We start from the raw sequence: 288,358 nt of genomic DNA on the forward strand, positions 1-288,358 counted from the left end.
ATGTGCACACGTATGGAATTCCTGTGGAAATTTCCACGGGAATTCAGGAATTCCATGCTGCGGGAAATACGCAAGAAATCCGCATTTTAAATTCCCACCTTTTTCCCTGCGGAAAAACTAGCGTTTTGCAAGAGTAATTAGCTTGAAAAATGCTAGCGTTTTCCAAGCGATTTGTAGCATCGCTTGGAAAACTGATTGATAGGTTGAAAAGAGAGAAATTTTGGCGAGTCCCAAAAATAGATAAAATCCTCACATTTATTTCAAATATTTTAAAAGATGATATAGGTTGGGGATACATCTCAACGCGTTTCTGGCAAAAGCCCTTATTCTGACAAAAGCCCTTATTCACTTGATCTCAGTGAATAAGCGCTTTTGCCAGAAACGCATTGAGATGTATCCCCAACCTATAAGATCTTTTAAAATATTTGAAATAAATTTGAGGATTTTATCTATTTTTGGGACTCGCCAAAATTTCTTTCTTATGAAAAGTCACAAGTCATGACTATTGGCTGGAGACCCACTACATTGCAAGACAAACTGAATCATAATATAGGACACAGTGAGGCTATATTTTTTGTTTGTTTTACCTTGTGATTGATAGGTTGATCACACTTGTCAAACAGTGTTTGACAAGTGTGACCAACTTTTTATTATTGAGGCTGCCTATGCAGCGTCAGTAGTAAAAAGACCTAATGTTAAAAATAATAATTAGAAAAAAAAAATTGTGTTCTTCTCACCGTCCCGCGCAGCATTCCCAATCCTCGCGATGATCCCGGCAAGTCCCGTTCCCAGGGATGACTTGCGACAATGACCTTTGATGACGTTGCAGTATCGCGATACCGCGACATCATCAAAGGTCATTGTCGCAAGGCATCCCTGGGAACGGGACTTGCCGGGAGCATTGCTGTGGCCTGGGGACACTGCGCGGGACGCCGGAAGGTGAGAAAATCACAATTTTTTTATTTTAATTCTATTTTTAACAGGGATATGGTACCCAGGGCCTGGAGGAGAATCTCCTCTCCTCCAGACCCTGGGTACCATCCGCAAATTTATCGCTTACTTTTCACATGGTGGGCACAAAGAATGAAGATGCTGCGCATTTTTCCGCGATGCAATTCCGCTGCGGAAAAATACGCAGCATTAGCACAGCATGTGCGGAATGCCATAGGATTGCATGGGATGCTTTTTTTTTTGCGTTTTCGCGGCAAAGTCGCGCGTTTAAAAATGCTGCGAAAACGCAAAAAACCCGCTACGTGTGCACACAGCTTAAATCTCAGAGATTGGACCTGCAATTATTAGACACTTACTCCATATCCTGCTGATGTGCCATTATAGGATTATTTTAATTTCTGCCTTCCATAGACGAGGTGGAAAAACTGCTTTTAGGTCCCAGTCACCAGAGGTGGGGATTCTAATCTGCTTGTATAAATTCCCATAGATATAAATTAGTTATGGAAACAGCACAGCTAGATACACTGTTCCCATAATTTGGGAGTTTTACAAATGTGATTTGCTTTGCAACATTGATTCTGTAACACCCATTTATACCTATGAGAGATATGGAAATCACATAGTACAGCTGTGCTCAAGCTGTTTTTCTAACCCCGCTTCAGGTAGTCAGGTATTTTCATCTCAACAATGAAAGGTAGAAATAGGAATAACCCTTTAATGTCTCACGAGACAACTCCTTTAAAAACCCATTCCCAACCCAGAGACATTTGTGTGTGAAAAGATGTTTGACATTTATTTTTCTTTAACTATTTTTATTAAACAAAGCTATGAAACATTCATTATAAGAAAAGTCAGAAACTAAAAAAAAATATTTCTTACATACACACATATTTGCTTTTAGAAAATACAAGTGAAATTTCTATTGATATCTGTAAAATGAATAACTCTGGAAATACTGGATGAATAATTTACAGAAAAAAAAGGTTTCCTGGACTGGAAGAAGCTGGTGTTTACCAAGAACTTACTGAACAATGGGGTCAGGTAATCTTCTCACTATTCAACATAGAGATTGGCTGGTCTTTAGGGATTTCAGGGGACACTTTATGGACTCCTCCCCAATGACCCCCAAACCCTTTGGTGCTTGTGCTCAGTCTCAGTCTAGCCATTAATTCATTTAACCCCGTACTCCGGCAAACTCATTGCGTAGCCACAGAGAATCATGGTAGTAGCGGGAATCTCCCAGACTTAGCGCGGTCCTCTTGTAGAAGTAAAAATACAGCACGGCCACTGTCAATACAGAAAAAAAGAAAAACATTAGAAAAAATAGACGGTCCAGAAAAGAAGCTTTCATCTCTTAAATACGTATTTGTCTACAAAATCGTCTGCAGTTCTAAATCAGCTACCACACAACAAATAAAAGGTTAATAAAAATTAAGATTCTGAGTACTCGGAGTAAAGTCTCTTTCTTTGAGCCTTCCCTGGGGGACACAGAAAACCATGGGTGTATGCTGCTGCCACTATGACCAAAAAGTCAGCTCTTCCCCAGCAGTATATACCCACCAACTGGCACAAAGTTAATTAGTGAGAAAAAAAAGAGTAGGAGAAGCAACATAATACAAAAACATCACTGATAGCAGAACCAACATAACTGTTGTGAGTTCATTTTCTGGTCTACCAGTTGTGAGTTCTCCTTCCAGGCTCCCTCTGGTGGTAACAGGAGGTAGTGAGGCTGATTTAATTAGTGGAGATCTGCCACCTGATAAGGAGGATGATGATTGGACCTCAGGAATCTCAGACTGGATTTAAGACAGACGACACCCTACTCTGGTGCTGGTGAATCCTTCTGCTTGTCAGGTCTTGGTTCTCAGCTCTGTTCCAGTCAGCTCAAGCTAAGTTTTTCTGCTAATGTTCACACTTGATTTTGTTGGTCTATTCAGTTTTTTTTGTGGTCAGCCAGCCCGGCTGGGGCAGTGCTGAATTTCCACTCTTATTTATCTGTATTTGCCAATTTGCTTTTTTGTCCCTTATTAGATTGGCCTCTTTTTGCTCTGTCTCAGAATATTTCAGAGTGCTGATATAGTGAGAGAAGTCTAGTGACTTCAGGGTTAATTTTGTTATCAGAAGTGTTGGACATTATTTTTGTAGGGTTTTTGGCAGATTGCAGACAGTGTCTTTCCTTTCCTATCCTTTCTAGTTAGTTTGGGCCCCATCGTTTGCACAGCCTATTTTCCTGCCTGTGTTTGTGTTTTCATCTTGTTTCACTGTCAATACATGTGTGGGGGCTGTTTTTCCTTTGGGGTCTGCTCTGGGGCAGTTAGTTTTCCCCTTTTCTTGCTTTAGGCTTATTTAGTCCTCCGGCTGTGACGAAGCGTCTAGGTTCATCGTAGGAATGCTCCACGGCTTGTTTTGTTTTTTCCTCCTCGGTGACCCATTCATAACAGAATCACCAGCCATACCGCAGATTCTAGGGTACTCAAAAGCAGGGAAAAGTTGTTAAAAAAAGAAAAAAAAAGTGTCAGATTTTTTTTTTTAACGTATTTTTTCCTCTTTTTTTTTTCTCTGGGGCCGTAGGAGGATTTTTTTTTCCTAATGGAGATTAAGCAATTGTCTGATCGTGTGGAGCAACTTGCTGCTGAAGTGCAGGGAATTTCCACCTACCTCATTCAGTCACATGCTGCTGAACCTAAGATCCCTACTCCGGATGTGTTTTCTGGGGATCGGTCTAAATTTCAGAATTTTAAGAATAATTGTAAATTATTTCTTGCCTTGAAGCCTAACTCATCGGGGAGCTCTGTGCAGCAGGTTAAAATTGTCATCTCCTTGCTGCGCGGCGATCCCCAGGATTGGGCTTTTTCTCTGACACCTGAAAATCCTATTCTGACTAATGTGGATGCATTTTTTCAAGCCTTGGGGTTGTTGTATGAGGAACCTAATGCTGTTGATCAAGCTGAGAGAACCCTGTTGGCATTAAACCAGGGTCAGGATTCTGCAGAGTTATACTGTCAAAAATTCTGAAAGTGGGCGGTCCTTACTACATGGAATGATAGTGCATTGGCAGCTCTCTTTCGGAAGGGTTTATCAGAGACCGTAAAAGATGTTATGGTGGGATTTCCTGTTCCCTCTGGTCTGGATGATTCTATGTCATTAGCCATTCAAGTTGATCGGCGTTTACGTGAACGTAAAACTACACGGGAGGCACTGCCACCTTTTGAACAAATGTCTGAACCTATGCAATGTGACGGAGTTTTGTCTAGGGCACAACGTCGGGAGTTTTGAAGGCTGTGATAAGCTGTGTTTTTTCTGTGGAGACGCCTCTCATACTATTTCTGTCTGCCCTAAACGAGAGAAACGTTTTGCACACACATTTGCTGTGGGCAGTGTACAAACTAAGTTACTTTTGGCAATTAGTCTGATCTGCTCCTTATCCACGTTTTCCACTAAGGCTTTTGTGGATTCAGGAGCAGCGTTGAAACTGATGGATTTGGACTTTGCTAAACGTTGTGGTTTTTCTATGACGCTTCTGCGGATGCCTATTCCTTTGAGGGGTATTGATGCTACTCCTTTGGCGGAGAATAAACCTCAGTTTTGGACCCAGGTGATAATGCGAGTTGCCCCAGACCACCAAGAAAATTGTAAATTTTTGGTGCTGCATAATTTGCATGATACTATTGTTCTGGGTTTTCCTTGGTTGCAAACTCATAATCCAGTTTTGGATTGGAAATCTGGGAATGTGGTGAGTTCGGGTTGTCAGTGTGTTCTTATGGATGCTCCTGTTTTCTCTACCTCTCCTCAGTCTCATGATATTCCTGGTTATCTGGCCGATTTTTCTGATGTATTTAGTGAAAGTCTGCGTCTTTGCCTCCTCATAGGAGTTATGACTGTACAATTGAGTTGATGCCTGGGTGTAAATTTCCCAAGGGTCGGCTTTTCAACTTATCAGTACCCGAACATGATGGTATGCGATCCTATATTAAGGAGTCGTTGGAGAAAGGTCATATTAGACCATCCTCTTGACCTTTAGGTGCTGTTTTCTTTGTGGCCAAGAAAGATGGTTCATTAAGACCGTGTATTGATTATCGTTCCCTTAACAAGATGACAGTTAAATATCAGTACCCGTTACTGATGTCTGATTTATTCTGAAGAGTTACGAGTGCCTGCTGGTTTACTAGGCTTGACCTCAGGGGGGCGTATAATCTTATTCGCATCAAGCACGGGGATGAATGGAAGAAGGCGTTTAATTCTCCGGAGGGACATTTTGAGTATCTGGTGATGCCTTTTGGGCTCACTAATGCCCCTTCTGTCTTCCAGTCCTTTATGAATGATATTTTCCATGACTTTGTGGATAAGTTTTTGATCATCTATCTGGATGATATTTTGATCTTTTCTAGTGATTGGGATTCTCATGTGGAACACGTCCGGACTGTGTTCCGGATTTTGAGGGAGAATTCCCTGTTTGTTAAGGGATCGAAATGCCTCTTTGGTGTACAGAGGATTTCATTTTTGGGATTTATCTTGTCTCCGTCGACTATTGAAATGGACCCGGCCAAGGTACAGGCCATTTATGGTTGGGTTCAGCCTACTTCTTTGAAGGCCCTCCAGAAGTTTTTGGGTTTTGCTAATTTCTATCGTAAATTTATAGGTAATTTTTCTGGTATTGTCAAACCACTGACTGATCTGACCAAGAAGGGCGCTGATGTGCTGAATTGGTCTCCTGATGCTGTCTCAGCATTTCAGGAGCTTAAGAGGAGATTTACTTCAGCTCCAGTTTTACGGCAACCTGATGTCTCACTTCCATTTCAGGTGGAGGTAGATGCTTCTGAGATTGGTGCAGGAGCTGTTTTGTCCCAAAAAGACCCTGTGACTTCTAAAATGAATCCCTGTGCCTTCTTTTCTCGAAAGTTCTCCTCATCTGAACGCAACTATGACGTGGGGAATCGGGAATTGTTGGCCATGAAATGGGCATTTGAGGAGTGGAGACATTGGTTAAAGGGAGTTGTGGTCCTCACCGATCACAAGAATTTGATTTATCTGGAGTCGGCCAAACGCTTGAATCCTAGACAGTCTAGATGGGCCTTGATTTTCACGTGTTTTAATTTTGTGGTCTCTTTTCTTCCGGGCACTAAAAATGTTAAGGCAGACGCCCTTTCTAGGAGTTTCTTTGCCGATTCTCTTAATGTGACCGAGCCTACTACCATCCTAGGTGAGGGGGTAGTTCTTTCTGCCATATCACCCGATTTGAGATGCGCCGTGGAGGAATTTCAGGAGGATAAACCTGAGCGTTGCCCTATGGGAAGATTGTATGTTCTTGACCAGTGGAGAAAGAGAGTGATGTCTGAAATTCATTGCTCCACATTGGCTGGTCATCCAGGTATTTTTGGTACCAGAGATTTGGTGAGTCGGTCCTTTTGTTGGCCTGCCTTATCTCGTGATGTCAGGAATTTTGTACAGTCCTGTGGGACTTGTTCTCGGTCTAAACCCTGTTCTCATTCTAGTGGGTTGCTGATGCCCCTGCCGGTGCCCAAGAGGCCATGGACCCATATCTCAATGGATTTTATTTCTGATCTTCCTGTCTCTCAGAGAATGACTGTTATCTGGGTGATTTGTGATAGATTTTCGAAGATGGTCCATCTTGTACCACTCCCAAAGTTGCCATCTTCCGCTGAGTTGGTACCCTTGTTTTTACAACAGGTGGTTCGGTTACATGGGATTCCTGAGAACACTGTGTCCGACAGAGGAGTCCAGTTTGTTTCCAGATTCTGGAAAGCCTTTTGTTCCAATCTGGGAATTCAGTTATCCTTCTCCTCCGCATTTCATCCCCAGACCAATGGACAGACTGAGAGAACAAACCAGACCTTGGAGTCTAATTTAAGATGTTTTATATCTGCTGATCAGGATGTTTGGGTCTCATTTTTGCCCTTGGCCGAATTCGCGCTGAACAATAGAGCTAGTTCTGCCACTTTGATGTCACCCTTTTTCTGTAATTTTGGGTTTCATCCTTGATTCTCTTCAGGGCAAGTGGAATCTTCGTCCTGCCCAGGTGTGGACACTGTGGTTGAGAGAATGCAGCAGATATGGGACCAAGTGGTGGATAAGTTGTCACTCTCTCAGGAAAAGGCCCAGCGATTTTCCAACCGGCATAGGACCATTGGTCCCCGGTTTAAAGTGGGTGATATGGTTTGGTTGTCGTCTAAGAATATTCCTATGAAGGTTGCATCTCCAAAATTTAAGCCAAGATTTATTGGACCTTATAAGATTTTGGAGATTCTTAATCCTGTTTCTTTTCGATTGGCTCTTCCAGTTACGTTCAAGATCCATAACGTATTTCACAAATCTCTGTTGAAGAGGTTTGTTGAGCCAGTGGTTCCTATGGCAGCACCTCCTGACCCTGTGTTGGTTGAAGGCAATGTGGAATATGAGGTAGAGAAAATATTGGATTCTCGTTTGGTTAGACGGAGACTCCAGTATTTGGTCAAATGGAAGGGTTATGGCCAGGAGGATAATTCTTGGGTCTCTGCCTCTGATATTCATGCCAATAGATGGGCCCGGTGAAAAGCACGAACCAATCTTGATGGGCCTGGTGGCGTGGGTGAGGGTTCGGTGACCCCTCCTCAAGGAGGGGTACTGTTGTGAGTTCATTTTCTGGTCTACCAGTTGTGAGTTCTCCTTCCACACTCCCTCTGGTGGTAACAGGAGGTAGTGAGGCTGATTTAATTAGTGGAGATCTGCCACCTGATAAGGAGGTTGACGATTGGACCTCAGGAATCTCAGACTGGATTTAAGACAGACGACGCCCTATTCTGGTGCTGGTGATTCCTTCTGGCTTGTCAGGTCTTGGTTCTCAGCTCTGTTCCAGTCAACTCAAGCTAAGTTTTTCTGCTAATGTTCACACTTGATTTTGTTGGTCTATTCAGTTTTTTTGTGGTCAGCCAGCCCCGGCTGGGGCTGTGCTGAATTTCCACTCTTATTTATCTGTATTTGCCAATTTGCTTTTTTGTCCCTTACTAGATTGGCCTCTTTTTGCTCTGTCTCAGAAAATTTTAGAGTGCTGATATAGTGGGAGAAGTCTAGTGACTTCAGGGTTAATTTTGTCATCAGCAGTGTTGGACATTATTTTTGTAGGGTTTTTGGCAGATTGCAGACAGTGTCTTTCCTTTCCTATCCTTTCTAGTTAGTTTGGGCCCCATCGTTTGCACAGCCTATTTTCCTGCCTGTGTTTGTGCTTTCATCTTGTTTCACCGTCAATACATGTGTGGGGGCTGTCTTTCCTTTGGGGTCTGCTCTGGGGCAGTTAGTTTTCCCCTTTTCTTGCTTTAGGCTTATTTATTCCTCCGGTTGTGACGAAGCGTCTAGGTTCATCGTAGGAACGCTCCACGGCTGCTGCTAGTTGTGTGGTTAGGATCAGGGATCTGCAATCTGCATAGTTACCAACCTCTCTGGTTTTCTGTGACTTAGCTTGTTTTGTTTTTTCCTCCTCGGTGACCCATTCATAACACATAACTGTATACAAGGGTGGGTGCTGTGTCCCCCCAATGAAGGCTCTGAGAAAGATTTTACGGTGAGTACCCAAAATCCTCGTTTCTCTGTTGGTTCATTGGGGTATCAGGAAACCATGGGATGTCCAAAAGCAATTCCAAGGGAGGGGTTAACCCCTTTCTGACCTTTGACATACTATTCCGTCCATGTGCCCTGGGACCCTATGACCGTGGACGGAATAGTACGTCATACGCGATCATCCACGCTCACGGGGGGAGCGCGGCTGATCGCTGCCGGGTACGGACCACTCCCGGCACTTTTATCCCCGGCACACTGCAATCAAACATGATCGCAGCATTCCGGGAGCAGGCAGAGGGCCTGTCAGCTTTGACAGCCCCTCTGCCTTTGGATCAGAGACCCCGCGGCATGACGCAGTGTCCCGATTGCTTCCATGGTAACCCAATGTCGTCATGACAACATCCGGGTTACCAGAGCACAGAGACTTCCTGTCATGCGCAGTGCATGTCAGGAAGTCTCTGAGGTTAGTGAGAAATTACATGCAGCGTTGACAGCTTCTATAGCATGCAGATCTTCATGCTATATAAGCGATCATCCTGCACAAAATGAATGTCCCATAGTGGGACAAGGTGTAAAACATAGAATGAAATAAAAAAAAAATTTTTTTAAATAATTGTAAAAATATAAAAAAAAATAAAAAATAAATATTTATTCCATCAATAAATCAGTATTTGAATAAAAAAATCTAAACAATTAAAGTACACGTTTAGTATCGCCGCATCCACAATGACCCAACCTATAAAACTGTCCCACTAGTTAACCCCTTTAGTGAAAACCATTAAAAAAAAAAAACAAGGCAAAAAAAAAAAAAAATCAATGCTTTATCATCACACCGCTGAACAAAAAGTGGAATAACACGCAATCAAAAAGTCGGGTATAAATAAACGTGGTACCGTTGAAAACGTCATCTTGTCCCACAAAAACAAGCCGCCATATAGCTTCATCACCGGAAAAATGAAAAAGTTATAGCTCTCAGAATAAAGCGATGCAAAAATAATTATTTTTTTCTATAAAAGAGTTTTTAGTGTATAATGGCGCCAAAACATAAAAAAATGATATAAATGAGGTATCGCTGTAATCGTACTGACCTGAAGAATAAAACTGCTTTATCAATTTTACCACACGCAGAATGGTATAAACGCCCCCCCCCCCAAAAAAAAGAAATTCATGAATTGCTGGCTTTTGTTCATTCTGCCTCTCAAAAATGGGAATAAAAAGCGATCAAAAAATGTCATGTGCCCGTAAATGGTACCAATAAAAACAAACTCGTCTCGCAAAGAACAAGACCTCACATGACTCTGTGGGCCAAAATATAGGAAAATTATAGCTCTCAAAATGTGGTGATGCAAAAACTATTTTTTGCAATAAAAAGCGTCTTTTTAGTGTGTGACAGCTGCCAAACATAAACACCTGCCATAAATAGTAAATCAAACCCCCCTTTACCACCCCCTTAGGGAAAAATAATAATAAAAAAAAATAAATTATTTCTATTTTCCCATTAGGGTTAGGGTTGGGGCTAGGGCTAAAATTAGGGTTGAGTTTAAAGTTATCGCTAGGGTTGGGATTAGGGTTGAAGTTAGAATTGGGGGGTTTCCACTGTTTAGGCACATCAGGGGCTCTCCAAACGCGACATGTGTCTGATCTCGTTTCCAGCCAATTCTGTATTGAAAAAGTCAAACGGTGTTCCTTCCCTTCCGAGCTCTGCCATGCTCCCAAACAGTGGTTTACCCCCACACATGGGGTATCAGCATACTCAGGACAAATTGCACAACAACTTTTGGGGTGCAATTTCTCCTGTTACCCTTGGGAAAATAAAAAATTGGGGCAAAAAGTTCATTTTTGTGAAAAAAAATAAGATTTTTTTTATTTTTACAGCTCTACATTATAAACTTCTGTGAATCACTGAGGGTTCAAAGTGCTCACTACACATCTAGATAAATTCCTTAGGTGGTCTACTTTTCAAAATGGTGTCATTTGATGGGGGTATCCACTGTTTAGGCACATCAGGGGCTCTCCAGACACAACTTGGCGTCCAATCTCAGTTCCAGCCAATTTTGCATTGAAAAGTCAAATGGCACTCCTTCCCTTCCGAGCTCTGTCATGCGCCCAAACAGTGGTTTACCTGCATATATATTTGGTAAGCATACTCAGGACAAATTGTACAACAACTTTTGGGGTCCAATTTCTCCTGTTACCCTTGGTAAAATAAAACAAATTGGATCTGAAGTAAATTTTTTTGTGAAAAAAAGTTAAATATTCATTTTTTTAAACATTCCAAAAATTCCTGTGAAGCACCTGAAGAGTTAATAAACTTCTTGAATGTGGTTTTGAGCACCTTCAGGGGATTAGTTTTTAGAATGGTGTCATTTTGGGTATTTTCTATCATATAGACCCCTCAAAGTGACTTCAAATGTGATGTGGTCCCTTAAAAAAAAATGGTGTTGTAAAAATGAGAAATCACTGGTCAACTTTTAACCCTTATAAGTTCCTAACAAAAAAAAAATTTTGGTTCCAAAATTGTGCTGATGTAAAGTAGACATGTTGGAAATGTTATTTATTAACTATTTTGTGTGACATATTTCTGTTTTAAGGCCATGAAAATTCAAAGTTGGAAAATTGCAAAATTTTCGCCAAATTTCCGGGATTTTTTTAATCAAATAAACGCAAGTCATATCAAAGAAATTTTACCACTATCATGAAGTACAATATGTAATGAGAAAACAGTGTCCGAATCACTGGGATCCATGGAAGCGTTCCAGAGTTATTACCTCATAAAGGGACAGTGGTCAGAATTGTAAAATTTGGCCTGGTCATTAACATGCAAACCATCCTTGGGGTTAAAGGACAGTACCCTCAAGTCTAAGCTTTGGCTAATGCGGCTTGCAGGACCTTTCTACTGAGGTTCGCATCCGACAAGGCATAAGTGTGAACCCCGTAGAACTTTGCGAAGGTATGAATGGAAGATGATGTTGCAACTTTGCAAAGCTGTAAAGCAAACACCTGGTGACAAATTGCCCCCACTGCGCGAGCAAAGTGTGCAGTGACCCCGAGTGGACATGCTATGTCCCTTACCAGATAAGCTTCCAGAATGGCTGAACAGACCCAACAGGCAATGGCAAACCTGTTAGCAGGGAGGCCTCTTCGAGGATCTATGGGAGTCTGTTCGTCTGAAGGAAAGGTTTTAGAAAGGAATGAAGGGCTCTCACTGGTCTAGTTTGTTTAGTGACGGCTCCAGAGGATGAGAGGGAGACGGACAAAAGGAAGGAAGTGCGTCTTCTTTGAGATGAAAAGAGGAAACCAACTTAGGAAGGGAAGATGGGATCAGAGGCAGGAAAACCTTGTCTTGGTGGAACACCAGGTATGGGAAACAGCAAGAAAAAGCCGTGAGTTCGGGCACTCGTCTGACTGAGGTGATGGCTGCCTGGAAGGCAATCTTCCAGGAGACGAAAGCGAGAGGATCTCTTGTAGTGGTTCAAATGGGGTCTCCTGAAGGACATCCAGAACTAAGTTGAGGTTCAAAGGTTCTACCGGATGCGGTAAGGGGGAACGGAGTGTGCGACCTCCTGAAGGAAGATCCTGGTCTGCGGACGAGATGCAAGATTCTTCTGAAAAAGAATGGAAAGGGCCAACACCTGCCTCTTATGGGAACTGAGGGACAGGCCAGACTCAAGGGCTGACTGCAGAATGAATGGCAGAGCAAAAAAACATGTAAATAGTAGGAAAGGGGTAAAAAGAAAGTTAGCTCACTGATATCTGCTGCACATTGTAGTCTTTATCACCACATGGAGCCGCCCTGTTCTAGGACGTATCACAAGTGAATAAGGAAATTATTTTCTCCAGCACTGATTATAAAAATAAAACATCACGTTTATTGATTCTTCATAAAAACTGACATGCTGACACTAGGTGGTATGCCAGCATGTCAGTTTTTATGAAGACTCAAACGTGAAGTTAAATTTATATAATCAACGCTGGAGAAAATCCTTTCCTTTCTTATTCACCAACAAAAACCATGGGGACGGCCTGGTTGGCTTCGCACCAGCGGAAAAAGGCCATCCATATACAGTGGTAAATGCGAGAGGATCCTTGCCCTGATCATGGTCTGAAAAACTTGATCGGAGAAACCCGCAGATTTCAGTACCGAGGCCTCAACAGCCATGTCTTTAAATTGAGAGTCTGAAAATTCTGCTGGAAGAGAGCCCTGTTAGAGAAGATCCAGAAGTTTCCATGGAGCGTCCGTGAGGTTACCAGGACCTTTTGGGCCAGTCCAGAGCGTCGAGTAGGATGGGCACTCCCTCCGCTTTGATCTTCTTGACCACCACTTGGATCACCAGTAGAGGTGGAATCAGGTATGAGAGAACTGGGACCAGGGAATTTCAGTGCATCGGAGCGATTGTTAGAGGATCGCGAGATCTGGATACAAACTAAGGAACCTTGTAGTTCAGTCTAGGCGCCATCAGCTTGACATCAGGAGTTCCTCATCTGAGACAAATCTTGTTGAAAACTGATGGCTTCAGGGACCACTCGCAGGCAGCAAGACCTTCTTTTGGCTGAGAAAGTCGGTGGCCCTGTTCTCCACTCCGGGTAAGTGTACCGCTGAGATTGCTGGTATATTCCGTTTGGCCCATGACAGGATCTGACCAACCTCTGACATCACTGCTCGACTTTGAGTTTCTCTTTGGTGATTTATAATTATTATTATAGCACCATTTATTCTATGGCGCTTTACATGTGAGGAGGGGTATACATAATAAATACAAGTACAGTAATCTTAAACAATACAAGTCACGACTGGTACAGGATGAGAGAGGACCCTGCCCGTGAGGGCTCACAGTCTACAAGGGATGGGTGAGGATACAGTAGGTGAGGGTAGAGCTGGTCGTGCAGCGGTTTGAAGGATCGGTGGTTACTGCAGATTGTAGACTTGTTGGAAGAGATAGGTTTTCAGGTTATTTTTGAAGGTTTCCATGGTAGGCGAGAGTCTGATATGTTGTGGTAGAGAGTTCCAGAGTAGGGGGGATGCACGGGAGAAATCTTGTATATGATTGTGGGAAGAGGGGATAAGAGGGGAGTAGAGAGATGTATGCATTGTCAGATTGGACTTGTATCGGATGTCTGGAGAGAAGGTTATTCCAGGGAAGCAGAGCAAGAAAGATTGCTCCGAGTTGAATATTGATGGAAAGGGACGATTCTTGAGCGTTCCATCGGCCTTGGACTGTTAGGTCTTGAAACACTGCTCCCCAATGGAGCAGACTGGCATCCGTTGTTACAACCTTCCAACTCAGTGGCAGAAAAGATCTTCCGCTACGGACGAGGGGAGAGCGTCTCCACCATTCCAGGGACTTCTTGATCCGGGAGGGGAGTGTGACAAGACGGTCCATGAAGCAAGTTAACTTGTCTCATCTTGATAGGAGAAATAGCTGATATCCCGTGTAGTAGAGCCAGTACCTTTCTACGAGCTGAAAAACCCTTGCCCACGTGGTGTCAAACAGCATTCCCAGGAAAACTATGAGCTGGGCTGGGATCAGAGACGACTTAGAACTGTTGATGATCAAGCCGAGACGTGGATGCACTGAGGGAGACTCTGCCCATTTCTGTAGCAGGTCAGCCTTAAATGGATACAAGATCTTCATGCGTTTTCTTCTCTGAAAATGCTTTTCTGGATGCTCCAGTTTCTTGGTAAAGATTCCGCTGAATTCTTCAGAGTTGACAAAAACCAGGGGAAGAGGTTTAGTCTTTCTGAAGGATAAGGTCTGCTCAGAAGGTTAGGGATCCACATCCTTTACGTTAAGAGTCTGATTAACAGCTAGAATCTGACTATTCACCCTGTCCCGTAGTTTTGAGATTTGTTTGGAGTCAAGATCGGAATCTGACTGAGAATGGAGTCTGGCGCTGGAGCGTCGGAGGATGGAGAATGAGATGGAATCTTGGAGGATGTTGTTGAGGGTGACAGAGAATCAGATGATGACCTAGTGTGGCATGCTTTTTGGAATTCCTGCATGATCTACCCTGTTGGGTTTCGGAAACCAAAAGGTCCGGAATACCCACGAAAGTGCACAGAACCTCCAGTGGCGGAATCAGGATTGGGCAGTTGCTCTATGACCGAGACCAAGGTCTGGCATACATTAGTTGGGTCAGCAACTGATTGAAAGCTGCGGCCCACTCGGGGGGGGGCGCATTCTCATTGCAGGTAGTGGTGAGCTCATGGGGGAATAGCACCGTGGGTGGGCTGCAATCTGGCAGAGGACAAGGTCTGACCAAAGGGAAACCTTTTGTTACAGGAAAAACATGCAAAATAAAATAAAGGACAATACGCGGGGGACTGGGTGTTAGGCATAGGGAAAGAGAAATGTGCTAGAGGGAGCTAAGCTAGTGATATAGAGCTGCCCCTCGAGGGCACCGCTTACTCAGACCCTGGATCCTGGGTAAGCTGATGATGGTTCAGCGGAACCAGACAGTGAGCTGCAGAGTTCGTAGGAACTGAAGCGGTTGCGTACGAAACAGTGACTAGAAGATTGCACCAGGCAGAAGGAGGAAGAGGCAGTGTCAGAAGGTGCGCGCAGTTACTGGGCGCCAGAATGCGAGGTGTGCCCTTATAGGCTGAGGACGTAGGAGCGCAAAAGAGCAATCAACTGTGATCTGCCGAGCTGCCAGAGGCGTGGCCCGGCATCTGGAGAAGGTCCAGGCCAAGGCTGGAAGCTACATTTTTAAAAGATCCGCCCCCGAATTCTTCTTCACACACGGGTAATAGACGGGCATCAGTCGTACCGGGCTCAGACTGTCGTGCGACTGGCAGGTAACGGATCCGTCTTCCCTCCCTGCTCCGTCTGGCTCTGGGGTCAAGCTGGCAGGAAATTGGTGGCAAGAAATGTCCGCCAGGGAGCCCCAAACAGTCTTGCTGTATTAGAGTCCAGCCTCACAGACAAGAGAGGACACAATAGCGACCCAATTCCACACTGTGCTCTCGGTTTCTAGGTGGGAGATCAGAGTGACACAATTCCGCTCTGTCACCTTCACAAGTCGTATCTTGAGAGAAAAAGGGAAATAATTAATAAAAAAATAGGAAAACCTAAGGTTAAAACGGGCCTGTGTCCAGACCCGTGTCTGCCTCCTACTGACACTACGCTAAAACTGATTAACGTCGTGCCAGTTGGTGGGTGTACCCTGCTGGGGAGGAGATAACTTTTTTGTATAGTGTCCTAGTGGCAGCAGCATACACCCATGGTTGTGTCCCCTATTGAAGCGATAGAGAAATAAGTTTTTTTGTGTTCCTTCGTTAGATGTCTATTACTGGCTCTATCATAGTCTACAAAGGCATCAGACAAAAAAAATTCTCATTTATTATTATTATTATTGTTTACTGGCAGCCATGTGTCTTTAATCAGTCACAGGAACCAATAGCACAGGTAGCACACATCAATCAATATGCTTTAGATAGACAAGTATTGGTATTGTTAGTACCATCACTAAATAACAAAGGCTATTTCCACAAGTTGCGTTTTTGCCGCATTTTTTCTGCGCAGATTTGTCAAAAAACCTGAAGGGTATCCAGATGCCAGCAAAGCCAGCTGAATGAGAATCCTATAGAATGTAAGCCTACAAGGGCAGGGCCCTCTTGCATCTGTACCGGTCTGTCATTGCTAGCTTGCTTACCATAAGTGATATCTGTATCCTGTGTGAAACCCTCCTCATACATAGCACCATGGAATCAATGGTGCTATATAAATAAATAATAATCATCCTGAAGTCTCATGCACATGCTGCTTATTTTTGTCTTGCAGTTTTGGTGCAGATTTAAATCTACAGCATGTCAGTATTTTCAGTGTTTTTGCAGCAGATTGTATTTTAAGCAGTGTTTTTCCTGTCAAGTGATGAAGAAATGGTGCAAACACTTCTGCATTAACGACTTAACGTGTGCACATAGCCTTTAGATCAGGTACTGCTATCTGCTGAGCTTGCTTCTTTTAGCCCTTACATTTTTAAGCCATTAAAACACCATATATACAGGATTTGTTAGGTAGTTTGAAGGTCTCCCTAGTACATAATTACAATACACGTTCCTAAATACCATTTGGAAAACAGAAAAATAGAATTAGTCTTAGGCCTGTTTCACACTTCCGTTTTTTCAAATCCGTCAAAATCCGTTGTTTTCCGTAAAAAAACGGATCCGCCATTTTTTGCAGGATCCGTTTTTTTTGTCCCATAGACTTCCATTACGGTTACCGCGGATCCGTCAAAAAACGGATCCGTTTTTAAAAAACCGGATCCGTTTGCATCAGTTTCCGTCAAAAAAACGGAAACGGATCCGTTTGGAGGACACAAAAACGGAAGTGTGAAACAGGCCTTACCGGTAATTCGGTTTCTAGGAACCTTCCACAACAGCAACATCGGAGGATGTCTCCCCACCCTAATAGGGGACAGGAACACAAAGAGGTTAAATACTCCTTCCCTTCCTGCAACCACCAGTGTTTTCCTGGACACACTAACATGTATAGTTACCACCAAAGTGCAGGAATCATCCAATAAGAACATCAGATAGTGAGCAAAATTAGTGCTGTCGTGGAAGGTTCCTAGAAACCGAATTACCGGTAAGACTAATTCTATTTTCTCCAGTCACCTTCCACGACAGCAACATCGGTGCAATACCAACAGTTAATTTCTTTAGGGGGGCATCATGGCCTGCAGAACTCATCCGCCAAAAGTTAAATCCCTATTGAAATTTAGCCTGTAATGTCTGGTGAACGTGTGGATAGATAACCAGGTGGCGCCTCTGCATAATCTCTGTCCATGATGTTGCTATCGCACGTGTAGAATGTGCTTTCAGTGAAGCAGGTGGAGCCAGATTCTGTGATGAGTACGCCAGGCAGATAGCCTGTGTGATCCAGTTAGCGATACTGTTCTTTGCCACCTTTTTGCCTCTATTTCGTCCCGAGAACTGGATAGATTCTGGTCGATCCACCAGGCCTCTGCCTGTTGGAGGTAAAATAGGACCACCCTGCGAACTTCGAGGGTGTGGAAGGTTTCTTCCTTAGGGTTGGAAGGGCTTGGGCAGAATGAGGGCAGCACAATATCCTGATCTCTATGAAAGTTTGAGACACTTTAAGCAGAAAGGCGTGATCTAATTTCAGGATAATACTGTCATCAGTGAGAGTCAGATAAGGTTCCTGTAATGACAGGTCCTGCAATTCTCCTATGCGCCTAGCTGTAGTGATCGCAACTAAGAAGATGGTTTTGATGGTCAGGTTCTTTATGGTCATAGACGTTAGAGGCTCGAATGGATCTTGGGTTAGGCTGTTAAGCACAATATTTAGATCCCAAGGAGGAACCTGACTACGAAGCTTAGGACGAATCCTGGCTGCCGAAGTCAAAAAGCGTTTGATCCAGCGGTGGCTGGCTAAGTCTAGATCAAAAAGGTACTAAGAGCTGATACTTGCACCTTCAGTGTGCTAGGAGTAAACCGTATTTCAAGACACTTTTGTAGAAAGTCTAAGATTTGTGCTATACTGGGACGAAATGGATCGGGGGTGTTTGGGGAACACCAGGACGAAAATCTTTTCCAGACCTTGGCATAGATGGAGTTAGTTATTGGCTTTCTTTTTGGAGGGTTTGGATCACTTTATCCGAGAGTCCTCTGGCTCTCAGGATTTCAGCCTCAGTAACCATGCTGCCAGGTTCAATTTGCGTAGGTCCGGGTGTATGTTAGAGTGTTAGCGACTCCTGGAGTGGACCCTCTGGGTCGCGGCACCAACCCTCCCAGGGCGAGCTAGCCTAGTGAGGACCACCCCCTATACAGGGAGTGTCAGGAGCAAGCCCCAGGGGATACGATACCACGACTGCTGGCACCAGGCGGCCGGCTCACAGGAGATACGAGACTGTGTGACTGGAGGGTGCAGGATACTAGGGAACACAGGAGAGTACACGGGAGTGCGTTGAGTACAGGGTAGTGCTAGACGGGTACACGTGGGCACATAAGGCGTGTAGCAAGTAACAGAACACAGGAATAGAGTGAATGCCAGGAGGCACGGCGGAGCAAGAAACAACGGACAGGATACGAGAGGATGTGCCAGGAGGCACAACTGAGCATGAAGCAACAAGGGTTCAGAGCAAGTGCTAGGAGCACCACAGAATAGCAGACAGAGCAGAGGACCTGAGAACAGCGCACAGCCAGGCTGGGACACAGCTGACCCAGCCAGGAAGCACAACAATAATCAGGCACCTCCCCTAGGGGGAGGTCGTCTGATATAGCACATGACTACTACTGGTTCCGGGTCAGGACCTAGCCAGAAAGCACATGACCACTAGTGGTTCCGGGTCAGGTCCTCCAATACCATAGAGAGGACCGAGCCCTATACAGCACTGACAGGAGCGCGCAAGCGCAAACGTGGCATGGAGGAGGAGACCCGGGGACGAGAGTTGCGCGTGCGCACCCGACGGGGACCCCTGAGGGACCGCCGTACCGAAGGGAGTGACGTCGGGGCCGAAGCCCCGCCTCCTGGTGAGCGCGGCATAACAGTACCCCCTCCTTTAAGCCCCCTCTCTCTAGAACTGGAAAATAGCACCTTGACACTAGGAGCGGGATCCAGACAATTCCTAACTGCATAAGGACCAATGAGATCCAGAGTCTCAATACGAGAAAATTCGGTCTCCTGCCATACCCTGGAGAACTCCACGGACAGAGAGTCGGAGGCAGGTATCCCCGAGACAGGTCGAACCGGCAGAGGCACACAGACATGCTTGGAGGCCGAAGTGGTGGTGCAGTCATTGGAAGTCAATTCATCCTTAAGAGGCGAGCTGTCGGAGGATGGTTGCTTGGGAAGTCTCTTCTTGGCACACGATGGGCAAGCAGCCACGAAGTCTTTGACGTCCTGAGCAATAGACGGCCACCAGTAATCGTGTGATAAAAGGGAGAGTGTCCTCTTGGCACCAACATGACCGGCAGCCGGAGAAGAGTGTCCCCAGGATAACACACCTTTACGGTTACCTTTAGACACAAAGGACTCCCCTGGACGCTGGGGCGTCAACTTGACGGAAGCCACGGTAATTACCTTGGGACGGTCACTTGACGGAGGTGGAGACTGACTCTCAGCCCCCCTGTTGATAATGTCACAAGTCACAGACCGGTTGCTTGAAGGATGTGGAGACTGACTCTCAGCCTCCTTCTCGACAAAGTCACAAGTCACAGACGGGATGCTTGACAGATGTGGAGACTGACTCTCAGCCTCCTTCTCGACAATGTCACAAGTCACAGACGGGATGGTGGACGGCGGACCTATAACCGTCGAAGACGAGCAAGCAGGGTTCTTCGGATGAATGAACAGCAGGCAACTCTTTTGACAGGACGGTCCCCAACGGAGTATATCACCAGATTGCCAGTCCAGGGTCGGCCCATGAATACGTAACCAAGGAAGGCCAAGAAGAAGGGTATGAGGCGAAGTCGGCAATACGTAGAAGGAGATCCGCTCCCGATGACATGTGCCAATCTGCAACTCAACTTCCTCAGTGACCTGGTTAACGGTGTCCTGCAAGGGCTTATCGTCGACTGGAACTACTGACCTAGGAGACTCCAGGGATCTGACAGGGATGCGAAACTTCTTAACTGCCTCGAGACTAATAAAGTTACCCACTGCGCCAGAGTCCACAATAGCTTTCACAGTAAAAGTCTCAAAACCAAAATTCAGGGAGACAGGCACGGTCAGGGGTAGAGAGGAATCACATACACTTGGGGAGACCTCACTTAACAGTCCCAGGCGGAGAGACCTCCCCGGTCTCTTGGGACATGAGCGTAGAAAGTGGGAGGCATCCCCACAATAGAAACAGAGCCCTTGTGCCTGCCTTTTCACACGACGCCGTTGAGCTATCTGGAGGCGATCCACCTGCATAGGCTCAGGTACCGGATCTGCCGCAGATAACTCGGGTAACGGATGAGAAAAACTGCGAGTGGACGAAGAGAGGCGAGAGGACCCTCTCTCTCTGGCTGACTCGCGGGTGCGCTCCTGGAAGCGCAAATCAATGCGCGTCGCGAGAGAGATAAGATCCTCCAAATTGGTAGGGGTATCTCGGCCCGCCAGTTCGTCTTTGATCCGACTGGACAGACCACGCCAAAAGGCCCCTACGAGGGCATCATTATTCCAACCTAGCTCAGAGGACAAAGTGCGAAAACATATCGCGTATTGTCCAACCGATAGAGAACCTTGACGAAGATTAAAGAGGGACTCGGTGGTGGAAGCAAGGCGACCCGGCTCGTCAAACACCTTACGGAAAGTGTCCAAAAAGATGGAAAGCTGAGCGACGAGCGGGTCATCACGCTCCCAAAGGGGATTCACCCACGCAAGCGCCTTACCCTCTAAGTGAGAAACAATAAATGCTATTTTAGCACGATCGGTGGGGTAATGCTGCGGCAAAAACTCAAAATGCAAACGACACTGGTTCAAGAATCCGCGACACAACACAGGGTCACCACTATACCGGGGTGGCTTGCATAGGCGCGGAAGCGAGTGTGGAAGCATGGCCTGGGCAGATTGTATGGAAAGGAGCCGATTATCTACCGACGCTATATAGTTGAGAATCTGAGCCTGGGAGTCGCGTTGCTGCGCAAGTTCCTGCTGGAGACTAGCCAACAGGGCAGCATTCCCAGGCTCAGAGGACTGAGAGGCAGATAAACCGGACTCCATGGACTTGAGAAATGCCATAATCCTAATCTGGTTTTCCCGGAGGAAAGTCAGCTCCTTTTGGACGGAAGCCGCAGTACCAGCGGGGTCCATGGCCTGATTATACTGTTAGAGTGTTAACGACTCCTGGAGTGGACCCTCTGGGTCGCGGCACCAACCCTCCCAGGGCGAGCTAGCCTAGTGAGGACCACCCCCTATACAGGGAGTGTCAGGAGCAAGCCCCAGGGGATACGATACCACGACTGCTGGCACCAGGCGGCCGGCTCACAGCAGATACGAGACTGTGACTGGAGGGTGCAGGATACTAGGGAACACAGGAGAGTACACGGGAGTGCGTTGAGTACAGGGTAGTGCTAGACGGGTACACGTGGGCACATAAGGCGTGTAGCAAGTAACAGAACACAGGAATAGAGTGAATGCCAGGAGGCACGGCGGAGCAAGAAACAACGGACAGGATACGAGAGGATGTGCCAGGAGGCACAACTGAGCATGAAGCAACAAGGGTTCAGAGCAAGTGCTAGGAGCACCACAGAATAGCAGACAGAGCAGAGGACCTGAGAACAGCGCACAGCCAGGCTGGGACACAGCTGACCCAGCCAGGAAGCACAACAATATTCAGGCACCTCCCCTAGGGGGAGGTCGTCTGATATAGCACATGACTACTACTGGTTCCGGGTCAGGACCTAGCCAGAAAGCACATGACCACTAGTGGTTCCGGGTCAGGTCCTCCAATACCATAGAGAGGACCGAGCCCTATACAGCACTGACAGGAGCGCGCAAGCGCAAACGTGGCATGGAGGAGGAGACCCGGGGACGAGAGTTGCGCGTGCGCACCCGACGGGGACCCCTGAGGGACCGCCGTACCGGAGGGAGTGACATCGGGGCCGAAGCCCCGCCTCCTGGTGAGCGCGGCATAACAGTGTAGTAGAGGACCCTGGTCAAGGAGGTCGACTTTTTGAGGTAGAAGCCAGGGGCCTTCTTGAGCCATGTGCAGTAGGGCACTGTACGAGCTCCTCCCGGGACACAGAGGGGCGATTAAAATTGTGGGGACTTGGTCTGTCCGGATTTCAGCCTCAGTAACCATGCTGCCAGGTTCAATTTGCGTAGGTCCGGGTGTAGTAGAGGACCCTGGTGAAGGAGGTCGACTTTTTGAGGTAGAAGCCAGGGGCCTTCCTGAGCCATGTCCAGTAGGGCACTGTACGAGCTCCTCCCGGGACACAGAGGGGCGATTAAGATTGTGGGGACTCGGTCTGTCCGGATTTTTTGTAATGTTTTTGCCAGCATGGGTGGAAAAGCATATGCGAGATCGAAATCCCACAGTTGGGCGAAAGCATCTATTCCTTGTGCACCGTCCGTCTGGTAGAGGGAGAAGAATGTTTTCACTTTTGCATTTTTTCTGTTGGCAAATACGTCCACCTCTGGAGTCCCCCATCTTGAGGTTAGGGACGAGAAGACTGTTTGGTCCAGGCACCACTCCCCTGGATGGATGTCTTTCCTGCTGAGGAAGTGTGCCTGGGTATTGTCTGACCCCTTCAGATGTACTGCTGTGACCGATAGTAGGTGTTTTTCTGCCCAGGAAAAGATCCTGGCTGCTATTACTTTTAGACCGGCATACTTCGAGCCTCCATGGTGCCGGAGGTAGGCCACTGTGGTCATGTTGTCCGAATAATCGTGTAAAGTATAGCGTGGCACTACTACAGGGTGCACAAGTAGGTTACCCAGACCCAAGTGAATAAAAAAGTAACTTGGCACTCAAATGAATGATCCTTTTTGAAAATAAGTTTTTATTGTGTCAGTCACAAAGGATGTTTCGGCCTACAATTGGCCTTCGTCAGTCTGCCGACTGCTGCAGATGATGAAGTTAATAGTGGAGAATTATATAAGATCCTATTACAAGGCAGTGATTTTGGAGGTTACTGCAATGACCAACTGTCTATAACACATGTAGTGCTCTGGTGAATCCGGGTTCACTTCTCGTGGCAGCTTGTTCCACTCATTGATCACTCTAGATATTAGAAAAAACTTTTTGACAGTTAATCTGTGTCTCCTCCCATTCAGTTTCATCCCATTGCTTCTAGTCTTTCCTTGTGCAAATGAGAATAAAGTTGATCCTTCCACAATGTGACAGCCCTTTAGATATTTGTAGACAGCTATTAAGCCTCCTCTCAGTCTTCTCTTTTGCAAACTAAACAATCCCAAATCCTGCAACCTTTCCTCATAAGACAGGGTTTGCAGACCGGTCACCATTCTGGTCGCTCTTTTCTGAATTTGCTCCAGTTTGTTGATGTCTTTTTTAAAATGTGGTGCCCAAAACTGGACACAGTACTCCAGATGAGGTCTGACCAAAGAGGAGTAGAGGGAAATAATGACTTCACGTGATCTAGACTGTATGCTTCTGTTAATACATCCTAGAATTGCATTTGCCTTTTTTGCTGCTGCATCACACTGTTGACTCATATTCAGTCTGTGATCTATTAGTATACCCAAGTCTTTTTCACATGTGCTGTTGCTTAGGCCTATTCCTCCCATTCTGTATATGCTTTTTTCATTTTTATTGCCCAGATGTAGTACTTTGCATTTTTCCCTGTTAAAAACCATTCTGTTAGTTGCTGCCCACTTCTCCAGTTTATTTATAACTTTTTGAATCCTCTCTCTCTTCTCTAGTATTAGCTATCCCTCCTAGCTTTGTGTCATCAGCAAATTTAATCAGTTTACCCTCAATTCCTTCATCTAAATCGTTGATAAAGATGTTGAACAATACAGGGCCCAGGACAGAGCCCTGTGGTACCCCACTTGAGACATTCTTCCAACTGGATGTGCAGCCATTTACGACTACTCTTTGGGTCCGATCACTAAGCCAGTTATGAATCCAGCTAACAGTTGCCTTGTCCATTCCATACTTAGTCATTTTTTCAATAAGGATTGTATGAGATACTTTGTCAAATGCTTTGCTGAAGTCAAGATATACTATATCTACAGCATTTCCTTGATCCATTCAATCAGTGATTCCGTCATAGAAGGAAATTAAGTTAGTCTGACATGACTTATTAGTTACAAACCCATGCTGACTCTGTTTAATCACTTCATTCTTATCCAGGTACTGACATACATGTTGTTTAATAATTTGTTCAAAGATCTTTCCTGGTATAGAAGTCAGACTCACCGGCCTATAGTTGCCTGGGTCCACCTTCTTCCCCTTTTTGAAGATAGGAACAACATTTGCTCTTCTCCAGTCTTCTGGGACTTCTCCTGTTCTCCAAGAATTTTCAAAGATTATGGAGAGGGGTTCAAAAATTTCTTCTGCTAGCTCCTTCAGTACTCTGGGGTGTAATTCATCTGGATCTGGAGACTTGAATTAATTTAGGTTAGCTAAGTGTTTCCTCACTATCTTTCTGTTTATAGATATCCTGGATTCTTCTATTCCCTTAATAGGACAGTGAAGAACAGTTGATGTTACATTTCCTTTCTGAGGGAAAACAGATGCAAAATAGGAATTTAAAAGTTCGGTCTTCTCAACATCCTGTCTTACCATGTCATCATTTTCATCCTGTAAAAATCCTATAGCATCTTTGACTTTTCTTTTACTTTTGACATATCCCCAAAATCCTTTATTATTGCTTCTGACATCTCTTGCAAGCCTCAATTCATTGTCAGCTTTAGATAATCTGATTTGTGCCCTGCAGGTTCTGCAGACAGCATTATATTCTTCTTTAGATATGCCTCCCTCTTTCCATTTTATAAACATTTTTTTCTTCCTTTTTAGCATATGCTTAAGTTCTGTGTTCATCCATCCTGGCTTCCTTAAATGCTTCCTATTCTTCCCTCTTTTCGGAATTGTTAACAATTGTGCTTTGAGAATTTCATTTTTCAAGATTTCCCATCCTTCCTGGACATTTTTGTCTTTATGGATATCCAGCCATTGGATCCCTCCAATTCTCTTTCTGAATCCCTTAAAATCTGCCTTTCTGAAATCTAACCTTGACGTCTGCGTCTTCACAGGTCTTCCTCCTCTAGTTATCCAAAATTCTAAAATAGCATGGTCGCTACCTCCTAGGGTCCCAGCCACTTTTACCTCCTCAACCATTTCCTCCCTGTTTATAAGGATTAGATCCAAGGTAGCAGTTCCCCTTGTTTTCTCCCCTACCTTTTTGGAAGATAAAGTTGTCAGCAAGAGAGGATAAGAATTTCCTTGACCTGTTAGTTTTGCCTGAGAGAGATTCCCAACAAATGTCTGGATAGTTGAAATCTCCCATGACAACTATGTCATATTTTTTGGAGAACTTGGCCATTTGATGAATAAAGAGTTCATCCATATCTTCAGCTTGCACAGGCGGCCTGTAGTAAATGCCTACAATGGTGTCCTTTCCATTGTTCTGTCCTTGTATTCTTACCCAAACAGTTTCCACAGAACTCCCGGTCTCTGAAGCTTCAATCTCTGTGCAGATATATGCGTTTCTAACATACAATGCGACACCTCCTCCTCGTTTATCAAGTCTGTTTCTTGCAAATAAGCTGTATCCTTCTAGTCTTGTATTCCAATCATGTGTATCGTCCCGCCAAGTTTCAGTGATTCCAATAACATCATATTTCTTTTCCTGTGTTAGTAGTTCCAATTCTCCTTGTTTGTTGCCCATGCTGTCCATGTTGCCCATGTTGTCCGAATAGACACGGACGTGGTGATTTTGGATCAGTGTTGATGAGGCTCTTAGCGCCTCTTCTACAGATTTTAGTTCTCTGAGGTTTGAGGAAATGGTGCTGATGCTTGGGGGCCAATGTCCCTGGAAGTAGGATCCCTCTACTACTACACCCCAACCTCATTGGCTGGCATCTGAATGGAGTGTTTTCAGGGGAAGCTGGTCCCTGCTGACCCCCTTCTGAAGGTTTCGATAGTTCAACCACCGCCTCAGGGCCGATTTTACATGACCGGGGAGTGGGATCCTCTTGGTCAATGGATTCTGTTGTCTTCTGGAATATAGCAGTACGTGAGTTTGTAGGACTCGTGTATGGGCTTGAGCCCAGGAAACCGCCTGGATACATGCAGTCAGAGATCCTAGGATAGACATTGATTCTCTTAGGGTTGGTGCCCTCTGGTCGCTAAATCTGGTTATCCTGCAGACAAAGTCGACCTGACGATCCTTGGGGAGAAAGGATGTCCTTTTTTTCCGAGTCCAAAAGAACCCCCAGAAACTTCTTCCTTGTGGAAGAATGAATCTCTGATTTTTCCAGGTTCGGGATCCAACCCAGGGATTTTCATACTTCCAGGGTCTTTGCCACGTCTATGTTCAGATGAGGGATAGATGGTGCAATGATGAGAAAGTCATCCAGATATGGGATAATGTATACCCCCTGGCGACGGATGAAAATCACTGCCTCTGCGAATCTGAGGAATTTCCTGTGCTCTGAGTGGATTGGCACATGTTAGTATGTATCCCTCAGATCCACTGTTGCCATTACCCAATTCCGTCCGATGAGCGGGATTGCCGACCTGATCGATTCCATTTTGAATCGCCTGTATCGGACCGTTTCGTTTAAGGGCTTCAGGTTTATGATGATCCTGTTTCCCCCCCGCCCCCCGAGAGGTTTTGTTACTAGGAAGAGACGCGAGTAATGGCCTCTTCCTTCTTCTTGTTTTGGAACCTGGGAGATCATATTCGTACGAAGCAGGTCTTGTAGGTCCTTTAGTAGGGAGTCTTTGAGATGTGGTGATTGTAGGGAGGTCACCCTCAGGCATTGCGGGGGGGGACTCTGGAATTCTATCCTCAGTCCATCTCGTATGGTACGGAGGACCCACGGGTTTGTGGAGATGGACTGCCACTGGGTGAAGAAGAGCGAGAGTCGACCCCTGACCGGAGTGCCATCATTGCTTGTCTGGGGTTTGTTGTTGGTGAGGGACAAAAATGTTCTTGCCCTTGCCTCCCTTGGGATAACTCCATCTCCGTTTTCCCTTTTCCCCTAAACTCTCTCTGCGAGGGTTGGTCACGGGGAAGAATTAAAAAAAAAACTTTTTTAGGATGTTTTTGTTCGGGAAGAGATTCTTTTCTTATCCGTAGCCTTGTCTAGGATATCATCCAGGACAGGCCCGAACACATAGTGGCTCTGGAAGGGAATGGTGCATAACTTGGATTTGGAGGTAAAGTCGCCCCCCAAGATTTTAGCAGTGCTCTCCTAGATGAGTTTGAGAGGTCGACGGATTTTGCCGCTACCCGGACTGACTCAGCGGAGGCGTTGGCTAGGAACTCCGTTGCCTTCTGAAGGAGGGGAAGGGAGTCGAGTATTTCCTCTCTTTAGGTGCCCTGTGTCAGATGATCCTCAAGTGTGCGTAGCCATAGGAATAAGGATCTGGCCACGCATGTTGAGGCTATGTTTGTTTCAAGCAGATTAGTAGAGGTGTCCCAGGACTTCCTTAACAAGCTCTCTTTTTTCCGATCCATAGGATCTTTGAGCTGGGAGGAGTCTTCAAAAGGGAAGGGCTGTTTTTTTTAGCTACCCTGGACACCTGTACATCTACTTTTAGGGTTTCCCATAAGGAGCTATCCCCGTCTAGGGGGGTATCGGCTTTTCAGTTCTGAAAGTACGCCAAGGCCTTTCTCAGGGAGGCCCCATTCATGGAGGATAAGATTCTGTACATTTTCGTGTACAGGAAATACCTTTTGATCTTTGGGCTTTAGACCCCCAAACATCTCGTCCTCTACCGAGTATTTTACTTCCTCCTCCGCAACCCCCATGGTGCTTCTCACCATACTGATAAGTTCACCCATATCCTCGGAACTAAAATAATATTTTTCATTCCCTGATTTAGGGGTAGAAGTGGAACCTTCATTCTCCCAAACGTCCTCCGAACTCGAGGACTGAATCTCACCCTAGTCTGAGTCGGAGTGTATCGGAACCTTCTTCCTTTTCCTAGAAGGAGGTGGGTTGTGGTACTGGGATCTGGTAGCCATAGAGGACTGGACTTCCTGTTTTATGAGGGATCTGATGCTATCCAGGAGAGAGGGCTGCCCGGAGGATAATACCTCATCCGTACAGGACTAGCAGAGCTTTTTCCCATATGTAGAGTGGAACCTGGCAGCACACATCTTACATTTGCGGCTGATTTTCTTAGGGTCGGAGACCTTTTCTCCCTATAAGAGAGAGAGGAGGTGTACTAAGCCATTGTGGGTGAAAACCTGGAAAACAAGGGCCAATACTTGCTACATACAATAGGAGGGGGACACTGGGCTCTACAGACGCAGTAAAAGAGGGTTTGTCGCCGTCCATGTCAGTCTGTCCACAGTCAGCGTCAGACAGAATGTCTTACTTGGTGACTCCCTCTGCCCGGATTTTAAAGAAAAATCGTGGGTCCACCGTGATCTTGTGCTCCTTCCTCCCCCTGGCCCAGTAGGGGGGAAACCGCCATAGGTACGCCCCATGAAGTGGCGGCTGATCCTGGGAGCTAGGCGCCGGCTGGCGCGTGCGTTCCAGCGTGGAATGCATAAGGAGAACCGGAAGTGCCGTTCGTTCCAGTGTGGAACACATAGGGAATGAACCAATGAACCAGAAGTGGCGATGCGTCACTTTCGGTACGCGCGCGCACTCCCCAGGACAGCAACACAGGGGAGAAGGATGCTGGGGAGCTGCTGGAGGACCCCAGCCGCACATCACCGCCCCGCTTTACCCCCAGGGGGGTGCAGGAGAGGCGGGAAGGTCCCGAGTACCGCTAGAGTGCGGAGACGGGAGCAGCCACCGGAGGAGAGCAGAGCCCCCGACCTCAGCTGCCTGGCATTTCTTACAGGTAACGTGGGGTGCCCCGATCGCTGGCCACGGCAGCACCAGAGACCTCTTCATGCCCCATAGGGGACAGAAAACCACTGGTGGTTGCAGGAAGGGGAGGGGTATTTAACCTCTTTGTGTTCCTGTCCCCTATTAGGGTGGGGAGACATCCTCCAATGTTGCTGTCGTGGAAGGTGACTGGAGAAAACAGGATTTTTAGTTGCTTACCGTAAAATCTGTTTCTCTGAGCCTTCATTGGGGGACACAGAAACCATGGGTGTATGCTGCTGCCACTAGGAGGCTGACACTATGCAGAAAAAAGTTAGGTTCTCCTCCGCAGTTTACACCCCACCGACAGGAAGTAGGATGTTCAGTGAGTGAGAAAGCAGTAGGAGAAGCAATCTATAAACGAGATAAAAACCACAGAAAACACATATCCATACTGTAACAATATTATACAGTAAACCGTGCTGTTCAACTTGGGAGGGTGCTGTGTCCCCCAATGAAGGCTCAGAGAAACAGATTTTACGGTAAGCAACTAAAAATCCTGTTTTCTCTATCGCTTCATTGGGGGACACAGAAACCATGGGACATCCCAAAGCAGTCCCCAAGGGGAGGGAACAGCCAACAACTCCAATCGGGACAAGGAAGTCACCCTCGTCACCTGCAAGGTCACCTGCGAGGTCTTTTCACCCCGAACGGCACTTGCCGAAGCTAGGCATAGGCTCTGAAAAACCTCATGGACCTGTGGAGGACATATGATCGCACTGCAGAGGTGCCAGAAGAAGGCCCAAAGAGTACTGCCAGGAGGACACACACTGCCCGGCCAGTGTGCGTCGTACTGAAAGGAACCAGTCGTTCCTGAGCCGGCAACCTTACTAATGTCGACCAGATTCCGTGAGCAGACGCTGACCTGGAGGCCAGAGGACCTCAATACTTCAAGCAGGAGCTTGATAAGTACCGTTGCTGTGGCCAGGTAGCCTGATGAGAGAGCGCCACTAAGGAAAAGTTCGAGGCGGATGAAAGAAAGGGAATTTAGAGTGATGTAGAGTGGACCCTTGATCCACAGGAAGTGTACCACAGCTGCTATAGAGTCTGTGAGGCCCTAGGAGTGGTGGAGAACCTGAAAGGGAAGGCTACCAACTGAAAAGGAAAATGAACCCGTCCGTTGCAAAAGCAGATATCGGCAAAGTCCTGAAGAAATCAGGACCTGGATAAGAGCTCCATGGAAAAATCATGCGATTCACAGGAGGCAAATGCTGAACTAAGAAGAATTTTTTCCTGAGAACAAGGATGGACTCAATCCTAGATCCCGAAAAGGCATGCTGAGGAAAAAGCGCTGAAGAACGACGGGGTTCAGCCTGAGGAAGAAGAGCGCTTGTTCTTCCGGTGACCTCCAATAATTTAGCGTACTGGAGCCACACGGAAGGAACGGGAAGCTGGTGAGGGACTTCTTTGGAAAGAATTTCGCTCGTGAAACAGAAAACCAAATGAACCCTTAGATGGGAACGATGAGGCGAAAACTCATGTTTCCTGCAAGAGAAAATTTTGGACAGTGAGGACGGTCAAATTTTTCGACCGGTCCCCAGCAAGAATGCTCTGATGAGCAAGCTAGACCACGTGGCTATAGAACTTTGTAGCCCAGGTGGAGACTAAGGCAGGACACGATATAGCGGCGGATGGTTTCAAGGTTGACCTTGCCAACTACTGTGTGAATTTGCCATTGGAATCTCTGAGTGATGCACTTCTGGGAGCGGAAGGACCGTAGAAGTGGGACACTTGGAACCGGAGGGTTCGTAGTCGCAGAAGTAGTCTAATTTACGAAGGGCTCGGGAGGAAAGTGATATACTAAGGCGCCCTCTTGTTTGGAAACGGCTGAAGGCCGTTCTGTGAGAAAATGACAAGACCTGAGAACAGGCCACTGAGAACCTGCGAAAGAGCCAAACACTGAAAACGTACTGAATGGAACCAGGGGATAATCTGGATCTCATCGCCGTGATGTAGGCTCAGGATGGCTATGAAAAGACAACTGATTTGCTCGACTAAGGAGGTAGAACGTAGACTACTGGATGACTTTGAGATCAAAAGGAAGATAAACCCAGCATACCGGGATGAAGGTGGATATGGAAATAAATAGTGTAGCTGGACTTAGAAAAGTGATTAGTCGAGCAAGGAAAGTCCATGCAAAACATGGATTATGTCAACTGTAAGGAAAGTTGGGTCTAGGTAAATCAAATAGACACCAGAAGACAACTAGGCTGACGAAAGGCAGGTCAATCTGTATGACGATGTAAACGACCGAATCCATCCTGGACCCTCTGGTGCAGGGAGGAGATTACGGTGTGTAGACTCGCTAGCCTAAGTCTAAGACAACAGGATACAGTCAAAAGATACAATACTAGCCGAAGGAAGAAACGCGTTATCACCACACTCATCCTTGGATCCAAGACTGGAGCAGCTTTCTACTCCGGTCGATGCTTGCGCAGAGGTAGATCCCACTCCTGTCTGAGGTGGGATACTTTTCCCGGTCACGGTCAGAAGTCACATGTCTGAGCTGCTGGAGGCTTTACTCGGCGTCTGTAAGAAAGAATAGGTAAGTTACGATAGATAAGGAGCTTCGGTATTGTGGTAGCTCGAAGGCCGTTAGGGCAGGCTAGAAGTTATAAACTACTGTTTGCCAAACATTAAAGATAGGCGGAAAACACCGACAGTAAAGATAGCTTCTGGACAGTACAGTAAACTGATCAGAAGATGGCAAAAAAACTCCTGTGGAGCAACTCACACTTAGGGTACAGAGCATGCCGCATTAAAACCGCGACCATCCGTACCTGACACGAGAGCGTCTGACCCACCTGAAGGTGGAGTATCCAGTTATGTTGCTACCAAGATCCGCTCTGTGGGACAGAGATCTGTTCTGTTTGGACATGGTAGTGCTTACGTTTAACTGTTAACAAGCCACAGATGTTATTGACAATGAAATATGTAGCGGAGAGGTGTCTTTGACTCACCTGAAAGCGGCTTGTAACCGCAGCTGTAGCCCGCCATGAGCAATAAATGCCGGGACCTCACCTCGAGTGGCGATTAGGCGGGAGCTTAGGCAAAGCCTAGAGCATCTGACTCACCTGAATACGGTACAGAACACCAGTACCACTGAAGTAGTCAACCCCAGACACATCTCCACAATAATACGGCCGTTTGAACTACCGTACCTGGTAGGTGATGCGTTTGCAGCCTGGATAGCGGATATAGCCCAGCTGCAATCGGCTCTAAGTATCCTGTGAACAAATCAGCGTGGAGAAAACCCGGAGAAGAGTATAGGAGACCGCCATTTCTGAGTTGTGGAGCGGTCTAGGCCTGGATACCTGATGACATTAGGCAGAATAACGGCTTGTGTGTTGCGGTCTAGGTCTGGGTACCTGACGGCATTAGGCAGAATAACGGCTTGTGTGTTGTGGTCTATAACGGCTTCTGTGCTGCGGTCTAGGTCTGGGTACTTGACAGCATTAGGCAGAATAATGGCTTCTGTGTTGCGGTCTAGGTCTGGGTACCTGACGGCATTAGGCAGAATAATGGCTTCTGTGTTGCGGTCTAGGTCTGGGTACCTGACGGCATTAGGCAGAATAATGGCTTCTGTGTTGCGGTCTAGGTCTGGGTACCTGACGGCATTAGGCAGAATAACGGCTTCTGCGTTGCAGTCTAGGTCTGGGTACCTGACGGCATTAGGTAGAATAACGGCTTCTGTGTTGCGGTCAAGGACTGGGTACCTGACGGCATTAGGCAGAATAATGGCTTGTGTGTTGCGGTCTAGGTCTGAATACCTGACAGCATTAGGCAGAATAATGGCTTCTGTGTTTGCGGTCTAGGTCTGAATACCTGCCAGCATTAGACAGAATAACGGCTTCTGTGTTGCGGTCTAGGTCTGGATACCTGGCGACGTCAGATAGAATAATGGCTTCACGTGTAGTAAGCCGTGCCACGAAGTCTGTAGTAAAGTAGATTCTGACCAGTTAATTCTTCTGACGGTAGAACAGTAGGCCTTGGATCAGAAAGAGACTAAACACCACTCTCTGTTGTGCACCATGGTTCCAACTTCTGGATCAGCAAGTTGTAGTCAGGTTCTTTATCCGCTGAGCCACAGCAGACAATTGCCAGGTAAGGCTAGTTTCACACTAGCGCTTTTGTGCGCAGCGACGGCCTGCGCACGTCCACCGCTAAGCCCCGCCCCCTGCCGTGCCTCCGCTGGTAGCTCCGCCTACCGGCGCATGACGCTGCATGCGTCCCCTATCTTTATCACTGGGGGCGCAGGCCGTGCGCAGTATGCGTTTGGCGGCGCATGCGCCTTTTTGACGGTGCGCCGAGCGCAACCAAACTGCAGCAGGTTGCGTTTGGCGCAGGTCGGCGCACCGTCAAAAGGACGCATGCGCTGCCAAACGCATACTGCGCACGGCCTGCGCCCCCAGTGATAAAGATAGGGGACGCAGGACGCATGCAGCGTCATGCGCCGGTAGACGGAGCTACCGGCGGAGGCGCGGCAGGGGGCGGGGCTTAGCGGCGGCCGTGCGCAGGCCGTCGCTGCACTCAAAAGCGCTAGTGTGAAACTAGCCTAACACGGACTTCTATCTAGCTAGAAATCCGGCCCAACCCTGGAGACGTGAAGAGATAGACGCAGCTCCTCATTCTGCTTATAACAGTATTAATCCAGCGTCCAGAGGGGACTGCAGAAAAATGAAGGGCGAGAGTCTGTGAGCAGTAGATATGGGAGCAGTTGCTATGCCAGGACCCCAACGTCTTTATGTGAAGCAAAGGTTGAGACCTGCTCTGCTGAAAATCAAGGCACCTATCTGTAATGGCCGAAAACACAACAATCGTGTGAAAAATCAGATTTCCGCCAGACATACTAATGCACTAGAGACTGCGCGGCAGAAGATTACAATTACGCCAGTAAAATACACGACTCTTAGAGTACTATTACGTCAGTGACTGTACGGCTCCAGAGACTGTACGACTGGGTCAACTGGGGGCTCCTGGACGATGGGAGAGGACCACAGTGGAGGAAGAGGAATTACACATGAGAACAATCCCACTAAGCGCTGCCAGAAGGTTAGGGGACAGGAAAGCCGAGGAGGGAGTCAGTCTGCAGTGCAGCTACTTACGACAGATGTCCTGTAGGAGACATCATGGCTGTAGAGAGAGACAGGCAGGTCTCATAGATGGATGAGGCTCCTCTGTACCCCAGCCGGAAAATGGCGTCTGTTAGAAGACGCAGGGCAGAACACGCGCGCTGTGAGGACGGCCAGAACACCGGGAAGCCTGCTCTCAGCTAAACGCGGGGCCCGGAGGAACAATATGGCGGCGGCTCCAGCCCACAGAGGAGGCTGAGGGTAGTGGGCGGAGCCTGACGCCACACAGGAAGGGGAAAGAGACACAGGCGGGAAAAAAGCCCGCCCAGAGCCGAGAGGAAGGGGGGCGGAGTCAGCGCTGTAACTAGGCCCAAGATGAAGCCGGGACCTAGATTTCAGCCAGCGGCCGGCGGCGCGGGAGGGGGGCCCGCGGAGGTCATAAAATAGCGCCAAACGGGTCCCCACAGTGGCGCCAGGGTGCTAAACGTGACGCAAACAAAGCGCCATGACGCCGCTTAGACAGGCTGCAAGGGGACACAAAGAATAGGAAGCCTCTGTGTGCCAAAACCCCTCTATTCCGCAAAGGATCTGCAAGGCAGTGCAGAGGCCCCAGGAACCAGCCGGAAGGTATGAACTGCGCTAGCCGCCCAAACCACCCTCTCTTTGAAAAAAGTTTTTTTTTCCTCTCTTTCTTCTTCTACCTTTCCTATTTTCTTCTCCTCTTCAGCACCTGGGGGGAAAGAGGGAAAGTACCTCCTCAATCACGAAAATCGGACGTCCGGAATCCATGTTGCAGGACGTCAGAGTCTCCTTGACCGAGAGGCCCTGGTGGGCGAGTGGGTGGGAGACGTAGGCAGGACCAGGTATTCTTTCTCTTGCGGATCCCCTAAACACGTGTCTGTGTTAGGGATTTTGGGGTCCTGCCGTCCAGACATATGAGGATACGGGGTGGCAGTACATGCCGTACTCATAGTCTCTGTGTGGGAGTACAGTAGTGATCATTCACACTGTATCCCTCCGTAAAACTGAAAAGAAACGACGCACATTAGGTAGATAAGGGTCTAGTGAAAGACCCGTGTCCACCTCCTACTGACACTAAGCTAAACTGAACATCCTACTTCCTGTCGGTGGGGTGTAAACTGCGGAGGAGGAGCTAACTTTTTTCTGCATAGTGTCAGCCTCCTAGTGGCAGCAGCATACACCCATGGTTTCTGTGTCCCCCAATGAAGCGATAGAGAAAGTTGGATTTTAGTATTTGATATATTTTATTTTAATTTACAGGGTTCATGGGACACATATTAAATGATCACTGAGGCTTCATTAATGAGGAGAATATGGGTTAATTAATCCTCACTATGATGGCACAGTGATTGTTGACATTTGAAGTCAGCTATCTCCATCAGCCCTATAAAAAAAACAGAATGGAGGACTTGCAGCGCCCATGCCAGGCTTTGCCACTTCATTCAATCACTGACTGCAAAAATGAGGGATCCCAACAATCAGAAATGTATCACCCATCATGTGGACAGATGATAAATGTCATTCAGTTGGAAAACCCCTAAAAATCTACTTCTGCAGAGGAAAGGACATTCCAATCTACACCACAGTGATGTGCTAAGTCTATAAAGCAAGTCGCCAAATAAGATTTAACGAGACTGAGTTGCTGAGACTAGCGGCAGAATTTTAGTATAAGATGAAGATCTGCCAATATACCCCATCCTGAGCTAAAAGACTCACCGACTCGCTGCAGAACAAACAACGCCTGCAATCCATCGGACCACACAAAGATATTTTCTGTTTTCCACCGCAAATTCTAGAAAAAAAAGAAAAAAAAGACACAATACAGACAAGGTGGGAGGACAACATGGACACCCAATATAATAGATACACTTACCATAAGCCATACGTGTAAAGACACACTGAGGGTTAAATGCAAAGCGCAGAGAAATACTGTGACTTGGAAACGCTGGCATAGTAAGCCCAGAAGCCCAGCTTGGAACACAAAGGTGTTAAACAGCATAAGGAACAGGACAATGGCCGCAAATAAAGTACCGACATCCTGCAAACTGAAACAGAAGAGGACGGTGCTCAATATCTGCTTTATTCTAATACAATACAGAACTGAAGCGTGAAGGAAAATGCTCATCAGACATCACAAAAAGGATGTGGGGGGGGTAGTGGCCTATTCTTAAAGAGAACGTGTCAGTAGGATCAGCTCTCCTACGTCATATGTATGGGAATGAAGGTGACAGACAGCTGAATAAAATGACACCTTGATATCTGTGATCCGATGTCTTATTCCAGAGAAATGCACATTTTTTTAACATGTAAATGAGCTGTTAAGATCTTTGGACCAGACATAGATCTCCCTGACAATCTGCCTCCAGACATTATTGTAAATGAAAGGGAGATTTGCCAGTGTGAGACATCAGGAGAGCAGACTGTCAGTAATTACATGTCTCACTTACATGTGGATTTTTCTCTGGACTAAGACATCGGATCACAGATATTAAGGTATCATTTTATTCAACTTCCTATGACCTACATGCCCATATAGACGGCTTGTAAAAATGAGTTAGTGAACAAATTCTGTGCTGCCGACAGAATTGAGACGTATATCCCAGTATGGTAAGTAAGGTGGTAGTTTATTTCAACTTGTTTCGAAGTATATAACTTCTTCTTCTGGAAAAACCACATATACAGTCTGATGTCTGATGGTCTTTGCTGACCCATAGATCCGCTGCAGCTGATTTTCTACATTAGGAGTTTAACCCCTTTACCCCCAAGGGTGGTTTGCACGTTCATGACTGGGCCAATTTTTACAATTCTGACCACTGTCCCTTTATGAGGTAATAACTCTCTGGAACGCTTCCATGGATCCCAATGATTCTGGCACTATTTTCTCGTGACATATTGTACTTGATGATAGTGGTAAAATTTCTTTGATATGATTTGCGCTTATTTGTGAAAAAAACTAAATTTGGTGAAAATTTGAATTTTTATGCCCTTAAATCACAGAGATATGTCACACAAAATACTTAATAAGTAACATTTCCCACATGTCTACTTTACATCAGCACAATTTTGGAACCAAAACTTATTTATGTTTGGAACTTATAAGGGTTAAAAGATGACCAGCGATTTCTCATTTTTACAACAAAATTTAAAATTTTTTTTTTTTTTTTTTTTTAGGGACCACATCACATTTGAAGTCACTTTGAGGGGTCTATATGATAGAAAATACCCAAAAGTGACACCATTTTAAAAACGGCACCCCTCAAGGTGCTCAAAACCACGTTCAAGAAGTTCATTAACCCTTCAGGTGCTTCACAGGAATTTTTGGAATGTTTTTTTTTCTTTAAAAAAAAAGAACATTTAACTTTTTTCACAAAAAAATTACTTCAGATCCAATTTGTTTTATTTTACCAAGGGTAACAGGAGAAATTGGACCCCAAACGTTGTTGTACAATTTGTCCTGAGTACGCTGATACCCCATATGTGGGGGTAAACCACTGTTTGGGCGCATGGCAGAGCTCAGAAGGGAAGGAGCGCCGTTTCACTTTTCAATGCAAAATTGCCTGGAATTGAGATCAGATGCCATGTCACATTGGGAGAGCACCTGATGTGCCTAAACAGTGCCCCCCCCCTCAATTCTAACTCCAACCCTAACTCTAATCCTAACCCTAACTTTAGCCCCAACCCTAACCCTAATGGGAAAATGGAAAAAAATATTTTTTTTTAATTTTATTATTTTTCCCTAACTAAGGGGCTGATAAAGGGGGGTTGATTTATTATTTATAGCGGATGTTTACAGCGGGTTTTTATTAGTCCATGAGCCAAGAGCCAATTTTGACGATATCGGTACCACCCGGAGTGACTAATTCTCTTTGGTGTTTTTAGGTAGATGCATGTCTGTAGTTTATGTTTTGATATGATAGCCCTTGCACATCAGTAGCTTAACCCCTTCAGGCCTATTTGTACCCAAATGCCTAGGCCATTTTTTGTAAATCTGACCTGTCACTTCATGTGGTAATAACTTTGGGACGCTATCACCTACCCACGCCATTCTGAGATTGTTTTCTCGTGACATATTGTACTTCATGGTAGTGCTAATTGTGAGTCAATAGATTTTACCTTTCTGCATAAAAAATTACAAAATACACGAAAATTCGGGAAAAATTCGCTATTTTTGAACTTTGAAATTCTTTACTTTTTACAAAAATGCTGATACCCCCCATAACAGTTATTAGTTTACATTCTCCACATGTCTACTTCACATTGGCATCATTTTGGAAATGAAATTTTATATTTTTCGGATGTGATAAGGCTCATAGTTTTATACGCAATTTTTAAAGTTTACGACTAAATTTCCAAAACCCATTTTTCCAAGGACCAAGTCAGTTCGGACGTCACTTTATGGGTCGTGTATAACAGAACCCACCCATACATTACCCCATTTTGCAAACTACACCCCTCAAGGTGTCCAAAACGGATTTTCAAAACTTTGTTAACCCCTTAGGTGTTGCACAGGAATTCAAGCAAAATGACAGTGAAATATCAAAATTTCAATTTTTTGGCAGATATTCCATTGTAATCCAATTTTACCTGCAATCCAGCAAGGGTTAACAGCAAACCCAAAATTGGTTACCCCAATTCCGCAGTTTATAGAAACACCCCACATGTACACGTAAACTAAATTATGGGCGCGCAAGAGGGCTCAGCACAGAAGGAGAGCTAGGCGGTTTTTGGGATAATAGATTACACTGGAAGAAATCCAGTGGGCCATGTCGTATTGGAGAGACCCTGAGGTACCCCCAGAGTGGAAACCCCCAAAAGGTTACCGCATTTTGGAAACTACACCGCCTAAGGAATGTTTTAGGGGGTATAGTAACCACTTTGACCCAACAAGCGCTCCATTGGAGTTTCATGCACTTGGTTGAGGAAATTGAAAAGTACGTTTTTTTTACCGGAAAAAGTCGCTTTAGTCCCACATTTTTCATTTTGAAAAGGGGGACCAGGAAAAAGTACACCCCACTTTTTATTCCCCATTGTCTCCCGAACACGGCAATACCACAAGTGTTGTCTAAAACCACAGTATTGGCGCATATGGGAGGGGGAGGATGTGTAGTGTAGTGTTTTTTTTAACTTTCTTTTACACTTTTTGCCTGCCTGCCCAGACTTGCTGGGACTTGTGGTACCACAAGTTCCAGGGAGTGCAGGCAGGTCCGGCCAGCCTGCACAGTGCAGCGATTGTCCCTGTATGAGACCCTGTGCTGACAGGATCTCATACAGGCAGAGGCGACACTGTGTCGGCCCTGCTACATCGCTGCTATGGCTAGAACGATGTTCTAGCCAATTGCAGCACAGGGGGGGGAGATCAGACACCGACATCCTCCCCCTGGCCTGTGGAGTGACTGGTAAATTGACCAATCGCTCCACAGGCACGAACCCCTGCAGCGAATCACGCCATGTTTTACAAGGCATGCTGCGATTCGCTGGGCTATATAGCCCAGCGAATCACAGTGATTCTAGCTGCAGGGGGTCGGCGCGATGGCCACACACGGCGAGGGGACAAGCCCTGCTGCCGGTAAGTGCGGCCATCTACCCCCGATCCCCGCGCGATTAGCGGCGGGGACGCTAAAGGGGTTGTGCCGTACTAGTACTGCTCTTGTCCTTTGGTCCAGGACGAGAGAGCAGTACTCGTATGGCGCTCGGTGCCAAGGGTTTTAATGTTTTTCTTTGTGTTTGCAGGTGTTTACTGACATATCTAATGGCATGATGGAAGTACCAGCGAGGAAGAAATCACGGATCGACTGTATCATACACTGCTCTAATGATGACAGTGATGATCTGGCATCCCTACAGGATTTGGACTCCTGGAAAACATTGCTTAGGGCTGCAGAGATCAGACAGCATGAATCCGTCCTGGAAGCAGCTAAGGGCCTTGAAGAACGAGAAATACCACACATACAATATCACCGTAAATATCGTAGTCTCTTTACAATGAAGAAGTCACTGGATTCTATCCTTGCCAAGGGTGTCAATGTCGAAACAGCAAGCGAAATCCCCAGGAGGAGGCTACCGAGGTGTACCCCCAGTGATAGCAGGGTGTATGCCAAAGTATGTATGTTCTGCGAGAAGTCAAGCAAGTATCTCAAAGGAGAAAAAACAAGGGAGCCAATCGTCCAGTGTGTTGAGCTACGAGCAGATGAGACGATCCGCAGAGCAGCGATAAGGAAAGGCACACAGAGAATCCTTGGTTTACTTAGCAGAGACCTTGTTGCTTCAGAGGGGCACTACCACAAGTCGTGCTACAAACTATTCACAAAAGATGATTCCCAAGTGGCCTGTAGGTCTGGTGCAGCAGAAAATCAGGAAGAAAGCAAGGAAGTACGCTACGGAGAGGCAGAGAGAGAAGCCCTTGAGGAACTCTTCTTGTATATAAGGACTGAATTGTTCCCAAACCCAGAAGTACTGCCTATGATAAACCTCACATCTAGGCTTCAGAGATGCATGATGTCCCGTGGTATCATCAAACTGAAACCATCGACAAAGAAACATGTTCGCCGAAAACTTGAAACAGAGTTTGGTGAATCACTCCGCTTTCTCTCCGATGAGAAAGGTAAGCTTCTAGTCTATCCATATAGCCTATCAATGGACGACCTTGCCCGGCAAGCACACAGCATGACAAAAGATCTGCAAAAAGCAAGAGCCGCTAACTCTGGAGATGTCGTAACCAAAGCAGCAATGCAGCTGAGGAATGAGATCAAGAAGCAAGATGTGAGTCAGCCATGGCCTCCCGATACAGATCAGAATGTCGTTCCTGCATTAGTCACTCAATTCCTGCAAACCCTGCTTAAAGGAGATTGTGAGTGCCAAACTCCCTCTGAAAGAGCTCAACGTCTTGCCACATCCTTCGGCAGTGACTTGGTTTTTGCTGTTACCAATGGAATGACAAAGCCACCCAAGCACGTACTGCTGTCCTTTGCGATTAAGTCTTTGACCGGCAATACAGAACTGGTTCGAACTCTGAATCGTCTTGGCCACTGTGTGTCATATTCAACGGCTGAGGAGATCGATACAGCCCTTTGTATCCAGAAGTTGGAATGTTCAACGGATGACATCCCAATGCCAGCAAATATCTACCCTGGTGTGTTCACAACCTTGGCCTGGGATAACATTGACAGACTTGAGGAGACACTAAGTGGAGCAGGTACATCTCATAGAGTCAATGGCATCGCTGTTCAGTCCAATGTTGCATGCTCTGTGACAAAAGTCCTGCCAGATGTAACCAAGTCGAAGAAAAGAAGCATAATTCCGATAGAATTAATGCTACCAATATACAATGTTGGGCGGCGGGGAGGGCCACCCAGGATTGAGACTGCGAATGTTAACACTACCGAGGAGGTCCAGGATTCAAAAACCAAGAACCATATCTGGCTTCTGGCTAGAATGTCAGACCATGAGGATCAGACCATTAGCAGTTGGACTGGGTTCAACATCCAAATCCGCAGCGACATTGTAGTGGCCCAGGACACTGTAAGCTACCTGCCCACTATCAATGCTCCTGCAACAGCCATGTCCACTGTGAATGAAGTCTTGGAGCAAACACATGCCATCATGCAGACCCTGAAGCTTAACAGAGTTGTGTGCGTGTTTGATCAAGCACTCTATGCCAAAGCTGCCGAGGTTATCTGGAAACAGGATAAGTTCAAGAACATTATAATTAGAATGGGTGTCTTCCACACAATCTGTAATCTCCTCTCCATCATAGGTAAGAGATTTCAGGATGCAGGCCTTAGTGATCTGTGTGTTGAATCCGGTGTCATCGCTGAAGGATCAGTGTCTGGAGTGATGGACGGCCGGAGGTACAACAGAGCAGTGAGACTACACAAGCTGGTCTATGAAGCACTTATGAGGCTTGCATGGAAAAACTTCCTTCCATGGCTAGAAGAAAACCAAGCAAGGGACCTTCACCATCTGGATGAAACACTGAAGAACATCACAAACTTTCGCATCAGTGTGTTGCAGGGATCCTTCGAAAAGTTCTTGGATAATGAATCTTGCACACTTACCCTGAAGCTCTTTCAAGTTTATCTTGAGACCTTCAGAAATGAACAACTCTCAGCATTCTGGATGTCATACTTGGACATGGTCGAGACCATGCTGGCCCTGGTTCGAGCCTCAAGAGAAGGCAACTGGATGCTTCACCTAGGAGCAATCCGACAGATGATACCGTGGTGTTTTGCCTATGACAAGGTCAACTATGCCCGATACCTAACCTATTACTATGCTACGATGTCTCGGCTTTCCATAGACCACCCAGAGGTCCATGAATACTTCATGAAAGGTGGCTTTTCGGTCCAGATCGGTAGCAAGAATCCTTTTGGACGGATTCCTGTGGACCAGACCATCGAAGAAACAATCAACAAAGACACCCAGACACCAGGGGGCACAAAAGGCTTCAGTCTCAAAGTTGGAGGTGTCGCCAGATTCTACCTGACATCGGAGTACCGCAGCATGTACTTGAGGCAGCTGAGGGCCCTAGTAGGCCAACAATATACTGACTTCAGACATTCAGACCTACAGGTGTCCAGGATTAGAAGAGATGAAGCCGATGTCTGATCTTTTGTTGAACTGCTGGAGACTGGTTGGTTGAACCCCTTCAACAAAGAGCATAATGGTGAACTTATCAGTTTATCAACAGCGACTGCAGCACCACCAGATGTAGCCAAAGACCTTCTAGGGGCATACAGTATAGTAGAGGATGCATATCACACATTCAATGATGAGCTTTTGGGTACCGATACGCCAACTACACTGTTTCATGACAAGATGACGAAGAACAATCTTAAAACGTTCTCTAACATCAGAATGAAGACACACAGACAAGGCCTTGGCAAGGAGGTAATTTTGAAGGCTGACAGGAACCAATTTGGCCAGATGATACCTGTAGCTGAGAACAGAAAGCTACAAATGAGTGATGTCTTGACTCATCCCATGGGGCCATTGCCATGGGCACTTGCCAACGGTGATGGGTCTATCCGCAAGACCTACAAGGCTGCCCTAGCAAGGGAGTTGGAGAGGAATGCTTCTCCTGCAGAGGTGATCCCTGAGCCCTCTGCAACCATCATTGATGGGATGAGCCTGGTTCAGAAACTGAAGAGAAACGATGCAACATTTGCCCAGCTAGCAGGCACAGCAATGAGTCGCGCTATCCATGAGGGTGCTAAGAGCAAGCGCATTGATATTGTCTTTGACGTCTACAAGGAGACATCCATCAAAGATACAGAAAGAGTCAACAGATATGAAGGCACAGGGATCCATTTCAAGAACATTCAACATGGGCACAACATCCAGCAGTGGAGAAAGCTACTAAGTAATTCCTCCAACAAGGCAAGTCTCATAAAGTTTCTGGTAGAAGAATGGAAGGCGAAACACCACAGGGAGAAGCTTGAGGAGAAGGAGATGTATGTCACATGTGAGCAGCTCTGCTTTAAGATCACCAAAGAACAGTGGGAAGAGGCTGCTGACCTTAAGTCAAGTCAAGAAGAAGCAGACACACGCCTCCTTCTCCATGCTCTTCATGCAGCAGAATCTGGTTACAAGTCTGTCATCATCACTTCAGAGGATACTGATGTCATGGTCCTGTGTCTGGGCATGTGCCACAAAATCCCATCCCACCTGTTCCAGAAATGCGGTACACAGAACCGGACAAGATTCCTGGATATCACCACTCTGAGCAGAACATTGGGAGGCAGCGTGTGTGATTCATTGATTGGTATGCATGCATTTACAGGCTATGACACAGTCAGTGCATTCGCTGGCCGTGGGAAGAAGACGACACTCAAGCAGTTGAAGATGAACAAGACATACCAGGATGCCTTTCAGGAAGTTGGTCGTTCATGGGAAGTGTCTCCCGAACTCTTTGAGAAGTTACAGGAAATCACCTGCCACATGTACCTGCCAACTACCCAAACAACTGAGGTAAACAGGCTCCGGTATCAGCTGTTCTGTGCCAGACGTGGAGTGGTAGAGTCAAGTCAACTCCCTCCTTGCCAAGACTGCCTTATCATGCATGCACTGCGTGCATACTACCAGGCTGCGATCTGGAGAAGTCTGCAGAGCCAGCCATTTGTTGCAAACCCAACAGACTGCGGTTGGATGATAGATAATGACGGAAAGCTTGTTGTCAAGTGGATGCGAGGGGCACCAGCACCAGAAGCTATTATCCAGCTACTGTCCTGCAAGTGTGTGCGGTCATGCGAACTTCCTCAGTGTACTTGCCTCAGCAATGGCCTGAAGTGCACGGACATGTGCAGGTTACAGACATGCCAGAACAAGGGTATTGAAGACTAGCCAGTAGAACAACAGTCAGATTCAGAGTCTGATGTTGAAGATATTATGGAGTAACGTTATATAATTATACATACACACACAATATATATATATATACACACACACACACACACACACACACACACACACACACACACACACACACACACACACACACACACACACACACATATTAGTATGGACAAGCCCATGACATGTTCAGTGTGTATTTACATAACCTGGATTAAATTTTGTTACAAATACTACATGCATTGTATTGACATTTTGGCATTTCCCCTAAATCGACCTTTAATCATTATTTTTTGGAAATATAGGTAGGATCTATTCAAAAGGTGAAAAATACCATTAACCCCTTCGCGCCGGCCGCCGTAGCGGTACGGCGAATCGTACCCGGATCATACGCCGGGCGATCGCTGCGGGTCGGGAGCCAGTTCCCGGTGCAAAGTGGTTACTGTACCTCCTAAAACATTCCTTAGGGGGTGTAGTTTCAAAAATGGGGTCACTTTTTTGGGGTTTCCACTGTGCGGGACCTCAGTGTGTCTCCAAATGTGACATGGCCCCATAGATTTCTTACAGTGAATTTTGCCGCAGCTTCGCTTACGAAGCCTGCCGTGCGCCAATACTGTGGTTTTAGACAACACTTGTGGTTTGCCGTGTTCGGGAGACAATGGGGAATAAAAAGTGGGGTGTACTTTTTCCTGGTCCCCCTTTTCAAAATGAAAAATGTGGGACTAAAGCGACATTTTTCTGTAAAAAACGTACTTTTCAATTTCCTCAACCAAGTGCATGAAACTCCAATGGAGCGCTTGTTGGGTCAAAGTGGTTACTATACCCCCTAAAACATTCCTTAGGGGGTGTAGTTTCCAAAATGCGGTAACCTTTTGAGGGTTTCCACTCTTGGGGTACCTCAGGGTCTCTCCAATACGACATGGCCCACTGGATTTCTTCCAGTGTAATCTATTATCCTAAAAACCGCCTAGCTCTCCTTCTGTGCTGAGCCCTCTTGCGTGCCCATAATTTAGTTTACGTGTACATGTGGGGTGTTTCTATAAACTGCGGAATTGGGGTAACCAATTTTGGGTTTGGGTTTGCTGTTAAACCTTGCTGGGTTGCAGGTAAAATTGGATTACAATGGAATATCTGCCAAAAAATTGAAATTTTGATATTTCACTGTCATTTTGCTTGAATTCCTGTGCAACACCTAAGGGGTTAACAAAGTTTTGAAAATCCGTTTTGGACACCTTGAGGGGTGTAGTTTGCAAAATGGGGTAATGTATGGGTGGGTTCTGTTATACACGACCCATAAAGTGACGTCCGAACTGACTTGGTCCTTGGAAAAATGGGTTTTGGAAATTTAGTCGTAAACTTTAAAAATTGCGTATAAAACTATGAGCCTTATCACATCCGAAAAATATAAAATTTCATTTCCAAAATGATGCCAATGTGAAGTAGACATGTGGAGAATGTAAACTAATAACTGTTATGGGGGGTATCAGCATTTTTGTAAAAAGTAAAGAATTTCAAAGTTCAAAAATAGCGAATTTTTCCCGAATTTTCGTGTATTTTGTAATTTTTTATGCAGAAAGGTAAAATCTATTGACTCACAATTAGCACTACCATGAAGTACAATATGTCACGAGAAAACAATCTCAGAATGGCGTGGGTAGGTGATAGCGTCCCAAAGTTATTACCGCATGAAGTGACAGGTCAGATTTACAAAAAATGGCCTAGGCATTTGGGTACAAATAGGCCTGAAGGGGTTAAGCTACTGATGTGCAAGGGCTATCATATCAAAACATAAACTACAGACATGCATCTACCTAAAAACACCAAAGAGAATTAGTCACTCCGGGTAGTACTGATATCTGGCCCGGCTCATGGACTATATGTTTGGCAGCTGTCACACACTAAAAGACGCTTTTTATTGCAAAAAATAGTTTTTGCATCACCACATTTTGAGAGCTATAATTTTTCCATATTTTGGCCCATAGAGTCATGTGAGGTCTTGTTTTTAGCGGGACGAGTTGAAGTTTTTATTGTTACCATTTTCGGGCACATGACATTTTTTGATCGCTTTTTATTCCCATTTTTGGGAGGCAGAATGGACAAAAACCAGCGTTTCATGAATTTCTTTTGGGGGAGGGGCGCTTATACCGTTCCGCGTGTGGTAAAATTGATAACGCGGTTTTACAGCAATAGCTCATTTATATCATTTTTTTATGTTTTGGCGCTTTTATACAAAAAAAAAAACTTTTATATAAAAAAATAATTATTTTTGCATCGCTTTATTCTGAGAGCTACAACTTTTTTACTTTTACAGTGATGGAGCTGTACGGGGGCTTGTTTTTTGCGGGACAAGATGACGTTTTCAGCGGTACCACGTCTATTTATATCCGTCTTTTCAATCGCGTGTTATTCCACTTTTGGTTCGGCGTTATGATAAAGCATTTTTTTTAATGGTGTTCACTAAAGGGGTTAACTAGTGGGACAGTTTTATAGGTCAGGTCGTTATGGACGCGGCGATGGAATAAATATTGATTTTTATTTTTTTTTCAAATATTTTTACAATTATTTAATTGTTACTTTTACACTCTGTCCCACTATGGGACACTCATTTTGCCCAGTCTGATCTGCATGCTATAGAAGCTGTCAGAGCTGCACGAAGTTACAAACTGACCTGAGAAACTTCCTGGTCATCACTGTGCATGACAGGAAGTCTCTCAGCTCTGGAGACCCGGATGTCGTCAAGGCAGCGAGGTCATGACGCGGGGTCTCCAATCTAAAGGCAGAGGGGCTGTCAACCCCTCTGCCGGCTCCAGAACGCTGCAATCATGTTTGATCATGTTTAATCACAGTGATCCGGGGGTAAAGTACCGGGAGTGGTCCGTGACCGCTCCTGGCACTTAGTGCCGGGTGTCAGCTGTATCAGCTGACAATCGGCCGCAATCAGCCGCACTCCTCCCCCAAGAGCGCAGCTGATCGCCTATGACATACTATCTCTTTCATGGGCATTAAGGCCCAAGGCACCGGGACGGGATTGTGTTGTGAGTTCATTTTCCCCTTCACCATTGAGGTCTGATGAACTCCCTCTTCTGGTGAAGGAAGGTAGTGAGGCTGATTACCAAGCACCTGTGCAGGATGATGATGACTGGGTGACTGGAATTGCTGACTGGATATAAGGCAGCCGACGCCCTTCTGCCTTGCGGGTGATTTCTCTGAGGGATTCTAGGAGACCAGTCTGATTCCTGCTCCTCAAAAGCTAAGTTTTCTGCTCTGCTTTTTGCATTTGTGTTTTGGTTTTGTTTTGCCTTGTTCTTCTGGATTTCTGCCATTCCTTGCTGAGGTGAGCTGAATTCCTTTTTGCTCTGTCTTCAGAAAATACCTGAGTACTGATATAGTCTTTTTGAAGCCTAGCATCTTCAGGGCTTTTTTCCCTATCAGTCTGTTGGCTCTTGTTTTGATAGGGTTTTGGGCGGATTGCAGACAGCAGCTTTTCTATCCTGTCCTATTTAGTTAGCTTGGGCCCCATCATTTGCTCAGCCTATCTTTCTGTGTGAGTGTTTTTTCATCTTGCTTCACCGTCATTATATGTTGGGGGCTGCCTATTGCTTTGGGGGTCTGCTCTGGGGCAGTTTAGATTTCCCTTTCTGTCTTCAGGCTATTTAGTTTTCCGGCTGTGATCGAGGGGTCTAGGGCACCGTAGGAACCCCCCACGGCTACTGCTAGTTGTTGTTGATATGATCAGGGGTCTGCAATCGGATAGCTGCCAACTTCTCTGGTTTTTTGGACTTAGCTAGTATTTCTGTTTTTGCCTCCTACGGTCACTCATTCATAACATAATCACCCGCCATACCGCAGATCCTAGGGTACTCAATAGCAGGAAAGAATTGTAAAAAAAAAAAAAAAAGTGTATATTTTTTCCTCTATATCTCTGAGACCGAAGGGGGAATTTTTTTTTTCTCTCAATGGAGATAAAGTAATTGTCTGATCGTGTGGAGCAGCTCGCTGCGGAAGTGCGGGGAATTTCCGCCTACCTTGCTCATTTACATGCTGCTGAACCAAAGATCCCTACTCCTGATGTTTTTTTTGGGATCGGTCTAAATTTTTGAATTTCAAAAATAATTGTAAATTATTTTTTGCCTTGAAGCATAACTCGTCAGGGAGCTCCGCGCAGCAGGTTAAACTTGTCATCTCTTTGCTGCGTGGCGATCCCCAGGATTGGGCGTTTTCTTTGAAACCAGATGATCCTATTCTGACTAATGTGAACGCATTTTTTCAAGCCTTGGGGTTGTTGTATGACGAACCTAATGCTATTGATCAGGCTGAAAAGACCCTGTTGGCATTGAGCCAGGGTCGAGATTCTGCAGAATTGTACTGTCAAAAATTCCGAAAGTGGGCGGTCCTTACTACCTGGAATGATAATGCCTTGGCAGCTCTCTTTCGGAAGGGATTGTCAGAAGCCGTAAAAGATAATATGGTGGGATTTCCTGTCCCCTCTGGTCTTGACGATTCTATGTCATTAGCCATTCAGGTTGATCGGTGTTTACGTGAACGCAGGACTGCACGAGAGGTGTTGCCACCTGTTGAACAAGTGTCTGAACCTATGCAATGTGAAAGAGTTTTGTCCAGGGAGCAACGTCAGGAGTTCAGAAGGCGTAATAAGCTGTGTTTTTTTTTGTGGAGATGCCTCGCATATTATTTCTGTCTGTCCTAAACGAGAGAAATGTTTTGCACACACGTTTTCTGTGGGTGGTGTTCAACCTAAGTTTCTTCTGGCAATTACTCTGATCTGCTCCCTATCCATATTTTCCGCCAAGGCTTTTGTGGATTCAGGAGCAGCCCTGAACCTAATGGACTTGGATTTTGCTAAACGTTGTGGATTTCCGATGACGCCTCTGCAGACGCCTATCCCTTTGAGGGGGATTGATGCTACTCCTTTGGTGAAAAATAAGCCTCAGTTTTGGACCCAGTTGGTAATGCGGGTCGCCCCAGACCATCAAGAAAATTGCAGATTTTTGGTGTTGCATAATTTGCATGATACCATTGTTCTGGGGTTTCCCTGGTTGCAAAGTCATAATCCAGTTTTGGATTGGAAATCTGTGTCTGTGGTGAGTTGGGGTTGTCGGTGTGCCCTTAGTGAGGCTCCGTTTTTTTCCACCTCTCCTCAGTCATAGAATCATAGAATCGTAGAGTTGGAAGGGACCTCCTGGGCCATCTGGTCCAACCCCCTGCTCAAAGCAGGATTCGCTAAATCATCCCAGTCAGATGTCTGTCCAGCCTCTGTTTGAAGACTTCCATTGAACGAGAACTCACCACTTCTCGTGGCAGCCTGTTCCACTCATTGATCACTCTAACTGTCAAAAAGTTTTTTCTAATATCTAATCTGTGTCTCCTCCCATTCAGTTTCATCTCATTGCTTCTAGTCTTTCCTTGTGCAAATGAGAATAAAGTTGATCCTTCTACAATGTGACAGCCCTTTAGATATTTGTAGACAGCTATTAAGTCTCATCTCAGTCTTCTCTTTTGCAAACTAAACATTCCCAAATCCTGCAACCTTTCCCTTTTAAGACAGGGTTTGCAGACCGGTCACCATTCTGGTCGCTCTTTTCTGAACTTGCTCCAGTTTGTTGATGTCTTTTTTAAAATGTGGTGCCCAAAACTGGACACAATATTCCAGATGAGGTCTGACCAAAGAGGAGTAGAGGGAAATAATGACTTCACGTGATCTAGACTGTATGCTTCTGTTAATACATCCTAGAATTGCATTTGCCTTTTTTGCTGCTGCATCACACGGTTGACTCATATTCAGTCTGTGATCTATTAGTATACCCAAGTCTTTTTCACATGTGCTGTCACTTAGCCCTATTCCTCCCATTCTATATATGCTTTTTTCATTTTTATTGCCCAGATGTAGTACTTTGCATTTCTCCCTGTTAAAAACCATTCTGTTAGTTGCTGCCCACTTCTCCAGTTTATTTATATCTTTTTGAATCCTCTCTCTCTCTTCTCTAGTATTAGCTATCCCTCCTAGCTTTGTGTCATCAGCAAATTTAATCAGTTTACCCTCAATTCCTTCATCTAAATCGTTGATAAAGATGTTGAACAATACAGGGCCCAGGACAGAGCCCTGTGGTACCCACTTGAGACATTCTTCCAACTGGATGTGCAGCCATTTACGACCACTCTTTGGGTCTGATCACTAAGCCAGTTATGAATCCACCAAACAGTTGCCTTGTCCATTCCATACTTAGTCATTTTTTCAATAAGGATTGTATGAGAGACTTTGTCAAATGCTTTGCTGAAGTCAAGATATACTATATCTACAGTCGCATGATGTTCCTGACTATTTGGCGGACTTTTATGATGTATTTAGTGAGAATGAGTCTGCGTCTTTGCCTCCTCATAGGAGTTATGACTGTGCAATTGAACTGAGCCCGGGGTGTAAATTTCCCAAGGGTCGGCTCTTCAATTTATCTGTACCCGAGCACGAGGCTATGCGATCCTATATTAAGGAGGCATTGGAGAAGGGTCATATTAGACCATCCTCTTCACCTTTAGGTGTCGGTTTTTCTTTCATGGCCAAAAAGGATGGTTCATTAAGGCCTTGTATTGATTATCGTGCCCTCAACAAAATTACTATTAAATATCAGTATCCGTTACCCCTGATCTCGGATCTATTCTCCAGAGTTAAAGGTGCTTGCTGGTTTACCAAGCTTGACCTCAGGGGGGCGTATAATCTTATCTGCATTAAGCATGGGGATGAATGGAAGACGGCGTTTAATACTCCGGAGGGACATTTTGAGTACCTGGTGATGCCTTTTGGGCTCAATAATGCCCCCTCTGTCTTCCAGTGCTTCATGAACGACATTTTCCGAGACTTTCTGGATAGATAATCAAAAATGTATCTGGATGATATTTTGATCTTCTCCAAGGATTGGAGAATCATGTGGAAGATGTTCCGACTGTGTTCCGGATCTTGAGGGAGAATTCCCTGTATGTCAAAAGGATCGAAATGCCTTTTTGGGGTACAGAGGATTTCATTTTTGGGATTTATTTTTTCTTCGTCAACTATTGAAATGGATCCGGCCAAGGTACAGGCCATTTATGATTGGGTTCAGCCCACTTCTTTGAAGGCCCTCCAGAAGTTTTTGGGTTTTGCTAATTTTTATCGGAAATTTATTGCAAAACTTTCTAGTATTGCCAAGCCATTGACTGATCTTACTAAGAAGGGTGCTGATGTGTTGAATTGGTCTCCGGAGGCTGTTTCTTCCTTTCAGGAGCGGAAGCGAAGATTCACTTCTGCCCCGGTTTTGTGGCAACCTGATGTCTCACTCCCGTTCCAGGTAGAGGTGGACGCTTCTGAGATTGGTGCAGGAGCTGTTTTGTCCCAAAAGGATCCTGTAACATCTAAAATGAATCCCTGTGCTTTCTTTTCCCGAAAGTTCTCTCCATCTGAACGTAACTATGATGGGGGGAATCGGGAACTGTTAGCCATGAAATGGGCATTTGAGGAGTGGAGACATTGGTTGGAGGGAGCTAAACATCAAGTAGTGGTCCTCACTGACCACAAGAATTTGACTTACCTGGAGTCGGACAAATGCTTGAACCCTAGACAGGCTAGGTGGGCCTTGTTTTTTTACACGTTTTGATTTTGTGGTCTCTTTTCTTCCTGGAACGAAGAATGTCAAGGCTGACGCCCTCTCTAGGAGCTTCTTTGCTGATTCTCCTGTGGTGACCAAGCCTGCTACCATCTTAGGCGAAGGGGTAGTTCTTTCTGCCATCTTGCCCGATTTGAGACGTGCTCTGGAAGAGTTCCAGGAGGACAAACCTGAGCGTTGTCCCAGTGGAAAGTTGCATGTTCCTGACCAGTGGAAGAAGAGAGTGATGTCTGAAGTTCATTGCTCTGCATTGGCTGGTCATCCAGGTATTTTTGGTACTAGAGATCTGGTGAGTCGGTCTTTTTGGTGGCCCGCCTTGTCTCGTGATGTCAGGAATTTTGTGCAGTCCTGTGGGACTTGCTCCCGGTCTAAACCTGGTTCTCGCTCTAGTGGGTTGTTGATGCCTTTGCCGGTCCCCAGGAGGCCATGGACCCATATTTCAATGGATTTCATTTCTGATATGCCTGTCTCTCAGAGAATGACTGTTATTTGGGTGATTTGTGATAGGTTCTCTAAGATGGTTCATTTTGTACCACTCCCTAAGTTGCCATCTTCCTCTGAGTTGGTTCCCCTGTTTTTGCAACAGGTGGTTCGCTTGCACGGGATTCCTGAGAACATTGTATCTGACAGAGGAGGTCAGTTTGTGTCTAGATTTTGGAGGACTTTCTGTTCCAAGCTGGGAATTCAGTTGTCCTTCTCCTCTGCTTTTCACCCTCAGACCAATGGGCAGACGGAGAGAACAAACCAGACCTTGGAGTCATATTTGAGATGTTTTATTTCCGCTGATCGGGTTTCATTTTTGCCCTTGGCCGAATTTGCTTTAAATAATAGAGCTAGTTCTGCCACTTTGATGTCACCTTTTTTTTGTAACTTTGGGTTTCATCCTCGATTTTCTTCAGGGCAGGTGGAGCCTTCGGCCTGCCCAGGTGTTGACACTGTGGTGGAGAGAATGCACCAGATCTGGGACCAAGTGGTGGATAAGTTCTCTCTCTCCCAGGAAAAGGCCCAGCGGTTTTCCAACCAACATAGGACCATTGGTCCCCAGTTTAAGGTTGGTGATATGGTTTGGTTATCATCAAAAAATATCGCTATGAAGGTGGCTTCTCCTAAGTTTAAGCCTAGATTTATTGGACCTTACAAGATTTTGGAGATTATTAATCCGGTCTCTTTTCGTTTGGCTCTTCCTGTCACATTTAAAATCCATAATGTGTTTCATAAGTCCTTGTTGAAGAGGTTTGTTGAACCAGTTGTTCCTGGGGTGGCACCTCCGGACCCTGTATTGGTTGAAGGTAACATGGAATATGAGGTAGAGAAGATACTGGATTCCCGTCTGGCTAGACGGAGACTCCAGTATTTGGTTAAGTGGAAGGGATATGGTCAGGAGGATAATTCCTGGGTCTCTGCCTCTGATATTCATGCCAAAAGATTAGTGCGTGCCTTTCATCGGGCTCACCCTGATCGCCCTGGTGGCGTGGATGATGGCTCGGTGACCCCTCCTCAAGGGGGAGGTACTGTTGTGAGTTCATTTTCCCCTTCACCATTGAGGTCTGATGAACTCACTCTTCTGGTGAAGGAAGGTAGTGAGGCTGATTACCAAGCACCTGTGCAGGATGATGATGACTGGGTGACTGGAATTGCTGACTGGATATAAGGCAGCCGACGCCCTTCTGCCTTGCGGGTGATTTCTCTGAGGGATTCTAGGAGACCATTCTGATTCCTGCTCCTCAAAAGCTAAGTTTTCTGCTCTGCTTTTTGCATTTGTGTTTTGGTTTTGTTTTGCCTTGTTCTTCTGGATTTCTGCCATTCCCTGCTGGGGTGAGCTGAATTCCTTTTTGCTCTGTCTTCAGAAAATACCTGAGTACTGATATAGTCTTTTTGAAGCCTAGCGTCTTCAGGGCTTTTTTCCCTATCAGTCTGTTGGCTTTTGTTTTGATAGGGTTTTGGGCGGATTGCAGACAGCAGCTTTTCTATCCTGTCCTATTTAGTTAGGCTGAGCAAATGATGGGGCCCAAGCTATCTTTCTGTGTGAGTGTTTTTTCATCTTGCTTCACCGTCATTATATGTTGGGGGCTGCCTATTGCTTTGGGGGTCTGCTCTGGGGCAGTTTAGATTTCTCTTTCTGTCTTTAGGCTATTTAGTTCTCCGGCTGTGATCGAGGGGTCTAGGGCACTGTAGGAACCCCCCACGGCTACTGCTAGTTGTTGTTGATAGGTTCAGGGGTCTGCAATCCGATAGCTGCCAACTTCTCTGGTTTTCTGGACTTAGCTAGTATTTCTGTTTTTGCCTCCTACGGTCACTCATTCATAACAGGATTGTACGTCAAATGTCAGAAAGGGGTTAATCTGAGTGCACAAAAAACTTTATCTCTCGGATAAGACCCTATTTGCGCTGATCTCTCCTACAGTTTCTTGCATATAGACGGCTTATGAGGGTTGATCTCACTGACAGATTCCCTTTAAGCTCCCCCATACAAATTAGACTAATAATCGACAGAACTGGATGTGTTTGGGGCAACAGCCAACTGATTGTCAAGGGGGGGATGTAGATTGGCAGTCCAAAATCAGACATGCCCAAATGCTTTGCTCTCCCTGAGATAAGCTGGCAGCCGAGATATCTGCGTGTGGCTTTCCCATACAGAACACAGGAATGCTTGGCCGAACGTTGTGCATTTGTGTATGAGAGACACAATAGAAATGACTGTCAGCTGAATGATCGGCCGCAGCACTGTCCAGCTGACAGCCATCTACTGTGTATGGGGGGGCTTTTTACATTGATTGTTCTTACAGGGTTTGGTTGGGGCAATCACTTACATGAAAAGCACCAGCTGGATAACTGGCGCTGACCGTAGGAGCTCTGAAAACGAATTCACAAACAAATCATAAACCAGGAGCAGGAACTGGAGCGTAAGGACCAGACTGTAATTCCCGGGCTGCAGCATCCTCTCCTGACACCGACCTATAGTAGGAAAAAAGCAGAGAGGCTGATATACATCAGTTAGGATGGAGGGCAAAAATTACAGGAAGATGCAAAAAAACATAAATCCAGCGTTCTGCCTAGTACAGGGCCTGGAGAGGGAGAAGCGTGACACAGGGATGTAATGCCTTACCGCCATAAACTATACATGTACCGGGGATGTTGGGCTCACATGTATGGAACGCCATAAGTGGCGGGTGCCGTCTGTTTTGTACTCCCAGCAACTGCCTCTATTCTAATTGCAATGAGTGGAGCTAGTGCTTAGCGCTGCCATGCAGGTGGGTAGGGTCTCATGCGAGCACCTATCGGACTGCTAACGGGTTGCCATCGGAGCTGGATGCACACTGAAGGGCTTTGTTGCCCCTATCTTAGTCCTCCACAGGGTGGGCGACACAGAACATTATTATTTTCACTATATACTGTAGTGCTGGAGCACTGCAGTATATTGTGCAAGCTCCATGCTCTCTGCGACCAAATAAACAAAAAGTAATTTTATAAAGTGTTTTTTTTTTTTTTTTTAAACATAACCCCCTTTCAAAAAAATAAAAATTAAAATCATCCATCTTTTGCCAAAAGCAAAAATACTGTTCCCTCCTCCCATATCAGAAGAGTAATGGGGTTAAATACCTACCGATCGCTGTCTTTTTCGGGTGCCAGAGCTGCCCCCGTTCTCTTCTGAGCCACGTGATCGAAATTCACATCGGCCGACTCACACCACGTCCTCTCTGTGGAGAGGTAGTTCCCTCCACACTGTACCTTATACTGAGAAAGCGACTTTCAGTCCTCAGAGGAGACGCAGTATGAGCCAGCCGCTCTGAATACTGGTCACGTGGCTCAGAAGAGGACTGGGGTCGGCGCTGGGATCCAGAGAAAAGGACCGGGGTCGGCGCTGGAATCCAGAGAAGAGGACCGATGGGGGTTGGCAGTATCAGGAGAAAGGGAAGGGGGGGGGGTCGGCAACGGGATCAGCAGAAGAGAACGGGTGTCAGCGGCGGAATGAATAGAACGGGTGTCGGCAGTGGAATCAGAAGAGGAAGGGGGTTGTCGGCGGGATCAGGAGAAGAGAACAGATGTTGGCGGTGAGATCAGAAGAAGAAGGGGGTTGGCGGAGGGATCAGGAGAAGATAATGGGTGACGGCGGTGGGATCAGAAGAGGAAGGGGTCAGAGGCGGGATCAGGAGAAAAGGATGGGGTCGGCGGCAGGATCAGGAGAATAGGATGGGGATCGGCGGCGGGATCAGGAGAATAGGATGGGGATCGGCGGCGGGATCAGGAGAATAGGATGGGGATCGGCGGCGGGATCAGGAGAATAGGATGGGGATCGGCGGCGGGATCAGGAGAATAGGATGGGGATCGGCGGCGGGATCAGGAGAAGAGGACTGGGGTCGGAGCTGGGATCCAGAGAAACGGATGGAGGTGGCAGTGGGATCAGGAGAAGAGGACTGGGGTCGGTACTAGGACCCGGAGGAGCAGACCGGGGTCGGTGATGGGATCCGGAGGGGGGGACCTCGGTCGGCGCTGGGATCCGGAGGGGAGGATGGGACGACAGGAGCAGGAGAGCAGGAGGAGAGGACGGGAGCAGCGGTAGGATCTGGAGAAGGTGATCAATAGGTATTTACAGGGATCTTGTGACACCATTGACTGCGGCATCAGAGGTGAGTGGTGATGACTCCGTTACGAGCCTGCACACTGCCGAGACGCCTGCACGGGCAGCGTGTTCTGAAGACAGGACATGTGCACGTGTTTTAGCGAGTGTTTGGAGTCATAAAGTTGTCCGCACCGCTCACCTACAGCAACAACACTTATAAGGGATTAGGGAATCTATTTTTTTGTAGGGAATCTATTTTTTGCTATGAGAGCTTCTTGAAAGAGAAGGACATGAGCACGGGTATGACTGGTACTTGTAGTTCCACACCAGAAGAGTCTCAGACAGCTGAAATGTAAGTGGTAACTAAAGGAGCAGTAATGGAGGCAGCAAGAGAAAGGCTGAGCTACAAAAAAAGAAGACAGGACGGCACACACAGGACGACGATACACACTCACAGAGGACGACGATACACACACACACACAGGAGGATACACACACAGAGGAGGATATACACAGGGATATATACACACACACACACACACACACACAGGAGGATATACACACAGGAGGACGATACACACACAGAGGAGGATATACACAGGGATATATACACACACACACACAGAGGAGGATATACACACACATAGGAATATACACACACACAGGAGGAGATACACAGGATATACACACGCACAGGAGGAGATACACCCACATAGGAATATACACACACACACAGGAGGAGATACACAGGAGGACGATACACACTCACACAGGACGACGATACACACACACAGGAGGATACACACACACACAGAGGATATACACAGGGATATATACACACACACACACACAGGAGGATATACACAGGAGGATACACACACGCAGGATGATACACACAGGAGATACACCCACATAGGAATATACACACACACAGGAGGAGATACACAGGAGGACGATACACACACACAGAGGAGGATATACACAGGGATATATACACACACACACACACACACAGAGGAGGATATACACACAGGAGGATATACACAGGAGGACGATACACCCACATAGGAATATACACACACACACAGGAGGAGATACACAGGAGGACGATACACACTCACACAGGACGACGATACACACACACACACACACACACAGAGGAGGATATACACAGGGATATATACACACACACACAGAGGAGGATATACACACAGGAGGATATACACAGGAGGACGATACACACACAGGAGGATATACACACGCACAGGAGGAGATACACCCACATAGGAATATACACACACACAGGAGGAGATACACAGGAGGACGATACACACACACACAGAGGAGGATATACACAGGGATATATACACACACACACACACACACACAGAGGAGGATATACACAGGAGGACGATACACACACAGGAGGATATACACACGCATAGGAATATACACACACACACAGGAGGAGATACACAGGAGGACGATACACACACAGGAGGATACACACACACACAGAGGAGGATATACACAGGGATATATACACACACACACACACAGAGGAGGATATACACACAGGAGGAGATACACAGGAGGACGATACACGCACAGGAGGAGATACACCCACATAGGAATATATACACACACACACACACACACAGGAGGAGATACACAGGAGGACGATACACACTCACACAGGACGACGATACACACACAGAGGAGGATATACACAGGGATATATATACACACACACACACACAGGATGATACACACACAGGAGGATATACACACACACAGAGGAGGATATACACGCACACAGAGGAGGATACACACACACAGAGGATATACACACAGGAGGAGATACACAGGAGGACGATACACACACAGAGGAGGATTTACACACAGGAGGACGATACACAGGAGGACGATACACACACAGGATCATATACACACAGGATATACACACACAGGAGATACACAGGAGGACGATACACACACAGGATGATACACACACACAGGATCATATACACACGCAGGAGGAGGATATACACAGGGATATATACACACACACACACACGCAGGATGATACACACACAGGAGGATATACACACACACAGAGGAGGATATACACGCACATAGGAATATACACCCACAGGAGGATACACACACACACAGAGGATATACACACAGGAGGAGATACACAGGAGGACGATACACACACAGAGGAGGATTTACACACAGGAGGACGATACACACACAGGATCATATACACACAGGATATACACACACAGGAGATACACAGGAGGACGATACACACACAGGATGATACACACACACAGGATCATATACACACGCAGGACGATACACACACAGAGGAGGATATACACAGGGATATATACACACACACACACACACACACACGCAGGATGATACACACACAGGAGGATATACACACACACAGAGGAGGATATACACGCACACAGAGGATATACACACAGGAGGAGATACACAGGAGGACGATACACACACAGAGGAGGATTTACACACAGGAGGACGATACACACACACAGGATCATATACACACGCAGGAGGATACACACAGGAGGACGATACACACACAGGAGGAGATACACACACACAGGAGGAGATACACACACACAGGAGGACGATACACAGGAGGACGATACACACGCAGGAGGATACACACAGGAGGACGATACACACACAGGAGGAGATACACACACACAGAGGAGGATATACACGCACATAGGAATATACACCCACAGGAGGATACACACACACACAGAGGATATACACACAGGAGGAGATACACAGGAGGACGATACACACACAGAGGAGGATTTACACACAGGAGGACGATACACACACACAGGATCATATACACACGCAGGAGGACGATACACACACAGGAGGAGATACACACACACAGGAGGATATACACAGGAGGACGATACACACACAGGAGGAGATACACAGGAGGAGATACACACACACAGGAGGACGATACACAGGAGGACGATACACACACAGGATCATATACACACGCAGGAGGATACACACACAGGAGGAGATACACACACACAGAGGAGGATATACACGCACATAGGAATATACACCCACAGGAGGATACACACACACACAGAGGATATACACACAGGAGGAGATACACAGGAGGACGATACACACACAGAGGAGGATTTACACACAGGAGGACGATACACAGGAGGACGATACACACACACAGGATCATATACACACGCAGGAGGATACACACAGGAGGACGATACACACACAGGAGGAGATACACACACACAGGAGGATATACACAGGAGGACGATACACACACACAGGATCATATACACACGCAGGAGGATACACACAGGAGGAGATACACACACAGGAGGAGATACACAGGAGGACGATACACACACAGGAGATACACAGGAGGAGATACACACACACAGGAGGACGATACACAGGAGGACGATACACAGGAGGAGATACACACACACAGGAGGACGATACACAGGAGGACGATACACACACAGGATCATATACACACGCAGGAGGATACACACACAGGAGTTCGATATATACACACAGGAGGATTACTTATCGGAGCCCGCTGGCCTGCTCTATCAATAGCGCTGCCGCCATGATCCTGGAGTGCTTGCTGCCATGACAACCGTTATCTGCCAGCAGAGGAGGTGCAGTACAACCCAGGAGACCAATGATCCACAGTAGAGAGGTGACGGAGCACATGGGAGACGGCCATTTTTGGTGAGGGCAGAGCTGTGACAGACTGTTAGAAGTCACGTCTGTCATGTCTGTGACAGTAGCGTGGCTACTGGGGCGCAGGGGGGCGGCGCTCTGATGGGGCCCACCCACTGTAACTGTATCTGCGGCAGAGCAGGGAGAATCGATTATCTCCCTACTTGCTCTGCTTTGTTCTCTTTTCTGTGTGCAGTGTGCACAGGACCTGTGATGAGGTCACAGGAGGGGAGGAGTCAGGGGGGTCACATGATCAGGGGCTGTGCTGGTTGTCAGTGTTGGATGAGGGGAAGTTTCTGTGTGGGGTCAGGAGGGGTTTACAGGGTGCATGTAGCAGAGCTGTGTGTGTACGAGGTGTAAAGAGTGGAGCCGTGTGTGTAGGAGGTGTATGGAGCGGAGCCGTGTGTGTAGGAGGTGTATGGAGCGGAGCCCTGTGTGTACAAAGTGTACAGAGCAGAGCCGTGTGTGTACGGAGTGGGGCCACATGTGTATGGAGCGGAGCCGTGGGTGTACGGAGCGGAGCCATGTGTATGGGGTGTACGGAGCGGAGCTGCGTTTGTACGGGGTGTACGAAAAGGAGCCCTGTGTGTACGAAGTGTACCGAGCTGAGCAGAGATGTGTGTACGGAGTGGAGCCATGTGTGTACGAGGTGTATGGAGCAAAGCTATATGTGTACAAGGTTTACGGAGTGAAGCCATGTGTGTAATGAGTGGAGCCGTGTGTATGTGGGTCGCCCTCGCACACCCAGGGCAGCGGGGTACCCGGTACCGGGCCGGTATCGAGGCGGGAATGTGTCACAGCAGCGGTGACCCGGTCCGTGGCCCTGGGCGCCCAATATCAATGGCGGTGATGTTAATGGTGTTAAAGTTTATTTGAATAGTTTGTGACGCCACCCGTGGTGTTTGGCAAGTAAGATGGTAAGCCAACGCTGCGTGCAGATCCGCTTGGACTGATGGTGTGGTGCAGCAGAGATGGTATAGCTCCCCACAGGTGGAGCTGTAGTCCCAGGGCAGTGTAGGTGCAATGGATGAGGAGAGGCGCAGAATGGTATGGATGCTGGTACCCAGGTGTAGTGGTGCTGGAATAACTGGAGGACACCAGAGTATGCGGTTCCAAAGCTTTACTCACTTTGCAGTTCACACAACTGTCTGCCTCCGTACTGTGTTCTCCAGGTCAGGGCTCCAGCCAACCTCCAGGCAGGATAGGATTCTCCCTTCCACACTCCGCCAACATGTACCTTACTGAACGACTCCTCCAATGCGCCTTTAGGTGCGAAGCACTCCAGTACTTACCCTGGAATGCCTCTCTGTAGGTGTTCCTAGTCTTTACTTGTATGACAGACAGCTGTAGCCTGCTTCGGGGACTCCTCACTGCGTCCCGGCTCTCTATTCAGTTGCTGTTGTGTCCCAAGTCTATGATGGGAGCAAGGCGTTAGCGGCTCACTACTCCTCCGGTGTCTGTTGCCGGACATAAAGATCCAATCAGCCTCGGGGACCGGGCCCCGGCCTTTGCGCTCTCTGGACTGGAAGGGTTCTCTCTCTTTCTCAACCTGCTTCCCACCGTCCTTCTGTTCTCTTTCGTTCCGATCTGTTCTATCTCTCTTATGGAATCTGTAGTCTTCAGTCTACGTCTCTTTCTCCTTCTCTTCCTTCTCTAGGAAGCTCATTCCACTAAGACCAGTCCTCAGCCTCTCCTGACTGACTGCCTTCCTCCACCTTGAGCTCCTCTCAGGCTGACCTGATGTCAGCCTGCTCTCTCTCTGGGACTCACCCCAAACTGACCTTCTGTCAGACTGACCTGAAATCCTACACCTTCCCTCTCTTTTATATCTAACTCCACCCGCCTCCCCAACACCTCTGTTACGAAGCCAGGGACCACAAAAGGCACCCTATGACCCTTCCAGCATAAAGCATGGATGGGTCCCTGCTGAACTATCCTGTGTGTGGGGTGCAGGTGTTGGAATGCGGAAAGGAGTTCCCACCTTACCTGCATGGTGGGGCACTACACCTTAGAAGAAGTTGCAGTACCTCTGTGGCGACTGAAGCCTCAGGGGCGCCACATATGCTAGGTGTATGGAGCGGAGCCGTGTGTGTACGAGGCATAGAAAGCGGAACTGTGTGTGTATGAGGTGTGCGGAGCCATGCGTGGACAAGGTTTATGGTGGGGAGCATCCATACCTCCCAACCATCCCGGATCCAGCGGGACAGTCCCGATCTTGAGAGAGAGTCTGCCCCACTGCCGTGGCCGGGAGCTTACTTTTCCTGCGGACACAGGAGTACACGGCGGAGCCCCGAGGAGCACTTTAAAATTCACACGTGACGTTCCCCCGGAAGTGACGTGCTAGAAGCTGACCAGAAAGGATGTAATTTCAGGAGGAAATTGGGATGCAACCATGGAGGCACTTCAGGGAATGCTTCAGATCCATTACCGTGCCCTCCTCCGACAGCACGGACAGCGGGATCACCTTGGACTCGGGGATGTCGGCCATGTGAGCGGATCATGATATGTCTTGCACGGGAGGCTCAGGTGGGCACTACACTGGGAGCTGGGCTACTATGGTATCTTTATAGAATCTCTGTTTCTTTCTCTCTCTCTCTCTCTGTTCTTTCTTTCTTTCTCTCTCTGTTCTTTCTTTCTCTCTTTAATCTTTCTTTCGTTATTTCTTTTATTTCTTTTTATTTTTTTCTATAATCTTTCTTTCTCTCTCTCTCTATTCTTTCTCTCTCTCTCTATTCTTTCTCTCTCGCTATTCTTTCTCTCTGTTCTCTTTCTTTCCCCTCTTTCTTTTTCTTTTTTCTTTCCTCTCTTTCTCTCTCTGTTCTTTCTTTCTTTATAATGTAGCCCCCTTCATATGGTATAATACAACCCCCCCCAAAGAATATAATGCAGCCCCCCCTGTTATGATGAGTCACCGAAAGAGGAAAAAACAAAATACCAGCTAAGTCCAGAAAAACCAGAGAGGTTGGCAGCTATTGGATTGCAGACCCCTGAACCTATCCACAACAACTAGCAGTAGCCGTGGGGGGTTCCTACGGTGCCCTAGACCCCTCGATCACAGCCGGAGAGCTACATAGCCTAAAGACGGCAAAAACTAAACTGCCCCAGAGCAGACCCCAAAGCAATAGGCAGCCCCCAACATATAATGACGGTGAAGCAAGATGAAAACACTAACACAGGTAGAAAGATAGGTTGAGCAAATGATGGGGCCCAAGCTAACTACATAGGACAGGATAGGAAAGCTGCTGTCTGCCATCCGCAAAAACCCTATCAAAATGAGCCAACCGACTGATAGAAAAACAGGCCCTGAAGTCGCTAGGCTTCAAAAGACTATATCAGCACTCAGGAAAAAAGAGGGGGAGAAGCCAGCGCTGCTTGTGGTCAGAACGTAATACAAGAAGTGTGAAAACACACATAGGTTTCAATCTGTATTCAAAAATGAGACATTTAGCAAAAAATTGATCAATTGTTTGAGCTACCCCGCCACGTCAAGGCAGTCTCGTATGGGGAGTCCTACTCTACGTTTTTTATATTCGCTGTGCCATTACGGCCTCCTAAATGTATAAAAGCAAGACCTCATTACATGCACACTGTACCTCAAGCATTTCAGAATCGCTCCTATGGCACCAGAGAGGACAAGCGCAGATAAAGATTAGCCAGGTCCATGCAGACATTTCAGGTCCAACCTCCACACTGCCTGTCCAGCACCACATGATAAAGGACGATCCAGGCCCAGATACAGGTGCGTAATCAAATAAAGCCTAGGGCAGGGCAGGGCTGCCGTTTAATGTGAACAGCAGCCTAGATCAATCACTGAGAAAACAGAAAGAATGGCGTACATGACCCAGCGCGCACGGCTACAGTGGTGGTCAGCCACAAAACCAATATCAAGAAAAAAGAGGGGGAGAAGCCAGCGCTGCTTGTGGTCAGAACGTAATACAAGAAGTGTGAAAACACACATAGGTTTCAATCTGTATTCAAAAATGAGACATTTAGCAAAAAATTGATCAATTGTTTGAGCTACCCCGCCACGTCAAGGCAGTCTCGTATGGGGAGTCCTACTCTACGTTTTTTATATTCGCTGTGCCATTACGGCCTCCTAAATGTATAAAAGCAAGACCTCATTACATGCACACTGTACCTCAAGCATTTCAGAATTGCTCCTATGGCACCAGAGAGGACAAGCGCAGATAAAGATTAGCCAGGTCCATGCAGACATTTCAGGTCCAACCTCCACACTGCCTGTCCAGCACCACATGATAAAGGACGATCCAGGCCCAGATACAGGTGCGTAATCAAATAAAGCCTAGGGCAGGGCAGGGCTGCCGTTTAATGTGAACAGCAGCCTAGATCAATCACTGAGAAAACAGAAAGAATGGCGTACATGACCCAGCGCGCACGGCTACAGTGGTGGTCAGCCACAAAACCAATATCAAGAAAAAAGAGGGGGAGAAGCCAGCGCTGCTTGTGGTCAGAACGTAATACAAGAAGTGTGAAAACACACATAGGTTTCAATCTGTATTCAAAAATGAGACATTTAGCAAAAAATTGATCAATTGTTTGAGCTACCCCGCCACGTCAAGGCAGTCTCGTATGGGGAGTCCTACTCTACGTTTTTTATATTCGCTGTGCCATTACGGCCTCCTAAATGTATAAAAGCAAGACCTCATTACATGCACACTGTACCTCCACTGTAGCCTTGCGTGCTGGGTCATGTACGCCATTCTTTCTGTTTTCTCAGTGATTGATCTAGGCTGCTGTTCACATTAAACGGCAGCCCTGCCCTGCCCTAGGCTTTATTTGATTACGCACCTGTATCTGGGCCTGGATCGTCCTTTATCATGTGGTGCTGGACAGGCAGTGTGGAGGTTGGACCTGAAATGTCTGCATGGACCTGGCTAATCTTTATCTGCGCTTGTCCTCTCTGGTGCCATAGGAGCGATTCTGAAATGCTTGAGGTACAGTGTGCATGTAATGAGGTCTTGCTTTTATACATTTAGGAGGCCGTAATGGCACAGCGAATATAAAAAACGTAGAGTAGGACTCCCCATACGAGACTGCCTTGACGTGGCGGGGTAGCTCAAACAATTGATCAATTTTTTGCTAAATGTCTCATCTTTGAATACAGATTGAAACCTATGTGTGTTTTCACACTTCTTGTATTACGTTCTGACCACAAGCAGCGCTGGCTTCTCCCCCTCTTTTTTCTTGATATTGGTTTTGTGGCTGACCACCACTGTAGCCGTGCGCGCTGGGTCATGTACGCCATTCTTTCTGTTTTCTCAGTGATTGATCTAGGCTGCTGTTCACATTAAACGGCAGCCCTGCCCTGCCCTAGGCTTTATTTGATTACGCACCTGTATCTGGGCCTGGATCGTCCTTGATCATGTGGTGCTGGACAGGCAGTGTGGAGGTTGGACCTGAAATGTCTGCATGGACCTGGCTAATCTTTATCTGCGCTTGTCCTCTCTGGTGCCATAGGAGCGATTCTGAAATGCTTGAGGTACAGTGTGCATGTAATGAGGTCTTGCTTTTATACATTTAGGAGGCCGTAATGGCACAGCGAATATAAAAAACGTAGAGTAGGACTCCCCATACGAGACTGCCTTGACGTGGCGGGGTAGCTCAAACAATTGATCAATTTTTTGCTAAATGTCTCATCTTTGAATACAGATTGAAACCTATGTGTGTTTTCACACTTCTTGTATTACGTTCTGACCACAAGCAGCGCTGGCTTCTCCCCCTCTTTTTTCTTGATATTGGTTTTGTGGCTGACCACCACTGTAGCCGTGCGCGCTGGGTCATGTACGCCATTCTTTCTGTTTTCTCAGTGATTGATCTAGGCTGCTGTTCACATTAAACGGCAGCCCTGCCCTGCCCTAGGCTTTATTTGATTACGCACCTGTATCTGGGCCTGGATCGTCCTTGATCATGTGGTGCTGGACAGGCAGTGTGGAGGTTGGACCTGAAATGTCTGCATGGACCTGGCTAATCTTTATCTGCGCTTGTCCTCTCTGGTGCCATAGGAGCGATTCTGAAATGCTTGAGGTACAGTGTGCATGTAATGAGGTCTTGCTTTTATACATTTAGGAGGCCGTAATGGCACAGCGAATATAAAAAACGTAGAGTAGGACTCCCCATACGAGACTGCCTTGACGTGGCGGGGTAGCTCAAACAATTGATCAATTTTTTGCTAAATGTCTCATCTTTGAATACAGATTGAAACCTATGTGTGTTTTCACACTTCTTGTATTACGTTCTGACCACAAGCAGCGCTGGCTTCTCCCCCTCTTTTTTCTTTATATCAGCACTCAGGTATATTCTGAAGACAGAGCAAAAGATCAACAGATCAGAGACAAAAATGGAATTCAGCTCACCCCCGGCCGGGGATGGCAGAACTCCCAAAAAACAAGGCAAAACAAAAACAAAACTGAAGAGAACAAAGCAGAGCAGAAAAACTTAGCTTTGAGACGCAGGAATCAGACTGGTCTCCAAGAATCCAGCAGGAAAATCACCAGCCAGGAAGAAGGGCGTCGGCAGCCTTATATCCAGTCCTCAATTCCAGATACCCAGTTATCATCTAGCTGCCCAGGTGTTTGGCAATCAGTCTCACTACCTTCCTTCACCAGAGGAGGGAGTTCATCAGACCTCAATTGTGAAGGGAAAAATGAACTCACAACACCCCCCCCCATAGGGTATTGTTGTGAATTCTCTTTCTGGGCTCCCTCTGGTGGTTACTGGAGGTAGTGGAGCTGGTCAGACTGACAGAGGCTTTCCACCTGATAATGATAATGACGATTGAAGATCTGGGGTTTCTGACTGGAGTATTTAAGACAGCTGACTTCCTTCAATCCGTGCTGGTGATTTTCTTCCTGTGCCTTCTGAGGTCTGATGTCTCCAGCTCAGTCACTGCATGGTTCAGCTAAGTGGTTCATTTGCTAACCTTTTTGCATTTGATCTGGTTTTGTCTATCTCTGCTTTGTGCAGATCACCTTGCTCCTGCTGGGGTTGTGCTGAATCACTGCCCATATGTTACTGCTTGTGCCAGTTTGTTCTGTCCCCTGTTATATTGGTCTCTTTTTGCTTTGCTTTCAGTATATACCAGAGTGCAGATATAGTGGGGGCGAAGTCGTGTGACTTCAGTGTTTTTTTGAGCATCAGACGTGTTGGATTTTGCAGGGTTTTTTGAGTGATTGCAGACAGTGTCTTTCCTTTCCTGTCCTGTCTAGTCAGTGTGGGCCCCGTCATTTGCTCAGTCTATTTTCCTGCCTGCGTTTGTGTTTTCATCTAGTCTCACCGACAATATATGTTTGGGGGCTATCTATTCCTTTGGGGTCTGCTCCGGGGCAGTTTAGATTTCACCTTTCTTGCTTTAGGTTGATTTAGCTCTCCGGCTGTGCTGAGCCGTCTAGGGCATCGTAGGTACGCTCCAGGGCTACTGCTAGTTGTGTGGACAGGATCAGGGGTCTGCGATCCGCATAGTTACCAACCTCTCTGGTTTTCTGGTGGCTTAGCCTGGTCCTGCTATCCTCCTCGGTGATCCATCCATAACAGGGTATCATGCTGCCCCCCCTCATGCGGGGTATCATACTACCCCCCTCATATGGGGTATCATGCTGCCCCCCATCATACTGGGTTTCATGCTGCCCCCTCCTCATACGGGGTATATCATGCTGGCCCCTCATACGGGTATCATGCTGTCGCCCCCCCCATACGGGGTATCATAATCATGCAACCACTATATAAATTTAAAAAAAAACAGCTATACTCACCTCTCCTCCTTGCTCCCACGCTGATTTAATGTTTTTAATCCATTATTTCCTTGCTTATGCATGGTTTGGGAGATCCCCACCCCTCTCTTGGGTGGCATGCACATAAAAAGCTATCTTACACCACGTGCCCACATAAGGAAGCGCCTGTCTGAATCCTGCTCATTTAGGTACTGTTCACATGTTCAGGTTTAAATAAATTAGGGATTGCTCCGTTAAGGGTTACCGTGACGAGGTGGAGTAGCTTGGTATACATTTTTTTGCAAAAAACATGTCGACTAAATACCCTGTATTTGTCATCATCTTTCCACTAGCACTAGCTGACTACTGTTATATTTTTTATTACAGAGTATTTTTGCACGTTTGTCATTCTGTGCTTTCTTTTTGTGTTTCTGTCAGTGGGTGGTGTGAACACTGTCCGACCGACCTGTTCACATATGTGTATGTCACATGTGTTTTTAATGACTTTATTATTGAACCTGCTACTGCCCCCATACTGCTGCCAGCCACTGCCCCCATACTGCTGCCAGCCACTGCCGCCATACTGCTGCAAGCTAGTGCGCCCATACTGCTGCCAGAAACTGCCTCCATACTACTGCCAGCCACTTCCCCCATACTGATGGCAGCCACTGCCCCCATACTGCTGGCAGCCACTGCCCCCATACTGCTGCCAGCCACTACCCCCATACTACTGCCAGCCACTGCCGCCATACTGCTGCCAGCCACTGCCCCCATACTACTGCCAGCCACTGCCGCCGTACTGCTTCCAGCCACTGCCCCCATACTACTGCCAGCCTGTGCCCCCATACTGATGCCAGCCACTGCCGCCATACTGCTGCAAGCTAGTGCGCCCATACTGCTGCCAGCCACTGCTGCCAGCCACTGCCCCCATACTACTGCCAGCCACTGCTGCCATACTACTGCCAGCCACTGCCCCCATACTGCTGCCAGCCACTGCCCCCATACTGCTGCAAGCCACTGCCCCCATACTACTGGCAGCCACTGCCCCCATATTGCTCCCAGCCACTGTCCCCATACTGCTGCCAGCCACTGCCCCCATACTACTGGCAGCCACTGCCAGCCAATTTTTCGAGATGGTGGAACGCTCCCAGCCCTCATCCTAAGCCCCTTCCAGTTATAATGTCCCCCATCTTGGGCACCTTCCTTGTCTAATGACCCCCATTGTGATAACATGCCACACCTTCTTAACCCTATTTGTCAAAATATCCCCATTCAATGTATTCTTCCTGTAATAATGCCCCCCTCCCATCCTGGGTCAGTTCCTTTTACATCATCCTCCCTAGTCATGGGTGTTTAATGTATGTTTTTTTTTTTTTTTTAAAGAAATTAAAATACACACAGAGTTTCTTTAGAATATTTTTTTTACTAAACATTAATGTTTTAAAAAAAAACCAAAAAAAAACAAAATATGCAATTACAAAAAAATAGCACCCTGTCAACAGGACAGAGTAGGGAGTGGTGGGATGTCCAGGCTGGTTGGTGGTGAGACAAGAAAATTTATGAGAAACTATGATAGTCTGGATCATATTCATAGTTGGGATATAAGTCTTGGGATGACATTGAGGAGTTGGGGGAAATATGATGGCCTGAGGTAGGTGGTGCTGGTGGTCGGCCATAACCAAATGGTTCGGCAGCGTCAGGCCTGTAGGCTGCCACCTGCCCAAAAAGCTGTGATGCAGCTGCTGCTGGTGGTGGTGGAGGCCCACTTTGGGGATTAAAAATATTAAGAATCCCCGTCATTATAGCTGATGACGGGGGATTTGGGGATGGGACGTCAACAGTCATTAACAGTAAATTGACTGCTGACATGAAAACATTCTGCCGGTCCCGTGGCATGGATCTTAGGCGGGCGGCTAAAAATGAGCCGAATTTGTCCAGCTCATCTTGCTTCGACGAAGTGTCAAGCATACTGAGGGTTTGACTAGTGAGGTTTTCTAACGCACTAGTCGAAGTCTCAGTATTTGGGACCTTTTTTTGTGCCTCCCTTCTCGATGCCACGGGACGGGCAGAAGGTGCCCCCATCCTAGTGGGCCTTGACATGCCACCAGCAGAGCTACAGGCAGCACCCGAGGCAGGAGCAGCAACACTGGACTCTGACGCCACCTCCACCCCAGATGCCGAAGTGCCCGCTGCATAACTTGTTGGCGTTTCAGATACAGTATCTGTGGGCGCCGAGGATGATGGCCTGTCCTCCTGACCATCCGGTGAGGAGAATATTTGTTCCTCCACCTCCTCTCCCAGACCCTGCTCCAGGCTATTTTGATGGGCCGGTGGTGTTTCGGCCCTGATGTTGCCGTCAGTTCTGTAGAAGGAAGACAAAAAACATGTTAATTTAAGACTACTTTAAAATGTTAACAAAATGAAAAAAAAAAATTTATATATAAAATTTACCTACGCAAGTTCCTGCTAGTTAAAATAAATTGTAGCTGGTCAGCATATTGCACTCTACCCCTCGGAGGCGAGCTTCCGCTTGGAGGTTTGATGGATTTCATGAAGCGGTCTGTGACAGACCTCCAGCGTTTCTTTACATCTTCCACTGAAATGAAAAAATAACAAAAATGATTTTTAAAATTAAATCATTATAAAACCTGGACAAATTCAATTTATGAAATGCAGTTGTGCCCAAAAGTATTGACACCCCTGCAATTCTGTCAGATAATACTCAGTTTCTTCCTGAAAATGATTGCAAACACAAATTCTTTGTTATTATTATCTTCATTTAATTTGTCTTAAATAAAAAAACACAAAAAGAATTGTCCTAAAGCCAAATTGGATATAATTCCACACCAAACATAAAAAAGAGGGTTGACAAAAGTATTGGCACTGTTCGAAAAATCATGTAATGCTTCTCTAATTTGTGTAATTAACAGCACCTGTAACTTACCTGTGGCACCTAACAGGTGTTGGCAATAACTAAATCACACTTGCAGCAAGTTGACATGGATTAAAGTTGACTCAACGTCTGTCCTGTGTCCTTGTGTGTACCACATTGAGCATGGAGAAAAGAAAGAAGACCAAAGAACTGTCTGAGGACTTGAGAAACCAAATTGTGAGGAAGCATGAGCAATCTCAAGGCTACAAGTCCATCTCCAAAGACCTGAATGTTCCTGTGTCTACCGTGCGCAGTGTCATCAAGAAGTTTAAAGCCCATGGCACTGTGGCTAACCTCCCTAGATGTAGACGGAAAAGAAAAATTGACAAGAGATTTCAACGCAAGATTGTGCGGATGTTGGATAAAGAACCTCGATTAACATCCAAACAAGTTCAAGCTGCCCTGCAGTCCTAGGGTACAACAGTGTCAACCCGTACTATCCGTCGGTGTCTGAATGAAAAGGGACTGTATGGTAGGAGACCCAGGAAGACCCCGAGACATAAAAAAGCCAGGCTGGAGTTTGCCAAAACTTATCTGAAAAAGCCTAAAACGTTTTGGAGGAATGTTCTCTGGTCAGATGAGACAAAAGTAGAGCTTTTTGGGCAAAGGCATCAACATAGAGTTTACAGAAGAAAAAAAGAGGCATTCAAAGAAAAGAACACGGTCCCTACAGTCAAACATGGCAGAGGTTCCCTGATGTTTTCGGGTTGCTTTGCTGCCTTTGGCACTGGACTGCTTGACCGTGTGCATGGCTTATGAAGTCAGAAGACTACCAACTAATTTTGCAGCATAATGTAGGGCCCAGTGTGAGAAAGCTGGGTCTCCCTCAGAGGTCATGGGTCTTCCAGCAGGACAATGACCCAAAACACACTTCAAAAAGCACTAGAAAATGGTTTGAGAGAAAGCACTGGAGACTTCTAAGGTGGCCAGCAATGAGTCGAGACCTGAATCCCATAGAACACCTGTGGAGAGATCTAAAAATGGCAGTTTGGAGAAGGCACCCTTCTAATATCAGGGACCTGGAGCAGTTTGCCAAAGAAGAATGGTCTAAAATTCCAGCAGAGCATTGTAAGAAACTCATTAATGGTTACCGGAAGCGGTTGGTCGCAGTTATTTTGGCTAAAGGTTGTGCAGCCAAGTATTAGGCTGAGGGTGCCAATACTTTTGTCTGGCCCATTTTTGGAGTTTTGTGTGAAGTGATTAATGTTTTGCTTTTTGCTTCATTCTCTTTTGTGTTTTTTCATTTAAGACAAATTAAATGAAGATAATAATACCAAAGAATTTGTGTTTGCAATCATTTTCAGGAAGAAACTGAGTATTATCTGACAGAATTGCAGGGGTGTCAATACTTTTGGCCACAAATGTACATACTAATCATTTTTTGGCCAGCTGAATGCAGATTAGGCCACTGTGGGTACAATTCTTTCACAATAGCCGGCCAGACATCCCACTTTGATCCCTTGTACTGTTCACAGGAGCGGTCCCAGATGGCCGGATATTTCTCAGTCTACAATAAAGTGAAGAAATATTTTTGAAATAATTGTGTAGTCAACCATATGAATATTATATCAATATCTACCGTATATACTCGAATATAAGTCGAGATTTTCAGCCCAAAAAATTGGGCTGAAAGTCCCCCTCTCGACTTATATTCGAGTCATATACAAAGGGGTCGGAGGGGGCGGATGTTTCAGGTCATACTTACCCGTCCTGACGCTGTCTTGAGCCCCCAGCTTCTCCCCGTGCTCTCTCTTCCTGCCTTCAGCGGTCACGTGGTGCCGCTCATTAAAACTCATCAATATGCGCATATTGATGAGTTTTAATGAGCGGCACCACGTGACCGCTGAAGGCAGGAAGAGAGAGCGCGGAGAAGCTGGGGGCTCAAGACAGCGTCAGGACGGGTAAGTACAGCGATACTCACCTGTCCTGCGTCCACGGCTGCTTGCTGCTGTCTGTCATCGGTCAGTGACTTCAGACAGCAGAGGGCGCGGTGACGTGGTTAGTGCGCGCCGCGCCCCCTGCAGTCTGAACGTCACTGACTGATGATGTGCAGATAGCGGTGAGCAGCCATGGACGCAGGACAGGTGAGAATCTGACACCCAGCGACGGAGAGGTGAGTATGTCATTTTTTTTATTTTTACATGCAGCAGCAGCGGCAGCACATGGGGGAATAATCTAAGGAGCTTCTTATGGGGGCAGCATATGGGGGAACAATATGGAGCTTCTTGTGGGGGCAGCATATGAGGGAACAATATGGAGCTTCTTATGGGGGCAGCATATGGGGGAATAATCTGGAGCTTCTTGTGGGGGCAGCATATGGGGGAATAATCTGGAGCTTCTTGTGGGGGCAGCATATGGGGGAATAATCTGGAGCTTCTTGTGGGGGCAGCATATGAGGGAACAATCTATGGAGCTTCTTATGGGAGCAGCATATGGGGGAATAATCTATGGAGTTTCTTCTGAGGACACCATATGGGGGAATAATCTATGGAGCATTTCCCACCCTAGACTTATACTCGAGTCAATAAGTTCCCCCAGTTTTTTGTGGCAAAATTAGGGGGGTCGACTTATACTCGGATCGACTTATACTCGAGTATATACGGTACATTTGCACCCATAAATTCATATATATTCACACGGAAACACACTTTCAAAACCAATATAGATATGTATGAATCCATGTACACATGTGCAAACACACAACCACCCCAACACTGCCCTTTCAGCCTACTCTCCGTTACGATCACCCTAACCCTAATCCCAACCCTAACCCTAATCCCATCCCTAATCCTAACCCTAATCCCAACTTCAACAATTATTCCAAACCAAATCATAATTTTAAATTGTCATTTTTAATTCAAATTAAGATTCGGGATGTGATTACGGTTAATGATTTGCATAGAGTTGGGATATATATATATATATATATATATATATTTAGATATTTTTTATATATATATATACATTTTTTTTCCGGCGGGGGGGTTAAAAATGGGGTGTATATATATATTTTTTTTTTTTCTGGCAGGGGGGGTTAAAACTGGGGTATATTTTTTCTGGCAGGGGGGTTAAAACTGGGGTATATACTGTGTATATATATATATTTTTTTTTTTTCTGGCAGGGGGGGTTAAAATTGGGGGTATATACTGTGTATATATATATATTTTTTTTTTTCTGGCAGGGGGGGTTAAAACTGGGGGTATATATATTTTTTTTTTTCTGGCGGGTTAAAACTGGGGAATATTTTTTTTTTCTGGCAGTGAGGGTTAAAACTGGGGTATCTAATATATAAAGCTCAAGTGTGTGTATGTATGTATGTATGTATGTATGTATGTGTGTACTGTATGTCCGGGATTGGCATCCGCACCGTCGCAGCTACAGCCACAAATTTGGCACAGTCACATGTCTGGACCCCGAGAGTGTCCTAGGCTATGTTGTGAGGTGAAATTTTAACCCCGCGCGTTCCAATTCACCAAATAATTTTGCCCCTATCTACATAATGGGGAAAAAGTGTGTGTGTGTATCAAGCCCCGCCCCTCATTATGTCATAATGGTTGCCATGGTGACGCTGATGTCATCATAGGTTGCAAGCCCCGCCGCTCATTATGATGTCATAATGGTTGACTATGGGATGGAGGATATGTATGATGGGTATATGGGCACGGGACTATGGGATGGAGGATGTGTGATGGGTATATGGGCACTGGACTATGGGATGGAGGATATGTATGACGGGTATACATGGGCACGGGACTATGGGATGGAGGATGTGTATGATGGGTATATGGGCACGGGACTATGGGATGGAGGATATGTATGATGGGTATGTGGGCACGGGACTATGGGATGGTGGATATGTATGATGGGTATATGGGCATGGGACTATGGGATGGAGGATATGTATGATGGGTATATGGGCATGAGACTATGAGATGAAGGATGTGTGATGGGTATATGGGCACTCGACTATGGGATGGAGGATGTGTGATGGGTATATGGGCACTGGACTATGGGATGGAGGATATGTATGACGGGTATATGGGCACAGGACTATGGGATGGCGGATATGTATGATGGGTATATGGGCACGGGACTATGGGATGGAGGATATGTATGATGGGTATATGGGCATGGGACTATGAGATGAAGGATGTGTGATGGGTATATGGGCACTCGACTATGGGATGGCGAATATGTATGATGGGTATATGGGCATGGGACTATGGGATGGAGGATGTGTGATGGGTATATGGGCATGGGACTATGGGATGGAGGATGTGTGATGGGTATATGGGCATGGGACTATGGGATGGAGGATGTGTGATGGGTATATGGGCACTCGACTATGGGATCGTGGATATGTATGATGAGTATATGGGCACGGGACTATAGGATGGAGGATAATTATACAGTAGTTTGCTATAACTAACCACAGCACCAGGCTCTTCAGCTAGTATATATATATATATATATATATATATATATATAAAAAATTTTTTGGGGGGGAAGGGGGGGTTAAAACTGGGGTGTATATATACCCCAGTTTTAACCCCCCCTACCCCCCAAAAAATAAAATATATATATACATATACCCCAGTTTTAACCCCCTTCACAAAAAAATATATACATATATATGTATATATATATTTTTTTTTTTATGTATATATTTAGTTTTTGGGAGGGGGGTTACAAAAAACCACACACTTTAATTTAAAAAATTTTTTAATGAAATCAAGCCAAGTTTTTGACAAACTTTTTATTTTTTAGACAATCCAAAAAAAAAAAAAATGACGTCATGCTGCACTGCGCAGGCGCCCTGGCTCACCTGAGACGAACTATTTGGCGTGGGAAAAATTCCCACGCTCCTGAGTTCACCTCAGGTCAGCCTGGGAGTCCGCGCATGCGCAGACCGCACCGCCCGAGTTCACCCGAGCTGTGCGAGCTGCCTTCGGGTGAAGTCGGTATACAATGAACCGGGACGCTTTATGGCCCTGTTCATTGTAGCGGCGTCGGTGGTTTAGAGCGGCCACATATTATGTGGCCGCTCTAAACTTTAGATCTTCGTGGGACGCTCGTTTTTTTTTTGGATTCTGCAGAGGGTAGTATTTTTGTGGTTTGTTATTTTATATTTTTTTTTAGGTGGAACATGGTCTTCGGGGAATTAGCTGTGTAGGTGAGTAGGGGTTTTTTATTTTATTTTTTTTTTAGGTGGCGACGTCGGGGACAGGTAATTATAATTTTTTTCCACAGGTAACCACTGGCCACCAATGTAAAAAAATTATTGGACAAATTTTATAATTTTTAAAAGAAAAAATTTTAAAATAAGGGGCCATAATAAATATTATTATTTATATATATATTTATTTATTTAGCTATTTAATGGGGGGTTATTTTATGGAAGGACGGGGGGGCGGAACAAAAAAAAAAAGTGTTGTTTTTTTTAACAGCAGGAACAGCTCGATGGAGAATACTGCTCTCATCGTGCTGAGCCTGCTGCCACTAGTGAAGGGGGAACAGACATAGGCCGATGGGAGTAGTAGTCCTATCGGCCCATGCCAGACAGCATACAGACGCCGCACACACACCACACATACACTGTACACACACCACATATACACCGCACACCCGACACACACACCGAGACACACACAGACACACACCCACACTGATGAGGAGGCCCACATCCAGGTCCATCCTGCGGTACCATTCCATGCCGGTGTGGGGAGGTTGAACTGACAGACAGGTCTGCCTGTGGTGAGAGACAGAGGGACAGCGCAGTGTAGGTACAGGGGCGCTGAGATAAAGAGAAAGGGGTACCGTGTCGCAGTTTGACCATTAGAGGGCAGTGGGGAGTGTAGGAGAGTGACTGTGTAACTGCCATTGGTCAAGGTAACTGTCAGGTGATAGGGGGCAGAGCTACCAAGACTGGGAGTATAAGAGGTTGAGGGAAGATTCTGGAAGCTCCAGTCAGCTAGGGGAGCTCACTAGATAGGAGGATCTGCCATAGAGAGAAAGACGGTAAAAAGCCTTCAGAGAGAAACTGACAGTTGAGACGGTCACGGGGGGTGGCCCAGAGGACAGTAGCCGCAGACGGAGATGGTCTGGGGGTACCAAGTGGACGGTGTACTTTGAATGGTGAAGCGCTGTGGTGGATGTGCCTAGGGCAGCCACAGTGGGGAGAGCCACAAAGGACGCCACGACGGAGAAAATAAGAAGTGAAGGTCCCTGGGTCTGTGAGCAAAAGGACTGTGAAATTCCTGTGATGAATTGCGGTGGTCGTCAGAGAGGCGGCCAATAAAAACGGACCTGTTAAATATAACCCCTGTCTCAGTCTCGTGTCTGTCAGCGACAAGAAGTGGGTCACCCCCCATTCCTGTAGGATCGCTCCCTCGCCCATCCTACATTTGGCGTAGTCGGCAGGATCATTGCCACAAATACAACACCTTCAGTGGCAAGCCTGCACCCAAGCACCACAGGCCCCCAAGCTGTGCGGGGTGAAGAATTTTATTTTTTTTTCCATCTCCTTCTTTTCCTGTGGATTACAATTTGGGCCTGTACTTCGGATTGCTGGCTGCCAATAAGTAAAACCGGAGCAGAAAAGTGTACTGTTAATATGGCTGTGGCATTTCAGCGTCAGGAAGAAACACAGGAGTTTGCAGCCATAACGGACAATCTAGGACTGTGTCGCATCCACCCCTGGGGGGAGCGGCTTTCATCAGGAGACAGCTGCCCTCCCATGCTGAACCTTGGAAAATGGGTGGAGAGGCCGACCAATGCCCCACCCCGAGTGGGAGTGGCCCTGGTGAAGAGACTGAGTGTAGCTGCTTGGCGCCATTGAGCCTCGGGAACTCGGGCGATATGCGACGCTGCAGTTGCCGTGGCCTCGGACGCCTGGAGTGGATATGGCGTCAGAAGGTTGAAACTCGCCGGGAGACCTGCCCCTGGGAGCCATTCTCGGTGCCCCGTACCCCGATGCAACCGCCGGTGGAAGAAGCTGGACAAGCATCTCCCGCGGAGACATCGGGCCTGGAGGCCGGCCCTGCCGGACGGCAGGGTGAAGATTTATGGCGAATGGAGGAGCTGCGGGAAAGCCTGCTGGGAGCCGCGACGCCGGGGAAGGTGAGCGTTCCCCCGGCGCAGCCGGCGGCATAGCAAGCAGAACCTGCCCCCATGTGTAGTGCACAAAACAGGCTGTCGGACCCTGTGGCCGTTTCTGCCCCGTCTGCTACTCCGGTTGCGGCCTGCTCCCCAATGTCTGCGGCTGCCTCTACTCCCTCGGCTGCGGCCCGCCCAACGGACTCTGCGGCCTATACCGGACCCTCTGCTTGGGTTGCGGAGATTGTTGAAAAGAAGAAGGCCAAGGAACGGGAGGTGTGGGCGTTCCATGAGAACGGGGAGGCCGCCATGTCTGTTCCACGGTCATACGGGTGGCTGGTACATATGGACACCGGCAAGGGCTACGGTTTTATTAGAGATCTTACCACCGGCTATAAAATTTATTTAAATGTGGCCTCCATCAAGCATGGCCGGGTTCCGCAACCAGGAGACTAGGTCTCCTATTACAAGGAATATTGCCCCCGCGGCTACTACGCGGTGGCCGTTATCGCCTATCCTGAAGGGTACAAGCCTCCATAAAGAAACGAGGACTCCTAGGTCTCGAGCATCAGGGACACTCGAGGCCCAGAGATACTGCTGGCATTTCAGAGACTCTACGGCTGTGGAGTCCCCTGTTTTGGCAAAACATCAGCCGCCAGGAGGTGGCCCGGAGCACCTATACAATGGACTGCCGGGACTGCAGTGCACCGTTGCACAATGAGGGGACTGTTCCTTGTCCCCATGGGAAGCATATCCTCCTCCTGGTGCAGCAGGGATGCCTAATGGGAGTGTTTTTCTTAAAGGAAGGGGGAGCACCCCTGTCCTCATTTGGTTAATATTTTTTATTTTTGTTTGTTTGAAGTGTATTGTTTTTGTTAAAAAAAAAGTAAAAGGCTAAAAAAAAAAAGTGTTTTGATAAAAAAAAAAAAACGTATTGCAGTAAATATGGTAAAGTGTGTAGTAAATTTGACATGTTGAAATGTTATAAAAAAAAATGTATGTTCAACAGGTCCCGGGTGCTTGGAGTATGCCGACCATAACGTATTTAAGTTGCCAGGACGACGAGACAGGAAGAGTGTAGACAGACAGTGGTCCTTGAGTCAGACCCCAGTACCACGTAACCCCAGAACAAAATTGTCGAAGATGACAATGGACCAAGGTAGGGGCAATGTGGGGAGGTTGAACTGTCAGGTCTGCCTGTGGTGAGAGACAGAGGGACAGCGCAGTGTAGGTACAGGGGCACTGAGATAAAGAGAAAGGGATGACGTGTCGCAGTTTGACCATTAGAGGGCAGTGGGGAGTGTAGGAGAGTGATTGTGTAACTGCCATTGGTCAAGGTAACTGTCAGGTGATAGTGGGCAGAGCTACCAGGACTGGGAGTATAAGAGGTTGAGGGAAGGTTCTGGAAGCTCCAGTCAGCTAGGGGAGCTCACTAGATAGGAGGATCTGCCGTAGAGAGAAAGACGGTAAAAAGCCTTCAGAGGGAAACTGACTGTTGAGACGGTCACGGGGGGGTGGCCCAGAGGACTGTAGCCGCAGATGGAGAAGGTCTGGGGGTACCAAGTGGACGGTGTACTTTGAATGGAGAAGCGCTGTGGTGGATGTGCCTAGGGCAGCCACAGTGGGGAGAGCCACAAAGGACACCACTACGGAGAAAATAAGAAGTGAAGGTCCCTGGGTCTATGAGCAAAAGGACTGTGAAATTCCTGTGATGAATTGCGGTGGACGTCAGAGAGGCGGCCAATAAAAACGGACCTGTTGAATATAACCCCTGTCTCAGTCTTGTGTCTGTCGGCGGCAAATATTGGGTCACCCCCCATTCCTGTAGGATCGCTCCCTCGCCCATCCTACACCGGCAGCCATGATCCAGGAAGACAGGAATTATGGGATTTTTTTCTTGTCTTCCTGGATCATTGGATGCTCATGGGATGGCATTATGGGATGGGCTGATGTCACTTCCTGTAGTGTGTGTTTTGAGACGCTTGAAAAACCGCAAATGTTTGTTACATTTGCGATTTTCAAGCGTTTCAACACAAGTCTATGTAGGCGGAATCGCATGCGAATCCGCAAAATAATGAACATGCTGCGATTTTTACCGCTTAACGATACTGCAGCGGTAAAAATCGCAACATTAGCACAACATGTGCGTTTTCCATTAAGAATGTATGGGATGCTTTTTTTTAAGCGTTTCCGCGGCAGAATTGCACGTTTAAAATCGCCGCGGAAACGCTTAAAATAAGTTTCTGCACACAAACTGTTACTAAATGCCGTTATATCAAGTTCACCCAATCTTGTAACTGTAGGAGCTGCCAGAAAACGAATGAAAGACTTGAAAATGGCAGCCAAAAGCATAAGTAAATAATACATCCCTCCTTGTGATATAACCCCCATCCCCTAACCATTCTTGCCAGAAATCAACATCTCCAGTGCAAAGTAATGTGACGAGGTTCAGGTCCAGAAGGCTCAAGAGTAAAATCCAGCACCCAGATCTGCAGCTGTAGGCCGGAGTCACCCGAGCGTCTGCAGAAATCGCTCTGATTCTCACCCAGGAGAGTTGGCCGAGTGCTCTGCTTATCAAAATCCATGCGTAATCCAAGTGCAAGGCGAGTATGCCATTTTTACTAGTATTTAATCCGTATGAAATCCTTATGCAATGTGTTTTTAGTATCTTTTCCATACAATAACGTCTGTGTAACTTAAAGCAAGTGTGAAAACAAATAAAACAATCTTATATAAAGATCTAGATAGATAGATAGATTGGGCACCCTTTGAGATTTGAGTGCTCAGATAACTTTGACCAAGGTCAAAGCATTTAACAAAGTATCTCACGTCATCCTTAATGAAAAAATGACCAATTTTGGAATGAACATGGCAACTGTTAGGTGGATTCATAACTGGCTTAGTGATCGCACCCAAAGAGTGTTCATAAATGGCTGAACATCCGGTTCGAAGAATATCTCAAGTGGGGTACCACAAGGTTCTGTCCCGGGTCCTGTATTGTTCAACATCTTTATCAATGATTTAGATGAATAAACTGTAGGGATGAGCGAGTAGTGAAATACTCGGACTCGCTGTACTCATTACAAGTAGCTCCTAATACTCGGGTACTCGTAACGAGTCCAATGTAAGTCTATGGGAAATGCAAGTAATGGGCAGAGAATGTGTGTGGGTGGGCGGAGACTGTGTGCATGGAGAATGTGTGCGGGGGTCTGTGGGGTTTGTGTGTGTGCGGGGCTGTGCCGGGCTCTGCCGATGCTGTGCAGGGGCTGTGCCGCTGCTGTGCGGGGTCTGTGTGGCCTGTGCTGACTCTATGCGGGACCTGTGCGTGCTGTGCCAGTGCTGTGCGGGGCTTGTGCTTGCTTTGTGCGGGGCCTGTGCCGGTGCTGTGATGGCTCTGTGCGGGGCCTGTGCGGTGGCTGTGCGGGCATTGTCCGATGGGACTACTTGTCCGATCCGGCTATGCCCGCTAGTAGTATTCCCATCATCCGGCTAATGTGAATGTAAAAAAAAAAAAAGACATACAGAACATATAACATACAGTACATACACATAACATACAACACATAACATAGAGTACGTACTCACCACACACACCTAATTCCCCGAAGCCATTGATCACTTGTAAAAAAAAATCAAAATAAACCAACCTATACTCACCTTTCTGCCATAATCTCAGTTGATGCGACCGCTCTCCAGGGGCTCCAGTGATACAGTGATGCTGCGCGGCCAGCCAATCACAGTAATGCCACAACAAAGAAGGTGGTGGCTTTACTGTGATTGGCTAACACGTGCCGTCTGGAGATCTGAATATTGCGAGATCATAAACTGAACATGAGTCAACAGTGTGATGCAGTAGCAAAAAAGGCAAATTCAATTCTGGGAAGTATTAACAGAAGCATACACTCTAGATCATGTGAAGTCATTTTTGCCCTCTACTCCTCTTTGGTCAGACCTCATCTTGAATACTGTGTCCTGTTCTGAGCACCACATTTTAAAAAAAGACATCAACAAACTGGGGCAAGTTCAAAGAAGATCGACCCTTTTCCCTTTTGCTTTCTATCTGTCCTTACCTTTTGTTGGATTAGTGCAGCAGTGGGACCAGTGCTCTCACCTGCCAGTTCCCTACTTAGGGATAGGAGCAGGGCAAGTGAGGGATTAGGTATCTTAGTCGGCGACTGGGTGAAAGAACCTGTATAGGGACGCTAGTAAGATCAGGGCACTGTCACGCCGTTCTGTCTGTATCTGCTTGTCGGTGTGACAGTTCATGTATTTGCTTTAACCCCTTACTCCTTTCCCCCTAATTGAGCTGGGATACTGCTGGCTGTTACCTGTGTGGAGCCTGCTCAGTTCCCTGCTCTGCTGCGTAGCTGCACATGTGGTGTTAGGTCTTTGCTCTGCTGCTTGACCATTCGCATGTGCAGTCCCTGGTCGCCGCTGTGGAAGCTGTCCGCGGGTTGTGAGGTCATTTGCAGCTGGTGCATGACTTTCCACATGTGTCTAGGCTGGCAGCCATGGCCAGGTGCTCTAAGCTGCAGTTCCTGCACTGATTGTGCTGCAATGGTTTCTCTGTGTGCTTAGGGTGTGCGCGGCCACACCTCCCCTGCTTTTATCAGGGTTAGTGTGTGTACTTGAAATGCTGTCCCCAGCCAATTGCTGAGGGGCAGCTCCTTTATAACCTGTACCCTGCCCTATGGGCGGGGCCAGAGCTACTCACAAAGCTCCTGGAAACCTTTTCCCTATGGAGAAAATTGGCTTCTACTCTGTGGGTTTTTTTGCCTTCCCCAGGATCAACAATGCAGAACAGCTGCAGTAAAAATAGGCTGAACTAGATGGACATAAGGTCTTCCTTCAGCCTTCAAAACTACTGTATGTTACTATGTTACTATGTCCTGAGTATGCTGATATCCCATATATGGGAGAAAACTACTGTATGGGCACACATCGGGGCTCGGAAGGGAAGTAGTGACGTTTTCGAATGCAGACTTTGATGGAAAGGTCTGCGGGTGTCATGTTGCCTTTGGAGAGCCCCTGATTTGCCTAAACTGTGGAAACTCCCCACAAGTGATCCCATTTTGCAAACTATACCCCCCCAAGGAACTTATCTAGATGTGTGGTGAGCACTTTGAACCCCCAAGTGCTTCACAGAAGTTTATAACGCCCGGGAGTGAAAATAAAAAAATCATATTTTTTCCACAAACATCTTTTTGTCCCCAATTTTTTTATTTTCCCAAGGGTAACAGGAGAAATTGGACCTCAAAAGTTGTCCAATTTGTCCTGAGTACGCTGATACCCCATATGTGGGAGAAAACTACTGTATGGGCGTACGTCGGGGTTCGGAAGGGAACAGCCCACTTTCCATTATAGGCGTTTTTAAATAAGCTGTCATCCAGACACTGTGCATTGCACTTTCCTGTGTGACTTATGTCCTAAGCAAGCTCCATCTGTGTGCCTTTTTCCACTAGACAGCTAACACCTTCATCATCACTGCTATAGCGATAGGGTGGCTGCTCTCATCAGTGGAGGGCACCTGTGCTGCTCCAGCCTTTATCTTTGGGAGGCTGCTGCATCCTGCTAGTGCATTAGTCATTAGAAAAGGTTTGGTGAGGCTATTTTCTATGATGTTTTTGCTAAAATTTACAGGATTTTTAAGTCCATTTTTCCTTGTCTGTGGGCTTGGAAGGGATGTAGTGACGTTTTAGAATGCAGACTTTGATGGAATGGTCTGTGGCAACTTGTCGGGAGTACACCGATACTCCATATGTGGGAGAAAATCGTAGTTACTTGCCGATAACGGTATTTCTCTGATCCCATGACGGCACCATGGAGAGAGGGATCCTCCCTCAGGGACAGGAAACTTACAGGTGAAAAAAGCGGTACCTCTCTCCCACATCAGTTGGTTTACAGAGCATTACACAGAACTTTCAGCTGCAACTCAATTGGTTATATAAAAATCCAAAATTAATGAAATTAAAGGAAAGGTGCCGCAATTTTATATAATTTGCAAAAAAAGAGTAAGTAACAAAACATGTTGTTTCAGCAAATGTTGTACTAACTAGGATTTATGGTTTGTTTGTAATAATGTTTTAATGTAGCCACTGGGCGCTGCCATCTTGATTTGCAAATCTGTGGAGGACTCCTACAGTCTGCAAATATGGCCGTCCCTGGACATAGGAGACTGCGGTCGGCTCCCGACCCCACCATGCAGCCTCATTAGCAGTGAACTGGGCATGCCCCTGTGGGCTGCACCATTCACTGCTGTAGGTGTGGCTGGGCGCCATTTTACTGTAGCCCTGTGCTATCTGCTGAGCTCCACTTTCTGCACCGTGCTTCCTGCTCCAGCTCTACTGTCCTCCTGCTCTGTCTCCGCCTCCTCACTCACACACAGCCCCAGTGATCTCCGGTAATCTGACACCTTTGCTTTTATGACACCTTTTATGGCTGTCTGAGGACAGTGACATATACAGCCCATAGTCTAGTGTATAATTGGGGGGGCTGGAAGTTTCACCAGTGTGGGCATATCTGTAATACTGTCTCCTGTGATACTGCCTGCTGAGCCGTGTATCTAGTCCTCTCCTGTGTGATACTGCCTGCTGAGCCGTGTATCTAATCCTCTCCTGTGTGATACTGACTGCTGAACCGTGTATCTAATCCTCTCCTGTGTGATACTGTCTGCTGAGCCGTGTATCTAATTCTCTCCTGTGTGATACTGACTGCTGAACCGTGTATCTAATCCTCTCTTGTGTGATACTGACTGCTGAACCGTGTATCTAATCCTCTCCTGTGTGATACTGACTGCTGAGCCGTGTATCTAATCCTCTCCTGTGTGATACTGACTACTGAACCGTGTATCTAATCCTCTCCTGTGTGATACTGTCTGCTGAGCCTTGTATCTAATCCTCTCCTGTGTGATACTGACTGCTGAACCGTGTATCTAATCCTCTCTTGTGTGATACTGACTGCTGAACCGTGTATCTAATCCTCTCCTGTGTGATACTGACTGCTGAGCCGTGTATCTAATCCTCTCCTGTGTGATACTGACTGCTGAACCGTGTATCTAATCCTCTCCTGTGTGATACTGTCTTCTGAGCCGTGTATCTAATCCTCTCCTGTGTGATACTGACTGCTGAACCGTGTATCTAATCCTCTCTTGTGTGATACTGACTGCTGAACCGTGTATCTAATCCTCTCCTGTGTGATACTGACTGCTGAGCCGTGTATCTAATCCTCCTGTGTGATACTGACTGCTGAGCCGTGTATCTAATCCTATCCTGTGTGATACTGTCTGCTGAGCCATGTATCTATTCCTATCCTGTGTGATACAGTCTACTGAGCCGTGTATCTATTCCTATCCTGTGTGATACAGTCTGCTGAGCTGTGTATCTAATCCTCTCCTGTGTGACACTGACTGCGGAGCCGTGTATCTAATCCTCTCCTGTGTGATACTGTCTGCTGAGCCGTGTATCTAATTCACTGCCGTGTGATACTGCTCTCCTGAAATACTCTGTGCTGCTGGCTCCCTGCTGGTTTTATGTGTGATCTACATGGTGGTATTGTGTATGATCTATATGGCGGCATTGTGTGTGAAGTATATGGCGGTATTATTTGTGATCTGCTAAAAGGGGACCCATTCTAGGGTGGTTCTGGCTGAGCACCTGCACACGGGTCAGGGGTAATAGGTGCAGTCTGGGGAGGCAGCTGAAGAGAGGGGTCTCATTTTTATCGTTACTGTATGGCTCCATTCCCCCCCAGCCTGCTTCCCAGCGTCACCCCGGACTGCGCCTGTCGCCTCGCTTTCACACATCGCCAGGACAGAATCTGAGGAGGGGAATGGGGTCTTTGCATGCAAAGTCTGGATCAGAACAGGCCATCAATCAGCAGAAATGTTTCCTGGATTTCTGTGCTGCTGTCTCCCTGCTCCTCACCCATATATCTCCTTCTGTGCCCCCCATAGACCAGCACACTGCTCTCCTGAAATACTCTGTGCTGCTGTCACCCTGCTCCTCCCCCATACATCTCCCTCTGTGCCCCCCATAGACCAGTGCACTGCTCTCCTGAAATACTGTGTGCTGCTGTCACTCTGCTCCCTCTACCATATATCTCTCTCTGTTCCCCCCATAGACCAGCACACTGCTCCCCTGAAATACTCTGTGCTGCTGTCACCCTGCTCCCTCCACCATATATCTCTCTCTTTGCCCCCCATAGACCAGCACACTGCTCTCCTGAAATACTCTGTGCTGCTGTCACCCTGCTCCCAGAATCCTTGCTGCCTGCCATCCTCGGTGACCGAAGACCCCATTCCTCTCCTCAGATCCTGTCCTGGCGATGTGTGAAAGCGAGGCAACAGGGGCCTGATATATGGTGGAAGGAGCAGGGTGACAGCAGCACAGAGTATTTCAGGAGAGCAGTGTGCTGGTCTATGGGGGGCACCCTGTTCGGTGCCAGGGATTGTACATAGAGCGCTGTGTTTTATACACATGGATGGACCGTCTTCTTGTCTGCTCCACAGAAATCCACAAAACATTTCTGCTGATTGATGGCCTTTTCTGATCCAGACTTTACATGAAAAGACAGTCAGTATAACTTTGCAGGCCCCATCAAAATGGCTGCTCACTGTGTTCCTAGATTTCATCCTCTCTTTTCCCTTAGCAAGCACCCAGTAGGGGAGGAGAGGAGTGACACCACACCCATGTCAGCAGATTCCGCCCATACAGTGTTCATTATAGGGCATGATCATATATCAAAATCAAACATCATGGACACTATGCCCATAATTACTGCAGGACAGTAATGTGAGCTAGTTGTACAGTACACTAGGTTTTTGTGCCAAATTTCAGTATCTGCTCCCCCTAATGTTAACAAGTGGAAATGCCAAACTTTTTAAAATTATTTTTCATATTTTACAAAATTAAAAACAAATGATAATATTTTTTAAGAAAATGTAAACATTAATTCTTTACATTTTTTCAATTGCTTAAAATTTTTTTTTGGGATGGCACCTTCCCTTTAAGCTTAATAGAGGCACTGCGTGGCTAAGTACTAAAGCTATCTAACTCACTCTAATGTGCACAACTGTGTGTGTGAAAGGGAGGGGATGTACGAGTGCCGTCATGGGATCAGAGAAATACCGTTATCTGTAAGTAACTACGATTTTCTCTTTCCCCCATGACGGCCCACGGAGAGAATTACAAAGATTGTACATCTAGGGAGGGACAACCGCCTCCAGAACCCTTTTCCCAAAGGTGAGATCTGAAGAGGAGGTCAAGTCTAGATGGTAATGTCTGAAAAATGTAGAGGGGGAAGACCAAGTGGCAGCGCTACATATCTGGTCTATCTGGTCTATTGAAGCGCCGGCTTTCTCCGCCCAGGATGATGCCACTGCCCTGGTTGAATGAGCCCTTACGTCCTCCAGGATGGCCGCCCCGCAAGAGGAGTAGGATAGGGTGATGGCCTCTCTTATGCATCTAAGGGGGGGCGCTCCTCCTTAGTGACCGCCGTCACTATACCTGGAGGAGGTTCACACCCTTTTTTTTTTTTTGGATCGGCAGGCTTGGTCCTTCCTATCTTCACTGCCTCTCCCCACTCACCCTCAAGGCCCGCTCCCGGTGGTGGTGCTTCGGGGTGGCAAAGAAATGCCCCGACCCAGCCGAGGCAGGGAGCCCCACTGCCTGTTACCGCACTGGTTCGGTCCCCGGCATCCCACATCGATTCTGCAGGTACGTGCTGTAGGTTCCCCGTCAGGGACAGGAAACCAACTGATGTGGGAGAGAGGTACCGCCTTTTTCACCTGTAGGTTTCTTGTCCCTGAGGGCGGATCCCTCTCTCCGTGGTGCCGTCATGGGGGAAAGAGAAAACTACTGTATGGCACACGTCGGGGCTTGGAAGGGAAGTAGTGACGTTTTGGAATGCAGACTTTGATGGAATGGTCTGCGGGTGTCATGTTGCCTTTGGAGAGCCTCTGATGTGCCTAAACTGTTGAAACCCCCCACAAGTGACCCCATTTTGTAAACTAGACCCCCCAAGGAATTTATCTAGATGTATGGTGAGCACTTTGAACCCCCAAGTGCTTCACAGAAGTTTCTAACTTAGAGCCATAAAAATAAAAAAACAATGTTTTTCCACAAAAATGATATTTTTGCCCCCTTTTTTGATCGCTTTTAATTCCGATTTTTGGGACGCAGAATGAACAAAAACCAGCATTTCATGAATTTCTTTTGGGGGGTTCGTTTACACCGTTCCGCGTGCGGTAAAATTGATAAAGCAGTTTTATTCTTCGGGTCAGTACGATTACAGCGATACCTCAGTTATGTCTTTTTTATGTTTTCGCGCTTTTATGCAATGAAAACAATTTTATGTAAAAATAATTATTTTTGCATCGCTTTATTCTACGAGCTATAACTTTTTTTTCGCTGATGACGCTGTGTGGCAGCTCATTTTTTGCGGGACAAGATGATGTTTTCATCGGTACCATGTTTATTTATCTCCGTCTTTTTGATCACGCGTTATTGCACTTTTTGTTCGGCGGTATGATGATAAAGCATTGTTTTTTGCTTTGTTTTATATTTTTAGAAGTTCATTAAAGGGGTTAACTAGTGGGACAGATTTAAAGGGCGCATCGTTACGGACGCGGCGATACTAAATAAATATTTTTTAGTGTGGAGTATTTTTGCCTATTCTCACATGGTCTGAGAAGTTGGATCAATATTTGTGACATTTGGAGTGGATAGCCGCATATGAAGCAATATGCACCGCTATGAGGAAATATGAAGATTTGATGCTGTATTATTAGTGATATATATCATCTAGAACAGTTCAAGTTTGAATGTAAATGCAGATCTTTATACTGTGAATTCGTTATATATGATTTTAATCATATATATATATTAAATATTATGACTCTTTTTTTGTTCCTCATATGATGCATTGTGAATAACTCCTTATGGCCTAATATTAATGGTTGTTCCATATATGGCTCTAATTTTATATGTGAACATTGTAATTATTTTTTTTGTTCATTTGACTATATTTATTCTCTCCATTTTTATTGTCTTATAATAATGGTGGTATCATTGATGTTTATCTATGTAAGCTGTTTGGTTCTTGTTTTATTGATTATGTCGGTAATTATGCCTTAAATACAAATGTATGTAATTAGTTAGAATCACTCCTTTGCACCTTGCACATTGTTTAATGATCATGTGTATTTGCAGTTATCTTATTTTTGCAATTGCACAGTCACTTTACATTCTTATCTATATTATTATGCGTATGTGGAGTCCCTGATCCTTCGTCACATCCCTCGGCTGACATCATGTGTCTACGCCATGTAGGCTTGGCGCCGGCCCTATCGCGTGACTAGGATCGTGATGTTCATCTCGAGGCGTGGGACGCAAGGGTGACGGGATTCACGGCTTGCACACAATTAGTTCATAACACGGTCATGTAACCGGAATAATTTTCTATTTAAACCGGACTGAGACCGTAGTTAGGCCTCGCACCCTGAGGAAGCGACAATTGAATGCGAAACACGCGTTGGGGTATGTGATCAAGGTCCAGGTGGGATCTTTCTCTTCTATGGGTAATTATTCCTGGTTGTGATCTTTATGATACTTAAGAAATGACTTGCACAGAGTGATATATAGATACTAGACAGTGATCCACTTTGCACTAGTTCACTGTATTTAAAGGTATATGCACCTAATATTGTGGATACTTTTGAATGTTTATTTGCATCATCCTTGATCTCACTGATTTACAAACTATTTAATCCCTTCCTGTATCTTCGGCTATTTATTACACCTATGGATACAGTCACATTGTATATGATGGAACCCATATATTTATTTTTTTTAAGCAATGAATAATATAACAGTTTTTGTAAATTAGGCTACTTTTCAATAAATATTTTTTGGCAATTTTTGGACTCTCTGTTTCTCCTTTGTTGTAGTTATTTTTGAGTTGCCGTTTATATGGGTTTATGGTAATTCAGCGCTGGTGTTTTTTTTTATTAAGTATTTTGTGTGACATATCTCTGTGATTTAAGGGTAAGAAAATTCAAAGTTTGAAAATTGCAAAATTTTCACAATTTTTTTTTTTTCCACAAATAAACGCAAGTCATATCGAACAAATTTTGCCATGATCATGAAGTACAATATGTCACGGAAAAACAATCTCAGAATCAGTGGGATCTCTTGAAGTATTAGAGTTATTACCTCATAAAGGGACAGTGGTCAGAAATGTAAAAATTGGCCCGGTCATTAACGTGCAAACCACCTTCGGGGGGTAAAGGTGTTAATCTGCATCCATTAAAAGGACAAACAAGGGATTTAAAACAGATTAGTTTCTGGCTAGTCGCTCGCTCTTAATCAACGTATAACACTTGTATTACAATGATCTTTGTTGTGAGTTCATTTTTCCCTTCACTGTTGAGGTCTGATGAACTCCCTCCTCTGGTGAAGGAAGGTAGTGAGGCTGATTACCAAACACCTGGGCAGCTAGATGATGACTGGGTGGCTGGAATTGAGGACTGGATATAAGGCTGCTGATGCCCTTCTTCCTGGCTGGTGATTTTCCTGCTGGATTCTTGGAGACCAGTCTGATTCCTGCGTCTCAAAGCTAAGTTTTTCTGCTCTGCTTTGTACTCTTCAGTTTTGTTTTTGTTTTGCCTTGTTTTTTGGGAGTTCTGCCATCCCCGGCCGGGGGTGAGCTGAATTCCATTTTTGTCTCTGATCTGTTGATCTTTTGCTCTGTCTTCAGAATATACCTGAGTGCTGATATAGTCTTTTGAAGCCTAGCGACTTCAGGGCCTGTTTTTCCTATCAGTCGGTTGGCTCATTTTGATAGGGTTTTTGCGGATGGTAGACAGCAGCTTTCCTATCCTGTCCTATGTAGTTAGCTTGGGCCCCATCATTTGCTCAACCTATCTTTCTATCTGTGTTAGTGTTTTCATCTTGCTTCACCGTCATTATATGTTGGGGGCTGCCTATTGCTTTGGGGTCTGCTCTGGGGCAGTTTAGTTTTTCCCCTTTCTGTCTTTAGGCTATGTAGTTCTCCGGCTGTGATCGAGGGGTCTAGGGCACCGTAGGAACCCCCCACGGCTACTGCTAGTTGTTGTGGATAGGTTCAGGGGTCTGCAATCCGATAGCTGCCAACCTCTCTGGTTTTTCTGGACTTAGCTGGTATTTTGTTTTTTCCTCCTTCGGTGACTCATCATAACAGATCTTATTTTAAACACAAAAAAAACCAATCCTATCATAGTTGACAAGCCCATGATGTAAATACAATTAACAGGGAAACCACGTGACTGGGGACACACCTGAACACTAATGGAATACTCAGATCACTATGTATAAATGCATGAAATAAACAAAAAGATAAAAAAAAGGGGGGGATTTTTTTTCATAGTTACTGTTCATTTGACATAGGGCATTGAACTAGTCTGTCATTCCTAGGATGTCTTCTAATGATAACATCTGAAATATGCCTGAAATGACCAGAAAGTACGACTAAACGCTGCCTATAAATGCACTAAATTTCTTTTGCCTTCTAAATTACTCTCACCCTGCTGACATACGCTCTAACAGTTTTTGCTCCTTTAATCCTCACTCTCCTTCGCTATCCGCAAACCCCAGCACCTGCTAACCAAATTGTTATGGGTTCATTCTCTGGTTCACCAGTTGTGAGTTCCCCTTCCAGACTCCCTCTGGAGGTAACAGGAGGTAGTGAGGCTGATTTGATCGGTGGAGGTCTGCCACCTGAGAATGAGGATGACGATTGGATCTCGGGAGTCTCAGATTGGATTTAAGACAGCCGACGCCCTATTCAGTTGCTGGTGATTCCTTCTGGCTTGTCAGCTCTTGGCTTTCAGCTCTGTTCCAGTCATCTAAAGCTAAGTTTTTCTGCTAATGTTCACACTTGATTTTGTTGGTCTATTCAGTTTTTTGTGTGGCCAGCCAGCCCCGGCTGGGGGCTGTGCTGAATTTCCACTCTTAGTTATCAGTATTTTGCCAATTGGCTTTTTGTCCCTTACTAGTTCGGTCTCTTTTTGCTCTGTCTCAGAATATTTCAGAGTGCTGATATAGTGGGAGAAGTCTAGTGACTTCAGGGTTAATTTTGCTATCAGAAGTGTTGGACATGATTTTTGTAGGGTTTTTTGCAGGTTGCAGACAGTGTCTTTCCTTTCCTGTCTAGTTAGTTTGGGCCCCATCATTTGCTCAACCTATTTTCCTACCTGTGTTTGTGCCTTCATCTTGTTTCACCGTCAATACATGTATGGGGGCTATCTATTCCTTTGGGGTCTTCTCTGGGGCAGTTAGTTTTCCCTTTTCTTGCTTTAGGCTTATTTAGTCCTCCGGCCTAGACGAGGCGTCTAGGAACATCGTAGGCACGCTCCACGGCTGCTGCTAGTTGTGTGGTAAGATCAGGGATCTGCAATCTGCATAGTTACCAACCTCTCTGGTTTTCTGTGACTTAGCTTGTTTTGCTTTTTTCTCCTCGGTGACCCATTCATAACAGAATCACCAGCCATACCGCAGATTCTAGGGTACTCAAAAGCAGGAAGGAGTTGTTATAAAAAAAAAAAAAAGTGTCAGAATTTTTTATTTTTTTTTTTCCTCTTTTTTCTCTGGGGCCGTAGGAGGATTTTTTTTTCTTTTTCCTAATGGAGATTAAGCAATTGTCTGATCGTGTGGAGCAGCTGGCTGCTGAAGTGCAGGGAATTTCAACCTACCTCATTCAGTCACATGCTGCTGAACCTAAGATCCCTACAACTGATGTGTTTTCTGGGGATCGGTCTAAATTTCTGAATTTTAAGAATAATTGTAAATTATTCCTGGCCTTGAAGCCTAGTTCATCAGGGAGCTCTGTGCAGCAGGTTAAAATTGTCATCTCCTTTCTGCGCGGCGATCCCCAGGATTGGGCTTTTTCTCTGACACCTGAAAATCCTATTCTGACTAATGTGGATGCATTTTTTCAAGCCTTGGGGTTGTTGTATGATGAACCTAATGCTGTTGATCAAGCTGAGAGAACCCTGTTGGCATTAAACCAGGGTCAGGATTCTGCAGAGTTATACTGTCAAAAATTCCGAAAGTGGGCGGTCCTTACTACATGGAATGATAGTGCATTGGCAGCTCTCTTTCGGAAGGGTTTATCAGAGACCGTAAAAGGTGTTATGGTGGGATTTCCTGTTCCCTCTGGTCTGGATGATTCTATGTCATTGGCCATTCAAGTTGATCGGCGTTTACGTGAACGTAAAACTACACGAGAGGCGCTGCCACCTTTTGAACAAATGTCTGAACCTATGCAATGTGATGGGGTTTTGTCTAGGGCGCAACATCAGGAGTTTAGGAGGCGTAATAAGCTGTGTTTTTTCTGTGGAGACGCCTCTCATACTATTTCTGTCTGCCCAAAACGAGAGAAACGTTTTGCACACACATTTGCTGTGGGCAGTATACAACCTAAGTTTCTTTTGGCAATTACTCTGATCTGCTCCTTATCCACATTTTCCACTAAGGCTTTTGTGGATTCTGGAGCAGCTCTGAATCTGATGGATTTGGACTTTGCTAAACATTGTGGTTTTTCAATGACGCCTCTGCAGATGCCTATTCCTTTGAGGGGCATTGATGCTACTCCTTTGGCGGAGAATAAACCTCAGTTTTGGACCCAGGTGACAATGCGAGTTGCCCCAGACCACCAAGAAAATTGTAAATTTTTGGTGCTGCATAATTTGCATGATACTATTACTCTAGGTTTTCCTTGGTTGCAAACTCATAATCCAGTTTTGGATTGGAAATCTGGGTCTGTGGTGAGTTGGAGTTGTCAGTGTGTTCTTAGGGACGCTCCTGTTTTCTCCACCTCTCCTCAGTCTCATGATATTCCTGATTATCGAGTTATGACAGTGCAATTGAGTTGATGCCTGGGTGTAAATTTCCCAAGGGTCGGCTTTTCAACTTATCAGTACCCGAACATGATGCTATGCGATCCTATATTAAGGAGTCAGTGGAGAAGGGTCATATTAGACCATCCTCGTCACCTTTAGGTGCTGGGTTTTTTTTTGTGGCCAAGAAAGATGGTTCATTAAGACCGTGTATTGATTATCGTTCCCTTAACAAGATGACGGTTAAATATCAGTACCCGTTACCTCTGATGTCTGATTTATTCTCCAGAGTTAAGAGTGCCTGCTGGTTTACTAAGCTTGACCTCAGGGGGGCGTATAATCTTATTCGCATCAAGCACGGAGATGAATGGAAGACGGCGTTTAATACTCCGGAGGGACATTTTGAGTACCTGGTGATGCCTTTTGGGCTCACTAATGCCCCTTCTGTCTTCCAGTCCTTTATGAATGATATTTTCCTTGACTTTGTGGATAAGTTTTTGATCATCTATCTGGATGATATTTTGATCTTTTCTAGTGATTGGGATTCTCATGTGGAACACGTCCGGACTGTGTTCCGGATTTTGAGGGAGAATTCCCTGTTTAAGGGATCGAAATGCCTCTTTGGTGTACAGAGGATTTCATTTTTGGGATTTATCTTATCCCCATCGACTATTGAAATGGACCCGGCCAAGGTACAGGCCATTTATGATTGGGTTCAGCCTACTTCTTTGAAGGCCCTCCAGAAGTTTTTGGGGTTTGCTAATTTCTATCGTAAATTTATAGGTAATTTTTCTGGTATTGTCAAACCACTGACTGATCTGACCAAGAAGGGCGCTGATGTGCTGAATTGGTCTCCTGAGGCTATCTCAGCATTTCAGGAGCTTAAGCAGAGATTTACTTCAGCTCCAGTTTTAAGGCAACCTGATGTCTCACTTCCATTTCAGGTGGAGGTAGATGCTTCTGAGATTGGTGCAGGAGCTGTTTTGTCCCAAAAAGACCCTGTGACTTCTAAGATGAATCCCTGTGCCTTCTTTTCTCGAAAGTTCTCCCCATCTGAACGCAACTATGATGTGGGGAATCGGGAATTGTTGGCCATGAAGTGGGCATTTGAGGAGTGGAGACATTGGTTGGAGGGAGCTAGACATCAAGTTGTGGTCCTCACCGATCACAAGAATTTGATTTATCTGGAGTCGGCCAAACGCTTGAATCCTAGACAGGCTAGATGGGCCTTGTTTTTCACGCGTTTTAATTTTGTGGTCTCTTTTCTTCCGGGCACTAAGAATGTTAAGGCAGACGCCCTTTCTAGGAGTTTCTTTGCCGATTCTCTTAGTGTGACCGAGCCTACTACCATCCTAGGTGAGGGGGTAGCTCTTTCTGCCATTTCGCCCGATTTGAGACGCGCCCTGCAGGAATTTCAGGAGGATATACGTGAGCGTTGCCCTATGGGAAAATTGTATGTTCCTGACCAGTGGAGAAAGAGAGTCATGTCTGAAATTCATTGCTCCGCATTGGCTGGTCATCCAGGTATTTTTGGTACCAGAGATTTAGTGAGTCTGTCCTTTTGGTGGCCTGCCTTATCTCGTGATGTCAGGAATTTTGTACAGTCCTGTGGGACTTGTTCTCGGTCTAAACCCTGTTCTCGTTCTAGTGGGTTGCTGATGCCCTTGCCGGTGCCCAAGAGGCCATGGACCCATATCTCAATGGATTTTATTTCTGATCTTCCTGTCTCTCAGAGAATGACTGTTATCTGGGTGATTTGTGATAGATTTTCGAAGATGGTACATCTTGTACCACTCCCAAAGTTGCCATCTTCCGATGAGTTGGTGCCCTTGTTTTTACAACAGGTGGTTCGGTTACATGGGATTCCTGAGAACATTGTGTCCGACAGAGGAGTCCAGTTTGTTTCCGGGATTTTGGAAAGCCTTTTGTTCCAATTTGGGAATTCAGTTATTCTTCTCCTCCGCGTTTCTTCCCCAGACCAATGGACAGACTGAGAGAACAAACCAGACCTTGGAGTCTTATTTGAGATGTTTTATATCTGCTGATCAGGATGATTGGGTCTCATTTTTGCCCTTGGCAAATTCGCACTATACAGTAGAGCTAGTTCTGCCACTTTGATGTCACCCTTTTTCTGTAATTTTGGGTTTCATCCTCGATTCTCTTCAGTGCAAGTGGAATCTTCGTCCTGCCCAGGTGTGGACACTGTGGTTAAGAGAATGCAGCAGATATGGGACCAAGTGGTGGATAAGTTGTCACTCTCTCAGGAAAAGGCTCAGCGATTTTCCAACCGGTATAGGACCATTGGTCCCCGGTTTAATGTGGGTGATATGGTTTGGTTATCATCTAAGAATATTCCTATGAAGGTTGCATCTCCTAAATTTAAGCCAAGATTTATTGGTCCTTATAAGATTTTGGAAATTCTTAATCTTGTTTCGTTTTAATTGGCTCTTCCAGTTACGTTCAAGATCCATAGCATAGATCACAAATCTCTGTTATCTCCCGTTCAACTATATGTTGTTTCATACCATGATATCTTTATATGCACTTATGTTGCACTAGGTATAATAAGCAACTTTTATATCTTGCGTTTATTCATATATACGCTGTGCTATTTATAACGAGCAACTCTGACACTTTTTATATGCACATATGCTGCGCTATTTATAACAAGCAACTCTGACACCATGCATTTATATGTATATATGCTGCGCTATTTGTAAAGCATTTTTTGACATTCTGCAGTCTTTATATGCACACATGTTGCGATATTTATAATAAGCAATGATTTACATTCATTGCTCTTTTTTTGCACATAATGGAATTGGATATATTTTGGTGCTTTGAGCATGCTATTTACTCATTATCTCATATATAATTATTTGGTATCCTATTTTTGTATGCATATATGTTGCAATATTTTTTAGAAACTTTATATTTATTGTGTCATTTTATACATGAATTTTGCAGATTTACACATTGGCATTTGTTATTTCTACATACAATATAGCATTTAATACGATTTTGCAAAGAATTCTCTATAGATAATTATTGATATAAATGCAATTAGTTGTCAAAGTATTATATTATAATGTTACAATTTCCCTGGTGTAACTACCTGATCTTGGTGATTTTTTGGAAATTTCCTTGTCTTGACTATTTTATTATTTGTGAATAAATTGTTATTTTTTATTTTTGACTCATTCCTTCCTTTTCCTACAATTATTTTGTGTGGGATTTTGTAGAATTTCATTGTTGTTAGAAGGTAGTCTTCTTATTTAGTGGATTATATGATATGCATAGTTACCAACCTCTCTGGTTTTCTGTGACTTAGCTTGTTTTGCTTTTTTCTCCTCGGTGACCCATTCATAACACCAAATAATAATCTCTCCTTCCCTCTTGCCTCCCCACCTGATCTCTTCTGCTGAACTGCCCCTCAACCTCAGAGCTCTCCTAATAAAATACAAAACAAACCACCCACCCTCCTTCTCCTCACTGCTGGCGACATATCTCCCAACCCTGGAACCCCACAGCCCATACCTCCCATTATTACCCCCTTCTATCGTTCCCAAACCAACACAAACACCAAAAATCTTTCCCACCTCAAATCGGTGCCCTTGACAACCATCACCCTGCTCCCACTCTCTGGATCACTCTGGAATGCCCACTCCGTCTGCAATAAACTCCATGTGATTCACGACCTCTTTACTTCTCTTAATTTTTTCTTCCTTGGCCTCACCGAAACATGGCTGACACCCTCCGACACCGCCTCCCCTGCTGCGCTATGTTACGGCGGCCTCCACTTCACCCACACTCCTCGCTCTGGCAACAGACATGGAGGAGGAGTGGGCCTTCTCCTTTCTTTCAACTGCACCTTCAACCCAATCCCACCTTATCCTCCCCTCTTTTGAAGTCCACTCTGTCCGCATCTATTCTCCCTCCAACCTCCAAGTGGCTGTCATATACCGACCTCCAGGCCCAACCACTATTTTCATTGACCAATTCTCTACCTGGATCCTTCACTTTCTCTCTGCTGACATTCACACCATCATCATGGGCAACTTCAACATCTCCATTGACACTCAGTCAGCTGCCTCCAAACTCCTGTCCCTTACTTCATCTTTTGGACTTACTCAGTGGTCCTCCTCAGCCACCCACACAGACATACATTAGACCTGGTCTTCACCTGCCTCTGCTCTCTTTCTAGCTTCACCAACTCCCCTCTGTCCACCATCTACTCACTTTCTCATCCCTGTCCTCCTCACCTGTCGAGAAAATAGGGGGGGAAGCCAGCACTGCTTAAGGTTAGAACGCATAAATTGGAGTGCATATGCACATAATGTCTAGCTGTATTCAAAAATGAGATATTTAGCAAAAAAATTGATCAATTCAATTGAGCCACCCCGCCGCGCCAAGGCAATCTCATATGGGGGGTCCTACTCTATATATTTTTAATAAATGCTGTGCCATTACGGCCTCCTAAATACACTTAGAGCATGACCACATCAAGTGCAAACTTGCAAAAGCCCTGCCCCAGGCTTTATTTATTTTTGCATCCATGTCTGAGCCTGCATTGCCCTTCATCTGTGTTTGCTGGTCAGGCAGTGTGTGGAGGTCAAACCTGAGATGTCTGTGTTCAGACCTGGTTGGCCTTCATCTGCACCTGCTCCATCTGGCTGCACGGGAGTGATGCAGATATGCTTCAGGTATGGATTGCATTTGATATGGTCTTGCTTTTAAAACATTTAGGAGGCCGCAATGGCACAGTGAATAAATAAAAATGTAGAGTAGGACCCCCCATATGAGATTGCCTTGGCGTGGCGGGGTGGCTCAATATATTGATCAATATTTTGCTAAATGTCTCATTTTGAATGCAGTAAGATATGTGCATATGCACCTCATGTTATGCGTTCTGACCACTGGCAGTGCTGGCTCTTCTCTCTTTTTACTCCTCACCTGTCACCCATGTCCAGCAGCATGTGCACCCCCGCAGAAACCTAGCACATCTAGACCCTTGCACACTCTCTGACTCTATTCTACCACTGTCCTCCATATCTTCACTCCACGACACTGCCACTACTTTCTACAATGCCACTCTTGCATCAGCCATCGACTCGGTTGCCCCTGTCATGCATAACAGCGTGCGACGAATCAATAGACAACCCTGTCACAATAACACCACTTAAAAGCTTCGGCAAGCATCCAGAATTGCAGAACGGCGCTGGAAGAAAACGCATTCGCAAGGCGACTTCACTGCACTCAAAGCAACACTTGCATTCAAATCAGCTCTCACCTCTGCTAAACAGGCCTTCTTTACATCCCTTGTATCTTAGTTATCCCACAACCCCAAACAGTTGTTCAATACTTTTACCTCCCTCCTCCGCCCACCACTGCCCTCTCTGACTTCCCTAATCTCTGCCGAGGACTTTGCCGCACACTTCATAAACAAGATAGACCAAACATGGCAAGTCTTTATTGCTCAACCACCACAACCCCTTTGCATACCAGACCAATGCCCAAACCCCATAATCTCCTTATCTAACATCACAGAAGGGGAGCTTGCTCATCATCTCTCCAAATCACACCTCACCCCTTCTGCACTTGACCCTATGCCATCCCACCTCCTCCCCAACATCACCACCACTCTTATCCCATCCCTAACCCACCTCTTCAACCTATCACTAACTTCTGGTACCTTCCCTTCTGCTTTCAAACATGCCACAATCAAGCCTATCCTTAAAAAGCCAACCCTCGATCCAACAGCCACATCCAGCTATTGCCCAATATCGCTGCTCCCATTCGCTTCTAAACTCCTGGAGCAGCACGTCCACGCTGAACTTTCCTCCCACCTCTCATCTAACTTGCTCTTTGACAATCTATAATCTGGCTTCCTCCCCCATCATTGCACTGAGACAACCCTGACCAAAATTACCAACGACCTACTTACAGCCAAAGCTAATGGACAATATTCTATACTCCTCCTTCTAGACCTGTCCTCTGCTTTCGACACAGTTGACCACTGCCTCCTACTACAGATCCTCTCTTCCTTTGGCATCAAAGACCTCTCCCTATCCTGGATCTCCTCATACCTTTCCAACCGCACATTCAGCATCTCCCACACTACCTCCGTATCCCACCCTCTCTCTGTTGGAGTCCCCAAGGCTTTGTTCTAGGACCCCTACTCTTCTCAATCTACACACTTGGCATGGGGCAACTCAAAGTCCCACGGATTCCAGTACCATCTTTATGCCGTTGATACTCAGATCTACCTCTCTGCTCTCCAGAATCCCAGAGTGTCTATCAGCCATATCCTCCTTCTCCTCTCGCTTCCTCAAACTCAATGTGGACAAATATCAACTAATCATCTTTCCCCCATTTCACAGATCTTCCTTATCAGACCGTTCTCTTATGAGTTCATTCTCTGGTTCACCAGTTGTGAGTTCCCCTTTTGGACTCCCTCTGGTGGTGATGGGAGGTGGTGCGGCTGGTTTGATCGGTGGAGATCTGCCACCTGAGAATGAGGATGACGATTGGATCTCAGGATTCTCAGATTGGATTTAAGACAGTCAATGCCCTATTCAGTTGCTGGTGATTCCTTCTGGCTTTTCAGCGCTGTTCCAGTCATCTAAAGCTAAGTTTTTCTGCTAATGTTCACACTTGATTGTGTTGGTCTATTCAGTTTTTTGTGTGGTCTGCCAGCCCCTGCTGGGGGCTGAGCTGAATTTCCACTCTTAGGCCGGTTTCACATTGCGACGGCCTGTGCACGGCCGCCGCCCCTTCCGGTCATCGCCGCCTACTAGCGCACATGGACGCTTGCGATCTGCGCACCCTATCTTTAGCATAGGGTGCGCAGATCGTGCGCTAGCAGGATTTTGCCATGCGCTGCGCACTTTTGAAGGTGCGCCTGTGTGCGCCGAACGCAGCATGTTGCATTTCGGCGTGCACGGCGCACCTTCAAAAGTGCGCAGCGCACGGCAAAATCCGGCCAGCGCACCCTATGCTAAAGATAGGGTGCGCAGATCGCAAGCGTCCATGTGCGCTAGTAGGCGGCGATGACCAGATGGGGCGGGCAGGGAGCCGGCAGGGGGCGGGGCTTAGCGGCGGCCGTGCGCAGGCCGTCGCTGCGCTATAAAGCGCAAATGTGAAACCGGCCTTATTTATCAGTATTTTGCCAATTGGCTTTTTGTCCCTTACTAGTTCGGTCTCTTTTTGCTCTGTCTCAGAATATTTCAGAATGCTGATATAGTGGGTGAAGTCTAGTGACTTCAGGGTTAATTTTGCTATCAGAAGTGTTGGACATTATTTTTGTAGGGTTTTTTGCAGGTTGTAGACAGTGTCTTCCCTTTCCTGTCTTGTTAGTTTGGGCCCTATCATTTTCTCAGCCTGTTTTCCTGCCTGTGTTTGTGCCTTCATCTTGTTTCACCGTCAATACATGTGTGGGGGCTATCTATTCCTTTGGGGTCTGCTCTGGGGCAGTTAGTTTTCCCTTTTCTTGCTTTAGGCTTATGTAGTCCTCCGGCCGTGACGAGGCATCTAGGTTCATCGTAGGCACGCTCCACGGCTACTGCTAGTTTTGTGGTAAGATCAGGGATCTGCAATCTGCATAGTTACCAACCACTCTGGGGTTCTGTGGCTTAGCTTGTTTTGCTTTTTTCTCCTCGGTGACCCATTCATAACACCTTTCTATAACAATTGACATCACGCTTTCCCCCGTACCGGTGGTCCGCTGCTTCGGAGTAACCCTTGACTCTGCCCTGTCCTTCAAACCGCACATCCAAGCTCTCTCCACCTCCAGCTCAAAAATATTTCCAGAATCCGTCCCTTCCTCAACCCTCAATCTACTAAACTACTTGTGCATGCCCTCATCATCTCCCGCCTCGACTATTGCAACATCCTTTTCTGTGGCCTCCCTGCTAACACCTTTGCACCTCTCCAGTCCATCCTCAACTCTGCAGCCCGACTAATTCATCTCTCTCCTCGCTACTCCTCCGCTTCTCCCCTCTGCAAATCTCTTCACTGGCTCCCATTCCCTCAGCGTATCCAATTCAAATTACTAATACTGACCTACAAGGTCATCTATAACCTGTCTCCTCCATACATCTCTGAACTAATCTCCCGATATCTTCCCTCACGTAATCTCCGGTCCTCCCAAGACCTCCTTCTCTCCTCCACACTTATTTGCTCCTCACCCAACCGCCTCCAAGACTTCTCCCAAATAGCCCCCATCCTCTGGATTTCCCTGCCCCAACACGTACGGCTATCAACCACACTCGGATCCTTCAGACGGAACCTGAAAACCCATCTCTTCAAGAAAGCCTACAGCCTGCAATGATCCCTGCTGCCTCCTCACCACTACTGGAGCTGCTGCAACCCAACACCCCAACCAACGGTCTCCTTCCCCACCATCCTGTAGCATGTAAGCCCGAAAGGGCAGGGTCCTCTCTCCCCTCTGTATCAGTCTGTGATTGTTAGTTTGTTTGCTGTAATTTATATCTGTAATTTGTATGTAACCCTTTCTCATGTACAGTACCATGGAACCAATGGTACGTTATAAATAAATAATAATCAGTATGTATACTTGGAAGAAATAAACAAAAAAATAGAGGGGGGGATTTTTGTTTTTTTCATAGTTACTGTTCATATGACATAGGGCATTGATCCCAATCCCCTTTTGGATTTCTTTCTCGCAATTATACGTACTGATCTCAGTACTCCATTAGTGTTCAGGTATATTCCCAGTCATGTCGTTTCCCTATTAACCCCCAGAGGTATTTTCGTTTTTCGCTCCCCTTCTCAGAGCCATAACTTTTTTTGTATTTTTTCGTCAAAATGGCCATGTGAGGGCTTGTTTTTTTTCGGAACAAGTTGTACTTTAGAAAGACACCATTGGTTTTACCATGTCATGTACTAAAAAACGGGAAAAAAAAAAATTCCAAAAAAAGTGCAATCCCACACTAGTTTTTTGTTTGGCTTTCTTACTAGGTTCACTAAATGTTAAAACTGACCTGACATTATGATTCTCCAGGTCATTACGAGTTCATAAACATCAAACATTTCTAGGTTCTTTTTTATCTAAGTGATGAAAAAAATTCCAAACTTTGTTTAAAAAAAAAAAAAAAAAAAAAAAGTGCCATTTTCCGATACCCGTAGTATCTCCATTTTCGGAATCTCGAGTTGGGTGAGGGATTATTTTTTGGGCGCCGAGTTTATGTTTTTAATGATACCATATTGGTGCAGATACGATCTTTTGATCACCCGTTACTGCATTTTAATGCAATGTCATGGCGACCAAAAAAACGTAATTCTGGCGTTTTGACTTTTTCTCACTAAGCCGTTTAGCAATCGGGTCAATTTTTTTTTATTGATTGGGTGTACCTGAACGCAGTGATACCAAATATGTGTGTTTGCTTTTTTATTTTGAATGGGGTGAAAAAGGGATGATTTGAACTTTTATATTTTTTGTATATTTTTAAAAACTTTTTTTTTTTACTTTTGCCATGCTTCAATAGTCATAGGAGACTAGAAGTTGCCATAACCCGATCGGCTCTGCTACATACAGGCGAGATTAAAGATCGCCTCTATGTAGGGGGCATTCTCTGCGTCTGGAGGAGAGATGGATTTTTCCACCAACATAGAAGAGGATTCTTTACTGCCCTAACTGTGAGAATCTGGAATTCCTGGCCTGAGGAGGTGGTGATGGTGAACTCAGTCAAAGGGTTCAAGAGAGACCTGGATGTCTTCCTGGAGCGTAACAATATTGTATCTTACAGTTATTGTTAGGTTCTTTAGAAGGACGTAGATCTGGGGATTTATTCTGACAGAATACAGGCTGAACTGGATGGACAAATGTCTTTTTTCTGCCTTGCTATGTTAGTAGAATTACTCACTTGCTATGAGCGCCGACCACTGGGCGGCACTCACAGTGAGCCGACAGTGACAACCATAGAGGTCTCCAGGAGACCTCTGGTTGTCATGCCAAACCACCGATAAGCCCCCGATCACGTGTCACCGGTAGGCGGATTTCCGACGCGATTGCTGAAAGTGCATGTTAAATGCTGCTGTCAGCGTTTGACAGCAGCATTTAACGGGTTAACAGCCGTGGGTAGATAGCGATTCCTCCCGCGGTTATTCCGGGCACGTCAGCTGTTCAAAACAGCTGCCACGTGCCGGGAAAGATGTGGGCTCACCGCTGGAGCCCACATCAAAGGGAGGGAGTCCGACATTGGTATACTATTACGCCCGATGTCGGAAAGGGGTTAATTGCATTTACATCATGTGCGTAATACAAGTGTTATGCCATGATTAAGAGAGCGACTCGCCCGAAACGCGTCGTTTTAAAGCCTTTGTCGTTTTAATTGATACAGATTAAAGAATTATTGACTTTTATTCACTTTGGATGTGCCGTCTTTTCCGTCTTCGCCCTGGCCCCCATTATAGTTAAGCTATATTAGCTTCCATGACCATTATTGGGTCTGACATGTAAAATACAGGATGTCAGGGATGAATATCGCTATTTGTCCCTTATATGGAGTAAATGGTCCACAAACAATGAGTAGTTCTATAACTTTGAAATTGCACTCCCTGTTATGCCTCACTCCTAATACACCACACTTTTACTTTTGCTGACTTTTTTTTGGTGAAAAGATAACCGTTTTAGTGGAAGTGCTCTTCAGAGTTTGTTACCTGACCAATTAGGGGGTGGGCTGAATTAGGGGTCCTGTTACCTTAGTTTCTGAACCATTCCTTTGTATGGGTGAGATGGGGGCATCATTGGCTTTGTCTGCCTAGGGCACCAAAATACCTTGACTCGGCCCTGCATAAATGTGATTATGTTTGTGAGGAGGAGGGACCTGACAACTTATATAATTAGTGATGTCAGAGATTAAAGGGTTTTTCCAGGCTCAAGAGAAACATCTTTAGGCGACTGTAGCATGCCGAATTGTGACAGTATGGCACATGATGGTTGTTCTCCATTTCTAGCATCACATAACCACAAGTATGCGATTTTCTTACTTATGGTTACGTGCTAATTAGATTCTCATCCGCTTCTTTCAATGTTATATGGAAAGAGATGAATCCTGACAGTGTGTACATTGCTCACTGTCATGATTTGGCAGATTGCAGCCATATAGAATGCCGAAATTTCTCTTGAGCCTAAGATACCCCTTCAAATATGACAAGGAAGTATAATAGAGGGAGAGACTAAAATTTACACTCAATAAAAGGACATGGCCAATGATTGCTGTCTGTCGCTGTTACATCACAGCATAGTGAACGGGATCCTGCAAGGTACTGCGACCGTGACACGCAAATCACTAAAAATCCAAATGACTTTTTGTGAGACTTTCCTGTTGCGGTGTGGTGCCTTGTGGGTTGCAATGTGACCTCATTTACTTTGTACTATGCTGAGATGTGGCAGTGACTTACAAGGAGCCTTGGTCGCATGACGTGTGACACGAGCAAAGTCACCATGTCGCCTCATATTACACCCTGAAATAATGTACCCTGTCTAGGATGGCGCTGAAGCCGACGACTAATTCATTTATTCAAGATGGAAATATCATCAGCTCAGTCACAAGTGTTTCTTTATTTCAGGAAAGGAACAGAAGAATATGTTGCTGCCATGGCAAGACATTTGTGGCAGAAATGCAACGGTTTTCTTCTAGATCTTGGCGCGGGTAGTCAATCAGGTCAGCAAATCAGTTCTTCTAGAAGAAGCGAGGAGCGTGTAGATTGGGATTCAGGCATTACAAGGCGTGGACGCCGGCTTTGGGGTCAGTTTACCCACATATGAATTGTTAAAAAATTGAGAATAGACAATAGCATGGGGATAAGGAAAACACCCCTGCTACTGATCCAAAACATAAAAAAATACACAGAATTGAATAGATTCTGATTTAAAAGGAAAGATGTTAGAATAACAATCAGCCACAACCCTAAGAACAGTCATTCAAACCATCCCATATTGCTTGTAAGATCGCCGCAGCAGCTTTGGCCCCTGGATCTGGACGACTGAGCGTGGAGGAACCAATGTAACTGGCCCGGCCAGCACCGGCTGTCATGTGTTTTGTCTCTTCTGCAGCATCAGAAGCTTTCTACAAGAAAATACACAATCAGTTCACCCCATAACAATCTTCCCAAACTTTACCTACACTTCATCAGATCTCACCTTTACAGCCCGGCCAAGAATCTCCATGGCATTGGAGCCTGGGGTGCCCAGAGACTGCAGGACAACATTTGCAGCAAACAGGGAGTCCAGCTAGGGAAGAGGGGGAAGGCATGTAGGTAGCAGACGTGGACTTGCAGCATGGAGACCAATAATAACCTGGCTGCTGGTACTTACCATGGTCCTGTCACCTGGCTCTGCGCCTCCATATCTGGGGACAAAATAAGATGGGGCGACATGCAGTTAGAATCAGAAGGCCATCTGCTCTGAGGTCACACTGATATATACGTTCTGGTCTTTGCACTAGCATGTATTTATTGCTTTTTATTTCCCCAAGAATAAAAAAAGAAATGGACTAATATGGTAGAAGTATGAGTAATAGCCAAATGTCTATAAGACACAACACGACCGACAACATCCTCGGGCAGATAACCTCTATAGGGCACAATACAGGGAGACCCTTGGTACAACATCAGGGTTGAGCGTCCCTATTAGTTAAACAACACTGTTTTTGAGTCGTTTGGGGCATGGACTTATACCAAGCAGTGTATCCAGGTAACAGATCCTCCCAAAAGGGGTTGTCCAGGATTAGAAAAACATTGATCTATTAATTAGTGTTATCCTGGCCTGAATCCCAGAGTCATAACATCAGGGTATGCTTTTCTACTTCTCTTTACCTTTTCATAACCTCTATCCCAGTGTCCATTGCGGCTGCCCAGGCCAGGGGTCCAGATTGATTTTGCAAGGGTTGAGCAGCAGCCATTAAGAAAAGACTGTACAGCTAAAGTGAACGAGAAAATGAACTGATGTCAGTATACTGATGTACATAACAAAGGAATAAAAAGTGATTGCACTCAAGGTCGGGTTTACCCTACATGATATGTGGCATTAAACGACCACCGATCAGTGAGATTTTGTGTGCAAAGCCAGCAAAAAGTGGGTCAAAACCTACTGTAATATCTCTCACAGAGTAGTGTAACAGCAATAGCGAAAGCTATAAAAAAATAACTTAAATAATAAAACGGAGTTACTCAGAGGGGAAATGAAGACACAGTATATAAAATACAATCAGAAAGTAAAGGAGACCTCACTCCTCTCAAACGTTAAGAGCTGAATATACGGATATCAAATGAAGTAAAGCATATAGCAACAGATACCAACGTATATAGATCAGACAACAATAACCAGTTCTGCAGATTAAATGGCTAGATCTATCTCTGCAAACTCATAACACACAAAGGATACAGTCTGTGACAGTAACACAGGGTAAAGTGAATACAAAAGAATTGACAGTGGTCAAAGACTCATAAAAAGTATAACGCTAGTGGAACCACCACACATCAAATAGTTGTATGTGTGAGTGCAGAGGTATAATAAAGATATAATGGGCATAAAGACCCACCCAAATATAACAAAAATATTAAAACGGAGTGGTTTCACCTATAAGAAGAAGTCAGGTGCAGGAGATCATCACGGTTATGTGGGATTTCTCCAGGAGAAGCAGGGAAGGTTGTCTGGCCCTAAAGAAGCCCTAATACGGCTTGCCAAAGCGGACCGAAAGACACCCGCCCTGACAAAAGCAGTCCACATCTGACCCTTGCAATGAAGGCCCTGCACTATCCCTTTGTGTCCCGACACATTTCATCAAATGCGATTCTTCAGGGGACTTGAAGCACGCATGGACAACTGCTAGTGCAGAAAAAAGGGGAACACTCCTGGGCTCATTCTATACTTATGGGAAGCGATAAGTATAGGGGTTCAGGTTAGGCCAGTCATCTTAGGGCTTCTTTAGTGCCAGACTATCTTCTCCTGGAGGAATCCCACATAACCGTGATGATCTCCTGCACCTGACTTCTTCTTATGGGTGAAACCACTCCATTTTAATATTTTTGTTATATTTGGGTGGGTCTTTATGCCCATTATATCTTTATTGTACCTCTGCACTCACACATACAACTATCTGATGTGTGGTGGTTCCACTAGAGTTATACTCTTCATGAATCTTTGACCACTGTCAATTCATTTGTATTCACTTTACCCTGTGTTACTGTCACATACTGTATCTTGTGTGTTATGAGTTTGCAGAGATAGATCTAGCCATTTAATCTGCAGAACTGGTTATTGTTGTCTGACCTACAGTGAGTACAGAAAGCATTCAGACCCCTTTACATTTTTCACTTTTATTGCAGCCATTTGATAAATTAAAAAAAAAGTTCATTTTTTCTCATTAAAGGGGTTGTCCGGGCTTTTCACATAATCTCAGTGCATATCTGGGCTGCAGAATGCTGACAATAAGTAATTTACCTTCTGTCACCAGTTTGCAGCGTTTGCTAGATATCAGCTCTTGCTTGTAATAAAAACGTCCAGGGGAGGTGTGTTCTGGCATTGAAATGAGAACTGGTCGTTTCCTCCTACTCTACTAAAAACATGCCCTCTATAGCAACAACCCCACCCTCCATAGCAACAGGCCCTCCCCGACCACATGAACAAGATTAGCCCTCCTCACACAGTAACAAATCCTCCCCCTCTAGCAGCCTCAGTGCAGAGAGCAGGACCACCCAGCTGCTCCTCCCCCAGACACCCGCTGAACAGTGATCTATGGAAAGTGAAACTATTGAGGAGGAAACGACCAGTTCTCATTTCAATGCCAGAACACACCCCCCCCGGACGTTTTTCATAGAAGCAAGAGATCATATCTTGGAAACGCTGCAAACTGGCCACAGAAGGTAAATTACTTATTGTCAACATTCTGCAGCCCAGATATGCACTGAGATTATGTGAAAAGCCCGGATAACCCCTTTAATGTACACTCTGCACCCCATCTTGACTGAAAACAGAAATGTAGACATTTTTGCAAATATATTAAGAAAAACTGAAATATCTCATGATCATAAGTATTCAGACCCTTTGCTCAGACACTCATATTTAAATCACATGCTGTCCATTTCCTTGTGATCCTCCTTGAGATGGTTCTACTCCTTCATTGGAGTCCAGCTGTGTTTAATTAAACTGATAGGACTTGATTTGTAAAGGCACACACCTGTCTATATAAGACCTCACAGCTCACAGTGCATGTCACACCAAATGAGACCCATGAGGTCAAAGGAACTGGCAAAGGAGCTCAGAGACAGAATTGTGGCAAGGCACAGATCTGGCTAAGGTTACAAAAGAATTTCTGCAGTACTCAAGGTTCCTAAGAGCACAGTGGCCTCCATAATCCTTAAATGGAAGAAATTTGGGACCACCAGAAGTCTTCCTAGACCTCGCTGTCCAGCCAAACTGAGCAATCATGGGAGAAGAGCCTTGGTGACAGAGGTAAAGAAGAACCCCAAGATCACTGTGGCTGAGCTCCACAGATGCAGAAAGGAGATGGGAGAAAGTTCCACAAAGTCAATTATCACTGCAGCCCTCCACCAGTCGGGCCTTTATGGCAGAGTTGCCCGACAGAAGCCTCTCCTCAGTGCCAGACATATGAAAGCCCGCTAGAGTTTGCTAAAAAACACATGAAAGACTCCCAGACTATGAGAAATAAGATTCTCTGGTCTGATGAGACGAAGATGGAACTTTTTGGTGATAATTCTAAGTGGTATGTGTGGAAAAAAACAGGCACTACTCATCACCTGCCCAATACAATCCCAACAGTGAAACGTGGTGGCAGCATCATGCTATGGGGGTGTTTTTCAGCTGCTGGGACAGGACGACTGGTTGCAATTGAAGGAAACATGAATGAGGCCACGTACAGAGCCATCCTGGATGAAAACCTTTTCCAGAGTGCTCTGGACCTCAGGCTTGGCCGAAGGTTCACCTTCCAACAAGACAATGACCCTCAGCACAAAGCTAAAATAACAAAGGAGTGGCTTCAGAACAACTTTGTGACCATTCTTGACTGACCCAACCAGAGCCCTGACCTAAAACCAATTGAGCATCTCTGGAGAGACCTGAAAATGGCTGTCCACCAACGTTCACCATCCAACCTGACGGAACTGGAGAGAATCTGCAAGGTGGGCACCTACCTGATCCCTCAAACTAAGCGGTGCCCTAAGTTATCCCTGTACCCTGGATTACACAGGAAAGAGGACGATGGGGTCGCTTACCTTGCTATTCTCCTAATTTAACTCTAATCTGTTCTCTCCCCCACCCAGGATGGTGTGAGGCCGAAGTGTATAGGATTACACTAACCAGACTGACAGGGGAAGACAAACAGGGATAAAAGAAAACTACAATCATACAAATACACTCATAAAACAGTAGGAAACAAGGGAGAAATAGGAAGGGGAAACCAAAATGGGAGAGGATTTGGATAACTTGCAAACCAACTATATGCAGAAATCTCCTGAACAACTCTAACCGCTTACTCCAAACAATGGAACTTCTTCACCAACAATCCAGGAAGTAGAATCACTAACAATTGCAATTCCCACGTGCCAGTGGCGAGCCTATATACCAGAGGGAAGTACCCAAAACAGAACAGCTGAAACAATGCAGGATGCAGAGCTTCAGGAAATCAACTGTACTGATTAACCCTAGCAATGACGGAGCAAAGAAAACCCTGCACTGTTTAGTGTGATGGATGAAGCATTTCTAACCACTGCGAGAGTTCATGTAATCAGACGCCGCTGTCTTCTGGCCCTTCTCCGTTTTGGTTGTACCCGTGATAGCAGTCTTAAAGCACTGGGGTCCTAGGTTCAAATCCCACTGGTAGGAAATTTAGATTGTGAGCCCCAATGAGGATAGCTATGATAATGTATGTAAAGTGCTGTGGAATATGATAGCATTGCATAAGCAATGTATAATACAAATATATGATATTTATTAGAACTAAAGTTATACTTTAGACAATACAGTTGCAAATTAATGCAATATTTCCTCACCGCCCCTGAAGTGCCCCCCATCTTCTCCAGCAGTACATGTGACAACGCTGCCAGGAACCGTGACGGGTGAGAGGGAAGCTGCCCACTGCTGGTCCATTCCTTGATAGCTGCAGAGATTCAATACTGAGAAGCAATGCCCGGCAGCATCATACATCCCCATGTCATAAGCTGTAACTCACCATGGGCTGCTCTTGCATGTGTGCTCCCACAATCACCGTCCCCGGCAGCCCGGTCCAGATCATTTAACTCCTCCTCGAGGGATAGAAGAGAGCTGCACACGTACCCAAGCACCCGGCTGTAGATCTGCACGCTCACGGCTAACACAAGGATGGCAAAGGAGTCTATGTGTAACACTCAATATATCAGACTACTGTAATGCTTGTACGTCTAAGTTCTTTACAGTTGTGCTAATGCAAAGATCAAGATACAGTAGCATATCAACAGCAATTCTATACCCAGAGAAGAGAATCGGTGGGCTGCCCTCATCTCATCTGTCCCATCTCACACAAGGGAACCCTCCACAGTTGTGGATGCTGCGTGTGTGCCAATTAAAGGGGTTTTACCATAATAAAAATAAATCAGTCTTATCTAAAATATCTTGGAAAAACCACACACTTTTCAAATAGACTTCAATTATAGAAATGGACCCTTAAATCCTACAGCTGGCATATCTATGTATCCGATCACTAGTCTTCTCATTTGCCTGTAACCACATAGTAGGTTTCTCCTGCTGTGTCCAATAACGCACAGATGAGGTCTGTAGTATTCAGATGGAGAGAGCACATACCTTTCACATGGGCCCAAACAGATAGCGGGCTCTCAGACCGAGACCGGACAGGCCAATGACCGTGGTAAGCATACATGTTAGTACTTACAAAACCTAAAAAAGCATGGGTCACACTCCGCATATAGCTTAAATTGTTCAGAGCCCAAAGACAAAGAGCACAAGGAATGTGTAGAAAATATATCAACATTTATTATTAATACCTCAAATAAATACCAAAGTATATACAGTAATGGATGCTACTTGTCAGACTAATGAAATTGAGCAGCAAGTTGACACATTCAGTACAGGGTAATGCTATTATTACTAAGCTAAATGGTTTCACAAGATCCAGAGTAAAAGAAAGGGGACAAGCAATAATACACAAAAATAGGGCTAGTATCAAACCTGGAATTAATCCTATTTAAAAGGCATGGAAATAGATGATAGTGCCATTAACCAAAAGGTATGATGCAAGAATTTACTTTTTTTTCTTTTTTAAACAATATCCTGCTATCACCCTTGCTCAAAAAAATAGAGGAACTGCCAATGTATATTGATGGTAAAAATCCACCAGATCCTAATGGAAAACAACTGCCCTGATACTGAAGTGCCCAAGTGCATGTAAACAGGGAAAATACCAAATAAAGTTTACTCTGAATCACCCTAAATCCAATGGAACCATGTTATGTGCATAAATTATACTGAAAAACTGAATGATGTGCCAGGACTGCTGCGTCTACTGCATTGGCAATTCTTCTGAACAATTCAATGACCGTGGTAAGCAGCACTCATGACTATGTGCCAGTCAGGCACACAGTGACGCTCTACACAGCTGGTACACTATGACTGGGAGCGTGCAGTGATCACTTCTACATTCACTGTGAGTACAATGCAGGAATCACAGGTTGCTGCACGCCTTCCGCCATAGCGCATGCAGACACTGCATACACACGTGGTCAAAATTGTTGGTACCCCTCGTTTATTGACAGAAAAACCCACAACGGTGACAGAAATAAGTTGACTGACAAAAGTAAGAATAAATAAAAAATCTATGAAAATGAAGAAATGAAAGTCAGACATTGCTTTTCAACCATGCTTCCAAAGAATTTTCTAAAAAATAAAAAACTCATGAAATAGGCCTGGACAGAAATGATGGTACCCCTGAAAATAATGTGACAAAAGGGACACGTTAAATCACGGTGTGTCCACTAATCAGCATCACAGGTGTCTACAATCTTGGAATCAGTGAGTGGGCCTGTATAGAGGGCTACAGATACTCACTGTGCTGTTTGGTGACATGGTGTGTATCACACTCAACATGGACCAGAGGAAGCGAAGGAAAGAGTTGTCTCAGGAGATTAGAAAGAAAATTATAGACAAACATGTTAAAGGTAAAAGTTATAAGACCATCTCCAAGCAGCTTGATGCTCCTGTGACTACAGCTGCACATATTATTCAGAAATTTAAGCTCCATGGGACTGAAGCCAACTTATCTGGACGTGGCCGCAGGAGGAAAATTGATGACAAATCAAAGAGACGGATAATACGGATGGTAAGAAAAGAGGCCAGAAAAACTTCTAAAACAGATTAAAGGTGAACTTCAATCTCAAGGAACATCAGTGTCAGATCGCACCATCCGTCGTTGTATGAGAAAAAAAGTGGACTTCATGGAGACCACTAAGGAGGACACCATTGTTGAAAAAAATCATAAGAAAGCCAGACTGGAATTTGCCAAACTACATGTTGACAAGCCGCAAGGCTTCTGGGAGAATGTCCTATGGGCAGAGGAGACAAAAATGGAACTTTTTGGCAAGGCACATCAGCTCTATGTTCACAGATGGAAAAATGAAGCATATCAAGAAAAGAACATTGTCCCTACTGTGAAACATGGAGGAGGCGCTGTTATGTTCTGGGTTTGCTTCGATGCATCTGGCACAGGGTGCCTAGAATCTGTGCAGGGTACAATGAAATCTCAAGACTATCAAGGGATTCTAGAGAGAAATGTGCTGCCCAGTGTCAGAAAGCTCGGTCTCAGTTGCAGGTCATGGGTCTTGCAACAGGATAATGACCCAAAACACACAGCTAAAAATACCCAAGAATGGCTAAGAGGAAAACATTGGACTATTCTGAAGTGGCCTTCTATGGGCCCTGACCTAAATCCTATTGCGTATCTTTGGGAAAAGCGGAAACATGCCGTCTGGAAAAGGCAGCCTTCAACACGAGACAACTGGAGCAGTTTGCTCTTGAGTGAGCCAAAAATACCTGTAGATAGGTCTACAAGTCTCATTGACAGTTACAGGAATTATTTGATTGCAGTGATTGCCTCAAAAGGTTGTGCAACAAAATATTAAGTTAAGGGTCCCATCATTTTTGTCCAGGCCTATTTCATGAGTTTTTTTTTTTTTAATTCTCTGGAAGCATGGTTGAAAAGCAATGTCTGACTTTCATTTGTGCATTTTCATAGATTTTTGATTATTACTTTTGTCAGATTCAAGTTATTTCTGTCACCATTGTCGGTTTTTCTGTCATTAAACGAGGGGTACCAACAATTTTGACCACGTGTGTAGTACATCACTGTGTGCCTGCATCATACGGGTGCTGTGACTGGCACATATGAGAACTCCGCTGTCTCCCTGTGCCCACGTGAACGATACGTGCACTCTCCATGTGCACTCTACTAGATATCGGCTGCCCATGTTCGGCCACAGCAGGAGGAGCCTTGCAGTGGATGAACTATGCAGTTAGCAGCAAAGTAGAAGATCAGGTATGTAGGAGGCCTGATGTGGAATAAGGGGGCATTTATGGAATTGGATTCTATTTGGAAAGTGTATTGTTTTTCTGAGATCTTTTACATTGGATGGGTTTCTCATTGGGATAAAATTGCTTTAAGTCACAAATGAAATTTCTTGCCCAAACCTTCTAACTGCATAAAGAAAAATGTCAGCTGACATGTCCCAGGCTCAGCGCCGGAGCCCACATCAAAGGGAGGATGTCAGACATTGGCGTACTATTACGCCCGATGTCGGAAAGGGGTTTTAATCATGTATAAATAAAATTCATTAATTTTAATTCAAATCTAATTTTTGCACATATGAACCTATAAGTTGGGTCCCAATGACAAATATTTTTCTTTATGTAATTCAGACCACATAGAAGTACCACTCATCAGTAGGAGTACATGATGACTAAGGACAAGTAATTTATATCTTCTCACTGGCAGATTTGTGGATACAACTGTAATGGGGATTATAGTAGATGACCAATATGCTTCATGGATGCCACTATACGAACACAACATCGCACTTACTGTCGGGGTGAGCCTCCTTCGGCTGTGGGGTTTCAGGAGCACATGGGAAAGTGCGCGTCTGACCAGTTACAGAAACGGGTGGAATTCTCGGCCAAGCAGGAGCAGACGTGTCCTTGTCTGATGACACAAACAATGAACGGTTTTTAGAAAAGGACAGTAAAATGAAGCACGGGTAATTGGCCTGAAGCAGAAAGTCAAGGCGTCATTACCAAAGAGCAGCAGAATTTCTGCCGATGTCTTCATTACAGAGAGGGAGACTCCGCTCATCTCCAGAGCCGTCATGAAGGATCCAGTCATGGCACGCTCGATGTGAAGCCCGCGACCCTCTTCACCATGAGATGATTAGTGTTACTGTGAGGTAATGGGGTGTATGGAAGGCTGAGCTGAAAGAATGGGTCAGGCATCTGTACTCACCTAGAAGACGCACAGCCGAGCCAGCTACGATCTGGAGCTCCAGACAGGAAAGACCTCCCAGATTATTCACAATCAGTATAATGGCGTCCCCTGAAGGAACAAGAAAATCACGGAAAAAGCCGTCCATGGACAGAACTAAAACTGGACACAGCATTGCCAAAAATGCAACAATTTGGCTTTCATCATATTAAATTTGCATTTTTTTCTCCAGGATTTTAGATGTCCATGAAGACCAGTTTCTGATGATTCTCTGCACCTTTTTATTACATGAATGGGTGTGATAGATGCTGTTCAATGGTGTAAATCTACTGATTTACCTGTGCGTATCTGAAAGCGGCCATCTTGAAATACCTAATTGTTTGGCCAGATTGATAGCAGCACTTATAATGCCTCCAGAGTGATGTAAAGAATTTAGCGACAAGAAATCTGGTGTGAAACACTTTGAAAGGTCACAAAATTGCTTGATGAGCTGTAGCATGCCCTATGCAACAAATCTTACTCCAGTTCTGGACTGGAGTAAGACTTGTGGTGAAGCACACGGAGGCGCTTGCCACGTTTAAGACACCCCAGATTGATTCCTCTTCATGAATTAAGCATGGCACCAACACCAGTCTTGGTGAATCGAGACTGGCATCTTTTAGGTTGGGCAAGACACTGCGCTCGATTAATTAAGAAAAGATATGTGGCATAAGGAACGCCAAAGCTCATCATATATTAGATGAGAGGGCATCACCACACCCCGTCCTGCGCATTTTGGCGCAGTTGGCTGAATCTGTCTTGAAAATACTAAAAATTACTAACTTTTTGCACAAACTCAACTTTTTGTCTTTTCAAAGCGAATGTTCATAAAAATAACCAGATTGATACGAGCGCTTATAATACCTACTGAATGATGTAAAGATTTTGGCCGCAGAAATTTGGTGTAGAACACTTTGAAAAGTTGCACAAATGTCTGCGATTATCAGTTTTCTTTACACAGGATGATGTGCTGCCGAGAATTATTACTTCCAAGCAAGCTTACATTTCATTTCACCCGACGAACAAATGTTTGGCACCCCTTATACTTTAAATCTACAGGTAAAGTCTGGTTGTGCTCACCTGACCGTAGATCCACTCTCGACTTGCTGCCTGGATCAGTCATATGATCAATCATGATCTTCACAACTTCATCACAAGACATTATCTGTTGCGTTAAAATGTCAAAGTAGAGACAATCAGGAGAAGACATTACAGGACTTGGCCCAGCTTCCTTCAAGGGCCCTAATAGCGGTGGTGGGGTTTGCCTAAATGGTGTGTAGGCCCCGGTCTAATGTGGGGTGCACTACGAGCGATAGGTACTGTCACCTTGTCGCGGTGGGATGGCTTTTTAGCTTGATCACAATAGTCAACTAAGTGCCCCATGTTATTTACATGTACTACTACTATTCATTTACTTATTACAGGACCTTGCTCACTTTGTCTTTATGTTACTTTCTGCTTGTTAAATGGCCACAGTGTGAACACACGCCTATGGATTGCACTTCTACCAGCAGGTGCTCTGGCTCTTATTTTTGGATGTCTCTTTAAAGTGATACTCAGGTTTGTATCAAAGGCTTCAAACCCGTAAAATGATACAGGAACACTGCCATACCTCGTTATTAGGGCAGAAATGAAGAATACAATGTGCTGAGTCCACGCACCATAGGATAGGGGAAAAGTCATTTTATTTAATAAAAATACAATTGCACTTTTTTGCCCGGACTGTTTCAGCAGCGCTTTTCTAATGTCCCCAATCATCTAATCAGGATTCTGGGGACCACACATCCACATAAGAGGAGCATCCTAACTCATGACTACCACTCCCAACATCACTGTCTAGGACTGGAGACCCCTACACTACAGGTGGCCCTGCATGAGCGAGGCTGAGCGATCACACCACACACTATATTGTAGCGCTGTGTTTGGAGGAAAGCAGCCATGTTGGTCTTATTTTGGACAACCTTTTAAACAAGCAATAGGGGTGAAGAATTAGTCTAAGGAGTATGGCAGGGAAAGAAACAGCCGACCCATCTCTCCTGGGGGGAGAACTAAGGATCATAATGATGGAGCTTATTTTGATCTATGCTATGAGTTCCCATTTTTTCTAAGTACGCCCCATCTGGCCAGGGTTTTCACCTTCACCATAAACAACGTGAAAGATGACAATCTGTCAGCGGAATACCTTGTATCTCTGCACCCCGGCTTCTCCATGTATACCTGAGCAAACACAAACCGTTCACATGTTACCAAGTGAAAAGTGATCCTAAGGTGCCGCCATACACAGGTCACACAGATATCGCAGCACTGCGCTCCTGCTGTCAGTCGGCATACCTAGTCCCAGTTCTAGCTCATCAGAGCCAAGGCTAAAAGTTGGTCCCGAGCCTGGCACACTGCACGGTGAGAGGCTGACCCCCAGTGTACCTACAGAAGGTCAGAGATAAGGCGCACTTCAGTAGTCAGCACTTTTCAGATCACATATATACTTATGACATGGGAAGCCATGATAAATCTGCATGCCGATATGTGGACCAATCCCAGCGATCTCTGTAACAGAAGAACTAACAGCGCGATCAGTTACCAGCACGTCAGCTCGTTCACTACGCGGTAGAGGAAGGACAGTGGCCCCCAGGTGTGGCAGATACCAGAGTAGGAAGACAAAAAAAGAGACAGGGTCTCACTATCAGAGAGCGGCAATTGCCCCACCTAGTGGCATACAGATGTAACTGCATGTTCACTAGGCCAGGGTGATGGGGAGAGAGGAAATGCAATGCAACAGTCTCATACATTCAGTATTATGGTAGGAAAATAATGCAGCTTTGTGTACCAATTCCTGCAGCAGCACTTTTCACAAATGAAGAAATTTCTTGCAAACTTTTTCCTTCTTCTGCTAGAGCTCCAGCGATCTACAAGTAGTGGAAAAAAAACAAAACCAAAAAAAAAAACAAACCATGAGTAAAGATGAGAGTAGTGACGTAACATGTTAGAGTCACGTAGTTTCTAACCATTCCCAAGGTCGTGGTCGCTGTCTGTACATGAATGTTACTACATTTAGATTATGTTCTGGGGATCAGCGTTTCCTCTCCTGGATCCATATCTGAACCCTAAGACCCTGCGCATTATCCGCTGTGGAAGGCCGATACAAACAGCTCTGCTCTCTTTGGAGGACTGGTTCATGTATTAGACCAGACTTGTACAAATTAGGCCCAAAACTGGGAACAAAATGTAACTAAGCAATGGTGCAGTGCTGGCTTGGATCCAGTGTGTAATTATATTGCTTAGATCAGCTTTTACTGGAAAGAATACTCGTGACGATAAGCGTCAGGGAGCGGCGACCACGAAGCTGCACAGATCAGGTGCAGAAACCCCCAGCATCGTATGTGGTATGTGCGTCTGCCCGGAGTCTAAGGCTAAGGTTTGTGTGTCTACCCAGGTCAGGAGCACGTACCACATGCGATGCTGGGGGCTTCTGCACCTGATCTGTGCAGCTCCGTGGTCAGCACTCCCTGACGCTTATCGTCACAAGTATTCTTTCCAGTAAAGGCTGATCTAAACCATATCTTTACTTCTCTTTATACTATAACATTAATATTGATACAAAACCTACAAAAGACAAAATGAGAAAAACCCTGCTGTAATTAACCCCTTTCTGTCATGTGACGTACTATCCCGTCCATGTGCCCTGGGACTTAATTTCCAGGGATGGGATAGTACGTCACAGCGATCAGCGGCGCCCACGTGGTGAGCGCCGCTGATTGCGGTCGGGTGTCAGCTGATTATCACAGCTGACACCCGGCACAATGTGTCAGGGGTGGTCACGGACCGCCCCCGACACGTTAACCCCTTGCACCCCGCGATCAAACACGATCACGGTTTACCGGGGGTTAAAGGGAAGCATCGGCAGGGAGGGGGCTCCCTCCGTGCTTCCCTGAGCCCCCCCACCGCAGCGCAATGTGCAGCGCTGCGGCGGGGGGCTCCTTCCCTGCAGGCCCCCGAATCAAAGATGGCGACGGGGACCTTCGGGGGCCTGCAAGGGAGCTGGCTTCCTCAGTGCCTGCAAAGCGCAGGCAAGGAGGAAACCTGCACACTGCCTGTGACAGATTGCTGTCATCAGCGATCTGTCACAGGACAGTGATGTCCCACCTGGGACAATGTAATAAAGTTAAAAAAAAAAAAAGTGTAAAAGTAATTTAAAAAAAAAAAAAAAAAAAAAAAAAAAAATATAATATATAATTCCCTAATAAATTCATTTTTTGGAAAAAAAAAAAAAAATCAATAAAAGTACACATATTTGGTATCACCGCATCCGTAACGACCCGCCCGATAAAACTGCCCCATTAGTTAACCCCTTTAGCGAACCCCTTAAAAAATAAAAAACAAAGCAAAAAAATAAAGATTTATTATCATACCGCCGAACAAAAAGTGCAATAATGCGCGATCAAAAAGACGCATATAAATATCCATGGTACCGCTGAAAACATCATCTTGTCCCTCAAAAAACGAGCTGCCATACAGCATCATCAGTGAAAAAATAAAAAAGTTATAGCTCGCAGAATAAAGCGATGCACAAATAATTATTTTTGATCTAAAATTGTTTTCATTGCATAAAAGCGCCAAAACATAAAAAAAAGACCTAAATGAGGTATCGCTGTAACCGTACTGACCCGAAGAATAAAAGGGCTTTATCCATTTTACCGCACACGGAACGGTGTAAACGCACCCCCCCAAAAGAAATTCATGAAACGCTGGTTTTTGTTCATTCTGCGTCCCAAAAATCGGAATAAAAAGCGATCAAACGATGTCACGTGCCCGAAAATGGTACCAATAAAAACGTCAACTCGTCCCGCAAATAGTAAGACCTCACATGACTCAGTGGGTCTAAATATGGAAAAATTATAGCTCTCAATATATGGTGGTGCAAAGACTATTTTTACAATAAAAAGCGTCTTTTAGCGTGTGACAGCTGCCAAACATAAAAACTGCCATAAATAGTAAATCAAACCCCCCGTTATCATCCCCTTAGTTAGGGAAAAATAATAAAATTAAAAGAAAATGTATTTATTTCCATTTTCCCATTAGGCTTAGGGGTGAGATTAGGGTCGGAGTTAGAATTGGGGGTTTCCACTGTTTGGGCACATCAGGGGCTCTCCAAATGCAACATGGCGTCTGATCTCAATTCCAGCCAATTCTGCGTTGAAAAAGTCAAATGGTGGTCCTTCCCTTCCAAGCTCTGCCATGCGCCCAAACAGTGTTTTACCCCCACATATGGGGTATCAGCCTACTCAGGACAAATTGCAAAACAACTTTTGGGGTCCAATTTCTCCTGTAGGTATCCTTCCGCACTGTATTCCTCCACCACTTTAAAAAAAAAAAAAAAAAAAAAGTCCCTAGTCTCACTTTATGCCATTGCTGCGTGGGAATTTCCCACGCAGCAATGGCATAAAGTGAGACTAGGGACTTTTTTTTTTTACAGTGGTGAAGGAATACAGTGCGGAAGGATACCTACCTTCCGTCATTGTATTCCTGGAGCTGGTAGAGAACGGTAGCATCAGCTGATGCTGCTGTTCTCCATGCAAGATGGACGTGGGACCCTCGTGGACTTCTGCGGATCGGGGTAAGTATATTGGTGTTTTTTTATTTTGATATTTATTCCTCAGGGCGACAATGGCTTCGGGGATCAAAGTGACAAGTGACGGTGAGTATGTACTCTATGTTATATGTACTGTATGTCTATATGTATGTATTGTATGTAGTATATATGTATGTTGCATGCATGTAGTATATATGCAGTATATATGTAGTATGCATGTTGCATGCATGTGGTATATATGTAGTATGTATGTTGCATGCATGTAGTGTATGTATGTAGTATGTATGTAGCATGTATGTAGTATGTTGCATGTATGTAGCATATATGTAACATGTAGTATATATAGTATATATGTTGTATGCATGTTGCATGCATGTAGTATATATGTTGTATGTATGTTGCATGCATGTAGTATATATGTATTATGTATGTAGTATGTATGCAGCATGTACAGTGGGGCAAAAAAGATGAGAGGATACTTATTTTCCACCATAATATGCAAATAAAATGAAAAAAAAACAGACAATGTGATTTTCTGGATTTTTTTTTCTCAGTTTGTCTCCCATAGTTGAGGTCTACCTATGATGTAAATTACAGACGCCTCTCATCTTTTTAAGTGGTGGAACTTGCACTATTGCTGACTGACTAAATACTTTTTTGCCCCACTGTATGTATGTTACATGTATTATATATGTAGCATGTAAATTTTTTTTTTTTTTTTTTACATTCAACACATTAGCCGGATGATGGGACTACTACTGTCCCATCATTGGCTAATGTGTCAATCACTGTCATGGTAGCAGGCATCGCCCGATGGGACTTGTAGTCCCATCGGACGATGCCTGCACAGACCCCCGGAGCCTGCACAGACCACCGGCAGGCCGGCACAGCCCCCGGCAGGTCGGCACAGACCACCGGAGCCTGCACAGACCACCGGCAGGCCGGCACATCCCCCCGGAGCCTGCACAGACCACCGGCAGGCCGGTACAGACCCCAGGACAGTCGGCACAGCCCCCCCCGAAGCCCCGAACTGACGGCGCATCATGATGCGCACAGACAGCGCATCATGATGACGTCATTTCGGCAGCCAATCAGAGCCACAAAAGTGGCTCATTGCATTTTGGACTTCCGATTCCGGTATCCAATACGAAAAAAGTATCGGTACTCGGTATCGGAATTCCGATACGACAAATATCGGCCGATACCCGATACTTGCGGTATCGGAAAGCTCAACACTACTCACCACACATCTAGATAAGTTCCTTGGGGGGTCTAGTTTCCAAAATGGGGCCACTTGTGGGGGGTTTCCACTGTTTAGGTACATCAGGGGCTCTCCAAATGTGACATGGCGTCCGATCTCAATTCCAGCCAAAAACGTCAAATGGCGCTGCTTCCCTTCCGAGCTCTGCCATGCGCCCAAATAGTGGTTTACCCCCACATGTGGGGTATCAGTGTACTCAGGACAAATTGCACAATAACTTTTAGGGTCCTGTTACCCTTGGAAAAATAAGAATTGAGGGTGAAAACATTTTTGTGGAAAAAATGATTTTTTAATTGTACGGCTGTACGTTATAAACTTCTGTGAAGCCCTTGTTGGTTCAAAGTTCTCACCACATATCTAGATAAGTTCCTTGGGGGGGTCTAGTTTCCTAAATGGGGCCACTTGTGGGGGGTTTCCACTGTTTAGGTACATCAGGGGCTCTCCAAATGTGACATGGCGTCCGATCTGAATTCTAGCCAATTTTGCATTGAAAAAGTCAAACGGCGCTCCTTCCCTTCTGAGCTCTGCCATGCGCCGAAACAGTAGTTCCCCCCCACATATCAGGTATCAGCGTACTCAGGACAAATTACACAATAACTTTTTGCAGTCCAACTTCTCCTGTTACCCTTGGTAAAATAAAAAAAAAATTGAACCTGAAGTATTTTTTTTGTGAAGAACTCTGTATTACTTAAATGCACTTTTGCTTTCTATTTAATTACAGCAGGGTTTTTCTCATTTTGGCTTTTGTAGGTTTTGTATGCTTTATGGCCACAATGTGAACATGCGTTTATATGCTGCATGTGTACCAACTTAAACCAAGCTCAATTTTTGTGTTTTTAACATTAATATTGAGCAGAAATAAGTTCTGCCAATTGCTTGTGTCTTCCAGTTTCTCCTGTGGACCATTGGGACAATAAATTGCCCATCCCCGGATTAGACATTTGTCCGCTGCATTTACAGCGGGTACGGAAAGTATTCAGACCCCTTGAAATTTTTCACTGTTTCATTGCAGATATTTGATAAATTCAAAAAAGTTCATTTTTTTCATTATTGTACACTCTGCACCCCATCTTGACTGAAAAAAACAGAAATGTAGACATTTTTGCAAATTTATTAAAAAAGAAAAACTTAAATGTCACATGGTCATAAGTATTCAGACCCTTTGCTCAGACACTCATATTTAAGTCACATGCTGTCCATGTCCTTGTGATCCTCCTTGAGATGGTTCTACTCCTTCATTGGAGTCCAGCTGTGATTAAACTGATAGGACTTGATTTGTAAAGGCACACACCTGTCTATATAAGATCTCACAGCTCACAGTGCATGTCAGACCAAATGAGAATCATGAGGTCAAAGGAACCGGCCAAGGAGCTCAGAGACAGAATTGTGGCAAGGCACAGATCTGGCCAAGGTTACAAAAGAATTTCTGCAGTACTCAAGGTTCCTAAGAGCACAGTGGCCTCCATAAACCTTAAATGGAAGAAGTTTGGGACCACCAGAAGTCTTCCTAGACCTGGCCATCCAGCCAAACTAAGCTATTGTGGGACAAGAGCCTTGGTGAGAGAGGTAAAGAAGAACCAAGATCACTGTCAGTGAGCTTCACAGATGCTGTAGGGAGATGGGAGAAAGTTCCATAAAGTCAACTGTCACTGCAGCCCTCCACCAGTCGGGCCTTTATGGCAGAGTGACCCGACGGAAGCCCCATCTCAGTACAAGACATATGATAGCCCGCAAAGAGTTTGCAAAAAAAAAAAAAAAACAACACACATTAAGGACTCCCAGGCTATGAGAAATAAGATTCTCTGGTCTGATGAGACGAAGATAGAACTTTTTGGTGATAATTCTAAGTGGTATGTGTGGAGAAAACCAGGCACTGCTCGTCACCTGCCCAATGCAATCCCAACAGTGAAACATGGTGGTGGCTGCATCATGCTATGGTGGTGTTTTTCAGCTGCAGGGACAGGACGACTGATTGCAATTGAAGGAAACATGAATGCGGCCAAGTTCAGAGATATCCTTGATGAAAACCTCTTCCAGTGTGCTCTGGACCTCAGACTTGACCAAAGGTTCCCCTTCCAACAAGACAATGATCCTAAGCACACAGCTAAAACAATGGAGTGGCTTCAGAACAACTCGTGACCATTCTTGACAGGCCCAGCCAGAGCCCTGACCTAAACTCAATTGAGCATCTCTGGAGAGACCTGAAAATGGCTGTCCACCAACGTTCACCATCCAACCTGAAGGAACTGGAGAAGACCTGCAAGGAAGAATGGTAGAGGATCCCCAAATCCAGGTGTGAAAAACTTGTTGCATCATTCCCAAGACGACTCATGACTGTACTAGCTCAAAAGGGTGCTTCTACTCAATACTGAGCAAAGGGTCTGAATACTTATGACCATGTGATTTCAGTTTTTCTTTTTTCAGTCAAGATGGGGTGCAGAGTGTACATTAATGAGAAAAAAAGTGAGCATTTTTGAATTTACCAAATGGCTGCAATGAAACAGTGAAAAATGTAAAGGGGTCTGAATACTTTCTGTACCCACTGTATACTACAGAAAAAAAAATGTCTTTGCTGATAACAGCAGTGGATCACCAAGGGAGAACTGATTGACAGGTTGGTCACACTCGTCAAACAGTGTTTGACAAGTGTGACCAACTTTTTACGATTGATATTTCCTATGCAGCATCAATAGTAAAAAATCGTTAAAAAAAAAAAAAAAAAAAAAAAAAAAAAAATAAATAAAAATAATATATATAATATAATGTTATTATCACCTTCCGACGGCCCCCGATCTGCTCTGCAGCGCTCCTGGTATCTTCCGGTCCCAGTAATGCTTTGTGTGAAGGACCTGCGATGACGTCGCGCATCGCGGTCATTTGCGCAAAGCATTACTGCGACCAGAAGATGCCAGGTGCATGGCGAGAGGCGGGAAGGACTCCAGTGGCAGTCTGAAGGTGAGAATAATAATATTTTTTATTTTTATTCTATTTTTACAGGGGTATGGTACTCAGGGCCTGGAGGACAATCTCCTCTCCTCCAGACCTTGGGTACCATCCGCACATGAAGCGCTCACTTCACACATGGTGGGAAAAGCCACATGCGAAAAATGAGCGTTTCAATGCAATCCTATGGGTGTGGAATCCCCGCGATTCCGCAAAAAGAATGAGCATGCTGCGGATTTTTCAGTTATGAGATTCCGCAGCATTAGCACAGCATTGCGGAATCCCATAGGATTGCATGGGATGCATTTTTTTGCGTTTTCGCGGCGATTCCTCGAGTAAAAAAAAAAAAAAAAAAAACGCAGCGAAAACGCAAAAAAACGATACGTGTGAACACAGCCTAAAAGAGGATGGACAACCCCTTGAAGAATTATACAATGGAGTCAAATCTAGACTAAACCTACTTTGAGTACAAGAAATTCTTATTATCTGGCAATCATAGAAAATGAGTAAAAGTAAAAATGTGATCCTTGGATCCAAAAATGTCATGTACCTCTCTACTGGAAAGTAGAGATCTAGCCAAACATAAGGAACGCTATTCCCAGGCAATTAGGAAATCTGAGTGGATGGGTGGATCCCTGCAGAATTCTAGCAGATTTCCCAATGCCCGGGATCGGGGTTCATTCATGTTTTGAAGAATCTATGCTGTCTAGTAAAGCAAGGGTGCACATCAAGTTTTGGCCTAAGGGTCCCATTGTTACATTTAGCCACTAGCTGTGACTGCAATCCCAGAAGGATCCCGTCAATACTGTGTACAGATCATTTGTCACCTATGGTTTGATATCCTCACATTAGGAGAGATGTGCCCTTCACCTTATGAATCAGTATGATGCCACACAACCCTCGACGTCCAGCCTTGCGAGGGCAGACGAAAGCGCAATCATCCGCGACCACCACCATTTCCACATCCACCCCATCCCTCCTTGCACGCTCAAGAGCCAAACCAAAGTTCAGACGGTCCCCCGTGTAATTCTTCACCAGTAACAGAACTCCAGCTGTCAGGAAATAAAGAAAAGAGCTTTGTGTTTGGACGGTAACATTAGCCTTTTGCAGCTCTAATGGCTCTTATCGGCTTTGCATCTCTGCACTCCAAGAATCGAACACTTTTTAGCTTTTCTATTTATGTGGCAATTTGAGGACTTTTTTTTTGCGGAACTATTAGCATTTTTTTCATGGCAAAAAATATAATTTGGAGAGCAGGTGAGTAGAAAACAAACTTCTATTGGAATTTGTTGTGCCAGATAAATAGATTGTGGTGATACAAAGTACAGGTGCAATGATGGTGGATACTTCACACTAAACCTTGGAAATCAAGGGCCCAGAGTCTGGAGGAGGCGTGGAGAGGCCACAATCCAAGCTGCTGGAGGTCTAGGGGGAAGGTTTTTTTTTTTTTTATTTTTCAAGCTGGTGTTATAAAGTTTCTAATTTACTGAGATAATGACTTTTGGGTTTTCATTGGCTTTAAGCCATAATCAACTGACAGAAATAAACACTTGAAATAGATCACTCTGTGTGTAATGACTATATAAAATATGAGTTTCACTTTTTGTATTGAAGAACTGAAATAAATTAACTTTTAGATGATATTCTAATTTTGTGAGATGCACCTGTACGTCTACTCTTACATTATTTTTACTTTTTTTTTTTTTGACCCAACAAAGCTTTTTTTGTACTGCCATCCAGGCCTCTATTGGGGTGACACAGGGAGCTCCCTTTTACTGATACTGTGGATGCTACAGACCACAGAACCCAAGTGGTTAAAGAGTCGGGATTTGAGTTCTCTGCTCCTGGCCATTGTAGCAGGGCACCAGCCGGCACCCACAGACGACACAGCGTGGGCCCGGCCCCCGCAGACGACACAGCGTGGGCCCGGCCCCCGCAGACGACACAGCGTGGGCCCGGCCCCCGCAGACGACACAGCGTGGGCCCGGCCCCCGCAGACGACACAGCGTGGGCCCGGCCCCCGCAGACGACGCAGCGTGGGCCCGGCCCCCGCAGACGACACAGTGTGGGCCCGGCCCCTACAAAGGACAGTGTGGGCGCGGCTTTTCTGCCCGTGCTATTCATTGAACAGTACCTCCATTTGTGAGAGCGTATACTTAAGCAGAAGCACAGTTATATTGATTTGTGAGAGGAGGGTAAGGACAACCCTGCCCGCGGCCCTATTACGGTATGTGGGTGTCAGAGAGAATTCCCTGCTTGATACTCCCTTTTAGGTCAGAACAGAGAATCTCTACCAAAAAGCGGCTTCTGCTCTGGTGGACGTGGCACATCCACATATCGCAGCGTCCACTCCATGGCAATGTCAGGCCACTGGCAATTTCAGCTGATCTCGGTAGGATAGTGAAGTCAGAACGGCAGCGATGAATTAGTCATTTAGCTTTTGTTTAACGAAGTACTGTCTGCATGAAACAACCTCTTTCCAGGGAGTCTGTTAGCAGGTTTTGTTATGTACTCTGACAGCAGCATCATACAGGGACAGAAACTATTATTCCAGTGATGTGTCACTTACTTTACTGGGTGCAACAGTAACAACATAATCCCTGTGTCATGCTTACCACTGCTCCCGCTGTTCCCGCGCCCGCCGCCTCCTTCACGCCCACGGCTCCTGCCGCTGCTTCCATTCTTGGGCCCGCGCTGTCCACGGCCTCCGGGCACCGCCCGCTGCTCCCTGCGCGCTCCTGCAGCAGGCACGCGACCGCCGGCTCTCCTGCATCCTGCTTCGCGGCCAGCCCGCGGCGCTTCTGTAGCAGGCGCGCGCCCGCCGGCTCTCCTGCGTCCTGCCCCGCGGTCAGCCTCTGTGATCAGCCCGGGACGCATGCGCTCCTCTCACCCCAGACCTCAGCACAGACTGGCTCAGCCCATCTCTCCGCCCCCGTGACCCTGGAGGCCTGACCTGGAAGTCCTGCGCCTATAAAAGGGAGCTGCCCCTTCAGACCCATGCCTGATTATCTATTGTGTCCCACGACAGATTCTCGGGTCCACCGTCTCCTGCGTTTCACTCTCTAGTACCCAGCCCTGTGCCTGTAACCCGCCTTGTCTATTCTGCCTACTCCGATTCCTCCTGCCTGCTCTCCGTTCAGTCCTGCAGCCGTCCCTCCTGTGTTCGCCAGCCTGCCTTCCAGCCCGGTGTCTGCCTGTCTACTCCTCCAGTTGTCCCCAAGTACCAGCTTCCACGGCGATAGTCTCCTCCGGGCCTGCCCCTAACACTCCCTGTATAGGGGGTGGTACACCTGGCCTGCTCGCCCGGGGGCAGGTTCGTCGTCACGGTCCTGTGGGTTCACCTTTGGAGTCTTCTCAGCCTCACACCCTGTTTGCTCAGCTGTAGATGTAGCAGAGCTCTGAATGCTGAGCTGTGTATTACCCCGCCCACTCCCCCTGATTAGCAGCTCTATGTGTGCAATGCATATTGAGAGCTGCTAATCAGCGCTGGGCGTGGTGTTATACGGAGCAGGAGGACCAGGAAGCATGAGGCAGCTTGTCTGCAGGGATAATCCCCTGCTGATAAAACACTGTTTGTATTGATTGAAACGGCAAAGAACAGCCTAGTAAGTAACACATCACTGAAATCAAACTCTCTGCCACTACACTATGCTGCTCTCAAATTACATGGTAAAATTGGCTGACATATTGCCTTTAATATATTTTAAATGCCAGCAATAATTAGAGTTCTATGGTAGTGAGTGAAAGTAATATATCATTGTAAAAGATTTTTATTGTATTATAATTTTTAAATTGTAAAACGTTGAAACATTGAAAAAAAGATAATAGGAAACGCATAGAAAACAAATAACTGCACCTGCTCCGGCCTCCGCTACTGCTCTGATGGCGGCTACAATGCTTCCAACGGGAGGGGATGTGAAAACAGCGCCAGCGATGACCCCAGTGAGCATGCCCTGACCAACGTACCCTGCGGACAGAGGAATGTGAAGGTTGTCAGATATTGATAGGTCACCAATATCAGGAAACTCATGTAAGGCACTGACCCCCCAGCTAACCGCAGCACCACTGCCTACAGGATCAGCAGCGTGCTGTACACGGATGACTGCTCGGCCCAGTGCAGGGTATAGGAGGGCGGATTTACCATCTTGGATGGAGCTAAGCTTAAAGGGCATCTGTCACCAGGTTTTTGTTTCCCCATCTAAGAACAACATGGTGTAGGGTCAGAGAACCTGATTCCAGCAATGTGTCACTTACTGGGCTGCCTGCAATCATTTTCATACAATTGCTATTTCCCTGCTACGGATTAGCAGTTCTCCAAATGATGAGCTCTGCCTTCACCTACACCACTTATTAGAAGCTTTCTGCCTATGCAGTGTACACAGAAATATGCCATTGGTGGGGGCGGGATTATACAGCTCATGAATATTCTTGACCATTTCCAGCAGGTTTACTAGTCCTCTAGCTAATTTCCTACTGTTAAAAGTTATTTTATCAAAACTACTGCAAGCATCCTGGTAAGTGACACATCACTGGATTCAGTATCTCTGCCACTACATTATGCTGTTCACAGATTAGATGGAAAAAACTGGCGACAGATTCCAGTTATTCAGGAGGAGGATTGATGTGCCTATGATAAAGGGGAGAAGCTGCCAACATACATAACATATTACCGTACTACCTGCGTGTGCGGGCTCATGTCCTGAGCCGCCTCCGGACAACAGCGCTACACGGCCCTTTACACGATCAAGATCAGCACGTAATACTACACGGTGTCCCTGAAGCACCCGCAACCCCGGAGAGCAAGATGACAGGCCACGAAGGACGTCATCCACACAACCAGGGACGGAGTTCAGGAGCTTCTTACTGACCTAGGGGAGAACAGGACGTTACGGGAGGGATGAATCCACACTGGCGGAAATGAGAAGTGTGGGCGCAAAGAAGTCACCAACCTCCATATTATCCTCCCCGGAGACCGCAACGATGCACCCTGTGCAAGAAATAGAGTGTTAATACACAGACGGCAGTGCACTGAATATGGGGGACTCCTCAACAGTGACTGCAGAGTATCGGCGCAGGATGAGCCGTGACTGGAGAGTATCGGCGCAGGATGAGCCGTGACTGGAGAGTATCGGCGCAGGATGAGCCGTGACTGGAGAGTATCGGCGCAGGATGAGCCGTGACTGGAGAGTATCGGCGCAGGATGAGCCGTGACTGGAGAGTATCGGCGCAGGATGAGCCGTGACTGGAGAGTATCGGCGCAGGATGAGCCGTGACTGGAGAGTATCGGCGCAGGATGAGCAGTGACTGGAGAACACAGGATATACAGTATCTGTATTTCAGGGAATAATTTGCAGTTAATGATACACAATGACAAGACAGAAGATAGCAATAAAAGAGAAAACTTACAGCTCACTGATATTCTGTGCTCACATCTAGCACCAGGGCCAACTATAAAGCCAATGTCAGGGAACTTTACACTTAGATCAGAGTATTCCAGTGGTCATGTGACAATGTGGGTGCCAAGAGTCGTACAAATCACCCAGGTGCATTCTGGGTTGTCTCTAGATTGCAAACAAGCCGCCTTCTTCTATCGGCAGGAGACGTGTGTCAGAGAACCAGTGGCAGAGCCGATGCCATAATCATGACTGTCCTGCCACCAGCCACAGAAGGAAGGGACAGCCGCAGCCTCCATCTACTGGCAGTAACTTTGGTGCTTGGAATAATCATTCATCCGGCTCATGTACAAGCCCCATTTTATAGACTATAATTAATAGCGAGTGATTATGATTAAACTCAACATTGATCTGCAAGGATCAGTCACAAAGTGAATGCAGAAACAAAGCAGAAGCCGTCCAAGTTACTTTATTATTTGTATTTTACTGTCGTGGCCAAAAGTTTTGAGCCTCACACAAATTTTGGTTTTCACAAAGTTTAGTGCTTCATTGTTTTTCGAGCTTAAAGGCAGCCTGGCATGTAAAATAACGCCATCAACCTGCACATTAATAGCGCCCTGAGCCCTGCTGCTGGGAGGAAGAGGCTTGCTCGATCAGTCATAGGGGTGGTGTCAGCACAGTATCAGTCACCGCTCAGTGTATAGAGAGCAGCGTTTGTAACCTCATCCACGGCAGTCGGCCATAATGCTGAGCTGGCTGTCAGTCAGTGCTGGAGATGACGTTACAGCCGCCGCTCTCTATACCCTGGGCGATGGCTGACACCGTGCCGGCAACACCCCCTATGTCTGAAATAGAAACAGCGAGCCTCTAAACCTCCCGGCAGTGGGGCTCTCAGCGCTGGGGCCACAGTGCCAGAGCGGAATTAACCCTGCACATTAAGCCCATATCTGCAGGCGATTAGCCTGATTTTACACGACAGACTCTCTTTAACACAATGTTTTCATTCCACCGGTGGTTTTTATCCTGAAGCAGCTTCACTGGTGGTTTCTCCATTCTGCCTCCGTCTTTTCCCTGTACTTTCAACTATAAAAAAAGCAGGCAGCATCCAAACCAAGTCGCCAAAAGATTGAACATGAAACTTCTTTTACCATCTTCATGGTTTCCAAATCCTTTAGAAGTGAAAAGAACAAACAGGACACTGCATATGTGCGCAGCAATTTCGGTCTTATATTGCATTACGCTAATTTTTTTTTTAGACGCGTCTTCAGGTGGATTCCATGCGGAATACAACAACCTAAAAATTCCTCATGTAAGTAGTGTTTTACTCCCAAGAATCCTATAAACCAACATAATAGGCCAAACAGAGAGATCCATCCTCCAGTCTAAATACCAGTGAGCAATCTTATCAACATCTATTGACACCAGAGATCACAGCTGGACTAATATCAATATTAGGGGCGTCTCTACACTTTACCAAGTAAGGAGTATATTTGAAATGATGTGAGATTTATCTATAGAACTCCATCCTAGACATATCATTGTATATTGACCATATTAACAACGATACAGCCATGCGGTCAGCTATACAGTATATAGTATACAGCTGGGTACCTTAGTCACTCAACACGTTTCACCTCCTGACAAAGCCCGGAGGGTGAAACCAAGTGGTGCTGGTCCCAATAATCCAGTTCGTTTGAAGCTACTAGGTAAAGTGTAGAGACACCCCTAATATTGATATGATTAGTCAGTATGGACTCTAATTTGCATAGAATAAACCGGACATCTGTTATTTATCGCCTTAGATGCATGCAAACGTCTAGCTGCAGACCGACATCAGTACACTTATAGCACATATAAGATTTCGATTAACGTTGTAAATCACATGAAATAACTTCATTGAATCTATTAAATACATTCAGGTATGTTTTCTTCAGTCTGCCTCTGCATGCTTCATATCTATCCTGTACCGTAGGATCGGCCTATCTGCGCTGATTGATACAGATAATGGACACTGTGTTTTGGGTCCAGTAATTACCTTCAAAAGGAAAACCTTTTTGCTTGCGTAAAATATTCCATATCTGGGACCGGTTAGATCACATCTTTTGATGGGTGATCTCTGGTTTCAATGGATGTTTTTAACAGATTGCTCACTGGTTATAAACATGTACTGTTAGAAGGTTTAACTAAGAAACACATTTTTTTTTATATTACTAATATGTCTCCATATCCTTTTTGATGCTGATGTTTCTGTTAGGTTAATAGTACCGTGGCTGTTTTCTGCTCCACATGGTATTTATACTGTAGGATCGACCTCTCTGGTCCATGCGGAATATGTCTGTAATGACGCTGTGTGCACATAACCTAAGGGCTCATGCAGACGAGCGTGCGCGGTTTGATTTTTTTTTTTTTTATTGGATAACACACCAATTTTAGCCAATAGGGATAGTCATATGAACATTTCCTTTTTTCGGTCCAACAGCAAAAAAGACTCATCTATTCAAGTCTATGGGTGCACAAAAAACCGGATCCCACGCAAACCATCCAAGTGGCATCCGATTTTTACAGATACACTCCTATTATAAACCGAGGAAAGTGTATTTGATCATCTACATTTTTTAATATACCGAAGATATATGAAAATGGATTGTAAACAGACATCACACGGACGTAAAAAAAAAAAAAAAAAATCAGCAGAGCTTTCTGGTGAAACTTGGATGCTTTTTCATATGCTCGTCTGCACCTGGACACTGAAGTATAATTATCAGTATTGCATACGTTTTTACATTTTTATTGACAAATACTAAGTTTATGCAAAAAAACGCAAAGATTCACAATATTGACCCTTATTTTTCCAGTCTTCTGCCCTTCGTCCTGACAGCTGGATACCAGCTTCTGGGCCAAATCCTGGCTGATGACATCTTACCTAATCAGGGCTTGGCGTTCATCACAAGTTCTGTGTTTTGTTTGTCCACCCGAATTTGGAGGACTGACCACAGGTTCTCAATGGGATTGAGATCTGGGGAGTTTCCTGGCCATGGACCCAAAATGTCAAAGCTTTGTTCCTTGAGGCACCTAGTCAAAAGCTTTGCCTTGTCTGTCATGTGGTGTCTTCAGACTCTTCAGTAAAAATATGGATTAGTTCATGCGATCTTTACTTCTCTTCTGCTTTGCTGATGGGGCGCGACTGCCAATGTCATGCTGACTGACAGCTAACTCCCAGAAGCCGACAGTCAGTCAGCATGACGTTGACAGGGGAACTGAGAAGAGCTGCGCCGATGTGGAGCAGCTGAATCGCCGACAGGAGCGGGCAGTGACCGTTCTGTGCTGGGTAACTAGATAGAATTTTCCTCCGTTAGTTTTTTGGCTCAGTACAAAAAGTTTCATTTTGGGCAACCCCTTTAATGCCACAATTATTGGCACGTGGGCTCACACATTAGGCCACACCTATTTCCCCCTAACTCCACCCCTTTTCAGTGAGGTCTTGTCAGAAAAGGTGCAGAATGTGTCTAAGGTCCCGTTCTCTGGAGGCACACGAGGTGTCTCACCCCATCAGCTTGTGTGTACATACAGGAGGTCACATAACACACGATATGGAAACAAAGGGGCTTCCATTTGTCAGAAAGTGGACTCCAAAGGCTCTTATGAAGCTTAAAAAGAGCGCGTCTCCCCACTGCTGGGGACGGCACATCGCCAGCTCACATCACAGGTGCAGCCAATCGCTGAGCTCTGACGCTGCAGATGTCACGAGCAGCTGGGTTTGTTGGCGATTGGCTGCAGCGGTCTCTTTGGTGCTGTTGTGCCGTTACCGCTACAGCCTAAACCCCTAGACAGCAGTGGGGCGCAGGGAGGACGATGGATAGGGGTTACTTTAGGCCCATATTATATATTAGGTCTATAACAGCAGTTGGAGTCCCCTGTAACGCCATGTGTGCTGCTCTTCTCGGGGACGGGTCTCTCCAGGCATAGCCTTGGCTCTCCCCCATTACAGGAGTAGTGACACACATACACAGCATGTACCTTCCTGCACACAGCAGCCACATCCAGGCCGGGCTCAGGTGAAGCCGCGCTGCAGCTGTGGGGTCGCTCTGTCCCTATCCGCTCTATGACCCTGCAGCGCCGCTCTGGCCCGGAGTCCTCCCAGCTCTATGGTAGACGCTAGTACCCCGCGACCCTGCTCCCCGCACCGGTCATACCTGTGTCCCGGGACACGCGCTGCACTCTGACCGTTCCGCTCTGTCTTGTCTTCCCTTATTATATGCGTCCAGGAGACTCTCTGGCCAACAACCTGCTCTCTATGGTGAAGCAGCCGCCTGTCCCAACTCTATCGTCTCCTCTTTCCGGTTCCGGTGGTCGGAGGCCTGTTGCTGTCAGTTTTCGCGCCTGTCGCTACGTGAATTAAGGCGACAGGAGCTCAGCCCCGGAGGCGACATGTCTTACAACTACGTGGTAACTGCTCAGAAGCCCACAGCGGTGAACGCCTGTGTGACAGGTCAGTGCCCGGGTGTGCGGCCGGGAGCAGAGCCCGGGATAGAATGCGGACAGCTGTGCGGCCGGGAGCAGAGCTCGGGATAGAATGCGGGCAGCGGTGCGGCCGGGAGCAAAGCCCGGGATAGAATGCGGGCAGCGGTGCGGCCGGGAGCAAAGCCCGGGATAGAATGCGGGCAGCGGTGCGGCCGGGAGCAGAGCTCGGGATAGAATGCGGGCAGCGGTGCGGCCGGGAGCAGAGCTCGGGGTATGTGCAGCTACTAATGCATGCAGCAGTGTGGCCGGGATCAGAGCTCGGGATGTGTGCAGATACTAATGCAGGCAGTAGTGCGGCCAGGAGCAGAGCTCGGGATAGAATGCGGGCAGCAGTGCGGCCGGGAGCAGAGCTCGGGATAGAATGCGGGCAGCGGTGCGGCCGAGAGCAGAGCTCGGGATAGAATGCGGGCAGCAGTGCGGCCGGGAGCAGAGCTCGGGGTATGTGCAGCTACTAATGCATGCAGCAGTGTGGCCGGGATCAGAGCTCGGGATGTGTGCAGCTACTAATGCAGTCAGCAGTGCGGCCAGGAGCAGAGCTCGGGAAATAATGCAGGCAGCACTGTGGCTGGGAGCAGAGCTCGGGGTATGTGCATCTACTAATGCGGGCAATCGTGTTACCGGGAGCAGAGCTGGGGATGTAACGCAGGCAGCAGTGTGGCCGGGATCAGACCTTGGGATGTGTGCAGCTACTAATGCAGGCAGTAGTGTGGCCAGGAGCTGAGCTCGGGATATAATGCAGGCAGCAGTGTGGCTGGGAGCACAGCTCGGGGTATGTGCATCTACTAATGCAGGCAATAGTGTTGCCGGGAGCAGAGCTGGGGATGTAATGCAGGCAACATTGTGGCCGGGATCAGAGCTTGGGATGTGTGCAGCTACTAATGCAGGCAGAAGTGCGGCCGGGAGCAGAGCTCGGGGTATGTGCATCTACTAATGCAGGCAATAGTGTTGCCGGGAGCAGAGCTGGGGATGTAATGCAGGCAGCAGTGTGGCCGGGAGCAGAGCTCGGGATGTGTGCAGCTACTAATGCAGGCAGCAGTGCGGCCGGGAGCAGAGCTCGGGATGTAATGCAGGCAGCAGTGTGGCCGGGATCAGAGCTTGGGATGTGTGCAGCTACTAATGTAGGCAGCAGTGCGGCCGGGAGCAGAGCTCGGGATGTGTGCAGCTACTAATGCAGGCAGTAGTGCGGCCGGGAGCAGAGCTCGGGATGTTATGCAGGCAGCAGTGTGGCCGGGATCAGAGCTTGGGATGTGTGCAGCTACTAATGCAGGCAGCAGTGCGACCGGGAGCAGAGCTCGGGATAGAATGCGGGCAGCAGTGTGGCTGGGAGCAGAGCTTGTGATAGAATGCGGGCAGCAGTGTGGCTGGGAGCAGAGCTTGTGATAGAATGCGGGCAGCAGTGTGACCGGGAGCAGAGCCCGGGATATAATGCGGGCAGCAGTGCGGCTGGGAGAAGAGCCCGGGATACAATGTGGACAGCAGTGCGGCCGGGAGCAGAGCCCGGGATATAATGCGGGCAGCGGTGCGGCCGGGAGCAGATCCCGGGATATAATGCGGGCAGCGGTGCGGCCGGGAGCAGAGCCCGGCATAGAATGCGGGCAGCGGTGCGGCCAGGAGCAAAGCCCGGGATAGAATGCGGGCAGCAGAGCCCGGGATAGAATGCGGGCAGCGGTGCGGGCAGCAGAGCCCGGGATAGAATGCGGGCAGCGGTGCGGCCGGGAGCAGAGCCCGGGATAGAATGCGGGCAGCGGTGCGGCCGGGAGCAGAGCCCGGGATAGAATGCGGGCAGCGGTGCGGCCGGGAGCAGAGCCCGGGATAGAATGCGGGCAGCGGTGCGGCCGGGAGCAGAGCCCGTGATAGAATGCGGGCAGCGGTGCGGCCGGGAGCAGAGCCCGGGATAGAATGCGGGCAGCAGTGTGGCTGGGAGCAGAGCTCGGGGTATGTGCAGATACTAAAGCAGTCAGCAGTGCGGCCAGGAGCAGAGCTCGGGATATAATGCAGGCAGCAGTGTGGCTGGGAGCAGAGCTGGGGATGTAATGCAGGCAGCAGTGTGGCCGGGATGTGTGCAGCTACTAATGCAGTCAGCAGTGCGGCCGGGAGCAGAGCTCGGATGTGTGCAGCTACTAATGCAGGCAGCAGTGCGGCTGGGAGCAGAGCTCGGGATGTAATGCAGGCAGCAGTGTGGCCGGGATCAGAGCTTGGGATGTGTGCAGCTACTAGTGCAGGCAGCGGTGCAGCCGGGAGCAGAGCTCGGCATGTGTGCAGCTGCTAATGCAGGCAGCAGTGCGGCCGGGAGCAGAGCTCGGGATAGAATGCGGGAAGCAGTGCGGCTGGGAGCAGAGCTCGGGATAGAATGCGGGCAGCAGTGCGGCCGGGAGCAGAGCTCGGGATAGAATGCGGGCAGCAGTGCGGCCGGGAGCAGAGCTCGGGATAGAATGCGGGCAGCGGTGCGGCCGAGAGCAGAGCTCGGGATAGAATGCGGGCAGCAGTGCGGCCGGGAGCAGAGCTCGGGGTATGTGCAGCTACTAATGCATGCAGCAGTGTGGCCGGGATCAGAGCTCGGGATGTGTGCAGCTACTAATGCAGTCAGCAGTGCGGCCAGGAGCAGAGCTCGGGAAATAATGCAGGCAGCACTGTGGCTGGGAGCAGAGCTCGGGGTATGTGCATCTACTAATGCGGGCAATCGTGTTACCGGGAGCAGAGCTGGGGATGTAACGCAGGCAGCAGTGTGGCCGGGATCAGACCTTGGGATGTGTGCAGCTACTAATGCAGGCAGTAGTGTGGCCAGGAGCTGAGCTCGGGATATAATGCAGGCAGCAGTGTGGCTGGGAGCACAGCTCGGGGTATGTGCATCTACTAATGCAGGCAATAGTGTTGCCGGGAGCAGAGCTGGGGATGTAATGCAGGCAACATTGTGGCCGGGATCAGAGCTTGGGATGTGTGCAGCTACTAATGCAGGCAGAAGTGCGGCCGGGAGCAGAGCTCGGGGTATGTGCATCTACTAATGCAGGCAATAGTGTTGCCGGGAGCAGAGCTGGGGATGTAATGCAGGCAGCAGTGTGGCCGGGAGCAGAGCTCGGGATGTGTGCAGCTACTAATGCAGGCAGCAGTGCGGCCGGGAGCAGAGCTCGGGATGTAATGCAGGCAGCAGTGTGGCCGGGATCAGAGCTTGGGATGTGTGCAGCTACTAATGTAGGCAGCAGTGCGGCCGGGAGCAGAGCTCGGGATGTGTGCAGCTACTAATGCAGGCAGTAGTGCGGCCGGGAGCAGAGCTCGGGATGTTATGCAGGCAGCAGTGTGGCCGGGATCAGAGCTTGGGATGTGTGCAGCTACTAATGCAGGCAGCAGTGCGACCGGGAGCAGAGCTCGGGATAGAATGCGGGCAGCAGTGTGGCTGGGAGCAGAGCTTGTGATAGAATGCGGGCAGCAGTGTGACCGGGAGCAGAGCCCGGGATATAATGCGGGCAGCAGTGCGGCTGGGAGAAGAGCCCGGGATACAATGTGGACAGCAGTGCGGCCGGGAGCAGAGCCCGGGATATAATGCAGGCAGCGGTGCGGCCGGGAGCAGATCCCGGGATATAATGCGGGCAGCGGTGCGGCCGGGAGCAGAGCCCGGCATAGAATGCGGGCAGCGGTGCGGCCAGGAGCAAAGCCCGGGATAGAATGCGGGCAGCAGAGCCCGGGATAGAATGCGGGCAGCGGTGCGGGCAGCAGAGCCCGGGATAGAATGCGGGCAGCGGTGCGGCCGGGAGCAGAGCCCGGGATAGAATGCGGGCAGCGGTGCGGCCGGGAGCAGAGCCCGGGATAGAATGCGGGCAGCGGTGTGGCCGGGAGCAGAGCCCGGGATAGAATGCGGGCAGCAGTGTGGCTGGGAGCAGAGCTGGGGATGTAATGCAGGCAGCAGTGTGGCCGGGATGTGTGCAGATACTAAAGCAGTCAGCAGTGCGGCCAGGAGCAGAGCTCGGGATATAATGCAGGCAGCAGTGTGGCTGGGAGCAGAGCTGGGGATGTAATGCAGGCAGCAGTGTGGCCGGGATGTGTGCAGCTACTAATGCAGTCAGCAGTGCGGCCGGGAGCAGAGCTCGGGATGTGTGCAGCTACTAATGCAGGCAGCAGTGCGGCTGGGAGCAGAGCTCGGGATGTAATGCAGGCAGCAGTGTGGCCGGGATCAGAGCTTGGGATGTGTGCAGCTACTAGTGCAGGCAGCGGTGCAGCCGGGAGCAGAGCTCGGCATGTGTGCAGCTGCTAATGCAGGCAGCAGTGCGGCCGGGAGCAGAGCTCGGGATAGAATGCGGGAAGCAGTGCGGCTGGGAGCAGAGCTCGGGATAGAATGCGGGCAGCAGTGCGGCCGGGAGCAGAGCTCGGGATAGAATGCGGGCAGCAGTGCGGCCGGGAGCAGAGCTCGGGATAGAATGCGGGCAGCAGTACGGCCGGGAGCAGAGCTCGGGATAGAATGCGGGCAGCAGTGCGGCCGGGAGCAGAGCTCGGGATAGAATGCGGGCAGCAGTCCGGCCGGGAGCGGAGCTCGGGATAGAATGCGGGCAGCAGTCCGGCCGGGAGCGGAGCTCGGGATAGAATGCGGGCAGCAGTGCGCGCCGGGAGCGGAGCTCGGGATAGAATGCGGGCAGCAGTGCGCGCCGGGAGCGGAGCTCGGGATAGAATGCGGGCAGCAGTGCCCGCCGGGAGCAGAGCTCGGGATAGAATGCGGGCAGCAGTGCCCGCCGGGAGCAGAGCTCGGGATAGAATGCGGGCAGCAGTGCCCGCCGGGAGCAGAGCTCGGGATAGAATGCGGGCAGCAGTGCCCGCCGGGAGCAGAGCTCGGGATAGAATGCGGGCAGCAGTGCCCGCCGGGAGCAGAGCTCGGGATAGAATGCAGGCAGCAGTGCCCGCCGGGAGCAGAGCTCGGGATAGAATGCGGGCAGCAGTGCCCGCCGGGAGCAGAGCTCGGGATAGAATGCGGGCAGCAGTGCCCGCCGGGAGCAGAGCTCGGGATAGAATGCGGGCAGCAGTGCCCGCCGGGAGCAGAGCTCGGGATAGAATGCGGGCAGCAGTGCGGCCGGGAGCAGAGCTCGGGATAGAATGCGGGCAGCAGTGCGGCCGGGAGCAGAGCTCGGGATAGAATGCGGGCAGCAGTGCGGCCGGGAGCAGAGCTCGGGGTATGTGCAGCTACTAATGCATGCAGCAGTGTGGCCGGGATCAGAGCTCGGGATGTGTGCAGCTACTAATGCAGGCAGTAGTGCGGCCAGGAGCCGAGCTCGGGGTATGTGCAGCTACTAATGCAGGCAGCAGTGTGGCCGGGATCAGAGCTCGGGATGTGTGCGGCTACTAATGCAGGCAGCAGTGCGGCCGGGAGCAGAGCTCGGGATGTAATGCAGGCAGCAGTGCGGCCGGGAGCAGAGCTCGGGATGTAATGCAGGCAGCAGTGTGGCTGGGAGCAGAGCTCGGGGTATGTGCATCTACTAATGCAGGCAGCAGTGCGGCCGGGAGCAGAGCTCGGGATGTGTGCAGCTACTAATGCAGGCAGCAGTGTGGCCGGGAGCAGAGCTCGGGATAGAATGCGGGCAGCAGTGTGGCCGGGAGCAGAGCTTGTGATAGAATGCGGGCAGCAGTGTGACCGGGAGCAGAGCTCGGGATAGAATGCGGGCAACAGTGCGGCTGGGAGCAGAGCTCGGGATATAATGCGGGCAGCAGTGTGGCCGGGAGCAGAGCTCGGGATGTGTGCAGCTACTAATACAGGCGGCAGTGTGGCTGGGAGCAGAGCTCGGGGTATGTGCAGCTACTAATGCAGGCAGCAGTGTGGCCGGGAGCAGAGCTCGGGGTATGTGCAGCTACTAATGCAGGCAGCAGTGTGGCCGGGATCAGAGCTCGGGATGTGTGCGGCTACTAATGCAGGCAGTAGTGCGGCCAGGAGCAGAGCTCGGGATGTGTGCAGCTACTAATGCAGGCAGTAGTGCGGCCAGGAGCCGAGCTCGGGATGTGTGCAGCTACTAATGCAGGCGTCAGTGCGGCCGGGAGCAGAGCTCGGGATGTTTGCAGCTACTAATGCAGGCATCAGTGCGGCCGGGAGCAGAGCTCGGGATAGAATGCGGGCAGCAGTGTGGCCGGGAGCAGAACTCGGGATAGAATGCTGGCAGCAGTGCTGCCGGGAGCAGAGCTCTGGATACAATGCTGGCAGCAGTGCTGCCGGGAGCAGAGCTCGGGATAAAATGCAGGCAGCAGTGTGGCCGGGAGCAGAGCTCGGGATAAAATGCAGGCAGCAGTGTGGCCGGGAGCAGAGCTCGGGATAAAATGCAGGCAGCAGTGTGGCCTGCAGCAGAGCTCGGGGTATGTGCAGCTACAAATGCAGGCAGCAGTGTGGCCGGGAGGAGAGCTCGGGGTATGTGCAGGTGCAGTTACTAATGCAGGCAGCAGTGTGGCCGGGATCAGAGCTCGGGATGTGTGCAGCTACTAATGCAGACAGTAGTGCGGCCAGGAGCCGAGCTTGGGATGTGTGCAGCTACTAATGCAGGCAGCAGTGTGGCCGGGAGCAGAGCTCGGGATGTGAGCAGCTACTAATGCAGGCAGCAGTGCGGCCGGGAGCAGAGCTCGGGATAAAATGCGTGCAGCAGTGTGGCCGGGAGCAGAGCTCGGGATAGAATGTGGGTAGCAGTGTGACCGGGAGCAGAGCTCGGGATAGAATGCGGGAAGCAGTGTGGCCGGGAGCAGAGCTCGGGATATAATGCGGGCAGCAGTGTGGCTGGGAGCAGAGCTCGGGGTATGTGCAGCTACTAATGCAGGCAGCAGTGTGGCCGGGAGCAGAGCTCGGGATGTGTGCAGCTACTAATGCAATCAGCAGTGCGTCCAGGAGCAGAGCTCGGGATATAATGCAGGCAGCAGTGTGGCCGGGAGCAGAGCTCCGGGTATGTGCATCTATTAATGCAGGCAGTAGTGTGGCCGGGAGCAGAGTTCGGGGTATGTGCATCTACTAATGCAGGCAGTAGTGTGGCCGGGAGCAGAGTTCGGGGTATGTGCATCTACTAATGCAGGCAGTAGTGTGGCCGGGAGCAGAGCTCGGGATAAAATGCGGGCAGCAGTGCGGCCGGGAGCAGAGCTCGGGATAGAATGCGGGCAACAGTGCGGCCGGGAGCAGAGCTCGGGATAGAATGCGGGCAGCAGTGTGGCTGGGAGCAGAGCTTGTGATAGAATGCGGGCAGCAGTTTGGCGGGAGCAGAGCTCGGGATAGAATGCGGGTAGCAGTGTGACCGGGAGCAGAGCCCGGGATAAAATGCAGGCAGCAGTGCGGCCGGGAGCAGAGCCCGGGATATAATGTGGACAGCAGTGCGGCCGGAAGCAGAGCCCGGGATATAATGCGGGCAGCGGTGCGCCGGGAGCAGAGCCCGGGATATAATGCGGGCAGCAGTGCGGCCAGGAGCAGAGCTTGGGATAGTATGCGGGCAGCAGTGTGGCCGGGAGCAGAGCTCGGGATATAATGCGGGCAGCAGTGTGGCCGGGAGCAGAGCTCGGGATATAATGCAGGCAGCTGTGTGGCCGGGAGCAGAGCTCGGGGTATGTGCAGCTACTAATGCAGGCAGCAGTGTGGCCGGGAGCAGAGCTCGGGATGTGTGCAGCTACTAATGCAGGCAGCAGTGTGGCCGGGATCAGAGCTCGGGATGTGTGCAGCTACTAATGTAGGCAGTAGTGCGGCCAGGAGCCGAGCTCGGGATGTGTGCAGCTACTAATGCAGTCAGCAGTGTGGCCAGGAGCAGAGCTCGGGATAGAATGCGGGCAGCAGTGCGGCCGGGAGCAGAGCTCGGGATAGAATGCGGGCAGCAGTTTGGCCGGGAGCAGAGCTTGTGATAGAATGCGGGCAGCAGTGTGGCCGGGAGCAGAGCTCGGGATAGAATGCGGGCAGCAGTGTGGCCGGGAGCAGAGCTCGGGATGTGTGCAGCTACTAATGCAGTCAGCATTGCGGCCAGGAGCAGAGCTCGGGATATAATGCGGGCAGCAGTGTGGCCGGAAGCAGAGCTCGGGGTATGTGCATCTACTAATGCAAGCAGTAGTGTGGCCGGGAGCAGAGCTCGGGATAAAATGTGGGCAGCAGTGTGGCCGGGAGCAGAGCTTGTGATAGAATGCGTGCAGCAGTTTGGCCGGGAGCAGAGCTCGGGATAGAATGTGGGTAGCAGTGTGACCGGGAGCAGAGCTCGGGATAGAATGCGGGCAGCAGTGTGGCTGGGAGCAGAGCTCGGGGTATGTGCAGCTACTAATGCAGGCAGCAGTGTGGCCGGGAGCAGAGCTCGGGATGTGTGCAGCTACTAATGCAATCAGCAGTGCGGCCAGGAGCAGAGCTCGGGATATAATGCAGGCAGCAGTGTGGCCGGGAGCAGAGTTCCGGGTATGTGCATCTACTAATGCAGGCAGTAGTGTGGCCGGGAGCAGAGTTCGGGGTATGTGCATCTACTAATGCAGGCAGTAGTGTGGCCGGGAGCAGAGCGCGGGATGTGTGCAGCTACTAATACAGGCGGCAGTGTGGCTAGGAGCAGAGTTCGGGGTATGTGCAGCTACTAATTCAGGCAGCAGTGTGGCCGGGAGCAGAGCTCGGGGTATGTGCTGCTACTAATGCAGGCAGCAGTGTGGCCGGGATCAGAGCTTGGGATGTGTGCAGCTACTAATGCAGGCAGTAGTGCAGCCAGGAGCAGAGCTCGGGATGTGTGCAGCTACTAATGCAGTCAGCAGTGCGGCCAGGAGCAGAGCTCGGGATATAATGCAGGCAGCAGTGTGGCTGGGAGCAGAGCTCGGGGTATGTGCATCTACTAATGCAGGCAGTAGTGTGGCCAGGAGCAGAGCTCGGAATGTAATGCAGGCAGCAGTGTGGCCGGGATCAGAGGTTGGGATGTGTGCAGCTACTAATGCAGGCAGCAGTGCGGCCGGGAGCAGAGCTCGGGATGTGTGCAGCTACTAATGCAGGCAGCAGTGCGTCCGGGAGCAGAGCTCGGGATAAAATGCGGGCAGCAGTGCGGCCGGGAGCAGAGCTCGGGATAGAATGCGGGCAACAGTGCGGCCGGGAGCAGAGCTCGGGATAGAATGCGGGCAGCAGTGTGGCTGGGAGCAGAGCTTGTGATAGAATGCGGGCAGCAGTGTGGCTGGGAGCAGAGCTCGGGATAGAATGCGGGTAGCAGTGTGACCGGGAGCAGAGCCCGGGATAAAATGCGGGCAGCAGTGCGGCCGGGAGCAGAGCCCGGGATATAATGTGGACAGCAGTGCTGCCGGGAGCAGAGCCCGGGATATAATGCGGGCAGCGGTGCGCCGGGAGCAGAGCCCGGGATATAATGCGGGCAACAGTGCGGCCAGGAGCAGAGCTTGGGATAGTATGCGGGCAGCAGTGTGGCCGGGAGCAGAGCTCGGGATATAATGCGGGCAGCAGTGTGGCCGGGAGCAGAGCTCGGGATATAATGCAGGCAGCAGTGTGGCCGGGAGCAGAGCTCGGGGTATGTGCAGCTACTAATGCAGGCAGCAGTGTGGCCGGGAGCAGAGCTCGGGGTATGTGCAGCTACTAATGCAGGCAGCAGTGTGGCCGGGATCAGAGCTCGGGATGTGAGCGGCTACTAATGTAGGCAGTAGTGCGGCCAGGAGCCGAGCTCGGGATGTGTGCAGCTACTAATGCAGTCAGCAGTGTGGCCAGGAGCAGAGCTCGGGATAGAATGCGGGCAGCAGTGCGGCCGGGAGCAGAGCTCGGGATAGAATGCGGGCAGCACTGTGGCCGGGAGCAGAGCTTGTGATAGAATGCGGGCAGCAGTGTGGCCGGGAGCAGAGCTCGGGATAGAATGCGGGCAGCAGTGCGGCCGGGAGCAGAGCTCGGGATATAATGCGGGCATCAGTGTGGCCGGGAGCAGAGCTCGGGATGTGTGCAGCTACTAATGCAGTCAGCAGTGCGGCCAGGAGCAGAGCTCGGGATATAATGCGGGCAGCAGTGTGGCCGGAAGCAGAGCTCGGGGTATGTGCATCTACTAATGCAAGCAGTAGTGTGGCCGGGAGCAGAGCTCGGGGTATGTGCAGCTACTAATACAGGCGGCAGTGTGGCTGGGAGCAGAGCTCGGGGTATGTGCAGCTACTAATGCAGGCAGCAGTGTGGCCGGGATCAGAGCTCGGGGTATATGCAGCTACTAATGCCGGCAGCAGTGTGGCCGCAAGCAGAGCTCAGGACGTGTGCAGCTACTAATGTTGACAGTAGTGTGGACGGGAGCAGAGCTCAGGGCATGTGCAGCTGGTAAAGCAGGCAGCAGTGTGGCCGGGAGCAGAGCTCGGGGTATGTGCAGCTTACTAATGCAGGCAGCAGTGTGGCCGGGAGCAGAGCTCGGGGTATGTGCAGCTACTAATGCAGGCAGCAGTGTGGCCGGGAGCAGAGCTCGGGATGTGTGCAGCTACTAATGCAGGCAGCAGTGTGGCCGGGAGCAGAGCTCGGGGTATGTGCAGCTACTAATGCAGGCAGCAGTGTGTTGCCGGAAGCAGAGCTCGGGATGTGTGCAGCTACTAATGCAGGCAGCAGTATGGCCGGAAGCAGAGCTCGGAGTATGTGCAGCTACTAATGCAGACAGTAGTGTGGCTGGGATCAGAGCTTGTGATATCTGTAACTACTAATGCAGGCAGCAGTGTGGCCAGGAGCAGAGCTCGGGATGTGTGCAGCTACTAATGCAGGCAGCAGTGTGGCCGGGAGCAGAGCTCGGGATGTGTGCAGCTACTAATACAGGCAGCAGTGTGGCCCGGAGCAGAGCTCAGGGTATGTGCAGCTACTAATGCAGGCAGCAGTGTGGCCGGGAGCAGAGCTCGGGGTATGTGCAGCTACTAATGCAGGCAGCAGTGTGGCCGGGAGCAGAGCTCGGGATGTGTGCAGCTACTAATGCAGGCAGCAGTGTGGCCGGGAGCAGAGCTCGGGGTATGTGCAGCTACTAATGCAGACATTAGTGTGGCTGGGATATCTGCAGCTACTAGCTTGGGATATCTGCAGCTACTAATGCAGGCAGCAGTGTAGCCGGGAGCAGAGCTCGGGATGTGTGCAGCTACAAATGCAGGCAGCAGTGTGGCCGGGAGCAGAGCTCGGGATGTGTGCAGCTACTAATACAGTCAGTAGTGTGGCCGGGAGAAGAGCTCAGGGTATGTGCAGCTAATAATGCAGGCAGCAGTGTGGCCGGGAGCAGAGCTCGGAGTATGTGCAGCTACTAATGCAGGCAGCAGTGTGGCCGGGAGCAGAGCTCGGGATGTGTGCAGCTACTAATGCAGGCAGCAGTGTGGCCGGGAGCAGAGCTCGGGGTATGTGCAGCTACTAATGCAGACATTAGTGTGGCTGGGATATCTGCAGCTACTAGCTTGGGATATCTGCAGCTACTAATGCAGGCAGCAGTGTAGCCGGGAGCAGAGCTCGGGATGTGTGCAGCTACTAATGCAGGCAGCAGTGTGGCCGGGAGCAGAGCTCGGGATGTGTGCAGCTACTAATACAGGCAGCAGTGTGGCCGGGAGCAGAGCTCGGGATGTGTGCAGCTACTAATACAGGCAGCAGTGTGGCCGGGAGCAGAACTCGGGGTATGTGCAGCTACTAATGCAGGCAGCAGTGTGGCCGGGAGCAGAGCTCGGGATGTGTGCAGCTACTAATGCAGACAGCTGTGTTGCCGTGATCAGAGCCTTTTTTGTACCTTTTTTAGAGGCAAAAAAATTACGTTCCACTAAAACGTTGCATAATTTGCGCACAGACATGAATACGTTTGTTCCTAAATTTTGCACCTATTTTTAAAAAAAAAAAAAAAAATCACATATGTTAAATAAATGTAAGAATTCTGGAAACGCCAAACCTCGCCCACCATGGTAAACATGAATAAAAAAGTGATCACACATATATAAATACAGTACAGACCAAAAGTTTGGACACACCTTCTCATTCATAGTTTTCTTTATTTTCATGACTATGAAAATTGTAGATTCACTCTGAAGGCATCAAAACTATGAATTAGCGCATGTGGAATTATATAATTAACAAAAAAGTGTGAAACAACTGAAAATATGTCTTATATTCTAGGTTCTTCAAAGTAGCCACCTTTTGCTTTTGATTACTGCTTTGCACACTCTTGGATTAAAAACACACATGTGACATGCACAAATGTGAACAAGTCTGTTGGACAATGTTCACACCACCCTGACTGAAACACAAACAAAGGGAACAGAATGACAAATGTGCAGAAATACCTTGCAGTAAGACATATGACAGTAGTCAGGAAGTGCTGATAAAAGGTAATAACAAATACAGGGTATTTAGTCGATACGTTTTTTTGCAAAAAAAATGTATGCCAAGCTGCTTCACCTCGTCAAGGTAACCCGTATTGAAGCAGTCCCTATCTAATGTATTTAAAACCTGAACATATGAACAGTGTCTAAATGAGCAGGATTAAGACAGGCGCTTTCTATTATGGGCACACTGTTGGCATTCTCTTGATGAGCTTCAAGAGGTAGTCACCGGAAATGGTCTTCCAACAGTCTTGAAGGAGTTCCCAGAGATGCTTAGCACTTGTTGGCCCTTGTGCCTTCACTCTGCGGTCCCGCTCACCCCAAACCATGTCGATTGGGTTCAGGTCTGGTGACTGTGGAGGCCAGGTCATTTGGCGTAGCACCCCATCACTCTCCTTGGTCAAATAGCCCTTACACAGCCTGGAGGTGTGTTTGAGGCCATTGTCCTGTTGAAAAATAAATGATGGTCCAACTAAACGCAAACCGGATGGAATAGCATGTCGCTGCAAGATGCTGTGGTAGCCATGCTGGTTCAGTATGCCTTCAATTTTGAATAAATCCCCAACAGTGTCACTAGCAAAGCACCATCACACCTCCTCCAGGCATGTAGAGTCCATCCATTCACCTTTTCTGCGTCGCACAAAGAGACAGTGGTTGGAACCAAAGATCTCAAATTTGGACTCATCAGACCAAAGCACAGATTTCCACTGGTCTAATGTCCATTCCTTGTGTTCTTTAGCACAAACAAGTCTCTTCTGCTTGTTGCCTGTCCTTAGCAGTGGTTTCCTAGCAGCTATTTTACCAAGAAGGCCTGCTGCACAAAGTCTCCTCTTAACAGTTGTTGTAGAGATGTGTCTGCTGCTAGAACTCTGTGTGGCATTCACCTGGTCTCTAATCTGAGCTGCCGTTGACCTGCGATTTCTGAGGCTGGTGACTCGGATGAACTTATCCTCCGCAGCAGAGGTGACTCTTGGTCTTCCTTTACTTGGGCGGTCCTCATGTGAGCCAGTTTCTTTGTAGCGCTTGATGGTTTTTGCCACTGCACTTGGGGACACTTTCAAAGTTTTCCCAATTTTTTGGACTGACTGACCTTCATTTCTTAAAGTAATGATGGCCACTCGTTTTTCTTTACTCAGCTGCTTTTTTCTTGCCATAATACAAATTCTAACAGTCTATTCAGTAGGACTATCTGCTGTGTATCCTCCAGACTTCTGCACAACATAACTGATGGCCCCTACCTCATTTATAAGGCAAGAAATCCCACTTATTAAACCTGACAGGGCACACCTGTGAAGTGAAAACCATTTCCGGTGACTACCTCTTGAAGCTCATCAAGAGAATGCCAAGAGTGTGCAAAGCAGAAATCAAAGCAAAAGGTGGCTACTTTTAAGAACCTAGATTATAAGACATACAGTATTTTCAGTTGTTTCACGCTTTTTTGTTAATTATATAATTCCACATGTTAATTCATAGTCTTGATGCCTTCAGAGTGAATCTACAATTTTCATAGTCATGAAAATAAAAAAAACTCTATGAATGAGAAGGTGTGTCCTATATATATATATATATATATATATATATATATATATATATATATATATATATATATATATATATATATATATATATATATATATAAACAAAATTGAAAAAAACAGCACAAAATAGAAAAAAGATTCGGGTGCAGGCCCTCCAGGTACATACCAAACCTCCAATTAGTCATCAAAAAAGAAGGCAGCACACCATGTTGGTTTTCATTAAAGTGTTTTTTAATAGCCCATATGGCTATGTGCACATGCAGCAACGTTTCGGTTCAATAAGTGGTCAATACAAAAAGCACGGTGGGCACCACATTAGATATGCACGATGAAGATGACCGGGTGCTACTCTGCGCCAAGAAGTAGATGTTTATAAGAAAAAGAAAAGAAGTGCAGGAACCAGTGTACGCTCAGCCGAAATGAAAACTACAAAAAGCTTTATTGAACATAAATGCCCGACAGACTAAAAGACATACAATATAAAAACACAATTAAAATAACAACATGCAAAGGCAGATCAGACCTGACATATTAGGTAGATATAAAATTGACAATCGTGGGTACAAATAATAGTGGTTAACATGCCACTGAGTTGACACCGCACATAACAGCATGGGCAAGGAAATAGATCTAGTCACAATTGTATATCGTGCATCATATATATAAACATCCTACAAAAAATCCTCACATATGAGTAAACTGGCGTAATGTAATCTAATTTAATCCACAATCAAATGCCAAAAAGGATGATATAATAGATCAGGCTATATAAACTAGAGCTATTGAACAGATGGATAAAGTGCAAAATCTCTATATGACATGCCCCCTAGCTATGCACACGTGTCCTCTCCACGGTAAATCATGTGTTACATGCAGTTCCCATCACATAGGCCCCTTAGGTAGATGATACATTAATACATATAAAGAAAAAAAAAAATATTCCATTAGAAATTAACACAGAGGCCCCATGTGTATATCATACCCTCAGGTCCGTCTGGTCCGACGCGTGTCGCTGTTCCTCAGACAGCTTCGCCAGACGATTGTCAATTTTATATCTACCTAATATGTCAGGTCTGATCTGCCTTTGCATGTTGTTATTTTAATTGCGTTTTTTTATTGTATGTCTTTTTGTCTGTCGGGCATTTATGTTCAATAAAGCTTTTTGTATTTTTCATTTCGGCTGAGTGTGCACTGGTTCCTGCACTTCTGTTCTTCTCCTTATACACATCGGTTCAATAAGTGTGAACCTTTTTCAAGCAAAACCTTGAAAAAGGTTCAAACTTATTGAACCGAAACGTTGCTGCATGGGCACATAGCCATATGGGCTATTAAAAAAACACTTTATTGAAAACCAACATAGTGTGCTGCTTTTTTTTTTTATGGGATAGATATATATACACACACACACACACACACACACACACACACACACACACACACACACACACACACCACGTTCTAGTCAATTGACGGAGTCAGTCTTTTGTGTGTACATAGAAATAGACTGGTCGGTTACTGGGATTAGCGAGGCAGGAGGGAGCCGACTGCATTGGACTAGCCAGCTGAGACGCACAGTAAACCATTCCCCTCTACAGTCATGCAGCTATCAATGGTTTGGTCAGTGTGGATGGGATGTGACAGGTTCCATTTTAAAGGGACTGTCAGCACAGAATGACTGCTGAAACTAAGCCCTGCCACTCGGGTGTTTCACGGCACGGCCAATCATTTGTATACACCTTACCCCCACTTGTTTTCCTCTTTCTCCATCCCTCTCTTTGATTGAAAGCTTCGACTTCATAGGGCCATAGAAGGGAGGAGATGGATGATAACCAAGCAAGTGGAAAGCTCCTATGAAATCATTAGATGTGATGTGACACTGTGATTGCAGCCTCACACAACTCATGTTGCTGTGTAGCCCTTATTTAATCCCTTTTTTGTAAACCCTATGCATGTCCTAGTGGTTACACCGCTGCTTTCTATACACACAGAGCAGTGACTGAAACAGGAACACTGCTGGCAGTGGGGGTAATTTCTCAGAATTTGCAAAATGGATTTCTATAATCAAGGTATAGATTTGCATGAAAGCGCCTGTAGATACATGCAAATTAGTTTGAGTTGTAAAACTCTTGAGAGGTTACCGGTAATGGCTAATGTTGTCCAACTTTGTTTTCTATTATATATAGTTATATGTTGTACCATTACAGCTGAATAAATTCTTTCCATCACAGGACACTTCACATCTGAAGATGACTTGAATCTTCTGATAGCCAAGAACACACGTCTGGAGATTTACGTTGTGACACCAGAGGGGCTGCGTCCTGTAAAGGAGGTTGGGATGTATGGCAAGATCGCAGTAATGGAGCTCTTCAGACCCAAGGTGACTGCACTGATTGCTGTTTGTGGGCTTCTAGTTATTGATTGTGGATGTGTATAGTGGATATCTGGGTTTCATAAAACCCTAAATGTCCATGTAACAGCATTAAAGAAGTCATTATGCTAAATATTTTTTATTTTTATTTATTATATAGTCCCCTTATGGGACTTAAACCTACAATCTTCCGATCGCATATACTATATGAAGCAATACTGCAGCATATAGCACATAGCTAGCATTCATAGGAGTACCAAGACAAGCACGGGGGTCTTCACCTGGCTCGTGGCTGTCTTGGCAACCCATCAAGTACCCTACAATAGAGGACAATAGGAGCTTAGATTGGTGCGCCTCCCAGACATAACCTGTTAAACTAGGCACTGTCAGTGTAACAGTCGCAAGTGTAACGGTAGATGTCATCTGCCTGGAGTGGGGCGGCCTTAACTCCTGAGCCTGCTCCATTTATCCGCTCCTGATGAGCTCTGTACATGTATGGTGCTCATCTTTAAGGAATACAAATTGCACAACCCTCTTTCCTTAACGACTGTATACTAGAGGCGTACAACTTTTTTTTGGACAAACTGCCACATTGCTAGACTGAACCAACCCCATAAACATCACATATATAGTAGGTGATGATTCCATTTTTAGGACTCCCACGTATCGGGAGGGTGGAGGTCTTCTCTCTCGTTTACGAGCATGAAAAGAAGAGACTATGAATTCATCTTTCTCTTTTGTAGTTTTTGTGAGATGCAGACAAAGTCGAGCGTGTCCCTTCTCCCATAAACTGCAAAGAATATGGCAGCACTCGTCCATGGCCTCCTCTTTACGTCATCTACTCCTCACCTGGATAAATACATAATTCATAGTTGCCCATTACTTCGGTGCTCCCTGGCACTGATCTACTCCCTACCATGGAGAATAAACATGAGCAGCCACCAGACTGTTGGGAAGTCTGTGACCGGATTGTTGAGCCAAGCACAGAAAAGCATGGAGAGCCACATGTGGCCCCCAGGCTGCAGGTCCTGCACCACTTCTTTACACTGATCAATATCATATCCTGTAGATGAAAGTGATGAATACATTGATGGGTAATAAATCTCTTTCCTTCTGTCCAGGGTGAGAGTAAAGACCTTCTTTTTGTACTGACTGCTAAATACAATGCCTGCATCTTGGAGTATAAGCAGACTGGAGACAGCATTGACATCATCACCCGCGCACATGGCAATGTTCAGGTACAGGTGACTACAGCCAACCCTCTCTTCCAACTATTATTTAATTAAAATAGTATTTTCAGACCTTTCAGCTGACTTTATTCCAAAATTTCACTCTTTTCCCCCATCAGGATCGCATTGGAAGACCTTCTGAAACTGGAATCATCGGGATTATTGATCCTGACTGCCGCATGATCGGATTGCGTCTTTATGATGGTTTATTTAAAGTAATCCCCCTTGAAAGAGACAATAAGGAGTTGAAAGCTTTCAACATCCGATTGGAAGAGCTGCATGTCATTGATGTCAAGTTCCTGTATAGCTGTCAAGCCCCCACTATTTGCTTTGTGTACCAAGATCCTCAGGGCCGACATGTAAAGACTTATGAAGTCTCCCTCAGGGAAAAGGAGTTTAGCAAAGGTCCATGGAAGCAGGAAAATGTGGAGGCTGAGGCATCTATGGTGATAGCAGGTACCTATAGAAGTATATTATTAAATCACACGTGATGGGCAGAGGAGAGTTTGGCGTATAAATCTGGCACAGCATATATCACCTTTATCATTCATACTGGCTGAAATTCCAGCCCTTTTTCAACACCAGGAGCTGTGTTGCGTAGAGATATGACATTTGTGTTGGCCTTATCCGAGCACGTTTGCTCATCACTACTCTAGTCAGCTCACAGATGCTGCAATGCCATGTCTAGTTGGAAAAAAAAAGCTAATTAAAAAAACATATCGGCACTCTCAGCTTTTTTTTTTTTTTTTTTTTTTTTTTTTTTTGTGTCCAGTAGAGTATAATTGTTATTGCCTGTATGTTTTTTTTCCCTGAAACTGGGAAAATGTGACAAAGCTTCTGTTCTTAGGATGTTCTAAAATGCTAGAATGTCTGTGTGGAAATGTGTGCAACAAATCTGCCGCATGTGATCATACACTTAAAGTGCAAGAGCAGTACAGAAAATTTTGATTAACCACATTGCTTGGATTTTAGTTCATCTCATCTAGAAGATGTATAATGTGTGTGTATATATGTATGTGCGTGTGTATGTATGTGTGTGTGTGTGTGTATATATATATATATATATATATATATATATATATGTGCCATTCTCTACATGTCTGATAGCCATTCCATTCCAGTGTCAGTTGAATTCCAACCAGAGTACACCTCATTCTACTTAATGTGCTTCTGATGATCAGCTGAACCAAATCTTATTTAACAAAGGAAAGTATAAAAAACCCTGCTGTGGTGATCACAATCCTCTTGCAATAGGACAAGCTGGATGGCAAAACAAGTGCTGTAAGTAATGGGAATGAAAAAATTTCTTTTTAACCATGCCAAAGGAGTTGAAAAGAAAAGTCTTGAGTGAGGAAAAGAAGGGCTCAATTCTGTCTTTACTAGCAGAGGGATACAGTGAGCGACATGTTGCCACCATCCTTAAAATTTCTAAGACTGCAGTCGATTACAACAAGGTCAAGCAGCAGATCTGAGGACAACAAAGCTACAGACCGACAGAGGGTAAAAACGACTCTCCTGACCGGAATGACCGTCTTCTTATTCGAATGTCACTCAGCAACCGCAGGTTGACATCAAGTGACCTACAAAAGGAATGGCAAATGGCACCTGGGGTGAAGTGCACGGCAAGAATAGTTCGTAACAGGCTCCTAGAGGCAGGGCTTAAGTCATGTAAAGCTAGAAAAAAGGTTTTCATCAATGAGAAGCAAAGGAGAGCCAGGCGGAAGTTTTCCATAGACCATAAGGATTGGACCATAGAGGACTAGAGTAGGGTAATCTTCTCTGATGAGTCTAATTTTCAGCTTTGCCCAACACCTGGTTGTCTAATGGTTAGACAGAGACCTGGAGAGGCATACAAGCCACAGTATCTTGCACCCACTATGAAATTTGCTGGAGGATTGGTGATGATCCGGGGATGCTTCAGCAAGGCTGGAATTGGGCAGGCTAATCTTTGCGAAGGACGTATGAATCAAGCCGCATACAAGGTTATTGTGGAAAAACAGTTGATTCCTTCTGCTCAGGCAATGTTCCCCAACTCTGAGGACTGGTTTTTCCAGCAGGACAATGCGCCATGCCACACAGCTAGGTCAATCAATGTGTGGATGAAGGATCACCACATCAAATCCCTGTCATGACCAGCCCAATCTCCAGACCTGAACTCATTGAAAACCTCTGGAATGTAATCAAGAACTGCTTAAATATTTGTACCAGTAGTGGCATAAGGTCACCCAAAAGCAGTGTGAAAGACTGGTGGAAAGAATGCCAAGACGCATGAAAGCTGTGATTAACAATCATGGTTATTCCACAAAATATTGATTTCTGAACTCTTCCTGAGTAAAACATTAGTATTGTTGTTTCTAAATGATTATGAACTTGTTTTCTTAGCATTATTTGAGGTCTGCAAGCACTGCATTTTTTTGTTAATTTTACCATTTCTCATTTTCTGAAAATAAATCCAAAACTTAGTGCTTTGAAATTCGGAGACATGTTGTCAGTAGTTTATAGAATAAAAGAGCAATTTACATTTTACTCAAATATACCTATAAAGAGAAGAATCAGACAAACTGAAAATTTTGCAGTGGTCTCTTAATTTTTGCCAGAGGCTACTTTCTTCCACCTTTTCAGAGATTAGGATGGAGAGGTGCTGTTGCATGCCAAGGAAGCTACTGAGCCCACCGCCGGTTACCACTCTGCATGCTCCAGCATCCCTCCACCCCAGCACCCAGCATCAGATCGGAATGAGCCACTGCTCAAACTCCCCAATAGTTAGTTTTAGGATATCACACATACACTGTAATGGGCTCCTTATCTGTACCTTTATTTGCGATCTCTGTTTGTCAGTTCCAGAGCCTTTTGGAGGAGCCATTATAATCGGTCAGGAATCTATAACTTACCACAATGGTGAGAAATACTTGGCTATAGCTCCTCCAATTATTAAGGTGAGTGTTCACTCATGAACGTAACTTTTCCATTTTAAATACTCTTATGTATAATTGGATATATACATAAGTATCTCTAATCATATAGTATATGTATTTTTCTGTGTTTTTTTTTTTTTTTACAGCAAAGTACAATTGTGTGTCATAATCGTGTAGATGTCAATGGCTCACGCTATCTTCTCGGGGACATGGAAGGTCGCTTGTTTATGTTACTACTAGAGAAGGAAGAGCAGATGGATGGAAGTGTCACTCTCAAGGACCTCCGAGTGGAACTTTTGGGGGAGGTAGGAGACATTTATCCTGAAAGTCATTCTTTATCTGCCTGGTTTATTTATATGTTTCTGCTTATGGCCAGGTTCTGCTTCTTGAATAGGTATGGTGTAAGTCAGGGGTCGCAAACTCAGTGTAATAAATGAGCCGCACATAGAAAAAATTTGAATATGAAGGGCCGCGCTCTTTGCGGGAGAAGACATTTTCAGTGACACTATTATATTTCTATATGAGTTTTTGATAATCATCTATTTTGTTTTTGAAGTTTTGTTTTTTATTTAATGGCATTTATCATATGGGTTATACTACAGGCTTTTTTTTTATTTCAGTTTTCACATAAAACAGCATTTTTAGTGGCCAAATGGTTTTTCGTTATTTTTCCATACTTTATTTTGAATATCTATTAAAAAAAGCTTCTTCCCAGCTTGTAGTAATGTCCCCATCTTGTAACAATGTCCCACATTCTGTCGCTCTTTACACACAAACAAAAAATAATTCTTCTCACCAGACCTCACTCCCTCAGCGAACAGTATCCTCTTCCTTCTCCACAGCTAAGGCAGCGTCAGTCGCCGGCCTCTGGTTGTCCGGTGGCTGATACTGGTATTGTGATGCAGAGAGCCGGTCTCTGTGTTGCAATACATTTCAATTGAATGTGCATCCTCAAATGCACATTCGCTTGAAAAGGAACCCTGACATCAGCGTCCCCTGAACCTGACTGTGATCGTCTCAGGGGCCTCAGGGTTGCTCAATGGAGCGCTGGGGGGGGCGCCCCAGGCTGCATGTTTGAGACCCCTGGTCTAAGTACTGTATCGCATGTCATTATGCTCTGCAGCCCCATAAATCTCATAAAAATATTTTGTCTGTTGCAGACCTCCATTGCGGAATGTCTCACTTACTTGGATAATGGAGTAGTGTTTGTAGGCTCTCGACTTGGAGATTCCCAACTGGTAAAGGTAAGCTGAAGGTTCAAAATAATGTAAAGCATACTGTATGCCATTGTATGTCACCATCACCTCCTGGGAGATGATATATTCTTCCAATGCTGTATACCTCCGATGGTACACATGTAAAGCCTGCCGAGGAGTATTCTCCGATCACCCTTCACTTAAACACTTCAATCATCATACTTTATGATTTTACAGTCTAATTTCTTTTGTAATACTAAGGGTATTTATTAACCTTCTAACCACTTATATGTACATTATCTTCATGGGTTGCTAAGGCCTGTATGAAGCTGTCTCAGGAGCTGAGCTTGCTTCCTATACTGCAGATGCCAGCGGCTGCATAGCTGCCATTGCCTGTAGCGGTAGGAACCAGAGGAAGCGCTGATATTTCCAGGACGTCCTATCCTGACAGCACCATGGGGGGGTTGTCCTTCCTTCATCACAGGGACAGGAAATGCACGAGAGGTTAAAAGGTCCCCTCCCACTCTCAAACTCCAGTGTTTTTCCTGTCCCTGTAAGGACAGCCACGAGAGTGCCGCGGAGGAAGATAGCTGCGGCATCCAAGAGAGGCTTACCGACGGGCCAGGGGGATCGGGGTCCAGACACCAGCTCTCCCCGTCATATGGTCCGAGGCGGCACCCCCCTAAGGGGGGGGGTTCTCCGCCAGGCATCCCGTGGAGCGCTGCTCCCGGACTCGGAGCCGCTTCCCCTCAGCAGGGCTCTCGGCTCCTGCTGTCACATGCCGCATCACTTCCGGGCACCAGATGACAGCTTCCAGTGGCGTCCCAGCGTGGACGGAGCAGCGACGCGGCTGGAGCAGCGGCGGCTGAAGCGGCAGACAGCGTGAGGATCAATCAACCCACTCAAGACAAGGTAGGACGATGGGGTGGGACAGCTGCACGGGACACCGCCATGGAAGGCGCTGTGGAAACCCAGCGATCACCCTGAACCACCAATGTCTGTAAGTAGTGAACAGGATGGACATACTTAAGACAGGAGCTTTAACCAAAAAGCTCCCGTACTTTATGATGGCAAAAGACAGCACCGACTCCTGCAGCTTCAACCTCCAGGAAACCAGGCAGATCTAATACCCGTCCGTGCCAGCATGACTGCATTTGTCAAAATGCCTAGCGTTAGCCGGGCAAATCACCTGGACTGACGTCTCTGCTGGGAAGGACCTCTGCGGCTGCAAAGGATGGGAGACCGCAGAGGATAGGGCTTGAGATTCCCCCTGTGCAGTGGGGGAAACTTGACGCCTAATACATCTATCCCACGTGCAGACAAGTCCGCAATCGCAGGTCGCACAGAGTTGAGATGCGCATAGGGGTCAGATAGTAGGTCCACACTTCCGTCCCAGGACGGCTACATTCTCAGTCTTCCACCCCATGCTAAGAGGTGTTAGGCTGAGCAGCTGGCACTAGTCAGGTGTCAGCCGCTAGGCGGCCAGGATCAGAGTCCGGTCGATCATCGGACGAGTATAAATCATTCTAGAGGAATAGGAGGACGCTGAGAAGCGGCTCGTCTCCTGAGACTTCAGGCTCTCCTACTGTCAACCAGGTTAACACTTGGGATGGAGTTCCTAGGATCGACAACCCAGGGGGGTGTCAAGGAACACTTCAATTCCCTTCGAAGATTCCTCTATCCCTAAAAGACCCAGGGTCAAGAGGCCGACAGGCTCCTAAAGAGGGCTTGGGTCTGCAGTAGCAGATAGAGCACATCGGTCGCCAGATCCACGTGTCAAGGATCAACCAGTTGGAGCAGCCACCGGCCATTCTAGGCTGAGCGTGAGTGCATTCGTCAGGTGGCAGCCGCTGAGCAGCTTGAGCCTGGGCTGGGACCCGAATGGGAGACAAGCCCATGCTCGGAGGTCTGACAAGTTACAGGGGAAACCCCTAGAAGTGATTTCTTAGAGGACCTTTCCCTGGGAGAGTTGCAGCTAGATTCCTGTTGGATGCTTCGGTCGTACCGGTGTGTTTGCGGCTAGGAATAATTCTGTACCCAAAACGGCTCGCCAGGCCTTATGGATGAAGATCTGGTCAGGGGTTTACCAGTTGACAAATAAGTTAGGTGCCATTCCTTTTCAGACAGAAAGGTAGTTGGACCGGTCTTAGATACAACACGGAAGAATGCCACTGACATTAAAAAACGGTCCCGTGGGAAAGCAAAGGTTTTCCCTTCAGAGGTCCCGTCCTTTCCAAAGGCAGGAAGATAGGAAGAGGGTAAATCGACTCGCTGGTATCACCAGAAGGGGGGGAAGAGTAGGATCCCCTTCTCGCTCAGGACAAAGTTCCTCAACAGGCAGTGACACCATACTGGTTGGGGGGGCGCCTCAAAACACTTCCTGGAACCAAGGGCTCATCCCCCAGAACCAGCGGATCCTGAATACAGGTTTCCAGTGCTATTCCCGCGAATTTATAAACCCCCCCCCCCCCAGCACGGTTTGTAGTTACGAATCCCGGCCCAAAACCCTTATAGACACTATATGGGCAGACGTAATGGATCTACTAAGATCAGAAGTAATGGTCCCGGTTCTAGGAACACCTCCGGTGAAGAGTCGGACCATTATAAATTTAGAACCACTAAACCAAGGGATCCGATACAAAATTTCGAATGGAGTCCCGAAAACCACCATTTCCCGAATAGATCAGATCGCCACAACAGGCACAATAGATCCAGAAGCGCATACTATCACGTTCCCATCCACCCTCACCCTCCGAGGTTCCTGCGTTTCGCACTGGAAATGGGAAGTGGATACGACCATTTTAGTTTCAGGCTCTGCCTTTCGACCTAGCTTCAGCACCCGGGGTTTACGAAGCCGATCGCCAAGATCAGGGCACACTTAAGAGGCAGAATAACCATCGTGCCACACCTGTAGGACTTTCTCAGCATCAGAGCTAAGAAAACAACTCGACGGGGTAATCGCCACGCCCGGAGACCTAGGATTGGATCCTGAACAATGCAGCCCGGTACCTGGGAAAAATTCCTGAGAGTCTCGTTAGATCTCGTCAGCTATGGTAAGATCAAATATCCAAAAGACTACACTAAAGGTCCTAGAGACCCTGACGGCAGGCATACCCTGCGTAAAGTGGAACCAGGCTCACACAGGCGTCTACAAGGAAATTCAGTCAAACAGGACAGAACAGCAGACTGCTCTGGACAAAGAGACTCGACCGTCCCCAGCCCTAAAATCATCTCCAAGACAGGGAACCGGTCACAAGATCCATCAGCCCAGGGGGACCTCAGATCCTATCACCATACAAGACTATCATCACGGACGCCAACAGGAAAGAGGGGCCCATCTGGAAGGTACCTTCAAGGACATGGCCGGGAAGCATCAGTTCACAGTCCTCAAACTACAGAGAGCTACGAGCAGTTGGGAGACACTTAAACGAAGCCGGTCGAGTCCACAGGGCCAACTTAGGAAAACATTGTAACCGCAGTATCTTTCCTACGCCACCAGGGGGAAAGCTTCAGGACCTGGCAGCCCGCATCTTCACCTGGGCAGAGAACAGGGTTCTCTCCATATCAGTGATACACCTGCAGGGCCCAGGAACAACATAGCCGACTATTTGAATAGACAAGAAGTCTTAGCCACCGAGTGGGAAGTGAATGAGGAGACATTCATAGGCTTACGCCATCAGTGAGGAAACCCTCAGCTAAACCTCTTCGCGACAAGGAAGAACACCAAGCTACAGAGATTCTTCTCTCGGTCCAGAAGACCATCCAAAAAGGGGTCGACTCCTTGAATCGGAGATGGAGTGGGGGACTGCTATATGGTTTCCCCCTATTCCTATAATACCGAGAGGCCTCAGAAAGATCCAGGGAAAAGGCGAGTGACGCTAGTAATACTCTTCGGGCCCAGGCGAAGTTGGTTCCACCTCCGGAAGAAGACGGCTCAGGAAGGACCGCTCCATCTACCAACGCTAGAAGATCTACTTTCCCAAGGCCCAGTTCGGCACCCAAATCTGGGGAACCTACAGTCGGCAGCATGGATCCTGAGAGAGGGATCTTAAGATCCAGAGGTCTCTCCAACAAAGTGATCTCAACGATGCAGACCAGCTGTAAGCCCGTTACGAGGGCAATCTATCATAAATCTGGGAGAAGTTCTGCTCAGAAGGTGGTAGTATCCCCATAGATCCATCTCACCCAGATATCTCTCAAATACTTGACTATCCCCAGGCAGGATTTAATAAAGGTCTGAGTCCAAAGCACATTGGAAGTTCAGAGAGCAGCTTGGAGTACTTTAATTCAACTTGGCCTCTCATCTAGGGATGGCTCGTTTTACAAAGGCCATACAGAGATTAAGACCCACAGTGCTCTGGGGGACCTAAATCGGGTACTTACCGCTCTACGCAGACCCCCATACGAGCCAATATCAGAGATAAATGTCACAAGACATAAAAAAAAAAAAAGTCCTTTTGGTAGAGATCTCCTCAGCCAAGCGGCTGGGTAAAAGCCAGACCCTGTCAGTCCAGAACTCCTACATTCAACTTTTCAACGATTGCATAATACTAAAACGGAACCCAGGATTCCTCCCTAAGGTAGTATCTCCCCAGAATTTAAACCAGGAGACAGTCCTACCCTCATTCTGCCATCCACGGAAAACGGAGTAAGATTCGTTCACTCATTGTCGTCAGACGAGCGGTCACATGCTACTTAGAGGCCACTCAGAAGTGGCGACAGGACGCAGAATTGTGTATCCAATACAATGGTAGAATAAGATAAAGGCGCATCTATGCACACCCTGGCAGGGTGGATAAGTCAATTACCTCAGCATACGACACTGAGGGATTACCTACCAGGGAACTTAGAGCTCATTCCACTAGGGCGATAACGTCATGGGCAGAGAAGGCGGGAGCCTCAGTAGAGGAAATATACTGGGCCGCCACTTAGTCTACACTAGACACTTTCTGTAGACACTACAAATTGGACACGCTAGCCAGACGACCTTCGGTCGGTCGTAAGATGCTAAAAGCAGTAGTCCCACCCTAAGCGTATTCCCCATGGTGCTGTCAGGATAGGACATCCTGGAAAACAGAGATGTCCTATCCTGACAGCACTGGTAGTTCCCTCCCGATGATTCGTATTGGTAATAATATGCTTGTACTAAATCTAAATAATAATTGCATCCATACTGGTGTGGTACTTGGAAAATCACTGGAGTGGGAGGGGACCTTTTAACCTCTCGTGCATTTCCTGACCCTTTGATGAAGGATGGACAACCCCCCCATGGTGCTGTCAGGATGGACTCCTGGAAATAACATTACCGGTAGGTCTAATCTCTGTTTTGCAGTTTAACTCTCTACCACTGTCAATCTCGGACAGTGGCATCTATATGATGATCACAGGGATCTAATGGCAACCTGTGCATGCTGTCGGCCCCCTAACTGCCACTTTAGTCTTCTAGTGAAGGACAGCCAAAGGTTGAGCTTTTATCAGAGATGAAATTTGACTATATATTACAATACTGTGTTTTGGTCGCCATATAGCCATTTTTGATTGCCGCACTTCCGCTCCAAAAAAAAATACAATAAAGAATCATCAAAACATGATTTGTACCCCAAAATGGTACCAATAAAAACAGAGCTCACACAGCCCCATGGTCGTAAAATTAAAAGGTTATGGTTCTCAAAAAAACAGATGCGCACAAAAATGAAAAATGTCTGGGACCTAATTTCTAATTTTAGGTGCCAAGATACTTTAACCCTTAAAAGGCTAAATTTACTTTGGTCATAAGCAAGAAGAGTAATCTTTTATATTTTGCTTTAGTTAAGTTTTTAGACTTCATACAGGTGCTTCTTTCAAAATTAGAATATCACCAAAAAGCTAATTTATTTCATTTCTTCAATACAAAAAGTGAAACTCCTATATTATATAGTCATTACACACAGAGTGATCTATTTCAAATGTGTATTTCTGTTAATGTTGATTATGGCTTACAGCCAACGAAAACCCAAAAGTCGTTATCTCAGTAAATCAGAATAATTAACAAAAACACCTGCAAAGCCTTCCCAATTGTTTAAAAAGGTCCCTTAAGGCCCTTTTACATTTAGCGATGCACCAGCGATCCGACCAGCGATCGGACCCGGTCAGGATCGCTGGTGCATCGCTAAATGATCGCTAGTGAGCTTTCACACAGAAAGATCTCACAGCGATGCAGCAGCGATACAGCGGACGATACTCACCTTTCACACACAGCGATCCAGACGTCCTCCCGCCCGCCTCCACGCGTCGCTCGTCGGCGCCAGCAGGAAGCGCCCGACGAGAAATGGAGCCGGACATTCTCGCGCGATCAGCGATGGACAGCGGGGGAGCCGGTCGGAGGTAAGTATCACACATAGCGATATCGCTATAACGTCACAAAATCGGTGACGTTATAGTGATATCGCTATGTGTAAAACCCCTTTAGTCTGTTTCAGTAGCTCCACAATCATGGGGAAGACTGCTGACTTGACAGATGTCCAGAGGGTAGTCATTGACACACTCCACAAGGAGGGTAAGAAACAAAAGGTCATTGCTAAAGAAGCTGGCTGTTCACACAGTGCTGTATCCAAGCATATTAATGGAAAGTTGAGTGGAAGAAAAAAGTGTGGTAGAAAAATTTCACAAGCAACCGAAATAACCGCAGCCTTGAAAGGATTGTTAAGAAAAGGCCATTCAAAAATTTGGGGGGGATTCACAAGGAGTGGACTAATAATGGAGTCACTGATTCAAGAGCCACCACACACAGACGTATCCAGGACATGCTCTACAAGTGTTGCATTCCTTGTGTCAAGCCACTCATGACCAATAGACAACGCCAGAAGTGTCTTACCTGGGTCAAGGAGAAAAAGAACCGGACTGTTGCTCAGTGGTCCAAGGGGTTGTTTTCAGCAGAAAGTAAATTTTCCAAATGAAATGCAAATCAAGGTCCCAGAGTCTGGAGGAAGAGTGGAGAGGCCACAATCCAAGCTGCTGGAGGTTTAGTGTGAAGTGTCCACAATCAGTGATGGTTTGGGGCGCCATGTCATCTGCTGGTGTAGGTCCACTGTGTTTTCTCAAGACCAAAGTCAGCGCAGCCAACTACCAGGAAATTTTAGATCACTTCATCCTTCCCTCTGCCAACAAGCTTTTTGGAGATGGAAATTTCAGTCTCCAGCAGGACTTGGCACCTGTCCACACTGCCAAAAGTACCAATACCTGGTTTACAAACAGCAGTATCACTGTGCTTGATTGGCCAGCAAACTCGCCTGACCTTAACCACATAGGGAATCTGTGGAGTATTGTCAAGAGGAAGATGAGACACCAGACCCCACAATGCAGATGAGCTGAAGGCTGCTATCAAAGCAACCTGGGCTTCCATAACCCCTCAGCAGGGCCACAGGCTGATCGCCTCCATGCCACGCTTCATTGATGCAGTAATTGATGCAAAAGGGGCCCCGACCAAGTATTGAGTGTATTTTACTGAACATACATTTCAGTAGGCCAACATTTCGGATTTTAAAATCATTTTTCAAGCTGGTGTTATAAAGTATTCTAATTTATTGAGATAATGACTTTTGGGTTTTCATTGGCTGTAAGCCATAATCATCAACATTAACAGAAATAAACGCTTGAACTAGATCACTCTGTGTGTAATGACTCTATATAATATACGAGTTTTACTTTTTGTATTGAAGAACTGAAATAAATTAACTTTTTGATGATGATCTAATTTTGTGAGAAGCACCTGTACTTACATTATTTTTACTTTTTTTTTTTTGCTTAACAAAGCATTTTTTTGTATTGCCATCCAGGCCTCTATTGGGGTGACACAGGGAGCTCCCTTTTAGGCTATGTGCACACGTATATTTTGTTCCTGTGGATTTTTCCTCGCGGATTTGTAAAAATCCGCAGGTAAAATCTCAGGTGAAAAGACCTGCGGTTTAGCCCTGCGGTTTCACACCTCTACAATGGAGAAGGTGTGAAACCGCAGTGGAATCCGCGCAAAGAATTGACATGCTACGGATTTGAACTCGCAGCAAATCCACGCGGAAAAATCAGCAGCATGTGCACAGCGTTTTTTAGGTTACCATTGAAAACAATGGTGCTGTACAACGCAGCTAAATCTGCTGCAGACCTGCAGAGCCTGAAACGCTGCGGATCCGCAGCAGAATCCGCACCGTGTGCACTTAACCTAACTGATATTGTGGATGCTACAGACCATAGAACCAAAGTGGTTAAAGAGTCGGGATTTGAGTTTTCTCTGCTCCTGGCCATTGTAGCAGGGCACCAGCCAGCACCTACAGAGGATAGTGTGGGCATGGCACCTACAAAGGCTGATGTGGGCACGGCATCTACAGAGGATAATGTGGGCACGGCATCTACAGAGGCTGGTGTGGGAACCAGGGCTGTGGAGTCGGTAAGCCAAACCTGCGACTCCGACTCCTCAATTTCCCTTACACCGACTCCGACTCCGACTCCCACACATATTGCTTATATTTAAGTGAAAAATTTATTGTAGTACAATGTGAACCTCAGACATTTAATCATTTTTATGATCCAATAATCAAGATATTTAGATAGAACAGAATATATATTGGTGTACTACCTGGTTTTCATTCTTTTTGGTACAGATACGATATGGATAGACAGATATGGATAGATAGAGCAGATTTCTAATCTGCTTTTGCTATTGAGAACATTATCTATGAGCTCAAAAACCTTTCAGGTGATGCAGTTTTTTAAAAAGATGATCAACTTTTGCAGCTGAAAAACGTATCCTCAAAAAACACAGGAAAAACGCTGTGTGTGAATGTAGCCTTAGATCAGGAATATAACAGCCATTTATAGGACATTTCATAACTTTCCCAAACTCCTATGAATAAATATTCAGCACATCCTGCATTGAACTACTGTACCCAATTTACTATATATTTTAGGAGTCGGAGTCGGTCCATTTTATACCGACTCCAACTCCGACTCCGACTCCACCAAAATGAGCACCGACTCCGACTCCACGACTCCGACTCCACAGCCCTGGTGGGAACGGCGCCTACAGAGGCTGGTGTGGGCGCGGCGCCTACAGAGGCTGGTGTGGGCCGCGGCGCCTACAGAGGCTGGTGTGGGCGTGGCGCCTACAGAGGCTGGTGTGGGCGCGGCACTTGCAGGAAATTTTGTCTAATTTCTATGAATTTTACATACCGTACATATTCGTGTATAAGCCGAGATTTTCAGCCCATTTTTTTGGGCTGAAAGTCCCCCTCTCGGCTTATACACAACTCATATACCTGGGGGTCAGCGGGTGGGGGAGGGGGGCGGGGGTGTCACAGATCATACTCACCCGTCCTGGCACTCTCTGCAGCCCCCTCGCTTCTCCACTGTCTCCCTTCCTGCCTTCAACGGTCACGTGGTACCGCTCATTGAACTCATGAATATGCGCATATTCATGAGTGGTAATGAGCGGTATCACGTGACCGCTGAAGGCAGGAAGGGAGACAGTGGAGAAGCGAGGGGGCTGCAGAGACGTGCCAGGACGGGTTAGTATAGCGATATTCACCTGTCCTCGTTCCCACGCTGCTCACCGCCGTCTGCTGCTTCCTGTGTCCGTGATGTTTAGCCAGCAGGGGGCGCGGTGACGTGGTTAGTGCGCGCTGCACCCTCTGTTGGCAGAACAGTCACTGACAGAGGACGCGCAGAAAGTAGTGAGCAGCGATAGATCCCGGACAGGTGAATATCACAGGTGCCGGGTCCTGAGCAGGAGAGGTGAGTGTGGCATTTTTTTGCAGCAGCATATGGGGGCATATTCTATGGAGCAGCATATGGGGCATATTCTATGGAGCAGCATTTGGGGGCATATTCTATGGGGCAGCATATGTGGGCATATTCCATGGAGCAGCATATGGGGGCATATTCTATGGAGCAGCATATGGGGGCATATTCTATGGAGCAGCATATGGGGGCATAATCTATGGAGCAGCATATGGGGGCATAATCTATGGAGCATCTTATGGGGCCATAACCTTTTATGGAGCATTATATGGGGCATTTTATTCTATGGAGCATCTTATGGGGCCATTATTAACCTTTGTGCAGCATTATATGGGGTGTATTTTGTATGCAGCATTATATGGGGCTCCTGGTTCAATATGGATATTCAAAAACATTTAACCTACTGATTTCTCAATTAATTTTACTTTTATTGGTATCAATTTTTATTTTTGAAATTTACCGGTAGCTGCTGCATTTTCCACCCTAGGCTTATACACGAGTCAATACGTTTTCCCAGTTTTTTGTGGCAAAATTAGGGGGGTCGACTTATACACAGGTCGGCTTATGCACGAGTATATACGGTAGCCGTGTGTGTGTACAGTATGTTAGATTCCTGTGAATTTTATGCATATAGACCATCAGTCATTACTAGTCAGCCCTGGGGGGTTTAGGCCCAAGTTCATCAAGTCCTTCCAGGTTTAAAGGGAACCTGTCACATGAAAAAAAATAGCACTAGTGTCCTGCAGATAGAGGGTTAATCTGCAGGTTAATAGTGTTCTGAACCTACCTGCATCGGCATTTAAACCCTCGCTGCCGGGAGGAAATTAACTTTCTTTCTCGCTTCATTGGGGGACACAGGTTGCCATGGGTGTATGCTGCTGCCACTAGGAGGCTGACACTATGCAAATAAGAACAAGTTAGCTCCTCTCCGGCAATATACACCTACCGACAGGCACAAATTACCTCAGTTTTTGCTTAGTGTCTGTAGGAGGCGGACCTGGATCTAACACCAGATCCGCAGTGTCTTTTCCTTTACAGGTTTTGTGTGTGTTTAGTAATCCTTGCCCCTTTGTTTTTCAGATACAGCTCGTCGGGTAACAGGGTGCAGATTTCTCACATGTAAGCGACCGAGAGAGCAGTGTGGTATCACCCACTCTCGGACCCGCTGGCAGGACTTTGTCCCCTGTCCCCCCTTTGGGGTGTTTCAGGGTGACTCTCGGTGGCCAGTCCTTGCCTATTCCCCTCCTCACCTCTCTCCTTGGAGATGGCTGTGAGGAAGACGGTGGTGGCCACACCTTGTTCCTAAGGGGCTGACGCCGTCGTCTTCATCGTCTGGAGACGGTGCAGGAAGGAGGATATTCTCTTCCAGAAGCCTCTCCATCCCGAGGGCTCCTGATGTTATCCTCAGCTATGAAGAGGAGCCGGATTCAAGAAGCAGGTAGTTTGGCCCCTCTCGGCCCCCCTCCCCGCAGCAACGCTCACCGGTATAGGCCCAGCAGCTCCAGGACCAGATTTCAAAATTCTTTTTCTTAGCGCACGCCGTCCGACATTTTACAGCCGTCTTCCTCACCCAACTGTTCTAGTTAGGCCACTCCTCCCCCCCCCCCCCCCCCCCCAATATTCACCCTATCAGCGGGCTCCGCTCCTTGCTGTACATGCCCCCAGCGTGGCAATTCTCCCCTGCACGTCCTCAGTCCCGGTCACGCTCCTCGGCATCAACCAATGGGCGCGACGCTTTCGTTTTTGCCAGCACCGGACACGCCCCTGGCCTGCACGTCGGTCCCGGCGCTGGTGTTGGGCACATAACAGGCTGGTCATGCCCCCACAGGCGTGCCAGCCTATCAGGACGCCGCTTTCGCTTTCTTCAGCCGGGCACGTCCCCTTTTCTGCGCGCCCGGCCTGACAGGCCAATGACAGGGAGTCTCTGACTTCCCTCTCTCCTCAGGACGATAACCCCGCCCACCGCTCTCCTGAGCGCGTCTCATGGTCACAGGACAGCGTCCATCTTTCACGTGCTCCTGCAGCGTCTGTGCCACACAGGGGTCACAGCTTCCTGCACTTGTGCAGCGTCCATCAGGGATCCGGCAGGGGACACAGCTACCTGCACTGGTGCTGCATCGCTGAGTGTCTGGTAGGCTCTGAATTTTCCACTCCCCTGACCATTTTTCTTACTCTTAGCTCCCTTCAGCAGTATCGCCTCCATAGTGTCCTGCTGCAGTTTTCACTTAGGCTCTACCTATGCCCAACCCTGCAGGGCCTCTGGCTATATCCCTACGGTAATTCACTACACTTGTGCCCGCTTTAAGAGAAAGTGGGCTTCTGGCCACTAATGCCCGGGATGAGAGCACCCCCCCCCTCCGGAGTGGACTGTTGCCATGTCCCAGTCGGTTTCAGACCTCACCAAAATATCACAGTTCCTGGTACAGGTCCTGGAACGTATGCCACATCTCACTGCCGCACCAGTGCTCCGAACACCTCGCACAGTGATTCGCACGCACCTGACCATGACCTTCGCAGGGATAGATCAGTAGAAAGGTCTAGGAAGCGGACTCTGTCTAGCTCCTCTTCAGATTAGACAATGTTATGAATGAGTCACCGTAGGAGGCAAAAACAGAAATGCTAGCTAAGTCCAGAAAACCAGAGAAGTTGGCAGCTATCGGATTGCAGACCCCTGAACCTATCAACAACAACTAGCAGTAGCCGTGGGGGGTTCCTACGATGCCCTAGACCCCTCGATCACAGCCGGAGAACTGCCTAGCCTAAAGACAGAAAGGGAAATCTAAACTGCCCCAGAGCAGACCCCAAAGCAAAAGGCAGCCCCCAAAATATAATGACGGTGAAGCAAGAAGAAAAAACACTAACACAGATAGAAAGATAGACTGAGCAAATGATGGGGCCCAAGCTAACTAGACAGGACAGGATAGGAAAGCTGCTGTCTGCAATCTGTGAAAAACCCTATGAAAATAAGAGCCAACAGACTGACAGGGAAAAAGACCCTGAAGACGCTAGGCTTCAAAAAGACTTTGTCAGTACTCAGGTATTTTCTGAAGACAGAGCAACCGACAAAAAAGGAATTCAGCTCACCCCAGCAGGGAATGGCAGAATCCAGAAAAGCAAGGCAAACTAAAACCAAAACACAAATGCAAAAAGGCAAAGCAGAAAACTTAGCTTTTGAGGAGCAAGAATCAGACTGGTCTCCTAGAATTCCACAGAGAAATCACCAGCGATGAGGAAGGGCGTCAGCTGCCTTATATCCAGTCAGAGATCCCTGTCGCCCAGTCATCCTCTCCCAGCTCAGGTGCTTGGTAATCAGCCTCACTACCTTCCTTCACCAGAAGAGGGAGTTCATCAGACCTCAATGGTGAAGGGGAAAATGAACTCACAACAGTACCTCCCCCTTGAGAAGGGGTCACCGAACCCTCATCCACGCCACTAGGGCGATCAGGGTGAGCCTGATGAAAGGCATGCACCAATCTTTTGGCATGAATATCAGAGGCAGAGACCCAGGAATTATCCTCCTGACCATAACCCTTCCACTTAACCAAATACTGGAGTCTCCGTCTAGCCAGACGGGAATCCAGTATCTTCTCTACCTCATATTCCATGTTACCTTCAACCAATACAGGGTCCGGAGGTGCCACCCCAGGAACTACTGGTTCAACAAACCTCTTCAACAAGGACTTATGAAACACATTATGGATTATAAATGTGACATGAAGAGCCAACCGAAAAGAGACCGGATTAATCTCCAAATTCTTGTAAGGCCCAATAAATCTAGGCTTAAACTTAGGAGAAGCTACCTTCATAGCGATATTTTTTGATGATAACCAAACCATATCACCCACCTTAAACTGGGGACCAATGGTCCTATGTCGGTTGGAAAACCGCTGGGCCTTTTCCTGGGAGAGAGATAACTTATCCACCACTTGGTCCCAGATCTGATGCATTCTCTCCACCACAGTGTCAACACCTGGGCAGGCAGAAGGCTCCACCTGCCCTGAAGAAAATCGAGGATGAAACCCAAAGTTACAAAAAAAAGGTGACATCAAAGTGGTAGAACTAGCTCTATTATTTAAAGCAAATTCGGCCAAGGGCAAATATGAAACCCAATCATCCTGATCAGCGGAAATAAAACATCTCAAATACGACTCCAAGGTCTGGTTTGTTCTCTCCGTCTGCCCATTGGTCTGAGGGTGAAACGCAGAGGAGAAGGACAACTGAATTCCCAGCTTGGAACAGAACGTCCTCCAAAATCTTGACACAAACTGAACTCCTCTGTCAGATACAATGTTCTAAGGAATCCCGTGAAAGCGAACCACCTGTTGCAAAAGCAGGGGCACCAACTCAGAAGACGTTGGCAACTTAGGGAGTGGTACAAGATGAACCATCTTAGAGAACCTATCACAAATCACCCAAATAACAGTCATTCTCTGAGAGACAGGCATATCAGAGATGATATCCATTGAAATATGGGTCCATGGCCTCCTGGGGACCGGCAAGGCATCAACAACCCACTAGAGCGAGAACAAGGTTTAGACCGGAAGCAAGTCCCACAGGACTGCACAAAATTCCTGACATCACGAGACAAGGCAGGCCACCAAAAAGACCGACTCACCAAGATCTCTAGTACCAAAAATACCTGGATGACCAGCCAATGCAGAGCAATGAACTTCAGACATCACTCTCTTCTTCCACTGGTCAGGAACATACAACTTTCCACTGGGACAACGCTCAGGTTTGTCCTCCTGGAACTCTTCCAGAGCACGTCTCAAATCGGGCGAGATGGCAGAAAGAACTACCCCTTCGCCTAAGATGGTAGCAGGCTTGGTCACCACAGGAGAATCAGCAAAGAAGCTCCTAGAAAGAGCGTCAGCCTTGACATTCTTAGTGCCAGGAAGAAAAGAGACCACAAAATCAAAACGTGTAAAAAAACAAGGCCCATCTAGCTTGTCTAGGGTTCAAGCGTTCGGCCGACTCCAGGTAAATCAAATTCTTGTGGTCAGTGAGGACCACGACTTGATGTTTAGCTCCCTCCAACCAATGTCTCCACTCCTCAAATGCCCATTTCATGGCCAACAGTTCCCGATTCCCCACATCATAGTTACGTTCAGATGGGGAGAACTTTCGGGAAAAGAAAGCACAGGGATTCATTTTAGATGTTACAGGATCCTTTTGGGACAAAACAGCTCCTGCACCAATCTCAGAAGCGTCCACCTCTACCTGGAACGGGAGTGAGACATCAGGTTGCCGCAAAACCGGGGCAGAAGTGAATCTTCGCTTCAGCTCCTGAAAGGAAGAAACAGCCTCCGGAGACTAATTCAACACATCAGCACCCTTCTTAGTCAGATCAGTCAATGGCTTGGCAATACTAGAAAATTTTGCTATAAATTTCCGATAAAAATTAGCAAAACCCAAAAACTTCTGGAGGGCCTTCAAAGAAGTGGGCTGAACCCAATCATAAATGGTCTGTACCTTGGCCGGATCGATTTCAATAGTTGACGGAGACAAAATAAATCCCAAAAATGAAATCCTCTGTACCCAAAAAGGCATTTTGATCCTTTGACATACAGGGAATTCTCCCTCAAGATCCGGAACACCGTCCGAACATGTTCCACATGAGAACCCCAATCCTTGGAAAAGATCAAAATATTATCCAGATAGATAATCAAAAATTTATCCACAAAGTCTCGGAAAATGTCGTTCATGAAGCACTGGAAGACAGAAGGGGCATTAGTGAGCCCAAAAGGCATCACCAGGTACTCAAAATGTCCCTCCGGAGTATTAAACGCCGTCTTCCATTCATCCCCATGCTTAATGCGGATAAGATTATGCGCCCCCCCTGAGGTCAAGCTTGGTAAACCAGCAAGCACCTTTAACTCTGGAGAATAGATCCGAAATCAGGGGTAACGGATACTGATATTTAATAGTAATTTTGTTGAGGGCACGATAATCAATACAAGGCCTTAATGAACCATCCTTTTTGGCCACAAAAAAAACCCCAGCACCTAATGGTGAAGAGGATGGTCTAATATGACCCTTCTCCAACGCCTCCTTAATATAGGATCGCATAGCCTCGTGCTCGGGTACAGATAAATTGAAGAGCCGACCCTTGGGAAATTTACACCCCGGGCTCAGTTCAATTGCACAGTCATAACTCCTATGAGGAGGCAAAGACGCAGACTCATTCTCACTAAATACATCATAAAAGTCCGCCAGAAAAGTCAGGAACATCATGCGACTGAGGAGAGGTGGAAAAAACCGGAGCCTCACTAAGGGCACACCGACAATCCCAACTCACCACAGAGACAGATTTCCAGTCCAAAACTGGATTATGAATTTGCAACCAGGGAAACCCCAGAACAATGGTATCATGCAAATTATGCAACACCAAAAATCTGCAATTTTCTTGATAGTTTGGGGCGACCCGCATTACCACCTGGGTCCAAAACTGAGGTTTATTTTTCGCCAAATGAGTAGCATCAATCCCCCTCAAAGGGATAGGAGTCCGCAGAGGTGTAATAGGAAATCCACAACGTTGGGCAAAATCCAAGTCCATTAGGTTCAGGGCTGCTCCCGAATCCACAAAAGCCTTGGCGGAAAATGTGGACAGGGAGCAGATCAGAGTAATTGCCAGAAGAAACTTAGGTTGAACACCACCCACAGAAAACGTGTGTGCAAAACGTTTCTCTCGTTTAGGACAGACAGAAATAATATGCGAGGAATCTCCACAAAAAAAACACAGCTTATTACGCTTTCTGAACTCCTGATGTTGCTCCCTGGACAAAACTCTATCACATTGCATAGGTTCAGACACTTGTTCAACAGGTGGCAACACCTCTCGTGCAGTCCTGCGTTCACGTAAACGCCGATCAACCTGAATGGCTAATGACATAGAATCGTCCAGACCAGAGGGAACAGGAAATCCCACCATAGTATCTTTTACGTCTTATGACAAACCCTTCCGAAAGAGAGCTGCCAAGGCATTATCATTCCAGGCAGTAAGGACCGCCCACTTTCGGAATTTTTGACAGTACAAATCTGCAGAATCTCGACCCTGGCTCAATGCCAACAGGGTCTTTTCAGCCTGATCAATAGCATTAGGTTCGTCATACAACTACCCCAAGGCTTGAAAAAATGCGTTCACATTAGTCAGACTAGGATCATCAGGTTTCAAAGAAAACGCCCAATCCTGGGGATCGCCACGCAGCAAAGAGATGACAATTTTAACCTGCTGCTCCGAGCTCCCTGACGAGTTAGGCCTCAAGGCAAAAAATAATTTACAATTATTTTTGAAATTCAAAAATTTAGACCGATCTCCAAAAAACACATCAGGAGTAGGGATCTTTGGCTCAGCAGCATGTGAATGAGCAAGGTAGGTGGAAATTCCCCGCACTTCCACAGCGAGCTGCTCCACACGATCAGACAATTGCTTTATCTCCATTGAGAGAAAAAAAATTCCACCTACGGCCTCAGAGATATAGAGGAAAAAATATACACTTTTTTTTTTTTTTTTTAAATTCTTTCCTGCTATTGAGTACCCTAGGATCTGCGGTATGGCTGGTGATTCTGTTATGAATGAGTCACCGTAGGAGGCAAAAACAGAAATGCTAGCTAAGTCCAGAAAACCAGAGAAGTTGGCAGCTATCGGATTGCAGACCCCTGAACCTATCAACAACAACTAGCAGTAGCCGTGGGGGGTTCCTACGATGTCCTAGACCCCTCGATCACAGCCGGAGAACTGCCTAGCCTAAAGACAGAAAGGGAAATCTAAACTGCCCCAGAGCAGACCCCAAAGCAATAGGCAGCCCCCAACATATAATGACGGTGAAGCAAGAAGAAAAAACACTAACACAGATAGAAAGATAGACTGAGCAAATGATGGGGCCCAAGCTAACTAGACAGGACAGGATAGGAAAGCTGCTGTCTGCAATCCGCGAAAAACCCTATGAAAATAAGAGCCAACAGACTGACAGGGAAAAAGGCCCTGAAGACGCTAGGCTTCAAAAAGACTATGTCAGTACTCAGGTATTTTCTGAAGACAGAGCAACCGACAAAAAAGGAATTCAGCTCACCCCAGCAGGGAATGGCAGAATCCAGAAAAGCAAGGCAAACTAAAACCAAAACACAAATGCAAAAAGGCAAAGCAGAAAACTTAGCTTTTGAGGAGCAGGAATCAGACTGGTCTTCTAGAATTCCACAGAGAAATCACCAGCGAGGAGGAAGGGCGTCAGCTGCCTTATATCCAGTCAGAGATCCCCGTCGCCCAGTCATCCTCTCCCAGCTCAGGTGCTTGGTAACCAGCCTCACTACCTTCCTTCACCAGAAGAGGGAGTTCATCAGACCTCAATGGTGAAGGGGAAAATGAACTCATAACTAGACAGTACCAAGGGTGCCCCTCTCTGCCCGTTCCCTCTCCTCAGAGGCGGACATCGGGTCAGATGTAGCCTCTCTGTCAGAGTCTGACTCTGATGCAGATCAGACCTCTAGAATGCAGGACATGGTAGATAGCCTCATTTCGGCTATCGTTCAAACCCTCGAAATAAAAGAGGAAAATGCTACTGCTCAGGGCCAATCCGTTTCATTCAACGGGTAAAACGTCCTTCCAGACTTTTTCCCAATCAAAATGAGTTTGAAGTCACTACCTCTAGACGCTGGGAACATCCTGGCAAACGCTTCCCGGGAAGAAAATGACTAGACATCCTTTACCCATTTAGTTCAGACCTTGTCAGAAAATGGTCTGAATCTACTAAGGTGGACCCGCCGGTCTCGCACTTAGCATCCCACACAGTCCTGTCCATTCCCAATGCGGCGTCTCTCAAGGATGCTACGGACAGACAGATTGAGGCTCTAGCCAAATCAACCTTTGAGGCGGCAGGCGCTTCTTTCTGCCCAAACTTAGCCTCCACATGGGTGGAGAAAGCAATATCTGCCTGGGCTAAGATACTTCGCCAAGGCATTGTGGCGGCAGCTCCCACAGAAGAACTAACAAATTTGGCAGACCAAATTTCCCATGCGGATAAATACCTGTTGAATGCCTCCCTGTATGCTGCTGCGTGCTCAGCAAGAGCAAACAGCAACATTGCTATTCGCCGCATCCTTTGGTTGAAGGTGTGGAACGCAAATCCAGCTTCCAAAAAATCACTGGCCTACCGTTCCAGGCTCTTTGGGGCCAAACTAGACCAAATCATTTCGGATGCCAACGGAGGCAAAAGTACTTCTCTGCCCCAATCCAGTCCCAGACGCCCCTTCAGCAGAAAGGGCACCCAGCCTTTTTTGCCCTTTTGACCTTTCTCTTTCTCAGGCGGATCCTCACAGCAGGACCGTTCTTCTGCACAAGGGGAAAGAGGGAAACCTTCCTTCAAACCTACCCCTCGTTGGAGGTCTGAGAGCCGCCCCTCTAAGCCCTCCGGTTCTCCCGGCCACAGATTTTCCTCAAAATGACGGGTCACCCGCACCTGGGAATCTTTCCAGGGTGGGAGGCAGGCTTCTTGTTTTCAAGGAGACTTGGTTGGTGGCGGTCGACGACGCCTGGGTCAGGGAGATTGTCGCATCAGGCTACAAGATAGAATTTTCTTCGCCCCCAAAAAGACTATTCTTTCTTTCTCGTCCACCAAAACAGTCCTCTCATGCCCCAGGACTTTCCCAGGCTGTCGCTTCCCTTCTAAGCTCAGGAGTAATCGTACCCGTTCCTTGGCAAAAATGGTTTTCCGGGTTTTACTCACCTGTTCGTAGTCCCAAAAAAGGACGGTTCCCTTCGCCCGATCTCTCAAGCAGTTGAATCGCCACCTTCGGGTTCGCCACTTTCGAATGGAGTCCTTGCGTTCGGTGATCGCCTCCATGGAGCCGGGGGAATATCTTTGCTCTGTGGACATTCAGGATGCTTATTTGCACGTTCCTGTTTGTGTGCAGCATCAGAGGTTCCTCCGGTTTGCCATATAGGAGTACTATTACCAGTTCACGACTCTCCCATTCAGTCTGGCGTCCGCCCCTAGGGTCTTCACGAAGATCATGGCGGCGGTCAGGGCCATCCTTTGTTCAAAGAGGATTCTTATAATCCCTTAAATCGACGATCTTCTGGTCAAGGACCCATCTCGCCGAGACTGCGATCACAGCCTCCAGATCACTCTGGATTCGCTGCGCTGTCTCGGCGGGATAATCAACAAAGGGAAGTCGACCCTGATCCCAACTCAGCGTCTCGTTTTCCTAAGCATGGAATTCGACACCATCCAAGCTCGAGCTTCCTTCCAAAGGAGAAATTTTCATCCCTCCGGAAGGGGATCAAAGCCCTAAACTTCCCCTTCGGCTCTGCATGAGAGTCCTGGGGAAGATGATTGCCTCCATGGAAGCAGTGCCGTATGCCCAGTTTCAGTCCTGCCCTCTCCAGCAGGCCCTCCTGTCTGCCTGGGACAAGTCGACGATTTCCCTAGACAGACCGGTGCTTCTGCCTCTCAAGGTGAGGCAATCCTTAACCTGGTAGACGCTTTCCAACTCTATCCTACGCGGGAGATCCTTCCTTCCTATTCGCTGGCAAGTCATCACCACCGATGTCAGTCTCCTGGGTTGGGGAGCGGTTTTTCTCCACCTCACAGTGCAGGGCCTCTGGGATGCTCAGGAGACTCTCCTCCCAATCAGTCTCTTGGAGATCAGGGCAATCCTTCTTGCCCTCATCCGCTGGCAGTCCCCCCTCGAAGGCAAGCCAGACCGCACCCAGTCGGACAACACCACTGCCGTGGCGTACATAAATCACCAAGGCGGAACTCGCAGCAAGCAGATCATGCTGGAGGTGGCAAAGATTCTTCGTTGGGTGGAAAGCTATGTTCCCGCCATATTGGCCGTCCACATTCCAGGGGTGGACAACTGGGTAGCCGATTTCCTGAGCCGTCAGGGGCTCGTGTCACAATGAAGACACCTTACAAAAAAAGCCCCGGTGTCAGCATATTACCAGGAGAGAGTCAGGAACCCACTGCTCCCAAGGGTCAGAGATATAAGTGGACCGCAGATGTAAACCCACGCGTATCGCCCCCTCAAGTGAGGCTTCGTCAGGGGTCTCTGACCCTTGGGAGCAGTGGGTTCCTGACTCTCCTGGTAATATGCTGACACTGGGGCTTTTTTTGGAAGGTGTCTTCATTGTTTGAGCTTTCCTTATGGGTTCATATTGTCCACCGGTTATTAGACTGGTGAGACAGTTTGAATTTTTCCTTGCTCTCCCCTTAGAATAATAATCCCGAAGGGAGAATGATCCCATCATGCTTTCCAGGTCCTATTGGACAGGTTACATTCATATGTATTGCTTTAGCCTCATGAGCTGCTAGGAGAGGGGTTATTTTGGGGTCATTTACTGTCTACTCTCATGCATGGGAGTCATTATTGAATCAATTTTACTCTGTGGACACAGTTCTATGTTTTTAAGTGTGTATTAATTGTAATTGTGTGGCAATAAAATTGTTTTGATTTATATTTTCTATATATATTTTTCTGTGGTGTGCATTATTCCAGTAGTGCTTTTTTCTTCTTTGGTTACAGTTTGTTTCCTATGACTTTTTCTCTTCCCTCCGTTCTTGGTTTTCTACAGACGGGTCTCGATTCTGGCCTTTCCCTCAGTACCTTAAAGGGTCAGGTGTCCGCTCTGGCTATCCTCTTCCAAAGGGATCTGGCTTCTCTTCCCTAGGTGAAGACTTTTGTTCAGGGCATCGCTCAAATAGCGCCTCCTTACCAGTCTTCGGTCGATCCATGCGATCTAAATCTTGTTTTGAGCGCCCTCCAGCATGCGCCCTTTGAGCCAATTCAGGATATTTCTTTTTCCTTCCTCTCATGGAAGATGGCCTTCCTGGTCGCCATCACCTCTATTAGGAGGGTCTCAGAGTTGGCAACATTGTCATGCCGTTCTCCTTTCTTAGTTTTGCACCAGGATAAGGTAGTTCTCAGACCGGTTCCTGCCTTTCTGCCAAAGGTAGTCTCTGCCTTTCATATCAATGAGGACATCGTCCTCCCCTCTCTGTGTCCTTCTCCAACTCATCCCTTGGAGAGATCCCGCCAAGCGTTGGACTTGGTCAGGGCAATCCGAGTCTACCTTGCTTAAACTGCTTCCTTCCTTCAGTCCGACTCCCTGTTTGTTGTCTCTGAAGGGCGTCGGAAAGGGTTTCCAGCCTCCAAATCCAACATTGCTCGTTGGATTCGTCCAGGGGTGAGGGCTCACTCTACCTGGGCTGTGGGAGCTTCCTGGGCCATTCGTCACCAGGCTTTGGCTTTGCAAGTTTGCAAAGCTGCTATCTGGTCGTCCCTCCATACCTTCGTGAGATTTTACAAGATAGATACTGATGCAGGCTTCGGTAGGAAGATACTGCAGGCGGCAGTCTCCCACTGGCCGACCTAAGTACCCTTCTCTCAGCATTTCTTTCCCACCCTTGGTACTGCTTTTGGACCCATGGTAACCTGTGTCCCCCAATGAAGTGAGAAAGAGGGATTTTTGGTACTTACCGTAAAATCTCTTTCTTGGAGCCTTCATTGGGGGACACAGCACCCTCCCTTAATGTTGTACCGTGTTGGTCAATGTGCCGTTGTTTGGTTGGTACATAGGTTGAGTTCTTATATTTGCTCCTACTGCTACTTTTGCACCAACTGAGGTAATTTGTGCCTGTCGGTAGGTGTATACTGCCGGGGAGGAGCTAACTTTTTCTTATTTGCATAGTGTCAGCCTCCTAGCGACAGCAGCATACACCCATGGTAACCTGTGTCCCCCAGTGAAGGGTCCAAGAAAGAGATTTTACGGTAAGTACCAAAAATCCCTCTTTCTTCTTCACAGTAGCATTTCTGTCATGGGTGTGGCTCCGTTGTGGGTTCAGTCACAGCTCTGTGTGTAGATAGAGAACGGCGTCTGTAAATGCACCCCCGACACTGACTGATAGCCGGCTCTATTGCTCATCCTGTTGTCAGCAAATTAACCCCATGTCTACAGGTTACTAGCTTTTTTTCATGTGACAGGCTCCTTGTATCAGGGGTTGAGCTTCGGGGATTTGAGTTTTTCAGATGTCGGCAGGAGTGTGTATGCCAATCACATATGCACACCCGCACAGTTCTTGTCCTTGTGCACTCAGAGATTTCCTACATGGACAACGTTTTGTATTAAAGCACCACCAGCGATTTGTTTTTTTATATTGTTTTTATATTGTTCCACTGGAGTGGTGCTCTAAATGTAATTCCCCTGCCCTGTCTCATACGCTCCTGCTGCTGCCTTCATCCTTTTCCAACGTCGCTCACGTCGGTCTCTGGCGAAAAATAGTAACATAGTTATTAAGATTGAAGGAAGACTTTAAGTCCATCTAGTCCAACCCATATCCTGTCCTAACTTGCCCTAACATGTTGATCCAGAGGAAGGCAAAAAAAAACCCATGTGGCAAACAGTAAGCTTCACATTGGGGAAAAAAATTCCTTCCCGACTCCACATACAGCAATCAGACTAGCTCCCTGGATCAACGCAATATTAAGGAAACTAGTGTATATACCCTGTAATATTATACTTTTCAAGAAAGGCATCCAGTCCCTTCTTAAATTTTATTAGGGAATCACTCATTACAACATCATACGGCAGAGAGTTCCATAGTCTCACTGCTCTTACAGTAAAGAATCCACGTCTGTGAGTATGCTTAAACCTTCTTTCGTCCAGACGTAGAGGATGCCCCCTTGTCCCCTTCACAGGTCTAAGAGTAAAAAGATCATTAGAAAGGTCTTTGTACTGTCCCCGCATATATTTATATATTGTAATAAGATCACCCCTAAGCCTTCGATTCTCCAAACTAAATAACCCCAAGTGTAATTACCTGTCTTGGTATTGCAGACCCCCCAGTTCCCTAATAATCTTGGTCGCTCTTCTCTGCACCCGCTCCAGTTCAGCTATGTCTTTCTTATACACCGGAGACCAGAACTGTACGCAGTATTCTAAGTGTGGTCGCACTAGTGACTTGTATAGAGGTAAAATTATGTTCTCCTCATGAGCATCTATGCCTCTTTTAATGCATCCCATTATTTTATTTGCTTTTGCAGCAGCTGCCTGACACTGGCCACTAAATTTGAGTTTGTCGTCCACCCATACACTCAGGTCTTTTTCAGTGACAATTTTGCCCAGTGTTTGACAATTAAGCACATAATTATACATCCTGTTCGTTCTACCCAAGTGCATGACCTTACATTTATCCCCATTAAAGCTCATTTGCCATTTATCAGCCCAAGCTTCTAGTTTACATAAATCCTCCTGTAATATAAAATTGTCCTCCTCTGTATTGATTACCCTGCAGAGTTTAGTATCATCTGCAAATATTGAAATTCTACTCTCTCTGCCCCCTACAAGGTCATTAATAAATATGTTAAAAAGAAGTGGGCCCAAAACTGACCCCTGTGGTACTCCACTGCTAACCGTGACCCAGTCCCAGTGTCCTTCATTAATAACCACCCTTTGTTTCCTATCCCTGAGCCAGCTCTTAACCCACTTACACATATTTTCCCCTATCCACATTGTTCTCATTTTATGTATCAACCTTTTGTGTGGCACCGTATCAAAAGATTTTGAAAAGTCCATGTACACTACGTCCACTGCATTCCCTTGGTCCAGTCCTGAACTTACCTCTTCATAAAAGCTTATCAGATTATTCTGACAGGAACGGTCCCTTGTAAACCCATGTTGATATTGGGTCATGAGGTTATTCTTCTTCAGATACTCCAGTATAGTATCTCTTAGAAAACCCTCCAGGATTTTACCCACAGTTGAGGTTAAACTTACTGGCCTATAATTCCCAAGTTCAGTTTTTGTCCCCTGACCTGTCGGCGGCTCCAGTGTTTCATGACGCGCACGGGAAGTCACTTTTCATACATCTGAAAGCCTTTTTCTGGCTTTGTTATGGCTCTTATAGACTTGCATTGAGCTCTTGTGACGTAACTACTGACTTCCGGTCGGTCAGAAGCTGCGCTCACAAGATGGCGCCGCTGGAGAGGTATCAGTAAAAGGTGAAGCCGCTGGAAGGCGAGTATAAAAACAGGGATTGGGGACTTACACTTAAAGCGCCACTCCAGCGCTGAAACAAAACAAAAAAAATGGAATGGCGCTTTAAGTGGGTAAAACATGGGTTGTCCTACAAAAAGTATTGCTCAAAACTCACTATAGCATTTGAAAATAAATATATTTGCAATATACTAAATAAAGTACATGCTTCCATTAAAGGCAGCTTGTCAGAAACACTGTCTGTCTTCAGAGACTGTACGGGTTATCGGCAGGTGAAAGGCATTTACATCCTACCGGATGACGTTTCATTCTCCGTTTCATTCTCCTTGCTGCCAGTCATAAGGCGATGCAGGTGATGTTATAGTCTCCTATGGGCAGCTGTGATCCCTCTCTGGCACACTGATGGACAGTGAGTGTGTGCAGGCTGTCAATCAGTATGATGGTGAGTGATTACAGGAAAAAAAAAATAAAGAATTCCAGCTCCTGGTAAAAAAAAATTCTTTAAACATTATTCTATAAGAAAGTTAAAAAAAAATTAGATCCAAGGCAGATATGTGCGAAGCAACGCATTTCGAACGTACGCGCGTTCTTTGTCAGAGCTAGTTTGTTAGAAAACGCCAACTTGGCTACTACTACTGGTGAGCTGGCAATCCCTTTTCTTAGTGAGTGATTACAGCCTTGTTGACTGCGACCTTTCCTTGCACTGCTCCGGTGCCTTTCTCCCTGTAGTCAGCCGGCTGAGCAGATTATAAACCCTATTTACCTGCAGCGCACCTCTACATTGGAAGGTAAATGGCGTATCTGGATGTTGCAGGCTTCCTTTAACAGTGATTTCATCTTGTCTCTCCTGTAGCTGGAGGCAGGTCTTCCTTCAGTAGTGGACGCACATGTCCAGTATCTCTCCTGCGGTGCAGTGATCTGACAGTGATGAGGCCGATACTGTGCGCTAATGATGGGAGAAGTGGAGCATGTGCAGTAGATGTAACTAGCGGTGAACAGAGAGCTATACAGATAATATGGATTTATAGAGAGTAGATAGGTCAGGTGGATGTGCAGTAGGTTGGGGGCAACCTATTTTTCCAATTTGTGTGATAACCCCTTTAAAAGCTTGGGTGTGTTTGTGGGGTGGCATTCTTCTATAATTTCCGTACATATTACATCTGGGGGGGCCAAGCTACCACAACTCCTTTTTCAATAAAAGCATTTTAGGAATATTTTGAACTACATGAAACAATCTGCAGTGAAATTACCATTTGGTATGCAGTACCTTCTTTTGCCTCTGGGTGGCTTTGTTGCTGTCTAGTAGTCTTTTAGACAGGGCTGTGGCAGTGCTAAGGGTGCAGGAAGCTTACATAAACCCCACAGGACCAGTTTTGGCAGTCTGCAGTACTTAGACTTGACTTAAGGTGACCGGTTTAAGTTAAGACTATAAAATCCCTTAATGGAATCAATTCTTCAGCCCGAGCTTTCAATGCCTGATCTCTTTGGCAGACGTTGGGCTTTTTTTTTTCTCCGTAGCGGTGCTAAAAAGTCGAACTGCTCTGGTTTATGGACTTCCCTAGAAACAAGCATGGCACTACGTCCAACCCTGAGCTCTGGTGACAGAGAAAAACTGTTTGTTTTTGGCAGATGAGATGCCAGGGGTCAAGTAGCCAATGCACACAGTAATTTGCTTTTCTATTAATATATCTACACAAGTTCTTGAAGTATAGCCATCTTTTCACACAAAACCTGTAGAAAAGCACGGTCTAGCTGCCTTCATCCCAAATAACAAAGTAAGGCAGCTTTACATGCTTATATGTCCTGGTATTGCCTCTGCATCGTTTATGCTCTGTAACGTGCCATCCACCCTTTGAGTAGGGGGCCCTTTTCACCGGCATACTGCCAGCACTACAGGTGCTGCAATTACCCTCCCTATCCCAGCATGCGTTTGTTTTATCCTGCCATTGTCCAATGGTGTCTTTCCTAGCCTTTCTGATATGCCTGTTTGCAGTTTGATAGACAGCAGAGCAGGAGCAGAGACAAGGACCTGATTTGCAGATTCCCCATTCAGCACATTATCAGAAGAGATGAAGTTGTACAGTTGCCATTTAATGTCTAACTAGTAAAGTCTCTCTCCTGAAGTCTATAGTCATTTTTACAACCCTTATTTGTTGTAAAGTCCAACCATAATGGCGTTGTGTAACAGAATGAAGATAGCTTCTATTTCCAGCCTTTATAATGAGAAGACCCTTGGCTGGGAGTTGCCCCACTTACTTATTCACAAATAACTCGTTGGAAAAGTTCCTAGCTTATAATGGAATATGTATCTCATAGGTCAACCTACACAGATTAAAACTAGACCTATAAAACTGGCTCCAATCAGCTTGAGAAGTGGCGACTATCTAATATGCGCCCCTGTCATGGTACCGTGTTTCATCACCTATTAAAAGGAATTCTAGGATTTTTCCAATTAATCTGAGAGCAGCATGATGCAGGGGCCAAAACACTGATTCCAGCGAGGTGTCACTTACTTTGCTATTTGCTGTAGTGTTGATAGAATCACAGTTTTATCAGCAGGAGATTATTACTAGAGGACCAGTAAACCTGCTGCCAGGTAGTCTTCCATATTCATGAGCTCTGTATAACTCCACCACTGATTTGGCAGCTTTCTGCCTATACACAGTGTACACAGGAAGCTGTCAATCAGTGGTGTGGGTGGGGTTATACAGAGATCAGTATTCAGAGAACTGCTAGATCTGCAGCAGAGAAAACAGGGAATTTTATAAGAATTGCAGAAAGCAGCCCAGTAATTGACACATTGCTGGAATCAGGGTCTCTGCCCCACTTCAGGCTGCTCCCACATAAGCCTGGTAACAGATGACCTTTAATGAAGCACCCTTCCTGCACCTCTTGTAAGGGACTGTCATCCTGTCCTAATTCCACCCTGAGTATTTTGTCATTGTTCAGCACCCACTGAATAATATTGACAGGGTGTATGTAAGTCTTTTGAACACATCGAAATTAAAAGTTCTTTTACATAAAGTAGTGATCAAGACACGTTAATGCAGATTTCTGATCCTGTTGCAGAGTCATGTAGTTATTGTCGCATTCATCCCTGGTTCTTGCATGAGTTGTATCTATCGGATAATTTCTTTGTTAAAAACATCCTTCTGAAAATAAGACAGTCGCACAATGTATCTCGCTGAATCTTCCATCAATTGTGCTACTAAAGGGGGAAAGCAAGAAGTCCATATTGCCTGACCGCGTCCCGGCTAAGTGTTAACTCTAAACCCCCTAATAGAGCATTTAGGAGAGTGTTCTAAAGCAGACAATCCCTTTTAATGTGTTCTCCTGCCAAATATCTTGAGGCATGTCGATTGTAGCAGAAAGTCTTCAAAGGGACTGCTCGGCTTTACTGAACATTACAGCACTTTGGAAAAGATCCCAGCGACCAGACATACTTTAATCAGTACACCATGGATGTTTCTGGCAGAAAGTCTTTGTTAATACCTCTGACAACTTTCATACCTTTATCATATCGCTTCTTTTATACACATACCTGCACGTGCACAAAAAGGAGATTTTTGTGTACTCACCGTAAAATCTCTTTCTCTTAGCCTCTAATTGGGGGACACAGAACCATGGGTGTTATGCTGCTGTCCACTAGGAGGCGACACTATGCATAATCTGAAAAGATCAACTTTGGCTCCTCCTCTGCAGTATACACCCCTGGACGGCGTCAGCCTTCTCCAGTTTTGTGCAAAAGCATTAGGAGGAACGTAACAGAAACATAACCATGCCTGTAAGAAGGCTACTATGTACGAGATCAAAGAACAATATGAGAACTCAACCGTAAACAACGGCCCGTAAGGGCAGCAGGGTGGGAGCTGTGTCCCCCATTTAGAGGCTAAGAGAGATTTTACGGTGAGTACACAAAAATCTCCTTTACTCTGTCGCCTCCTTGGGGGACACAGAACCATGGGACGTCTCAAAGCAGTCCCTGGGTGGGAAGCAATGGACGAATATTGTGCTAGCAGGTTCCTAATCTTGGGGCACTGCCGCCTGCAGGACCCGTCTACCCAGGCGCGCATCCGCTGAGGACTGGGTATGAACACTGTAGTGTTTCGTAAACGTGTGTAGGCTAGTCCAAGTGGCCGCCTTACACACTTGTTGTGCTGAAACCTGGTTCTGAATGGCCCAGGAGGCCCCTACTGCCCGTGTAGAGTGTGCCGTGATACCAGCCGGAAGAGGAGAATTGTTAAGTCGGTAAGCCTCTTGTATGGTGGACTTGATCCACCTGGCAAGGGTAGCTTTGGAAGCCAGGAGACCCGTGCGAACACCCTCCGGAAGAAGGAAAAGAGAATCAGACTTCCGGAAGGGTGCAGTCCTAGACACGTATATACGCAATGCCCTGACGAGGTCAAGCGTATGCAGAGCCTTCTCCACTCTATGAACCGGAACCGGGCAAAGGGATGGCAGTGAAATTTCTTCATTGTGGTGGAAGGTGGACGCAACCTTCGGAAGGAAGGATGGTACTGTACGGAGAACCACCTTGTCCTGGTGAAAAGCTAGGAAAGGCCGTCTACAGGAGAGTGCTGGCAATTCAGACACCCTGCGCAGCGAGGTGATTGCCACCAGAAAAACCACTTTCTGTGACAGGATGCGGAGTGGGACTTACTTAAGGGGTTCGAAAGGTGGTGCCTGAAATGCTGTCAGGACCAGGTTGAGATCCCACATTTCCAGTGGGCGTCTGTAGGGGGGAACCAATCGGGAAACTCCCTGGAGAAAAGTCCTTACTTGCGGCTTGTTAGCAATACGCCTTTGGAAAAGCACTGAAAGCACTGACACCTGGCTCTTAAGCGAGCCTAGGGATAGCTCGGCATCCAGGCCCGATTGAAGAAAACCCAGCACCTTCGGGAGGGAATAAGGGAGTGGGACCTGTCCACGGGATTCGAACCAGGTAAAGAAAGCTCTCCAGGTACGATAATAAATCTTGGTGGAGGCTGGCTTTCTTGCTCTGATCATGGTTGTGATGACGTCTGGTGAGAGGCCTGCTTGGGTTAGAACCCAGGTTTCAAGGGCCACGCCGTCAAATTGAGCGCCCCTGAGTTCAGATGGTAGAACGGACCTCGTGACAGAAGGTCGTGACGGTTGGGGAGACGCCAGGGGGCATCTGCTGTAAGTTGCACGACGTCGGCGTACCATGTACGTCAGGGCCAGTCCGGCGCAATCAGGATGGTTGGAACTCCCTCTTGTTTGATCTTCCTCACGACTCTGGAGATCAGGGGGATGGGTGGAAAAATGTACAGAGGCTGGAACTGGGTCCAGTCCTGCACCAGGGCATGCGCTCCGAGCGACCGCGTGTCGTGTGTCCTGGACATGAAATTGGAGACCTTGGCATTGAAATGTGATGCCATTAGGTCCACGTCCGGGGTCAAAATCGGTGACGCATCAGCGATCTCGCTAGCGATCTCGCTAGCGATCTCGCTTAGTGTGAAGTATCCCTAAGGCTATGTGCACACGTAGTTTTAGGTGCTGCGGATTTTTCCGCGCGGATTTGGAAAAGTCCGCAGGTAAATCCACAGGTCAAAAGACCTGCGGATTAGCCCTGTGGTTTCACACCTCACAGTGGAGAAGGTGTGAAACCGCAGCGGAATCCGCACAAAGAATTGATATGCTGCGGATATGAACCTGCAGCAAATCCGCGCAGAAAAATCCGCAGCATGTGCACAGCGTTTTTTAGTTTACCATTGAAAACAATGGTACTGTACAACGCACCTAAATCTGCTGCGGACCCGCAGATCCTGAAACGCTACGGATCCGCAGCAGAATCCGCAACGTGTGCACATAGCCATAACACAAGTCAGTTTTTCTCTGAAGAGCGGGAAAGCAGAACAATAAGGAGTTTCTGCAGCTAACAGTGGAGGGTCCTTGCAAGTTTGCGGCTGCATTCCAGAAATTATAGTTGAGGATTTGCCCAGGATAAATAGTGTCCTCAGTTCTGAGAACTACAGACAGATACTTACCCATCATGTAATACTATCAGGGAGGCGACTGATTGGCTCCAAATTAATTCTGCAGCAGAAAAATGACCCCAAACATACGGCCAGTGTCATTAAGAACTATATCTAGTGTAAAGGACATAGCGTCCTGGAAGTGATGATCCGGCCCACAGAGGCCTGATCTCAACATTATCCAGTCTGTTGGGATTACATGAAGAGACAGAAGGATTTTTCACAAGTGACATCCCCAGAAGATCTGTGGTTGGTTCTCCAAGATGTTTGGATTTGGCGCAATCTCCATGTTTCTTCAAAACACTGCAAGTGTATTTAGAGGGATTGATTCTTTGATGCGGTGTTAAAGGCAGAGCCGTCACCCCAAACACAAAGGTGATTTATATTTCTGTTTGTTCATTCACTTTGCATTTTGTTAATTGACAGAAATAAACTATAAGAACATTTTTGGAAACATTCTTACTTTCCAGAATTTTATTCCACACCGGCCGAAAATTTTTCCACATTTATTCATGCATTATATTTGTGGGCGCTGTCCTTTCTCTTGCTAACCTCACCACTCATATTAACCAATATCTAATGTCTTTCTTTTTTTTTTTTTGTCTCTATGTAGCTTACTGCAGACAGCAACGAGCAGGGCTCTTACGTTGTAGCCATGGAAACTTTCACTAACTTGGGCCCCATCGTGGACATGTGTGTTGTAGACCTTGAGAGACAGGGCCAGGGCCAGGTGAGATTAAAGAATTTTTGTTTCTCAAGTAATTCTTATCATTTCTTTGCAAAAAATAAATATATATATATATTTTACTTTTTCCCCTCTGCAGCTTGTTACCTGCTCTGGAGCTTTTAAGGAAGGTTCACTAAGGATTATCAGAAATGGCATTGGTATCCATGAACACGCCAGCATTGACCTACCAGGGATCAAAGGTAATGTTGCAACCCACAGTCAGCTTGTTTCCATTAGCAGTCCCCAGCCTGTGGCCAGACACCTCACTCTTCACTTACAGGGAATCTGGCAGCAGATATCTTCCTACTAAAGTAAGTCAAGTAGACTTAGACCATTAACCCCTTCTCCACATGGTGATTTTTAATCTTTTTTGTTTTTCTCCCCTTTTTCCAAGCGTTATTATGGTGATACCAAACGCGCGTGTGTGTGTGTATATAATATATATATTTGTATTTGTATAGAACCCATCACCAATTTTTTCACGTTAACTGTCCTCATGTAATATTAGCTGCAGAGCGGTTTACAACTTTTTCTTTTTTAAGTTTGAGTTAATTTTCATTACGTCTAAGTGGGTGTTAACTGTTTTCACTGGGGGTATGCACTTCTCCCTGTATGATGCTGACCAATCATAAGCAGGTAGCAACAATCAAAGGAAAAAAGACCATGACCCGTCCATAGCTCAGAGCAGTGTGTGAGGTGTAATGATCCAGCTCTGATCTCCTGGTCCAACCTCCTTCATGATTAGAAACCACAGATGACTAACAACTTTCAGGTAAGGTCCCTGTGAGGTACGGGCAGCACAGCTGAGCTTAGCTGTCACATTACAAACATTTCTGTCAATTCTCCTAGCATGGTCACCTCTGCTGCACTGCCCCTCCGTTGATGTGTTAGTATCCCACTTATGTCCATTGAACTCAGGGCAACTTGTATTCGCTCTACAGTGTGAACAGAGCAGGCTGTCTCACATGAACAGTCCGTTCTGGGCTACTCCTGATTGAGACATAATTAAACCTTGATTTGTTCTCACTGCCCTGAGCACAGTAGATATAAGTGTGACTCAACTCAGGAGGGTTGGTACAGCAGAGGTGACCATGCTAGGAGAAGTGATAGAAGGCTTTGTAATTTGACACAGCTAAACTTAAGGCCCCGTTACACATAATGATGTCCCAGTGATCCCACCAACGATCCGACATGGCTGGGATCGCTGGGACATCGTTAGACGATCAGGACCAGCGAGCAAGCTGGTTTCCGATGTAAACATCGGGTATCTAAGAGCCGCGCGGCTCTTAGATACCCACTGTTTACATTGGAAACCAGCTCCCAGCGTCGCTGATCGCTGGTCTCTCGCTGTCACACGTAGCGATGCCCCCTGGCCAGCGGGAGACCAGCGATCAAAAAACGGCCCAGGACGATGGAGTGCGATCAGCGATACCCGGCAGGGGGCAGGTCAATGATCCCCGTCACACACGGCGAGATCGCTGTGGCGTCACAAAATCAGCGATCTTGCTAGCGAGATCGCTGTGTGTGACGAGGCCTTTAGCTGTGCTGCACTTTCCTCCACAAGGACCTTATCTGAATGATGTTAGTCATCTGTGCTTTTTAATTACACAGGAAATTTGACCAGGAGATCATATCTGTATTCTTACATCTAAAGGCTCCGTCTCACATAGCGAGATCGCTAATGAATCACCAATTTTGTGACGCCACAGCGATCACGCCACATGTGACACGCAGTAGCGACCGGCCCCCCTGCTGGATATCGCTGATCGTGCAGGAATGTCCTGGGCCATTTTTTGTCGTCGGCGTCCCTCTGGCCAGCATGCATCGCTGTGTTTGATCGCTGGATCGTTGCTGAAGAGATCTGCCTGTTTGGCAGCTTACTAGCGATCATTTAGCGACGCACTAGCGATCCCTACCAGGTCGTATCATTATCGGGATCGCTGGTGCGTTGCTAAGTGAAACGGGGCCCTAACACACACAGAAATCTCTGCTCTATAGTGGGGGATGTGGTCGTCTTTCCTTTGAGTGTTACAGCCTACTTTATGATTGGTCAGCATCATAGAGAGAGGTATGCACCCCCAGTGCGAAGAAATGTTAACTCATTAGGTGCCAAACACTTAGCCAATATCTCTGCAACGAAGAGGTGAAATTAAAGGGAATCTGTCAGTAAGGACCCTCCAAAGGCCTGTTTCACATTTCCGTTGTTTGACGTTAGTCAAAATCCGCCACTTTTAGAAAAAAACAGATCCGCCCCTTTTTTTGGCGGATCCGGGTTTTTTCCCCATAGACTCACATTAGTGGTGAATTTTGACGGTCGTCCGTCACATCTGTTTTTTGACGGATTCGTGAAAATTTTAGCGGTTCCCGGGCGGAGGAGACGGACTCTGAAACGTTTTTTCAGAGCGACGGTCCGTTATTTTCAATTGCGCATGCCTGGCAGAATTCCTCTGCCGAGCAATTTAACCCTGAATGCATTTCCGGAAAAGCCGCAGCAATGCAAATCTCTCCCTCTCCCTGCTATCTCTCTTTCTCTCTCTCTCTTTCTCTCTCTCCCCCTCCCTCTCTCTCCCCCTCCCTCTCTCTCTTTACTCCCCTTCCCAGACCGCGGTTCCTTTTAATTTCCCCCGCTAGCTGACTTCACCGGATACATACACTACACGGATCCGCTGACATCCGTTTAGCACATGACGGAGGCGGATCCGTTTTTAATGCCTCTGGCGGATTTAGCCTCCCGTCAAATAGTGGAAATGTGAAACAAGCCTCAGCCATCTCTTTCATATCTGTGATCTGATGTCTTATTCCAGAGATATCCATTTTTTTTTCTTATGTGTAAATGACCTCTTCCAGGCTCTGGGGGGATGGTGCCTGGAAGATAACTCTGCCCCCAGAGCTTATTTTACACTAAAGGGGAGTTACAAGTGAGACAAGTAACCAACACAGAACAGGAGAAATGACCTTTCTCTTCTTGCAGACATTTTTTTTTCTCTCTGAGCTCTGCGGTATTGCAACAATATTACACCCTGTCTGCCTGTGAGCTGGAAGCTGAGAGGAACCTATAGACGTGTCAGGTATAGTCACACACAGCTCTGCAGTGAGATCAGGTTTTTTTAAACCTTTTTTTTCTAACAATTCTATATTTATTGGTTCTATTAAGGGAACCTTGAAAAGGCTTGTACTTCCTACTGCAGTACCATACTATTGCAGCATGCTGTAGAAGTAATTGGGAGGCATCATGCAGGGATAAAAAAGAAAATGCCCTCAGAGAAGCGAAGAGCCAGCTTTCTTCTGTGAGACATGTAATGACACACAGGCCTGCTCTCCTCCTTGATCTCTGCACCTACTGTCATTACAAACACCACTTGCAACTTTCATCTTGGGGCACTGTCAGTTCTGCTCTATTCCCCTCACCCATCTATGATTGCTATGAGATGAAAGCTGTTAGAGGAGTTTGTAATGACACACAGCTCTGCTGTACTTTACGCAGTCAGTGCAGAGATCTGTGAGGAGCAGTGCATTACATGTCTCACAGGAGAGACCCTGATCTAGGCTTCTCTCTGGCTGTTCTTTCTTTATCGCCTTATTGGGGGACACAGAATACCATGGGTGTATGCTGCTGCTGCTAGGAGGCTGACACTATGCAAAAACAAGAAAATTAGCTCCTCCCCGGCAGTATACACCCACCGACAGGCACCAAGCACCTCAGTTTGTGCTTAGTGTCTGTAGGAGGCGGACCGGGATCTCCCCAGATCCGCAGTTATTAATCCAATTTTTCCTTTCAGGGTTTAGTTTGAACTTTTTAATCCTTTCTTCTTTTATCTTTTAGGTTTTTTTCCGTTGGGAAACAGGGTATACTTATCACCCTGATTTCCTATATCATGCGGCTGAGCGAGCAGTGTGGTGTCACCCACATCGCAACTCTCAGTACCGCAGGCAGGACTTTTCCCTATCACCTTCCGGTGATAAGGGTTGTGGACAGGTGGCTGGTCCTTGCCGAATCCCCCTCCTCACCCCTCTCTCGGGACAGGGCTGAGAGGAAGACGGCGATCGCAGGTGGTTCAAGCCGTCTTCTGCAGGATGCGGGTACAGAGGACTCCCTTCCCCCCAGTGGCCTGCCGTTTCCCCGTGGGCCCCTGTGGTCATCCTCTTCAGGGACGTCAGGTAAGTGCCTGTACGTTCCCTCCGGCCCCGCATAGGCTTCAGTGCATGGGAAAAGTTGGACCCTGGGATTACATGTCCACAATTTTTGAATCTCCCGCCCTTTCTGCCTGCCGCGCGCTCACACAGCTGTTTGCGTCCCTTCCCTCCCCCTTTTCTAGTCAGGGAGACTCTGGGGATCCCTTCACTCACCGCAGCAGCGTCGCAAGCAGGGGACCGCTGTCATATTGCTTCCTGAGTGCGGTATGTCGGGGTAGGCATGGGGCTGCGGCGCCGTCACTTTTACTTTTTCCATTCTACATGACGGCACCACGAGAGAGGGGATCCGCCCCACGAGGACAGGAAACCTTCAAGATAAAAGGGGCGCATCAGTTGGTTTCCTGTCCTCGACGGGGAACCCTCAAGATGAAAGCCTCTTGAAGATTTTGAAGAAAGAAGAGGATGCCTGGACCCGGGTCGGGTGATTAATGGCAGGCATGGGTTTGCTACACCCGACGCCGGGTACCGGTAGTCGCCTCGGGGGCCATATATGCCTATCTCCCCCCTGAGCGAAGGCATGGCCACAGCCGGTAGGGCAGATGCCCAGGCGAAGCGGGGTACCTTGGCGGTGGACCCTCCAAGATGACAGCACACAAGGAAGGTCCAGGGAGGCCACTTGCAGTGTTCCCTCCCTGTCGACATACAGTGGCCATGCAGCCCAGGAGACACATCGGTGCCCGGGCAGAGAAAAATGCTCCTCGGAGGCCACAGACAGTGTACCCTCCCTGTTGAAGACCAGACACCGGACCCCACAGCGAAAAGGATACCTGCAGTCAGTGGTGGCCAGGCCATCGGGCAGGTAAGGGGTGTCTGGGGGCCCCGAAGCAAGTAGGGCCCAGGCACTCACCCGGCCCAGGTTCGTATGGCCGCACCGGGAGGCGCGCGCGTTGGGAGCGCGCATGACGGCCGATGAACCGGAAGTGGTTGCGTGCGACCCGGAAGTAGAGCGACGCGCCGCGGGGCCTGCGAGAGGCAGAAGGTGTGCATGGTCCCGGGGGGGGCACGCAGAGGCATGGGGCACGCACGTGCGCGCGCGCGTCCACACAGACACTAGCGGGGCAGGTGCGGGACCAGGTGGTCCAAAAAAAAAAAAAAAGGAGGTGCTATTTAAGATCGCCAGAAAAGGCGAGCAGGCGTCACAGCACCAATTTTGAGTTGGAGGTGACTACTCGCAGCCATAGGCAGCATAATGGAGAGCCCTTCGCCAGAGCATGTGCAACCACGCCAGGAAGCAAAGGAGAGGCGGTCGTGCTCAGAGGAGAAAGCAAAGACACGCCGCAGCAGTAGTGTGAGCCACTCGGGCAGCGCACGGGCGGATCGTCACCGCAGGAAAGAGGGGTCCATAGTCTCGTTGGGAGACAGTGAAAGGACCAGTCAGCCTCCAGATCCGGTACCCGTTCTGTGGAGCGCCCGAGTGGTGAGTGAACTTCGAGAAAGTCCAGTAATCTAATGTCTGTTCTCTTTCTCTTTTCTCCTCTCTTCCCTCTCCTCCTCCTCTTACATACATTGGCGGGGTGGAGTATAGGAGGTCCCTAAGAAATGTAGAGGAAAGTCTAAAAATAAAGAATGTGCTTTATGTAAAAGTCCCGTAGAAGCAGCCTGGAACAAAAAGTTATGCCAGGAGTGCATTAACAAGACCATAGCGGAGGAGACACCCTCATTTTCGGATAGTCTGAGGTCCATAATTCAGACAGAAGTTTCCAAGTCAGTAAGAGCATTACAATCTGTAGATACAGAGAGGAAAACTAGGAGATCAAGCCCCTCAGGGGTCTCTCAACAAGACTCTACAGGGTCAGAAGACGACTCAAATAAGACGCAGTATTCAGGAAGTAGCTCGGACGGGGAAGATACGTTCCCAGTAGAAACTACAGATGAACTCATTAAAGCAGTTAGATCTACCATGGGGCTAGTAGAAGAGCGAGCAAAAAAGACAGCCCAAGAACTCATGTTCAGTGGACTGCAAAAGAAAAAACGTAAGACCTTCCCTGTTAATGAGCAACTGAAAGCACTCCTAAAACGCGAATGGGAAAAACCAGAAAGGAAGTCCCAGATAACGAATTCCCTGAAGAGGAGATACCCCTTTGAGGAAGAGGCATCCTCATCCTGGGATAGGGCCCCCAAAATTGATGTAGTGATATCAAAGGTCGCCAGAAAATCTTCCCTACCCTTTGAGGACCTGGGGTTTCTAAAAGAACCACTGGACCGGAAGGCGGACAATTGCCTTAAGGCAGCCTGGGAAACCTCGGCTGGGGCACTAAGACCCGCCATCGCAGCCACTTGTGTGGCTAGGTCCTTGAAGATATGGACAGACAACTTGGAGGATCAATTAGAACAAGGAGTTCCCAGAGAGACGATTCTGGAAGCATTACCGGCTATTAAAGCGGCGGCAGACTTTCTCGCAGAGGCGTCAGCAGATTCGGCCAGGCTAGCGTCAAAGTCAGCAGCCTTAACCAATGTAGGACGGCGTGCGGTATGGCTCAAATGCTGGCCGGGGGACACTCAGGCAAAAATGAAACTTTGCTCTCTACCATGTGAAGGAAATTTCTTATTCGGTCCGGCATTGGATGAAGTGTTGGAAAAAGCGAGTGATACAAAAAAGAATTTTCCGAAACAACCATTTCAAGCCTTTCGGCGCTCCTTTCAGAGGGGCCGAAAATTCAGAAGACAACAATTTAAAGATCGTGACAGAAACAATTCTGACAGACGATACAGAGGAGGGAGAGGCTTCTATTTCAGTAAGCCCCCAAGAGAAGCCAAAAAACCCGCCCAGTGACGGTCCTTCTCAGGTGGGGGGAAGGCTCTCTCACTTCCTCCCAGCCTGGGAAAGGATCTCATCCAGCACCTGGATCCGACAGATAGTAGGGTCAGGTCTGGAGTTAAAATTCCACCACTGGCCACCACAAAAATTCATTCAAACTCCGGTACAATCATCTCAAGAAAGACAAAAGAGCTTGGAAGAGGAGGTATTATCACTTATACAAAAACTCGTACTAGAAGAAGTTCCAGAAAAAGAAAAGAAGGAAGGCTTTTACTCCCCCCTATTTCTGATAAAGAAACCAGACGATTCCTGGAGGACGATTATAAATCTGAAAGGCCTCAACAAGTATCTAGTAGTCCCATCATTCAAGATGGAGACGATAAGATCTACAGTGAAACTCCTCTTCCCTCGGTGTTACATGTCGGTCCTGGATCTCAGGGATGCTTACTATCATGTCCCGATCCGGCAGCAAGACCGCAAATATCTCAGGGTGGCAGTCCAGATAAAATCTCAGTGGCATCACTTTCAGTACAAGGCTCTGCCCTTTGGGGTGGCAACAGCCCCCCGGGTCTTCACGAAATTAATTGCGGAGGTCACGGCACATCTCAGAGAAAAAGATGCTCTAGTAATACCATATCTGGACGACTTCTTGATAGTGGGGAAAGATTTCTCTCACTGTCAGGAACGAGTCAAGATAGTGATAGAGACTCTTCAGACTCTGGGTTGGCAACTGAACCTCAAAAAATCCAGGTTGGAGCCAACAATGGTCCAGAATTTTTTGGGCCTAACAATAGACTCGGTAATACAGGAATGTCGCCTCCCAAAGGAGAAAGAAGAGAAAATCAAAAATCTAATCAGGACAACATTAGGAAAGCCAACAATGACTCTGAGGAAAGCCATGTCAGTGTTGGGGTCCCTAACCTCCTGCATACCAGCGGTAAAATGGGCTCAATTTCACACAAGGGAACTTCAGTGGTGTATGTTACAAAGCGATCTGACGCTTCAAGGGCAGTTAGAACAGAAGCTCACCATCCCGGATCCTGTACTCCAGTCACTAAGATGGTGGTTACAGATAGTCTTCTCCGAGGGGAGTACCCTGGACATATACAGCCTCCAGAGTAGTCACGACAGATGCCAGTCCCTGGGGCTGGGGAGCCCATCTAGACACCCTATGGCTCCAAGATCCTTGGGCTCAGGAGGAAAAAGATCTATCCTCAAACGAGTGGGAGCTACTAGCCATCGAAAGAGCGCTGGAAGGATTGCTGACACACCTGAGAGGACATCATGTGAAAGTCCTATCGGACAATCATACAGCAGTTGCATACGTGAACCATCAGGGGGGCACCCGTTCTCGGGCATTAATGGAAATAGCAAGAAGAATCCTGACTCTGGCGGAACATCAGTTTCTCTCATTATCGGCCCTGCATATCCGAGGCGTGGACAACCTGAAGGCGGACTTTCTGAGCAGAAACCGCTTAAAGCAAGGCGAATGGTGCCTAAAAGAGTCCATTTTTCAACAAATTGTGCAGAGGTGGGGAAAACCCATAATAGATCTCTTCGCCTCAAAAACCAACAGAAAAGTTCAAAAATTCTGCTCCCTAAGGCCAGCAGACATGCCACTGGCGGTAGACGCCTTCAGGATAAAATGGACATCAGGTCTCCTGTACGCCTTCCCTCCGATATGCCTCATTCCATTAGTCCTGAAGAAGATCAGGGAGGACCAAGCCAGAGTAATTATGATAGCTCCCTTTTGGCCAAAAAGGCCGTGGTTCTATTGACTAAGAGTGATGTCAGTGACAGACCCATGGGTGCTCCCAGAGGACCATGACCTCCTAACACAGGGTCCCTTCAATCACCCTCCGAATTCCAGGCTGCATTTGACAGCCTGGAATTTGAAAGGTCACTGTTAGAGAAGAAAGGTTTTTCAGCAAGGTTGATTTCCACCCTAATCAGTAGCAGAAAGCCAGTGACTACAAAAATATACGGGAGAATATGGAGAAAATTTTTGTCCACCTCAGGCCCAATACAGGAGGGGGAAGTACCTGTGAGCGCAGTGCTAGAGTTTCTACAAAGGGGTTTAGACTTGGGTTTAGCGGTCAGCACCCTGAAAGTACACGTCTCAGCCCTGGCAGCATTATTCAACTATGACCTGGCAAACGATAGATGGGTCGCCAGATTTATCCGGGCCTGTACTAGAGCTGACTCTGTCCCATCTCCTAAACCTCCTCCCTGGGATCTAAATTTAGTCCTATCATCTCTAACGGAAAGCCCATTTGAACCAATAAACGCAACATCAGATAAAGTGTTAACTTTAAAAACAGCCTTGTTAGTGGCACTCACATCGGCACGTAGGGTTGGGGACTTACACGCACTATCAGCAGACCCGCCATACACTCAGGTTATGGACAATAGAGTCGTGTTAAGATTAGATCCAGCATACCTCCCTAAGGTAGTGTCGAAATTCCACAGAGCTCAGGAAATAATCTTGCCATCCTTTTGTCCTAACCCCGGTAACAAAAAGGAAGAGAGATTACATTGCTTAGACGTTAGGAGATGTATCCTACAGTATTTAGAGGTGACAAAACCATGGAGGAAACAGAGGGCCTTATTTGTCTCATATCAGGGGGCAAGGAAAGGCCTTAAAGCCTCTAAACAAACTATAGCTAGATGGGTGAGAGAGGCCATCATACTAGCATATAGTAGTGCAGGCAGGGCTGTTCCAGAGGGCCTAAAAGCCCACTCCACGAGGGCCATGGCAACGTCCTGGGCGGAGAGAGCGGACGCCTCCATCGACCAAATCTGTAAGGCGGCCACTTGGTCCTCTCCATCTACCTTTTTCAGACATTACAGATTAGACCTATCTGCTGCCTCTGATCTCACATTTGGGAGAAGAGTGTTACAGGCAGTGATCCCCCCCCCTAAAGAGAATACAAATCTCTGTAACTCTCTCGTGGTGCCGTCATGTAGAATGGAAAAACACGGGTATTACATACCTGGTAATGTGTTTTTTCATGACACATGACGGCACCCTTATATTCCCGCCCTATTTGATCACGTCATTTGGGTGTTTTGTTAGTATTATACACTCCCTTGGTGTTGGAAATTTAGCAGTATAAAATATGTATTATTTATGTGTCCACTAACCTGCGGAGTTCCTCTCGTGCTCTGTAAAACAACTGATGCGGAGAGAGGAGCCGCCCCTTTTATCTTGAAGGTTTCCTGTCCTTGTGGGGCGGATCCCCTCTCTCGTGGTGCCGTCATGTGTCATGAAAAAACACATTACCAGGTATGTAATACCCGTGTTTCCCCTCAGCGAGGGGAATTTCTCTGCTCCCTCCTCCCTTCCTGAGCGCGCTCTTTTCAGCGCGCCTTTTCTAGCCCATCACAGGGCTTCTTCCTCTTTGAGATGCCAGCCTCCCCTTTCTGCCTTGCCCTCTCCGTCGCCGTTAGCCAATCACGGCGCAGCCGCTAAGCTCCGCCCCCATCTTCCAGCACAAGGATTTCCTGGGTTTTCACTACCTTCCTGCGCTGCTTGGGGGACACTTCGGCGTTTCTTCTGCTGCTCGCACAGAATCTCGGTAGGCTCGGCTCTCGGACAGGGATTAGCTCTCCTCGGCAGTTATTCCCTATTTTCTGCGGCCATTCAGTGCAGTTCACTTATGCCCAACCCTTCAGGGGATCTCTGCTTCAGGCCCACCGCTACCTATTACGCCTGTGCGCGCTGTAAAAAGAAGTGGGCATCGGGTCAGTCGTCCCCATTCTGCCCCCCCTGCAGTCCTTCCATTATGTCAGCATCTCAGGAACGCGCAGAGGGCGCTCTTCCCTCCTCTCTCCCCCTGGAGTGGGCCGTTACAATGTCACAGTCTTGTTTCTGACTTGACAAAAGTATCACAGTCGCTGGTCCAGGTCTTAGAACGATTACCTCAGCTATCCTCAGCCACCTCTGCCCCGACCACCTCTCGGGGTGATTCGTCCGCACCTGACCGCGACCTTCAGAGAGACAGACAGGGAAGGACTTCTAGGAAGCGGGCTCTGTCTACTTCGTCTTCGAGCTCGCAGGGCCCTTCCGCTCCCAGGCCTCCTTCTCCTTCCTCGGATGACAGCCTTCAGTCAGGCGATGATTCTCATTCGGAAGCTAGCTCAGAGGGGAACAGCGTTTCTAAAACGCGGGACATGGTCGATAGTCTTATTGCAGCTATCTTCCAAACACTAAAACTTAAACAGGATGAGGCTCCGGCTCAGGAAAGCTCGGTTCTCCTTAGACGAGCCAGACCTCCGTCCCGAACCTTTCCCAATCACAACGATTTCGATACTACCTTATCCAAACACTGGGAGCGCCCTGAGCAACGTTTCTCAGGCCGCAAGTATTTGGACGTTCTCTACCCCTTTGACGCAGAACTGCTCTCATAGTGGTCCAAGGCTCCAGAGGTAGATCCTCCAGTATCCTGGATAGCCTCTAAAACGGTGCTCTCTCTGCCAGACGGGGCATCGCTCAAAGATCCTACTGACAGGCAGATTGAATCTCTGGCTAGGTCTATCTTTGAGGCATCTGGCGCCTCTCTCTGCCCTATTTTTGCATCCGCCTGGGTGGCGAAGGTCATTTCCACTTGGGCAAAAATTCTTCGCAGAGGCATCTTAGCGTCAGCTCCTCGAGACGAATTGGCAGATCTTGCAGATCAGATTAACCAGGCGGGAAAATACCTTTTGGCCGCCTCCTTGGACGCGGCCGGCTGCGTAGCAAGGGCTAACAGCAACATAGTAGCTGTACGCCGAGTCCTTTAGCTAAAGTCATGGAATGCGGACACTACTTCGAAAAAGTCGCTTACCAATCTGCCATTCCATGGCTCTAGGCTCTTTGGAGCAAAGCTGGATCAGATAATTTCCGATGCCACTGGAGGTAAAAGTACTTCGCTTCCCCAGTCTCGACCAAAACGTCCCTTCAACAAAAGGGGGTTTCGACCATTCAGGCCCTTTCGTCCCTTCTCTGCCACGGAGAGAGCCACTCAACAGGATCGGCCGCCTGCCACCAGGGAGCGGGATCAGAGGAAACCTTCCTACAAACCCGCTCCTCGCTGGAGATCTAGAGGACAATATTCCAGATCTGCAGGAGCCAATTCCGGCAGATTTTCGTCTAAGTGACGGGTCACCCCCACCTGGAATTTCTTCCAGGGTGGGCGGCAGACTTTCCTTTTTCGCGGATGCTTGGCTGTCCGTTGTAGACGACGCTTGGGTCAGAGAACTCGTTGCATCCGGTTACAAAATCGAATTTGCTTCACTCCCGAACAGACGGTTTTTCCGGTCTCGGCCTCTGCGACAGCGGGCCCAGGTTCCGGGTTTTCTGCAGGCCATTTCCTCCCTTCTTTCCGCCAGAGTCATTGTTCCCGTTCCCTCAGACGAACGGTTTTCCGGGTTCTACTCCAATCTCTTTGTAGTCCCGAAGAAAGACTGCTCTCTTCGTCCTATTCTGGACCTCAAATTGCTCAATCGCCACGTGAAGATTCTTCATTTCAGAATGGAGTCTCTTCGGTCGGTGATTGCTTCCATGGAGCCCGGGGAATTTCTCTGCTCGGTGGACATTCGGGATGCCTATCTGCACATTCCAATATGTGTGCAACATCAGAAGTATCTTCGATTTGCGTTTCAGGGAGACCACTTTCAGTTCACAGCTCTCCCTTTCGGCCTAGCTTCAGGGCCCCGGGTTTTCACGAAGGTGATGGCGACCGTCATGGACATCCTTCGCTCCAGAGGGATCCTCATCATCCCTTATCTAGACGATCTTTTGATCAAGGGTTCGTCTCGCCAGGACTGTCTCCGGAGCCTTCAGATAACCCTGGACACTCTCAGCCGCCTAGGTTGGCTGGTCAACAAGGAGAAGTGAGGCAGTCTCTCACTTGGTGGCTACGGCCAGCGTGAGTTCTCCAAGGGAGGTCTTTCCTTCCGCCTCAGTGGCAAATCATCACCACCGATGCGAGCCTTCTAGGATGGGGAGCCGTGTTCCATCAGAAAGCGGCCCAAGGCTGCTGGAAGCCACAGGAGTCTCTCCTTCCAATCAATCTTTTGGAGATCAGGGCAATTTTCCTGGCCCTTCTTCACTGGCAGCCCCTCCTCTCCGGCAAGCCGGTCTGTATTCAGTCGGACAACGCCACGGCCGTGGCGTACATAAACCATCAGGGGGGCACGCGCAGCAAACAAGTAATGTCAGAAGTGGCCAAGATACTACGCTGGGCAGAACGTTACGTTCCGACAATCTCCGCCGTCCATATTCCAGGGGTGGAAAATTGGGCAGCCGACTTTGAGTCGCCAGGGCCTAGCGTCCGGCGAATGGTCCCTGCACCCCGCGGTTTTCTCTCAGATATGCAACCGTTGGGGCATCCCGGATGTCGATCTCATGGCATCTCGGATGAACCACAAGGTGCCGCAGTTCGTAGCCAGGTCCAGGGACCCTCTAGCCGTCGCATGCGACGCACTGGTGACTCCGTGGTCACAGTTTCAACTTCCGTATCTGTTCCCGCCTCTGGCATTGATCCCTCGGGTGGTCAAAAAGATAAAATCGGAAGGCGTACCAGTGATTCTAGTCGCTCCAGATTGGCCAAGACGGCCTTGGTACGCGGAACTGGTCAACATGCTCGCGGACGTTCCCTGGAGGCTTCCGGACCGTCCAGACCTTCTCTCGCAAGGCCCCCTTTACCACGAGAATTCTCAGTCTCTGAATTTGACGGCATGGCCGTTGAGACCGCAATTCTGAAGGAATCAGGTCTGTCCAGTCAGGTTATTCAAACTATGATCAGAGCCAGGAAACCAGCCTCTTCCCGCATTTACTATAGGTACTGGAAGGCTTTTTTCCGTTGGTGAGATAAGAGTCTTCCCAATGTCTTTTTCTATCCCGTCTATCCTGGGGTTTCTTCAGGCTGGGTTAGACGCGGGTCTGTCCCTCAGTACGCTCAAGGGCCAGGTTTCCGCTCTCTCTATCCTCTTCCAAAGAGAGCTAGCTTCTCTACCACAGGTCAAGACCTTTCTACAAGGGGTTTCCCACGTGGCTCCTCCTCATCGTTCGCCAATAGACCCGTGGGATCTCAACCTCGTCCTTAGCGCGCTCCAGAAGGCGCCGTTCGAGCCTCTCCAGGACATTCCTTTGTCCCTTCTCTCTTGGAAGGTCACCTTTTTGATCGCCATTTCATCCATCAGAAGAGTTTCTGAATTGGCGGCCTTGTCATGTCGTTCCCCTTACCTCATTCTCCATCAGGACAAAGCCGTCCTCAGGCCCGTTCCTTCTTTTCTTCCAAAGGTGGTTTCCGCTTTCCATATCAATGAGGATATCGTCCTTCCTTCTTTTTGTCCGGCTCCATCTCATCCTCTTGAGAAGTCTCTCCACAAACTGGACGTAGTTAGAGCCCTGCGTGTCTATCTTGCCAGGACCTCTTCCTTTCGTCTGTCCGATTCCTTGCTAATCATTTCTGAAGGTCGCCAGAAGGGCCTTCCGGCTTCCAAATCCACGATCGCTCGCTGGATTCGTTCTACCATTCTGGAAGCGTATCGTCTTCAGGAAAAGCGGCCCCCTCCGGGAGTAAGAGCTCATTCCACCCGGGCTGTGGCGGCTTCCTGGGCTGCTCGTCACCAGGCCTCGGCCATGCAAATTTGCAAGGCTGCAACCTGGTCATCTTTGCACACCTTCACGAGGTTCTACAGGGTTCATACCCAGGCTTCGTCTGATGCTGTGGTTGGTAGGAAGGTTCTGCAGGCGGCGATGGCTCACCGGCCGACCTGAGCCTTTCGGTTACTTTCATTCCTTTTTGCTGTTCCCACCCTTGGGACTGCTTTGGGACGTCCCATGGTATTCTGTGTCCCCCAATAAGGCGATAAAGAAAGATGGATTTTTAGTTCTTACCGTAAAATCTCTTTCTTGGAGCCTTCATTGGGGGACACAGCACCCTCCCTGTTTCAGTTGTACCGTTTTGGGTCTTAGAGTCCCTTGTTGGGTTGGTACATATGGTTCGAGTTTTTCTCGTTGCTTCTCCTACTGCTTTTTCACCAACTGAGGTGCTTGGTGCCTGTCGGTGGGTGTATACTGCCGGGGAGGAGCAAATTTTCTTGTTTTTGCATAGTGTCAGCCTCCTAGCAGCAGCAGCATACACCCATGGTATTCTGTGTCCCCCAATGAAGGCTCCAAGAAAGAGATTTTACGGTAAGAACCAAAAATCCATCTTTTCATGCACTATGCCCCCTGCGTATCAATTGGCAACATCAAATGGGAAAAAGTACACACCACCAGAGAAGAGTTTCGACTAACACCCTTTTGATCGAAGGGGAAATTAGAATCTTATCTTTACAAGTTGATACCTCTGCAAAAGTGATAAGAAGTTAAAACCTTTTTTATTCCACTCCGTAGCCACTATTCCATGATCTGGCCAGTGTAACCTGCCAAAACTGGTGAAAGGTCCTCTTTAAAGGGGTTTTGCGGGAATCGTGCAACAATGGCCTACCTGTAGGCTACCTCACCTATATGAGATTGGTGGGGGTCCAACTTCCTGCACTCCCAACCCATTTGCTGAAATTTTCTTCAATAATGGCCGGTTGTGCAGTGAGAAATGCAACATTCAAATGCATGACACACACAGTGCAGTATTTGGTAGTGGTAACTAAGTAACGTATGAAGCTGCTGTGTCCTGCCATGTGCATCGCTTATGTCTGTCTACTGCCACAGTGAACTTCAACTGATCTATGGCGGTCCTGGTGGTCAGACCCCTAGCAATCTCATATTGATGATCTCTCCCATGTACAGTGTCTTTCGAAAGTATTTGGCCCCCTGGAACTTTTCAACCTCTTCCCACATATCATGCTTCAAACATAAAGATACCAAATGTAAATTTTTGGTGAAGAATCAACAACAAGTGGGACACAATTGTGAAGTTGAACGAAATTTATTGGTTATTTTAAATTTTTGTGGAAATTCAAAAACTGAAAATTGGGGCGTGCAATATTATCCGGCCCCTTTTAACTTAATACTTTGTTGCGCCACCTTTTGCTGCGATTACAGCTGCAAGTCGCTTGGGGTATGTCTCTACCAGTTTTGTACATCGAGAGACTGAAATTCTTGCCCATTCTTCCTTGGCAAACAGCTCGATCTCAGTGAGGTTTGATGGAGATCGTTTGTGAACAGCAGTTTTCAGCTCTTTCCACAGATTCTCGATTGGATTCAGGTCTGGACTTTGACTTGGCCATTCTAACACCTGGATACGTTTATTTGTGAACCATTCCATTGTAGATTTTGCTTTATGTTTGGGATCATTGTCTTGTTGGAAGACAAATCTCCGTCCCGGTCTCAGGTCTTTTGCAGACGCCAACAGGTTTTCTTCAAGAATGGTCCTGTATTTGGCTCCATCCATTTTCCCATCAATTTTAACCATCTTCCCTGTCCCTGCTGAAGAAAAGCAGGCCCAAGCCATAATGCTGCCACCACCATGTTTGACAGTGGGGATGGTGTGTTCAGGGTGATGAGCTGTTGCCTTTACGCCAAACATATCGTTTGGCATTGTTGCCAGAAAGTTCAATTGTGGTTTCATCTGACCAGACTACCTTCTTCCACATGTTTGGTGTGTTTCCCAGGTGGCTTGTTGCAAACTTTAAACGACACTTTTTATGGATATCTTTGAGAAATGGCTTTCTTCTTGCCACTCTTCCATAAAGGCCAGATTTGTGCAGTTTACGACTGATTGTTGTCCTACGGACAGACTGCCCCACCTCAGCTGTAGATCTCTGCAGTTCATCCAGAGTGATCATGGGCCTCTTGGCTGCATCTCGGATCAGTCTTCTCCTTGTTTGAGAGGAAAGTTTAGAGGGACGGCCGGTTCTTGGTAGATTTGCAGTGGTATGATACTTCTTCCATTTCAATATGATCGCTTGCACAGTGCTCCTTGGGATGTTTAAAGTTTTGGAAATCATTTTGTATCCAAATCCGGCTTTAAACTTCTCCACAAAAGTATCACGTACCTGCCTGTTGTGTTCCTTGATCTTCATGATGCTCTCTGTGCTTCAAACAGAACCCTGAGACTATCACAGAGCAGGTGCATTTATACGGAGATTTGATTACACACAGGTGGATTATAATAATAATTTTATTTATATATGGCCGACATATTCCGCAGCACTTTACATTTTAGAGGGGACTTGTACAGACGATAGACATAACAGTAATCACGTAGGTCATAACAGATACCAAGAGGAATGAGGGCCCTGCTCACAAGCTTACAATCTATGAGTTAAAAAAGGAGACACGAAAGGTGAGTGGTAACAGTTGCCTTCATTGTTCAGACCAGACATAGTGTTGAGTATGTAACAGTATGGACACAGAGGAGTAATTGATGCTTAAAGCATGTGGGAACATGATGCGGGGAACCTGGTTATGATAAAACTTTTGACTGTGCCACCCAGGGATAGTTAGGTTAATGTGTTGAGGCGGTAGGCCAGTCTGAATAAATGCGTTTTCAGGGCACGCTTAAAATTGTAAGGATTGGGGACTAATCGTATTGACCTAGGTAGTGCATTCCAAAGAATTGGCGCAGCACGTGTATAGTCTTGGAGGCGGGAGTCGGAGGTTCTAATTATTGTGGATGCTAACCTTAGGTCATCAGCAGAACGGGGGGCACGGGTAGGGTGGTAGACTGAGATGAGGGAGGAGATATAGGGTGGTGCTGAGCCGTGGAGTGCTTTGTGGGTGATGGTAATAAGTTTGTGCTGGATTCTGGAGTGGATGGGTAGCCAGTGTAATGACTGGCACAAGGTAGAGGCATCGGTGTAACGATTGGTGAGGAATGTGATCCTGGCTGCAGCATTTAAGACAGATTGGAGGGGGGAGAGTTTGGTAAGAGGGAGACCGATTAGAAGAGAGTTACAATAGTCCAGACGAGAATGAATAAGAGAAAACAGTAAGTTTTTGCAGAATCAAAAGTAAGAAAAGATCGAATTCTGGAAATGTTTGTGAGATGCAGATAACAAGAGTGAGCCAGTGATCGGGTGAATGAAAGCTGAGAGTCAAGTATGACCCCAAGACAGCGGGCATGTTGCTGGGGAGTAATAGTGGAACCACACACCAAAATGGCAATGTCGGGCATAGGTACATTAGTAGAGGGAGGAAACACAAGGAGTTCAGTCTTTGACAGGTTCAGTTTCAAGTAGAGGGAGAACATGATGTTCGAGACAGTGTTTTGATAATCACTGGTGTTTTCTAAAAAGGCAGGCGTGATGTCAGGAGAGGAAGCGTATAATTGGGTGTCACCAGCAAAGAGATGGTACTGGAAAGCAAATTTACTGATTGTTTGACCAATAGGGCAGTATATATAGATGTATGTAGATGATATTTATCATCATTAGTCATTTAGGACAACATTGGATCATTCAGAGATCCACAATGAACTTCTGGAGTGAGTTTGCTGCACTGAAAGTAAAGGGGCCGAATAATATCGCACGCCCCACTTTTCAGTTTTTGAATTTCCACAAAAAAGTAAAATAACCAATAAATTTCGTTCAACTTCACAATTGTGTTCCACTTGTTGATTCTTCACCAAAAATTTACATTTGGTATCTTTGTTTGAAGCATGATATGTGGAAAAAAGTTGAAAATTTCCAGGGGGCCGAATACTTTCGCAAGGCACTGTATATGTCATTATTGCCTTTAACTCTTTAGTTAAGTTGAGATCCTAAAATGCAGCAGGACAGTTTTTTGTTTTTTTTTAAATGTTGATGTACATGACTTTGTATACATGTGATTGTCATTGTATGGGCAAACCTAAAAAAAAAATTTTGTGTTATTTTTTGGGTCCATAATTATGGTATAACTTTTTTTTTCCCTTGTTTCATAATTTTTTTTTTGCTCTTCATCAGGTTTGTGGCCGCTCCGAGTTGCCGCCAGTCGTCAGACAGATGACACATTGGTTTTGTCTTTTGTGGGACAGACCAGGTACGTTCTGAGCTGCATTGGGGGGGGGGGGGGTTCATGTCACTTATAACCGCACAGACTTTATTTTGCCATAATAACCTCTAGTTATCTTGCAGAGTTTTGACCTTGTCGGGGGAAGAAGTGGAGGAAACGGACCTTGCCGGCTTCGTTGATGATCAGCAAACGTTTTTCTGTGGGAATGTGGCCCATCAGCAGCTCATTCAGGTTACCAGATATTCTGAATATTGTAGTTCAGCATGACATTTCAGCATGCCGTTTACCCCATCATAGGTCAGCTCTCCTGCCTGTGGGACATACTGTACCTTGCAGAAGTGTTCACCCTTATCTGTTCCATAAATGATTTCTCACAAATCTATTATAGTTCTCAGCATAAACCATTGACAGCCCACAGCTCGCATTACAGGAACTGATTGGCTAAACTTAGGAACATCGCGTAGACCTATCGTGACCGTGTATCATGAAGTAATGTTGTTTTTAAAAAGCTAATCACACAACTCAGGATATGTTGAGCCAAGAGGAAAGGTTAGGAAGGGTACATCTATAGGTACTCACCTACTATTCAAATATGTTGTACTTTGAGTGAAAATACCATAGAAATATGTGGTATTTTTGATCCACATTAACCCATATAATAAAAAGCTCATGTATTATTTTGGATAGAAACTAGTGATGAGCGAGTATACTTGTTGCTCGGGTGGTCTCTGAGTATTTTGGATTGCTCGGAGATTTAGCTTTCGTCACCTCAGCTGCATGATTTGCGACTGCTAGACAGCTTGAATACATGTGAGGAATGCCTGTTTGTTAAGGAATTCCCACATGTATTCTGCCTGTCTACAAGTCACAAATCATGCAGCTGAGACGACGAAAACTAAATCTCTGAGCACGCCAAAATACTCAGAGACCACCCGAGCATGCTTGAGGAGACTCAAGCAACAATTCTACTCGCCCATCACTAATAAAAACCATCGTAAAGTTATCTGAGCACTCTCACATCAATTATTTTGTTTTTCAGATCACATCAGCCTCCGTACGACTGGTGTCGCAGGACCCCCAAAGCCTGGTTAGCGAATGGAAAGAGCCCCAAGGTCGTAAAGTTAGCGTGTGTTCCTGCAACAGCCGCCAAGTACTGCTGGCAGTGGGCAGAGTCCTCTACTACCTGGAGATCCATCCAGGGGAGCTGAAACAGATGAGGTGCGATGGTTTATTGTGTGCCTCAATTCTCTTAACCTTTAGCACTGATCATAATGAAGAGCTCTCATGCAATGTTTTATGCCTGCATAAATATGTATGTAATGTAGGGAAAGTGAATTGATATACTCACCGATCACCGTCTTCCCCCATCTCCAGTCTTGTCTCTCACGTTATTGCAATTCCAACTCGCTGGATTACACTGTGGTGTATGTGCGAGCTGGAAGTCACTTTAAAGGCTCATTCAGATGTACATGCAAATCAATCTGAGAATGGACTGCAATGCACGGACTGGTTACGGTTCTACCTCCACGAGCTGTCACTCTCTGGTTGGGGGACTCACAGTCAAGTCCGTTCATTAGCGGTCCTTGCTCGGTCAGATTTGCATGGATGTCCTAATGAGCCTTTACATTTTCGGCCTTGTTCTGCCGATCCATATACCTGTATTGTAAAGCTGACTTCTAACTCAGACACAAACTCCACTGTCATCTAGCAAGTTGGAATTGCAGTCACGTGAGTAAGAAGAGGACCAGATTGGCGCTGGAAGATGGCGATCGGTGAGTATATTAATGCAGTTGCACTACATTACACATTTACACAGGTTTAAGGCACAAGAAGTTTCATGGGAGCGCTTCTTTAAAATTCTTCCATTTCCAACAGTTGCACTGAAATGGAGCATGAAGTTGCCTGTCTGGACATCACTCCTTTGGGCGGCAATGATGCTATGTCCACACTTTGTGCAATCGGCCTATGGACAGATATTTCAGCACGAATCCTCAGTTTACCAGGATTTCAGTTATTACATAAGGAGATGTTAGGTGGAGGTAAGTCACAATGAAACTTCATATAGGAGGGAGATGATTGACTTGAAGCTTTGAGCCAATTCAAAGAAAATTACCATACATAGTCTTAGTATTTTAAGTTTATATTTTTTAACCTCTTCAGAGATTATCCCAAGGTCCATCCTCATGACTTCATTTGAGAACAGTCACTACCTGCTGTGTGCGCTGGGGGATGGAGCGCTCTTCTATTTCAGCCTCAACACAGAAACTGGTACGTGGGATATAATCCTGGTTCCTCTCTGCCTGGGTACATACGTACTGGTAACCAGTTTCTATTCCTCTTACTTCTCAGGTCTTTTGAGTGACAGAAAGAAGGTGACCCTGGGGACACAGCCCACTGTTTTGAGGACTTTCCGATCTCTGTCCACAACAAACGTGTTTGCCTGTTCTGACCGTCCTACAGTCATCTACAGTAGCAACCACAAGCTGGTCTTCTCCAATGTTAACCTGAAAGAGGTCAACTATATGTGCCCCCTGAACTCTGAAGGATATCCTGATAGGCAAGTCATGCTTTGAGCTGAGTTATAGGAAGAACGTTCTTAGTTTTACTTATTTCGTTGTTGGTTTCTTTTTGGTCTAACGCCTTACCTTTACAGTTTGGCCCTAGCGAATAACAGCACCCTTACCATCGGAACCATCGATGAAATACAAAAGCTTCATATCAGAACCGTTCCGCTGTCTGAGTCTCCCAGGTAAGGTCGCATGAGGGGAAGAAATTTGTCGCTATTTATTAATTTCTGATCACTCAGGGAAGTTCTCATAGGGCTTTGTCTGGTTTATTAAAGGAAGATTTGCTATCAGGAAGTTTCTCAGTGTTTTGGAGTGCTCTCCAGCCGAACTGAGGTGCAAGATGCTAGTGGAGGCAGCTCTCCTCTTCGACCAAGCGCCAGTACCCAGGTCAGTGAAAATAGTGCTCAAATTCTTATAACGGAAATAGTATATCTTGACTTCAGCAAAGCATTTGACAAAGTATCTCACACAATCCTTATTGAAAAAAATGACTAAGTATGGAATGGACAAGGCAACTGTTAGGTGGATTCATAACTGGCTTAGTGATCGGACCCAAAGAGTGGTCGTAAATGGCTGCTCATCCAGTTGGAAGAATGTCTCAAGTGGGGTACCACAGGGTTCTGTCCTGGGCCCTGTATTGTTCAACATCTTTATCAATGATTTAGATGAAGCAATTGAGGGTAAACTGATTAAATTTGCTGATGACACAAAGCTAGGAGGGATAGCTAATACTAGAGAAGAGAGAGAGAGGATTCAAAAAGATATAAATAAACTGGAGAAGTGGGCAGCAACAAACAGAATGGTTTTTAGCAGGGAAAAATGCAAAGCACTACATCTGGGCAATAAAAATGAAAAAAGCATATACAGAATGGGAGGAATAGGGCTAAGTAACAGCACATGTGAAAAAGACTTGGGTATACTAATAGATCACAGACTGAATATGAGTCAACAGTGTGATGCAGCAGCAAAAAAGGCAAATGCAATTCTAGGATGTATTAACTGAAGCATACAGTCTAAGATCACGTGAAATCATTATTGCCCTCTACTCCTCTTTGGTCAGACCTCATCTGGAATACTGTGTCCAGTTTTGGGCGCCACATTTTAAAAAAGACATCAGCAAACTGGAGCAAGTTCAGAAAAGAGCGACCAGAATGGTGACCGGTCTGCAAACCCTATCTTATGAGGAAAGGTTGCAGGATTTGGGAATGTTTAGCTTGCAAAAGAGAAGACTGAGATGAGACTTAATAGCTGTCTACAAATATCTCAAGGGCTGTCACATTGTAGAAGGATCATCTTTATTCTCATTTGCACAAGGAAAGACAAAGCAATGGGATGAAACTGAATGGGAGGAGACAAAGATTAGATATTAGAAAAAAACTTTTTGACAGAGTGATCAATGAGTGGTACAGGCTACCACGAGAGGTGGTGAGTTCTACTTCAATGGAAGTCTTCTAACAGAGGCTGGACAGACATCTGTCTGGGATGATTTAGCGAATCCTGCTTTGAGCAGGGGGTTGGACCAGATGGCCCAGGAGGTCCCTTCCAACTCTACGATTCTATGATTCTAGTAGGTTGAGCAAGAGATGTTTAGGGGGCGTCCTCCACTTTGGACAATCCTTTTTGTTATTAGAATACATTTTCGACAAAAGTAAAGATTGTACAAGTTGTAGAGGTGTACCCTTGTTTAGGCCCCCAGTAATCCGTTTTCTGTGGGGAAACTTGGTGGTAAATGTTTGGATTTCCCTGCTGTGCCATCACACATTGGTCATAAATCAATGGTTATCTGTGTAATACATGGCAGGACAGGACAGGTCCTCCAGACCGATCAACACTATCTGTCTCCACTCTGGCCAAGAGGTGAGGATCATAAATGGAGGACCCCACTCTGCCAACTCAGACCATAATGATCAGAAGTCGGATTATTCTCCCAGTGTGAATAGAGTATTGAATGTGATGGCTGTTGGAAGTTTAGCCCCTCGACTTTTCTGCACCATTGACGATTGTGGTGGTCTCCTAAGGAGAGCACTGTGATCACTAATGGGGTGGAGCTTAATGCTAGGCAGATTCCTGACATCAATCAGGTGATGGGTAACAGGGTCCTTTCTTCTAGAGCAGTGTTCGCCAACTCCAGTCCTCAAGACCCACCAACAGGTCAAGTTTTCAGGATATCCTTAGTATTGCACAGGTGATAATTTCATCTCCTGCTCAAGCATTAATTCTGTCACCTATGCAATACTAAGGAAATCCTGAAAACATGACCTGTTGGTGGGTCTTGACTGGAGCTCAGAAAAACAGCAAACTCCTGTTTTCAACAGATATCAAAAAGGTTGTTTGTGATAGAGAATAAATGCCCTATATACTCGAGTATAAGCCGAGCACCTAATTTTGCCACGAAAAACTGGGTAAGCTTATTGACTCGAATATAAGGCTACTTTCACACTCGCTGTGTTTTGCGCTGCATGCGCAGTCCAAACGCATACAAAAACACATCAAGCGTTTTGCATGCGTTAGCTTATTTTATGCGCATACGTTTTAACCAGTTTGTTGCCATGTGAATTTTTAAACGCTGATGTGCTCATATCTATGCGCACGCCAGCGTTCCCATAGACTGTAATGTGATTTTTTTTTGCGTATTCCATGCGTTTTTGTGCGCATGCGTTTTTTTTACACAGGTTGAGCGCACAAAAAATGCAACAGGGTGCATCCGGTGCGCCTAGGCGCACACTGGAAAAACGCATGCGCACAAAAACGCTTACAAACGCTAGACCATGTGCACCCATGTTAACATAGGGGCGCATTGCGCATGCACATGTACGCGCACGATGCGCTGCTCTAAAAAAATGCTAGTGTGAAACCAGCCTAAGGCTAGTTTCACACTAGCGTTTATTCGACGCAGCGCACAGCGCCGCTAAGCCCGACTCCCTGCCCGCCCCTGCCGGCCATCGCCGCCTACTATCGCACATTGACGCTTGCGATCTGTGCACCCTATCTTTAGCATAGGGTGCGCTGGCCGTGCGCTAGTAGGATTTTGGCGTGCGCTGTGCACTTTTGAAGGTGCGCCGTGCGCGCCGAAATGCAACATGCTGCGTTCAGTGCGCAGCGCACGCCAAAATCCTACTAGCGCACGGCCAGCGCACGATCTGCGCACCCTATGCTAAAGATAGGGTGCGCAGATCGCAAGCGTCCATGTGCGACAGTAGGCGGCGATGACCGGATGGGGCGGGCAGGGAGCCGGCAGGGGGCGGGGCTTAGCGGCGCCGTACGCTGCGTCGAATAAACGCTTGCTAGTGTGAAACTAGCCTAAGCCGGGTATTGTCCCCTCATCCCTGTCCTGGTATGCATGCCCCCCCCCCCCCCCCCCGTCCCTGTCCTGGTATGCATGGCTCCCCCGTCGCTGTCCTGGTATGCATGGCTCCCCCGTCGCTGTCCTGGTATGCATGGCTCCCCCCGTCGCTGTCCTGGTATGCATGGCTCCCCCCGTTGCTGTCCTGGTATGAATGGCTCCCCCTGTCACTGTCCTGGTATGCATGGCTCCCCCGTCGCTGTCCTGGTATGCATGGCTCTCCCGTCGCTGTCCTGGTATGCATGGCTCCCCCGTCGCTGTCCTGGTATGCATGGCTCCCCCGTCGCTGTCCCGGTATGCATGGCTCCCCCGTCGCTGTCCCGGTATGCATGGCTCCCCCGTCGCTGTCCCGGTATGCATGGCTCCCCCGTCGCTGTCCCGGTGTGCATGGCTCCCCCCGTCCCTGTAATTGTATGCATGGCTCCCCCCGTCCCTGTCATTGTATGCATGGCTCCCCCCGTCCCTGTCATTGTATGCATGGCTCCCCCCATCCCTGTCATTGTATGCATGGCTCCCCCCATCCCTGTCATTGTATGCATGGCTCCCCCCATCCCTGTCATTGTATGCATGGCTCCCCCCATCCCTGTCATTGTATGCATGGCTCCCCCCATCCCTGTCTTTGTATGCATGGCTCCCCCTGTCGCTGTCATTGTATGCGTGGCTCCCCCGTCGCTGTTTTTGTGTGCATAGCTCTGCGGTCCCTGTCCTTGTATGCATGGCTCCCCCGTCGCTGTCCTGGTATGCATGGCTCCCCTGTTGCTGTCATTGTATGCATGGCTTCCCCGTACCTGTCATTGTATGCATGGCTCCCCCCGTCCTTGTCATTGTATGCATGGCTCCCCCCGACCCTGTCTTTGTATGCATGCATCCCCGGTCCCTGTCATTGTATGCATGGCTCCCCCGTCCCTGTCATTGTATGCTTGGCTCCCCCGTCCCTGTCTTGGTATGCATGCATCCCCGGTCCCTGTCTTTGTATGCTTGGCTCCCCCGTCCCTGTCTTTGTATGCATGGCTCCCCTGTCGCTGTCATTGTATGCGTGGCTCTCCCATCGCTGTCTTTGTATGCATAGAAAAAGAGAAAAAGAAGTCAGCTCACCTGAAGGCATGTGTAGTGGATAGCCCGGACCACGTGCAGTCTTCACGCAGTAACCAAGGAAAAAGAAAAAAGGTCCAGCTTTGCAAATTCAAGTCCAATTTATTGTTAAAAACAAGTCCAAAACAGAGCAAAAAATGGTGTGCTCACATGAGTAACAAGTAGTAGATTACGCGTTTCGAAAAATAGCTTGTTCTTTCTCAAAACTCAAAGAAAGAACAAGCTATTGTTCGAAACGCGTAATCTACTACTTGTTACTCATGTGAGCACACCATTTTTTGCTCTGTTTTGGACTTGTTTTTAACAATAAATTGGACTTGAATTTGCAAAGCTGGACCTTTTTTCTTTTTCCTTTGTATGCATAGCTCCGCGGTCCCTGTCCTTGTATGCATGGCTCCCCTGTCGCTGTCCTGGTATGCGTGGCTCCCCCGTCGCTGTTCTGGTATGCATGGCTCCTGATCACCTATCCTTGTATGGCTATTTATTCCCTATCCTTGTATGCATGATTCCTGTTAAAAAAACAAACAAAAAAACATCTTACCTTCCTGCATGCCCTCGCTGCATCTCGTTCCGGCACCAGCAGCTCTTACAGCCGAGCGATCACGTGGCCCCGCTCATTAAGGTAATGAATATGTACTCCACGCCTATGGGAGTGGAGAGCAGTGCATATTCATTACCTTAATGAATGGGGCCACGTGATCGTTCGGTCGGAAGAGCTGCTGGTGCCGGAACGAACGAGATGCAGCGAAGGCGCGCAGGAAGGTGAGTAGGATGTGTGCTGTAAGGCTAGGTTCACATCGCGTTAGTGGCATCCGTTTAACGGATGCGCTATCGCTGATGTCCCTTTTTGGCATCTTTTTACCGATGGCGCTAACGCATGGTAGCATTGCGATAACCATGTGTTGAGCAATACGAGTCTATGCACAATGAACGCGTCTGTTCACTGTGCGTTAGACCTAACGCACCCGAGAACGATGTAGACCGCGTTCAAGGGTGCGTCACAAAGTAACGCATCATCGCTAACGCATGACGATTTGGACATGCGTTAGGATGCGTTACCATAATAGATGCCAATAGGTGTGTTAACGCATCCGTTACATAGCGATAGTGCTGCTTAGTAACGGATATGTTAAACACATGGCACCTAACGCAATGGGAACCAGGCCTAAGCCGGCAGCTGTCACTGTGCGCTATTACAGCAGCGGCACAGGCTTTAGCCACAGCCTGCCGGCTCCTGCCTCTGTGACCCACTGCTCCGCCGCTCCCCCTCCTCCACCGTCTTTCTGGGACAATTGACTCATGTATAAGCCGAAGGGAGGCATTTTCAGCACAAAAAAAGTGATGAAAAATTTGGCTTATACATGAGTATATACGGTAATTAGCCAAAGGGGCAGAATGTAGTATTATGATAAAACTATTACCATCTCTAGCAATCCCCGCCATTAATGCCATCTGCCTCCATTTTCGTGATATCTGGACAACATATTTAATCAGATATATATACTTTATTTCTCCTACGCCTCATTGGGGGACACAGGACCGTGGGTATTATGCTGCTGCCACTAGGAGGACACTAAGTGAAACACAGAAAAGTTAACTCCTCCCCTGCAGTATACACCCGCCCACTGGCTGAGATTGAACCAGTTCTTGCTTAGTGTCTGTAGGAGGCACTTGGGTCTGGCTTCAGACCCCAACGTTTTTATTTTCATTTTAAATTTTTTTCTGTAACTTTTTATTTTTTAATTAACGGAGTGAAGGGGGCGACGGCCCCATTCTAGGGCCCGATCTCCCCTGAACCGTCAACAGGCGAGAACGCGGAGTTTACCTCCCCGTACCCTCTCCTGCGATGAAGGGGTCATGCCTGGGCTCACTTAGGGGCAATGGTTCCTGCACGGTCCCGATTTCCCCACATCAGCAAGAGGTGGCTCACCTTCGTGTCTCCTCCCCCGGAGCCAGGAAAATAGCCGAACAAGGCCACCCATGTAATGGCGTCCTGCAGCCCCACTACCTCACGGATTAGAGAATACAGGCGGCAACCTCTCCATCCCCCTATCTAAAGGGAGAAGCGATTGAGGATTATATCTTTAAAGGCAGTGCAGCTCCGGCTCTTCTACATCACCTCCGTGAGTATGACAGGGGGAGCGCTTATCCCAGGAGGCAGGTTACCGCGCCGACATGTCCGCACACAAGAGGCAGTGGGTCCTGGTCCCTGGGGAGGAGAGGGAGCGATGATCTGGTGCCCAGCGGCGCTTATTCCGGTGTCCGGCTGTGGCCTCCCCTCAGCCGGCGCGCATTGCCGGCGGCCGTCAGAAACTTAGCTCCCGGCTTCTAGCCGGGCTAGTCCGCAGTTGCGTAGCTCCGCCCACCCAGAGTGTGCCCGCCCACGATCCTCGCGCTTCTCGCTCTGTACGAGAAGCGCTTGCCTAGTCTCGGGGGGCCATGTTTTTTTGCACTCAGCCTGTTTCCTGATGGCTGAGGCGGGCATTAATTGGCAGCACTGACTGTAGCGCTGGAAGGAGCAAGCAAGTTTGGGCAAGGATCGCGAAGAGTGTTCTCATCTCCCCTGGGGACACAAGAACAGACCCTGGGTAAGATGTACTGCGCCTCAGCAGGTGACATTAACCAGTTGTCTGCAAGTGCTATACCCTTGCTCTGCAATCTGCGGGCACGTATCCTGCCTATAGCCTCTATGTTTACACTATGTCTGAAGACCAAAGACACTGTTTTTACTACAGCCTTGCCCCGGGCTCACAATACTCCATTATACATGGATTGTGATACAGAATCTGCCCAAAGGCCACCCGCCGCCACCATGCTTCCGCTGAGTCTAGTCCTTCTGAGTGGGCTGCGTCCCTGTCACGGTCTATGGATTCCATGGCCGAAGCAATACACTCCCTCCGGGGCTTCTCTTTAAGTCAGGACGTCTTTTTTGCCAACCGCGGCGGGCTCTGGTGACGGTCGGAAGCCGTCCGTCAGCAGGTTTGCTGGAAAAAGAACTCATGACGCTTCCCCCGATCATGCTCGCGCTTCGGCGTCTGCAAGCTCCATCTCTCGTCTCCCTCTCCTGACGTTAGCAGTGAGTATGACTGTGAATACGAGTCTGACACGTCATTGGCAAATGATCCCCCCGAATTGTCAAGAGACGCTGGATTCTCTTATAGGGTCGGTCAACAAGACACTGAGGGTGGACGAGTATAATATTTTCGCTCCGGAACACGTAGTGTCCTTTAGAGCAGGGTTCCCCAACTCCAGTCCTCAAGGCCGACCAACAGATCATGTTTTCAGGATTTCCTTTGTATTGCACAGGTGATGCAATTATCATCATAGGGACCGGCAGGATTCGCAGGTCAACAGCCTATTGAGTCTAAATAGCCTTTTTGTTCAGATCTAATGTAGGATTGGCTGCTGTCCCCTTCGGTGACCCCCTGTATCACGTCTTGCATCCAAAACGCTCCTACCCTTATCTGACGGTTTCCTCAGTCAGAAACCCCACTGACTGTCAAATTGACTACCTTGCTCGCTCAGTCTTGAGGCTCCCGGAGCAGCGCTCTTTCCATCTTTCACCGCGACGTGGGTGGCTAAGGCTTTGGTCGCTTGGGCAGAAGTGTTGACTAGGCCGGACAACCATTCAGGATAGCAATCTTTCCCCAGAAGCAGCAACCTCGCTAGTCCGATAGCTCAGGCCGGGGACTTCGTTGTTAACACTTCTTTAGAGGCAACCAATTGCGCTGCATAGGCAGCTAAAGATGCAGTCTCCATCAGAAGGGCCCTATGGCTCCGAGATTGGCGAGCAGATTCCGCTTCCACGTGATTGTTAACCTCTCTGCCCTACCAGACTGGTCGCTTATTTGGAGAGAAACTGGACCAGCTCATATCTTACGCTACTGGAGGGAACAGTTAATCCCTTCCTCAACAAAGGTCGCATAGCCATCAACAATTCCAGTCAGTCCTCTACAACCTTCTCTTCTGAATCCAGATGGTCCCCGCATGGAGACAGAGGTTCCCAGGTCTCATACACCCCTAACCGCACCTGGAAATCCAGGCCAAGGACGCCTGGGACTAAGGGAGCCAGATCCCTTAAATCTTCTACACAATGACTCGTACCGACAAATTAGGCAGAAGTTTACTTTTGTCCATCAAGCCTACTCTCGGTCATCCACGACGAGTGGGTTGGACAGATGGGGTCCTCCAGATACAAACTAAAGCCGCCTTCCTCTTCCCCGACAGCGGTCCTTACTGGACCTAATGCTGTTAGAAACGTTTTGTCTAGGTATGGCACTAATGCTGTTAGTCATGCTTTGTCTAGATACGGCACTTCAGAATGGAATCTCTCCGCCGCCTCTATAAAAAAGGGGAGTTTTTCCGGCGTCCATCTGCATCAAGGATGTTTATCTTCACATCCCAATCTTTCCTCCCCATCAACAGTTTCCTGCGCTTCGCAGTTCACGGGGGAACATTTCCAGCTCGTTGCTTTGCCCTTCGGCCTCGACACCGCCACCAGAGTCTTCGCCAGGGCCATGGCTGATGTCATGGCCATTCTTCATGCTCAGGGAGTGGTGGTACTTTTGCATCTTGACGCCCATTGATCAAGGGCCCGTCCCTTCCAGACTGCGAGGGGTCCGTAAGTATAACGCCTGGGCTGAGAAAAAATAAACTTTAACAGTCTTCTCCAGTACAGGCTCAGCATATTTCCTTGTTGAAAATGGTCCAGGACGCTTACCGCGGATTGGTCATTCTCCCCCCAGAAAAGGTCTTGGCCTTACAACATGAAGCACGGATTATTTCCCGTTCATTTCCTCTCTCCATATGGTTCTTCATGGGAATTCGCGGAAAAATGGTAGCGGTGATGGAAGCGGTCCCGTTCGCACGGTCCCATCCCCGTCCTTTGCAACATGAGCTGTTGTTGGCTTGGGACAGGAACCCGTTCTCGACCATCGGTTCCGTCTGTCTCTGCGGGTCAGTCAGACCCTCAGGTGGTGGACGCTGCAGTCCTCTTTGAACCAAGGAAAGTCCTTTCTCCCAGTGCGTTGGTTGGTGGACCATCGACGCCAGTCTTCTTGGCCGGGGTGCAGTTTTTTTTGCCACCACACAGCACAGGGTCGTTGGTCCATTAGAGTGTCGCGTCTCTCCATCAACAGTTTGCAGTTACGAGCGACCAGGCTGACCTACTCAGTTTTCATCATCTCGCAGGTCACCTTATCAGGATCCAATCCGATAACGCCACGGCTGTGGCGTATATCGACCGTCAGGGGTGTACCCGCAGATAGTCGGCCAGGCACGAAGTGAGTCACATCCTCCGTTGGGCCGAGATCAACCATTCGGCCATCTTGGCAATTTACATCCCGGGCGTAGTAAATTGGCCGACGGACTTCAGTCGCCAGAGCCTTGCCTCGGGATCATGGTCTCTTTCTTCATCTGGGAGTCTTTCAGCAGATTTGTCGTCGATAGGGGGCTCTGGTTGGGGACCTCATGGCCTCAAGGCTAAACAACAAGGTTCCCTTGTGCATTGCCTGATCACAATATCCATGCGACATCGGAGCACCTGCTCTGGTTCAGTCATGGCATCGGTTTTGGCTCCCATACATATTTGTCCCTCTTCTTTTACTCCCAAAGTTCATCAAGAACACTGAAAAAAGGGGGGTACCAGTGTTCCTAGTCGAGCCAGACTGGCCACGTCTGGTATGGTACGCGGAACTAGTTCATCTTGTCGCTGATGTTCCCTGCCGTCTACTAGATCGCATGGATCTACTTTTGCAGGGCTACCACCGGAACTCCGGGGCCCTGTCTTTGATGGCGAGGCCGTTGCATCCTGGTTTTTAGCCAAGCTGGATCCTCTTATTCAGTAATCTCCACCCCGATTAGTGCTAGGCAACCCTCGTCCATTCACGTTTCTCATCGCACCTGGCAAACTTTCTTCTCATGAGCATGGTCCATAGATGATCTCTTGTGTTCTCCATTCCTTCCATTTTGGAATTCCTGCAATCTGAATTAGAGTCGGGTCTTCACACTTAGTTCGCTCAGAGAACAAATTTCAGCCTTGTCAGTTCTATTCCAACGCAAGATTACCACCAGGTTACAGGTGAAGACGTTTGTTCAGGTAGTTCCCACGTGGCATCTCCCTATAACGTACTGTTGGAATTATGGGATCTTAACTTGGTCCTCGGAGTTTTACGGAAACTCCCTTTCGAACCACCACAGGACGTGCCACTAACCTTTCTTCCTTGGAAAGTGGTTTTCTCCTAGTGGACATTACGTCAATCAGACGAGTCTCTTGAGTTGGCTGCTCTATCCTGCCAACCTCCATTCCTGATTTTTCAACAAGACCAGGCAATTTTGAAGACATTGCCATCTTTTCTGCCAATAGTTGTCTCTTCTTTTCATCTTCATGAGGACATTGTTTTGCCTCCATTCTGTCCGGCACCAGTCCATCGTATTGAGAGAGCTCTACACACTCTGTATGTGGTTAGGGCTCTTAGACGGTACATCTCGCGGACATCTTCCTTGTGCAAGTCGGAGGTCCGGTTCGTGCTTCCAGAGGGGCACAGGAACGCTTTAGCCATTTCAAACGCCACACTAGCCGAGTGTATTCGCTCGGCTATTCAGTACCCCTACTGTGTCAAGGGCACACCTGTTCCAGTAGGGATTAGGGCGTATTCTGCTCGGTGAGTGGACGCCTCTTGTGCTGTTCGACACCGGCGTCAGCAGAATAGGCCTGCAAAGCTGCGACTGGGTCCAGCTTGCGTACTTTTACAAAACTATCACATACATTTTCAGGTCACAGCAGATGCAACTCTTGGCAGGCGCTGTCTGCAACCGGCAGTACCACATCTGTAGGCCAGTGGTACATGAGGTATTAGCAGTTGTATTGCTCTCCACCCAGGGACTGATTTAGGACATCCCATGGTCCTGTGTCCCCCAATGAGGCTTAGGAGAAATAGGGATTTTTGTGTACTCACCGTAAAATCCTTTTCTCCGAGCCAGTCATTGGGGGACACAGCACCCACCCTGATAGCCTATTGGCTTATTTTTTCGTCTTAGTTTTTACATACTTTATTGTTATTTGTTTAAAACTCTTACTGCTTTGTTACCGAACTGGTTCAATCTTAGCCAGTGGACGGGTGTATACTGCAGAGGAGGAGTTAACTTTTCTGTGTTTCACTTAGTGTCCTCCAAGTTGCAGCAGCATAACACCCATGGTCCTGTGTCCTCTAATGATTGGCTCGGAGAAAAGGATTTTACAGTGAGTACACAAAAATCCCCATATACCAGGCAAGAGTAGAGTACAATGTCTCCACGTGATGTTTTGTGCGTCTTTTCAACATGTCTCTTATTCTACTAGGCCCTTTCCTCCAGTGTGAGCAGCAGTAAGCTGTTTTCAGGAAGCACATCCCCCCATGAAACTTCCTTTGGAGAAGAAATTGAGGTCCACAACCTTCTCATCATCGATCAGCACACGTTTGAAGGTAGTAAATCTGGCAGATTTCCATTAAAACCTGGCCCCGTTGTGTTTTTATGTAGGAGGCTTATTATCATTTTGTTGTTCTCTCCTTAGTCTTGCACACTCATCAGTTCTTGCAGAATGAGTACACCCTCAGCTTAGTGTCATGTAAGCTGGGAAAGGATCCAAGCACTTACTTCGTTGTGGGAACTGCCATGGTGTACCCAGACGAGGCCGAACCAAAGCAAGGAAGGATTGTGGTTTTCCAGTATTCTGATGGTGAGAAAAGGCAAATGCTTCTATGTATAAATGGGTGAGAGGTTTTTACAAAGTTGTATTCTGTTTAAAGTCATCTTAATAAGTAAAACTTTTTCATGTGCCCTACTGGGCATAATAGAGGTGTCTCTGCAATGGTATCCCCTCTTCATTAGCCACAATAGAGTGCTTTTATTAAGGAACCAACTCCACTCTGGTGAATTGGGACCAGCCACCTATTACAGGGTCTGCCAGTGCTACATTTCTAAATGGCTACAACGTCTTGGGGTGGTAACGGCTGATCACCTGGAATTTTTGGAGTGAACTTTTTTATTCTGAATGTTGAAGCCTTTCTACTTGTTTTTTTTTTTTTTCTTAAAAGAATCATGATAATCACGATTAAAAAATAATCCCTCACACAGCCACATATTTTGAAAATCGGGTCTCGGGATAATATTGAGACAAGGTTTTTTTTTGTGTTTTTTTTTTTTTTTACAAATTTCCTTAAAAATCTGAACCACTTAAAATAAAAAAAATATATATGCATGTTTGGCTTCTGTGTAATTGTACTGACTTGGATAATCATATTGCCAGAACAGTTTTTCCATATGGTAAACACAATAAAAGATAACTAGTGGAATTGCAGTTATGGCTCATGGAAGAAAGGGAGGAAAAAATAGAAAATTGCTCCGTCATAAAGGGGTTAAGAGGATATACATGGCCAGCAAAAAAGAAAAGTGTCTTCTTATTGGCTTCATTATGAGACACAGCATCAATCCTGCCCTGGTCTCGGTACAGCCCCACAAACCACAGGGGGGCCGAGGAATGTCCACAATAAAGGCTACGAGAAAGATTTTATGGAGAGTACCAAAAATCTACTCTATCACTTTTTTTGTCAAATTGCTGGTGTGCGTGAAAAGTATTGAATTCCTGACCCCTTCAAAAATATAATGGGTTTGTAAATGATGGTGCCGACTATTGGGAATGAGTGGCACTAAGCGACTACAACTGCTGGTTTTTGCAGGGAAGCTGCAGACGGTGGCCGAGAAGGAGGTCAAGGGAGCGGTGTACTCCATGGTTGAATTTAATGGAAAGCTCCTGGCCAGCATCAACAGCACCGTAAGATGTAGAAGAATGAGATGTGGTACCATACCTTCACTAAGCTGTAGTTTAGGTGCATGAAGCAAACTGCCTTGTTTGTTTTGTTTCTTCACAGGTCCGACTGTATGAATGGACAGCGGAGAAAGAGCTGCGCACAGAATGCAACCATTACAACAATATCATGGCTTTATATCTGAAAACCAAGGGCGATTTTATCTTGGTGGGAGACTTGATGCGTTCAGTGCTGTTGCTGGCTTATAAACCCATGGAGGGAAACTTTGAAGAGGTAAGGCCTGGGAGCTGTGAGTCACATCCATTAAATCATTAAACCAGTAGTGTGTACATTAAAAATGTGCTCCATACAGTGCCTTGCGAAAGTATTCGGCCCCCTAGAACTTTTCAACCTTTCCCCGCACATATCATGCTTCAAACATAAAGATACCAAATGTAAATTTTTGGTGAAGAATCAACAACAAGTGGGACACAATTGTGAAGTTGAACGAAATTTATTGGCTATTTTAAATTTTTGTGGAAATTCAAAAACTGAAAAGTGGGGCGTGCAATAGTATTCGGCCCCTTTTAACTTAATACTTTGTTGCGCCACCTTTTGCTGCAATTACAGCTGCAAGTCGCTTGGAGTATGTCTCTACCAATTTTGTACATCGAGAGGCTGAAATTCTTGCCCATTCTTCCTTGGCAAACAGCTCGATCTCAGTGAGGTTGGATGGAGATCGTTTGTGAACAGCAGTTTTCAGCTCTTTCCACAGATTCTTGACTGGATTCGGGTCTGGACTTTGACTTGGCCATTCTAACACCTGGATACGTTTATTTGTGAACCATTCCATTGTAGATTTTGCTTTATGTTTGACATCATTGTCTTGTTGGAAGACAAATCTCCGTCCCGGTCTCAGGTCTTTTGCAGACTCCAACAGGTTTTCTTCAAGAATGGTCCTGTATTTGGCTCCATCCGTCTTCTCATCAATTTTAATCATTTTCCCTGTCCCTGCTGAAGAAAAGCAGCTCCAAACCATGATGCTGCCACCACCATGTTTGACAATGGGGATGGTGTGTTCAGGGTGATGAGCTGTGTTGCCTTTATGCCAAACATATCGTTTGGCATTGTTGCCAGAAAGTGCGATTTTGGTTTCATCTGACCAGAGCACCTTCTTCCACATGTTTGATGTGTGTCCCAGGTGGCTTGTTACAAACTTTAAATGACACTTTTTATGGATATCTTTGAGAAGTGGCTTTCTTCTTGGCTCTCTTCCATAAAGGCCAGATTTGTGCAGTTTACGACTGATTGTTGTCCTATGGACAGACTGTCCCACCTCAGCTGTAGATCTCTGCAGTTCATCCTGAGTGATCAAGGGCCTCTTGGCCGCATCTCTGATCAGTCTTCTCCTTGTTTGAGACGAAAGTTTAGAGGGACGGCCAGGTCTTGGTAGATTTGCAGTTGTGTGATACTCCTTCCTTTTCAATATGATCGCTTGCACAGTGCTCCTTGGGATGTTTAAAGTTTTGGAAATCATTTTGTATCCAAATCCAGCTTTAAACTTTTCCACAACAGTATCACGGACCTGCTTGTTGTGTTCCTTGGTCTTCATGATGCTCTCTGTGCTTCAAACAGAACCCTGAGACTATCACAGAGCAGGTGCATTTATACAGAGACTTGATTACACACAGATGGATTATATTTATCATCATTAGTCATTTAGGACAACAATGGATCTTTCAGAGATCCACAATGAGCTTCTGGAGTGAGTTTGCTGCACTGAAAGTGAAGGGGCCAAATAATATTGTACGCCCCACTTTTCAGTTTTGAATTTCCACAAACATTTAAAATAACCAATAAATTTCATTCAAATTCACAATTGTGTCCCACTTGTTGATTCTTCATCAAAAATTTACATTGGTATCTTTATGTTTGAAGCATGATATGTGGGAAAAGGTTAAAAAGTTCCAGGGGGCCGAATACTTTCGCAAGGCACTGTACATGTGAAGTTCCAACGCTTGATGTAGAGGTTCACAATGCTTTCAAGATCCGGGTGCTGACGGCCATAACACCTGCGGGGAGTTTGGTCATGGGGACAAGAATTGGGATGCTCTAAGTTAGGTGCATACTCCTTTTTCTCTCCATGTTCTTTTGAGCTTAAAGGGAATCTGTCATCACAGAATGACTAATCAAACCAAGCATGCGGCAAGGCCAAACAGTCACACCTACTTACTTTCCTGCTATCGCCACCCCACTGTTCTTTACAGCTCTGGCATTATAGAATCAGGGAACAGTGGAGATAGACTGAAAACAAGTAGGTCAGAAGATGCACTGAACTGTTTGCTACGCCAACGGTGTGGCAAGCACCTGTGCTTGGTTTGACCAGTCATCCTTTTTTTGACGGACTCCCTTAAATGGGAACCTGATTTCTAAAACTTTTGCTGCTGAAAGCGATATTCCCATGTTATAAAGTGATGTTATATTACTAGTTTATGACATCACTTTATGATCCTAATAGAATGAAGTAGCAGCAGAGCCAATTCCCTGTACAGCTGTGCCCTGGCTGTAGAGCCCGTCACGGCCTGGTGTCATTCGGACCCCCAACATTTATAAAGGGATGGCCTATCCTAGTAACATGGCGTCACTGTGTAAAATGCAAATGTCAGTACATTTCTCTGTATTTTGTATACATCTAAATTACATATTTATTCTTTAACCCTATAGATTGCCCGGGATTTTAACCCCAACTGGATGAGCGCAGTGGAGATACTAGATGACGATAACTTCTTGGGAGCAGAAAATGCATTTAACTTATTTGTATGCCAAAAAGACAGGTGAATGATGGCGGATCGTTGGCCTATAAATAGTAGTATGCAGTTTTATATTATTGTGAAGGAAGTTTACAAACTTCATATGTGGATTAGATGTAGATAATAATCAGATTACTGCTCCATAAACATATTTCTGCTTCCATTACCAGTGCTGCCACGACAGATGAGGAAAGACAACACTTACAAGAAGTCGGACTTTTCCACTTAGGGGAGTTTGTTAATGTATTCTGCCATGGCTCGCTGGTGATGCAGAATCTCGGGGAGACCTCTCCTCCTACACAAGGCTCAGTGCTGTTTGGCACAGTTAATGGCATGATTGGTAGGTATAGAAGCTTGTACTAGTTTCTCAGTTGTCATGTGATATCTTCTACTTAAGCTGACTTTTTTTGTATGTCAGGTTTGGTGACGTCCGTGTCTGAGAGCTGGTATAACCTCCTGCTAGACGTTCAGAACAGACTCAACAAAGTCATAAAGAGCGTGGGAAAGATTGAGCACTCTTTATATCCTCTTTGTTTTACCACTGAACTAAATGAGCTGATCAATGGGTGTACATATAAATGTGCCCCCTGCTACACAGATGGCGATTACTAGGGAAATCCATGTTAGATACTCCTCTTAGAAGGGTGTGACTTTAATACTTTGCCACTTGATACAAAACTTTGTGTTGTATTTCTGTACGAAAAAAAACCTCACCTGATGATGAGTTCCCAATAAGATGAGCACAGTAGCACAGATGGTTATCCTCTATAATGGGTTCATTTGCACCAGGTCTGGCAAACAGCTATGAAGAGCAGGTCTCCAGGCGGGGACTTTTGTGAGTAGCCATGCACAGAAAAGCAGAGTGGGATGTGCATATACTGTCAGGGGGTAGATCGGCTGATACGGCCAGTCAGGGCTTGTAGGTGGATACGATGGTGTTGGGAGTGCTTTATAATGAGCAGGGGTAATGTGGGATCCCCTCAATGCAATATCCTGCCTATATTGGCAGGCACAGGGTCTCACTATGGTTTCTGTGGGGATGCTTTGGCAGTCATTATACTGGGTCTGGGGGCCACTGATAAAGCGGGGGTGTTTCTTCACCACCATCTATAAGAGTGAAAGTGCCTCTCAACGTACTGGTAAGACATTTTAGAGCTCACTTCCCTATAAGAACAATACTGAATTGGTGAGGGGTCCTGGGTGGCCTTAGAATCTGTTTGAATCTATAAATTACCTTTTCCTTAACATACATTACCTGGAGGTCATTCCATACAGAGAGAAAGACTGAAGCCGCAACCGGGTTCATAGATGGAGATCTTATTGAGAGCTTTTTGGATATCAGTCGGTCAAAAATGCAGGAGGTGGTAGCAAATCTACAGGTGAGGACACAAGTGGTTTACTTTAGTGTTTGTCTGCAACTGCAAAAGGGTACTGGCTCTTTTTCCTTGTAGCCAAATTATTTTTTACACCCCTTCTTCTGAGAAACTTGCTTTTTTTATGCTTCCATCTACATAATGTTATTAGGCTTGTTTATATGCCAGATGAGTTCTGGTTTTGAATGATTGACTTTACCATGTGAAAAATAAGCAATTCTGTCATTGTTGCTCATTTTTTTGTTTCACAACGTTCACTGTGCAGTAAAAATGACTTGCGTGCTTCTGCGGGTCAGCATTGTTTTTATTATATACGTGTGTGTATTTTATATATATTATCGTTTAAAGTTTTTCGATGTTGCAAATATCTGAGATCCAGTGGAGAAAAACACTTCCTTGCAAGTCCCAGCTATTGAGATGGCTCTTTTTCTTTTTTTTGCAGATTGATGATGGCAGCGGCATGAAGAGAGAGACCACAGTGGATGACCTGATAAAGATTGTGGAAGAACTAACCAGGATTCACTGATTTATGTCCCTTCCAATCTCATTTACCCCTTAGGTTTTCCCCAGTATCCTCTGAGCATTGTGGGATCAGCCTCCCATAGGTCTGAAGGGCAACAAGATAAGCTTGTGTGCATCCAGTCAGTGTCCAGGGAAGGAATACCTCGCTTTGCTGCCATAGTGGCACTTACATCTTTGCTTCCAGAGGTGGTCAGTGCATTGAAGGCCTCCCGCCATCAGTAAGGAAAAAATGAATGGTTGTACAGGTTGCTCCCTGCCCAGCTCCTTTGCTCTGTTCATATTGCTGTCCTATATTGTATGTATTTTTTTTTCTTATATATTATGTTGTGAAAAGTAGGGTTCCCCCTATGGACTTTCTGCATAGCAAGGTTGAGCTGTGACATCATTACCTGTGCAGGAAATGGGGCATGTGACGTCATCTGCAGCAACTGTGAGGTGTTTCACGTGCTAGTTTTTGCCTAATGGTGCAGTGTCCCTCCCTTCCAGTCTTACCTTAACAAAAAAGGGTAAATGGGAGGTTACTTTCCAAAGTTTTAGGAAATAAAACGGACTGCTATTGAAATTGCTGTCAGCGTCTTTACTGCGGCTATCACATAGGATCTGAATGTGTGTAAATAAGTGTCGTCTTGTGTGCTTGTTCTTTGTTTTAGCAAAGCCATATATCCTCTTAAGATTTTTGCAGGTTGGTTCTTTTTATAAGTGGCAGTACATGAGGGACATCCACGTGCGCTGCCACGAGCTGAGCGATGTGTCAGACAGTAATCCAAAATTGGTTCTAAAACTGGGTTCCTGTTCGGTTCTGGCCATGAACACCAAGGAAATCTCAAAACTAGTCCAACAACAAACCTGTCATGAGTGGGTCGCCCACCAAACCTCTGCCCGGGAAAGGGGAGCATTAACCCCTTTACCACCTTTAGTGGTTTCGTTTTTTACTCTCCTTCTTCCCAGAGCCATAACCTTTTTATTTTTTCGTCAATATGGCCATGCGAGGGCTTGCTTTTTGCGGGACGAGTTGTACTTTTGAATGACACAATTGGTTTACCATATAATGAACTGGAAAACGGGAAAAAGATTGTGGTGAAATTGCAAAAAAAAGTGCAATCCCACAATTGTCTTTTTTTTTTTTTTTTTTTTTTTTTTTTTTAACCATGTTCAATAAATGCTAAAACTGACCTGCCATTATGATTCTCCAGGTTTTTATGAGTTTGTTGATACCTAACATGTATAGGTTCTTTTTTAAGTGGTAAACAAGAATTCCAAAGTTTGCAAAAAAAAAGTTGTCATTTTCCGAGACTCATAGCATCTCCATTTTTCGTGATTTGGGGCTGCAGGAGGGCTTATTTTTTGCGCACCGAACTGATATTTTTATTGATACCATTTTCAGATACATACAATGTTGTGATCACCCGTTATTGCATTTTATTGCAATGATGTGGCGAGCAAAATAACGTAATTCTGACATTTTGACTTTTTTTCTCGTTACGCTGTTAACTGATCGGATTAATTCTTATATTTTGATAGATCAGGCATTTCTCAATGTGGAGATACTAAATGTGTTTTTTTTTTTTTTGTTTTTTTATTTTGAATGCAGCAAAAGGGGGGTGATTTTTATGTTCAAATATTTTTTAAAACTTTTTGGTTTTTTTTAACACTTCAATAGTCTCCTTAGGAGACTTGAAGCTGTGATCTTCTGATTGCTTGTGTTACACAGCAGGGCTTGAGCCCTGCTATGTATGGCAAAAATGCTCATTTGCTATGAGCACCGGCCACAGGGCTTTGCTCATAGCAGTTTGGCAATGAAAATCACAGTGTTCTCTTGCAGAGCTCGGTAGGGGCACCTATGGGCGGAGGTAGTGACGTGCATTCGGTTTGCATGAATTAAGTGCTGCTGTCAGAGATTGACAGCGGTATTTAACATGTTAACAGCCACAGGTGGATCGCAATTCCATTCACGGCTGTTAGGGGCACATGATGTCTAATCAGATCAGCTGTCATGCTGAAAAGGTGTGGGCTTGGCACCAAAGCCTAGACCAAAGAGGGTGAGGCGACCTCTGACGAACCTATATATCATAGGTTGTAGATGGATAGCCAGGACTTTAAAAGAAAATGTGCCTGAGCACCAATAGGCATGTAGTTACTAACAAAGGCAACTAACCTACCTGTTGTACCTGGCGCCAGTCATTGAACGCTCCTGTCAGAGATTCAGCTGCTCCCTGTCAACAGATTAGCAGTTTCCCTTCCTGCTGGTGTCATGCTGATTGACAGCCGACTTCCCCCAAATTAGGCAGCAGGAGACAGCCGTCAATCAGCATGACACCAGTAGTTCCGCCCTGTCAACATGAAAAGAATCTGCTGTTCTGTTGCTTTAACGTCAGAGGAAGTCTGTGGCCGCTCTGTGCTGATGGAGAATGGGCAAGGCACAACAGGCAATTGGGTAGCAATCACATGACTGCTAGTGCTTAGGCACATTGTTTTTCTAAAATCCCGGATATCCCTTTAAACAGAGAGGCAACACTGAGAACAAAGGTAACCCTGAAGGAGCTGCAGAGTTCCTAATCAGAAATTGGAGTATCTATCCATGCAACAACAATAAGCCGTACACTCCATAGCGGTGGCCTTTATGGAAAAGTGGGCAGAAAAAAGCCTTTACTTCAAATTTTTGTGTGCAACGCTCGTTTTAAGTTTGCCAAAATATATGGGAAACTTTACAAATGTATGGAGGAAGGTGCTAAGGTCAGATGAGATCAAAATTGAAATTTTTGGACACCAAGGTAAACGCTGTGTCTGGTGCCAAACCAACATAGCTCAACAAGAACACCATCCTCACAGTGAAACTTGGTGGTGGCAGGATCATGCTGTGGGGATGTTTTTCTACAGCTGGGACAGGGAAAATGGTCCCAAATCGAGGGGATGATGGATGGTGTGAAATACAGGGATATTCTTGAGCAAAACATGTTTCAGTCTGTCAGTGATTGGAGAATGGAACACCTTCTAAGAAGACAATAACCTAAAGCATACTGCTGTAGCAATACGCGTGTGGTTAAAGGGGAAAGGTGTAAATACTTTGAAGTGGCCTAGTCAAAGCCCAGACCTTAATCTAATTGAGAATGTGTGGTCAGATGTGAAGATTACTGTAGACCAGAAGAAAGCCATGTAACTTGAAGGAGTTGGAGCAGTTTTACCTTGAGGAATGGGCAAAAATCCCAATGGAAAGCTAATAGAGACTTATCCAAAGCTACTTGCAGCTGTGATTGCTGCAAAAGGAGGCTCTACAAAGTACTGACTTTAGGGGGTGAATAGTTCTGCACACTGAAGTTTTCAGTAATTTAGTCCTCTTTGTTGTTTGCTTCACAATAAAAAGAAAATGAAATGTTCACAGTTGTAGGAATGTTCTTTACATGACCTGACGCAAACACTAAAAAGAAAAAAAAAATATCCAGGTTGTGCCATAGCAAAATGCAAAAAATGCCACGGGGTGAACACTAAGGGTATGCTTCCACTGTCCGGAATCGGCAGCACTTTGGACGCAGCACATGCCCGCTCCATCCAAAGCGCTGCTGCCTTTGTACGCGCGGTGATTGCGCATGTGTTCATTGAACACATGTGGAATCACCGCATCCTATTCATAGACTGTGTTATTTATCTTGCGCGGAGACTGTCTCCACAAGATAGACATGCTGCAGTCTGCTGCATGTCCGGTTACGCAGGTCTGACACCTGCGTCTTTGAACGCATAGTGGAGATGGGATTCTTAAAATCACCTCCACAGTTCTGTAACATCTGGCCGCTGCGGCTGTATGAGGCATCCAATCCCCAGCAAATATTGAACGTGGAAACAAACCCTAAAATTCCACATCCCATATCACTGAAATTTTCCAGTTGCAAATCTTTATTCATTACATAGTGGAATGTGTTGAGAACAATAAAAATTATCAATGTAAGTCAAAATTAATATCCCATGGAGGTCTGGATTTGGAATGATACTCAAAATCAAAGTGGAAAATCAAATTACAGGCTGATCGAACTTCAGTGGAAATGCCTCAAGACAAGGAAATGATGCTCAGTATTGTGTGTGGCCTCTACATGCCTGTGTCACCTCCCTACAACACCTGGGCATGCTCCTGATGAGGTGTGCAGATGTTCTCCTGAGGGATCTCCTCCCAGATACTAATTAAAGCACCAGTCAACCCCTAGTCTGTAGTGCAACGTGGTGTTGGTGGATGGAAGGAGGCATGATGTCCCAGATGTGTTCGACTGGATTCAGGTCTGGGGAATGGGCAGGCCAGTCCATAGCATTAATGCCTTCATCATTCACAAACTACTGACACACTTCAGCCACATGAAGCCTAGCATTGTCATGCATCAGAAGGAACCCAGGGCCCAGTGCACCTGCATATGGTCTCAATGGGTCTGAGGATCTCACCCCGGTACCTAATGGCAGTCAGGATACCTCTGACTAGCACATGGAGGCCTGTGCGGCCCTCTAAAGAAATGCCTCACCACAGCATTACTGACCCACTGCCAAACTAGTCATGCTGGAGGATGTTGCACGCAGTAGAACGTTATCCACGCTATCTCCAGACTCAGTAACATCTGTTACATGTGCTCAGTGTGAACCTGCATTCATCCGTGAAGAGCATAGGGCGCCAATGTTGAAACCTCCAATCAACACCCACTTGTGAACTTCAGGCCCTCATACCACCCTAATGGAGTCTGTTTCTGACAGTGTGAGCAGACACATTTATGTTAGTAGCCTGCTGGAGGTAATTTTGCAGGGCTCTGGCACTGCTCCTCCTGTTCTTCCTTGCACAAAGGAAGAGATAGCAGTCCTGCTGCTGGGGCATTGCCCCTCCACATCTCCTGGTGTACTGTCCTGTCTACTGGTGTCTGTTCCATGCTCTGGACACTGTGCTGACAGACACAGCTACCCTTCTTGCCACAACTCACATTGATGTGCCATTCTGGATAAGATGCACTACCTGAGCAACTTCTGGGGGTTGTACTGTAGACACCGCCTCATGCTACTACTGTACAGTAGTACCTCTAGGGGTGAGAGCAATGACAAAAAGAAAAAGTGACCAAAACAGCCACAGAGGATGAGAACAGAGAAATGGTCTGTGGTCTCACCTTGCAGAATCACTCCTTTATAGGGGTTGTCCTATTATTGCCGATCATTTCTACCTGTTGTTTGTTCCATTTGCAGAACAGAAGGAGAAATTGATTTATAATCAGTGTTGCTTCATAACTGGACAGCGGAATTTACACGTTCGTGCTGGAAGCGCTTCACTAATCCCTCCCATCGATGCCTGTGTCACATGACTGCAGGTCGCTGGTGGGTTGGCATGACCATCTGTAAGTGAGCATTTCTGCTACACAGAGCAGGGCTTGCAGATCTGCAGTGTGTAGCACATTTGATCATTGCCGCGTGCAGAATCGCCTGATCTATCAATATATCAAAAGAATGGGTTCAGTAGATGGCGAAACAAGAAAAAAAATAAAAATACAAGAATTATGTATTTATGGTCGCCGCTACATTGCAATAAAATGCAATTATGGGCAATCAAAAGATCGTATCCATAACAATATTGTATCAAAACGTCCGCTCAGCACGCAAAAAATAAGCCCTCACCTAACCTGAGCACGAAAAATGGAGACGCTACAAGTCTCAGAATATGGCAACTTTTTTTTTTCTTTGGAGAAACTTTTTAATTCTTTTTTTTTTTTTTCCACCACATAAATAAAAAATAACCTAGACATGTTTGGTGTCTATGAACTCGTAATGACCTGGAGAATCATAATGGCAGGTCAGTTTTAGCATTTAACCAACATGGTAAAAAAAAAAATGAAGCATTTATGGCTCTGGGAAGAAGGGGAGCAGAAATTTGAACCTCAAAAATGGAAAAACCCAAGGTCGTGAAGGGGTTAACGGAAAACAGAAAAAACTGATGCTGTGTCACTGCCTATTACAGGGACTGGATGGGCGAGAAACTGTCTTTTCACGGGCCCCCTTAGGACCTGAACTAGTGATTATACTGTTTATAAGTTCCTTTTAAGCAGCATACAAAAAGTATGCAAAAAAGCATTTCAGTGATGTCTTCCGAATATAAAATATTATAATATTTAACTTTACTATGAAGTTTAATTCAAAATTAATAGCCATAGAAAAACCTGATGCCCTTTACTTGCCGGCATCATCCGGGCACGATAGCTCTCACAGGAGCACGTTATACTGAAGGAAAACATTCCTGCACTGCAGTATTAGGATCATTCACTATCGTTTGGGATTCCCTGCCATATACCACAGCCTTTTTCCTCCATTGGTAATAAAACAAGAAGGCACTTGGCAGTAATAAATGAAAAAAAAAATGCAAGCCACTACAAAAGTATGTTGTATCTATTGTTTCTTTTCATTCCGTATGGCACAATTTACATTTCATTTTCAAAACTGCCTTGAATAAAAAAATTATTTGCTAGCTACATCTACAGAGCAGTTTCAAATTAGACAGAAAAACCCTTATTGGTTATGAGTAAGTGTGACAGCACACTGGCTCAGTGGTTAGCACACTGGCTCAGTGGTTAACACAGTAGCCTTGCGGCGTGAGAATTCTTTGGCTTTCCTCCCACACTCCAATGACATAGTGATAGGGAATTTAGATTGTGAGCCCCAATGGGGACAGCGAGGATGTCTGTAAATTGCTGTGGAATATGATGGTGCTATATAAGCAAAGCATAATAATGATAATATTGGCCATTTTGATAAATATCAGACCCATTAAAAGGGTTTTCCTCCATATAAAAAAAAGCGATCAGTCCATGTCTGATCATTCTTTTCTCTTACATCTGCCTTCTGTGAACAGTCAGGTGCCATTAAAGGGAACCTGTCGCCAGAATAAAAAAACATGATTACCTGCAGATATGGGGTTAATCTACAGGTTAGTAGCTGTTTGGTGGAGGTGCGTGTGTTTTGCCCCCACTGATATGGTAAAGGTGACATCCTGTGGAAGGGTCATCAACCTGTTGTACCTGGACAGCCTAAAACTTTGGTATTGGGCCAGTTTCACTTGTCCGTCAAAGTTCCAGGTACCGAGCACGCTGTCTGAACTTTGATTCCAGTGATGTGTCACTTACTGGGCTGGCATTCCCCTGATGAAGCTGCAGTCTACGCAGTGATACGCAGGGGTCGGCACCCAGACTCTGACTGGCACTCCCCTGATCCTTAGGCACATCCCTTCAGGTGACATGTACCTCTCCAGATTGGCATTTCTTATTGGTCGCTGCCACTAATCCTTGCTCTTGGCATACTTTATGAGTTCATATCAGGCTGTCTCTCCTATTTTGGTAGCAGCCTTGGCCTTCTACTATTGGCATTTCAGGTACTATTTCCTCACTGCTCGCCTTACCTATATGATCAGCTCAGTTCATATGTTTTATATTGGGGTGTACACTTTTCATTAGGTAGTCCTTTCTCTCCACTTGGTTCCCCACTTACTGACACTCACATAGCAAAACCCTGCTGATCGAATCCCTTTATTATTAACATAATTATTGTTGTATTATTGTAAGATTTTCGAAAAGTTTCAAAAGATACCTATACGTGGTATAAAAAAATCTAACATTCTAAAAAGACTGGCCATAGTCCGTGGACAAAAGCCTCCATTCATTAAAACCAGTGATTTTCTGGCTGGTCTTGTTGAAGGGGCATGCTGGAGTCAGACGCTCCTAATTCACGACAGGGTGCATGAATTCATCATTCTGGAGCTGCTGACAGGTATTGTGTGTCCGCTAGATATATTACTTCAGTCAGGGACTGGAGTAAGATTGTAAGTAAGGAATGCCACAGCCCATCGTGAATTAAACAAGATGTGTCGCCATGACCCTTGTCCCTCAACGGCTGCACCCATTTTGGCAGAGCTTTGAAAAGTCACAAAATGTTGGCGCAACACTGAATTATGACAAATATTACCGTAAATACTTTTTTGGCATAAAAGCTTTGATGAATCAGGAGCTAAGGGTTTAAAAGGAGTATTTCCATCTTGGCATATCAAGTAAAGGGAAATCAGCACTTTTCTATGTGTAGTAGATGAGACAATTTATCTGCATGCAATCCCAGAAAAATATACATGTGACGTTTCAGTCCATAGTCCGGGCCTTCGTCAGAACAGACAGATTACATTTACTACTCTGTTATTCTTGTAAAGCGCCGTAGGTACATCCATCGCCATGTGTAGATCTGTCGGGTTGGTGAAATCTGAAGCCCAGGTGGCAGTAGACTGAAGAGCCATCGCTTGCGGCCCCGTAACAAACCAGATCTGTGGGTTCAACTGCACTTTGGTTTCTTAGTGCTTATAGAATGTCCACAATGGACAGAACCATTTTTCGAGAGCTGCAATAAAGGTTAATGGTGTACTACCTTCTGAGATATTTACGGCCTATCTGAAGAATAGGTGTTGGTACTTTTTGGACTCCCAACTTGGGGCTCCTCGCTATGAACGTGTCCCACAGACTATAATGGGGACCACGACGATGATGATGTCCGTAAGGAGCTGTGAAATTAATGACGCTATATTAGCGAGTAAAATCCGATATCGTACTCTTTCCGATTCACTTCTATATGGGGAGCGCTTGTCACTTTTTGGATCTTTGTCCCCAGGGAGACCCATGTTTCAACCGGGGGTAAAAGTATCGCCTTATTGTGGGGAAGTTGCCCGAACTCTTCATGATATGAAGACGTGGAGATGTTGGTTGTTAAAAAGACCTGGCTTCTACATGTCATTCATTCTAACGGAGCCTCATATACTGAATAATAGTGGCTGCCTCCTAAACCCAATATAAGGTGGAGATATAGGTAGATTAGTGGGGGCGAGCTCACATGGGTTTCTTCAATTACTGGTAGATACTCAGGCTACGCGTTTCGATGCCAAGTATCTCTCTGCTGACCAATAATGAACCTTCACCGTTTCGATGCCAAGTACCTCTCTGCTGACCAATAATGAACCTTCATCGTTTCGATGCCAAGTACCTCTCTGCTGACCAATAATGAACCTTCACCGTTTCGATGCCAAGTACCTCTGCTGACCAATAATGAACCTTCACCGTTTCGATGCCAAGTACCTCTCTGTTGACCAATAATGAACCTTCATCGTTTCGATGCCAAGTACCTCTCTGCTGACCAATAATGAACCTTCACCGTTTCGATGCCAAGTACCTCTCTGCTGACCAATAATGAACCTTCATCGTTTCGATGCCAAGTACCTCTCTGTTGACCAATAATGAACTTTCATCGTTTCGATGCCAAGTACCTCTCTGCTGACCAATAATGAACCTTCACCGTTTCGATGCCAAGTACCTCTCTGCTAACCAATAATGAACCTTCACCGTTTCAATGCCAAGTACCCCTCTGCTGACCAATAATGAACCTTCACTACATCTTCTGCTCTTCGGACGGTCATTATCAGCAGTGCCCTTGTCCCTGCATTTTCTGGTATAATGGATCAGGATAGGACATGGACTGAGTTTGGAAAAACGAACAGATGGATCCATTAAAAAAATGAACAATTATTACTTCCATTAAATTTGATGCATCCATCTGCTGTCTGTCCTAAAAACATGATGAGATATTGTATGCCTTTGTAGAGGATCTGCCATGGGTGTGTCCCTGGTCCTCCACCGGTCTCCAGCAATGCCATGGTCTGCACGTGGTCTGTGCAAGCGACCACTGCAGACAATCACAGTTATTGTTGGAGACCGGGAACTAGGGACAAGTAGCCAGGACATCAGCGGAGAGGAGCAGGGGCGGACATATCATTGGTGCAACCAGTGCAGCCGCGCAGGGGCCCAAGAGGTAAGGGGGCTCCAAAGCAGGTGGGATTGTGCATTATGAGGAGCTATAGGGCTGCCAAGGGCCCATATATTGTTCTCGCCCCGTGGCCCTCCCCTGTCTTTGTCCTCCCGTGGAGAGGAGCAGAGATTAGACACATGGCGGTCAAATCCGCCATGACTCCGTAATCCGAGGCGGATTTCCCGGTGTGTTGTGAGTTCATTTTCCCCTTCGTCACTGAGGTCTGGTGAACTCCCTATTCTGGTGAAGGAAGGTGATGAGCCTGATTATCAGGCACCTGAACCTGATGAGGATGACTGGCTGAGTGGAGTCACGGACTGGATATAAGGCTGCCGACGCCCTTCTGCCCTGCGGGTGATTTCTCTTTGGACTTCTAGGACACCAGTCTGATTCCTGCTCCTCTAAGTTTTTCTGCTTTGCCTGTTTGCATTAGTGTTTTGTTTTTGTTTTCCTTGCTTTTCTGGATTCTGCCATCCCTGCTGGGGTGAGCTGAATCTCCTTTTGCCTGTAGCTCTGTCTTCAGAATATTCCTGAGTACTGACATAGCTTTTTTGAAGCCTAGCGTCTTCAGGGCCTTTTTCACTGTCAGTCTGTTGGCTCTTATTTTCATAGGGTTTTTCACGGATTGCAGACAGCAGCCTTCCTGTCCTTTTCTATCTAGCTAGATTGGGCCCCGTCTTTGCTCAGTCTATCTTTCTGCCTGTGTTAGTGTTTTCATCTTGCTTCACCGTCATTATATGTTGGGGGATGCCTATTGCTTTGGGGTCTGCTCTGGGGCAGTTTAGTTTTCCCCTTTCTTTCTTTAGGCCTAGCTATTTCTCCGGCTGTGATCGAGGGGTCTAGGGCATCGTAGGAACCCCCCACGGCTACTGCTAGTTGTGTTGATAGGTTCAGGGGTCTGCAATCCGATAGCTGCCAACCTCTCTGGTTTTCTGGACTTAGCTAGCAGTTCTGTTTTTGCCTCCTACGGTGACTCATTCATAACAGAATCACCCGCCATACCGCAGATCTTAGGGTACTCAATAGCAGGAAAGAATTGTGTTTAAAAAAAAAAAAAAAAAAAAGGTGTGCGTATATTCTTTCCTCTATATCTCTGAGGCCGTAGGGGGAATTTTTTTTTCTCTCAATGGAGATAAAGCAATTGTCTGATCGTGTGGAGCAGCTCGCTGCGGAAGTGCGGGGAATTTCCGCCAACCTTGCTCGTTTGCATGCTGTTGAACCAAAGATCCCTACACCTGATGCATTTTTTGGGGATCGATCTAAATTTTTGAGTTTCAAAAATAATTGTAAATTATTTTTTGCCTTGAAGCCTAACTCGTCAGGGAGCTCCGCGCAGCAGGTTAAAATTGTCATCTCTTTGCTGCGTGGCGATCCCCAGGATTGGGCGTTTTCTTTGAAACCAGATGATCCTATTCATTCCGACTAATGTGAACGCATTCTTTCAAGCTTTGGGGTTGTTGTATGACGAACCTAATGCTATTGATCAGGCTGAAAAGACCCTGTTGGCATTGAACCAGGGTCGAGATTCTGCAGAGTTGTACTGTCAAAAGTTCCGAAAGTGGACGGTCCTTACTACCTGGAATGATAATGCCTTGGCTGCTCTCTTTCGGAAGGGTTTGTCAGAAGCCGTAAAAGATACTATGGTGGGATTTCCTGTTCCCTCTGGTCTTGACGATTCTATGTCATTAGCCATTCAGGTTGATCGGCGTTTACGTGAACGCAGGATTGCACGAGAGGTGTTGCCACCGGTTGAACAGACGTCTGAACCTATGCAATGTGATAGACTTTTGCCTACGGCGCAAAGTCAGGAGTTCAGAAGGCGTAATAAGCTGTGTTTTTTCTGTGGAGATGCCTCGCATATTATTTCTGTTTGTCCTAAACGAGAGAAACTCTTTGCACACACGTTTTCTGTTGGTGGTGTTCAACCTAAGTTTCTTCTGGCAATTACTCTGATCTGCTCCCTGTCCACATTTTCCGCCAAGGCTTTTGTGGATTCGGGAGCAGCGCTAAACCTAATGGACTTGGATTTTGCTAAACGTTGTGGATTTCCGATGACACCTCTGCAGACGCCTATCCCTTTGAGGGGGATTGATGCTACTCCTTTGGCTAAAAATAAACCACAGTTTTGGACCCAGGTGGTCATGCGGGTCACCCCAGACCATCAAGAAAATTGCAGATTTTTGGTGTTGCATGGTCTGCATGATGCCGTTGTTCTGGGGTTTCCCTGGTTGCAAATTCATAATCCAGTTTTGGATTGGAAATCTGTGTCTGTGGTGAGTTGGGGTTGTCGGTGTACCTTTAGTGAGGCTCCAGTTTTTTCCACCTCTCCTCAGTCGCATGATGTTCCAGACTATTTGGCGGACTTTTATGATGTATTTAGTGAGAATGAGTCTGCGTCTTTGCCTCCTCATAGGAGTTATGACTGTGCAATTGAACTAAGCCCGGGGTGTAAATTTCCCAAGGGTCGGCTCTTCAATTTATCTGTACCCGAACACGAGGCTATGCGGTCCTATATTAAGGAGGTGTTGGAGAAGGGTCATATTAGACCATCCTCTTCACCCTTAGGTGCCGTTTTTTTTTTTTGTGGCTAAAAAGGATGGTTCTTTAAGGCCTTGTATTGATTATCGTGCCCTCAATAAAATTACTATTAAATATCAGTATCCGTTACCCCTGATTTCGGATCTATTCTCTAGAGTTAGAGGTGCTTGCTGGTTTACCAAGCTTGACCTCAGGGGGGCGTATAATCTTATCTGCATTAAGCAGGGGGATGAATGGAAGACTGCGTTTAATATTCCGGAGGGACATTTTGAGTACCTGGTGATGCCTTTTGGGCTCACTAATGCCCCTTCTGTCTTCCAGTGCTTGATGAACGATATTTTCCGAGACTTTGTCGATAAATTTTTGATTATCTATCTGGATGATATTTTGATCTTCTCCAAGGATTGGGATTCTCATGTGGAACATATTCGGACTGTGTTCCGGATCTTGAGGGAGAATTCCCTGTATGTCAAAGGATCGAAATGCCTTTTTGGAGTACAGAGGATTTCATTTTTGGGATTTATTTTGTCTCCGTCAACTATTGAAATGGACCCGGCCAAGGTACAGGCCATTTATGATTGGGTTCAGCCCACTTCTTTGAAGGCCCTCCAGAAGTTTTTGGGTTTTGCTAATTTTTATCGGAAATTTATAGCAAAATTTTCTAGTATTGCCAAGCCATTGACTGGTCTGACTAAGAAGGGTGTTGATGTGTTGAATTGGTCTCCGGAGGCTGTTGCTTCCTTTCAGGAGCTGAAGCGAAGATTTACCTCCGCCCCGGTTTTGCGGCAACCTGACGTCTCACTCCCGTTCCAGGTAGAGGTGGATGCTTCTGAGATTGGTGCAGGAGCTGTTTTGTCCCAAAAGGATCCTGTAACAGCTAAAATGAATCCCTGTGCTTTCTTTTCCCGAAAGTTCTCTCCATCTGAACGTAACTATGATGTGGGGAATCGGGAACTGTTGGCCATGAAATGGGCATTTGAGGAGTGGAGACATTGGTTGGAGGGAGCTAAACATCAAGTTGTGGTTCTCACTGACCACAAGAATTTGATTTATCTAGAGTCGGCTAAACGCTTGAACTCTAGACAAGCTAGGTGGGCCTTGTTTTTTACACGTTTTGATTTTTGTGGTCTCTTTTCTTCCTGGAACTAAGAATGTCAAGGCAGACGCCCTCTCTAGGAGTTTCTTTGCTGATTCTCCTGTGGTGACCAAGCCTGCTACCATCTTAGGCGAAGGGGTAGTTCTTTCTGCCATCTCGCCCGATTTGAGACTTGCTCTGCAAGAGTTCCAGGAGGACAAACCTGAGCGTTGTCCCAGTGGAAAGTTGTATGTTCCTGACCAGTGGAAGAAGAGAGTGATGTCTGAAGTTCATTGCTCTGCATTGGCTGGTCATCCAGGTATTTTTGGTACTAGAGATCTGGTGAGTCGCTCTTTTTGGTGGCCCACCTTGTCTCATGATGTCAGGAATTTTGTGCAGTCCTGTGGGACTTGCTCCCGGTCTAAATCTTGTTCTCGTTCTAGTGGGTTGTTGATGCCTTTGCCTGTCCCCAGGAGGCCATGGACCCATATTTCAATGGATTTCATCTCTGATATGCTGGTCTCTCAAAGAATGACTGTTATTTGGGTGATTTGTGATAGGTTCTCTAAGATGGTTCATCTTGTACCACTCCCTAAGTTGCCATCTTCCTCTGAGTTGGTGCCCCTGTTTTTGCAACAGGTGGTTCGCTTACACGGGATTCCTGAGAATATTGTATCTGACAGAGGAGTTCAGTTTGTGTCTAGATTTTGGAGGACTTTCTGTTCCAAGCTGGGAATTCAGTTGTCCTTCTCCTCTGCTTTTCACCCTCAGACCAATGGGCAGACAGAGAGAACAAACCAGACCTTGGAGTCGTATTTGAGATGTTTTATTTCCGCTGATCAGGATGATTGGGTTTCATTTTTGCCCTTGGCCGAATTTGCTTTAAATAATAGAGCTAGTTCTGCCACTTTGATGTCACCTTTTTTTTGTAACTTTGGGTTTCATCCTCGATTTTCTTCAGGGCAGGTGGAGCCTTCTGCCTGTCCAGGTGTTGACACTGTGGTGGAGAGAATGCACCAGATCTGGGACCAAGTGGTGGATAAGTTATCTCTCTCACAGGAAAAGGCCCAGCGGTTTTCCAATCGACATAGGACCATTGGCCCCCAGTTTAAGATTGGTGATATGGTGTGGTTATCATCAAAAAATATTGCTATGAAGGTGGCTTCTCCTAAGTTTAAGCCTAAATTTATTGGACCTTACAAGATTTTGGAGATTATTAATCCGGTCTCTTTCCGTTTGGCTCTTCCTGTCACATTTAAAATCCATAATGTGTTTCATAAGTCCTTGTTGAAGAGGTTTGTTGAACCAGTTGTTCCTGGGGTGGCACCTCCGGACCCTGTATTGGTTGAAGGTAACATGGAATATGAGGTAGAGAAAATACTGGATTCCCGTCTGGCTAGACGGAGACTCCAGTATTTGGTTAAGTGGAAGGGTTATGGTCAGGAGGATAATTCCTGGGTCTCTGCCTCTGATATTCATGCCAAAAGATTGGTGCGTGCCTTTCATCGGGCTCACCCTGATCGCCCTGGTGGCGTGGTTGTGGGTTCGGTGACCCCTCCTCAAGGGGGAGGTACTGTTGTGAGTTCATTTTCCCCTTCGTCACTGAGGTCTGGTGAACTCCCTATTCTGGTGAAGGAAGGTGATGAGCCTGATTATCAGGCACCTGAACCTGATGAGGATGACTGGCTGAGTGGAGTCACGGACTGGATATAAGGCTGCCGACGCCCTTCTGCCCTGCGGGTGATTTCTCTTTGGACTTCTAGGACACCAGTCTGATTCCTGCTCCTCTAAGCTAAGTTTTTCTACTTTGCCTGTGTGCATTAGTGTTTTGTTTTCCTTGCTTTTCTGGATTCTGCCATTCCCTGCTGGGGTGAGCTGAATCTCCTTTTGCCTGTAGCTCTGTCTTCAGAATATTCCTGAGTACTGACATAGCTTTTTTGAAGCCTAGCGTCTTCAGGGCCTTTTTCACTGTCAGTCTGTTGGCTCTTATTTTCATAGGGTTTTTCACGGATTGCAGACAGCAGCCTTCCTGTCCTTTTCTATCTAGCTAGATTGGGCCCCGTCTTTGCTCAGTCTATCTTTCTGCCTGTGTTAGTGTTTTCATCTTGCTTCACCGTCATTATATGTTGGGGGCTGCCTATTGCTTTGGGGTCTGCTCTGGGGCAGTTTAGTTTTCTCCTTTCTTTCTTTAGGCCTAGCTATTTCTCCGGCTGTGATCGAGGGGTCTAGGGCATCGTAGGAACCCCCCACGGCTACTGCTAGTTGTGTTGATAGGTTCAGGGGTCTGCAATCCGATAGCTGCCAACTTCTCTGGTTTTCTGGACTTAGCTAGCATTTCTGTTTTGCCTCCTACGGTGACTCAATCATAACACCGGTGTCTTCGGATCTGCAGCAGATCTGTCACCCATGGACGTCCCCTAAAGTTCACACGTCTCGGACCTGCGGTGCGGATTCCACCCGTCAAGTCCACAGCGATTTACAGTAAAAACCATGTAAATGGGTTTTTCAAAATCCCGTTCACACATTGCGGGAAGAAAAAATGTGAATGAAAGTGAAAACATGGACCCCAAATCTACAGCTCCCCTACTTGTGCGGGGTGTCATGTTGTATTTCTCCCCTATTCCGTGCTTTGCAGTGGAGTAAGGCGATATCTACAAGTAACACATGCTGATTCTGACCAAAACAGACCGCAAAGTGTGAACCTGCACTAAAGTGCTCCTGACATTCATGTTTGTGGCACGTCTCGCTGATCCTCAAAATAGAGGGGTCTGATCCTGGCAAAGAAATGGTGGTGTATATATGTATCTGAACAGCTATGGGTCCTGGTAATGAGCAGACCCCATCACACAGGTCGGACACCCATGTGCCATGCCAGGAGAGTTTCTAATGGAAAGCCCCTGGAAGCTCGCGGCCAGCTGTCAGCAGTCCGCCTGTACCGGGGCCGCCCCGCTGTCACCGCTCCCCACCTCTCCTCCTGACGTCTCCTCCCTCCTCCTCCTCCTTCCCGGCCTCTCCCGGTCCCCTCCTCCCGCCTGTCTCCGGCCAGGACACGGAAGATGGCGGCGGATGATCGGTCCCGGTCGGACTCAGCTAAAGGGAAGCGGCGGGAGCAGCTGAGCCGATGGATGGGCTCAGAGACGGAGCGATGTCTGCCGCACGGCAACCTCCGACGCCCGCCCCGGGTCCGGTTCGCGCAAGGAGCCGTGTTTATGGCCGCTTGTTCGGCTGGAGACCGAGAGGAGGTTCGGCAACTGCTGGCGGCCGGAGCCCCGATCAATGGCACCAACGTGGACGGACTGACGGCTCTGCACCAGGTACCATTGTAGGAGCTGTCAGTGCATGCTGGGAGTTGTAGTGTCATCACAGCTGGAGAGCCCGGACATACAGAGTGCAGGGAGTGACTACTACACTCATCATCTGCACCTCCTGTCAGCGCTTCACGCAGATCTGCGCCAAGTGCGAATATGGTATGTGTCACTAAGACGGAAGTGAAGGTCCGTAAGTGATCAACCCCCCCTCCTCTAATAAGTGATCATACCCCCTCTAATAAGTGATCATACCCCCCCCCATTGTCCTCATCCAGTAAGTGATCAATCCCCCCCTCCTCTAATAAGTGATCAGACCCCCGTCCTCATCCAGTAAGTGATTAGACCCCCCTCCTCTAATAAGTGATCAGACCCCCCTCCTCTAATAAGTGATCAGACCCCCCCTCCTCTAATAAGTGATTAGACCCCCATTGTCCTCATCCAGTAAGTGATCAGACCCACTGTCCTCATCCAGCAAGTGATCAGACCCCTCTGTCCTCATCCAGTAAGTGATCAGACCCCCCTGTCCTCATCCAGCAAGTGACCAGACCCCCCCTGTCCTCCTCCTGTAAGTGATCAGACCCCCCTGTCCTCATACAGTAAGTGATCAGACCCCCCTGTCCTCATCCAGTAAGTGATCTGACCCCCTGTTCCTCATCCAGTAAGTGATCAGACCCCCTGTTCCTCATCCAGTAAGTGATCTGACCCCCTGTTCCTCATCCAGTAAGTGATCTGACCCCCTGTTCCTCATCCAGTAAGTGATCAGACCCCCTGTTCCTCATCCAGTAAGTGATCAGACCCCCTGTTCCTCATCCAGTAAGTGATCAGACCCCCAAGTCCTCATCCAGTAAGTGATCAGACCCCTCTGTTCCTCATCCAGTAAGTGATCAGACCCCTCTGTTCCTCATCCAGTTAGTGATCAGACCCCCTGTTCCTCATCCAGTAAGTGATCAGACCCCCAAGTCCTCATCCAGTAAGTGATTAGACCCCCCTGTCCTCATCCAGTAAGTGATCTGACCCCCGTTCCTCATCCAGTAAGCGATCAGACCCCCCTGTTCCTCATCCAGTAAGCGATCAGACCCCCCTGTTCCTCATCCAGTAAGTGATCAGACCCCCTGTTCCTCATCCAGTAAGTGATCAGACCCCCTCTAATAAATGATCAGACCCCCCAGTCCTCATCCAGTAAGTGATCAGACCCCTCTGTTCCTCATCCAGTAAGTGATCAGACCCCCCTGTTCCTCATCCAGTAAGTGATCAGACCCCCAAGTCCTCATCCAGTAAGTGATTAGACCCCCTGTCCTCATCCAGCAAGTGATCAGACCCCCCTGTCCTCATCCAGTAAGTGATCAGACCCCCCTGTCCTCATCCAGTAAGTGATCAGACCCCCCTGTCCTCATCCAGTAAGTGATCAGACCCACCTGTCCTCATCCAGTAAGTGATCTGACCCCCCTGTCCTCATCCAGTAAGTGATCAGACCCCCTGTTCCTCATCCAGTAAGTGATCAGACCCCCTGTTCCTCATCCAGTAAGTGATCAGACCCCCTGTTCCTCATCCAGTAAGTGATCAGACCCCCTGTTCCTCATCCAGTAAGTGATCAGACCCCCAAGTCCTCATCCAGTAAGTGATCAGATCCCCAAGTCCTCATCCAGTAAGTGATTAGACCCCCCTGTCCTCATCCAGTAAGTGATCTGACCCCCGTTCCTCATCCAGTAAGCGATCAGACCCCCCTGTTCCTCATCCAGTAAGCGATCAGACCCCCCTGTTCCTCATCCAGTAAGTGATCAGACCCCCTGTTCCTCATCCAGTAAGTGATCAGACCCCCTCTAATAAATGATCAGACCCCCCAGTCCTCATCCAGTAAGTGATCAGACCCCTCTGTTCCTCATCCAGTAAGTGATCAGACCCCCCTGTTCCTCATCCAGTAAGTGATCAGACCCCCAAGTCCTCATCCAGTAAGTGATTAGACCCCCTGTCCTCATCCAGCAAGTGATCAGACCCCCCTGTCCTCATCCAGTAAGTGATCAGACCCCCCTGTCCTCATCCAGTAAGTGATCAGACCCCCCTGTCCTCATCCAGTAAGTGATCAGACCCACCTGTCCTCATCCAGTAAGTGATCTGACCCCCCTGTCCTCATCCAGTAAGTGATCAGACCCCCTGTTCCTCATCCAGTAAGTGATCAGACCCCCTGTTCCTCATCCAGTAAGTGATCAGACCCCCTGTTCCTCATCCAGTAAGTGATCAGACCCCCAAGTCCTCATCCAGTAAGTGATCAGATCCCCAAGTCCTCATCCAGTAAGTGATTAGACCCCCCGTCCTCATCCAGTAAGTGATGAGACCCCTCTGTTCCTCATCCAGTAAGTGATCAGACCCCTGTCCTCATCCAGTAAGCGATCAGACCCCCCCCCCGTCCTCATCCAGTAAGCGATCAGACCCCCCCGTCCTCATCCAGTAAGCGATCAGACCCCCCCGTCCTCATCCAGTAAGTGATCAGACCCCCTGTTCCTGATCCAGTAAGTGATCAGACCCCCTGTTCCTGATCCAGTAAGTGATCAGACCCCCTGTTCCTCATCCAGTAAGTGATCAGACCCCCTGTTCCTCATCCAGTAAGTGATCAGACCCCCTGTTCCTCATCCAGTATGTGATCAGACCCCCTCTAATAAATGATCAGACCCCCCAGTCCTCATCCAGTAAGTGATCAGACCCCCAAGTCCTCATCCAGTAAGTGATTAGACCCCCCTGTCCTCATCCAGTAAGTGATCAAACCCCTCTGTTCCTCATCCAGTAAGTGATCAGACCCCCGTTCCTTATCCAGTAAGTGATCAGACCCCTGTCCTCATCCAGTAAGTGATCAGACCCACTGTCCTCATCCAGCAAGTGATCAGACCCACTGTCCTCATCCAGCAAGTGATCAGACCCCCCGTCCTCATCCAGTAAGTGATCAGACCCCCCCGTCTTCATGCAGTAAGTGATCAGACCCCCCTGTCCTCATGCAGTAAGTGATCAGACCCCCCGTCCTCATGCAGTAAGTGATCAGACCCCCCCGTCCTCATCCAGTAAGTGATCAGACCCCCCGTCCTCATCCAGTAAGTGATCAGACCCCCCCGTCTTCATGCAGTAAGTGATCAGACCCCCCTGTCCTCATGCAGTAAGTGATCAGACCCCCCGTCCTCATGCAGTAAGTGATCAGACCCCCCCGTCCTCATCCAGTAAGTGATCAGACCCCCCGTCTTCATGCAGTAAGTGATCAGACCCCCCTGTCCTCATGCAGTAAGTGATCAGACCCCCCGTCCTCATGCAGTAAGTGATCAGACCCCCCGTCCTCATCCAGTAAGTGATCAGACCCCCCCGTCTTCATGCAGTAAGTGATCAGACCCCCCCAGTCCTCATCCAGTAAGCGATCAGATCCCCCGTCCTCATGCAGTAAGTGATCAGACCCACTGTCCTTATCCAGTAAGCGATCAGACTCCCCCGTCCTCATGCAGTAAGCGATCAGACCCCTCGTCCTCATGCAGTAAGTGATCAGACCCACTGTCCTTATCCAGTAAGCGATCAGACCCCCCCGTCCTCATGCAGTAAGCGATCAGACCCCTCGTCCTCATGCAGTAAGTGATCAGACCCCCCGTCCTCATGCAGTAAGTGATCAGACCCCCCCGTCCTCATGCAGTAAGTGATCAGACCCCCCCGTCCTCATGCAGTAAGGGATCAGACCCCCCCTGTCCTCATGCAGTAAGCGATCAGACCCCCCGTCCTCAAGCAGTAAGTGATCAGACCCTCTAGTCCTTATCCAGTAAGTGATCAGACCCCCCACCCTCATGCAGTAAGTGATCAGACCCCCCCCCGTCCTCATGCAGTAAGTGATCAGACCCCCCAGTCCTCTTCCAGTAAGTGATCAGACCCCTGCAGAACTTTTTTGGGGAATTTTTCTGCAACTTCATAACTTCTGACCTAATGAGCAAAACTATGATAACAGTTTGTGAGCTATTAAAGCCTGTAATTGATGAAGATGGGTCTCAGCAATGTAAGTCAGGGCTCTGCTGTCAGCATTGCTGGGGTGGGGGGCTATAGGATTTTTGGGCATGATTGCACCCTCCTAATATTAGAAAAGTGAAAACCCCATTTAAGAAGACAAGGATTACCCACAATGTGTCACGTGCATTTTTACTGATCAGAACTGAGTCAGAGCCATATAGTAGTATTATGGGAGTGGGAATCCATTTATTTTGTGGGGGCTTGTCTATGGAGAATATTTTCCGGTGACATGTTGACCGCACAGTTTTATATGGTGCTGTCTATTCATCCCTGTAGCGGTTTCCCAGGCCCCCAGACGTCCGAGCATATATCCATATTGAGTAGTGTTCAGTGCGTCTTGCCATCCGCATCACAGCCCACACCCCAATCTGAATTCCTCCTTTAATTATTGCTCTTGTAATGGGGTGTCACCAATTAGTAGTAAAGTGCGAAGAGCAGACCACACACAGGATAGCTGCACACTGTGGCCCTCCAGGTTGGCATGCTGAGAGTTGTAGTTGTAGCAGCTTGCAGACCACGGCACTGAGCCATTTTCCTATTTGCATTCCTCATACGGCTGACATTTTCTTATATTTGCCTTGAATGTCTTTCTTGGCCATCTCCTCCTGGAAATAAAAGTCAACTAGTCGCCACCTCTTGTAACTACATCTGCTCCTAGAAAAGCTGGGTGACAACCACTGTAGAAGCCATTATTTCTCCAAAATGAGTTGTCGCCCATTTTTTCATACTCCTATAGTTACAGGAGCATACGTTACTCTGTCCTGGCAAATTTGTCATTTGGGGGTCTGGGATCGTTGGATGTGATTATGAATAGCAGCCAGATTGGTTGTCACCCAACTTTCCCATAAGGACTTATTGTTACTTGAATGTGTTTATTTACATTTTGAAAATTATTTTTAATTAATTCTGCGTCTTAAAGAGCGCATCCTTCAATGTACTGCATTGGTTATGCTATTGTTTCCTGTTATCAGCCACTTCAGTATCAGAATATCCATAGCTGTCCCTGCCTCCTCCGTAATCATTACTTCACCTCCTGTAACTTGGTTCTAGCATTTATCTTAATGTCCCTGTCGAATTCTCGTCTCTGATCTTCTTCTCTCCCCCCCCAGGCCTGCATTGACGAAAATATAGAAATGGTTCAGTTTCTGGTGGAAAATGGCGCTTCTGTGAACCAGCAGGACAACGAGGGTTGGACCCCGCTCCATGCCGCAGCGTCCTGTGGATTTGTGAGCATAGCACAGTAAGTCGGGGGGGACACTGCACCCCATTTACCTTGTTAAAAATCATTTCTTTTTGTATTGGTGCCAAAAGGATTACAGATCATTTCCCAAAAAAATTAAAAAAAAAAAAAAAAGCATCTAAAAGTCCTTGATTTATCCTTAAAGGTAATGTCTGGGATTTCATTAAGTAAAAACAAAAATCGGATAAGAAGATAAAATAATAAAATAACCATTACTCCGCCATTCTGTGCACTTCTGCTCTGGTGGTCTGTGCTGATCCTGCAGCTTTAACATCATCTCCGTCATTCACGTGACTGCCGCAGCCAATCACTGGTCTTCAGTTGCAGCACATGCGCTCTAAGGCCAGTGATTGGCTGCAGCGGTCATGAATGTTGGATGCGATGTCACTGATGCAGCTTTAGTGGTAATCACCAAAGCGGCAGCGGATTAAACACGTCAGTGGCGGTGCTAAGCCACTTTTCACAGCCAAAGATCCGTGCTTCTGCTACATTGCAGCCCCCTTGCAGGTGAATGGGGTTACTTTGCGACCTACGGGGTACCACTACAAGAAAGAGACAAAAAGAACGATTTGGATTTTTTGCAACTCACTTTTTGCATTCGTAGTACCTCGTGGGTTGCAATACCCCCTCGGTCACCTTCATTACTCTGCGGTGTAGAAGGGGCATTGAGCTGCCGAAGTTTCCCTTTATCCCCAGCCTGATGGTAGATTTAGTTGTCTCCCATTTTCCCAGGAACAGGCATAGCTACCATGTCTGCCACTACAAGTTTGGCTAATTTGGTCACTCAGCTTTGCCGAACCTTGAATGACCAATCTTCTTCCTTTTACGGGTTCAGCATTTATTTTTGCATTATCAGGTCATATTTTTTCAGGATTCTGGGAAAGTTGGTTGCCAAAGTTTCATATTGTCTATTTCGTGGCCGCTTGTTTTTCACATATTAGCACAGGTCAGAATGTCAGTAATGACGTGACTGTTTTTTTTTTTTTTTTTTAGTGATTATAGCTATGTGGTTGGAACAGGTTCTACCAGGGGTGCATCGCTAACACCCCCATGGGCCTGTCACAGTCTGGTATTGTGAGCTACACCTAACACCTGCCAGCTGATAATTAGAGGTATACTTAACCTTCAAGTCACAGGGATTAGATGGGGGTCACCGTCACTGGGGACCAAACATGGACCACCTATCTGCGCCAGTACATTGCCTTTACATTTGTAGTTTAATTTCTTTAACAGCATATTAACTAATCAATACCCATTTTGCAGTCAGTATCTCAATATATTTTCCTTTTCTGTGAAGGCTTGTTCACACAACCGTATTTTTGGTCCGACTGGTCTCTGCCAAAAAGTGGACCGCACTCGAACTAAAAACTTTGCAGCACGCACTAGGACGAGACTTGCCCATTCAAATCTATAGGTGTGCAAAAAAGGATCAGATGCCCTGCGGAGCCACATTATAGCATCTGATTTGTATAGGTGCATTGCAATTCTTGAAAATGGGAATATTAAATTATTAATAGCAGCTACTGTAAAAAAAAAAACGGATTGCACACGGATGACAAGTGAGAATAAAATTGTCCGAGTTTTCTGGATGAAACGCTGACGATTTTTTATATCAGTGATTAGAAATATCCAGAGAATAAGACTGATCCCGCCTGACACAGGAGTAGGATTTGTTACCATGTATCAGCGTTTTCTCACTTGGTGAGCTGGGCATCTCTGTCGGCACAGTGGCTCCGTTTCATAATTTGTCTTTTTTTTTGTCTTTCCTTTTGCGTCAAATCAATGAAAATGGGTGAGCAACGTTTGAGTTCCAAAATATATATATTTTTTTTAGAGCCAAAAATATACACGATTATATAAAACGATGCTCGGTAGCGTTCTCCTGCACAGAAAAAAAAATAGCCAGATTTTGTACCCTACTCAATTATACAAAAAATTTTGTAAAATTGAGTCAAAAGTTACAAATGATGAATTCAGCTTAAACATCTTGATAACAAAAACCATGCCGGTGATGCTGAATCCCCCCCCCCCCCCCGATAAAAAAACAAAGTAAAATTAAAAGAAGTAACTTAAATAATGTCACTATTAGACATCCATTTTTCACGTGTGTTCTATCCAAATTTTGCACTCATAGAGCACATACTCATTAGTCTATGTTCATACACTGCGTTTTTTATGCTTTTTTTCCGCAGGCAAAACTTGCTCTTTTGGCAGTAAAGAAGCAACATCAGAAAATCAGGTTTTGCTGAGTGCTTGCTGCGTTTTTTGCTGCGTTTTTTATCAGGGTAGATTTGTCTCTTGTGCATGCTTATAATGTTTAGAGCATAAAAAATAATCTGATTCTGCTTCATCAGCTTTTGTCACCAAAAACGCAGCAAAATCTGATATCGGCATTTTTTGCACTACCCAATGGGTGAAAAACGCTCCAGAAAGGCTGAAAAAAAAATGCAGGTATCAGGTTTTGCTGCGTTTTTGGTGACAAAACCCTGATGGAGCAGAAAGCAATGACACGCTGCATTTTGCAAAAACGCAGTTCTTTAACAAAACAGTCAGGGAAAACAAATGTGTACATGAGATTTCTAAAAACTCCTTGACTTTGCTGGTACTGTGAAACACAGCTGAAAATTTGCATCAAGAGAAAAAAACAAAACGCATTGTGAACATAGCCTTAAGGGGGTTTTACATAGCGATATCGCTAACAATATCGCTAAAGCATCACCGATTTGGTGACGCAGCAGCGATATTGCCAGCGATATCGCTATATGTGATATTTACCTCCGACCGGCTCCCCCGCTGTCCATCGCTGATCGCGCAGCTCCATTTTTCGTCGGGCGCTTCCTGCTGGCGCCGACGAGCAACGCGTGGACGCGGACGTCAGGACGTCAGGATCGCCTCGTCTGAAAGGTAAGTAACGACCGCTGTATCGCTGCTGCATCGCTGTGAGATCTGCCTGTGTGGCAGCTCACTAGCGACCTTTTAGCGATGCACCAGCGATCCTGACCGGGATCGTATCGTGGTCGGGATAGCTGGTGCATCGCTAAATGTAAAGGGGCCTTAGGCTATGTGCACACGTAGTTTGGAGAGCTGCGGATTTTTCAGCGCGGATTTGTAAAAATCCACAGGTAAATCCACAGGTCAAAAGTCCTGCGGTTTACCTGCGGATTAGCCTGCGGTTTAGCCCTGCAGTTTCACACCTCTACAATGGATAAGGTGCGAAACTGCAGCGGAATCCGCACAAAGAATTGACATGCTGCGGATTGTAACCCGTGGAAAAATCCACAGCATGTGCACAGTGTTTTTGGTTTTACCATTGGAAACAATGGTACTGTACAACGCAGCAGAAACTGCTGCAGACCTGCAGGGCCAGAAACACAATCCGCAGCGTGTGCACATAACCTTATAGTGCACGGAGCTGTTCACATTTCTGTGTTTATTTTGTTTTTTTTTGTGGAGTATGTCTCCTAAAATAAAAATAAATCGTGATTACATATCTGTTTTCTTGCACCGAGTCACGGATCTAATTTTCCCATACAAGTCTATGGGTCCATGAAAATCATAGACCATTCATATTTTGTCAATTCTTAACACTGTAATGGATAGGAGAAGCTTTGCAATTTTTTTTTTTATACCAGAAAATTGCTAATTGTAAAAACTGACCAAATATTGTCGAAAAAATATGAGAAAAATCCCTGACGTCTAAATGAGGCCTTATGACCATTGCTACTTTGCAAGAAAGGTGCAAAAACAAAAATAAATGGACCACCCCACTCCCCCTCCTCTAGTTTGGAACAAGAACGTTTCTATTCACTGCCTGCAAGCAGGGATCTTATGAATTGTGAGCAATTGAAATGCTGCCAGCTTTCTCCTATACATGAGTCACACCACAGAACCCCAGCAACACATTGATTTATGTTTTCGGCAGGTACTTGATCTCTAATGGTGGGAATGTAGCTATTGTAAATAGTGAAGGGGAACTTCCCCTGGACGTGTCTCATGAGAGTGCCATGGAGAAACTGCTGAAGAGCGAGGTCAAGAAGCAGGGTAAGTGCACATGAAATGAAAAAACATGAAGCCTATTTCCTCAAAATTGTCTAAGAGAAAACTAGGCTTCGTTGCCCATGGCAACCAATCACTGCTCTGTTTTCTTTTGTTAAACTGCTCTGGAAGAATGAAAGCTTCACTGTGATTGGTTAGCCAAGTCCCATGGCTGGTCTGAGGCCTACTCACATATGTGTGTACAGTTTATACATATGTATACGGTATATGTTAACGTTAGTCCATTATATTCACAGACTAATTTAACTTTAGTCTGTGAATATAATGGACAGCACATGGATGCCTTTTGCGAGTAATCCTCTTTATAGACTAATGGGCAGGAGAAGCTTGGAAAATATATTTATTTTTTTGAGAAATGAGAAAAACAGACATTATCCTTAAAATGGAAACGGACCAAAGAATGATAAAAATCATTTCTCGAACGCAGTCAAAAAAAGTCAAAAGCCTAATGCTAAGGAGAAGCCCGAGAAATCTCCCTCATTTTTTTATTTGCAAATGTAAGAAACTGACACACGGGACAAACACTGATGACAATCAGTCCATTTTTCTGACAATGAGGCCTAATAGACGGGGATTTGTGATTTGTCTTGCAGGTGTTGATTTAGACTCAGCAAAAAAAGAGGAGGAAGAGCTCATGTTAAGAGATGCCCGCCGCTGGTTGAACAATGGGAAATATGACGACCTCAGGCATCCCACCACCGGCGCTACTCCTTTACATGTAGCGGCTGCCAAGGGCTATGCCGAAGTTATAAGGTGAGCTGTCAGCCACAGACAATGAAACGAAAGGGCAAGAAGGCTTGTGTGTATAAGCTCGTTAGACGGAGGGCGGATATTAATACTAGTTAAACATGCCTATTATATCAGTGGCAAAGCAAGAAATAAGCGGCTCTAGAGTATTGGCAGCTTTTCTTGGTGTTAAAAATATCAACTGTGTTGGAAACTATTAGATTTTCAGATGAGGGATTCGACAAAGACTAATGTCATGGGGAATATGAATATTGTTTGTCTGCTATGAAGGGGTACAGAAACACAAAAAATGTATTTATATTTTTCACTCATTCTTCTGTCTTGTTTCTCTCCATCTTTCACACCTTCATTATTTGGTATATATCCCCCTTCCTTTCTCATTTTTCATATCTGTCTCAGGCTGCTCCTACAATTGGGGTGTGACGTGGATTCCCGTGACTTAGATGGTTGGACTCCCCTGCACGCGGCCGCTCACTGGGGCCAACAGGATTCATGCCGTCTCCTGTGTGAGGCTCTCTGTGACATGGAGGCTGTCAACAAAGTGGTGAGGGGGTCAGCGGTCTCCTCACTATTCACAGACTGCTTACGCCCCCTGGCTGCGCCATGGCTGGTTCTGTACACCTGTGCCGTGTATCCCATGTGCGTCTGGTGGCTGCTTATACTTTGTGTCCTTTGAGCAATTCTCTACTTTTTGCATTTTCTTGTTTGTTACCTCCCGGTGCATTTTTTAACGCCTCTGCGCTTAATTTCAGCAACCTTTGTCTTGCCTTGTCCATCGTTTCTCGGTGCTAACAGCATTTGTCTTGCAGGGTGTCCTTTCTGTCTTTTTATGAGCAGTTTGCAAGCGCACCTCTCAATGTGGTTTCCACTTATTTAGGGCCAGACGCCCTTTGATGTTGCAGACGACAGTTTGGAGTCTGTCCTGGAAGAGATGAAGAAGAAGCAGAGTGTGGTGAGATCTCATTGAGTCGATATATGGGGGGGCACAAACAGGAAATGATACATACATTTTTTTCTATTTCCCGCCTGCATTTATTTTTACTTATGTAATATCCATCTTAACTCTTTTCTCTTCTTTTTTATTTTGTCCTGATTTATTTGTAGTTACGCTTGGAGAAGATGAAGAATGCTCCGCAGATAATGTCGCAGACAAGCCCTCCTAATCAAAATGCAGCTAGCAGAACACGGAGGTCTGTGCATCGTTGGCTGCGTTTGAGTGATGCATTGGAGTGTGGCACGTCAGTTGTGCCGTAGAGTTACACGATTGTGGTGCATTTCCCCCTAAGCTTATACAAAATATCACCACTAAATATGTCTTTGAGTGGTCCCCTTTTCTCAAGTATTAATTTTTTTTTTTTTCTTTTTTCTTTATATATAAGATCTGTTCTACAAACACTGTCCCAACCATCAGAGATCTTCTCTCAAAGTTTTCTTAGATATCTGAATTTCAAATCTAATGTTATATACTGACACGTCACCTGGCTCCACTGTGAATGAATAGCTATTAACATGTAGGAAAACTCATTCACAAGCCACGTGCAAGCTTTAGAGGTAGCCATACTTGCAAGAACTAACTTAAGAGTTGGAAAAAATGGCTACCAAAGAGCACATCTTAAAGACATATACTTACTGGTGAAGGGGGACTACTGGATTGTGAGCTGTGTCATACACTGGTTAATGTCACAACGGACAGTGTGATGCGCAGTGTGGATTGTTCACGGTGTGAGCTTGATATGTTCTCACTGTATGTGTGTGTGTGACACCTGCTGTGTATTCCCGGGCACTCTGTGCACTGACCCCTTGCACGCTCCCTGCCCCCCGACCCATTTTTCAAATAGGAGTTCTATTTCTCGTCTGAGCAGTCAAGAGAAGGTAGCACTTCGAGTGCAGGACAAAGAGCGCCGGACACAGCCCATCACTTCAACAGTACCCACCAGCCAACCAATTGCTTCCAGTTCTGATGACTCTGGTTCTGACGCTGAGTCTGGTGAGCATTTTTATTCCTTTATATATTCTTGTTATTCGTCTTTTTTTCCTAACAGCCCAGGGGTTTGTCCATGCGAGACTGATACACAGTGGATTTTCCGCTGTGAAAATTGACATGCTCTGTGGATTTAGAATTTGGGATTTTCACTCTGTATTTGACCCTTTTACTGTTCAACGATACGGCAAATCCAATGCCTTTTTGCTACAAAATCTGTACAATTGGCTTAATCCCATGTGGGCATACACTAAGTAGATCTCTTTAAAGGGAACCTGTCACTTGATTTGTGTTGCCCAAGCTACAAGCATCATAAATCAGAGCCTAAATTCTTGATGACAGCCAGTTATTTTTTTCAGAGAATATAGTCTGAAGAGCCTGCCAGGAACTATAGGAACAGACATGACTAGTCCACCACCGCCCCCCTCCCGAGTGGCTTCTCCCTGCATCTCTGCAGGTGATTGACAGGTCTCTCCCTATGTACACACGGGAGATACTTGTCAGTCACCTAAAACAGTGCAGGGAGAAGCTATGAGGGGGGCAGAGCAGGACTAATCTGGTGCTTGCCTATGGTCCCCAACGCTGAAGCATTTCAGAGAAAAACATACCTCTCTGCAATCAAGCTGTCAGACTCATGCTGCCTGTAGTTTGGGCAGCATGAATGGACTGACAGGTTCCCTTTAACAACTTACCCAGATTTTGCTGTGAGATGAAGAATTTTTCTTTTTGTAAAATCTAGTTTACATTATTAATTAGTGTGTAAAGCCGCACTGACACTTCATATTTTGGAGTAGTTTTGTCCATATTTTCTACGTCCCTATGCGGTCAGATTGCGTAGATTAATCCTGTTTTTACTCCTCTTTTACTTTATAGAAAAGGTAAAAGCTCAAGAACGAATTAATAATCTGAACAATCAGTTACGTAACCTTTCAACAAGCTCCACAAAGAAGGTGAGAAGGAAGGGAGGCGATGAATCTGTGACCTTCCATTGTTCATAATCCTTTCCTAGTCAGTAAATTGAAACACTAAATTAACCATGCACACACTACTATCCATAGACCTCAGCTGTACCAGAGCAGGAGAAAACTGAGCCTACATTCCGAGCCTCCTTGAGGAAGACTGGTAGTTCTGGCACACTGAGCTCTGGCACCACCTTGGAAGAAGGCCGGAGGGCAGCACTTCCTAAATCTGCCTCCAGCTCCCAGCTAGCAGACAGAGTGTGTATTGTGACCAACCATCTGTTACCTTAGTTTCATTACTATTTCTTTTTAGCATCTTCATGGCTTCCTATTCCTTCTTGGAGGACTTTTCTGCAAGTCTCACTTCATTGATTCCTGTTCTTTGATTTACAATAAATTCCCTGACCATGATGATTTGTTTTTTAGGAGAAGGCAGGATCTGAACTCCGTTTAGCTCGCGTGCCTCCAAGTCAGAAACTATTAGGTAACCAGGAAAATGTGAGGTCAGTATCGAGGGGTAGATGGAGGATGGCAGGATGTTTAGTTTGGGACCCAAGTCAACTGATGATTTTATGTTTTTAAAGGCAATCTCCGTTTAGCCGCACGTCAATCACTCGTCAGCGTAATGATGGAGATGAAGGACCGATCTCACTCCGTAGACAGAGGGAACCTCTGACATCTAAGACTGAAACCTCTCTGTCCAGTAGAGAGCCGTTAACGACTAAGCCAGAAACTACATTAACAAGTGGAAACACTTTATCTTCTAAATTAGATACCACTGGGTCAACTACAAATTCACGTACAAGGTATGGGGTCATGCGGGTCTACAAACATAGAGAAATTACGTTTTATGTGCTGCCAGGCTTTTCTGCCCTTCGTTGAGTGGCAAGTGAGATGTGATTAATTGAAGATGGACTGGTTATGGGGACAATCTGTCTGGCATGGCGCTACTCACCCGGGGAACCCACAACAACCAGACTGTGAGATATGAGTAAGGTGTTAGGACAGCTGTGGTGCAGTAGGATTTCTTTCTTCCATATGATGTTGATACACGACCAATCGATTGCATTAAGCTGCTCAGTAGATGGAGATTAAAAATGTCTTTAGTGTAATGTACGGTAAATGTCTATAAATTTAGAAATGGCTCCTAGTTGACCAGCAGTTACAGGAAGCATAGCTGAGGGGAGAAACTTGGCCACTGTCTCATTTATGCTTAAAGGGAAACTGTGAGGTTGGATAATGCTGTAAACATGCATATATAGAGTTTTATGATGGTGCTCAGCCAGTTGTACTGAAAGTGCGGTGCTCAGGAGAAAATGCGCTCTATTCTTCCGTGGAGCTGGTCACTTTCAGTCATGCAGATGTGGCTGGAGCAATTACAGTCACCACTCACAGAACTTAGAGCTGCAGCTGTAAGCACGGAGCGGCACTTTGACAGCCGGGTCTTCATTGATGCACTGCTGAGCGAGCTGTTATTCCCAGTACCGGGGTGTGCTTGTAGTTTCACTGACCAGTGACTGAAATCTCTCTGGCACACCTGCTTTACTGAAAGCCAACAGCTCCCAGGAGGAATAAAGTTAATTTTCTCCCTGGTGCTGTTGGCTTTCAGTCAAGCAGGTGTGCCAGAGAGATTTCAGTCACCGATCACTGAGACAACTGCAAGCACACCCCAGCACTAGGAATAACAACTCGCTCAGCAGTGGATCAATGGAGACCCGGCTGTCAAAGTACCACTCCGTGCTTACAGCTGCAGCTCTAAGTTCTGTAAGCGGTGACTGTAATTGCTGGAATTGCTTTATTCCGAGCAGGAAAAAAGTTCATTTTCTCCCGACTGCCGCCATTTTTATACAGCAGTGGGCACCTTCCAAATGTTATTAGCCTGCAGAGTATCGGTAGGTTAATAGCATTATCCACTCTGACAGGTTCTTTTTATAGAGTTACCGTACTAAACTTCCATGTTTATTTCATATTTGGCAGGCCTTTTAAGTGTCCCCAGATTAATAGCCCCACAAATAGTGTCCAGCTCTGGGGTGCACACACACATACAGTCATGGCCAAAAGTTTAGAGAATGACACAGGAAAGATGTATATCTTTGTACCGTGTTAGCCAGTAGATAGAAAAATATTCAGGATTGAGAGTCCTCAGTAGTTGATACCTTTTAATGGCTAACTGAAAAGATGGTAACACATTGCAAGCTTTCGAGACTACTCAGGTCTCTTCATCAGGCTAGACTAATACAAAATCTGAAGTCACATATTTATGCACAATACAGCCTAGAAAAAATGCAATAGATAAGACAAGAGACGTGAAGCAGAACTATCAATATGGGAGAGGGAGAAACATAAATATAAACATTGGACCAGTTCATAGATAAGGAGTCTGGATGTTTTATGGTCCTCTGATTGGGGTCTAGTTCTGTGTTGTGATGCCCCCACACGGTTTTAAAAGGAAATATTTTTACAAAGTCTACTGCTTCATTTTTTCTAATGGCAATTTGCATATACTCCAGAATGTTATAAAGAGTGATCAGCTTAACAGCAATTACTTGCAAAGTCAATATTTGCCTAGAAAATGAACTTTATCCCCCAAAACACATTTCAACATCATTGCAGCCCTGCCTTAAAAGGACCAGCTAACATCGTTTCAGTGATTGCTCCATTAACACAGGTGTGGGTGTTGATGAGGACAGGGCTGGAGATCAATCTGTAATGATTAAGTAAGAATGACACCACTGGACACTTTAAAAGGAGGCTGGTGCTTGGCATCATTGTTTCTCTTCTGTTAACCATGGTTATCTCTAAAGAAACACGTGCAGTCGTCATTGCACTGCACAAAAATGGCCTAACAGGGAAGAGTATCGCAGCTAGAAAGATTGCACCTCAGTCAACAATCTATCGCATCATCAAGAACTTCAAGGAGAGAGGTTCCCTTGTTGCCAAAAAGGCTCCAGGGCGCCCAAGAAAGACCAGCAAGCGCAAGGACCGTCTCTTAAAAGTGTTTCAGCTGTGGGATTGGGCTACCAGCAGTGCAGAGCTTGCTCAGGAATGGCAGCAGGCAGGTGTGAGTGCATCTGCACGCACTGTGAGGTGGAGACTCTTGGAGCAAGGCCTGGTCTCAAGGAGGGCAGCAAAGAAGCCACTTCTCTCCAGAAAAAACATAATGGACAGACTGATATTCTGCAAGCGGTACAGGGAGTGGACTGCTGAGGACTGGGGTAAAGGCATTTTCTCTGATGAATCCCCTTTTCGATTGTTTGGGACATGTGGAAAACGGCTTATTCGGAGAAGACCAGGTGAGCGCTACCACCAGTCTTGTCTCATGCCAACTGTCAAGCATCCTGAAACCATTCATGTGTGGGGTTGCTTCACAGCCAAGGGAATGGGCTCTCTCTCAGTCTTGCCTAAAAACACAGCCATGAATAAAGAATGGTACCAGAATGTCCTCCAAGAGCAACTTCTCCCAACCGTCCAAGAGCAGTTTGGCGATCAACAATGCCTTTTTTAACATGATGGAGCACCTTGCCATAAAGCAAAGGTGATAACTAAATGGCTCAGGGAACAAAACATAGAGATTTTGGGACCATGGCCTGGAAACTCCCCAGATCTTAATCCCATTGAGAACTTGTGGTCAATCATCAAGAAACGGGTGGACAAACAAAAACCTTCAAATTCAGACAAAATAAAAGCATTGATTTTGCAAGAATGGACTGGTATCAGTCAGGATTTGATCCAGAAGTTGATTGAGAGCATGCCAGGGAGAATTGCTGAGGTCCTGAAGAAGAAGGGTCAACACTGCAAATATTGACTTGCTGCATTAACTCATTCTAACTGTCAATATAACATTTTGTTACTCATAATATGATTGCAATTATATTTCTGTATGTGATAAAAACATCTGACAAACACACATAAAAACCAGAGGCCAGCAGATCATGTGAAAATATAATATTTGTGTCATTCTCTAAACTTTTGGCCATGACTGCACGTATGCTTTCTGCACGGTGACTCAGTGGTTAGCACTGCAGCCTTGCAGCGCTGGGGTCCTGGGTTCAAATCCAACCATGGACAACATCTGCAAGGAGTTTGTATGTTCTCCCCGTGATTGTATGGGTTTCCTCTCACATTCCAAAGACATACTGATAGGGAATCTAGATTGTTAGCCTGAATGGGGTCAGTGCCAATAATGTTTGTAAAGCGCTGTGGAATTAATGGCGCTATATAAATGAGTAAAATAAATATATAAATATTGAATCTGTGAATAAAGTTAAAATGCCTGCCAAATATGAAAAATCTTCTTCCTGAAAGTTTACTCTCTAAATATTCTTGAAAGCAAAACATCTCATGAGAAAGATCCTACAGTTATTCAGTTTTCTGATTGCTGTTTGTCACAAGTATCTTGGACATGTAAGGTATTCCTTACTTAGATATATTTTTTCTCCCTTCCAGAATTGCTGATACGGCAAACACTACAAGTACAAACTTAGAGCAGCCAGCAACCATTACAGAGACCAAAGAGCGCCGCAGGTAAGAAGTCATATCTGGAAGATATCTCTATTGTGTAAGCACACCTTTATATACAGTGTCTCACAGAGTATATTGTTAGGTCTTACTTGACCCCTGTGAGAGATGAAGAGGCTGAAGCTCAGAGAAAGGCAAGGTCTCGACATGCGCGACAGTCTCGTCGATCCACTCAGGTAAACACTAAGCAAACATCTTAAACTTTGCAGCGCAGAATTCTGTGTATGTTTTCCATTAACCATTGTAATAAATGTTTCTGATACTTATTGAATTACATAAATCTTCTGTAGGGTGTGACTCTTACTGATCTAAAAGAGGCTGAAAAAGTCATCAAAGGTCAACAGGAAAATCAAGAAGTGGTGTCAGAGCCTGCGAAGACCCCAGAAGAGGACAACCAGATAAAACCCAGGAGCAGCCGTACCACCAGTGATGAAGGGGTGAGTGGTATAGAAGAGCTTTGACTATCACTGAATTACTCTACTGATTAGTAAGGGAAACGTTTCTCCTGATAAATGCATACACCTATTTTATTCTGAATTTGCAGGCAGAGGTCAGCTGGAGATCCCGAAACGCCAGTTTGCAGAAATCCGATCTTTTAGGATTAACAACTCCAGATCCAACTGCAACGTCCTCGGGCTCACATAGACGAGGAGGAGGACAAAGCTTAGAGAGCAAAGGTTTGTTTTTTTATCAGTCCTAGGTCTTGGTATTTCAGGTGACTTTCTGGGTCGCCATAACTTGGCATTAAATGTCGTTATAGAAATGCAGAAGTCCCAAGAGGACGAGAAAGAAAGTGATGAGCGAGGTGGCAGGAACAAGGGAGGAATTCGGGACCGGAGAAGGCCACGAGAGAAAAGGAGATGCACTGGAGTTGAACATACCGCAAGAGATGTAAGAATCAAGTGATCACAGGCAATCCGGGTTATCACTGAAGCCTGCGTATTTATTGACCAAGACCTTCAGTAGAGAGGTTACTGCCACTTTATGGGTTAAACTTAAGAGCCCCTCATACACAGATGGCTTGATTATTGTTTATCCGGCTGGCAGCTACCTCGCTCCTATGTTCTGTGTGAGCGAGCCGCTGCCAGTCATCTCCAGAGAGGGCTAATGCCAGGGAGAACAAAAGGATCGACAGTCCAAAATGGAATGTGCCATATCCCTTACCCCCCCTACAGTCATTTGTCCCGAGACCCCATACACATTAGACTGCTGAATCCGTCAACAGGACGGCAATGTCAGCCAGTGTTCTTCTAATGTGTATTTGGGGGCTTTAGTCTATGTTTACATTTACTGTGATCAGGTATAGGATTTAGATTGAGCTACAGTATAAAAGCAAATGTTTGCTGGTCACAGTTAACGCTTTGTATGACATAATCCTGATATAGTGCTAATAAATTGTGGTGCACTCTACACAGATCACTTGCATCGTTCCCTGTCTTCAGTGGCGCTCACTATTTCCCCATTTCAATCAAACGGGACAATTTTATCGGTAGCCATTTACCAGTAGTTTTAGCATTTGCTTTAATTTTCAGTTTCCCAGACGAATGCCCACACAAGTACAGGAAGAATACACTGACTACATACTGACAGTCAGATTTGCAGCCCAGACTAGTGTTTATTCCAACCCTTTCTGCATGAGCTATTTGTTTCTTTCAGAACGATGGTGAGGAATTAGAAGAAGAGGATGGAACAGAGGAAAGTCCGCAAGCTCAGGTGCTTCGACCTGCATGCAACCTGTTTTTTTTAATGTCTTGTGAAATTTTGGCAGGGAAAGGAACAGAAATTGTGTAGTTTGACATATTGTAACATGGGTTTTATATCTGTTCTTGCTGCGTGGCTCCGATGATCTTATAATTGGGTAAGTGAACTGTCTGAGTGGATCAGTGCTGTATTCCCATGAACATGGGTAATTGGCTTAACCTCTTTGTTGCAGCGGGGATTGCCTGTACATTGTGTAACATAATCCCTTTCTCTTGTTTTCCTCCCAGGTAGATGGACTTAGCTCTCGGTAAGAACCTGATAAGATTTTTTTCTCTTTTTATAGTCGTTCATTTCTAGGCTGCCTTAGGGCCTCGTCACACATAGCAACTCACCAGCGATCCCGACAACGATATCAACTTGTCAGGATCGCTGGTGAGTCGCTACATGATCGCTGGTGAGCTGTCAAACAGGCAGTTTCACCAGCGATCAGCACCAGCGACGCCGAGCGCGCAGCGTCGCTGTGTACTTTAGTTACCAGCGCCTGATGCAGGGAGCTGGTAACTAAGGTACACATCGGGGTTCTAAGCAGCGCGCGTCACTTAGAAACCCGATGTGTACCTTGTTACCAGCTCCCTGCATCAGCGCGCTGGTAACTAAGGTACACATCGGGTTTCTAAGCACAGCACGCTGCTTAGAAACCCTGCGTTTACCTTAGTTACCAGCGTGCTGATCGCTGGTCTCCCGCCTGTCACACGCAGCGATGCGTGCTGGCCAGCGGGAGACCAGCGATCAAAAAAATGTCCAGGGCTTTCCAACAACGATCAGCGATACCGGCAGGGGGGCCGGTCGCTGATAGGTGTCACACAGCGATCTCGCTGGTGAGATCGCTGTTGTGTCACAAAACTTGTGACTCAGTAGCGATCTCGCTAGCGAGATCACTATGTGTGACGGGGGTTTTAGGGAACACGCAAAAGGTTTACATATGCACGTAATTATCCTGCTATAACAAAAACAATGGTCCCTAAAGGGATCTGATTGTCTAGGCTTGACCCTTTAGACTGTGGCTTCTTGGATGCCACAATAATAATCGTGCTGACTGGTTAGGGCCCGTCACACATAGCGATCTCGCTAGCGAGATCGCTGCTGAGTCAATAGTTTTGTGACGCAACAGCGATCTCACCAGCGAGATCGCTGTGTGTGACAGCGATCAGCGACCAACCCCCCCTGCCGGTATCGCTGATCGTTGATGGAAAGCCCTGGACATTTTTGGGGTCGCTGGTCTCCCGCTGGTCAGCACACATCGCTGCGTGTGACAGGCGGGAGACCAGCGAGCAGGAGCTGGTAACTAAGGTACACATCGGGTTTCTAAGGGGGCCCGCTGTGCCTAGAAACCCAATGTGTACCTTAGTTACCAGCGCGCTGATGCAGGGAGCTGGTAACCAAGGTACACATCGGGTTTCTAAGTGAGGCACGCCCCTTAGAAACCCGATGTGTACCTTAGTTACCTGCTCCCTGCATCAGCGCACTGGTAACTAAAGTACACAGCGACGCCGCGTGCTCGGCGTCGCTGTGCTGATCGCTGGTGAAGCTGTCTGTTTGACAGCTCACCAGCGATCATGTAGCGACTCACCAGCGATCCTGACACGTTGATATTGTTGTCGGGATCGCTGGTGAGTCGCTATGTGTGACGAGGCTCTTAGTCTCCAATGTCCCACTATAAGCCACTTAAGCCAATCCGCTTGCTGAGACAAGATACCCTATTTTTTCTACCCCTTACTTTTTGTATAGAAAGTATCCCATTTCTTAGGATTTATACAAATATCTTGATTGGCATTTCAGCTGGATCACTATTTCAGCATTGCTAAAGCAAGTACAACTTATCCTGGTTAGACGTTCACTTTAAGTATGAATCTGTGTTGAACGGCTGCCATCTCTGTCGCTGTTCAAACACTTGCTCTGACTTCACTTAGGAAAGCTCGACGTGTCCCTCGCCCATGTGACTGAAGGTCAGAACACCATATCTACAGGATATAAATCCTGGCATGGAGCCAATTAATAACACATTGTATTAATTGGTCCCTCTGTATTGGCTATGGATGAGTCCAGATGCTGTGGAATATTTCCATATTCAAATTCAATGCTTTTACACAGCAAAATCTGTATGTGTTATATGTGGTTTGTGCTGCAGATTTAAAAGCTTGTTAGAAAAAACAAAGATTATTATGTATCCAAAAAATAGCGAGTCTGGGGTACCAAATTCTTTCTCCACTTCCTATCCGTCATGGACTTTAACAGCATTACAGTCTGCTTCTCCCCAGTCTGATGCAATGATTGATGATCTATAGAAACCGCTTTCTGATTTTTTTTTTTTTTAATCTATTTTTTACTATCATTACGACTTCCAATACTGAAATGTTTCAGTGCGGATTCAGTTTCCAATGCGCACGTTTCAAGCCGGATAGAAGCAGCCATTGCGGCTGAACATAAGGACACGAAGGATTTCAAAAAAGTAAGTTCTCAGTGAAGGAAGAAAGTAATCCGATGTAAGTCTTGATTTATTAGAAGATGCCCATCGCCGCCGTGTCCATTTTGTAACCCCCGCTGGATATGTAATAGCAGGAGATTACTTGTTTGCTATGGAAAATGGTTTTGAATATGATCTAGTTTAAAGGGATTCCTCTTCTAATCCTAGTATTTAAAATCCCATTTTTAATTTCTCTGGGACATGACGCATTACTTTGCAACCCAAATGGCTGCCAGGACACTCAGGGAGACATATTGGGTCTTCCGATGTTGCATTACAAGTGTTTGGGACTTCGAGTAGAGAATGAGAATTAAATGATAGACTTAAGTTGTCATTTTGGGAATTCTTCTTTATCACATCTCTACTATCTCGTCAGTCACATAAACACAGATTGGAGTGACACCTCGCAGCGTGTGATCGAAACTGCGTTACATCAGGGGATACCGGATCCCTTTCCTTGTGTTAGGCCTGAGATAACCAATGATCAGACATCTGTTACCTTTCCTGTAGATAATTAAGTGGTGATACTGGGGACATTCCTGCTGCCCACCATCGGGTCAGTTTAGGTGTATCGTTGTTTTTTTTAATGCATACTGGGAACCATTTATCATTCTGTTTGCACCCAAAATTTTGCTCAATTTGTAACATTACTATGTTGTAAATGTGGCCACTAAATGAACCAATGCTTTATGCCATTTAATAAACCACTTTCTCTATCGTCTCATTGGGGGACACAGGAACCATGGGTGTATACTGCTGCCACTAGGAGGCTGACACTATGCACAGAAAAAGGTTAGCTCCTCCTCCGCAGCATACACCCCACCGACCGGCACTAATCTCGTCAGTTTAGCTTAGTGTCAGTAGGAGGTGGACACGGGTCTTTCATTAGACCCATATCTACCTCAGTGTGCGTCGTTTCTTTTCAGGTTTCCGGACGGATACAGAGTGAATGGTCACATCTGTAGTCCCACAAAGAGACTATGAGTACGGCGTGTACTGCTACCCTGTATCCTCATAGCTCTCGACAGCAGAACCAAGAGCCCCCTAACACGGATGCGTGTTAGGCGATCCAGACTGGTCCTCGTTCCCCGTCTCCCACCCACTCGCCCACCAGAGCCTGTCGGTTTGGAAGAGGCGCGGACATCCTTCTACACGATTCATGGACGCCACCTGGACAATGAAGGTACCTCTTCTTTCCCCAGGTTTTCCTCTCAGAAGGCAGAACAGAGAGAGGGTAAGTACGGGGCCCCTGAGTGGCATGGCTAGGAATCACGGCTCCTTTCAGCATGTAGCCCCGTGACAGCCTCTTTTCTCTCCCTGCCTCCCCCCCCGGCTGCACTTATCTTGTTCCATCTCTGCAGCTGGGCTTCATGCAGGGATCCAGTCGAGAGCGGTCGCCGCGGCAGTGCAGCGATGTCTCCGTGTCGGCCCGCGTTTCCCGGCGGCCGCCGCATTTACTCCAGGCCCCGGCTTAAAATGGGCCTTGTTCTGCGTCGCGGCCATGCCCCCCGCCTTCATCCTTAGGTGGGCTTCCCTCCCACCCGTTTTGAGCCCGCCCACCACTCTCTCCCTCCATGTTATGCGCCCCTGAGGTGGCGCACGGCCCGCCCACTCCTAGCCTGCCTATTGTCTGCGGGCGGCGCCATCTTCGGCCTTGACAGTGCGGTTAGCTCCGCCCATTCCTCCTCGGCCTCATCAGGAAAGCGCGCGCTTTTCTACCCTGCTCCTCTCAGGCTGCCTCCATTTTCTCAGCCTGTCAGCCGGACTCTGTTTCCTCTGCCTGCGGCCCTGCAGGTCCAGACGAGCTGTGCAGCATCTCTTGCTGGAAGTATCTACAGGACACCTGATGCGTGAGTAGCTTTGCACTGCAGACTGACACCCTCCTCTGATTCCTGTCCCCCAACCTTCCGGCACCTCTTCAGTGACTTTCCTTCATCATGTCTAACTCTAAGGCTGATCGTTCTTGTCCTCCTGCTTCCTCCACTTGCACTTTAGTCAAGTACTTTGCATGTTCATCTTGCAAACGCAAACTTCCCTCAGGTCAGTCCACTCCCCTCTGCCTCGACTGCAGCAATCCCATTGAGCCCGTCGCCCATGAGCCCCCTATTGCTCCACGTGAGAGTGAATCCCCCATTCCTGGGTGGGCTTCTTCTCTATCACAATCAGTGGCGGATCTCACCAGGGTGTCTCAGTCCCTAGTGGCCGTACTTGATTGCCCCTGGACACTTCTGCAGGATCTAGCAGGTCACAAGAGGCTCCATCTGAGCCAGCATTAGCAGCAAAAGGCCCTGGCAGGATCTCCTGCCGGAATCCTCTCCTCGCCCCATCTCACCACATAGTCCTTCCCAGCAGTCTCCTTCCCGTGCCTCCTCCCCCGAGTCAGGCGAAGCGTTCTCGGATGCGCCATCCAACGGGATTTTAGAGCTGGATTCGGACCATATCGCGGACATGAAGGTTATGGTACAGAACCTCATTGCAGCGATCAACCACACTTTCGAGATCACAGACTCCACTGCGAAATCCTCAGATCAAGAGGTTTCGTTCAGACGGGCAGAAGCACCTTCCAAAGTCTTCGCTTCTCACTCTGAGTTTGAGAAGCTCCTTACCAGGGAAAGAGAAAATCCGACCAGGCGCTTTCAAAGAGGGAAGCGTCTCGGCGTGCTGTATCCATTTTCTCAAGAGCTCACCGACAACTGGTCGGCTTCTCCCTCTGTGGACGCTCCTGTTTCCAGGGTATCTCACAACACGGTCATTCCAATCTCAGGTGTGGCATCTCTAAAGGATTCTAACAACAGGATCATAGAATCTTTAGCAAATTCAGCATTCGAAGGGGCTGCGACGGTGCTAAGTCCGGTTTTTGCTTCCACTTTGGTAGCAAAGGCCATAGCTACTTGGGCGGAGGATCTCCGCCAAGGCATTCTGGATAGAGCCCAGCCAGAGCGGCTGGCCGAGCTAGCCTACCAGATCTCCCATGCAGGTGAATATTTGGTCTCTGCCTCCTTAGATGCCGCGTCTTGTGCAGCTCAAGCGTCCAGCAACGTAGTTGCAATCCGGCGTACAATTTGGCTTAAGGCTTGGCAGGCGGATTTGTCATCAAAAAAGTCCCTTACCTGTCTGCCTTTTCAGGCAGCGCGTCTCTTCTGATCCCAGCTGAACCAGATTATTAAAGACGCCACTGGGGGCACAAGCTCTCTTCTCCCTCAGTCCAAACCTCGCAGACCCCCTCCAAGGCGTCAGTTTCGGCCCTTTTGATCTTTCCGTCGTGTCGCAACGACAGAACCTTTTTCCAACCAACAAAGGCCGCAAGCCCGCCAGGATAGGAAGAAGGTCTCCTTTAGGCCCACTCCCTCCTGGTGATCTCACTCCTCCCAAGGCAGATCCTCCAGGTCCAGACCTGGACGGTCCACATCGGCATGACTATCAACAAAGTCCCGAGGTGCCTTCCCAACTGGGCGGCCGACTCCTTTTCTTCAGAGATGTCTGGCTTGCCTTGGTGGAAGACGCTTGGGTCAGGGAAGTTGAATCCTCAAGATACAAGATAGAGTTCGCTTCTCGGCCCCGGGATCGCTTCTTCGAGTCCCGTCCTCTAAAAGACCCTGCCTTAGTTCCGGATTTCTTTGCATCCATCGCATCTCTTCTCAGTTCCGGGGTGATTGTGCCCGTTCCCGTAACAGAACGATTCACAGGGTTTTACTCAAACCTGTTTGTAGTGCCGAAAAAAGGCGGCGCGGTTCGGCCCATTCTGGATCTCAAATTACTGAACAAAAGGGTCCGCCTGCGACATTTTAGGATGGAGTCCCTTTGTTCAGTAATCGCTTCCATGGAGGTGCAGGAATTCATGTGCTAATAGACATTCAAGATGCTTATCTGCATGTCCCCATCTTTCCCGGGCATCAGAAGTTCCTGCGTTTCGCAATTCATCAGGACCACTTCCAGTTTGTCGCCCTGCTGTTTGGTCTCGCCACCGCGCCCAGAGTATTTACAAAGATCATGGCGGTGTTGATGGCCCTTTTGAGGATCAGAGGTCTAGTCCTCTTTCCGTACCTCGACGACAATCTAATCAAAGCTCCGTCTTTTCCGCAGGCTCTCGAAAGTCTGACCATCGTTGTCGACACCCTGTCCAGATTCGGGTGGCTCGTCAACAAAAGGAAGTCCTGCCTTGTTCTGACACAACGTCTTGTGTTTCTAGGCTTATTGTTCGACACCCGTCGATCGAGGTTCTCTCTCCCCGAAGAGAAGATGATCTCTCTACGACTGGATGTACGATCGCTGCAGAGCCCCCAGCTTCCATCTTTCCGGTCAGCCATGAGAGTCTTAGGAAAGATGGTGGCGACGGCCGAAGCGATTCCCTTTGCTCAATTCCACTCAAGACCGCTTCAACAGGCCATCCTGTCTCGGTGGAACAGGTCTGTCTTTTACCTGGATCGTCCAATTCACCTCTCGTCCCAGGTCAAACAGTCCCTCAATTGGTGGCTGACGTCACCTCTCATATCCCTAGGCCGGTCATTCCTTCCGATTCACTAGCAGATTGTGACAACGGACGCCAGCCTTCTCGGCTGGGATGCGGTGTTTCGCAATCGGACTGTTCAGGGTCGGTGGTCGACACAAGAGACATCTCTGCCGATCAACATCCTCGAGATACAGGCGATTTATCTGTCTCTTATTCACTGGGAAAGGCTTCTCAGGGGTCTGCCGATCCAGATTCAGACGGACAATGCCACAGCGGTGGCATACGTCAACCACCAAGGGGGGACACGGAGTCCCTCGGCACTAGCGGAAGTGTCCAGGATTCTCCACTGGGCAGAGGTATCAGTCCCAGCGATATCCGCGGTGCACATTCCCGGCGTGGACAACTGGGCCGCCGACTTTCTCAGCCGTGAGGGCCTCGCGGCGGGAGAGTGGTCCTTACATCCGGACGTCTTCCATCAGCTTTGCCGTCTGCTGGCGTCTCGCTTTAACAGGAAGGTCCCACAATTCATCTCCAGGGCCCAAGATCCTCTCGCATCGTCAATCTCGCGGACACCCCCTGGAAGCTTCCAGACAGATCAGATCTGCTGTCTCAGGGTCCAATCTGCCACCCCAATTCTCGGCCACTCAATTTAACGGCGTGGCTGTTGAAACCGCGGTTCTGAAACGGTCAGGTTTTTCGGATCGGGTTATTCACACCATGATCGGGGCTAGAAAGCCATCGTGTTCCAGAATTTATTATCGTACGTGGAAGGCCTATTTCACTTGGTGCGAGTCCAATGACATTCCGCCCATGTCCTTTTCACTTCCTTCTATCCTGGCGTTCCTCCAGGCAGGCCTAGACACGGGCCTTGCCCTCAGCTCTCTAAAGGGTCAAGTCTTGGCACTTTCCATTCTTTTCCAGAAGACGTTATCCTCCCAACCACAGGTCAAGACTTTTCTTCAGGGGGTGGCTCATGCAGCACCTCCGTATCGTGCTCCAGTGGATCCATGGGATCTCAATATGGTCCTAGAGGCTCTACAAGGTTCGCCCTTTGAACCTCTCAGGGAAGTTTCCCTATCCCTTCTCTCCTGGAAAGTAGCCTTTCTGGTAGCCATCACCTCCATCCGGTGTGTGTCTGAATTGGCAGCCCTTTCTTGTCGCCCTCCTTTCTTGGTGCTCAACCAGGATAATGTGGTTCTGCGGCCCCCGCCTTCCTAAGGTGGTGTCCACTTTCCACCTAAATGAGGATATTGTTCTTCCGTCCTTTTGTCTGGGTCCAATCCACCCTCTTGAGCGCTCCTTGAACAAGCTAGACCTGGTCAGGGCAGTGAAGGTCTACCTGGCTAGGACGGTTCCCTTGCGGAAGACAGACTCGCTTTTCGTCATTCCAGATGGTGCGCGGAAAGGTCAGCTGGCCTCCAAGGCTACTATTGCTCGCTGGATCAGATCGGCAATTTTGGAAGCCTACCGGGTCAAGCATCGAGTGCCCCCTCCTGGAATTAGAGCTCACTCTACCCGGGCAGTGGGTGCCTCTTGGGCGGTGCGCCACAGAGCTTCTGCGCTGCAGCTTTGCAAAGCTGCAACCTGGTCTTCGATCCACACGTTTGCCAAATTTTACAAGGTCCACACCTACGCTTCGGCGGACGCCAGCCTAGGCAGAAGGATCTTGCAGGCGGTGGTGGTGAGTTCTCAGACCTAATGGAAGTTTGCTTCTCCCTCCCCAGGGACTGCTTTTGGACGTCCCATGGTTCCTGTGTCCCCCAATGAGGCGATAGAGAAAACAGGATTTTGGTTGCTTCCCGGAAAATCTGTTTCTCTGAGCCTTCATTGGGGGACACAGCACTCTCCCATGTTCTGCAACTCCTGTTCTTGTTTTGTGTGTTGGTTACAGTTGAGTTGTCTGTTCTGTTTCACTCTATTTTGTTACTTGTCCTACTGCTTTCTCACTAACTGACGAGATTAGTGCCGGTCGATGGGGTGTATACTGCGGAGGAGGAGCTAACCTTTTTCTGTACATAGTGTCAGCCTCCTAGTGGCAGCAGCATACACCCATGGTTCCTGTGTCCCCCAATGAAGGCTCCGAGAAACAGATTTTACGGTAAGCAACCAAAAATCTTGTTATTTAGTACCTGCGCCAAAACTTTAAAATGACGTCGGGGACATGCTGATCAATTTGTCATGAAGTACAACATATTTATAATTTTATTTTTACAAGAAATCTTCCATTTTTCTAGACGGGTCATAGCTGTTTTTAAAAAATGCGTGAAACGAGTACATTAATGTTGCAGTTTTATTTTATAAGGTCACTAAAAGCCAAAATTTGCACAGATTTCACAAATAAAATGCAATAATTCAATCTTTGGAAAAGTTACGTTGGACAAAATTTACGCCAATGTATCCTTAAAGGGAATCTATCATCTCATTTTTGGCCTATGAGCTGAGGCCACCGCCATCAGGGGCTTATCTACAGTATTCTGCAATGCTGTAGATAAGCCCCCGATGTAACCTGAAAGATAAGAAAAGCGAGTTCGATTATACTCATCCCGGGGTCCGGTCCGATGTGTGTCGCGGTCTGGTCCGGCGCCTCCCATATTCTAGCGATCACGCCCTCCTTCTTCTGCTGCGGCTCCAGGGCAGGCGTACTATATCGGCACTGTTGAGGGCAGAGCAGAGTACTGCAGTGTGCAGGGAAAGGTCAGAGAGGTCCGGCGCCTGCGCACTGCAGTACTCTGCTCTGCCCTCAACAGGGCAGATATAGTACGCCCCACTGGAGCCGTGGCAGAAGTAAGATGGAGGACCGCGACACGCCAGGGTGAGTATAATCCAACTCGTTTTTCTTATCTTTCAGGTTACATCGGTGGCGTATCTACAGCATTACAGAATGCTGTCCAACATTCCAGTCCAACACCTGCAGCTCCCATTAATCAGCCGATGTCTGCTGCTGTCAGTATATGTAGTGGAGCACAGCAGATCTGGACATTATTTAGCGGTCGCTGCCAAGTCCTGCTGGTTGGCTCTTATTTAAGTGAATGACAGAATAATATTACTCGCTCCATTGCAGTGCTCCACTTTATACATTGCTGACATCTGTGGCAGATATCGGCTAATCAAGGGGGGTGTATAGTGTCGGATCCCAGTGGACTCGTATTAATAACTTATGCTGTGGATAGACCTCCTAAGGTTAGGTCATATTATGTGCGCTCCAAACAACCCCTTTAAGTAACAACAGTACCTAATAGCATTGATGTCATCTAGTAGTCATCTGCATATTGTGTTGTTCCAGCTGTATGAAGACTTGATGAGAGATAATGGACGTCTTCGCTCCCAGCTGCTAAACACCCAAAACTTGGTGAATGAGACCAAGGCCGAGTTGGAAAGAGCCAACCAGGTAAGAAGGGCGCCAACATTTTTGCATAACGGCCCGATAAAGCGCACGCTAGTTGTGCTTTGACCTAAGCGACTGTACAACTGCTAAATAAGACTATGGCCACTGTGATTCTGCATATGACTCTGGAAAATCCTTCTTCTTTCCTTCATTTGTAGCTTATAGTTTACGGATTTCTTTTTTTTTTTTTTTAGAGACAGGAAAGAAGTGTTGACAGATCCTTTCTGATTGATACAGAGAAGAAGGTAAGATGTGTGCTCAGACACAATTATAGAGGTCTCCCTGATGTTATGTGTAAAGGAGTAGTCCACATTAAGGAGGACCTGTCAAAAGTTGCCAGTTTTTGTTCGTAGGGTAATCCCACTACTCTCCTGATTGTGCTGTGTTTTTTGTGTTTTTTTTTTTAAATCAATCTACCACATGGTTCAGGAGATATGGACTTTTTTTTCCAGTGCTATTGTTGTTTTTTTTTTTTTTTTACTAAAGGGGCACAGCTCACAGAGTAATTATGTAGAGCAGCATAAAGACACGCCCCAGAGGATCCTGTGAGCCACGCCCACTTGTAAAGACCAGGCAAACTAGCTCTAAGTAAAAAGGTCTATATCTCTGGAAACATGGCGAATTTAAAAGAATAAAAAATAATGTAAGTCTATATAGAAACTCTCCTCCCAAACCAAACTCTGTAAGGGAACTCAGCAGGAAGTTTTCACATTCCCTGCAGTGCCACTATGGGTGAAATGAAGTACTGCACAGTTCATATTGAAATGGATGGGTTGTCTGCGAGATGTGAATGCACTCTGCATATTAGATATTTATCCTAAAAGCCCTGGACCCTTTTCTATTAGCTTTAAATAGCCCAAGAAGCTTTTCTAAGGACAAACCCTATAACAGTTTGGATTTTCTTATATCCATAGGAAAAGCTGATCTTGGAGCGTAGAGTATCTGAACTTCAGGACGAGCTGAAGGTAAGTGGATACGTCTGCCATGTGCAGGGTTCCAACCCAAATCTTTATCTTCAAATGTGTCTTGACCTTGTAGGGGGCATAGAGAGTAGAGTTTCAATATTTGCAGATGACACTAAACTCTGCAGGGTAATCAATACAGAGGAGGACAATTTTATATTACAGAAGGATTTATGTAAACTAGAAGCTTGGGCTGATAAATGGCAAATGAGCTTTAATGGGGATAAATGTAAGGTCATGCACTTGGGTAGAACGAACAAGATGTATAATTATGTGCTTAATGGTAAAACACTGGGCAAAACTGTCACTGAAAAAGACCTGGGTGTATGGGTGGACGACAAACTCACATTTAGTGGCCAGTGTCAGGCAGCTGCTGCAAAGGCAAATAAAATAATGGGATGCATTAAAAGAAGCATAGATGCTCATGAGGAGAACATAATTTTACCTCTATATAAGTCACTAGTGCGACCACACTTAGAATACTGTGTACAAGAAAGACATAGCTGAACTGGAGCGGGTGCAGAGGAGAGCGACCAAGGTTAGGGAACTGGGGGGTCTGCAATACCAAGACAGGTTATTACACTTGGGGTTATTTAGTTTGGAAAAACAAAGGCTTAAGGGTGATCTTATTACAATGTATAAATATATGCGGGGACAGTACAAAGACCTTTCTAATGATCTTTTTACTCTTAAACCTGTGACGGGGACAAGGGGGCATCCTCTACGTCTGGAGGAAAGAAGGTTTAATCATAATCACAGATGCGGATTCTTTACTGTAAGAGCTGTGAGACTTTGGAACTCTCTGCCATATGATGTTGTACTGAGTGATTCCCTACTAAAATTTAAGAAGGGACTGGATGCTTTTCTTGAAAAGTATAATATTACAGGGTATATACACTAGTTTCCTTGATAGGGCGTTGATCCAGGGAGCTAGTCTGATTGCCGTATGTGGAGTCGGGAAGGAATTTTTTTCCCCAGTGTGGAGCTTAGTGTTTGCCACATGGGGTTTTTTGCCTTCCTCTGGATCAACATGTTAGGGCAAGTTAGGATAGGATATGGGTTGAACTAGATGCACTTAAAGTCTTCCTTCATCCTTAAATACTACCATATATACTCGAGTATAAGCCGACCTGAGTATAAGCCGAGGCACCCAATTTTGCCATGGAAAACTGGATAAGCTTATTGACTCGAATATAAGCCAGGTATCCATTATCCCCTCATCCCTGTCCTGGTATGTGTGGCTCCCCCGGTTACTGTCCTGGTATGCATGGCTCACCCGTCCTGTCCTGGTATGCATGCCTCCCCGGTCCCTGTCATGGTATGCATGCCTCCCCAGTCCCTGTCATGGTATGCATGCCTCCCCGGTCCCTGTCATGGTATGCATGCCTCCCCGGTCCCTGTCATGGTATGCATGCCTCCCCGGTCCCTGTCATGGTATGCATGCCTCCCTGGTCCCTGTCATTGTATGCATGCCTCCCCGGTCCCTGTCATTGTATGCATGCCTCCCCGGTCCCTGTCATTGTATGCATGCCTCCCCGGTCCCTGTCATTGTATGCATGCCTCCCCGGTCCCTGTCATTGTATGCATGCCTCCCCGGTCCCTGTCATTGTATGCATGCCTCCCCGGTCCCTGTCATTGTATGCATGCCTCCCCGGTCCCTGTCATTGTATGCATGCCTCCCCGGTCCCTGTCATTGTATGCATGCCTCCCCGGTCCCTGTCATTGTATGCATGCCTCCCCGGTCCCTGTCATTGTATGCATGCCTCCCCGGTCCCTGTCATTGTATGCATGCCTCCCCGGTCCCTGTCATTGCATGCATGCCTCCCCGGTCCCTGTCATTGCATGCATGCATGCCTTCCCGGTCCCTGTCATTGCATGCATGGCTCCCCGGTCCCTGTCATTGCATGCATGGCTCCCCGGTCCCTGTCCTGCTATGCATGGCTCCCCGGTACTTTTCCTGCTGTACATGGCTCCCCAGTCCTGGTATGCTCCTTATCCTCTATCCTAACTACCCACCAGCGTGCCCTCACAGCATCTCCATGGTTCCGGCTTCCAGCAGCTCTTGCGGCGCGATCACGTGGCGCCGCTCATTAAGGTAATGAATATGAGCTCCATGCCTATGGGAGTGGAGACGCGTGTATATTCATTACCTTAATGGGCAGTGCCACAAGATCGCGCCTGAAGAGCTGATGGAAGCTGGAACCTTGGAGATGCTGTGAAGATGCCAAGGCCACTGAGATGCTACGAGGGCATGCTAGTGTGTGGGTAGGATGTCTTGTGGAAGCTGGTGGCTGTCACTATGTGCTGCTATAAAAGAAATGAATATTCATTTCTCTTTAGCAGCGGGCACAGTTACAGCTGCTGGCTCCTTCCTCTGTCACCCGCTGCTCCGCCGCTCTCCCTCCCCTGCTGGCTTCTGGGACAATGACTAGTGTATAAGCCGAGGAGGGCATTTTCAGCACAAAAAAAAGTGCTGAAAAACTCAGCTTATACACAAGTATATGTTCGGTATGTTACTATGTTGTGTGTAATAATTGCTCCTGCTGATTCCTCAAAGGTAATTCTGCCTTAATTTTAAAAGCTTTTTAGGAAAGAGTAGTGCTATATGTACATATACATTTGCCCATATGTTTGGATGTAAAACTATCAGGTATCACTTCTAGACAACAGTTATTTGTTGTTTTTCTGGAATGCCTGCATAGACTATTAGTCATTTGGTATGGAAAGCAGGAGCTTCTTAGCCCCCTTTTAATGGAGTGTTATAAAGGGTAGCAGAAGATCAGAAAAACATGACTGCATCCTTCCAAACACAGCACCACACCTGTCCACTGGTAATGTCTGGTATTTTTGTTGAACGCTATTTATTTCAATAGACCTAAGTTGCAATACAAGATGCAACTCATGGACAAGTGTAGCACCAATGAATAATGTGCACATGACGAAGGAAAGAGCGAGAAAGTCATTACTAAATTGATTCACAGGACACCAGTTCAGAAGCCACATTGGTAGTCTGTGGCCAGTAGAAGAGAGCCCTGCGGCACCCCCTCTTACCTAGCACCTCTTGTAATTAGTAGATCCAAAGTGATGTTATGCATGCGTTGCGATGGGACTAAAATTCAGAAGAGGCGCCGGGGATTATGACACGTACAAGGTGGTTTGTATGGCTCTTGCAAATAGATCATCTCTAGTAATTGGTGGAGGAATCGATGGTTTTCACAGACCATGGAGGAATCCATGTTTTGTGCGAACTATGGGACGAATGAATGGTTTGGACGCACCATGGAGGAAGAGATGGTTTAAGCGCACCGTGGACGAAGGGATGGTTTGGGCGCACTATGGAGGAATAGATGGTTTGCGCGCACCATGGAGGAAAGGATGGTTTGCGCGCGCCATGGAGGAATGGATGGTTTGTGCGCACCATGGAGGAATGGATGGTTTGCGCGTACCATGGAGGAATGGATGGTTTGCGCGTACCATGGAGGAAAGGATGGTTTGCGTGTACCGTAGAGGAATGGATGGTTTGCGCGCACCATGGAGGAAAGGATTGTTTGCGCGTACCATGGCGGAATGGATGGTTTGTGCGCACCATGGAGGAAAGGATGGTTTGCTCGCACCATGGCGGAAAGGATGTTTTGCGTGTACTATGAGGGAAAGGATGGTTTGCATGCACCATGGAGGAAAGGATGGTTTGCGTGTACCATGGAGGAATGGATGGTTTGCGTGTACCATGGAGGAATGGATGGTTTGCTCGCACCATGGAGGAAAGGATGTTTTGCGTGTACTATGAGGGAAAGGATGGTTTGCATGCACCATGGAGGAAAGGATGGTTTGCGTGTACCATGGAGGAATGGATGGTTTGCGTGTACCATGGAGGAATGGATGGTTTGTGCGCACCATGGAGGAAATTATGGTTTGTGCACACCATGGAGGAAAGGATGGTTTGCGTGCACCATGGAGGAATGGAGAAATCAATGGTTTGTGCACAGCATATGTTATGTTATTTTCTAATGATATATCTACCTTTCTCGCTTCTCACTTTTTTCTTCTTGTTCCCATAGGTTCTTGGGGATTTGAAAGCTGATAACAAACGCTTGAAAGATGAGAATGGAGCCTTAATCCGAGTTATTAGTAAGCTATCCAAATAGCAGAGCTGCCTCAGGACCTGCTCCATGTTACCTGCTCTCCCTCCAGTCACCCCGTTGGGACAGACTAGGTGGACATAGTTAGAATATCACAGGGAGTCGGAAATTAACGGCTGTTTAATCAGCCTCCCCTACGTACTACCACTTCACTCGTTTTCCACGCAGCCACCCCTGAGACTGTCTGTCTGGGAATTATCACTTACGAGGCCACTTTACAATTTGAGTGCATTGCTATGGAAGGTCAAGACCACCTACAAAGATTGGAGTTGTTGTTTGTGTACATACGAAGTTTCCAGTCTTGTTTTGATTTTTGGCTGAAAGAATGATCGTCTTCAGGGTGAATTAAAAGCTGTATCTTCAGTGCAGCTCGAGTCCTGGCACTTTTCTAGAACACATTTTCTACAGTCTTAGTTGGGCACAAGAATCGAACCACATTATGTCCATCTCCCAAGATGTTCCTCACTATTTGGCATAACCACCAGAGACCTTCAGCTACAGACCATTAAGTGATGGTATAAAAGACAAACATCAACCCCATGGTGTCATACTTCCAGTCCCTCGTTCCTTGACCTCGTGGAGCACGGTGGATTATTTGAGAGGAATACAGACCCTGGTGTTTGGGGGTGGCTGCTGTACATGTCCTGACCACTGCGAATCCTACCCCTTGTGTCCTCTGCAAGATATTCACAGGACTGAGATATGAGCGGGGTGAGCAACACTTGACCATCCAGATCCATCGTTTGGAAAGAGCACAACTCTATAGGATCATGTTTTGTTTTGGTTTGTTGATCCCTTGTGGGTTTTTTTTCTCCTCTTTTCTTATGCAACGTATGTCACTTTGTTGAGAGCTGCGGGTATGGGTAGGTAACACCGTATGTTCTGTTTCATGAGCACAGTTTAAACACTAAACTCTGATGCGTTATTTTCCCCCCACTTTTGATAGTTTTTTTTTTTTATTGTTTTATCAGGGAGAGAAGATTTTATTTATTATGACTTTTTTTTTGTTGTGTGGCAGTGGTCATTTTTCATTCCATTGATGGATATTTCAATATAAATCCCGTCCTACTGGCTGCTATAAGACATTCATGGAGAACTTCAGTCATCACACAATGTTACTGAAAACTACCCAATAGGACACCAGTGTTATATGACTTGAATATGCAAGTATAAAAAATGGCACTTCTATTCCACCCCGGGTAGAGTAAGCCCATTAAAAAATCGGCACTGTAAAAAAAAAAAAAAAATGTCCTGAAGATAACGGTCGCTATCTGCTGCAATGTAGAAACTGTGCTATAACACCAAACCTCTACAACTTAGGAGCCCAAACAAAATACCATTTTTTTTCTAAAGAGGAAATCCAATTAAATCAAGTTATCACCTGTCTACAAGTGATGGATGATAATTTGCTGATTGGACCAAATGAGCAGATCTGAGAACTTTTATGCCCTTTAGGAGATGGCGCCAAAGGTGCGACGCTCAACGACCACTCCATTCCTTCCCAAAGGGGCCCATAGGCAATGAATGGAGCTCAGGTCGCACACTTCTGCTTAATTGTAACGGGGGGTATAAAAGTGCACCCTTCTGCCAATTGGTGCCGGATCCAGCAGTCAGGACACCCATAACCAACCTGGTCTGTGGAAGGGTAATACCTTGTTTTAACCGTATATCCCCTTTAAGCAAGAAGCAAGGCTGAGCTTTTTTCATGTCCGAGACTAAAGCAGACCAGAATGTTTGAGCCTGGCCTTTCTAATCTAATAAGGGGGCCTGGGCTTAGCAGAAGGAAGTTTTCAAAAAATAGTAAAAAGTATTTGTGTCGTCGTTTTTACTAAATTGCACAATTCTAAACTAATATTAATGGTAGTGCCAATACACGAGGATGAAATGTTAGCGCCGTCCTCTGCTGGGGGGACATTGAGCTGACGGACAAGCTAAAAATATGGGGTTAACCATAGCAAGTCATTATTCTACTGTCCAGAAACGGCAAAAGTACATCTGGATGCGATGACATTTTTTTCTTGTAATTTTTAACCTGTGATCTTCCTGTACGTTCTGTGCCAAACAACAAGTATTACTGGCTTTTTTTTCTGGGTTGCTCAATTTCTGAGCCTGCGTTCTTATCTTCAATCCCACCATTAACTAAACCAGAGATCAGAGAGGCCCCCCCCCCCCTTTATAATGTGCCCCATGGGCGATCAGTCCCCCACTCTGGATCTCAGTGCTCTTATTAAGCAGCACCACATTTTGGCTCATAGATGGCCTTTTTTTATGTTGTCCTCCTTGACCATGTCCTCCTTTGTGATGTCCATGTGCTATCCTTGGGCATATGGAGTTGTCGTTCTCCTAAAATAACCTTTTTGAATTCCGAATATATTTTACCAAGTCTGAATGTAAGACCGTACACTGTCCTGGATAGAAGATGTCCCTACACGGCAGACATAAAACGAAGGAAAGGATTATATTGTGACGGAGTCCATACACATTCTCAATCGGTCAGCCGAAAAAGCCGCAATGTTGGCCACTATAGTCTGTGATGTATTTTGGGCAATTGTTCATTTTCATCTATGTGGTATTGGGGTTGTTAAGGGGTGTGTATACAGTAATGCCTGTATGCCATATATGATAAAATACTGCCCAAATTTGTGGTCTCCAGGGTAAGGTTCACTGCTAAACCTTCTTTCATGAGAAGACTCCCAGCCCAAAGTTTATAAAGTCAGCGGCTGTCAGTCCTGCTACATGTATACTCGGCTTGGCTGAGATTGCATGTTAATTCCAGTGGAGGAATGAGGCTGGAAAGAATGCCAGACAGCTCCGCTTCCACTTGCCTTGAGGTATCTGACTGAAAAGTAATCAAACATGGCAATTTTCTCCCTGCTTAGTCCCCATGGATCCGCTGTTTTGCAGCTCCCCATACTGATTATATCATGCAGGCAGCTTGAGAAATTAGTCTTTCTTAGGGCGCAGTCAGGCGGCTGTATAAATCTGACCAAGATCGGATCGCAGTGCACGGACTGGCCGGCGGCTCTATGGACCAGAGCGTTGCGTACGTCTATGCAGCTGCACAATTGGGTCGGGAGAGCCACCGGCCAGTCTGTGCACTGCGATTCAATCTCGGTCTGATCTTTTGATCCTCTCTTGTCCCAGGACATCAGCCATGCGTTTCCATTCCTTTTCACTTTTTTGGTGTCTGGCCGTTAGACAACTGGCTGCAGCAGGAGCCTTCCCCCTTGATCTGCCTGGAGTAGGACAAAAAAATGAAGCCTCATGCCTTAGTCAAATCCTAGTCCTTCTCAGTCCTTCCTTTCAAAGAATGGAACAGATCAGATGGATTAACCCTTGTGCTGTCTGCAGAATTTCTGCAAGACTGTGGCCGGTTTCCCACGTCATTTATTTTTTTTCTACTTGACAAACGTTCCTTGCTTTTTTCCGAGTGCTAGGCCAATTTTTTGTGACTGTCTCAATTTTTAGACTCTGTTGCATCCGTTATTCTGGTACGAAGAATGACATTTCTTCGCTTCTCCTACTCATTAAAAAGTAAAATATAGACACCACTTGGATAACATCCATATACTATCTTTTTTTTTTTTTGTGTGAGGCTGTTGATTTATATTTGTGAGTTTGATCTGCAACACAGATCAAAATAGAACATCTTAGGCACTGATTCATCAAAGTCTTTATACCAAAAAAGTGGCGTAAAAGTTTTCTAAAGTTATAACATTTTGCCGCAACAAAAGCTCTTTAAAAAATGTTGTGACTTGTGGCACGACACATTTCACAACAATTTCTCCAAGGATATGGGCAGATCTGGAGCGTGAGGCCACGGCCCGTCTAATTCATGATGAGCTGTGACGTTCTGGACTCAGGTCCCTGACTGGCATACGATTTCTGGCATAGCGCATGCCACTCATCAGACGCACCAGATTCATGGAGATCACCCAGCTTGATGAATCGAGGGCTTACATTTTTTACGTTTTTCTTGCCGATCATCCCATAACAAAAAAAGGACACGTGAAAAGGCACATTGACTGTAATGGGTCAGTAATCTATAAAAAATACTGGATGGCACATGTACCAAAAAAATGATGCTTAAAACCTGCCTAAATTGCTTGCAGAAAATCTCAGACTGCCCAACAGTGGAGGAAAAGTAATCTGTATGTAGGTTTGGAGGAGGAATATGGCACTAGAAGAGTTTGCACTCCTTTAATATATCGCTCAGCGAATTAGCACCCTTCCCCCATCCCTGTTATATGTTGTCATCCCGTCTTTCCTAAGACCCTAATTTTTTAAGATGCAACGTGGGCACCGTTTTGGTAGAGCCTGTGACAAAGCAGAATCTGTCCCTGCTCTCAAACTACAGAGGGAGAGATTTTTTTTTTTTCCCAAGCTGCGGCAGGAAGCAGTACAGTGAGAAAAAGCAGGAGGCCGAATCCTAACAAATTTCCTGGCGTTCCCCCAAGTGAGCCGCCCGACACTGTAAGCACAGGCCCTTTATAGAGGACATGAAACGCATGTTGCCCCCATTACCTCTCCAGTCTTCTGTGAAACCTTACCCCCTGCATCCCCCTCCTCCTCCATCCGTGTGCACCCCGTCTACTTTTTCCCTGTGGGTTTTTTTTTTTTTTTCACTCACGTGTTATTAATATTTTTGTGCAATATATTATATTTATAAATGGTTTTACCGAACACTGCGTTCCTTCATGCTGCAGTTACTGCCTTTTTGCTTTGATATTGTTTATATAATTTATAAATGCACTGTTTTTTATTTTTCGAAAGCACTAATTTGTGTGTTTTTTTTCCCATTTGTCAATGGTCCGACTAGTAGACCTGTCTCTGTGTGTCCATGCCCTATTGTGTCACCAGCAGGAATTGGCAAACTGGGCGTCTCCGTCTGCGGGTGCATATAGCATATGTATCAGCAGGTGGAGTCCGCAGCGCTGCCCTGTATCGGGCTCATAGACCTGAGCTTCTGGTTCCTCATTCCCATTCCATTAATATCCCAGTGTGTACGTTTGTCCTTCTCTACAGCCGTGTGTGTCTTACCGGTGACGGGATATCTTCCCATCACACCAAACATACAAATAAACTCACTTTGAAACATGCGTCTTGCTACCTGAGTTACTTTTTATATCATTAGTACATGATGTGGGAAGGATGAGAATATATTCGGCTTCCTAAACGGGTTGTCTAACTGTTAAAGGGTTATGCCCACTTCGTTCCAAATGTATATTGCCGGATAGTGCTTGAAAAAACAAACACTTTTGCGATTTACTGCTTGTTAAAATTTTCAGCCGTTCTTGAGATATTACAATTTTTTTTTTTATCGCTTGTTGCCTAGGAGACCGACCACCGCTTTTGTCTACTTTGGAGGCGCCGTGCTGAAGCTGGCATGGGAATAGGAGGTAACAGCGCGCTCCAGCCATCCTCTCCAGCTTCATAACAGTGTTTAATAGAAAAGACTTTGCAAGCACAGTGCACATTCTGCTGTCTAGCAGCGGTGGTCGGTCTCCAAGGCAACAAGAAGTTTTAAAACTTCAATAATGGCTGAAAATTTTAATAAGCAGCAAGCTGCAAAATTACTTGCAGTAGCACTATCCGACAACACACATTTATGAAGATTGGAATAACCCTTTAAATATTATATTAACTGTATAGATCATAAAAAAAATGAAGAATGTTTGCCATTTACTTGCTCTTTAAAAATATGATCCAATGAAGTGTTGTAGCTTTTGCATAGTATGGTGCCACATGGGGTTTAAAGTGTATAATGCTGTGCACGTCCATCTAGTGAACAAATGCTTGTGGACATGCAGAATAAACCCCCCCCCCAAGCCAGGCCTCTGCATAATAATCTTCTGTTCACTATAAATGGCTTTAGCCCTGCCTTCCAGGGAGGGAATAGAGACTGCAGTGACATGCCAGTGGAGATGAGACTCCTCTAGGGGTAGTAAAAAGGGAATATATTTTTAGCTGCCAGAGGGGGAAGGAGACTTATTCTCTCCAAGTAGTGCCCTAACAGCGCATACTATCAACAACTCCAAGGGGTCAAGCAAAAATTATTAAATGGACATATTTTTGTGCAGGAAACAGTAAAAATAAAAATTGTAGCCCTGCACAAAGGCTGGTGTTTTTTTCTCTGTTCGAAGTTGCTTAGTTGGGTCAGCTTTTTGAGCGAATGTTCTGAATGTTTTTCAGAACTGGTTTAGAAAATCCCCAGGCAACAGAAAAATCTGTCACTTTTACAGAAGGCATGAGAATACTTGTGGGGTTCCTCAGCAGATGACATTTGAGGAGTTTTCCAATTGTAGGAAGCCTGAGAATTACTGCCATAGACTGTCATGACACAAAATGAGTTTTCTGATTAATCTGTAGGGCAACATAACGTGTAAGGGTACGTTCATGTTGCTTTTTTGCCACAAAAAAGAAAGCGGAGCGTTTTACAATACAAGAAAAGTGAAGAAGACTTGCAGGTGGCTCAGTTATTGCAGTCCATACTCGGACAGTGACTGTTGGAAGTGTGAAATGTGCATGGTTTCAACTTATTTATGTTTGTATACTTCTCTTCAGGTCATGTGATCTTATTGTAGCCCCTTTCTGGGGAATTCCATGGGTTTAAGCTCTCTTTACGAGTTACTCTCTCAATCACCAAGTCATGCTGTATGATGAAATTAAAAACTCCTATCACAGGTACTGATGATGATTTGACAGCGCCTGTCACACAGTTTATAATGTAAAAAATGACAGTTCAGCCTACCTGATGGTATAATATTTTAGTTTATTTAGGAGGGAAGGATAATTGCAGTGTTACCACAGCAAGGAGAGATGGTACGGACTATAGCGGCCCATGTAGCTTCGCTCATACATTATGGGATTTTATAGCAAAACATAAAGGAATAAAATGCCGGATGGAATCTGTGAATCAAGATGGAGTCTGAAGAGCTGAAAGAAGAGGCTGTAATGGGATGTGCAAAAAAATATTTATTTCATATTTTCATCTGCTTTAATGTGAACCGAGTGGGTCAGAAACCACTGTAAAAGGTGGATGCTATCACACAGAATATCAAATACTGTAGATGTTCAAGGAAAAGTTCCTAAATGTATTACATGAACTTTAAAGCCGAAAGTCAACTATTCTTCATCGGTGGGACAGACATTTCTTCCAGCACAATTACAGCCATATATTCCGTAAGGACTCATTCACACTGGGGTATTGATATCACAGATTCGGATTAATTCTGTTTTTGTTTTTCATTTAAAAAAAAAACAGTCAATACACTTAAAATATATGTATTTTTTTCAATATGTATTTATATAGTTACAACTTTTGAGCCTAAAGAAGTCAATGGGTTGAATTTAAAAACCCATGTTCTGTGCTTAAATACAGCACAGTGATAAAAGCATATGAGGCATCAAATTTTCAGCCATTTTTTGGTCCATGTCTGTTTTTTACCATGAATGTAGCATGTTTTTCTCATGCAGCACATCATAAAATTTTCAAACCTCTCCAATTTGCTAGTAAAAAAAAGACCGCTTGGATGGGACACAGAGGGCGTCCAAGTGCGATCAACAAATTTAATCCACATATTGGATAAAAAATGGACATGTCTCAACTTGCTTTGCTTCTCAAACTTTCCCATTCAAGTAAATCGGTCTGTAACAAAAAAAAAAAAAAAGGACAGCACCTATGTGTCATCCAAGTGATGTCACATTCTTACTGTTTAAAGGGAATTTGTCACCAGGATTTTGTTACATCATCTGAGAGCAGTATAATGTGGGGTCAGAGACCCTGATTCCAGTGATGTATCATTTAGTGGGCTGCTTGCTTTCATTTTGATAAAATCCCTGTTTTCTCTGCTGCAGATCTAGCAGTTCTCTGAATGCTGAGCTCTGTTTAACCCTGCCCACACCTCTGGCAGCTTTCTGTGTACACTGCATAGGCAAAAAACGGCCAATTTGTGTTGTGGGCTGGGTTAGACAGAGCTCATGAGTACTGAGGAAGACTTAGCAGCAAGTTTACTAGTCCTCTAATGATGATCAAATAGTTATATTAAACCTACACTATGCAGCCCAGTAAGTGATGCTGGAATCAGGGTCAGTACATGAAAACTGGATTCAGCACACTGATGAAAAACAGTTAGTTTTTATTTTCTTCGCAAAAAAAACAAACAACAAGTAACGGACATCTGAATGAGGCTTAAAGGGGTTGCCCACTACTAGGTCAACCCCTTCTTAAAGGGAATCTGTCCCCCCTTTTTTGAGATATCATATAATGATATCATTCAATTGTGTGTCACATAAGGATTCTCTTAGTACTTTTGCTTCCCCCTGACCCCGCACCTTTCATGCATAAATACCTTGTTTATATCGGTTCAGATGTATGTAAACTGCCGCTGTCTGGTCCGCTGGGCGGGGCTTATTCACCTGCTCCCCCCCGCCTCCCTGTCTTGCTCTACACATTTCTTCTTGTGTAGAGCAAGACAGGAGGGGAGGAGCAGTTGAATAAGCCCCGCCCAGCGGACCAGACCGTGGCAGCTTACATACATCTGAACCGATATAAGCAAGGTATTTATGCATGAAAGGTGCGGGGTCAGGGGGAAGCAAAAGTACAAAGAGAATCCTTATGTGACACACAATTGAATGATGTCATTATATGATATCTCAAAAAAGGGGGGACAGATTCCCTTTAACTAAATGTTCTGCCCTAATAAAATAATAAAACCTATACTCCCCTCCCGTGCCCGCACCATTCCCGCGGTGTCTGCACTTCCTCTCCCCGGCGCTCTTGTGCGGTGTGACACGTGATGCCTGGCACCCAATCAGTGCTGGCGTCACTGTCTCCACCTTCGGACAAACTGAACATGAAGAGGAAGTCCGGGATCAGCCGATCTGACTTCCTCTTCATGTTCAGTTTGTCCGAAGGCGGAGACAGTGACGCCAGCACTGATTGGGTGCCAGGCATCACGTGTCACAACAACGCATCATAGTCCCGGGACCGCGAGAGTTGAACCTGCAGGAACATCCGGCACGGGAAGAGAGTATAGGCTTTATTATTTTATCAGGGCCCAACATTTAGTTTAAGAAGGGGTTGTCCTAGCAGTGGAATACCAATGTAATCACGATCAGCCCAGGTGTGGAGTCCATTGACAGAATATGATTCCTGTACATCGCCTGTACGTTCTGTGGATCAATTTTCACATAGACCTGTTCATGTTTATGGAGCAGTCACTCCAGCAATTTCCTACCTCGGCCTATTCCCCGGGCCATTTACCTTGGGATTACAAATGGCAGCT

At 46.7% G+C, this 288,358-nt stretch overlaps 4 protein-coding genes across 16 annotated transcripts; 2 read left to right on the forward strand and 2 right to left on the reverse strand.

Annotated features, from left to right (window-relative positions):
• Positions 1 to 1,742: 1,742 nt before the first annotated feature.
• Positions 1,743 to 60,582, reverse strand: TMEM138 (transmembrane protein 138). 3 transcript variants are annotated; one of them, XM_073573911.1, is made up of 6 exons: positions 60,240 to 60,582; positions 54,867 to 55,011; positions 35,934 to 36,105; positions 35,777 to 35,852; positions 16,851 to 16,909; positions 1,743 to 2,238 (listed from the first exon to the last, which is right to left on the reverse strand). In XM_073573911.1, the coding sequence occupies exons 2-6, from the start codon at positions 54,992 to 54,994 to the stop codon at positions 2,197 to 2,199; spliced, it is 477 nt and encodes a 158-aa protein (XP_073430012.1). In that variant the 5' UTR covers positions 54,995 to 55,011; positions 60,240 to 60,582; the 3' UTR covers positions 1,743 to 2,196. The 3 variants fall into 3 exon arrangements, with proteins under 3 accessions (XP_073430012.1, XP_073430011.1, XP_073430010.1); XM_073573910.1 differs by lacking the exon at positions 16,851 to 16,909 and having other exon boundaries at positions 60,251 to 60,572; XM_073573909.1 differs by lacking the exon at positions 16,851 to 16,909 and having other exon boundaries at positions 60,240 to 60,570.
• A 45,018-nt stretch (positions 60,583 to 105,600) lies between these two features.
• TKFC (triokinase and FMN cyclase) lies at positions 105,601 to 135,090 on the reverse strand. 8 transcript variants are annotated; one of them, XM_073573917.1, is made up of 18 exons: positions 134,952 to 135,090; positions 130,315 to 130,352; positions 130,044 to 130,233; positions 129,222 to 129,332; positions 126,236 to 126,417; positions 118,399 to 118,477; positions 117,906 to 117,995; positions 117,757 to 117,791; positions 116,655 to 116,739; positions 115,557 to 115,646; positions 115,352 to 115,468; positions 115,143 to 115,259; positions 111,249 to 111,386; positions 111,070 to 111,176; positions 106,876 to 106,979; positions 106,376 to 106,409; positions 106,202 to 106,291; positions 105,601 to 106,127 (listed from the first exon to the last, which is right to left on the reverse strand). In XM_073573917.1, exons 2-18 carry the CDS (start codon positions 130,318 to 130,320, stop codon positions 105,969 to 105,971), a joined length of 1,734 nt encoding a protein of 577 aa, XP_073430018.1. In that variant the 5' UTR covers positions 130,321 to 130,352; positions 134,952 to 135,090; the 3' UTR covers positions 105,601 to 105,968. The 8 variants fall into 8 exon arrangements, 7 of the variants coding, with proteins under 7 accessions (XP_073430018.1, XP_073430016.1, XP_073430017.1 ...); XM_073573915.1 differs by having other exon boundaries at positions 111,249 to 111,410; XM_073573916.1 differs by lacking the exon at positions 134,952 to 135,090 and adding an exon at positions 134,776 to 134,848 and having other exon boundaries at positions 111,249 to 111,410.
• A 23-nt stretch (positions 135,091 to 135,113) lies between these two features.
• DDB1 (damage specific DNA binding protein 1) lies at positions 135,114 to 228,187 on the forward strand. Of its 2 annotated transcripts, none has more exons than XM_073573912.1 (26): positions 135,114 to 135,247; positions 151,292 to 151,440; positions 152,553 to 152,675; positions 152,780 to 153,116; positions 155,499 to 155,596; positions 155,722 to 155,880; positions 156,736 to 156,819; positions 188,141 to 188,257; positions 188,352 to 188,454; positions 207,084 to 207,159; positions 207,255 to 207,363; positions 208,172 to 208,350; positions 209,008 to 209,171; positions 209,293 to 209,400; positions 209,482 to 209,689; positions 209,786 to 209,881; positions 209,975 to 210,086; positions 221,474 to 221,597; positions 221,687 to 221,851; positions 222,852 to 222,946; positions 223,044 to 223,214; positions 225,645 to 225,754; positions 225,901 to 226,070; positions 226,149 to 226,251; positions 226,986 to 227,109; positions 227,546 to 228,187. In XM_073573912.1, the coding sequence occupies exons 1-26, from the start codon at positions 135,187 to 135,189 to the stop codon at positions 227,627 to 227,629; spliced, it is 3,429 nt and encodes a 1,142-aa protein (XP_073430013.1). In that variant the 5' UTR covers positions 135,114 to 135,186; the 3' UTR covers positions 227,630 to 228,187. The 2 variants fall into 2 exon arrangements, with proteins under 2 accessions (XP_073430013.1, XP_073430015.1); XM_073573914.1 differs by having other exon boundaries at positions 152,553 to 152,669.
• Positions 228,188 to 244,012: 15,825 nt separating this feature from the next.
• Positions 244,013 to 284,170, forward strand: LOC141088051 (protein phosphatase 1 regulatory subunit 12A-like). 3 transcript variants are annotated; one of them, XM_073573923.1, is made up of 24 exons: positions 244,016 to 244,389; positions 249,519 to 249,649; positions 253,572 to 253,690; positions 254,299 to 254,458; positions 254,852 to 254,996; positions 255,330 to 255,404; positions 255,557 to 255,642; positions 256,315 to 256,439; positions 257,307 to 257,383; positions 257,492 to 257,650; positions 257,819 to 257,895; positions 257,977 to 258,198; positions 261,839 to 261,916; positions 261,996 to 262,086; positions 262,201 to 262,347; positions 262,455 to 262,587; positions 262,671 to 262,801; positions 263,567 to 263,623; positions 263,899 to 263,918; positions 266,033 to 266,120; positions 273,869 to 273,973; positions 274,165 to 274,215; positions 274,885 to 274,935; positions 278,991 to 284,170. In XM_073573923.1, exons 1-24 carry the CDS (start codon positions 244,132 to 244,134, stop codon positions 279,075 to 279,077), a joined length of 2,673 nt encoding a protein of 890 aa, XP_073430024.1. In that variant the 5' UTR covers positions 244,016 to 244,131; the 3' UTR covers positions 279,078 to 284,170. The 3 variants fall into 3 exon arrangements, with proteins under 3 accessions (XP_073430025.1, XP_073430024.1, XP_073430023.1); XM_073573922.1 differs by having other exon boundaries at positions 244,017 to 244,389; positions 256,291 to 256,439; XM_073573924.1 differs by lacking the exons at positions 274,165 to 274,215; positions 274,885 to 274,935; positions 278,991 to 284,170 and having other exon boundaries at positions 244,013 to 244,389; positions 256,291 to 256,439; positions 263,903 to 263,918.
• Positions 284,171 to 288,358: the final 4,188 nt, after the last annotated feature.

The sequence above is a fragment of the Dendrobates tinctorius genome, unplaced genomic scaffold (assembly GCF_039654945.1).
Source record: "Dendrobates tinctorius isolate UK_male_01 unplaced genomic scaffold, ASM3965494v1 ptg000037l, whole genome shotgun sequence".
Classification (NCBI taxonomy): domain Eukaryota; kingdom Metazoa; phylum Chordata; class Amphibia; order Anura; family Dendrobatidae; genus Dendrobates; species Dendrobates tinctorius.

Excerpts from the sequence above, each read along its gene's own strand:
- TMEM138 (XM_073573910.1), bottom strand. The coding sequence starts at position 54,994 with ATGCTGCAGCCCGGGAATTACAGTCTGGTCCTTACGCTCCAGTTCCTG. Across the intron at positions 36,106-54,866 it reads ATCCAGCTGGTGCTTTTCAT|TTTGCAGGATGTCGGTACTT; the intron begins GTAAGTGATTGC and ends CTTCTGTTTCAG. Across the intron at positions 35,853-35,933 it reads CTTTACACGTATGGCTTATG|AATTTGCGGTGGAAAACAGA; the intron begins GTAAGTGTATCT and ends TTTTTTTTCTAG.
- TKFC (XM_073573915.1), bottom strand. Across the intron at positions 126,418-129,221 it reads AGTAGCGGAGGCCGGAGCAG|CTGGAGTTCTGTTACTGGTG; the intron begins GTGCAGTTATTT and ends ATTTCCTGACAG. Across the intron at positions 116,740-117,756 it reads CCGGGGTGCAGAGATACAAG|ATAATGTCTTGTGATGAAGT; the intron begins GTATTCCGCTGA and ends TTAACGCAACAG.
- DDB1 (XM_073573912.1), top strand. The coding sequence starts at position 135,187 with ATGTCTTACAACTACGTGGTAACTGCTCAGAAGCCCACAGCGGTGAAC. Across the intron at positions 221,598-221,686 it reads CGATCAGCACACGTTTGAAG|TCTTGCACACTCATCAGTTC; the intron begins GTAGTAAATCTG and ends TTCTCTCCTTAG. Across the intron at positions 226,071-226,148 it reads CACAGTTAATGGCATGATTG|GTTTGGTGACGTCCGTGTCT; the intron begins GTAGGTATAGAA and ends TTTGTATGTCAG.
- LOC141088051 (XM_073573922.1), top strand. The coding sequence starts at position 244,132 with ATGGCGGCGGATGATCGGTCCCGGTCGGACTCAGCTAAAGGGAAGCGG. Across the intron at positions 257,384-257,491 it reads CAACAAGCTCCACAAAGAAG|ACCTCAGCTGTACCAGAGCA; the intron begins GTGAGAAGGAAG and ends TACTATCCATAG. Across the intron at positions 261,917-261,995 it reads GAGACCAAAGAGCGCCGCAG|GTCTTACTTGACCCCTGTGA; the intron begins GTAAGAAGTCAT and ends GTATATTGTTAG.